General features: G+C 46.3%; 3 protein-coding genes and 2 long non-coding RNA genes across 10 annotated transcripts in view; 2 read left to right on the top strand and 3 right to left on the bottom strand.

Annotated features, from left to right (window-relative positions):
- LOC132539426 (uncharacterized) overlaps positions 1 to 7,275 on the bottom strand; it is an 80,792-nt gene extending 73,517 nt beyond the window's left edge. Inside the window, exon 1 of the long non-coding RNA XR_009550709.1 lies at positions 6,226 to 7,275. This is a non-coding gene — a long non-coding RNA (uncharacterized LOC132539426). The remainder of the gene's footprint in view (positions 1 to 6,225) is intronic.
- Positions 7,276 to 22,986: 15,711 nt separating this feature from the next.
- On the bottom strand, positions 22,987 to 123,135 carry SSPN (sarcospan). Of its 3 annotated transcripts, XM_060194549.1 has the most exons (4): positions 123,044 to 123,135; positions 119,291 to 119,461; positions 34,028 to 34,114; positions 22,987 to 26,571 (listed from the first exon to the last, which is right to left on the bottom strand). In XM_060194549.1, the coding sequence occupies exons 3-4, from the start codon at positions 34,082 to 34,084 to the stop codon at positions 26,206 to 26,208; spliced, it is 423 nt and encodes a 140-aa protein (XP_060050532.1). In that variant the 5' UTR covers positions 34,085 to 34,114; positions 119,291 to 119,461; positions 123,044 to 123,135; the 3' UTR covers positions 22,987 to 26,205. The 3 variants fall into 3 exon arrangements, with proteins under 3 accessions (XP_060050532.1, XP_007517985.1, XP_060050533.1); XM_007517923.3 differs by lacking the exons at positions 119,291 to 119,461; positions 123,044 to 123,135 and adding an exon at positions 65,319 to 65,573; XM_060194550.1 differs by lacking the exons at positions 119,291 to 119,461; positions 123,044 to 123,135 and adding an exon at positions 36,494 to 36,575.
- Positions 123,136 to 123,154: 19 nt separating this feature from the next.
- BHLHE41 (basic helix-loop-helix family member e41) lies at positions 123,155 to 127,915 on the top strand. Of its 2 annotated transcripts, XM_007517921.3 has the most exons (5): positions 123,155 to 123,822; positions 124,004 to 124,067; positions 124,430 to 124,537; positions 124,807 to 124,918; positions 125,357 to 127,915. In XM_007517921.3, the coding sequence occupies exons 1-5, from the start codon at positions 123,761 to 123,763 to the stop codon at positions 126,334 to 126,336; spliced, it is 1,326 nt and encodes a 441-aa protein (XP_007517983.2). In that variant the 5' UTR covers positions 123,155 to 123,760; the 3' UTR covers positions 126,337 to 127,915. The 2 variants fall into 2 exon arrangements, with proteins under 2 accessions (XP_007517983.2, XP_060050531.1); XM_060194548.1 differs by lacking the exon at positions 124,430 to 124,537.
- Positions 127,916 to 152,416: 24,501 nt separating this feature from the next.
- On the bottom strand, positions 152,417 to 235,381 carry RASSF8 (Ras association domain family member 8). 3 transcript variants are annotated; one of them, XM_007517909.3, is made up of 6 exons: positions 235,102 to 235,381; positions 230,676 to 230,859; positions 173,041 to 173,244; positions 160,978 to 161,873; positions 158,455 to 158,599; positions 152,417 to 156,304 (listed from the first exon to the last, which is right to left on the bottom strand). In XM_007517909.3, the coding sequence occupies exons 3-6, from the start codon at positions 173,141 to 173,143 to the stop codon at positions 156,183 to 156,185; spliced, it is 1,266 nt and encodes a 421-aa protein (XP_007517971.1). In that variant the 5' UTR covers positions 173,144 to 173,244; positions 230,676 to 230,859; positions 235,102 to 235,381; the 3' UTR covers positions 152,417 to 156,182. The 3 variants fall into 3 exon arrangements, with proteins under 3 accessions (XP_007517971.1, XP_060050529.1, XP_060050530.1); XM_060194546.1 differs by having other exon boundaries at positions 230,676 to 230,854; XM_060194547.1 differs by lacking the exon at positions 230,676 to 230,859.
- Positions 235,382 to 238,116: 2,735 nt separating this feature from the next.
- Positions 238,117 to 256,791, top strand: LOC132539285 (uncharacterized). Its single transcript, XR_009550544.1, has 3 exons — positions 238,117 to 238,252; positions 252,296 to 252,453; positions 254,670 to 256,791. It is a non-coding gene; the product is annotated as an uncharacterized LOC132539285 (long non-coding RNA).
- The last annotated feature ends 31,567 nt before the right edge of the window (positions 256,792 to 288,358 follow it).

Genomic DNA, 288,358 nt, shown 5'->3' with positions numbered 1-288,358 from the left:
GTTCGCAGGTAGATCTTCCTGAGAGGAAACCAGCTTGGGCGGGTGATAGGAATTTCTCTGTAAGATGAGAAATACGTGACAGAAGCAGCCTCTCAAGGAGTTTGTAACACACGGAGAGGAGAGAAATTGGTCTATAGCTGGCGGCCAGTGTTGGGTCTTTCTTTGGTTTCAAAACCGCTATAATCTTCGCACAACGCCAAACTTTGGGCATAGACTCAGATTCCAAGATGTGGGACAGGAATGAAGTGAGCCACTTCTTTGCCGCGGGACCCAGGTTAAGAATGAGTTCTGGGGTGATGTTATCATAGCCAGCAGCTGTTCCCGGTTTAACCCTCTTCAAAGCGTCTTCCAGTTCAGACAGTGTAAAGGGAGAGAGTTTTGGAGATGGACAAGATAACCGGAAGTGGCATGACCACTCATGGGAAATTTCTCTTTTCCAGACTGGGTCGATCTTAGCATGTCCAACTTGAGTTAGGTGACTGGCCACTGAGTTTGGAGATATGGGAGGATGGGAGACGGGAGGGGGTTGGCTACCGGCACCCAGTCTGTGAAGAAGCTTCCAGGCCTTCCTACTTGAGTGGGTGAAGTTCAGACATTCCGTGAGTTGTTGCCAGCGGGCTTGGCGTGCTGCATCCAGGGAGGCAATGAGATGGTCAGCCACATCTGGGTCGCCCGACTCATCATACTGCTTTAGGGATGCATTGGATAGACCTTCCCGTGGTGCATCTCGTGAGTACCCATTCATTGGGGAAACTGACGATCCTTCCTAGCCGACTGAATCCACATGGATCCCAGTCACTTTCAAAGCCAGCAACAAGCAGCTCCTGACAGCTTTCAAGCTGTTGGTTCTGCTCTTCGAGTTCTCCAACTTAATGTTGAGGGGCTGTCCTTTGCCAAACGCGTTCTTGCCCCTTCATGCCCTCTAAGCCCACCCTTCACCCGGTCTCCCACCCTCGGGGAACAACACTTCCACCCTCCAGCTCCTCACAGACAAACAAAACAAAGCAAACCCCTAGAAGACTGAATGAGCAGGGCAAAAGCAACTTTCAAGAACTTGGAGCAGTGAGCTCCTGCCATATCATCAGGACTCCCCACACAGGTTGGAAGGTTAGAATCGCCCAGTTTAGGGCCAGGTGGGGGCACAGCTGGTTCAGTGCTCACATTACAGTGTGCAAGGACCCAGGTTCAAGCTCCTGCTTCCCACCTGCAGGGGGAAAGCTTCATGAGTGGTAGAGCAGGGCGGCAGGTGTCTTTTTCCATCTCCATCTCCTTCTCCCCTCTCAATTCCTCTCTTCTCTATTTAATAACAAACAAAAATATTTAAAAAACAACAGCAAAAGAGTGGCCCAGTTTGGCACTTCCCCTTTTCTGGTGCGCCGCATCCAGTCACCCACCGGCTGATGGGGCTGACTCTGGCCACTGCCCAGCCCACGCCACCTCTAGCCTGGATTCTTGCAGCAGCATCCTTCTGGGCTCCCCACTTTGCCTCTGCCCCAGTACCCTCAGTCTCAGTGCCCCGGCCAGGGTGACCCCCTTCAGCACAAGACAGGTCACCCCGCCCCGCCCCAAGGCTCTTCACCCCTCAGGCTCTCCTCCTAGACCTCATTCCCACACACCAGAATGCCCCATGCCTACAGTCCTCTGGATTTCTGTCCTCTCTCAAACCTCAAACTCTTCACTTTGTGTTTGCTTCCAGGGCAATGCTGGCCTCCCAAAACTAGCTGGGACGTGAGCGCTCCCTCCAGCCCCTCTAGCCTTGATCCTGGACCTCTCTAAGGTCTTGCAAATTTGATCAAAGATCTTGGGTGCATTTGCACTCACAGTAGGTATTCTGTCTTCCTGGTGCAGTGACTGGAGGAAGTCTGGACATCCCTCCATTACGGTGTGCAAGGATCCAGGTTCAAGCCGAGCTATGGGGACAACCTAAGTGCCCAGTGGAGAGAGGGGAGGATGGCCAACTTGGGGTCTATGCATGATAGGGCACAGCTCAGCCATGGAAAGACTAGATCTTTGCCATTTGCAACAAATGTGGAGGAATGTGGAGGAGTGTTGTGAGAAGGGGAATGACTCAGAAAGGGGAAGGCAACCAACCGGGGGCAGAGGACTCATGTGTGGAATACAGATACCCAAAACACAGACAGAGGCAAAATCAAACCAAAACCGCACCCCTCTCCCCCTCAGATTCCGTATGTTCGGCTGAGTTTACGGTGGGGCAGGGATGGGGGGGGCAACGGTGGGGGGACAGTGGACTCTGCTGGGAGGGGAGGGATACTTAGTGGTGGGTGTGGTGTAGTGACACACATTGAAGAGATAGATGTGAGTCTGTCCTAAGATGTCACAGTGTTGTCAGCCCACCTGCCCTCCATCTGGGAAAGACAGCTCACAGGACCCTGCTTCCTAGTTATGCCTCAGTTCCCTCAGGTCACGACTAACACATGCAATGGGAGAGCCCTGGCACGTTGCAAGGCACAGAGCAAAGTGCTCAAGAAATGCTGAGTCCCCCTCACCCCCACCCCTCCTTTTGCTCTGATTTGTCAGAGGTGGGGCCAGAATGGGTTTTGAAGATGATTTAACGGCTGTCTCTTGTTTTTGAGTCTGCTTTCAGCCAATGCTGCCACACTCTAAGGGAAGGTAGCATGAAAGGCACCAGGCAGGCCGGCTGGCAGGTAGCCGGAAGCGTGGCTTTATTTTTCATCACCATGAGCTGCTGGAGAGCAAGCAAGCAAGCAGTGAGACACCTCATTAGCTTCTGTGCAGCTTCTGCACACTAAACCTCTCACATAGGAAACTGAGCCACCAAACTTCCCTGGGCACTCGTAAGTTATCTGCCACACACGAGGGGTGTCTCTCTGTAGGGGAGAAAACTGAAAAAAGAGAGGAGAAAAAAATTCCGGGGGGGGTGTGTTGTAATAGAGGGTAAGAAAATAAAAGCCAGAACCAAATAGCAGTTGCCTTTGTAGCAGACAGACGTGGCCTGATGGGATCATGCATGTCTAGATTTGGATGGCACAGAGCATAGGGAGGAACCAAGTGCTTTTGGAAGCTGCAATGCATTTGTGATATACCTGTGGCTAGTGATCCAGGCACTTGTGTTTATTTTTCTCTCTTTCTTTCTTTCTTTCTTTCTTTCTTTCTTTCTTTCTTTCTTTCTTACTTTCTCTCTCTCTCTTCCTTCCTTCCTTCCTCCCTTCCTTCCTTCCTTCCTTCCTTCCTTCCTTCCTTCCTTCCTTTTTCCCTCCAGGTTTATCACTGGGGCTGGCTACTGGCACTATGAATCCATTGCTCCTAGAGGCCATTTTTTCCCATTTTATTGGATAGGACAGAGATAAATTGAGAGAGGAGGGAAACATAGGGAGAGAGACACCTAGGTTCAGGTGGTAGTGCACATATTACAGTGTGCAAGGACCCAGGTTTAAGCTTCCAGTCCCCACCTGCAGGGGGAAAGCTTCACGAGTGGTGAAGCAGAGTTATAGGTCTCTCTTTCTCTCTCTCCCCCACTTCCCTCTCAATTTCTGGCTGTCTCTATCCACTAAATAAATATAATTTTTAAAAATTGGAGAAAAAAAAGAGAGATACTTGCAGACCTGCTTGTGAAGCGTCCCCCCTGTAGGTGGGGAGCTGGGGGATTGAAGCCCAGTCCTTGAGTGGATCCTTGTGCTTAGTACTATGTGCATTTAATCAGGTGTGCCACTGACTGGCCCCCAGCGCTTGTGTTTCTGTTCTTGGCTAAGCTGTTTCACCTAGTGTTAATGATGTGCTTTGCATTCTAGAATTTTAAAGTTAAAAATCACCCCATTTTCTTTGCATTGGTGGACCAAGTTCTGAGAGGGTGACTAGTTCAGTCCTGACGAACTATGAATATAGTTTCCATGTAATAAGTTTACTGCATTAAACAACATCATGCACAAGCTCCTAGCTCCCTGTCTCACTGAATCTGCCATGCTCTCAACTGTCACGTCCTCTTTCTATTTTTCTACCAGTGATGAAAGTGGGCCCTTTAAAGCTAATCATTTGCTCAAATTCTCACAAAGAAGGGATGGGGGTTAGAATTTAAGCTTCTGATTTCTGAGCTAGTCCTTTTCCAACCCATGATTATTAACCTGACATATATATATATATATATATATATATATATATATATACCCTTAATTTATTTGTACTGATAGAAAAGTGCTCAAGTATTTACCATAAAGTCCCAGGTTGGCTTCCACATCACAGCTCAGCCTGGTCATGAGCACTAGAGGAAAAGATTCTTGCTGTTTTTAAGATTACAAGGAGCTGGGGAGATTTTGAAGTATTATAAAATAAAATTTTTATCAGGAGAGATATTAACAAACCTATACATGACAATTGCTGTCCAATATGAAGAAAACTAAAGTGTGAGAAATTGATGACATGAAAGAAAAGTTATAAATGTTTGAACTAGACACTAGGAATTCACCACCAAATAGCCAAAAAGCCTAAAAGATATGACACTGGATTTTCAAGTACGGACAGTAACACACTATTTGGCACCACTATGAAAAAAAAGTCTTATTCTCAGTAGTGTGTCCCAGAAACCCACCTCCCCAGAGCCCTACCCCACTAGGCAAAGATATAAACAGGCTGAGGATATGGATCTACCTGCAACACCCTGTCCAGTTGAGGAGCAATTACAAAAGCCAGACCTGTCACCTTCTGCATCCCCCAAACGAATTTTGATCCATATCCCCAGAGGGGAAGAAATGTTAGGGGAAGATGACCAGAGGCCTCTGAACCCCAATTCCATTAGGACCTGGAGAGAGAAGAGGAAAAAAGGAAGGATATTTGGAAGTAGCAATAGGTGTAGGTGTGACTTAGGAAGGAAGAAAAGTCAGGACCATGACAAATATATGTAAATATAGATAGTTACAGGGAAGAAAGAGACAGCCTGGGAGTATGGATCAAACTGTCAATGCCCATGTTCAGTGGGGAAGCAGTTACAGAAGCCAAAATAATAATCAACAACAACAACAAAAACTAGTATAGTCACAGGCCCTTTGGAATAGAACTAAAATAGGCCTGCTAGCTATCTACAAAACTGAGACCCCCCCCCCCAACTCTTCATCTGCACTATTCTTTAGGTTCATGATTATTCAACAACTTGTTTGGCTTTATATGTTAACTCTCTTTTCAGCCACCAGGTTCCAGATGCTAACATGATGCCAACTAGACTTCCCTGGACAGATAACCCCACCAATGTGTCCTGGAGCCACAATTCCCCAGACCCCTGCCCCACTAAGGAAAGAGAGAGATAGACTGGGAGTATGGATCAACCTGTCAACGCCCATGTTCAGCGGGGAAGCAGTTACAGAAGCCAGACCTTCCACCTTCTGCATACCATAAAGACCCTGGGTCCATACTTCCAGAGGGATAAAGAATAGGAAAGCTATCAGGGGAGGGATGAGATGTGGAGTTCTGGTTGTGGAAATTGTTTGTTTGTTTTTTTTCTAATATTTAAAAAAATATTTAATTTTTTTTTGCCCTTGTTGTAGTTATTATTATTGTTGTTATTGATGCCGTCATTGTTAGATAGGACAGAGAGAAATGGAGAGAGGAGGGGAAAAAAGAGATGGGGAGAGAAAGATAGATACCTGCAGACCTGCTTTACTGCCTGTGAAGTGACTCCCCTACAGGTGGGGACCCAGGGGCTTGAACTGGGATCCTTATGCCGGTCCTTATGCTTTGCACCACATGCACTTAACTTGCTGTGATATACCACCCAACTCCCTGGTGGTGGGAATTGTGTGGAGTTGTACCCCTCTTATCCTATGGTTTTGTCAATGTTTCCTTTTTATGAATAAAAAAAAAAGAATAGAAAAGCTATCAGGGGAGGGGATGGGATACAGAGGTGGTGGGAATTATACTCCTCTTATCCTATGGTCGTGTCAGTGTTTCCATTTTATAAATAAGTAAATAAATAAAACAATAAAAAAGTAAATGATAGTCAACCCATATCTGTGACCTTAGAACTGCTGCAGTTTCCAATGGAGGGAATGGGAACACTGGTGGTAGGAACAGTGCTGAATTATACCCCTGTTATTACACAGTTTTGTATATCAATATTAATTCACTAGTAAAGAATTTCAAAAAATAGTTCTATGTATGTCAATGCCATCTGTTTGTTTTCAACTTTAGTATAAACCTATTTAAGTCAGACATGTACATAATAATAACAGTAATAGAAATAGAATTAGAATTACTTACTCCTGACTGGCAGTTATGGCAATGGTGGAATGCTGGTGATGGAAAGGATGGTGGTGGTGATGCTGATGGTGCCAATGGTGATGGTGGTGATGATGTCGGTGACAGTGGTGACTCAGGTGGTGATGACAGCAATGGAGATGATGATGTCGTCATGCTGGTGATGTTGACAGGGCTGATGAAAATGGTGCTCGTGGTGTAATGATGATAAGGTCCATGATGACAGCAGTGGTGGTGGTAATGGTGGTAAGGGGGAGGTGCTAATCACTCTCCTTAGCCCTTTAACATGCTGGCTTTTTTCTCACAATGACACTGTGAAGAGGCACTGCGTTTTCTATCATATCATCACAGATGAAGGGATGGAGCTACAGAGAGAATACTTGACTTCCTCAAATTTGACTGTAATGTTAAATACCTTGCCAGGCTCAAATGCAGCCATGCTGCTATAGACACTGTTCTCATAAACAAAACACCACTACTGTCAGAGGATGCTATTTACAGAGGACATAATTGCTATTCATCTCCAACAGGTGACAGATGATGGACAGTTGAGAGAAAGCAGGATTCAGGAAACAGGGGAGGTGGCCACAGTGAGAGTGGCTGTCATCATCCTGCTTGGCTAGCATGCTGCATTCACTACTGCAATGGAATGACCAGAGCCCATGGCTTACAGTTATGGCCATGTAGTATCCTGTGGCCTTGGGGGTTAGAAGTCTTGGCACAGATCCACTGGGTTCTATGCTCAGAGTCTCCCAGGGCTGAAGTCAGGAAGTGCTCAATCTCTGACCTAGTTTAGCCTTGGATCTTCTTCCCAGCTTGTGAGTGGCAAGAAACTACAGTTCCTTCTAGCTATAGGGTTGGTGCCTCACCCTGCAGGCAGCTCATAGCAGGACTTTTTCTTTCATCCAGGTCAGAAGCAGAACAACTCCCTAGTTTACACTTGTTTTTGTTTGTTTGTTTGTTTGCCTCCAGGGTTATCCCTGAGGCTTGGTGCCTGCACCCCACAAACCCACTGCTCCTGGAGGCCATCTTTATTCCATTGTTGTTGTTGCTGGATAGGACAGAGAGAAATTGAGAGAGGAGGGGAACAAGAAGACAGACACTTGCAGACCTGCTTCACTGCTTGTGAAGTGACCCTCCTGCAGGTGGGGAGATGGGGGCTCGAACCAAGATCCTTGTACCAGTCCTTGAGCTTCGCATTATGTGCGCTTAACCCACTGCTCTGCCGCCCAGCCCCCTACACTTGCTTTTAAATTCCTCAGCTGGTTAGTCCAGGCAGGTCCACACAGCAAAAACCAAACTCACTTGACAAGTAGCCCAAGTGAGGGCACGATAAGCTTCTTTAGGGAGTGTTCAAGATGAGAGGGAACTGTCATTTCAGAGGTCATCTTAGAATTCTACCTACTACCATTAGGAATCTGGACATATCAGCTCACATTCAGATTTAAGAAGCAGGACTTATGTAACCTGATAGAACAGAGCCAGAACTTTGACCGTAATATTTAAAAACAGGGATGAGATGGATACTGATCAAGACACATGGCTGTAAGCATGATGGGAAAAAAGGCAAATGTGTCAAGCAAATCTTGGGAGGAAGAAGGGGAGAAACTGTAGGACTGTATATAAAAGAAGAGGAAGAAGAAGAAGAAGGAGGAGAAGGAGAAGAAGAAGAAGGAGAAGAAAAAGGAGAAGGAGAAGAAGGAGGAGGAGGAGGAAGAAGGAGGAGGAGGAGGAAGAAGAAGAAGAAGAAGAAGAATGATGGTATTGATGCCATGCAAGAACCTCCTGGCTGGGGGTCAGTCAGGGACGTATTTCTAAAGCTTCTCAGGTGAGTTTTAACATGTAGTTAGGTTGAAAAGGATGGAAGCACAGCATCTTTTATCACGGAGGATGAGCCATCTATTACACTTCTGTTGAAGGTGATGAGACTACAGAGGCCTAACTGTGCTATGCAGGGTCGTGAGCGTCATCAGAAGCAGTGACAACAGACAGGGTTAAAGTGGCAGCTTCTCAAGCATGGGGCTGAGGAAGACCTCAGCCTATACCCTTTGTATCACTCATTAGGGGAGGTTTTAATTTTTTTTCCATATGCAAGTACTATCTGACTTATAAAAATGACACAGGACTTAGAGGACAACCAATGCTACCTCCCTGCTTAGTCTACAATCTGCCTGCCTTTGGGGAAGTCACACACACAGAAGCATGAAGTCAGCTTTGTGCTTGACTGCTCTGATGGGGAATGCAGATTTTCCACAGCTGCCTCTAGGCATTGCTGCTCTCTCCAAACTACCTGCCACTCCCTGTGAGATATCAGTTTCCCCTGGTGCCTCCAGTGGCATGGGGGGCTCAAACCCAGGTCCTCATACACGGTGAGGGATGCTAGCTTCTGGCCTTTCCTCTTCTGTGTCTAACCTCCCCTTGTCTCTCCTCCAAGGAGACAGTGATGGCACACAGGACCCACCTGGACCCACCTGACTCACATCTCATCACTTCCACAAAGTCTTTCTTTGACCCAAAAGGGTAACATTTACAAGAGCCAAAGAGTTTTACATGGATACCATTTGGAGACCAGTGCTCAGTTTCTTGTGCTTCTTATTCTTACATTTTTAATCACAGAGCCAACTTCCAACATCGATTCACACTAAGAAAATATCTCAGGTAAAAGTGAAAATTTTAAATTGATTTTATTCAGAGATCTTGGAATCAGTCACATTTTCCAGACTTAAGTTTCTACTTAATTATATTAGCTTTCCTACTTTATGGACGTTTTCTTTACTGCCTTCTTTAATATCTGGTCTTTTTATTCTTTGAAGATATTTTGTCCATCATTCTAGCTTGGCAGAGGAGCAGTGTGATGAACTGAATGAAAGTAGCAATGAGTAATTCAGTTTTCACTTAATCAACAGCAGCCACACTGCTCAGGCCCATCACAGCTTTCTTCAGACACTCCGTCTTTGAGAAAGGTATTTGATTGACGTCTGCACATATTTGCTTAAACTACACGCAGCTCTGTGGCTAAGCACCACTGGCTGCTGGTGTCTGGAAGAACACCTCGAACCACAAGGAGTCTAACACTCCATCCTTTGATGGGAATTCTGTAATCTTTCTCATACTAGACACGGTCAGAGAGTTAATCTTCAAAGCCAGCTGTACCAGATTTTTCCTAAAGGGGAAAAGGACAGGGGAGAGGGAGAGAACGGGTAGGAGGAAGGGCAGAAAGTCACATGTGAATGGGATGTCTGAAGGTATTTCACAAAGTCAGTACCCACAGCATGTGCTTGTCCAAGCCGCTGTGCTAGGAGGGCCTCCCAGGTACCAGCTTCTGGACTGCTATGGTTAAGAAGAGGGCAAGATGGATGGCTCATGGCTGGGTCTCAGAGGGTCCTGGTTCTCTATGCAAACAAAGATGAACCATGCCACTTGAAAATTACTGGTTCCTTTTTTTATTCTTTTGCCTCCAGGGTTATCACTGGGGCTCAATGCAAGCACTATGAATGCTCCTGGAGGCCATTTCCCTCATTTTTTATTGGATAGGACAGACAGAAATTGAGAGAGGAGGGGAGATAGAGAGGGAGAGAGAAAGACAGACATCTGCAGACTTGCTTTGCTGCTGTGAAACAACCCCCTGCAGGTGGGGAGCAGGGACTCCAGGATCCTTGTGCTTCATACATGAGCTTAACTGGGTGCACTACTGCCCGGTCCCCACTGGTTCTTACTTTCTTACACCACATCAGGCTTTCTCTCTCTCTTTTTAAATTACATTTTAATATTTATTTATTCCCTTTTGTTGCTTTTGTTGTTTTATTGTTGTAGTTATTATTGTTGTTGTTGTTAGTGTTATTGGATAGGACAGAGAGAAATGGAGAGAGGAGGGGAAGACAGAGAAGGGGAGAGAAAGACACCTGCAGACCTGCTTCACCGCCTGTGAAGCGACTCCCCTGCAGGTGGGGAGCCAGGGGCTCGAACCAGGATTCTTACTCTGGTCCTTGCGCTTTGTACCCCCTGCGCTTAACCCGCTGCACTACCGCCCGACTCCCCAGGCTTTCTCTTAAATGGATACAGGACTCTTGGTGACTTGGTGAGAAAGGTTTTTCTTCTCTCTTGTATCTTCAGTCTAGTCATGACAGCCTCCCCCCACCCCTCTTTTTCTGCAGTACTGGGGCCTTATACATGCACACTCTCACTGCTACCACACCAACTTTTTCATTCTATTTATTCTAGGTAGAGAGAGCCAGAGAGACACCACAGACCCAGAGTTTCCTCTGCCACTGTGACACTTCCATGTGGTCCCGGGGCTATGCACAGGGCAAGGCTCGAGCCCCACCAGATGGGCCATCATCCAGTCCTCAACAGAGAGCCAGCTTTGGCAGACAGATGTGTATGTCTCCTTGTCCTGTCACATGTTTCATCTACTCATGAGAGGTGTCAGGGAAGCCCTTGTTTTGATTTTCCAACACAGCAAGCTCTTCCTCTTGCATTTCTGAGAAAAAGGCTCATCTGTCTAGTTAATGACAAATCTGAAATCACATTCTACTCTAAGAAAGAAAGATATTTTTAAGACCCAAATGCAGTTTCTAGCCTAACCACCCATGGGATTCCTGTGTGTGTGTGTGTGTGTGTGTGTGTGTGTGTGTGTGTGAGAGAGAGAGAGAGAGAGAGAGAGAGAGAGAGAGAGAGAGGAGGGATCGATGGGGGGAGGGGGCAAACACAGTGACATGTGGGAATATGAAACAGGTCAAATCATGTGGCACCACTACTGCCAATGCCCCTAGCTCCTCCCCTGGTCACAAGCCCTCTGAGATGGGCCCAGCTCACCTGCTCATCCCCATGTGGTGGTGGCCTGGCCCTCAACATCTCCGTGTGTGTGTGTGTGTGTGTGTGTGTGTGTGTGTGTGTGTGTGTGTGTGTTTTAATATTTATTTATTCCCTTTTGTTGCTCTTATTGTTTTATTGTTGTAGTTATTATTGTTGTTAGATAAGACAGAGAGAAATGGAGAGGAAAGGAAGACAGAGAAAGGGAGAGAAAGACAGACACCTGCAGACCTGCTTCACTGCATGTGAAGCGACTCCCCTGCAGGTAGGGAGGCGGGGCCCCAAACCGGGATCCTTACATGGGTCCTTGCACTTTGAGCCACCTGCGCTTAACCCACTGCGCTACTACCCAATGTCCTACATCTCTTCTTCTTTCTCCTTCCCCAGGGTATGTGCTTTGCTGTGGTGGGGGTGGAGTGGGGGGTACACATCTTCCTAGGAGCAGGCCCCAGCTGCACTTTCTCTTCCTGAGGTCTGAGATCAAATGACAAATCTTGAAAGAGACCCTCCCTGTCCATCCTTCCCACAGCGGGCCTGCCTTCACTCTCTCCCCAGGGACTCCTCTATTGGCAACACCTTCTCCAGCTGGACTGCTCTAGTGCCTGCCTATGTTTTCATGGCCTATTTCTCCTGCATACTTGTAAGCTCACCTCCAGCTTTTCTTTCTCTGAACCTATCTCCTTCATCCTCTAATTTCGTCAACAGCAACACCCTGTAGCTAACTCCCTGGCTGAAACTGGGAGTTAGCTCAACTCTGGCTATTCCCTCACCCCGGCCTTCAGCTAGATACCAAATCCTGTCTCTGTGCCCACAGCTTCCTTTATTTATTTATATTTTCTATTACCTTTGTTTAGTGGATAGAGACAGCCAGAAACTGAGAAGTGAGGGAAGACAGAAAGGGAGAGAGACAGAGAGACACCTGCATCACTGCTTTATCATTCATGAAGCTTCCCTAATGCGGGAGGGGACTGGAGCTTTAAACCTGGGTCCTTGAGCACTGTGACATGTTTGCTCAACCAGGTACATTTATTTTTTTAGGATTTACTTATTTATGAGAGATGGAGGGAGGGAGAGAAGGATATATATATATATATATATATATATATATATATATATATATATATATCACTCTAGCACAGGGGATCAGACTCGGGTCTTATGCTGCCTACCTGTGTTTTGATTCTCTGTGCATCCAGCTTCCATAATGAAGACCAGCACTGAGCTAGGTGCTCAGTGACAAGTACTGAGCCTTTCACACTTCCTTTCCCTCTTAATCTCGCTTGTGTTCTGGAGAAGCTCAGAGCATGGCTCCAGTGGTACTACAGAGTTCCTAGGACAGAAGATGGGGAAGGACTTGGAGAACCAGGACATCTGAACACTAATTCTGAGTGCTGAGCCCTGCCCACAGGCAGCCCCCTTGTTGTGACCCCAACAGGAGTGTGGGACTATTAGCATATGAATGACAATGAGGCCGGGACACAAGGGATTGTATAAAAGCACAGATTTAGAGTAGGCCACTCTCTTTGGCTGCTGCTGCTTCTCCTGGTTAGAAGCATCTCAGTGAAGGTGCACCAGGTATCTGCCATGGCTACTTCTCCTGGGAACTGAACACATTCGACTTTGCTAGCTGATAAACTCTTTAAGTCCCCTCTACAGCCATGAGCAACCTATACCTCAGCTGATAATTGTTTATCTTATGGGACTAAACTTTTGATAACTATACTCAGACTTTATGGACCTAACATACTCTTAACCCCTGATGATAACTGCTTATTTTGTGTATCTAAATATATGCCCCATGATTTTGTAATGCTCTAATAAACCTTGTATTGTTTAAACCCGTTCCCAGCTCCCCACTGTAAATCCTTTTATACGTTGTAGCTCCCCAAAGCCCCTTTTAAGTTAAATTACAACACCTCCTCCCAGCTGACCCCGCACAGCCAAACAAACCACTTCCAGGGGTCCCCTGTCCACCCATAGACACTTGGGGTATGGTGGACATGAGTAGTCTCAGGATCTGTGTTCTGTGGGGCCTGTTTCTGTTTTTTTTTTTCTGCTTCTGAAGTCTCCTGTCAGCTCTAGTCCACCATTCCTGGCACTTTTAACCTTAGAGAGAAACAGAGAGAGAGATGGACAGAAAAAGGAGGACAGACACCACAGCACTGCTCCACCATCATGAACCTTCCCATGTGTGAGATCCTAGAGTGTGATACAGTGTGTGCTTTACCCAGTGAGCCACTTCTGGGGCCCCACGGCCACTCCTAACAGGCTCTGTCTAATAGATTCATGGAAGGCAACAAGCAAGCCGGAGAGATGGCATGGGTCCCACAGCCCAGAACAAATGGGGTGCTGGACTGAGTCACTCCGGAGTAGGTGAAGCTAGGGTGGGGAGACAGCTGCAGGCTCTGCCTTCTTATGTAGCTGTGAGCTTCTGCTTCATGAGAGCTAAATGGGAACATTCCAGGGAAATAGAATAGAGGTGGGGAGGGGAATGGGGCCCAGTGGTCCCCTTTCTGACCCAGGCAGACTCTCTTTCAGGATTGTGCCAGTCCAGTGAGTTGGCTTGAAAGCAGGCACATTGTCCTTCCAGCCTTCTCTCCCACCTTCCGACAGGCATCTGGAAGTCTAGAAAACACTGCCATTTGGACTTAACGAGAGAACAGTTTGGCAGCTGCCGGTGTATTGTGCCATGCATCTGTCCTACCCAGCTTGGCCGTGTGGCCGAGGGGACTGAGTGCTGTGGGAGCAGGCTCCCCACTGGTCACTTGAGCTGCCTCAGAACTGGCTATTTATTCCTGGGCCGGAGCAGGTGAAGGACACTCCCAACTGTTCTGGCCCAGGCTGGTGCTTATTTCTGGCTGACTTGCTGAGTACAAAGGCCTCAGCAACCTGCTGCAGCTTCTTCTCAAGTGTGGTGGGAAGGGTGAGGCCCCCAGAATGTTCTCTGAGGAAGAAAGAACATGTTCACAGACGGGGAGGAGGCTCAGTGGTAGAACCGCGTATGTGTCGGGGGCTGCCCGGTCCCTGGCACCACACATGCTAGAGCAAAGTTGTGCCCTGGCCCCTCAAAGAAAAAGTAAATGAGTCAATAATTTAGCAGTGACTTCAGGGAGGGGAGACAGCTTGACAGGTTGAGTATAGGACTTGTGTGCCTGGGGCTCCTGCTTCAATTCTGGCTTCTTTCATGTGAATTTTTCCATCTCATATAAAATTCATAAAATGAATATATATACTTTTACTTTTATTTTATTTTTTGCCTCTAGGGTTATTGCTTGGGCTCACTGCTGGCACTACGAATCCATTGCTCCTGGTGGCCATTTTTTCCATTTTATGTGATAACACAGAGAGTTGAGAGAGATGGGGGAGATAGAGAGGAAGAGAGAATGATAAGACACCTACAGACCTGCTTCGCTACTTGTGAATCGTCCCCCCTGCAGGAGGGGAGTGGGGGTCTCGAACTTGGGTCCTTACACTTTGTGGTATGTGTGCTTAACTGGGTGAACTACCACCACCACCCCATACTTTTTAAAAGGCATCTGCTTGGGAACATATAAAAGATGAGTGGGAGGCCTTGAGGTGGCCATGCGTGTGTGCCAAGCGCTTTGGTTAACCTCACAAGCAGTCAAATTCATTCTGAGAGTGCTGTCATGTTTTTCCCCCAAGAAGGACAGTCAGTCCAGGGCTAGCACAGAGGCCAGGACCCACCAAGAACTGGAGGTTAGGGCCCTCGTTTCTGGTCTCCCGCTCGTAATCATTAGGAGGCTTCCGTCTTCCTACTACCTCCTCATGGCGCTACAACAAATCTGCTGAGATGTCATGACCCAGGTCTCTCCAATTCTAATTCTAATTCTAAGAAGAAATAGACAGAGCAAGAATAAGAGCACACAGGACACATGCACAGGCCTCCCTGTTCCCTGCCAGGGGGTCGCCTCCCTCTGCAGGAGAGGAAGAGGGTTGCCAGAGACCCGGAGAAGGGTTGGGATGCAGAGTGCCTGGCCTTGCCTTCTGAGGCCCTGGCTCCCTGGGGAGTGTCAGCTGCCTTGGTCAGATATGATCTGCCCTCATCTCCTGAAGGCAAGGAGACACCTCTCCCCACAGCACAGGGTGCTCGCCCTTCATGCCGCTGTATTTTTAACTCACAGGCACGCTGAGAATCCCACCCTGCCTGCCCAAGCTCTTCAGAGCCCCCGAGATGTCAATTTATAGCTGTCCGCATTTAGGCTTGGACACATTTTAGGCTGGCACTGGCCATGGGGCCTCTGGCAAGTGCTGTGATCTGCTAAGAGCCATTCTTGGGAAGTCCATGTTGAGTCCAGGGCTGACCTCAGCATCAGAGGGCAGGGTCCCCTTCACGCCACTACCGTACCCAGCTGTGCTGGGGCTCTAGCCCTGTCCGCAGCCTGAGTCACTGAGCAGGCGGGGGTCAGAGCTGACAGGTAGGTGGGTGGGAAGAAAAGAGCTCTGTCAGCTGGGTCGGTCTGTCTGTAAAAACTCAACAAGCCAGCAAAAGAGACGACGCTTGCCGTGATTGCCATGGAAAGAGAAAGCTTCCTGCAGAGCCCTTGTGAAGTGAGCAGGGGGCCCAGGAGCCACCGTCCTGTGCTTTGGCTCCAGGAGACAGAAACGCTTCACATGTGTGTCTCTTCAAAATACACCGCCCAAGGGGTTGCAAGAGCTGCCACTGTTTTCCTGTCGTGCCTCTAGTTTCCAGCTTGCTGAAGGCTTACTGTCAGCAAACACACAAGGACCACAGGTTTCTCCTGCAAGTGAAGAAAACAGGGCAGGGGCCCATGGAGAGGAGAAGGGGTGTGTGTGTGTGTGTGTGTGTATGTCCACGGAGAGGAGAAAGTGTGTGTGTGTGTGTGTGTGTGTGTGTGTGTGTGTACGTGGGGGGAGTTGTTCTACACCACACACTGGAATGCAGATCTGGGGAGTTCAGTTCCAGAGTTGTTCTCATTAACAATCACAGTCTATGGTCTCTTAAGTAATATAGTTGCTAAATTCACAAGGTCCTTTAAAGATCACTTTGGGGCTGGGGAGATAGCATGATGGCTATGTAAAGACTTCCATGCCTGAGCCTCCAAAGTCCCAGGTTCGGTCCCCAGCACCACCATAAACCAGAGGTGAACAGGGCTCTTGGAATGGGAGAGAGGAGGGAACAGGAGAGTCACTCAGGGATTTCCAAGTCCAGTTAGAGAACTTTGGTTTTGCAAACAATTTTTACAGATACATTTAAAATATGCACTCTGGGGGTCGGGCAGTAGCACAGCGGGTTAAGCGCAGGGGGCGCAAAGCACAAGGACCAGAGTAAGGATCCTGGTTCGAGCTCCCGCCTCCCCACTTGCAGGGGAGTCGCTTCACAAGCGGTGAAGCAGGTCTGCAGGTGTCTGTCTTTCTCTCCCCTGCTCTGTCTTCCCTTCCTCTCTCCATTTCTCTCTGTCCTATCCAACAACAACGGCATTAATGACAACAGTAACAATAATAACAACAAAAGCAACAAGGGCAACAAAAATGGGAGGGGAATAGCCTCCAGAAGCAGTGGATTTGCAGTGCTGGTATCAAGTCCTAGCAATAGCCCTGGGGGAAAAATAATAATAATGAATAAAATATGCACTCTGATATTAAGAATGTTTTCTTATACATTTTATTTTCATTGTCACCTCGATGGTTTGCTATTTTAATGCTGCTCCTCTTTTCTGAGCCTTCACGTCCCTATTTTTGACCCTGCCCCCAAACTCCCTCAGTCAGAGTATTTTTAGAGATCCAGGAGACCAGAAGACACATCAGAGGATACTGTCACTCCATCAGAAGCCTGCAGGTCTGGCAAATCCCCCCAGACTTCTAGTTAAAAGAAGATTCATTCTTCCAGCTTTGGGGTAGGATTTGAATGAAGCCAGTCTCAGAATTGTGTAATGATTTTTGCTAATCATCTTCTGATAAGCTTTAGTATTCTAAAGGCATCTAGATACCTGTTCCCTTGGTAACAGCTTCCAACCCTCAAAATATTAACAGTTTGGAAGGTCTTCCCAGTGTCTCTCCAAGTCCTCCTTACTTAGCAAGTCAGCCTTGGCAGGTGTCACTTGTCAGGGCAGTCCCAGGACCCACTCAGACCCCTCCTGCAACACCAGAGCAGGCTCCTCTGGAAGGAGGGCATTCCTGTCAGTATGACTCAGTAGCAGGATGTTTGGGGGGTGGGGGGTGTCTGGGAGCACCATTGCTCATTCATTAACGTGGAAGCATTTTTGAACATTCTCAGACCACCACTCCCCCAAAATCTGTCAAATCAAGCCAAAGACCAGCAATATACTTCAGATACAGGGATGGGGAGGAGAGGGGGGAGAAGGGCTACAGTCCCCATCCACTTGGAGATGCAGGTGGCATCCAATTAAGTCAGAAACCACCGGATTGTCTACTATGGGCCAGGCACGAACCTCACCTCTTGGATATAAGAATCCTCCCCTACAATATTATTATTATCTCAGAATTAGCAGGGTTTCCACATTACAGATCCCAATGGAAATGGGTAGGTCTGAGCAGGAGTGAAGACTCCAGAGATCCTGGTGGGAATCTTTTAGTCCTTTCTTTTTCTCAGTAAGAGACAGAGAGCAGGAGAGACAATGCAGTTTCACCCCACCATCCATGGAGCGCCTTTTGGAGTTGCCTGTGGTGCTGAGGATGTAACCCAGGGCCTCACACATGTGCACAGCCAGCCCTTCCTGTCAGCCTTTAAAAGATCAAATCTATCTGTTCTAAGAGCAAGAGCAGGGTGGGGGTGGGGGGGGGGGAAGCACTGCCCAGCACTGGCATCAGGCAGTTCTAGGGATTAAACCCAGGGCATCTGGTGGGGCTCAGGCATGCAAGTCTGGCGCTCTGACAAGGAGCTATCTCCTACTGTCAGGCTGTTCTAACCCAACAGTCTGCATCTGAAGAGGTGGCAGCTCAGTGAAATCCCCTGCAGTTTTGGCTTGGCTGTTGCCGTTCAGTGACCCAAGGTGTGTGGTGTGGCATATGACTGGGATGGGAGTGCTGGGGAGGCTTGGAGGGAAGGCAGCCCTCACTAGCCCTTTCAGGTTGCGCTGGAGGCCTCAGGGAAGGCTGCCACTTGCAAGCTCAGGGTTGTCTCTGCAGCCCCTCTGGAGCTCCAGTAAGGAAAGAGCCATGCCTCCCTGCACATGTGTCTGCCTGCAGTCACGCAGCTGCCCCAGAGGAGGAACGTCTGCCAGAGGAGCCTCTGCCTGCCGCCCAGCTCCTCTCCCCAGGGCTGCAGAGTTCTAGGAGCCTGGGAGCCTGGGAGCCTGGGGATGTCACCAGAGGCAGAGTGTCTGCCACTTCCTGGGCTCCAGCCACCCCCCCACCCCCAAGCTCCTTGGCAACACCATACACAGGCCGTCTCCACTTTCAATTGAATCCTAAGAGGTGTATTTTTATTTTTCTAGAGGTGCCAGCCCTAAAGTAATTATTGGAATTCCCCACAGGCTTAATCACAGATCCACAGAAAACAAAGATGAGGAGTCCCTGCCTGGTGGGGTTGTCACTTTGTTCCCAGTACCCTTTGGCTGGGGGTGGGGATGTGGGGGCTGGAGATTCTCCTCTGTTCATCAGACACCTTCCCTTCCCATCAGCTGAGGATCAGAGCAGAAGCAGGGCAGCCATTCCTGCCCCATCTCCACCCTCAGTTCCATGTGACAAAGGAACAGGGGCCTGCAGAGACTGGGGTTCTGCTACCTGCATCCTATGCTGAACTCCCATCCACAGGGCCACAGTGCATGCGATCACTGGTGGCTGGTTCAAGTCATTGAGGAGAGGGGCCAGGGAGATGCACAGTATCCATACACCACTCTCTTCTGCCTGAAGACCCTAGGGTCACAGGTTCAATCCCTGGCACCACCAGAAGCCAAAGCTGAGCAGGGCTCTGTACTGACTGTCTCCCTCTCTCTCTCTCTTTCTCTCTCTCTCTCTCTCTCTCTCTCTCTCTCCCCTTCCCTCTCCCTCTCTCACGCACTCACACAGTATCCTTATTAAATAGAGACAGCCAGAAATTGAGAGGGTATGGGGGAGAGAGAGTGGGGCCAGTGATGGCACATCCAGTTGGGCACATATAATACTAAGCTCAAGGATCCAAGGTAAAGCCTCTGGCTCCCTCCTGTAGGGGGGAGGCTCCATGAGCAGTGAAGGAGGCCTGCAGGTGTCTTTCTCTCTCCCTTTCTATCTCCCCCTCCTTTCTCAATTTCTTTCTGTCCTATCATATACATATATGAAAAAATGTCCTCCAGGAGCATTGGATTCATGGGGCCTTTCACTGAGCCCCAGTGATAACCCTGGAGGCAAAAAGAGGTGTGTGTGTGGGAAAGACAGAGAGATACCTGCAGACCTGTTTCACCACTCACAAAGCTTTCTCCCTCCAAGTAGGGACTGGGGACTCAAACCCAGGTCCTTTTGCATTGTAACCTGTGTACTCAACCTGGTTCACTACCATCTGCCCCCCCTTCCCCAATAAATCCATTTTGAAAAATCAAGTTGGTGATGTAAGATGATAGTCCCAGGGGCTGTGGATGTGGAGTACAAGGTCTGCCTCTGGGACCCGTCATGAGTCAGGAAGGGGTTATTCAGTCAGTGCTAGTCTATGGCAGACAATGGAGCCTTTGGGAGGCTGGCAGGTTATGTAAAAGCTCCCTCTGCAAACACTAGGAGGGAGGGAGGAGGACAGGGCCCAGGGCCTGAGCCCAGGAGGCTGTGTGGTCTACTGGAGGCAGGGGGCTTAGGGCCAGGCTTCCGGGGTTCAGCTACCAGCCGAGACTCTGACTCAGGGCTAGCCAGGCCAAGTCTCCTGGCAGGAGGTGGAAAGAGAAAACCACAGGGCCATGCTCAGTGGCTTGGGAGTGGAGAGAAAAGCACATTCTGGAAATTAAAATAAATAAATAAATAAAGCAAAGACGAAGAAAGCATCCATTGGAGTTCCAACAGGGGACCATTGGGGCAAGAAATGAGTGTTCCCTGCTTCTTATAGGACCTGCAGTGGGCTGGTGGAGGTGTGAGGATGGGGCCCCAGAGGGGGTCTATGGGTGACTGACTGAGGTGGCAGACTGAGGTGAAGCTACCAGCCTCACTGTGCTGTCACCACACAGCAGGGGCACCTGGAACTCCGCCTGCCACTGTCAGCGCCCTCTGACTGGCAGGGGCAGAGACCTGCGGGTCTATGACCCACTCCTGACCAGTCTGGAGAGTTCCCTGGCTCCCAGGGCACCACTGGAGCTGGTGGTAGGGCAATGTGTCCCCACCCCCAAGGCTTCATGCTGGACAAGCAGAAGCTCTCTGCATGAGGAGTGGGGGTTCTGAGGGCAGAAGGGCCTCCTGGGCAGCTGGCATCTTCCCTCTGCCCCTGAAAGGTGCTCTGATCAGAGCCATGGTCCATTAACATGAGCAGCATTAACAGGGGGCTTGGCATTGAAGGCCTTGACCCCTAGAAATGGGGCTGGAAATGCCTCAGTAGCCTGGCATAGAGCTAAAACAGGGAGGGGGCTGGGGTGATAGCACAATGGTTCTGCAAAAGACTTCCATGCCTAAGGTTCCCAGCACCACGATCACCCGGAGCTGACCAGGGCTCTGGGATCAGTCTTTCTGTATCTCTCTCATTTAAATCAATCAAATATTAAAAAAAGAAATAAGTAGGATGGGGGTCCTGGGGAAACAGTGGAGTGGCAGTACACCAGATTTGCATGCCTGAAGCCCCAGGTTCAATCCCCAGCACCACTACATACATGCCTGAACTGCGTAGTGTCTTGGTCTTTCTCTCACAGGAGAATGAGTAAATCTCAAAAAAGAAGTGGCAGTACAGGAGGAAGGCAGTGCAAGCTGTGCTGTGGTGTAAGGTATGTGTGTGGGGGTGTGGAGGGGAAGCTCCAGTCCCAGGGAGGGCACCATCCCCAGCCGCCCCCAATACAGAGCTCAGAGTGCCACACCTCAGCTCCTCTACACCCAAACTGAGTGCTCGCTCTTTTAGCCATCCTCTGCTTGCTTTTGTTAAAATTTAAGGAAAAATAAACATTTTTTATTTACTTATTATTGAATAGAGACAGAGAAATTAAGAGGGGGAAATAGAGAAAGAGACAGAGACACCTGCAGCCTTGCTTCACCACTAGTGACGCATCCCCCCTGCAGGTGGGGACCAGGGGCTTGAACGTGGGTCCTTGCCCACTGTAGTGTGTGCGCTTAACCAGGTGCACCACCACCTGGCCCCAAACATTATTTTTGAATGCAGCACCAGAGAACGAGCCCAGGGCTTTACACACATGCAAAGATACTAAGCATCCTGCCCAGCTAAATCCATCCTTCCTTCCTTCTCCTTCCCTCCTCCTCCTCCTTCTTCTCCTCCCCCCCTCTCTCAGACTGAGCGAGATTTGGGGGGCAGGGCAGGCAAAGGAGGAGAGACACCCAGCTTAGCTCCACCATCCATACAGCTGCCATGCTGCCATCCATGGTTCTCCCATGCAGTTCTGGGCCTCGAACCTAGGGCCTCACACATGCTAAGGTGTGCACTTTGTCAGGTGAGCTAACAGCAGCTCTTTTTTTTTTTTTTTTATAACTGAGGGACAATATATTATAAGCTAACATACACAGGACAGACAACCTGCCAAAGCTGGACAGCATATGGCTTTTATTAAAATTTGAGGTTCAAGGCATTCCTGTTTCATTGAAGTAGAAGTGATATAAAAGCCAGGAGACTGACTCAGCTCTTATCTCTGTCTGGAGGAAGCTTCACGAACAGTGGAGCAATGCTGTGCTATTTCTCTTCTCTCTCTCTCTGTCTCTGACCCTCCATCTAAAACAAACAAACAAAAAAAAGACAGAGAGAGAGAAAGAATCTGACAGGAGTGTTGAATTCATGCAGTTGTGAAGTCCTGGCAGCAAAACAGAAGTAAATAAATAAACCGAGTGACAACAGACTTCTCACTGAGACTCATTTGAAAGTCTCTGGTAAAGAGGTTACTGAAGGTGACAGCTGGGGTGGCTGGGAATCTGAGTTAATGAGAAGTCACAGGAGGCATGTATTTTCCAGGTAGGGGAGGGAGAGAGAAGCCACCAACAGCTTAAGCTCGCTCTCTGAACCAACCAATTTGTCAAAGGCGATTTCAAACACTTTCCCCTGGTGCTATGAGGAGGTCTCTGTCTCTTCTCCATTTTGCAAGTGGAAGGACACTGAAGGTGCCATGGTGTGTCCAAAGCCAAAGTCCTAGAGTGGCAATCAGATTTCCAACAGCTAGAACTCTTCCCTGTGCATGAGGGGTTGGAAACCCAGCTGGGAGGTAGCTCCTCAATCGCTCTCCCCTTCTCTTGCCCTCCTCAAGCTCTACTAACTCAGCTGAAGAAAGAAAACTGCTGCATTTGACAGAGCAATCAGCCATTCAGCTTGCCTTGGAGCTGGGGAGAGGGCATCCTTGAGTTTACATTTGGGCAGGGGGAGAGGACTGTTCCTCTGCCTGATTCATGGGAGAACATGATCAGACACGTAACTCACCACATGCACTCTGCTCTCCAGGCTAAGCTTGGCTTGGTGTCTTTTGGGAGGGTCCGGGGACCAGCATTTCATGTACCTTTGCCAAGGTTTGTTCCAGTTCGGGCTCAGGCTCTGGCTGTCTGGGGAGCATGTATGACTCTGACCACAGAGTGAGTGCAGGACACCCATGCAGACTCAGCCCCCAGGAACACAAGGGTCATGTGTGTGCTAGTTCTTGTCTGCAATGAACATTAACAGGGAGATTTGTATCTGCCAGTTCATAGGTGACGTCCCCCAGTTTCCACATACCCCCAGACAGAGGAAATGTGGGCATTTTGCAAACCAAGAGCACCAGGTCTCCTCCTGGCCCCTGACAACCACCCTCTCTAGCATGTAGGGAGTGTCTGGCTCCCTCTGCACTCGCTCCTCAATGTCGGAATCAAACCACAACATCCAAGTGCAGGTCAGCAGATACATTTATTTTATTTATTAGATGCAGTGAAATACAAGAAAACCAGAAGAAATGCATCAGGGTATTCACCTCACACATGGAACCATTGACCATCCACCCTAGCTCATGGTGAGAATGGGGCAGGCCTCTGTGGGTGCAGTAGGGATGGAGCACAGAAACTGATGGCTGTCAGTGATGGACGGACAAGGTGGGCTCCGTGACAGCAGGCAACGGGCATCTTTGGGAACCAACAAGTCTGCTGGTCACCGAGTGATCACTGCACTGCCTGGCACCTCCTGGGGATCTTTTTTAAATTTTTTTAATTTTTTAAAAAGGAGACATTGACAAAACCATAGGATAAGAGGGGTATAACTCCACACAATTCCCACCACCAGAACTCCGTATCCCCTCCCCTCCCCTGATAGCTTCCCTATTCTTTCTCCCTCTGGGAGTATGGATCTTTTGACTACAATCCTACAGACTGGTTCCAGATAGTCAGCATGCAAGAGGACAGGAGTCAGGGTGTGAAGGGATGCTGGTGTAGGCAGGAAGCACACAGGAGCAGCCCACTGAGGAGTGCAGAGGAGGCCACACCTCTGGACATCTCTACTCCAGTGGGAAGTGACAGGCTGGGCCGCCTGATGAGCTCCCAGGGCCCAGTGCAGTTATGTTTCTAGGCCCGGTTCCAAGGAGCTGCCTACACAGCATTGGAGGGATCCAGGAGGCACAGATGGCAGTCACATGGAGGCACAGACTAGCGGGGTGGGCTCCCCGACGAAGGCTGTCCGCCGGGTTCCTCCTATTTTAAGTTCTGCCAAGTCTCGCTGCGTGTCCCCTGCCCCACCTCCTTTTCCCAAATAAATCTTGATTCCCTGCCTTTCTCTGGAGGAGGAGGAGGGAGATGCAGATGGTCTCATTGAGTGTAGAGCTGTGTGTCTGCTCCTTCTCCATTGCCATTCTTGTAACTTCAATATTTGTACAACGCCACCTCAAAATACTTCAGATCCCATCCAAGGCTGTTAAGTCTTCTGTGTGCCTGTGCATGTGTGGATACTTAGTGGGTTTTTAGCCTGGGCATCTTTCTTAGGGCTTTGCTTATGAACACTCCCACTAGTATCAAGCTCATTGCAATGGGCTGCAGGACACAGGAAAAAAAACAAAACAAAACAAAAAAAACAGCGCCTGGTCTAAGACTTCTCTCCCATTTGGAATATCCTGTGACTCACATGGAAAGCACCTCAGTAATGTGTAGAATTTTAGTTTCCTAGTGTTAAAGAAAATGCTTGTCATGTTTGCCATCCAACTCTGTCAGAGGTGTTGCAGCCCGAGTGCAGCCGTGGGCATGACGGTGCTGGTCCCTCAGTCTCAGTCACCTACCTTCTTGTGTCAAGAGCTGCTGAAATGGAAGTGATCTGCAGGGTCTGCCGCTGCCGGAGCACCAGGGACTCTGAGGGCAGCTCCCAACGTGCCAGGTGACCTATGAGTATCACCTGGGATTGGCTGGGGCTTCCTTGGCCAGCATCTCACCTATCAAGCTGTTCAATGTGCCTTTTTGCCCAAGCTAATGTAAAGGAGGACATTTTAAAAGCAGGTGCGCACACAGCAAGCTTTTCATATTTGCTGAAGAGTCATTTTACCCAGAGAACCAAAAAACAGGCATTTATCATCCTTCACTGAAAGCCTTAGTGCCGTCCTTTCAGGTTATGTGTCTAAGGTGTGTAGAAGCTGACATTGTACAGTTGCGACCAGTAGAATCACTCATCCACCCTCAAAGGCAAGCACAAAAGTGCTTTTTGCCTTATGGTGGAATTTCACAGTTAGGAAAGCAGATGGACAGGCGATGAGCTTTGCTGTCAACCTGGAGCTCTGCTTCCAGAGAGCACGGAAGCAGCGCAAGTCCTCAGTGGCATTTAAGCTGTGTGAATTTGCATCCCCGGTTCCTTCTGCAGGTGTGAAGAATGCTCTGATTTTCATCAAAGAGACAAGTCTCTCTGAAGGATCCTTGTGATGTTCTAAGTCACACTCACTGAATGACAATGCCGGCCTCCAGTCAGTGGGCACGTCCTCCATGAGGCCCTCAGGGCATCTCTAAGCCAACCCCCCCCCCACACACAAACCCAGTCACGGGACTGTGCATTGGGTAGGTTCCTGAATGGAGCCCACGCACGCTCCCAGTCTTGCTCCAAAGTATTTAGCTGCCAAGAGAGCTACACTACAGCAGATCACAAGTGTACTATTTGTATAAACACTCCCCAGTACAAATGCTCTTGTTTTCATTGAAGCTGATATTTTTAACCTGCACTATTAATACTCTTTCCCCCCTTCCTTGAGGAGTGTGGCTTTCAGGAGAAAGACTCTCTAAGCCTCCTTCCCTCGTGAGGCAGTTCCTCCTGATTCCAACAGAGCTCTGTGCCATAGGTACAGACGGGGCTCATTAAGGCAACTTCAGAGAAGCATGATTCTAATTAACAATTAGCTCAAAATTAGCTTTAATGATTTGTTTGAGATGATAGAATAGGAGAGAAATGCGATTATTTCTAAGCCTTCGACATCATTAAGAATACAACTGCCACACTTGGATGAGCGTGCTGTGGTTGGGAATCAGAGCATTCTGCAGGGCTGAAAGAAGAGACCACGTGTGTGTGTGTGTGTGTGTGTGTGTGTGTGTGGCACCCCAGAAGAACAGGTGTGTGTGTATGTGTGTGTCTGTGTGAGAGTGGGTGGCACCCCAGAAGCCCAGGTGCCTGTAACTGTGCTGCCTCTGGCAAAGCCCTTTCCCTGTTTTCCTGCTTCTCCAAGCTGCTCTGGCCCGGTGGGGAAGGGGTCATCTCAAGAGGGGAAATCAAAGGCAGAGGAGAGGAAGGACTCCAGAAAGAGGTGGGGGAAGACTCCATGGGTCTAGCAAGTGAGTCACCAGGCAGCAGAGCAGACCCCAGGAGTAATGGGATGCTGAGGAGTCCAACCAGCCCCAGGCCTGTCCTCCCCTTCTCCGGGTTCTTTCCATACACCCCCAAGTCAATATGTGATCTTTACTTTGGCCACTTGGGAGGGTTTTAAAAATTGTATATAGAAACTTGAAGAAACGCACCTTTCTTTTTTTTTTTTAAACATTCATTTAGAACAAAGAGTGTGAGTGGCTGTGACAAGAGGTCCCCACCTCTCCCCCCCCATTCATGGCTGTCTGCCCCTACTATCCTCCCACCTGGGGGGTGGGTAGCGGGACATGTCAGACCTTCTGGCCCCCAGGGGCTGTGAGGGCGCAGGTCCTGGTGCCCACGTAGAAGACCTGGTAGCGGTGTTTCCACATGAGGAAGCAGGCCAGCAGGCACACCAGGCTGCACACCAGGTTGAGCACCAGCTGTGTGAGCAGGAAGGCAGCCAGGGTGCCGGTGACGCTGGAGCAGTCAGCCACGTCACGGTACACGAAGGTCCGGCGCAGAGGCTCGGCAGAGGGCATGGTGCAGTGGCAGGCGTCCCCCAGGGGCCCAGGGCCGCAGGTCAGCTGCACCAGCTGGGCATAGTGATGGGCCACAAAGGCAGCGGCCAACACACACACCGTCAGCCCCAGGGCACTCAGCAGGAAATACAGCAGCTGGATGGGGGGGAGACCATCAGGTCAGCTAGCGTACTGGGGGTCGAGGAGGGGGCGAGGGCAGCCCCCAGAATGCACACTGTAGGCTTTCTCCTCTTCCTGGATGCTCCCCGACTGGCTGCAGGCATGGCTGTTTCTCCAAAGAAGATCCCACCCCCAATGTGACCTTTGTCCAGTCTGCATCTGCCATGAGCTGGGTGTTCCCAGAGAATGGGGCCAGCCACACCAGCGCATGGAGACAGATATCAAGAAGCCTGGTGGGCTAAACAGCAGCACAAAGCAGGCTGTGCTTACTGGGGCCTGGAGGACTGCTGGTGAGGACTGGGAGATACATCACCCAGGAGAGCACAAACTTTGCTGTGCCTGAGGGAGAATCCAGGTTCCACCTGGGAGCATCACAGACAGTACCCTGGGGAGGGCGGGAAGCCCCACAGATAGTGGAGTGGTGCTATGATGTCTCTCCTTTCTTTTCTCTGTCTCTCTCTCTCTCCCTCTCTCTTCTTTTTTGTTTCCTCCAGGGTTATTGCTGGGCTCGGTGCCTGCACCATGAATCCACCACCGCTCCTGGAGGCCGTTTTTTCCCCCTTTTATTGTCCTTGTTGTTGTAGCCTCGTTATGGTTATTATTGCCATTGTTGATGTTGTTCATTGTTGGATAAGACAGAGAGAAATAGAGAGAGGAGGGGAAGACAGAGAGGGGGAGAGAAAGTTAGACACCTGCAGACCTGCTTCACCACTTGTGAAGCGACTCCCCTGCAGGTGGGGAGCCGGGGGCTCAAACTGGGATCCTTATGCCAGTACTTGCACTTTGCGCCACATGCGCTTAACCCACTGCGCCACCGCCCAAATCCCCTTCTCTCTTCTTCTAACTGTACCTGAAGTTAAAAAAATTAAATAGAATGAAAATGTCAGACTGGGACCAAGTGGAGTTGCACATGAGGACCTGGCTCTGCAAAAGAGAGAGAGAAAGAAAGAGAAAGAGAGAAAGAAAAGTGCTTATGGAAGACTGAAACCAGACTAGGGAGTGTAGAACAAGCTTCTGCAATGTGGGCTCTGGGCTGGCTTGTGCTGGCCATGGCAGCTCAGCTTGCAACTTCAGCTAGTGTCTTGACTGACTATAGCCAGTCTAGGAAAGCCCATATCTGCATAAGTGGAAGCTGGAAACAAAAGAAATTATAGCTACAGAGGAGAGGGGCATGATGTCACCTTCCTTGCAGGCAAGTCTGCTCTCCCCCCATTCCCGCCCCAATCCAACCATGACCCTATGCTTGAGAAGAAAACTCAGGGCCCCTCAGCTCCAGGCCCTGAGCACCATGGGCCTGGGCAGTGAACAGTTGGCTTACAGTTGTAACTCTGCTGTTAAAGGCCTGCAGGAGCTCTGAACAATTCAGACATTGAGCTGACAGCTAAAATGTTTTCCTACACCGATGTCTATGAGGGAGGAAGGGAGGGAGGAAGAGAGAAACCAGAGCACTGCTCAGGTCTGGCATATGAGGTGCTGGGGACTGAACCTGGGATGTCAGGCAGGCCAAGTTCTGTGCTCTACCATTGAGCTATCTTACCAACCAGCTTGAAATATTTCCATCAAGACTTATTAGGACTTGTGGACATGAACCTGCTACAAGCTGCTTCACAGATGAGGAAATGTGTGTGTGTGTTTGGTTTTTTTTAGCAGAGCACTGCTCAGCTCTGGCTTACAGTGGTGTGGGGGATTGAACCTGGGACGTAGGGACCTCAGGCAGGAAAGCCTGTTTGCAAAACCATCATGCTATCTCCCCCACCCAGAGAAATGTTCTCGTTACCAGCTCACCTCCTATAGACATCTGTCCTAATGACCCTACCTGCTGAGGGTCAAAGAAAGGACCAGAGTCCCCAGCTTTGGGGGAGTGTACTTAGCACAGTTCCTTGCAAGACTTACAGGAAGCATACTCGAGTATAAGATATGTGCACAGGGTACCTTAGAATGAGGTTCCAAACATCCAGGCCTGACACAGAGAATGTCTAACATTTTATTTCTCCTCTCACTCTCTCTCTGTAAGTCAGACCTGAGCAAATAACAGGTTTGACCAAAAAGAAGAAAGCTTGACTCTGTGCCTCTAGTCACAAGAGGAAAGTGAACCTCACTGAAGTCATTTTGTCTTAATTTATCTGGACAGTCAAGGAATGTGTGGGTTCTTTGGATCTTTTCTTGTCAGGAGTCTTAGTCTATTATCCCTTTCCGAGTCATTTGAAGGATTATCAAAAATAGAGCCTAAATTTCTCCATCTGTGAAACATTTCTCCAGAACACTATCTAGAATGCAGGTGTAACAGGGATACCCTCTATTCAACATATGTAGTCTCCTCTGGAGGAAGGGAGCAAGATACATGCAGAGTGAGGCTGCTACACAGTTTTGAAAGGAAGCAGTGAATCTGTGAATCGATTGGTTTGGTTCTGTCGCCAGTATTTCCTGCAAAAATTGCAGTCCTTTGGATGACAAGTACCATTATGTGAGTGGGGGGGGTATATTTGAAAATACCTGGATTGTTCTTGAGTATTTAAGTTTGCTGACTGATTTCAAGGTGTTGATGCCACAAACTAAACTGTGCTAGGCACTTCAAGGTGAGTGTGTGTGGGGGGGGTGCTAGGGGGATGAGGAGGCTGGTAGGGGGCAGGCAGTTGTGGCGAAGGATAGATGGAGACTGCTGGTGGGTACTGGGAGTGCACAGCTGCTACACACAGCACTTAAATGAAAGGTCCCTCAGTGAAATGCAATCGGATATCTGGGAGGTAGTTCAGTGGCAGAGCACAGGGCTTGCAGGCAGAAGGCTCTGAGTGGGATCTCTGGCAGCACATGTGCTGGAGTGGTACCCTGGTGCCCTCCTCACTTCCCAGGTGCCTGGGGAGAATTGGTTACACACACACACACACACACACACACACACACACACACACACACACACCTCTCCATGTCTTCATCTGTAAGCTGGAAGTGAAGACCAGACCTAGGCAGCATCACACACACACACACACACACACACACACACACACACACACACACACACACACACATACCTCCATGTCTTCATCTGTAAGCTGGAAATGAAGACCAGACCTAGGCAGCACCTTTCGTAATGGATGGGGGAGGGGGAGTTGTGTCTAGCTTGTAGGTAATATATGGCCCACAGGATCATTCAGTTCAGCCCTTCAAAGGCGGCCAGAGGGTTGTTTTACTTTTTTTTTATATAGCAACATTGACTACTAATTTTTCAGGGGATCATTTTGTATGGCCCACAAATGATGTCATAAATATCCTAATGGCCCTTGGCAGGAAAAAGGTTCCCCACTCCTGGCTTGCCTAAGGCACAAAAGAGCAGACCTCTACACAGGGCCTGCCTCCCTGCCAAGGACAGAGGAGGGTGACGTGGGTATTCCTGCAATCCTTCAACAGTTCCCTGCGACGAAAAGCACCGCCGGCTCCTAGCCTCAGGAGATCGAGTCCCTGACACTGTCCTCCCACTCAAGCTGTGCCCTTGGCTCCTCTGAACAGCAGCCTCCTCTTGATGCCCCTCAGATATGATAGGGCAGCATGGGCGAGGGACCTGGACACGAGACTCCCCACCCACCCTGGGTCTGCAGGCTGTATCTACAGTGTGCTAGCACTGAATTCAGGGTATCAAATCCTCTGACAGGCAACACACTGCAAGTCAAAGGGCATCATCACCTTCTGCCCACAGGCAGGAATAAACTCTCAGTGAGTCTTGATACCATGGCCTGCAGCTGTTTTCTGCAGTCACAGTGCTCAATCCACAGGCCTGCCCCTAACTGGAGTTTCAGGGCTGGGTGATCAGGTGACTATGGGGCAGGAGGGCGGGTCCTCAGGTCTAATTACTCTCCCAGGTGGCAGTGCCCCTCTGCAACAGGCACTGAGGCTGGGCCTCCTACCTGTGCACCCTGAATCACCCCCTGGGAGCGCACATGGGAAGCATGTGTGTTTTGTGATCTGTGCATGTGTGGCATTTGCAGGTAGCAGTGCACATGTGTTCACATGTGCATGATACACACATGGAGATGCATGTTTGCACATGGATGCATGCATATGCTCATGTGTGTGTACACACTGTATGCAACATGAACCATATGCTCTTGTGTGTGTGCGCATCTATTGTGTGCACACATGTGTGTAGGCATGTGCACAATTGTGGGTGGGTGTGTACATGTCTGGCAGGTGTGTATGTATGTACATGGGTCGCTGTGTATTTTGAGTATGTGCACAGGTAAGGCTATATGGTGTGCCATGTATATGCACACATATGCTTCCCTGTATGCATGTGTGGTGAACATCATGTGAGACACATGTGCTGTGCACATTTACATGTGTTACTTGAGTGTCTCTGTATGTGAGTATATTTATTGTGTGTTCTGTTTGCCTATTTGTACACACAAGTTCCCATGCACAGGTGCCCCTGAACCTGGGGCAGTCTGGAGGAGAGCAGCAGGGGAAGACCTTTGCCAAAAGCAGCAAAGTTGCAGACACCTGCATTTTTGGGGTGCCACCTATCCTTGGGCACCCATTGTCCCCCCTACCTCTGTCGGTCTCTTCCTTCAGCTATGCGCACGTGTGTTCCTGCACACACCTAACAACACACCATCCACACCAGCTGCCCACACTGGCTCTGTGAGCACTCCCTATGCATAGGAAATGCTCAGACAGGGTGTGAATCTACGGGTACATGTGCAGACACGCTAGGCGGCAGCCCCCCATGAAGATGCAGGCCAGCCCTCCACAGAATGGCAGGAGGCACAGGGAGCATGGAGAGGGACTTCAGCTCCCTCTGACCTCAGGAACAAAGTGCAGCAGACCTGGAAAAGGTCTTCCCAGAGGAGAAAAGGGCCTCTGTTACCTGTCACAGATGTTCCTGGGGGTGGGGCTGGGGAGCAGGGGAAGAAAGGAGAGGAGCTCATGAGAGCTTCCTGGCAGGGGAACTCAGCCTGGCTGATAGCAGGGCACCTTGCCTGGGGCTCCTCCTGTGCTGTGCTGTGCTGTGCTCCTCCTGTAGGTGAAGAAGCTGAGGCAGCTGTGGGGGGAGGGGTGTGTGTGTGGGGGTGCTGTTGCTTTGGCTTCAGCTGAATCCTGGAATCATTTAGGGGCAAGGGCATTTCACACCCACTGGTGAACCTGACTTAGGACAGTATCTACCTGGCAAATCCTGAGTCCCTGAGGCCTCACTGGCCATTTACTGCAAGGCTGAGGAGACAGCATAATGGTTCTGCAAAAGACTTTCATGCTTGAGTCTCTGAAGGCCCAGGTTCTATCCCCAGCACCATCATAAGTCAACCTGAGCAGTGCTCTGGTGTGCTGTGTCTCTGTCCCTGCCCTCCCCCGTGTGTGTGTGTGTGTGTGTGTGTGTGTGTGTGTGTGTGTGTGTGCGCGCGCGCGCGCGTGTGTCTGGCCATTTTAAAAATCAAATGCTGGTGTCAGCCCTCTACGGCCTTTTTTCAAGGGACACTCTAACATAATACAAGAAGAGTAAACTTTCCCAATGTAGGCAGGCATATCTACCAAAATCACAACTCTGTCAACTTTTAAAAATGTCATTTGCTAAGGATTTTTAATCAGAAAAGCTATGTCTAACCACTGAAGAACATTTCCAGATTAAAAAAGGGGAAGAAAAAAAAAACTAGAAAATGAACTGAGAATGTCACACTTGCTATGCACTAAAAAGATGTTTTTCCAGGCTGAGAAGACAATATAGTGGCTCTGCAAAGGAGTCTCATGCCTGAGGCTCTGAGGTCCCAGGCTCAATTCCCAGCACAACCATTAGCAAGAGATGACAGAGCTCTGGTCTCCCTCTTTCTCTCTTTGTGTGTATCTCACTAAATAAATGAATTACATATACATATATAAGAATTACACTATACAAAGACCTAGTGGGGGTTGTATTGTTATATGGAAAACAAAAATGGTATGCATGTACAAACTATTATATTTACTGTCAATTGTAAAACATTAATTCCCCAATAGAGAAATTAAAAAAAAAATAATTACACTATACATTTTGCATATTCAGTGTTTTGCTGGTCTGTAACATGTAAACACTTTTTTTTTTTTTTGCCTATAGGGTTATTGCTGGGGCATGGTGTCTGCACTATGAATCCACTGCTCCTGGAGGCCTTTTTCCCCATTTTGTTGCCTTTGCTGTTGTTGTTATTGTTGCCATTGTTGTTGGATAGAACAGAGAGAAATTGAAAGAGGATGGGAAGACAGAGGGGGGAGAGAAAGAAAGACACCTGCAGACCTGCTTCACCGCTTGTGAAGCGACCCACCTGTAGGCAGGGACCCAGGGGCTAGAACCACTATCCTTATGCCAGTCCTTATGCTTTGTGCCATGTGTGCTTAACCCACTGTGCTACCACCCGGTCCCCTACATGTGAACACTTTTATCCTACTGATTACTTTTTCACACAACTGAAACACATATGTGTCTATCAGCAAGGCACCTAGCTTTGTGAGCCACTAGCGTCTTATATTTCTCATCTTCATAATGTTTAAATCATATTGCTGCCTTGCTTCAGTGAACCAAAGAGTAGGTGCTTTTGATGTGAATCCTGTGAAAGAAAAGTAAACAACAGGCGCAGAGATGCCCTCCACCCTTCTGACATTACAGAAGGCTTTTTGTTCTCTGTTACAACAGTTGATAGAGAATGTGAGCATTTGCTTTCAACCAGCTCAGATTGCTGAGCTTGGCGTTCACCTCTCTAAATGCTGGCGGGGGGTGGGGGTGGCGGGGGGGCGAGGGTACTCCCCCCTTTTGAACAGATTCTGTTATGCAGTGACAAGACTAAGCTGAGTAGCCTGAGTGGCCCCCACCACCTGTGCTGGCCAGCCTGACAGACACGGTGCATGGCAGACACACCCTATCTAAGCCAGGCACATCCCATCCACCACCCTCCCCTGCCCTTAGACTGGACACAGGTGACCCAGATGTACCCTGTGTACCTTTTCTGTCTCAGTGATCCCACCTACAAGAGGAAACCGACTCAGACTGCTTCACCACTAAAATATTCTAAATAACCCCCCAAGATATGGAAGTGGGCACCTCTGCTCTGACCACATGTTTGGGTGAACTAATGAGCCTTCAAATATTCCTTTTAAGGGCATTGGAGAACAGACTTTATGCTCTCCTTGCCAACCAGTTCATGGGAATGAAGCCTTAAGTAAAAAAAAAAAAAAAGAAAAAGAAAAAGAAAAAAAGAAAGAAAGAAAAAAGAAAGGAAGGAAGGAAGATGGGGGGGATCTGTATTGCCTTTGGGGTCTGGATGAATGCCCTCCTAGGACAATTTTTGACCTGTCTAAAAATGCAATTTCTATACAAGCCAGATGCATGCATAGGTCCTTAAAAATCGTGTGTGTGTAGCATAAGTTGGACTTGTGCTTCCTTCTAGCAGGCCATGAGGGAGGAGGAAAAACAACGTACCTTCATAGTGAACTGGATGCATGTCCGTTCGTCAACTTGGTAGGAGACACAGAGCATAAACAAGCCCAGGTAGGCCACGAGGCAGACCTACAATGAGAGCACAGACACAGCACGTCAGCCAGCAAGTCCTGCACCTGTGCCACTGGCCTCTGTGGCAGGGGGTTCTCTCACTGACTTAGCTTTATGTAGACTTTTTTTTTAATATAGTAAAACCTATTCTCCCATTTTTGTCAGTATGTAGTTCTTTGTTTAAAGATGCATCTTACTTATTGCAGGTGAGAGCAAGAGTTTCTCACAAGACAGAAGAGAGAAAGAGGCGAAAAAGGAGTCGGGGTATGACTGACTCTGGTATACACGCAGACTCAGGCATGCAAGTCCGATGTCTTACCTGCCAGCTGAGTCACCTTGCCAGCCTTGATGTAACATGGCCCTTAAAATGAATGACAGCTACAGTGATAATTACAAGCTGAATACTTACTGTGTGTGTCTGTATGAGAGGCAGTAACAGACAGACAGATGCACCTCTGAGAGCTTTCTAGGCACTTTCTGATGCGATTATTACCAAGCCCTTGGCCAGGTGACTGTTAGGTGCTTCCAATACACAGAAGCCCACAGCCAGGAAGCAGTGACCCTATCACTCAAATCAGGCAGTGTGCATGAAGAGCAGCAATGCCCTGGGGGCCAAGAGATCCCACAGCCAGTAAGACATGCACCTCATTGTGTACAGGGTCCCAGGTTCAAGCCCCGGCACCAGATGGGAACACTGTGGGTGGTACCAGGGGAACTCCATGGAAGGTGAATTTGTGCTGTGCTATCTCTCCCTCCCTTGCTCCTCTGTGTCTGGCTCTCCTGCCCCCACCACCACCTCTAAGTGACAACTTGGGTTTGGGGAGGTGGTGGGTGGTATTATTCCGCAGGAAAATCACCCTGAGTTTACTCCCTGGCACCACATTGGCAAAAAAGGGTCAAGCCCAGGGGGCAGGGCCACAGAGGCAGGAATGGCCCACCTGGAGCAGTGGAGGGAGGCTGGGGACCTGGGCTACAGAGATGGCTGAGGAAGTGGCAGGCACAGGGATGGCCTGAGGAAGGCGTGTGTCAAAGAAGTGGGTGCTGTGTGGGGAACAATGGCATGAGAATGTCGAGACATGATTTTCCAAATCACAGAAATTCATGGGGGGAGGCCAAGTCCAGAGGGGAGGGCAGGCCAGGTTAAAACAGAATCTGAGCAGGGGGTGGGTGGTGGCACACCTGGTTGAGCACACATGTTACAGTATGCAAAGAGCCAGGTTTGAGCCCCAGATCCCCATCTGCAGAGGGAAAGCTTCACAAATGCTGAAGCAGTGTTGCAGGTCTCTCTCTCTCTCTCTCCCCGTCTCTATCACCTCCTTCTTTCTCAATTTCTGGCTGTCTCTATCCAATAAATAAATAAATAAAGATAATAAATGTTTTTAAAGTTAAAACAAAAACAACTAGCTACTGCACAGCTGACCAGAACACCCTGCAGAGAAAGAAGTGAAAAGTGAGTTCCGAATGTTGGGTGTCAGCAATGAAAAGAGGGACCGGTCTCCTAACTGTAAACAGACTGGCAGGAAGAATGGCTACCGTGAGAGGAAAGAGCCTCAATTAGTTAGTCAAGTGGGATTATCCTGGAGCTGGAGAGGCAGCATAATGGCTCTGCAAAATGACTATTATGCCTAAAGCTTCTAGGTCCCCAGGTTCAATTCCAGGCACTACCACAAGCCAACACTGAGCAGTACTCTGGTGGAACATAAATAAAACTACATTTAAAAAAAAAGTAGGGGGGAGTCGGGCGGTGGCACAGCAGGTTAAGCGCACGTGGTGCAAATCACCAGGACCTGCGTAAGGATCCCAGTTCGAGCCCCCGGCTCTCCACCTGCAGGAACGTCGCTTCATAAGCGGTGAAGCAGGTCTGCAGGTGTCTGTCTTTCTCTCCACCTCTCTGTCTTCCCCTCCTCTCTCCATTTCTTTCTGTCCTATCCAACAACAACGACATTAATAACCACAACAATGTTAAACAACAAGGGCAACAAAAAGGAAAATAAATAAATAAAAACTTAATTAAAAAACAAACAAAAGTAGGATTCTCAGTACACTGGAATTTACTTGTCTATAATAATTTCCCAAGTTTTAGGCTTTCATACCTCAGTATGTACATATAGGATCACCATACCCACCACCAAAGTCCTGGTCACACCAAGAGACACTACCTATGCCCTCACTCCTCCTTCCCCCACCACCACAGCTTTCAGAGTAAGTCAGTTCGGTTATTATTATCCTTTGTAAATTCATCTGTGTTGAGTACCTGTAGCCACATATGATCTTTTAAACTATGACTTAGAGTTGCTAGACAAAGTATATCTATTGACACTCAGTTTTAGAGACTAGTGTTTTGTATAGTCTGCACTAGGACAGAACAGTCAGCCTATTCTGACGTGTACACTCTACCTGGATATAGGTGCCTAGCAGGTCACTGAGTGACTGTTGTCTTCTCCTGCTTCTTCCTGGGGCTAGGGCCACACGCCTGGGAACAGCCCTTCATACCCAGCACAGCACCCCCTACATGCAGCAGGAGAGGAGGGAAAGATTTAGGAGAGGGTGTGCAGGGAGGAGGGAGAGCTAGGAGAGGGGTGGGCCAATTTGAGGGGGAGAATTAGTTGATACAGAACATAGAGATAATGCAGTGGATAGAAAGGACTCTCGCAGCCTGGATGCAGAAGGTCAGAGTAGAAAGGGCAAAGTCATGCGCACAGAGATGGACAGGAAGTGGGTCTCGAAGGCCTTTCCCTCCTGGGAGCAGGCGACTGGTGTGCTCCCTCCACCGTGCCCTTGAGAGCGCTCCTTCAGGCTGTGAGCCTGGGCAGGGCAGAGAGGCCCCTCTGGTACAAACTGGAGGGGCATCAGGAGAGGGGGCAGCAGGTTTGGGCTGCCAGGCAGATGGCTCCGATGACCCAGGAGACCCTAGCTGCTGGAGAAGGGAGTAGACAAGGGCCCAGCACTGCCCCTGGGCCTGGGGTTCAGGACTGCACCCCTAGGCTGAAGAACTCCACTGGAGAACCATCCACACACAGGACACTATGAGATGCTTGCCTTTTCCACAGCCCTGGAGGGAAAGTCTGCTCTGAGCTGCAAGGTCCGAGGGCCATGGCTGCTGTGAAGAGTCTGTGGCCGGACATGCAGCTTCTTATTTTAGCCATGCATATCTAATAATTATGAAACACATCATCTGTTGAATTTTTTTTTGCCTCCAGGGTTATTTCTGGGGCTCAGTGCCTGCACCATGAACCCACTCCTCCTGGAGGCCATTTAACCCCCTTTTGTTGTCCTTGTTGTTGTAGCCTTGTTGTGGTCATTATTGTTATTGTTGATGTTGTTTGTTGTTAGACAGAGAGAAATAAAGAGAGGGGAGAAAACAGAGAGGGGGACAGAAAGATAGACACCTGCAGACCTGTTTCACCATCTGTGAAGTGACTTCCCTGAAGGTAGGGAGCCGGGGGCCCAAACCGGGATCCTTATTCTGGTCCTTGCGCTTTGCACCACGTGCGCTTAACCTGCTGCACTACTGCCCGACCCCCATTTTTTTTAAAGCTTCTAGGGAACTTTCAAGGAATCCTGAATTAATCCGGTATACTTCAATGTCTCAGCCACCTGATGAGATCCCACAGGCTGACTGTCCTCACCCAGAGAGGAGGTAGGTGAGAGCAACCAGTCTGTGTGCCGTAGAGCTGGCTGGTGGGCCACCACAGCAGTGTTTACTGAGGATTCAAGAGCCCAGTGCTCTCTGACCCGGAGGAAGAAGCCAGGTTTCTTGGGCCAGATGAAGGGTTGTAGTTCCTGAGTGGGCAGGACATGGCCACACCAGACGACAGGGTGTTCTGGCTCCCCAGGCAGGAAGGAGAGGTAGGTGGCTCACACAGGGAATGCATTCCCGGAACTCTGGGCCAGAGCTTCCATTAGCTGTGGAGAGGCGAGGATGTGGGAGGGAAAAAGGCCACTGTGTACAACTCTCAAGGAAATACTTGTTGGAGTGGGCGGTGGTACCACAGAGCAGATGCCAAGGAGAACAGGGTGGTCTGAGGGGCAGGAGGAGGGTAACCAGGGTTGAGAGGCAGCAGGCGCCAGCCTGGGAGAGTTCTGTGATCCAGTTCAGAATAATAATAATAATAATAATAATAAGTTCCATTCAGGTCAGGTACAGATGGGTGATGTTGTTGGCTAAGACAAGTTTGAAATGATTTCTCCTGGAAGAAAAAGCCAGACCCGTCCTCTCCAGCCCAGGTCTGCATGTGCAGGAAGAGATGCCCAGCCCTGCACCCCGCATTCTGTGCCAGTGAGGCTTTGTCTGTGGAGTGAAGGCTGTATTCTCTCCCTCAGGCTGGGGAGCTGGGGCACAGATGCCCTCTGCATGCCAATTCCATTGCCACTGCCTGTGCAAGGCCCTCACACGCTGCCTTTTGTTCCTGTGATTTGGCAGGTGTTCCTGCAGAGGTGCCTTGGGGGCGGGGTGGGGTGGGGGCATTATCAGGAGACTCCTCCATCGGGCCACCTTCCCCTCTGGAGCCTGCTGACCCCTTGGCCCCTCCCAGCTGGCCTGGCCTGAGGCAGCTCCCCACTTTCTGTCCTCCGGGGTTGGCTTCTCTCTCTGAGTCATGCTTATTGACATTCTGGTCGTGTGACACTCACACCACCTCCCGTGTGTTTGTTTTCTCCGTGTTCTTGTCGGCAGAGCTGCCTTGACTGGCCCTGGAGGGACGTGGCCACCCATCACATGCCTCCTTCTGTGCCCCACTTTTCAATCCTGTCCCTGCAAGGCAAGGCTGGGTCTGTGAGGCCACTGGCTGCCGGCCTCCTGAGTGTTGAAACTGCTTGAGATCAGCCACTAGAGCAGCCCCAGGGGTTCTGCTCCCATGTACACACAGACTGAGCTGCGGGTAAGCAGGACTGGGGCTCCTTCTCAGGCAGCCCCGGGAGAAGTGACACACACTGCCATCAGCTGAATGACCGTTTTGGAAGTCATGTTCACACGTGAGAAGAATGTCACAGCCTGTCAGTAGGATGCCATCACTAAGAGCTATGCACGGGCACGTCCTTGTCCTGGTCAACCACGTCTCCATGCATTTCATGAGGCAGTGGGCAGGTCAGGATTTCAGAAGAGTGGGGAGAGTATTTTAGTGTGACTTGGCTGTTTACACTGGACCCTTGATGCCTCCACCTCATGAAGAGACAGCCACCAGCTTATGCTAGGCCAGAGGTTCAGAGTTGCTGAGCTAGGGGGTATATAGCATAATGGTTATGCAAACAGACTCTCAAGCCTGAGGCTCTGAGGCCCCAGGTTCAATCCCCTGTACCATCATAAACCAGAGCTGAGCAGTGCTCTGGAGAGAGGGAGAGAGGGAGAGATACAGAGAGAGAGAGAGAGAGAGAGTAGAAGAAGGAGGAGGAGGAGGATGAAGAGGAGGAGGAGCACTACCACCACCACCACACTGCAGAGTCACTGGGCCAGCACTGTCTGGCCTTGGGTTCAAGCCCCTGGCTACCACCTGGGAGAACCTACATTAGGATGTTTCCTGATCAGTTGCTGAATCTCTGGCCCTTTCCACGGTGGAAAAACACAGAACCAACTGGGCTGATCTTCTACTGCATGGTTTCTGAAAAGCAATGAAGAGTGTGGCATTCATCTAGAAGTACTTAAACACTGTGGAATGAAGAAGTTACCTCCCTCCCACACTTATTAAACTTTAAATTACATCTCATAGGCAAAAATAAGATGAAAACACTGCCTCCCCCCAATGAGATGAAGAAGGAAAGGCCCTTTGCCCACCCCAACACCCTGAATAAAAACACCTCTCAGAATCACCAAACTGCAAGCAACAATTCACCCAATGACTGGTGACGTTTAGGCTCGTCCTGGCAACCACACTGAGCTTTCACAGTCTATGATTTCCCATACAGTCAGTCATGGCAACCACATCAAGCTTTCACAGTATATGATTCCACATACAGTCACAAACATGCAGTTTTGGCGAGGGGTGGTGGGATGGTGGTGAGGGGGTCAAAGAGGGAATGCTATATAGCTAAAAATATTTGCCAGCCATCACTGATTCAAAATCAATATTAAATTGGGGCCTGGGTAGTGGCATACCTGGTTGAGCACACATATTACAATGTGGAAGGGCCTGGGTTTGAGCCCCTGCTCCCTACCTGCAGGGGGAAAGCTTTGTGAATGGTGAAGCAGGGCTGCAGGTGACTAACTCTCTGTCTCTCTCCCTCTCTATCTCCTCATTCCCTCTCGATTTCTGGCTTTCTCTATCCAGTAAAATAAATATAATTTAAAAATTTTAATAATTTTTCCTTTTCAGAGGGCATGAGACTATTTCATGATATGAAGACTGAAAAAATTAAAACTGAATACCTTGTGATCCTAGGTACTTAGCTGAAGTATAGGAAAATAAAAGATCAAAAGGATATCTGCATGCCTGTATTCATAGAAGTACTATTCAGAACAGCTCCAAAATGCCTGTGAACAAATGAATGAATAAAGATACTATGGGATAGTCAACAGAAGTCTACTCTACCATTAAAAAAAAAAAAAAGTGCTGTTATGTGTCTTCAGGGCAAGGTGGATGGAAGTGGAGGAGTTTGTGCTATGGGAAACCAGCCAGGAAAGAAATGGTAGTTACCAAATGGTTTCACTCACACATCAGGTATAGATAACTAACACAAATGAACTTTCGATAATAATAATAATACCAATAAAACTGACAAATTAGACTGAAACCTGTGGTGGTTTCAGGGCTGGAGGGGGGCACGGGTAAAGTGGTTTCTGGTGTGATGACAAAGGAAATCTGGTGGTGGGTGTGGTGAGTCATATACACACGTACAGGTGTGACAGCACGTTCCTGATACTATCTGTAAACCAGTATTACAGTGAGGGGAAAAAAAATTTAAGAAGCACAACTAATCTGGCCAAACTCGCTCTGCCTATCAGTGAGAATTTCCGGAAGTGCTAAATGCACCAATATAAAGATTTCAAGTCAAGCCAAGAATTCAAGCCAAAATTGAACAACAGGATGAGAACACCAGAGCCATCAGTAGCTGAACACTAAAAATTTGAGTGATGCCAAATCCCAACACAAATCATTTTACTTTAAATGTGGTTTTTCTTTGTTGTGATTAGAGCATTACCATATGCCTTCTTATATTTGTTAGTATTTTATAACCGAGTTTCGGGCAGTAGCTCCTCTTCCATTACAAAGCAAACGTGAGCCAGCAACAAATCCTGGTAGCTAGCAAGTTGTGCTGCAGGGAGTTTCACTGGGGGATTAAGCTTCAGGGAGAGTCAACACTTGCCTGTTTGCTCAAGGAACGTAACGCCAGAGCATCATTGCTTTCTTCTTCCAGTTTTAATTTGTGCATTAGAGTGAAAGCAGCCCATGGAGAGGTCTAGCACAGACAACTCTCTCATCCAAGAGGCAAGTTCCTGGGGCTGGGAGAGCCTAAGGTTACAGGGCATCCTCATCTGTGTATCTGCATCTCGGAGGGTGAGACCAAGTTATACAGAGGAACTTGTTATATTCACTTTGCAAAGATGACCTAATTTTATGATTCTTTTCTCTTTTTTTCTGCCAGGTTTACCAATAGGGCTCTGTGCCCAGGCCAACATTAATTTTAAAAGGAGTGAGTAGAAATCTAGCTCTAAATTTCTCAGCACAGGGGCCCGGGTGGTGGCACACGGCCTAAGCCAACATAGTACAAAACTCAAGGACCTGTGCAAGGATCCCAGTTCAAGCCCCCAACTCCCCACCACACTTCACAAGTGGTGAAGCAGGTCTGTAGGTGTCTAACTTTGCTCCCCCTCTGTCTTCCTGTCCTCTCTTGATTTCTCTCTATCCTATTCAGTAAGATGGAAAAAAATGGCCTCCAAGAGCAGTAGATTATTAGTGCTGGTACAAAGACCTAGCGATAATCCTGGAGGCAAAAACAAAAGTAAACAAGCAAAAAATATTCTCAGCCAAGGTCATTCTAGATAACCAACTAACTGTAGCACAGAAAATTCTTTTTCAGAATATATTTAAAAAGACTCTACTTCCACCGCATCAAAATTCATTCAGCGGGGGCCAGGCAGTGGTGCACATTACAGTGCACAAAGATCCAGTTTCAAAACCTTGGTCCCCACCTGAAGGGGGAAAAGCTTCACGAGTGGTGAAGCAGGGCTGCAGGCGTCTCTCTCCCTCTCTATCTTCCCCTCTCAATTTCTCTCTGTCTCTATACAATAATAAGTAATAATAATAAAGTTCATTCAGCTCATGGATAATACCTACACAGTCCATCCTGGGCTGGAAGGCCGGGGCCCACATTACTGTGAGTATAGGTGAGTGTGCAAAACCACACAAATTGAGCCAGATGAATAATGTATGTGCTCATTACAATGAAAAGCGAAAACAGATCAACTATCACCTGGAATTCTTCTAAATCTAAATCTCTTTGGAAATAAATTTTGTGTTTGCATATATACATAAATTAAATTTATGAGGGAAATTTCAAGGGAAAATACTGCTCACTCACTGAGCAACAATGGAAATAGATTCAACCTATTATTTATTAATTTTTACCACAGCACAGCTCAGGTTTACGGTGGTGCAGAGGATTAAACCTGGGACGTTGGAGCTTCAGGCATGAGAATCCCTTTGCATAACCATTATGGTATCTACCTCTGATACAATTTTTAAAAGAAAAAAGATGGGGATTTGGGTGGTAGTGCAGTAGGTTAAGCGCAGGTGGTGCAAAGCACAAGGACCAGCCTAAGGATCCCAGTTCCAGCTCCTGGCTCTCCACCTGCAGGGGAGTCAGTTCACAAGCGGTAAAGCAGGTCTGTAGGTGTCTATCTTTCTCTCCTCCTCTCTGTCTTCTCCTCCTCTCTCCATTTCTCTCTGTCCTATCCAACAACAACATCAATAACAACAACAATATCCAACAACAACATCAATAACAACAATAACTACAACAATAAAACAACAAGGGGAAAAAAGGGAATAAACAAATATCTGAAAAAAATGTATTTATTTGAGAAGCAGAATATCACTCTGGAACCACTCAAATCATGATTCCAAACTATCTGATAAGAGATTTATATATATTTATCACACACACATATATATAAAGACAGCAGTTGATAGAGGATGGGTGGCTGGGTGGAAGGACAGGTAGATGAGGAGGTAGTCAGCACCTAGATTCAGGTAGCCAACAGTGATGCCTGGCAAACTGCACCAGTTCTACTGTCCATGCACAGAACAGGCAAGAAGTTGGCTGTGTTTAAGAGGCTGCCCTACTCTACACACTCTGCATTCTGCAGATGTCTGCCTGCACCTCACACACCACTTTATAAGATCAGAACATCTCCTTCATACGGAAGCAAGTGCTGGTGCTCATGACCAGTGGCAGGAAGCAGAACCTGAGTCAAATCCTGTGGATATACCGTGTTTCCCTTGATGCTCCGCCAAACCGAGGCCAGGGACACCAAGGAGTCTAGCCAGCACAAGCTGCTGCAGCTTGAGTTCTCAGGGCCTTGCTCGCAGAGCGCTGCAAAAAGCTCACCCTGAAAAAGCATTGAGACTCAGGACTGAGTGTTCCCCTGACACAGAAAACTGAGATGAGGAATTCAACAGCTAGCCTAGTGCATGGCTGATCAGGTAGACATTTAAGCAAATCCTTGCAGTGTGGGTCTGATCTAGACATTACAACAGATTTATGTATTTATGCTAAGATGTCTATCTTCTAGGAAGCTAGAATGGTGGGAATGTTTGTAGTTATAGCCTCAAAAGGCTGAATAAGCACAAAGGACAGAAGGATGAAGCAGTGAAATTGGTTGTTGGCAAAAAAAACAAACAAACAAAAAAAAAACTGGGCCTAATAGTCACAGAATCACAGTTGTGACCTAGAAGGTTGTACTCCTTTTTAAAAAAAAATCTTTATTTATTATTGGATAAAGACAGAGAGAAATTGAGAAGGGGGGAGAGAGGGAGGGAGAGAGACACCTACAGCCCTGCTTCACCACTCAAGAAGTTTTCTCCCTGTAGATGGGGACCAGGGGCTTGAACCTAAGACCTTGCGCACTGTAATGTGTACACTTAACCAGGAGCACCACCACCCAGCCCCAAAGGCTGCTTTACTTCTTCATCCATCTGGTAATAGCACTCTAATTTCAGCCATTCTGAAATGACTGATACCCAAACTCCATCCCCTGCTCAAAAATCCCCTCTACCCAGAAAGGGTTTTTGCTTGTTTGGTTTGGTTTGCTTTGCTTTTATATCTGCTTTTGCATATAGGGCTCATTTATTTCTTCAAATAGTGCAGTAAGTAAAAAATAAACAAATAAAAGCAATTACTCTGTTTTATAGAAAACTGTGATTTAAAAAGGTTATAAAGCTTGTAAGTTGATTTTAAATACACACTTATAAAATACTTTCACAAGAAAAAGGAGCTAAGATCACAGCATGAAAATAGGGTCCTTGGTGGAAAACCCTTGTGCAACTAGAAGGTGACTGACCCAGGAACATTGCAAGTCACCCAGAAAATTGCTCTGTCCCCGCTGATGGGGTGGTGGGCTTGAGGGGGTTTAATGAGTAATTTGTATACAGTGACGTGCTGGAACTTACTAATATAAGAAAGTCAGATGGAAAGGATCTTAAAAAAAAAAAAAAAAGACAACCCGACCCTCAATAAATTAAGGAAGAGAGAAAGAGGGGAAGGGTAAATGCTTGGGTAAATGAGATGTATGAATCAATTTCAGAGTATGGATCTTATCGGGAACCTGATTTGACAAACTCTGAAGAAATATTCATGAGCTAATCATGGATATTAGAGCACTGATTTGAGCCTATTAAGAAACTGTTAACATGCTAGATGTGATTGGTATTTTGATTCTTTCTTATCATCATCTTTTTGACTTGTGTAGTGAGGCATTTATAGATGAAATGATAAAGTCCCTGGCATGCACTTCAACACCATGCCCAGTGGGTGCGGTGTGGGGGGTGGGGATAGTCACACAGACACAGCAAGACTGATGTTGAATGATGAGTGCAGAATCCCTGAGGTTGTCAATGGAGGGCACAGGGATTCTTAATGCCATTTTAGCTATTTTTGTGATGCTTCAAACTTCCATCACAAATAGGTTGGGGGGTGTCTTTTTTTTAATGTTTTTATTATCTTTATTTATTTATTGGACAGAGACAGTCAGAAATTGAGAGGGAAGAGGGAGACAGAGAGGGAGAGAGACAGAGAGACCCCTGCAGGCCTGCATCACCACTCGTGAAGCTTCCCCTCTGCAGGTGGGGACTGGGGGCTCAAACCCAGGTCCTTGTGCAGAGTAACACGTGCACTTAACCAGGTGCGCCACCACCCGGCCCCTTGGGGGGGGTGTCTTTTTAAAAATTCATTTAATTAGAGATCAGAACCCTGCACAACTCTGATGTGAGGTGAAGCTGGGGATGGGGTCTGGGTATGTCAGTCCTGTGCTCTACCATACTGAGTTAGCTCCCCTGCCCCCCAACAATGGCTCTTCCCTCATACCACAGAGAAATGTGATAAACAGCCTGGGAAGGCTACCTCTTTGAAATGGCCACACCAAGATGTCACAGAGGAAGTTTCTCAGGAAGTGAACTGACAAATAAATCAGGACAAATACATGAAGATTCACGGCATCTGTGAAAGACTCACTCACAAGTGTAGGTATACAGGTGCTCAGACACACACACACCTTTTTCTTTCTCTGTGAATTAAAGTCACATGGATTTCAAGAATATAGCTAATAAACAGAGATTATAAAAAGTTCATTGAGAATTATCAAGCACATGAAAAAAGGAATAGAAAACATGAATAAAATCAGGGTCCTTTTGAAAACACCAGGAATACATTTTTTTAAAATCAGTAACAATGAAATAGAGGTTTTAGAAATTCAAAACAACATCACTGTAATTTAAATCTCAACAGGCAAGCAGAGAGGCTGATTAATTCAGCCCAGAAAGGGAATCTGTGAACTAGAAGACAGAGCTAAGGAAACAGCTCAAAACACAACACCAACAATGCACACGAAGAAATATTTGCTCATGTATAGAAGAGACAAACTGGTTGAAGCATCCAAAGTACTTTTCTTGGAACTTCCAAAGTTACTCCTAAAATACAGATGGAAGAGAATATGGCCAAGATCCTCCCGCCCCCCAAGACAGCTTTGCAGAAGAATCAAATGGGGTAGGGGGCAGGATTTAGGTAAGGCTAGTCACGCTGCCTTTGTAACAAAAAACACATGATAAAGCTATTTTGATTTAGACAGTGGGGTATTGGTACACAGACAAATAAGGCAATGGAAATAAAGACCATCACAGGCATAACCCTCAAACCTAATATAAAAATTGATAGATGATAAAGCAGTTAAGTATAGAAAGGGCTGCTTATATATAGGCATATGATTAACCATCTATATAAAATAAACTGGAGGCTGAGTGCTGGCACACCTGCTTGAACACACATTTTACTTTATTTTATTAGTGACCTAATATGGATTTATAAAATTATAAGATAACAAGTATAATTCCACACTGTTCCCACCACCAGAGTTCTGTGTCCCCGTTCCCTCCACTGGAAGCTACATTAATTTTCCCAAGGCCACAGACATGGGTTGACTATTTTTCCTATAACTATCTATCTATATTTATATGCATTTGCTCATCCCCCCCCCATGTTCCCTGCTTCTCTTCCTTTCTGAGTCACACCTACACCTATTACCATTTCCAACTGCCCTTCCTTTCTTCCTCTTCTCTCTCTGGGTTCTGATGAAGTTGGGGGTTCAGAGCCCTCTACTGATCATCTCCCAATTATTTCTCCCCCTGCTGGGAGTATGGGCCAAAATTCTTTATGCGGTGCAGAAGCTGGGAGTTTTGACTTCTGTAATTACTTCTCTGCTGGACATGGGTGTTGACAGATTGATCCATACTTCCAGCCTGTTTTCCATCTTTCCCTAGTTGAGTTGCATTGAGAACACATTTTACCATACAAAAGGACCCAGGTTTAAGTCCCTAATCCCCACCTGCAGAGGGGAAATTTCAGAAGTGGTGAAGCAGGTCTGCAGGTATCCCTATTGCTCTCCCCTTTCCTATAGTTCATCCTCCATCTCAGTTTCTGTCTCTGTTCAATAAATAAATAAATAATAAAAAAAATTTTAAGATACTACCTCACACCATATGCCGAAGGTTAGATCACTTAAAGAAACAGCACCAAACTCCACAAGTTTTTAGAAAGTAATACAGATAATGCCTTTACAACCTTGGAATTACAGAGATATTTTTCTAAAATATATAAAAGCATGTACATAATCAGACAGATAAATGTAAGTCTACTGAAATAGAATCTTTTCAAGGTTCTAGTCTGTGCTGCTGATCTAATACCCATCAGTATGTTAATATGTCTTGATTCTTGAAGCTTTCTAATGTGCCTTGATAGCAAACATTCAAGACATACAACAGTGTTCTTAACTTTCAAATTAAATTGTTTCTCCCTAAAAACTATATATATATATATATATATATATATATATATATATATATATATATATATATCAAAGGCATCACAAGAAAACATGAAGAAACAAGGTGCTAAGAGACAGCATCTGCAGTACCTGAAAGGTCAGAGAGACAAAAGTTCCTCCCAATCAGTAGGAAACTGTTGTTTTTGCCGGGCTGGCTTCATGGGTGGGTAACAGATGACCAGGGACTCATGGCTGGGTTGTACACAGTATCTCTTTATTCATGCAGGATGCAGCGCAATCTATACCAAGCTAAGCTAAACTAACTACTACAAACAATCTTGTCCTTATAAATATACTAGCCCAGTAGGGTGGGAACAGGATGCGACGCAGAGAGGGTGGAGAGAAAAGTGACTGGTGAAAATCAGGGTATGACAAGGAGAGGGGGTGGAGCAGGTGAGAATTCTACCACTAAACCACCAATGCCCTGGAGGGAAGGTGGTGCTTATTGACAGCGGTTATGTAAATAGAATACAGTGTTATGTAAATAGAATAGTGTTAAGCAGGGGGGATTAAACTAATGAAACAGAAGGGGTTTTTAAAAGCATACCAACAATTCCCCCTTTCTTTTTAACTAATGGCCATAGTATCAGGATTGTGGGGTGAACAGAAACCTATATTGTACAGGCATTTTCAAAAGAACTGGCATAAGACATGGAAAACAAAATAGGTGAGCAGCAATAACCAGTGTGATGCCAAGGGGAATGTTTCTTGCCTCAAGGGCAAGGCCTAGCAGGCGAAAGGGCATTTCTTGCCTCTGGGAGCACTTCATGCCTCTGGGGGCATCTCTTGCCTCAAAGGGAGTTTCCTGCCTCTGTGGGCATAACCTAATAAGGAGGGAGAGTTTTCTGACTCTGAGAACAGAGCCTGCAGGCGAGGAGACATGGTCTATAAAGTCTCAAGGCAATTGGCTGAAGTTAGTCTTTGAGAAACACAGCAGCATGTACCAGTAAGTCCGATGGAGGTGTCAGTCCAAAGTAGATGACCATGGAAGAAAATGCCAGGGGATGAAATGCTGCACGTCTGTCTCAATGGGGAATGTCAGCCACCAGAATTCTGCTTTTCTGTAGAGAGTGATCTTTGGAGTCTGTGAATCTGTTTCTTCAGGTCGTGCCAGGTCACATCATTGGTTTCCAGGGGTGTGTTGTAGTCATTCCATCTTGTGGGCAATGTCAGAGAACAGGGTTCCAAATGGATTTCCGGGAATTCCATTTGAGTAGATGTTTTTTCATGTGAAGGCTTGACAGCTGAAATTCACTTACTTGTCAAATAAAACTTGTAGCAGATTAGAAGTTTACTATAATTGATAACTCCACTATAATTGGAAGTCCTTTCTAGTATGATTTTAAGGTTGTTTAAACAGTTTAAACTCAATAAGATGTGGAAAGGTAAACAGAAGAACCATGGTTAAAAGCCTCAGGCATGAGAATAATTAACATAATCATTGCACTATCTGTCCCACCCATAACTCATACAGTTTTAGGATTAAACGTTTCAGATTTATGCCAAGACATAAAAAAATAAATCAAAGGAGGAAAAAACAATTTTTTGGATTGTTTCTGGATGTCTCTAGAAATCATGGCTGCGTCCAGCATTTTTTTTTAAGTCAATGTCATACAAAAATTCAGTCATTCAAATCACTCTCTTACGAAACAGATCTCACCATGTAGCATTATGAGTCACTGGAGGGTGTCCTAGTCCAAAAAGCTCTTCGAAATTCCATTTAGGGTGCTTCTGACTGTTCTTGCTGTATTGCTTTAGGCACCCATTTTTAAAAGTGTCTTCCCATCGAAGAAAGAATCCAATCAGGAGAACTAACCACGTGTCTCCATTCTTGGGGACTGCCAGGGTACTGGAGAATGCTCCTCAAATTAGAGTAGTCCTTCTCAGTGGGAAACATGCGAGAAGAAGTCCAGAAAGTCCCAGTGGAAATCCCCATGCATATCCCAAGGTCTACAATCACGGTCATAAAGAACCAAATTGTGGCCCGGAGCAAAATGTAGTCCTTTTCCTCAGGAAACATGGGAGAGGGAATCCAGAAAGTCCAGGGAGAAATCTCCATGCATTTCCCAAGCTCTATGATTAGGGTCACAAGAAACCAAAGTTCCCGGTCAGGGAAACAAAGTGTGGCCCAGAGCAAAATGTTCCAGAGACAGAGTAACTGTCTCATGATGAAACAGTAGAGGCTTTGGCAAACCTCTTCATAAATAGAAGAGAAGACCATAGTGCATAGGTAGGCAAAGTCTTCACTTATCTGGGAGTTGCGCAGGTCCGGCCCCACGTTGGGCGCCATAATGTTGTTTTCGCCAGGCTGGCTTCACGGGTGGGTAACAGATGACCAGGGACTGATGGCTGGGTTGTACGCAGTATCTCTTTATTCATGCAGGATGCAGCGCAATCTATACCAAGCTAAGCTAAACTAACTACTACAAACAATCTTGTCCTTATAAATATACTAGCCCAGTAGGGTGGGAACAGGATGCGACGCAGAGAGGGTGGAGAGAAAAGTGACTGGTGAAAATCAGAGTATGACAAGGAGAGGGGGTGGAGCAGGTGAGAATTCTACCACTAAACCACCAATGCCCTGGAGGGAAGGTGGTGCTTATTAACAGCGGTTATGTAAATAGAATACAGTGTTATGTAAATAGAATAGTGTTAAGCAGGGGGGATTAAACTAATGAAACAGAAGGGGTTTTTAAAAGCATACCAACAGGAAACAACCCACAGAAGATATGTGTTGAATACGTGAGTGGCAGAAAAAAAAGTATGCTGAACTCCTAGGACTCAGAGAAACACAGTTAAAGAAAGGCATCACTGCATTCAAAGAAGACTGGCAAACATGATTCATGACAGTCAAAAGGTTCAGCAAAAGGCTAGCTCACTGGGGCCTCTGTGAGTAGGAGCATGGATCAATATAATCTAGGGTTTGGGGTAAGGATTTGGCAGTGGCTAGTAAATTCAAGACTATCTTAAGACCCATCAATTCAATTTCTAGGCATACCCTAAAGAGACCTTGACATATATGCTCAGAGATGTCTACTGCAACACTGCAGTGGGGAATATGAAAGGCTACCTAAATTCTCATCAGTGGTAGAGTGCTTCAACTAATTGGTGATATTCCTATAATGAATATAGCATGGCAAAAGTGAATGTATGGGATTCATGTACTCTTAACAACAGATCCCCAAACAGTGCTGAGTAAGAATGTCATTATGCTACCATTTATATAAAACATAAAACACAAAAATACTGACAACTGGCTATGGAATAAACATATGAAATGCTATGAAAACACACACAGGCACAACAAATAGCAAGTGCAGAACAATAGGCTCCTCTGAAGAAGGGGGATGAGTAGGAGAATCAGGTTCAGCAGGGAAGCAAAGAGGCTGAGCAGTGGTGCACCTGGTTAAGTACACACATCACAGTGTGCAAGGACTTTGATTCAAGGCTTCAGTCCTCACGAAAGGAAAGCTTCACAAGTGGTGAAGTAGGTCTGCAGGTGTCTCTCTGTCTCTCTCCTTCCCCCTCTCTCTCTTCCCTCTAAGTTTCTCTGTGTCCTATTGAATAAAATAAAATAAATTTTAAAAATGAAATAAATTATTAAGAAGAAGGAGGAGGACAAAGACAAGGAGGAGGAGGAAGGAGAGGCTGTGCAATAGCACAGCGGGTTAAACATACATGGCACGAAGTTCAAGGCCCGGTGCAAGAATCCAGGTTCGAGTCCCAGGCCCCCCACCTGCAGGTATCTATATCTGCAGGTATTCACCTCACAAACGGTGAAGCAGGTTTGCAGGTATCTATCTTTCCCCCACTCTGTCTCCCCTCCTCTCTTGATTTCTCTCTGTCCTATCCAACAACAACAGCAATGGCAACAATGACATAACAACAACAAGGGCAACAAAATGGGAAAAATGGCCTCCAGGAGCAGTAGATTCATAGTGCAGGCACCGAGCCCCAGTGCAATAACCCTGGAGGAGAAAGAAAGAAAGGAAGGAAGGAAGAAAGGAAGGAAGGAAGGAAGGGAGGGAGGGAGGGAGGAAGGAAGAAAACAAAAGTTGAGATATAGCATCATCCTTTTTTTCTTAAGACTAATTATACCATAAATAGGAAGGCCTGATCAATCTGGACTTAAGTAGGGAGTGTGTTATACTCTAAATGCTTTCACATACCTAAATTTTTTCATAATCAGTTGGCCTACAGTGACAAAAGAAGGAGGAGGAGGAGGAGGAGAAAAAGAAGGAGGAGAAGGAGGAAGAAGAAGAGGAAAGAATAAGTATGCCCTCCTCTTTGTGACCCTCCATGGGCAAGGTCAATCACCTGCTCTGGGCACTCTTCCCCAGGGCACTCGTGGGGCACTGAGCTTTTAGTCTGTGTCACAGGAAACTGTCCCTGTGCTTCCACTCCCAGACATGATGCTCCTGGGGTGGTGGTGGCCTGAACCCAGGAAGTGGAGAGCCAGGCAAAGACTGGCAGAACATTGCAAGGTTTCTGTGGTTCTAGTAAACACCCTCTTGCTGTTAGAAGCCACAGTCCTGTTCTTATCAACCGCTGAACTCACTCCAGTGATTTATCAGAAACTAAACACCAACAGGGTTTACAAATGCCAATTTCTGTGAAATGACCCACTTTCAAAGGAACCAAGACCATGCTCCAGCATTTGTCATGAATCAACAGGTCAGCAGGCATCATTTAGTACTTGTGGGAAAATAAATAGCCCATGATTCACTGGTTGCACGCTAGGGGTTTTTGAATCCTCAGCAGGAAAAGGGGCCTTGGAGCCTCTTCCCGTGGAGCTGTTATGGGCTGGATTTTATGACTCCACATAATTAAGTCAGTGCTTGAATTAGGGCCCGTGCTGGACATGATTGCAGAGATCATTCTACACTCACACCCCTGGGTTCAGAGGCCTGAAATAGCACAACAAATAAAAACAGATGAGCTGGTACAGCGTGGAGAAATGGCAAAGCCAATCAATGAGAATTCACTTATGTCACATCGTCATCACAGCAGCAGAAATGAGAGAACCGGCCTGCTCAACCTTACAACAAAGCTACCGGGGCTTTACTTTCTTTTCTTTTTCTTTTTTTCTAAGGTTATCACTGGGGCTTGGTGCCAGCACTGCAAACCCACTGCTTCCGGCTGCCATATTTTCTTTTTTCCTTTCCTTTTTTATTTGATAGGATAGAGAGAAACATAGAGGACAGAGGAGATAGAGAGGGAGAAAGAGAGATACCTGAAGCCCTACTCCACTGCTCCTGAAGCATCCCCTGGAAGGTGGGGAGAGTGAGCTTGAATCCGGATCCTTTTGCATGGTGATGTGTGCCCTCAGCTGGGTGTGTCACTGCCTGGCCCTGGCTTTTCTAACATTCTGTAGAGACAGAGGCTGTCAGGGGACCAAGCACAGCACAGAGAAGAGCTGCCTCTCCCCATGTAGCCTGAGCTTCTCAGTGTTTCTGCCCAGTCCTCCCATGGCAACCCAGACCTGCTGGATACTGGGCTTTTTGTGAAACCCTGTGAGGACAGCGGGCTGGGCAGTGAGGCTCCAGGGAGGTCTCCAGGTAGAAAACTTAGTGACGCACTAGGCTCAGGCATGGGGCCCATATACAGGGTGGCGGGGAGCTGGGAAAGTGGTACAGCACAATGGCCATGGCTGCCCTGGGTCCTTGAGTGTAGGCCCCCCATGTGGTGAGACTAGGGCTAGACCCTGGGTTGTGTGCATGGCAAAGCAGGTGCCCTCCCAGGTGAGCTGTCTTGGCTGCCATCCTTAGGTTTGCTTTTCAAGCCATCCTTGATCACAGAGACCCTCATGGGGGACCCAAAATCCTTCCAGAGACATCCCACGCAAGCTGTACATGAATGGACACGACATTGGGCTGGCCCCGTGTGGGTTTGGTCTCTCTGTTTTGAAAATCTGAGGGACAGAGAGCAAAAGAAAATGCCTGAGAGCCTGGCAGTGGCATACCAGGTGAGATCGAAACATCACCATGAGCAAGGACCTGGGCTGAAGGTCCCAGTACCTATATATGGAGTGAAACATCGTGAGTGGTGAGACAGCACTGCAGGTTTCTCTCTGTCTTTCTTCCTTTGTTTCCTCTTCTCTATTTCTATCTCTATCATATATGAAAACAAAATGGCCATATGGAGAAGTATATTTGTCATGCAGACTCCAAGCTTCAGAGAGAGGGAAAAAAAGGAGAAGGATGAGGAGACAGCCTAACAGATATGTAGAGAGTTTCATGCCCCTTCCACCTTCTACAGCCCATAAAGAATTTTGGTCCATATTCCCAGGGGGAGATAAATGTTAGGGGAAGATGACCAGACAGTTCATCTAATTGCAACTCCAATTCCATCAGGACCCAGAAAGAGGAGGGGGGGGTAAAAATAAGAATGACACTCAGAAGTAGTAGGTGTGTGGTTCAGAAAGAAAGAGAAGGCAGGACCATAGGAAAAAAAACAGGCAAATATACATAATTATAGATAGATAGTTATAGAAATAATAGTCAACTTCTGTTGTATGCTTTACATTGGGTAGTTCTCCCCCGCCAAGAGAATTGGATCAGTCCAGTTAGTTTCTCGGGCCCGCTTGGCCCCGCCCCAAGGAACCCCGACAGAGTGAGAGAGTTCCAGAGTTCCAGAGTTGGGGAGTTCCAGAGTTGGAGAGTAAGAGAGAGTGCTTGCACCACGCAAAGGGACAGCAGAGTTCTGTTTGGTGATTAGTTTGTCTTAGTTTATAAATCGTTGTTCCTGAATAAAGAAATACAGCTTCCCTGCCCAGCCGTTGTCTCCGCGTCTCTGTTACCCGCCCGTGAAGCCAGCCCGGGCGGCTAGAGCCTAAGAATTTTAACAACAAATGGCGCCCAACGTGGGGCTGACCTGCGCATCTCTCAGATAAGTAAAGACAATTTGGCTACCTATGCACTATGGCCTTCTCTTCTGCTTGTGAACAGATCTCCAAAGGCCTCTGCACTTTCTTCACGAGGCTGTTTTGCTGTTTCTGGAACATTTATCTCTGGACCACTCTGTGGTTTCCACTTGCTTGGGCGAACTCAGAACAGCCAGCGGGAAGAGCCAGCGGGAGGGAGGCGAGGCGCGGAGCTGCTGTTTCCACCTGGTTAAACAGCCAGCCAGCTGGCTGCGCCCAGACAACCCCGCGCACCGCGCCCGCAGCCCCGCAGCCCACAGGAGGCCGACACCAGCACACAAGAGCCCCAAGAGCCCGACGCCAGCATGCAGGAGGCTGACGCCAGCACACAGGAGCCCAATGCCAGCACGCAGGAGCCTGATGCCAGCATGCTGGAGCCCAATGCCAACACGCTGGAGCCCGATTCCACCACGCAGGAGCCCGATGCCAGCACGCAGGCCAGCCCACAGGAGCCGGCTCTCCACCGCGTGGTGTAGGGCACTGGAATGATCCCTCCACGCTGCTCGGCCACTGCGAGCAGGGCAGCAGACATGGCAGGGCCATGGGGCAGGGCCGTGGCAGCCTATCATGGCCGCCACCCCTGGGCACCTAGGCCCATGCCTTCTACAAAACTGGCCTGCCTGCCCTCTTGCTATGAATTCTGGAACGATCCCGGACCTCTCGGACCCCCAGGCTCCCTGCCGAAACTGGGCACATGAGATCTCCAGCTGCCAGTCCGGTCTGAAGGCAGACAAGCTGGAGTACGCAGAGATTTGTTCAGAGATCGCAACCTGCAATTCCTAGAAGTGAAGCTGCGCGAGAAGCCACCTCCGGATGGTGAACCCCCGCCCCCAACAACTAAGACAGTATAGATTTAAATTCGTGTTTAAAATGACATGTCTTCATAACAAAGGTTTCTCTCCTTGTGTATTAATGACCATGTTTATGTGTATGTTTAAAGTTTGGTAAACAGTAACTTTAAGGCTAAATTCTTACTAGTCAAAGTTAAATGAAAAAGGTTTTCAACGTAATTCTCATAAAGATAAAATTAACTTACATTTAAAGTCTGAGGTAAAAAATAGTTAACAAGCAATATATTTTAACTAAGTTGGTCTAAACAAAAGGTTAAATAGACTTGTTGATATGTAAAACTCTCCATTACCTTCTCTATTAGAAATGGTAGATCACACAATAGCTATGCTATTTATTCTCATGCCTGAGGTTTCCTTTCCTGACTCCATCTTGAATGGGTGTAACAAAAGGTTAAAAGACGTTGTTGCTATGTAAAAGTCTCAAATTCCTTCTCTATTAGAAATATGCTAATAACAAGTTTTGTTTCATAGTAAGTAAATTGCAGCCAGCTGCCTTTGGGACTCTAGGCCGTTCCCCGCCCCCATGCAAATGCCCGTCAAGGCAAGTACGCCCCCCAGAGGCAAGAAAGTACGCCCCTCAGAGGCAAGAAATGTTTTTTTTTAAGCTGATAAAGTTTTGCCCACAGAGGCAGATATGGCCCCCTCAGGCCTTCCCTTGGCAGCACACTGGTTCTTGTTACTTGCTTACATGTTTCTCCATGTTTGTGCCAGTTTCTTTTTTTTTAAAAAATGCCTGTATGATATATGTTTCTGTTCACCCCACACCCTTGATACTGTAGTCATTTAGTTAAAAAGAAAAGGGGGAATTGTTGTATGCTTTACATTGGGTAGTTCTCCCCCGCCAAGAGAATTGGATCAGTCCAGTTAGTTTCTTGGGCCCGCTTGGCCCCACCCCAAGGAACCCCGACAGAGTGAGAGAGTTCCAGAGTTCCAGAGTTGGGGAGTTCCAGAGTTGGAGAGTAAGAGAGAGTGCTTGCACCACGCAAAGGGACAGCAGAGTTCTGTTTGGTGATTAGTTTGTCTTAGTTTATAAATCGTTGTTCCTGAATAAAGAAATACAGCTTCCCTGCCCAGCCGTTGTCTCCGCGTCTCTGTTACCCGCCCGTGAAGCCAGCCCGGCCAGCTAGAGCCTAAGAATTTTAACAACAAACCTCTATCTGTGACCTTGGGAGAACTACTGTAGTTTCCAATGGAAGGAATGGTAACACAGAACTGTGGTGGTGGGGATGGTGTGAAATCATCCATTATCTTATAATTTTATAAACCAATATTAAATCACTAGTTAAAAAAAGTTTTATGCCTGAGGCTTCTAGGTCTCGGTTTCAACCCCAAGCACCACTATCAGCCAAAGCTGAGAAGTGCTCTAGTCTCTTTCTCTCTCTAACTCTCTCTCATTAAAATAGAATATTTAAAAAGATATGACTAAGGGAGCTGGGCAGGTTAAGTGAACGTGGCATGAAGACCAAGGACCGGCATAAGGATCCCTGTTCGAGCCTCCGGCTCCCCACCGGCAGAGGGGTCACTTCACAAGTGATGAAGCAGGTCTGCAGGTGTCTCTCTTTCTCTCCTCCTCTCTATCTTCTCCTCTTTCCATTTCTTTCTGTCCTATGCAATGACAACAGCAATAACAATAATAATAACAACAACAATGATAAAACAACAAGGGCAAAAAAAAAAGGGAAAAAAATATCCTCCAGGAGCAGTGGATTCAAGGTGCGTGCATCAAGCCCCAGCAATAACCCTGGAGTAAAAAACAAAAAAAGATATGATTTAAAAAATAGGGAGAGAGATGGAAAAAAAGGAATGCACAGATGCACGGAGCTGAAGTGGGCAAGCCGAGGCGGTGGCATTCTGTTCCCGCACAGCCACAGGAATCCTGTCTCCACTGACTAGAGCTCATGGAAGGAGGGGGCACTTGATGCCCACCGCTGCCTTGGAGGCACCCCTCTTTCCCTGGGGAAGCAGCCTCTGGCTTGCTCTCCTTAATCGCAAGCACTCTGCAGCAGGAAGGATGGAGCCTGCAGGCTGGTCCCATCTGGGCAAGACCTCCTTCTGCTTCTCCCTGTGATAACGCCCCTGAAGCCCAGGCAGAGCCTAATGGCCTCCATGTCCTGCCTGAGCCCTAGGAAGGCTGCTCCCTAAGTGATGAAGCAGCTTCCTTCCCCTACCAGGGTCTCCACAACACCTCTGCCTCCCCATCGTGTCAACCTCCTCCTTTCTTTTGACCACCTGCCACTGTCCTAGCCCTCAGGAGAGCTGCCATGTGAGAGCAGACTGCCACTTCTTCCCATGAGTGCTGAACCCACACTTTCAAAGCCATGGCTGATTGGAAGCCGCTCAGACAGCATCCCTCACTGGTGGGGGCAGGGGGGGTGCCTTTGCTTCCCAACAGCCACTGTCTGTCTGGCTTTGTGCCAGTTCTTGGGGCCCAGCACTGCACTGAGGCCTATTACAGCCATGGCAGGGAGGAGGCTGCCCCCTTCCCCCACCAGCTACAAGGATCACTCCCAAAGCAGCATTCACCTAACTGCTGGAGTCATCATCGCAAGGAAAGTGAGGCTGGAGCAGGGTAAAGAAGACCTGGGAGGGGGCCTGCATCGTGGCCCAGTCAGCCCCCTACACTCCCTTGCTGCATGAGTAGAGATGTCCCTTACTACCTGCAACAATCACTACCCCTGACTGTCCTGGAGGAGATTCTGAAGCTTGCTTTCTCCACCCCTAAAGGGCTGGGACTCCCATGCCTATTGTCCCCCACCTCCCAACACTGCATCCACTAGCTGAAGCTACCTGATTTTTTTTTTTTTTGCCTCCAGGGTTATTGCTGGGGCTCAGTGCCTGCACCATGAATCCACTGCTCCTGGAGGCCATTTTCCCCCCATTGTTGCCCTTGTTGCTGTAGCCTCGTTGTGGCTATTATTGTTGTTGTTGATGTCATTCCTTGTTGGATAGGACAGAAAGAAATCGAGAGAGGAGGGGAAGACAGAGAGGGGGAGAGAAAGATAGACACCTGAAGACCTGCTTCACCGCCTGTAAAGCGACTCCCCTGCAGGTGGAGAGCCGGGGGCTCGAATTGGGATCCTTAGGCTGGTCCTTGGGCTTTGCGCCACATGCGCTTAACCCACTGTGCCCAACCCCCCTGATTTGATTTTTTATAGGAATGTTGGCAAAGGCAGCAATCTGTAGGCCTAACAAAAATGACCTTCACCCTGTTTTGTCTGAACCAGAGACTGAGCCACCCAGCCCTGCATCCACCTCTGCTGACTGCTCCAAACCCACCACAGCATCCAGGCCACTGGTAGAAGTGGTTAGTGAGTCTCTCCCTCTCATGCCAGTGCTATGGATGAAACTCCCTCCCCACACACTCCCCAGCTGCAATGCTGAAGGCCCTGAGTGCATGTCGATTTGGAGAGTGGGCTTTCGGGGGTGCTGGGCTGTGGCACACCCAGTTAATCACATATAGTATTAAGCAGAAAGGACCCATGCAAGGAACTGGGTTCAATCCTCCACCTCCCCACCTGCAGGGGGTCCTCTTCACAAGTGGTGAAGCAAGTCTGCAGGTGTCTATCTTTCTCTCCCCCCTCTTATCTCCCCCTCCTCTCTCAGTTTTTCTCTGTCCTGTCCAATAAAAAAAGAGAGGGAGGAGGACTATCAGGTGACTGGAAGCAATGAGTGCATGAGAAAGGGAATAAGTGGCAGCTGCAGAGAGCCCCCCTCTCTGCTCACAGTGCACAGGCCAGGCCACAGGCACAGAGCAGGAGAGGCCTGCCAGCAGAAGGCGGCACTCCCTTGGCCAGGACCTTGGCACAGCCCAAGGACTGGAGGGAAAAAGGATCCCACATTGTTCTGCATGGAGCTGGACTCTGAAGCTACTCTCACTCAGGCAGTGACAGCCCCTCAGCTGCCAGATCTCTCACAGCGCACAGGTCTGAGGGCTCCTTCCAGTCGCCTGACAGGAGCAGGCCGATGCAGACTAGGCTTTCAGGGCCTGGTGTTATAAATAAATACTGCTCCCCACACCCCTCTGTCAGAGCTCACCTCCTGCTCCCCAGCCCCTGGGGCTGTGTTCTTCCCTGTCCTACTGCAGCAGAGAAGCAGGCACGCTAGCCCTGCCCTTAGGCTAGTGTCAAGGCCAGTGGGCCTGATGAAAGCACACCCTCTGCAGAAAGGTCATAACCAAGGATAGGGCAGGAGAGAGCCCAGAAGATGTCAGTTTCCTCTGGCCAGACTGAAGGCTGGCCAGATCAGGAACAGTAGGCCAGCTGCAGGGGGCGGGGGGGCCAGCTATGTTCTTTGTAAATAGAGAGGTTGACAGTGAGCATCCCATGCTTGGTCAAATCAATCCTAACTCATCCTAATTTATTCCAGCTAGGAAGAGGTTAAAAAAATAAGCCATATGGAATTCTTCATGGTAAGGTATGCAGGAGGTCTGAGAGTTACTTTCAATTTATAGAAGCTCTCTCTTGGGTCTCTGTTTTAGTAGGTGGATAGAAATACATTTCTCCTAATAGTTACAGGCATCTAATGATTTGCTCATCTGACTTTTGATCCCTAAGATTCTGGTTTTTTATTTGTTTGTTTGTTTTGCCTCCACAGTTGATGGGGCTTAGTTCCTGCACTATGAATCCACTGCTCCTGGAGGCCATTTTTTCCCATTTTATTGGATAGGACAGAGACAAACTGAGAGGGGAGGGGAAGATAGTGAGACAGACACCTGCAGAATTAATTTGCCTCTTGTGAAGTGTCCTCACTGCAGGAGGGGAGCAGGGGCTCAAACCCAAGTCCTTGCACGGATCCTTGCACTTAACCAAGTGCACCGCTGCCTAGCCTCTATTCCTAGGTTTCTTTCAGGAAGCAAGTCATCGTATTCTAAAATACTCCTTTATATTCACATACTTATTAAAAGTAACTGCTCCTGTCAAATTAACTCAATTACATTCCATTTTTTAAGCTAACTGTGTGAACTCCATGGACCCACAAGGTAACTTCTTTCCATTATTTACTATATGCAGAAAAGACTGAGTTTGGCTATGTAATTATCACTCCTGGGCTTCTAATCACCCTGACAGTAACTATAACACAACCATTTCCCAGTGGTACCAGAACTCTGACATTAGATTTCTGCAAGCATATGAAGATCCCAATATGAAAAGTAACATGTCACTATACAGCATTTCTGTAAGAATGCAGCTCTAGGTTAATGTCCTCAAATGTCAATATACCTATATATAAAAACGGGTACTGCTTCTAACTTATTGGCTTTGTTTGAGAGTCTTAAACAGAATCCCAGTTCCAAAATTTCCTCTCTGCCAGTTTATTTCTAGTCATGTCATAGCTGCTCTACTTATAAATCATGGACAGTAACAATATCTGTTCCATGCTACATGTCCTCTATATTCTTGTGAATTTCAGGGTATATCCTGTATTAAAATAAATAACTACCTAATTTTCCCTTTCATTAAGTCAAGATTAGAAATAGATTTTTTTAAAAGTCTGAATGACCCACTCTCTGTAATTCCTTAGAGTAAGCTAACATATGAAAACGGTTATTGAAATTCTTGACAGGACTCTTCATTACTGCAGAGTCACATAATGAGTTTTATGAATGACATTAAGGAACTATTCATTCCTTCCTTCTAAGCTCTTTCCTGAATCTCCCTAACACCTAACACAGCTAATGTGGTATCTACCTCAGCTTTTGTTCCAGCCTGAGTGGGGCATGGGAGTACCAGACAGACAGTGAGGAAAGCTACAACACAATGAGACAGAAGAAATCCCCACTTCCCATGGGAATACTTCCTACGAGGGACAAGAGATTACGGAATCCTGAGCCCCCCCCCCCACACACAAGGAGAAGCAGGAGTTTGCTCTCAAGTTTAGAGCAGAGATGCCATTACTGTAAGTGGAGTACTCTGAAAGGTAAATGGACTTCAAAATGCTTGTGCAGGTTGACTTTCTAATGGGAGTATTCATTACTGTCAGATATGATCGGAGCATGTGTCTATAAGGGCATCTGGGAAGCTCCTGCTGGCACATGTCCTGTCACCTTGAGGACCCATCCCTAGCATGGCAGGTGCCCCCAACGACTGTGACCTATGGGAGGAAGAATAAGCTTAAATGTAAACATTTTACCCTTTACCTAAACCCAGTCCAAGTGAAAAGTAAAGGCCCCCAAAGTTCTGAGACCACTGCAGTCCACCTGTTTTGACACATGGGGGTGGGTGGTGGTGGCTGGAGAGATGCACAGTGTGAGAGCTGCAGACTTCCATACCTGAGGCCCTAGAAACCCCGGGTTCAATGCCTAGCACTACTGTATGCCAGAGCAAAGTGGTACTCTGGTCTCTTTCTATCATTCTCTCCCTCCCTCTCATGTAAATAAATCAATCAATCTCAAAAAAAAAAAAAAAGAAAGAAAAAGAATTCTGGAATCACGAGCACACCTAGATGCCTATTTGAGCCTGCTTCTCAGGCCATTAAAAGAAGAAAATACAGAACAAATTTCTGATTTTTCTAGACTCTCCTGCCCCTGGCCAAGTTCACCCTCAAAGATCCTGTTTTGCTTTGTATTGTCATGGTGGTGTGATTTCAACCCTCCAGCCATTTATAAAGAATTCTGAGAGAAGAATGGGATCTGTATAGGTTACAAAGTCTCCAGAGTGTCTCTATTCTGGGTTTTTTTTTTCTCCCCACTTTACAGGACTCTTTTGTAAGTGCAGTTAAAAGACTTCAGTTGGTGCTCTGACAGAGGCTGGGAAGTCATTTTTAAGGGAAAGATAAGACATGCCTACTTGTTTGCCTAAAATCTCACTGGACAGAAATGTCTTGTCACAGACTGCCTAGTCAGTCTGTGAGCTGAAGCTCATTGAACGCTCATTAAGTCACCAAGAAACTGGCCAGTAAGAAGCCATCTAAGCAGATTTACCCATGTGGTCAGATTCTGGTATGGGAACAAATTCTCAAATCCAGGTAGTGGGGCAGCAACCCTGGTCAGATGCAACCAGTCCCCTGCAGGAAAAGGCAGGCAGTGCAACTAGAAATAAGAAACCAACCAGGGAGCTAGCTCAGCCTGCCAGAGCACCAACTGGGACAGGAGCAGGTCTGAGGCCAGAGTGAGAGGGGGGGTGGGGGAGGCAGGTTCCATCTCTGGTGCCACCTTAGGCCAGAGTTGAGCAGGGCTCTGGTCCACAGTCTCCTGATCCACTTCTATTCTTTCTCTCTCCTCAAAATGCATCCATATTAAAAATAATAATAATAATAATTAAAAAATAAAATAAAACAAGAGACAGAGAACACATTTACCAATGATATTCAAATCACTGGCAGTGAGAATGTCTTCCCCCCCCCCATCCCATTCTCCTAGCCTTACAGGAGTGACATTTCTTCCCCAATCTGAGAATCCTGACAGCTACTGAGATGACTGAGATACTCAGTCTCTCTGTATATCTTAGTGACAAGTTATTTTTAAAATCACTTGATTTAGAAAACTCCAATCATGGTAATTTCCTGGGAATTCTTAGTACACAAATTAAAAGTTTTAAATTGCTCTGCAGGAATGTGTGAGTTAAATAATCTTAATTAGAAAATACCGACACCAGTGCATATTTATCAGCTGCTTGTAACATCTGTCCCCGCCAGGAATTATCTCAGGGATGCTCCAAGAGCCCATGGCTGGGGTCGGTGGCGTTGAGAATTCCACCATAGAAACACCACTCACTGCCCGCATCCACCTCTGGGCTTAGGGCCCGGCCACTCCCTCCCCTTAACCCTCTTCCCTACATCCAAAAGAAGGGTGACATTTCCATCATGGGTGAATGCTGCTGTTTTAAAGATCAAGTGAAATAAGGCTGACGGGAGATTTCAGGAAGTCACAGGTCATGGAAGTGTAACCAGATATAAAAACTGCAAAATAGGAGCCATGGAGGCAGCTGGGTGGCTTGAGCATGGGACTGCATGCATGTGTGATGTCCCCAGTTTCATCACAGGCACCACTCATGTCTGAGGGATGCTTGGCTTCCCTCTCTCTCATTAAGTATATATTTCTCTAATTTTTTTTTTTTTTTTTTTGCTTCCAGGGTTATCTCTGGGGCTTGGTGCCTGCATTATGAATCCACTGCTCCTGGAGGCTATTTCCCCCTCGTTTTTGTTGACCTTGTTGTTTTTATTGTTGTCATTGTTGTTGGATAGGACAGAGAGAAATCAAGAGAGAAGGTTAAGACAGAGGGGGAGAGAAGGCTAGACACCTGCAGGCCCACTTCACCACTGGGGGAAAAAAAAAAGCAGTCCCCCTGCAGGTGGGGAGCTGGGGATTTGAACTTGGATTCTTATGGGAGTACTTGTGCTTCGTGCCATGTGCACTTAACCCGCTGCACCAATGCCCAGCCCCTTAACATTTCTTTAAAAAATGTTATTTATTTATTTATTATTGGGTAAAGACAAAGAGAAATGGAGAGGGGGGAGGAGATAGAGAAGGAGAGACACCGACAGCCCTACTTCACCACTTGTGAAGCTTTCCTCCTGAGGGAACCAGGGGCCTGAACCCAGGTCCTTGCACACTGTGATGTGTGCACTTAACCAGGTACACCACTGCCTGGCCCCCGATCTTTTTTTTTAACAAAATTCCACTGACTGGGGAGATGGCTGAGCTGGGAGAGCATCAGCCTTGCATATCTGAGTTACTGTCTCTACCCCGGAGCCCCATGTTCCGAATCTTATTTTGGCTTCTCTGCCTCATAGGAAACCCTCTTTCCTTCACATACAGTCAATAAATACACTCCTGAAATAAACAAAGTTGGAAAGCTAAGTCTCGTAAAGACTGTACTTCACAACGTGAATGTTCATACAAACACTGTGTCTTCCTGGAGAAGCAAAAGGAAGCAGCAGAGCTGCCTAGCCAACCAAGCTGCCTCCCTTCTGCCTCCTTCTCTCCTCCAGGACTCAGAAGGGGTAACAGCCCATGTGGAGGGATGTTGGGGGGTCAGTCAGGTAGGTCACTGCACCCCTTTTCCAGGAGAGAACCCTCTTAGTGCCTTTCAGCCGCTGCTGAGCAGAGCTGCTACCTTAGCAGAGTCCCAAACACAGTGCCACTCCCAGGCCAGGTCCCCCCACACCAGACTTCAGTGCAATCCGATCCAAGCTGTCTCCTGCCCCTGACCACAATTTTATCACGCTGCCTAATGGAACCTCCCACCTGAAAAATCAAAGTTATGCTCCCGACGTGGCAACTTTCAGAACAGACTTTTTCCTGGCCTGCTTCCCCAGCACTGGCTTGGCTTCCTGCTGCTTACTTAGTGCAGGGTGGGGCTGGGACTGGGAAGAGAGAAAAGCCAGAGTCTGCCAGGTTAGGGAGGTGGCTTAATGTCACCCAAACAAGCCACCTCCTCAGACCCTGCAGCGCTGAAGCAGGCTGGGTGTAGAACCTGCAAGACAGGGGCCTGGACTAGGCCCCAGGGTACATGCAGTCAGAGGGGTTGGGGAGGGGGCAGACAGACCAGGGCCTCCCTGCAGAGTTAGGAATGGGGCTTGGGGGGGGGGGGGCAGACCTGCCCCACTTCAGTGTCAGGGGTGTGAGGGTGCAGGCAGACCAGAGACCCCCTGCAGAGTCAGGGATGGGGATGGGAATGGGCAGGCAGATCCAGACCCCTCTGCAGTCAGGAGTGGGGCCTGGGAAGGGGCAGATAGACCAAGGTTCCCCTAAAGAGTAGGGGGTGGGACTGGGGAGAGTGCAGGCAGACCCTGGCTTCCCTGCAGAATCAGGAATGGGGTTGGGGAGGGGCAGGCAGAACCAGGCCCTTCAGAGTCAAAACTGGAGCTACAGAGGGGGTGGGCAGACCCAGGCCCCCTGCAGAGTTAGGAGGCGGGGTTGGGCGGAGGCATGCACTTGGTTAGTGTCCACTCGCTCCCGGGCCTGTGGGACTTCATGCTTACAATGATCCCAGCCCAGAATGGAGTGTCCCTGACTAGCAGGGAGGAGCTGACGCTGGCCATGAGGAAGCCCACGACGGTCACAGCGATGCCCAGCGCCAGCTGCAGCAGAGACAGCAGCAGCGGAAAGCGACAGCCGCAGCACGTGCGGGCCTCCTCATCGCAGTGCTCCGGCCCAGCTCCCGGGCCCCGCTTCGGTCCCATGTCCCCGCCGTCCGCCCTGCGCCTGTGCTCTGGGCGCTGCTGCGCGCGCGGCAGCCGGGCTGGCCGGGCGGGGCTGTTCCTCCGCGGGGCTGGACAAATATGGAAAAACATTTGCAGCCCAGGCAGAGGCCGCTGCGCACAGGGGGAGCTCAGGGGGGGTCGCCAACTGCCAACCCCAGGGCAGGACGCAGCGCCCGGGACACCCGCACAGGGCCCCAGGCCATAGGGTGCTCATCCTAGACCCGGAGCACCCCATGCGATTCCAAGAGTTGGGCTTTGCAATCACAGAAGCCAGAACTCCCAACTTTTGCACCCCATCAAGAATTCTGAATCCCCCAGAAGGGGAGAAATGTTAAGGGAAGATGAATGTTAGAGAAGAGGGCTCTGAACTACCATTTCCATCAAGACTGAGAGAAAAGAGGAAGGAAGGAAGGAAGGAAGGAAGGAAGGAAGGAAGGAAGGAAGGAAGGAAGGAAGGAAGGAAGGAGGAAAAGGAGGAGGAAGGACATACAGAAGTCAGGCTTAGATGTGACTTAGAAAGGAAGAGAAGGCAGGTTCATAGGGAGGAAAAGGAGCAAATAAATATAAATATAGATAGTTGTAGAAATAATAGTCAACCATATCTGCAACCCTGGGAGAACTACTGTAGTTTCCAATGGAGGGGATGGGGAACACAGAACTCTGGTGCTGGGAATGGCTATACCCATTACCTCATGCTTTTGTAAATCAATATTAAGTCACTAATAAAATTTTTTAAAAAATGAGTTGGGCTCTGCACTTCACGGTGCATGTCTGCTAGATCCTGTGCAGTTAGCCTGTGTGTACACCAAGTCCTGAGCACTCGACAGCGAGTCAAACCCTATGCCTTTCTCTGTGTGTGTGCGTGTGCCTGTATACTGAGGTGTATGTGTGTGTGTGTGTGTGTGTGTGTGTGTATCTGTGTGCTTTCCTCACTCACAACCTCAGTGTATTTTGGTATTTGCTTTTGTTTTCTGAGAGGTGTGGTGTAAGGTGTGGGACATTTGAGTTTAATTAATCAACAGTTTGATCTGAAACAGTCACTGCTGGTCTCTAAGCTGTGAATCCATCAGTCGAGTTGCTGTGATTTCCCCACATGGGCCCAGGCTGTCTGCTTTCCCTTGAGATTCTGTTTAAATGAGGCTGACAGATGGAGGCATCCCCCCATGGAGGCACTTGCCTTGGAAATGGCTGCTTGTCTATCTGGTGCTAAGTGTGGATGCCACCACAAGTGTGCATCCCTAACAGCTCTTTCATCACTCTTTGGGGTTCCCCGAAGAGCCTCGCCAATCTCCACGGGGATGCCCCCACCTCAAAACCTCACACCCTCCTGGAAGTGGATGCTCTGACTTGCCCTTCCCACAGCTGGGGTATTTTTAAAGCACCCACAGGGTGCTAGAACATAAGGGTGGTCAAGATGGATTTGCCCCTGTCCAGAGTCATGACAGATCAATAGCACTGATTATCCTTATTCCCACACACCTCCACTGAGTAGCACTTAAGAGCAGATTTCAGGGAAACCGGGAGGAAATGATCTCATTTTGCAGCATTTACATCTACTCTGGTGTGGTCATTTTAATATTGAGAAAGATGCATTAGAAAAAAAAATACAAGAAACAGAGCTAGGGAGAACAGCATAATGGCTGTGTTAGACTCTCATGCCTGAGGCTACTAAGTCCCCAGCACTACCATAAGCCAGAGCTGAGCAGTGTTCTGGGTTGTCTTTGTGTGTCTTTCTCATTAAAGTGAAAAACTGAAATTAAATTAAATTTTTAAAAAGGGCATGTCAAGATGCTGGGACAGACCGAGACTGCCAAGGCTGCCCCAGGATCTCTGCACACTGTCCAGCTCCCAGCCTGCCCTCTCCCTTGTATCCAGCTTACCTTGGAAACCGCCAAGTCTCCACAAAGGAGCATTGCAGGTATGAAATCTATTCTTACTCGCCTTATGAAGCACAGAGTTTTCTTGGCACCTTCCTACTAGATCGGCGAGAAGAGATCAGTGAGAAATTGGAACAAATACACAAGCTTCAAAAGCAGAACCCCAAATCGCCTGCCAGGGCTCTGATGCTCACAAGGCGGCTGAGGCCACAGCACCAGGAAGACTCCTCGAGGAGAGAGGAGGATCATAGCCATGGTGCCACCTCCCACCCCACCACCCCAGGCACCCATCTCACTTGGGTCTACCCGAGAATAACCCAAGTGACAAAGCAGAGCCACAATAGGCTGTGTGGACTATGAGTAACAGCAATTAATGACTCTAGTAAGCACCTGCTAAATACTCTGCCTGCTTCACTGTTACTCTTCATCTCAGCTTCCTAGTTACTACTTACTTTTTAAAAAATTTACTTATGGTGGCAGACCTGGTTGAGTGCACATGTCACAGTGCACAAGGACCTGGGTTCAAGCCTCTGGTCCCCCCCTGTGGAAGGGAAAGCTTTTTGAGTGGTGAAACAGTGTTGCAGGTGTCTTTCTTCCTCTCCATCTCCCCTTCCATCCCAATTTCTGACTGTCTCTATCCAATAAATAAAGAAAAAATTTTTCCCTGCCCCAGAAAATATTTTTAATTACTTATTTATTTGAGAAACTATCAAGGTAGCTCCCTACCGGCTGATTACTTTTTAATATTAATTTTGACCTTTTAAATTAAATATTTATTTATTATTGGACAGAGAGAAATTGAGAGGGCAGGGAGAGACAGACACCTTTAGACCTGTTTCACCATTTGTGAAGCTTTCCCCTGTAGGTAGGGAGCAAAGGCTTGAACCCAGATCCTCGTGCACTGATGTGTGTACTTAACCAGGTGTGCCACCACCCAGCCCCATTAATGACTTTTTTAAAAGACAGAGACAGCACAGCACCAAAGCCTGTGCCATGCCTGGGGACTGAATCAGAGATGTGCCCTCCCAGGTGAGCTACCCTGTCAGCCAGGGGTGACTGTTGATACTCTGAAAGAGAAGAAAACCGAGTATCAGAATTACTAAGGACCCAGGTTGTTAAGCCAGTTGCCTAGTCAGAGATGGAGGAGAGGGAACCCAAATGTGAATTTCTGTGGATTCCCTGCCTATTTGTTATTCCCTAGAGGCAAACAAGCAGATGGGCTATTTACATGGCTTGTGATTTTAAACAACTGAATGCTCATGGATATCACAGATAAGTTCAAGGCTATCTGGATGCTTTTCCAAAATATCTTGATTCACCACCACAATATGCAAAAGAGCTGGTGGAAACCATTATTCCTAGTGCTGATGGATGGATAACCTGGTGACCAGCTAAGTGAGTAATGAAATATCCCTAACCTTTGCCTCAAAATCTTAAATTAGATGCAACTTAAACCCAGAATTAGGGCATTCCTGTAGGCTTGTCATCTACACTGCCTAACTTATGCGGCCTTCAGTCCTAAAACAGTTGTGGTGTGAATTTTTATACTAAAGACTTACTTTTAATTGCCTGGTTGAGCCACATTACAAATGGAGCCAGTGTACCGAGCAACAGACCTAGCTAACTGCAGCCTTTACAGCATGATTGTAGCAGCTGCTTAATTTTCAGCTTTCAGAAGAGGGGAGTCAGAGGGAGCACCATAACCTGCTCGCTCCCCAGGTGCACAGCTCTGTGTGTGAGGAGTACTATGTCAGCACCATGAGATGACAACATGGAAGGTGTGTTCACACTTCCCTGATCTGGGGGAGTCAAAAGGAAGAAGAGGATGGGGAACAGTGTCCCAAGGTTGGGGAGTGTGTAATCGGAGGTGCAATGGGGTGGTGGACCATAGGGAAGTTACAAGGAAAGTCCTTCCATAATTATTGTTATTATTTCTATCTTTATTTGTTTATTGTATAGAGATAGCCAGAGATCAAGAGGAAGGAGGAGATAGAGAGGGAGAGAGGCAGAGAGACACCGGCAGCACTGTTTCACCAGTCATGAAGCTTTACCCCTGCAGGTGGGGACCAGAGACTTGAACCTGGGTCCTTGCGCATTTTAACATGTGCGCTCAACCAGGTGCATCACCACCCGGCCCCAAGTCCTTCCTTTCTTAACACGACCTTTCCTCTAAGAAAAGCCACCATTGCCAGTGTGTTGTGTAGTTTAGCAGAAGAGAATGGGGACCGGACTGCTGTTGTCCTTAGAAGTGACAATGTCTCTGTCACCGATTAAGCAATCTTCACATGTTTACAGCATGAGGAATAAGGCAGAGCATGAACCAAGTGACTTCAGAAATCCAGCTGGCTGCTGCCTGAGCTCAAAACTAAAAGAGATCCTAAATGAGGAATCCAGGGAGGGGCCAGGTGGTGATGCACCTGGTTGAGCACACGTGTTACAATGAGCAAGGACCCGGGGTTTGAGTCACCACTCCCCACCTGCAAGGGGGAAAGCTTTACAAGTGGTGAATCAGGGATACAGGTGTCTTTCTTCGTCTCTATCACACCCTTCAATTTCTGGTTGTTTCTATCCAATAAGTAAAGATAATTTAAAACTTTAAAAAATGAAAATAAAATAAAATAAAGGAACTTAGGGAGAGCAGTTAAGATAAGAGAGGTGATTTGACCCTCTGAGGAAAATAGCAAAATTCAGCTTAATGTCTGTAGCTTAAATGAAACATTATTTTTAACTACTTAACAGTTCAGGAGCTCAAAAGCAGAAAAATGCAAACTCTTTCCAAAAGTAGTGTCATTTGCAAAATGTTCTTGGAAACCCAGCTAGAAATAATCTCTAAGCCAACACAATTCTGAATACAGGAGCTTATATTCTTCGGGGACAAAAAAAAAAGTGGTTTGATAGGAAAAACAAATCACTACAGATCCAAGGTCTGTATCAAGTCCCTTAAACACATGATTAAGCATATCAGAAATGTTCACCACATAGGCGCCTGAATGACTATATGGAAGTGTCCTGGCACAGGGACAAGCATCTCTCTCTCTCTTCTTCCCTCCCTCCCTCCTTCTTTAGCTCTGGCTAAAATTAGCTGGGGAGCACAGGAATGAAGCCCCAGTTGCTAACTAAAAGAAATCACTGGGGCTCAGTGCTGGCACTAAAAACCCACCACTCCTGGTGGCTACTTTTTCCTTTATTATTTATTATTTTATTGGATAGGACAGAGAGAGGAGGGGAGATAGAGAAAGAGAGAGACACATGCAGACCTGCTTCACCACTCATGAAGTGTCCCTGCTGCAGGTGGGAAACTAGGGGCTCGAACCCGGATCCTTGCACAGGTCATTGTGCATAGTACTACATGTGTTTGACCATGTGTGCCACTGCCCGACCCCCAAGAAATCAGATTTTTCTACACATACTTCTGTACATCTAGCTTTAGTCGTGTGATTTAGACACTTCCATTGTACACTGCATACTGGAAACATCTACATTTGTTTTAATTGAGAAATACAGGGGAGCTGACACAACAGCTAACTTGGAGAGTGCACTGTTTTATATCTTTTAGCTTCTTTGTTGGGGAATTAATGGTTTACAGTCAACAGTAAAATAAAATACAATAGAAATGTGTAACATTTCTCAGTTTCCCACATAATAGTAGAAACCCCACTCAGTCTTCCTCTGTCTTCCAGGAAGACTTGAACCCTCCCCCGACAGTGTATTGTTTTGCCATGTCTGCAGCCCAACGTGGGCCCAGGTCCTCTCTGTGTCTACAGCAAAACAAAACAGGGAGGGGACCAGGAGATAGCTCACCTGACAGGGTGTATACTTTATCATGCTCCAGGGCTCAGACTTAAGTCCACCACCGACACACAGGAGCACCATGCAAAGAAGATGATTTACAGGCAGTGATGTGCACCTATCAGTTAATAAACAGATGTGAGTGTACGAAGAGTTTGTTCTGCTTTTCAAATAGAAGTGATCTCACCAGAATGTCAATTTTTTCCCTTCTTTATGGCTCCTCTGTGCTAATCACCCACTGCTGTGAATAAATCGCATGGTCACGCGATCAGGATTACTTCATGGTTCCTGTGGGTCCAGCTTACAAGCAGGAGGTGGCAGGGAAGGTTTGCTATTTTCATGCTGGGGTCTCGGTGGTAGGCTGTGAAGATGGCCTGAAGCAGCTCTGGTCTGAGTTGGGCAGGGCTGGGCAGGGAAGACGGCTTCTGAGGAGGCCTGCTCATTTGGCTGGTGGCTTGGCTCCATCTGCTTGAGCCAGAAGGAGATTCAGAAATGGAAAGAACAAGGTGAAAGCTAGTGTTTTCATAACACAGCCTCAGAAGTCACTTAGCAACATGTGAGTCACTGCCTCTGCTTTCTTTCTTTCTATCTCTCTTTCCCTTTTCTCTCTTTCTTTCTTTCTTTCAGAGGCAGAGTAAGGAAGAAGAACATCGAGGCTCTGCTCAGTTCTGATATAAAGTGGTGCCTAGGATGGAGTCTGGAGCCTCTGGGCATCAGGTATGCAAGTCCTGTGCTCTCACACAATGAACTGTCTCCCCAGCCCCAGTCTATTCTCCATAAGGGAAGCTCTCAATCCAAGGGAGAAGAGTTAGGATCCACCTGCTGAAAGGAAGAGTAACAAAGAACCTTAGAGACATTTTTAAAAACACTACTCCCTCTCTCTCTGGCTGCTTCAGGGGCTAAACTTCCTTTGCAAATCTCCTAAAGCTGGTATTCCTTTGGTTCTGTCTGTCTGCTGCTGTTTCTCCTCCTCCTCCTCCTCCTCCTTCTCTCAATCTCTCTCTCTGCTTCCAAGGTTATCACTGGGGTTCCATGCTGACACCATGAATCCACTGCTCCTGGCAGCCACTATTTCTATTTTATTGGATAGGACAGAGAGAAATTAGAGAGGAGGGGGAGATAGAGAGGGAGAGAGAAAGACACCTGTAGACCTGCTTCACCACTTGTGAAGCATCCCCCCTGCAGGTGGGAGCTGGGGGCTTGTGTTTAGTACTATGTGTGCTTAACCTGGGCCCCTCAGCTTCTTTTTCCTTGTGCTCCACATTGAACAGCTTCTCTGAAGATGCCCAGATCTACCTGACAGGCCAGACTTCTCTCCTTATACTGCTTTCTCCTTATACCCAGAGTTGGACCTCGATCTGCAAACCAGAGGTCTATTCACATCTCCACGTGTTGTCCTGCCCCAGGCGCTCCTCAAACTCACTCTATCTGTCAGCCCCAAAGAGAACTCAGTTGTGGTAACTATGCCCCCTCTGGGGATGTACCCAGAAGGCCATTCACTGCCTGGACATTGGGAGAACAACCCCCTTCCACCCATGATGACAGGTTTCCATTCCAGCGGGTCTCAGGGCAAGCACAAGAGGAAAAAATGGAGGGCTCCTGTGAAGGGGAAAGCTTAGGCCATAGGGGAAGGACAGATAATATAATGGGGAGGGAAGCTGGTCTCTTTAATTTGGACAGTTAATCAGATAAGTTCCTTGAGGTGGGAGACTTAGTCAGGAGGAAAGTCCCTTCATAAAAGAAGCGTGTCAAGCCAGATAAGATGCAATTCCACTCACGGGGGTGGGAGGAAGCTAGCTGGGAGAATTCTTCCAGCTGCCTCTGGAGTAAGGATGTGATGACTGTGGACTAGCATTCTTGTTATAAGTGACGTGGATTTTAGACACAGAGCTAACCTAGCCAATCTCACAGCATATATATCTCTTAGGTGCAGGTAAGTTCCAATGAAACGGTATCATTTTCTTTTAAAAAATCTTCTTAAAAATGTTTACTTATTTAATCCCTTTTGTTGTCCTTATTGTTTTACTGTTGTAGTTATTATTGTTGTTGTTAGTGATGTCATTGTTGTTGGATAGGACAGAGAGAAATGGAGAGAGGAGGGGAAGACAGAGAGGGGGAGAAAAAGATAGACACCTGCAGACCTGCTTTACCACTTGTGAAGTGACTCCACTGCAGGTGGGAAGCCGAGGGCTCAAACTGGGATTCTTCCTTACGCCAGTCCTCGCACTTTGAGCCACCTGTGCTTAATGTGCTGCACTATCACCCAACTGACTTCCCCCCCAAAATTATTTAAAAGTAAAGCATGATGGTAGCCCAATGGGTGCACAATGCATAGAACACTGGATTCACACACATGAGGTCCTGAGTTCAATCCCTGGCACTACATGTGTCAGAGCAACACACTGGTTCTCCCTCTCTCTTCCTCATAAATAAATAAATAAATAAATAAATAAATACAACCTTTTTTTCGCCTCCAGGGTTATCACTCGGGCTTCTTCCTGGCACTATGAATCCACTCTTCCTGGTGGCCATTTTTTTTTTTTTAATTATTGGCTAGGACAGAGAGAAACTGAGAGAGGATGGGAGGATGAGGAGATATAGGGAGAGAAAAAGATAAGACACCTGTTGACCTGCTGACTTGCTTGTGAAGTGGACCTCCTGCAGGTGGGGAGCCACGGTTCAAACCTGGGTCCTTGTGCTTGGTAATATGTGTGCTTAACCAGGTGCATCACCACCTCACTACCCAGCCCCAATACATACATCTTTAAAAGAAAAGAAAGGATGGGGTAGATAGCATAATGGTTATGCAAAGAAGCTCTCACACCTGAGGCTTTGAAGTCCCAGGTTCAGTTCTCCACACCACCATAAGCTAGAGCTGAGCAGTACTCTGGGGGGGTGAGGGTTTGAGCAGGAGTTTGGCTGTGGGAGGATTGCTGAGCCTGGCACTTGCCCATTCACAAGAGAATGTCAGTCTCGTTTAATACCATGATTTCCTGTCACTTAGAATTGAACATAAATCTAAATTATGTACATAGCAATTAATAAAATATTTTAATAAAAGAAAAAATGATATTTCATAAATTTTAGGCAATGATAATGTCTTTTTATGTTTATATCTTTTTATTTATTTATTTATTTATTTTGAATCTAAGAAAGTACTCTCACAGATTAACCCTTCAAACCCAGCCAAGCTCCTGTGCAGCTGCAGTTCTCCCCACGGGCTCAAGAGGTTGTATTTCTTTTCTTCTTCTCTGGCACTAAATCCAGGGCTCTTCCCACTTGCATTTGAATGGGCCGAGTCTATCTCTGAAGTGGAGCTGACCCACAGGCCTTGTGGGAAGGAAGCATGGGCCACCAGGTGTGCTGGACTCTCCCAGTAGATAAACTGCACTAGCACAGCTGCACGTGTGGGTAGGCCTACTTGTCAGGGCCCTGCCAGTTCTCAGGGCAGCTGGGCAGGTGTGAGAATCTAGACTGCCTGCACCATGAGGAAAGACACCTTCCTCCCCTCCCCTCCCCTCCCCTCCCCTTTATTCCCCTCCCTTCCCCTTCTTTCTTCTCCCATGGGTTTCTCTCCCCCCTTCCCTTCCTCCCCTCTCTTCCTGTCTTTCATTAGGCAGCACAAGGTCATGACCCAGGGACTCTTGTGTGTGATAACACTGAGTGGCTTCTCTGGATCAACTTTCCCATTTTTTTACTTTATAGGCAGATGGGAGAGAAGGGATAGACAGAGAGAGAGGAGAGACATCCAAGTATCACTTCACCATCCATGTGGCTCCGGTGTAATGTCCAGGGCTTGAACCCAGGGCCTCACACACAGTAAAGGGTGTACTCTTCCCTCTGAGCCCTCTCCTGGCCCCTGCCATACTCTCCTCATCACCTCTGGAACCACAATGACAGTACAGCATCAAAAGGACTCTGTAGTTCATAAATCCTGAAGTTGCCACATAATTTACATACACAATTCACCTAGATGCAGACAGTGTTGACAGGAACTATATTCCTTGAAAAATCCTTAAATTACGTTTTATTTTTAAGAATCATCTTTAAGGATAACTCAACTGAGACGCTCTGGATGAGTTCTAATCAGGTTTTCTAAATAACAACTTAAAAAGGGAGAGAGGGGGGGCTGGGCAGTGGCATGCCTGTTTAAGTACACACAGTATAAAGCTCAAGGACCTGGGTTTGAGCCCCCGGCTCTCCATCTGCAGGAGGGAAGCTTCACAAGCGGTGAAGCAGGTCTGCAGGTTTCTCTCTTTCTCTCTTCCCCTCTCTATCTCCCCTCCTCTCTCAATTTTCTCTGTCCTATCCAATAAAATGGAAAAAATGGCCACCAGGAGCAGTGGATTTGTAGTGCTGGCCCCAGCGATAACCCTGGAGAGGCAAAACAAAACAAAATGCTAAGAAGGCGCAGACAAAACAGCACACCTGGATAATACACCCACTGTGCTGTAAGGGAGCAGGTGCAAGCCTGGCCCCTTGGCAAGGGAGGTACTTCTGATGTTGTGATTGACCATTCCCTCCCTCCCCCCTCCACCGCCCCCCCCCCCGCCTTTCCTTTCTATGTATCCATCCATCTACCTGAAAAAGTCATCCCAGAGTAGTGAAGCTTTGGTAATAGCAGAAACAAAGCCACCACCAAGTCATGGACATGCCTGGGTGTTGGAAGTGCATGCTGATGTCCTTGACCACTGAGGCACCTCCTCAGAGGAGCTGAGTCATGGCATGTCTGCCCCTAGGCCAGATCACATCTCTGACTAGGCTTGTAACACACACAGTTCCTGTACACAAGTCTACACTCACACCCCAGCCTCTGGCCCCTATCTTCTCTCTGACTGGCGCTCTCTCTGCCTTTCTCCCTCTCTCTCTTGGGCAGCTGTGGGTGCAGGGGCTGGGTTCACATGACCCACCCATCTGGGCATGAGGCCCACCAGCTAGCTACGTGGTGCCGACACACCCTGGTGCCTCTGCCAAGTGACTGTCAGCCCTGCCCTGGCCCTGCCCTGGCCCCCTTCCCCTCCTGGGCACTGTCTCTTCTGCAGTTTCTCCCCGTGCTGTCCACAGAAAGGACACTCCTCCCTGTTCTCTTATCCCATGTCTGGATCATCGAGGTCTATTACTGGGGTCACAGTGTCCCTTTGTCCTCTGTAGCTCCCTCCCCTGCCCCCTGGCTCTGTGACTTTCCTGGAACAACCCCAAGAGAGACAGCTCACCACCCACCCTTTGGTCTCCTCCCCTCCTCAGGGCTTTCCATGCCTTCAGATTGCTCCTATTGGACCTTCGACCCTGCCTACTGCCCAGGGGAGGTGACTCCATCCAGATGCTGTCAACCCCCCCCCACCCCAGATCAATCATGAAACACCTGATTCTCATTTACACGTGTGCCCTTTGCACCTGTGAAAGCTCCCTACCCTGCCCTCCCCCCGTCACGCCTAACTCCACTGTGGACTTCAGATAGTCTCAGGACAGTCACTCAGCTGCTGGCATTTCAAAAATGACACTTTGTGGGGACCAGAGAGATAGCTCACCTGGTAGAGTGCCCACCCCACCATGAGCAAAGCCCCCTGGGTTCAAGCCCCCATACCACATGGGATGACTATGGACAGTGAAGCAGTGCTGTGGTGTATCTCACTCTTTTCTCTCTCCCCTCTCCCTCTAAGACAAAGAATGAAAAGTATGTGGAAGAGATCTCACCAGGTAGAGTGTACATCTCCCTATGTGTGTAGGCCAAGTTCAATCCTGGCATTACATGGGAGTGCCACAGAACTGGGGAAGTGTGGTCCAGAAGGAGACAAGGGGGTTACAGCACTGGATGTAAAAGCATCAGGTCCTGATTCCTGTCATAGCCTGTGCCAGAGTGATGCTCTGCTTCTCTTTCTTGCTCCTCTCTCTCTAAAAAAAGGAAATGCACACACACACACACACGCACACGCACACGCACACGCACACGCACACACACACACACACACACACACACGCACACACACCCTGGAGAAGCCCCAGTGCTGTGGGCTCTTTCTGGAGAAAATAAAACATTTTGATGAACTATATTAAATATGGGGGGCTCTGGGGGAGGGAACTGGGGAGACAGCATAATAGTTCTGCAAAAGTCTTTCGTACCTGGGACTTCAAGGTCTCAAGGTTCAATCCCCAGCACCACAAGCCAGAGCTGAGCAAGGCTCTGCTCTCTCTGTATCATGCTCATTAAAATAAAATATAAAAATATTTTTAAAACTATATTGGTCAAATCTTTAAAAAAATTTTCTATTATCTTTATTTATTTACTGAATAGAAACAGCCAAATATCAAGAGGGAAAGGGGAGATTGACTGAGAGGGAGAGAGACAGAGAGAGATACCTACAGCACTGCTTCACCTCTTGCAAAGCTTTCCCCCTGCAGGTGGGGGCTGGGGGCTTGAACCCAGGTCCTTGTACATGGTAACATGTGCACTCAACTAGGTGCTACCACCTGGCCCCTTCTTGATGGAGAAAGGTTCACCTTTCTCAAAATTTTTTCCCTAGGCCATTTTTCAAATTGGTGATTTGTAGTGGTTTACAGAGATTCCAGGATCTAATTCCACACTGCACCCTCCACTGAAGTTTTGTGCCCACAGCCTCCCAACAACAGCTACCACGGTTCTCATGAAGTTGTTCTTTGGGGCAAAGTGGACAGAACTGGAGGTGATTATGCATCACAAAATAAGAAGAGGTGAAAGACAACGACCAGATGGTTTCACTCCTATGAGGAATCTACAGAACTGACACGTGGGAGAAAAAGGAAAAAAAAAAAAAACAGAAGTAAACATGGTCACCTTTCTCAAATGATACACTTCCTAAAACATCACACTGGGGTGACAAATGCCACCCTGGGGCTTGGAGTCCCCCTTAATATTGGGAAACAAGCTGCTCACACACACTGTGACCCCAGGAGTTAGCCAGCTGCACCCCTCCACTGTGTACAGAGGGTTGTCAGGAAAGTCATAATGCATTCTTACACAGAAAAATATGTCATGACTTTTCTGATATCTCAACCTATATGTGTATGTATGTGTGTATATATATGTGTGTGTATTTATGTGTTAAAATAAAATAAATCATCCTCCACAATTGTGAAAACTGGTCACTGGGGATAGAGGGAGGGTCTTCAATTTTATTTATTTATTTATTTACTTACTTATTTACTTATTTCACCTCCAGGGTTATTGCTGGGGCTTGATGGTGGCACTACAAATCCACAGCTCTTGGTGGCCATTTGTCCCCCCCCCTTTCTTTTTTTGAACAGGACAGAGAGAAACTGAGAGGGGGAGAGATAGAAAGAGTGAGAGAAAAAGATAGGCAACTTGCAGAACTGCTCCACTGCTAGTGAAGCATGCCCCCTGCAAGTGGGAGCTGGGGGCTCAAACCTGGATCCTGTGCACTTAATCGGGTGTGCCACCACCTGGCCCTGCCCTCAATTTATTTTCCAGTCACAGAGGCAATAAGCAGAGATTTAATCACACAGTAAAGACCAAATTAAAGTGGTAACACAGGGGGTCAAAGCACACTCTGCTGTATATGAAACCCTGGGTTCAATCCCCTGGACCACATGGGAGCACCACAGGGGCCACTGCAAGAGCTCTATGGATGATAGGCTGTTGTGTCTCTCCCTCTCTCTCTCAAAAAAAAAAAAAAATGAATGAGCAATGGACTAGGGAGGCTGCTTAGAGGAGGTCACTGTACCAGCACAAGGCTGTATTCATTCATTTTCTTATCACAGAAAGCAAAATCACAGTGTGGCCAATGGAGAAATTCTCTCAGGAATGGATCCCCGCGTGTTAACTGAACTTCTTCTAGCGTTTGCCCTTCTTCTGTAGCCAGTCAACAGCGTCAGGTTGAGCTTGATGTAAAGTTTCGAGACCTCCTTTGAATCTGGAGAGGTGGCAGTCGTTGACTATGTGGGTCATAGTCTGTCTGTAGCCGCAGGGGCAGTTCGGGTTGTCTCTGGCTCTCCAGCGATGGAACATAGCGGCGCACCGGCCATGGCCTGTTCGATAGCGATTGAGGAGGGCCCAATCATAACGTGCTAGCTCAAAGCCGGGTTGACGCTTGCAGGGGTCTGTGATGAGGTGTTTGTTCTTTACCTCAGCTGACTGCCAACTCTGTTTCCAAGAGTCTGGAACAGAGAAGTTCAGTTAACTGAACTGATCTTCAATGATTAGAAACTGCAGAATGCCGTCTTTCACAAGGAAGTTTTGCCATAAGAAGAGCTGGGTACTGTGCTAGGATAAAGGCAGGGGCTGCTGGGGGGAGGTGTTCTTGCCAGCCATGGCTGTGAATCAATCGCAGCTGCCACTCTAAGTGCCTGTGTCTCCTCCAGAGAACCCAGCTGAGGAAGCGGGCAGGCACAGGGACACAGAAGCTGTGCTTTTCAAAAGCTCTGGAGGTAACTGTGGTCATAAGCCAAGTTACCCTCATGTAGACCAAGGCACTCAACAAAGGTGAAGCATCTGAAATAACTCTGGTCCCTTTCACCCTTGCTGATGAAAAGAAGTTAAATGTTGAGGGCAGAGGGTTGATAGTATAATGGTTATGCAAACAGACCCTCATGCCTGAGGCTCCAAAGTCTCAGGTTCAATCCCCCACACCACCATAAGCCAGAGTTGAGCAGTGCTCTGGTTATAAAAAAAAAAAAAAAAGTTAAACGTTGACTTAGTAAAGCTAGGGCTGCTCAAATGTTGCACAGTTTTCTCTGGGAAGTTTCACCAAAGGTAACTTAAGAGCCTTGCAGAATGATCCTCCTTACTACCGATGTCTGTGCAAACCTTGTCATTTTCCTTTGGCTACAGACTGACTGCCAACAGAATGGCTGTGTGCAGATTTAGAGGGACAGAAGTCTAGAGTCAAAGGCATTCATCATCTCTCCCCTCAACTCTTGTTAGTCCTTCACCAAATTTAACTCAAAATGGATCAATGATCTGGATATTAGACCTGAAACTATAAAACACATAGAAGAATACATCGGTGAAACATTTCAGGACCTTGACATTAAAGACGTATTTGGAGACTCTACCCCATGGGCAAAGGAAATAAAAACAAGAATGAGCAAATGGGACTATATCAAATTAAAAAATTTCTAGTCTTTTGGAATGAATGAATGAATGAAACTTCATCTTTACAGAGCAGGCTGGGATTCATTGTGCCAATTGCCCATGGTCTCATGACTAGCTGGTAACTATACCGGAACTCAAAACTCATAAAACCCGTTCTGTTCTTTCTTCTTCTTTTTTCTTCTTCCATCTCCTTCTAGGGTTACCACTGGGGCTTGGTGCTGGCAGTACAAATCCACTGCCTCTGGTGGCCATTTTTTCTTTTCATTTCTTTCTTTTTTTTTTAATTATTGAATAGGATCGAGAGAAATTGAGAGAGGAGGAGGAAATAAAGGGGCAGAGAGAAAGGTAGCCACTTGCAGACCTGCTTCATTACTTGTGAAGCATCCTCCTTTCCCCCAGCAAGTGGGGAGCTAGGGGCATGAACCCAGATCCTTGCATGGGCCTTTGCACTTAGCACTATGTGTGCTTAACTGGGTGTGCCACTGCCCCGCCCCCTTAGACCCATTCTTGTACCCATGTCTGGCCCACATTTTGACTCGCCTCCAAACAAGTGTCCTTCACTGCAAAACTTAAACCCCATCTTCAGGAATGCTCTCAGCTTCCATATCAAGTGCTAAGAGATGCAGGACCACACAGGATTCAGGAACAATTCTCCAACAACTGACCAAAACAAACACAACAACTGCTGTGTGAACAGCAGGCCTTACAGAGCCAGGTCTTCAAAAGGGACACATTTCCGCACCTATGCTCTGCTTTCCCTAAGCCCAGTCTCTGGTCTTCTCTGCTTGCAGTGTCCCCCTCCACTCTTCAGTGTCCAGTGAGAGGCACCGTGCTGAACCAGCTCCTGCAGACACCATCTCCTGGGCCCATTTGGGGTTGCATCATCCACCAAAGCAAAATAAATAAACAAATAAATAAACTTTGATGCAAAATTTGTATCTCCAGGGCCAGGTGGTGGTGCACCTGGTTAAGAGCACACATTACAGTGCACAAGGACCCAGGTTTAATCCACTGATCCCTACCTGCAGGGAGAAAGCTTTGCATGTGGTGAAGCAGGGCTGCAGGTGTCTTTCTGTCTCTCTCCCTATTTCTCCCGCCCCTCTCAATTTCTCTCTGTCTTATCCAATAATAAACAAATCTAAAAAAATTAAAAATTAAATTAGTATCTCTGCTGTTGAAATAAGACATTCTGGGATAAGACCGTCAGACTGCCTCTCTAATTGCTTTCTGCAAAGCCCCTAGGAGAAGCTGGAGAAATGGCTTCTCCAGGTCCTTGGAGCCACACCCCTCCTGTTAGAGCCCCAGGGAGCGAACAATTATGACAACCAAGCTGACACCCCTTTCCCTTCCCAGGATGCAGGAGGATGCTGGGGCTGTCATTCTCATTCAGCTTCCTGGCACAGCTCTTTGGTGAGCCTGTTTGCAGAAGGAAACTTGGGGCTTGGGTCCACGAAGAAGTGGTTAAAATGAAAGGTTTCCCCCACTCCACTGAGAGTAGCTACTTCAGGTAAAAAGAATAAAGCAGGAATGACAACACTCGGGGGAGGGGGGGAGGTGTCCCTGGCTCTTGGTCTACTTGACAGGCCCTTGTAAATAGAAGTAGTCCCTGTAAAGCCTCTGTGTGTGTGTGTGTGTGTGTGTGTGTGTGTGTGTGTGTGTGCGCGCGCGCGCGCGCGCAATGCTGAGAAACTATCTGCAACCTTCAAGGGCAAGCGTGGCCATGAGTATGGCCACCTGATGGACCAGCAGACAACAGGGCTTGCTCCCCACCCCAAAAAAATAAAAACCAGGTCATCCTGCCCCTCCAGGTTGATGAATTCTTCCCCCGAACCACCACTGTGAGCATTCCTGTGTGCACTCTGGTCCAGAGCTAAACTGCACACTTGGGGCTGTGGACAGGTCCTGGGGGACACTGACACCTGTGTTCCTCATGCTCCCCTGTGAAAACTATGGGCAGCTTCCCAGTTTTGTGAGTCCTGTAGTTTTGGAATTTGTACAGGTGGACTGCAATGCTTAGTTACTAAGCTGTGAACTTAAAAAGCAAGATCTGGGCTTGAGGAATAACATGCTGGGCACCCAGGAAGCACAGGCAAAGACTGGGTGGGAGAAATCTCATTTCATAAGTTTGGGGGTTTGCTGAACTTTCGTGGCATGAGACTGTGTGTGGAGCTTCTTCTAGTTGGTGAGGGCTTGGAAGGAAGAGTGGGAGGTGAAGGGAAAAGTCCTGCCCTTGTCACCTCCATGGACCTGCAGGCACCCTGTGTGGAGTGGTGTCAGAACGCTCTGTTCCTGCCTCAAGAAGTCTCACTGCTCCTGCATGTGAATGAATATTCAGCACCTCCACCTTGGATTCCATTGGCTAATGATCTCCAAGGCCTGCGCTCCCTCCTGCTTGAGCAAGGGCTGTTCTTCTCTCTCAGCTCCCGCTATCTATTCACATCTCCAGGAGAAGTGGGTAAGGAAGGGGAGCAGCAAACCCACAGACCACTCCCAACCCAAGTGCCTAGCTCTCTGGCTGCCAGGGCGCCAGGGTGAAAAGCTCCAGGGGCGGGGCAGGCAGGGGAGCTCTGCTGTGTCATGGGAAAGGCAGGCCCCCACTCAGAGACAGCAGGCTCAGGCTGCACTGGAGCATGCACTGCAGGAAGCAAACAGAGGCACAGGGCCTGTTGGAAGGCTCCCAGGCCACCTGAAGGTTTCAGTTCCCACATGCCAGTGGCCACACTGGTTCCATGATGCCCCGTGTGTGAGAGGGGTGGCTGAACCAATGGAGGGCAGGCCCCACGCTCAGGCCAGCCTCCTTTGCTGGCTGGCATGTCTTGGAGACTTCCACACCTGGTGCTGCACATTGGGGAGGAAGTCTGACGGGGCACCTGAGGGGCCTCCCAGGGATGTAGGGAGTTTCTGAGGCTGTAGGGATTCCTCCGGCAGACACTGAGAACTGGTCCTGAGGGAGGACTGGCCAGGGAAGCACAGAGCCCCCCAATAGGTGTGTGGAGGGAAAGAGGCTTCTCCACCCAGCCCAGTCCCCTACCCCTGGGGTGTGTGGTAGCCCCCACCTCCAGACCATACTCTGTTCTCCCCACTGCCCCAGCTGGGTGTCTAGAATGCAGCCTGGTCCCAGGGCTTTCCCACCCGTCTCTTCCCCCCACAGCAGCCCTGCCTCTCCTTCAGAAGTCCCCTTCCAGCACAGAGCCAGCCACCATGCACACCAGCTCAGCACAGCAGTGAGGGCTGGGGCAGCTCTGTGAACGCCACCCTTTCCAGAATCTCATGTCTTCACTGTTCACAGCTGTTGTCTCTTTAATGTAGCCTCAGGCAAGTGTGAGGCCTTCGAGCCTCTCCTCAGCTCAATTCTCCTTTTTTTTTTTCTTTTGCTTTGTTTTCAGCTCAATTCTTAAGCCACATTTTTTAAGCTTTGGAGGAATATTTCATTTTATTATTACTTTTTGTATTAATAGTGGGTTACAATATTTAAGATTATAGTGTATAGTTCCACACGAACTCACCACCAAGGATCTGTGTCTCCCACCAGTCTCCCGCCTCCCAAAGATCACCACTGTGAGTGTTTTCACAAAGTCTTACAGTTTACTTGCTTGTGTGTGTGTGTGTGTGTGTGTGTGTGTGTGTATTTGCAAGTTCATGTGTATCAGTTCTCCAGGTGCTACCTATAAGTGAAACCATCCAGTAGTTAGTTGCCTTTCATCTCTTATCTTGCTAAGTTAACCTACATTTTTTTGAGACAGAGAGGAGACACCAAAGCACAGCTCCCCTAGCCACAGCACCAGGGCTCCACCCTAGGAGCCCATGTGTGATACAACATGTGCTCCAGCCGCTGACCCATTTCCCATTCCCATCACAGTCTGTGAACTGCCACCTTTCTGGCCTCCAGATGCCTGGAGATACTCCCGGGCCCTGACACAGGCTTGTAAACAAATGTGCGTGCATGCACATGCACAGGCACACACACTCATGTCCACTTGGCTGTCAACAACCTCAGATAGTTGTTCTTATCATTTCCATGCTGCAGATACAAAACCTGAGGCACAAAGAAATGAGGACATTTGCTCAAAGGTAGCTGAGACAGGGCCTTGGTGGTCTGAGGGCAGCTGAGATGGTCACCAGGGAAGGTTCCTGCTTTGCCATGTGCATGACCTGGGTTCCAGCAGCCAGCCCCCATGGAGCTGGAGCTCACTTCAGCACTGTGGTCTCAGTCTCAGTCTCTCTCTCTCTTTGCCACCAGGCCTATTGCTGGATCTTGGTGCCTGCACTATGAATCCACTGCTCCTAGTGGCCATTTTTCCTTTTTTTATTTTCCTTTCTTTCTTTCTCTTTCTATTGGATGGGGCAGAGAAAAATTAACAGGGGAAGGGAGATATAGAGAGAGACAGACACCTACAGACCTGCTTCACTGCTCATGAAGCATTCTTCCTGCAGGTAGGGAGCTGTGCCTGAACCTCAGTCACTGAACATGGATAAATGTGTGCTTTACTGGGTGCACCACCACCTGCCCCTCTACCCCTTCCTCTATCTCAGAGTCAGCCTGCAGCACAGCAGCCCTGGCTACTCAAGGAAGCACGAGGCCTTTGGTCTGCAGTGCAGGCCCAGAGTCTTAACACTAAGCTCCCACACATGGGAGTGCCTCGGGTCACCCTGGCCACCTGGCCCCCCAGTTTTCCCTCCTGGTGCCAAATAGGCACTAAAGCATGTGATGGTTTCCAGTGATTGGATGATTGCAAGGAAGCTGACCCAGCCAGGGCCAGCCTGCAGTGAGGACTCGGCCTTGTTCCCGGCGTGCAGCCGTCTGCCACCGGGCTTGACCAAGCAGAGCATCAGAGTGAACAGGGCCCTGGGGGAGGGGGGTGGGGAGCAAGCCCAGGGCCTGTGCTCAACCCAGAAAATATCCAGCCCAATTGCACATATTACTAAGCAAGAGGACCCGGGTTCAAGCCCTCTACTTCCTACCTGGAGTCCACTGGAGCAGGTCTGCAAGTGTCTTTCTCCCTCTCTATCTCCCCTCCCCTTGCAATTTCTCTCTGTCCTATCCAATAAAAAAAATTAGAAAGAAAAAGACATGAAAACACTGATGTGAAGGACATGTTCGCCCCTATGTACATAAGTGATCATTCACAACAGCCAAAGAGTGGAAGCAGCCTAGATGTCTGTTGAGAGATGACTGGCTTAAGACATATACTCAGTGGAGTGTTGCTACTACTCAACAGTTTAAAAAGATGATTTTGTGTCCTTAGAAGCAAAACAGACAGAAGCGGAGGTGAGTTTGCTTAGCAAGGAAACTTAGTAAGGAAGATAGTGAAAGACAACTACCCATGGTTTCACTCGTATGTGCAATCTTGAGATCTGACACACATGAAACATACTTCACTGAGCTTTCACCCTGGTGTGGAAGGGTGAAAGCTACATCTGACCTCCAACTCACTGTCTTCACTCCCTTGGGTCCAGGGAAACAGAGAGTGATGTCAGTGCCATCATCCACGTGGGGCAGCCCTCAGAGCTTGTCCATCCCACCCACCACTAGGTTGCTCTGACTGACCTGGAGCCAGGAATGAATGAACCAAGCTCATGTATGCTGGATGCCACTGAGAAGCCACCCACAGGCAAGTTTTTCTATTTTTTTTTGGGGGGGGAGGTCAGGGGTTTGGTGTTGGTGAAGGAAGAGACAGACACTGAGGAGACCCCCACAGCATTGCTCCCTCATGGTGTTCCCATGTAGTGTCAAGATTCAAGCCCAGGATCTCTCACAAAACAAGGTGTGCTTTGCCTGATGAGCTGGCTCCTGGTCCCTGTTTGTTGGCTGGTTAGTTTGCCTCAAGGGTTATCACTGGGACTCAGTGCTGGCAGGATGACTCCACTGCTCCCAGCAGTTGTTTTTATTTCTTTTTCTTCCCGCAGAGATGGAGGGAAGTAGAGAAGGAGAGAGAAATAGAGACACCCACAGCTTGTAAGGTTTTCCCCTGCTCCCCTCCCCATCTCACCCATGTAGGGCTCAGGGGCTTGAACCCAGATTTTTTTTTTTTTTGCCTCTCAGGTAATCGCTGGGGCTCAGTGGCTACATTATGAATCCACTGCTCCTGAAGCCTTTTTTTTTTTAAAAAAAATTACTATTACTGTTTGTTTGGGTTTTTCTTTTTGATAGAATAGAGAGAAATTGAGAGGGGAGGGGAAGATAGGGAGTGAGAAAGACAGACACCTGCAGACCTGCTTCACCACTTGTGAAGTGTAGGTAGGGAAGCGGGGGCTAGAACTGGGATCCTTGAGCTTTGTACTATGTGCATTTAACCTTGTGCGACACTGCCCAGCCCCCGAACCCAGATTCTTGTGCATGCTTGTGTGCATTCTACTGGGTGCCACCACCCAACCCACTCAAATGTTCTTTAGTTGTCTTCAGTATGTAAGTAACAAGAAGTAGGAAGAAATAAACAATTTACCACTTTTACCCAGTCCCCTTGAGCAGTTTCTAAGTTTTTCTCTTATACAGGTGGGATATGCTTCAGTCAGGTTCTACTCCCCACACATGTGCTGGATAACTGAGTTAAATTATAGCATGGTGCAGATTTGTGCTTTGATTTTTTTTCCAACTTTAATTAAAGGTACTTGTGCACGGTGACATGTGCACTTAACTAGGTGTGCCAGCACCCAGCCCCTACTCCTTTTATTTTCTGTTTTTATCCTGATAAGACTGAGAGAAATTGAGAGTGAAGGAGGAGACAGAGAGACAGAGAGAGAGACACCCAAAGAACTGCTTCACTTCACCCGAAGCTCCCCTGTGGGGCCTTGAACTCGGGTCCTTATACATGGTAATATGTGCACTCAAGCGGGTACACCACCACCAGGTTCCTGACACTATTTACTTCTTCACACCTAGGTCACCAGGGGCCACTGACACAGTCACACGTGGGAGGCCCTGCTGTTGCTACTGTGAAGATGGAACCTCTCAGTGCTCTGTGAACAGGAAGTGTCGCTATGCTAAGACTGAGCAAAAGCTTACAGAGTGGAGACTTACTTTCCACACCCTATTCCCTATTCTTCTGCTGTGGACTTGCAGACCAAGGCAAAGAGTTGAGAGTTGTCTGGAGCTTTACTTGCAGGAAGAAACTCACAGAAAGTACACCCTGACCCAAGGCCAGATGACCTGAGGGCCTCCACCTCTTCCCCGTTGTCCTGGAATCCTCTTCCTAGTGCCCCAGTCCTCCCTTGACTTAGATTTACATAAACAGTCCTTAAGCAGAGGAACAGGGAGGCAGACTGGAGCAGGGCCCTGCCGCCACTGGGTTTGAGCTACAATAAATAAGTCTTTCCCTTCCTGCAAAAGTAAATGAGATAGTATTTGGCTTGCTGTGGCATCAGATCCACCCCTGACCATGTCATTCCCAGTGACCATTTTCTTTTCCTTTTTCTTTCGATAGAGAGATAAGGAAGGAGAGATATTTCCTGCAGGTGAGGACCAGGCTCCTTGTGTGTGGTAACGTGTGCAGTCTACCAAGGTGACTCACCACCCAGCTCCTTGTTTAAATTATTTAGAAATGTACAAATTGCTCAGTTCAAAAGCTGGACAAAATAAGCAGCAGGTCAGACCCAGGCAGGGGACCTGCAATAACTCTGGAGTTCAGGGTTTACTGGGCCAAAGGTTGTGAGTGGCCTACTGCTGCCAATAAGACAGTTCTTATTTAACCAGAGCCCTAGCTCAGCTCTGCTGGGCATGGAACCTGGGTGGGGCCTCGAGCCTAAGGCAGGAGAGTCTTTTGCAGAACCACTATGCTGTCTCCCCAGCCTTCAGAGAGTTCTTTGTCAGCGATGTCCTTGATGTCCTTTTAGTGGGGGATGAACTCACGGCTTTGTGCACACATTATACGACTAAGCAGCGGCCCAGGCCTAAATCCCCCCCATCTTTCTTTCTTTTTTTTTTTTTCCTCCAGGGTTACTGCTGAGGATTGGTATAGGCACTATGAATCCACTGCTCCTGGCAGCCATCTTTTCTATTTTATTGGATAGGACAGATAGAAATTGAAAGAGGAGGGGGAGATAGAGAGGGAAAGAGATAGGCACCTGCAAACTTGCTTCGCTGCTTGTAAAGCAACCTCCCTGCAGGTGGGGAACCAAGGGCTTGAACTGGAATCATTATGCAGGTCTGTGTGCTTAAACCAGTGTGCCACCACCCAATCCCCCAATTTTCCTAGTTCTTACTTGGAGAAATATGCAGAAGAGGAGAGACATCCAGGTCCTCAGCATGGTAAGCCATCTTCCAACCCCATGGCAGTTAGTGTGTTCAACCACAGCTCTTGGTTAAAGTCCAGATTTCAGGCCTTTACATAATGTCTTTATCCTGGAGCAGGTTTACTGAGGGACTAAGCTAGCAAACTACCTTTGTGCTGATGAACTCTAGCAGGTAACTGCTTTCCTGAAGTTGATCTGGGGTGACAAAGGCAGGGTGAGAGGTCTTTGGGTTGCCCTTCTGCCATGTCCACTGGCAGCAAGAGAAGAACCTCTGGTTAAAAGGTGACTGGATGGGACATTCCAGGATTTCATCATCCAAACTTCACCCACCAATTAAACCACATTTCATTCTAATTTTCCAGTTGAGCCTAAGAGCACCTGGCCAGCAGCCACCTCCCAACACAAAGGCAGTTAGGAAGTTTAATTCCTCTGCCTTTCTTTCTGGATCCTGGGTTGACTGTGATGGATGGGGATGATTTCCGTTTGTGGGTTGTGAAACTGTGATACAGCCATGTGTCTGCTCTGATTGGAAGGTGACTCAGAGAAAGAGAGTCACAGGCCCTGCCTCCAGGGCTAACTGCCATGACCAGGAATTAATATTTATTAAGCAACTGCTGCTCGCATTCCACCATGGGAGGCACAATGGCAATCAATCCTATTCATTACTGTATGAGAGTTTGTTGTTGTTGTTGTTTTCAAATTATTAGATTGTATCTTGGGTGATGGAATGAATGACTTCGGGCCATAAGCACAAAGTAGAAAATATTCAGTTAGGACACACAGAGCAAAGCAGAGGCAATAAAACACTTAAAGGTGCTTTACAATATCAGTCTTACAGTCACTATTGTCATAATCTAGAAGGGGCGGACTGACAGCATGTTCTGAAAGCCAGGTGTCGAAGTTGGACCAAGAAGAACAGTGAACTCTTTTCAGAAGCTTTCAGGGGTTGGGGAGACTGTGTGCCCTTCACGAATGGGGTCCTGGGCTCCATCCCTGGCACTGCAGGAGAGAGGCACCAATAGAACAGGCACAACTCCGCGGACAGTGGGCTGAATGGTGGGCTGGTGTGTTACGGTCTCTGCTTAATTTATGTAACATCTCCCCAATAAATAAATGAGTTAAGAGAACCTGTGTGGCCATGGGTTCCATCTCCAGTAGCACACAGACACATAGCGAGGGGACACCTTTCTCCCAGCTGCCGATTCACAGAAGTTGGGAAGGAAAATTTGCGGGTGGCTTTTCTACTTTCTAGATTACTTAATTCCAAGATGTACAAAAGGTCCACCTCCTGTTCTAATTGTATCTAAAATGTTTCGGGATGAAAATGCTTATTCAATGAGGGGGGAATGGCTCAGCTGGCAGTGCATGGCTTAAACGCCCATGAAAGCTGGTTCAATTTCTACTGCTGTACATACAGAGGTGTTCTGGTCTCTCTCTCTCTCTCTCTCTCTCTCTCTCTCTCTCTCCTGTAACAGTGATAAGCAAATAAATAAACACATTTGAAATAAACATTCAAGAACCCCACTAACAACTCTCCCTACTCAGTATCTATTTTTTAATGGAATGAGTATGCAAGCCGGGAGAGAAATACAAAAAAAAAAAAAGTGACTTCCCTATAGGAAAACGCTGTGGGCACACAGCAGAATGTGTGCTCTACCGGGTGGGGTACCTCTTGGCCCTCTTTATCTGTGCCAGCAGTGCCATTTCTTGGCCATGACTACATCACTTCCAGCAGCCTTTTTTTTTTTTGCCTCCAGGGTTATTGTTGGGGCTCAGTGCTTGCAACATGAATCCACTGCTCCTGGAGACCATTTTTTTCCCCTTTTGTTGCCCTTGTTGTTGTAGCCTTGTTGTGGTTGTTATTGTTGTTGATGTCGTTTGTTGTTGGATAGGACAGAGAGAAATCGAGAGAAGAGAGGAAGACAGAGAGGGGGAGAGAAGGATAGACACCTGCAGACCTGCTTCACCGCCTGTGAAGCAATTCCCCCACAGGTGGGGAGCCAGGGGCTTGAACTGGGGGGCTTGAACTGGGATCCTTACACCAGTCCTTGTGCTTTGTGCCACATGCGCTTAACCCGCTGCGCTACTGCCCAACTCCCAGCCTTTTTTTTTAAAGTAAAATAAAAGGGTGAGAGACAAGAGAGATCTACAGAGGGAGAAAGCAAGAAGGGGAGCAAAGGAGAGAGGAGAGACACCACAGCACTGCTCCAACATCAGTGAAGCACCCCCGCCACCCCCATGCAGGTCCCAGGTCCTTGCTCATAGGGACATGTGCGCTCTTCTGGGTAAGCCACCTCCTGGATGAATTCCCCTATTATCTAACCTCCTACTCCCACTGCAACTTCATGTGAGTGCTTTCTGTGTCATTTTCTTAGGAACAAAGTACTCATCCCCCTTCCCAGACTTTCAGATCATCCTGAAGGTGCATCTTTTTCTGTGGTGACCATTATACTGCTTCAGCCAGATGAATCCTTGTTAGGGGACAAGCAGCAGCATGCCAGTTAAGCACACATATCGCCATGCACAAGGGCTAGGATTTGAGCCCCTGCTCCCTATCTGCAGGGGGGAACCTTCAGGAATGGTGTAGCAGGACTGCAGTTCTCTCTCTGTCTCTCTCTTTCTTTATCCTTCCTTCTCTACCTCCCCTTCCCCTCTCAATTTCTCTCTAGGCTATCAAATAGAAATAAAAATAAATAAATGAAGGAAGGAAGGAAGGAAGAAGGAAGGAAGGAAGGAAGGAAGGAAGGAAGGAAGGAAGGAAGGAAGGAAAATGGCTGCCAGGAGAAGTAGATCTGTATGTAGTACAGGCACCGAGGGCCAGCTATAACCCTGGTGACAGTAATAAATAAACAAAAAAAAACATATAAATAGCCCCTTTAAACAAGGAAAATAGTGGGGTTTCTTCAAAAAGATGAACCCTAGAGGCCAAGTGGTAACATACCAGGTTAATTGCACATAGTTCGAAGTACAGGCACCCACACAAGGATCCCGGTTCGAGCCCCTGGCTCCCCACTTGTAGGGGGGTCGCTTCACAAGCGGGGTGAAGCCCATCTGCAAGGTGTGCTTCACCCACCCCCCCCCCCGTCTTCCGCTCCTCTTTCTCCCCACCCCCCCACCTTCCGCTCCTCTCTCGATTTCTCTCTGTCTTATCCAACAACAGCAGCAGGAACAACAACAATAACAACAAGGGCCACAAAATGGGAAAAATGGCCTCCAGGAGCCGTGGATTCATAGTGCAAGCACAGAGCCCCAGTGATAACCCTGGAAGCAAAACAACAACAACAAAAAAAAACACCACTCTGCACTTTCACAGGCACCGTCCTGAGCTGCCTCTTGCCCTAAGATGTGGCACATCCAGCCCCACACTGCAAACTGCATGTGCTAAAGTGACATGTTTTAGGGGTTCCAGTTAAAGTAAGAGGGTCCTGACCAGGAATGCATGTCTCACCTTGTGTGAGGCCCTGGATTTGAGAATGAACACCACATGGGAGGATCATGGACAGTGTTGGTGGGGAGCTTGATGGAGAGCAAAGGAAGCTGTGCTGAAATGTCTGTCTCTCCCTCTCTCTTTGCCTCCAGAATTATTGCTGGGGTTCAGTGCAGACACTATGAATCCACTGCTCCTGGTGGCCTTTTTTTTAATAGAGAGAAATTGAAAGAAACGGATGACAGAAAGAGAAAGAGACAAATAAACAGCTGCAGACCTGCTTTACTACCTGTGAAGTGACCCCGCCCCCCCAACCCCCACCCCCCGCAGGTAGAGAGCTGGGGGTCTGAACAGGAATCTTCACTCAGATCTTTGTGCTTAACCCAGTGCACCACCACCCAAACCCCTCTCTCCATCTTTTCTCTCTCTCTCCCTCTCTTAAAAATAAATAAATAAATAAATAAATAAATAAATAAATAAATAAATAAAAAGATGGAGACTGGGAGGTGGTACATCTAGTTGAGCACACACATTATCACGAACAAGAACCTGAGTTCAAACCCCCACTCCCCACCTGCAGGGGGGTGCCTCACAAGCTGTGAAGCAGCCCTTGAGGTATCTTTCTCCCTCTCTATCTCCCCCAGCCCTCTCTATTTCTCTTTGTCCTGTCAAATAAAATAGTAAGAGAAAATGGCAGCCAGGAGTAGCACTGAGCCCCAGTGATAACCCTAGTGGTATTAAAATATACATATAATAAGATAAAGAGAAGCAGGACGGAAGTTTGGGACCTGGGGGAGCTGCTCAGTACTGGGAGGCCCTGTGCTTCTTCCCTGTGTTGTAAAAATGGATTAATTAAATAAAACATAAAGCAAGAGAGCCCCACGTTTCCCAGCAGCAAGGTCCTGGCTGCAGCAGCCCACTTGGGGTGAGGGACTAGCTAAGGGGAGTGAGTTTGCACCCTCACTTTGCCTAGAAGCAGGACATGGCTGGAGGCTCTCTCAGAACCCACTGAGCTGCAGGCTCTATATAAGGCAAGCACAACTGCACATTGCAGAGGAAAATGCCTTTTCTCAGATTAAAATAACCCCCAGGGTTTGCTGTCATTTGCATGCAGGGTGATCAAGTGGGCCAGAGCAGATGCTCAGAGAACAAATAAGTAAGTGATGGCCACAGAGACAGGCCAGTGAGAGGTCACAACAAGGATGGCAGGAAGCCTGTGGCAGCATCATTTCTTCACTCATTCCTTCAGTGACACATGCGCCAGGCACTGCTCCAGAGACTGGCTCCTCACATGGCCAGAGCAGGGACCCTGTGATGGGGCAGTGTGGCCCAGTGGGGAAGTGTAGACTTGCATACCCAAGGCTCCTGGTTCCAGCCCCAACTCCTCCAGTACTGGAGCATGGTGCCCTAGCTTCCCTCTCTCTTCTTCTCCCTCTCCTTCTCCCTCTCCCTCTCATATAAAATGCTGTTTCATGTGAAATAAATGAAGTAAACCTTTTCTTAGAAAGCAACCCTTTCCCTGGTGAAGTCTGCATGCTATTGCTAGGCAGGAAAAATAACTAGCACATGCAATAGGTAGGGAAATCTCACAGCAGATGAACAGGTGATGGGTGGTGAGACAGAAAGCAGCTTGGAGCCTCAGAGGAGTTGAGGGCAGTCATAAGTGCTGTGGGCAGGTCCTTCAGAGAGGTGGGCATGAGACTTGGGGGAGGGAGGGACAGGGAAGAATCAAGCACAGGCCTGGGGGCACCTGCCAGCCTCCAGCATCTGCATGGAGGCACACAGCCAGGAAGAACAGAGGACAGAATGAAAGGCCTGAGGGACTGAAACACGCTGTGAAGGGCTGTGCACATTCTGGTGACATTCAGAGCTCTGTCATGAGTGCTCATGAGCCACGGTAGAGAGTGACCACATGTGGCTTTCACTTCTGGATGCTCAAGTAGACCAGATGGGCCATAGGGTGGCAGAGGACACACAAGAGGCCCACAGTGTCAGGCTGAAATGGCTGCAGAATACAATACATAGGCAGTCAGGGAGAGAGGGGCAGGGTGCGATGGCAGGCGGGGGATGGAGAAGAGAAAGGGCTCAGAGCTGCCACAGACTAGCCATGCCTATGTGAGTGGTGGTGGGGCACACTATTGACACCCTGCCTTTCTCATCAAGAAAACAAAATCAACCAAAGTGTGTTTGTGTGTGTGAGTGTGAGTGTGTTTGTGTCTGTGTGTGTGTCTGTGTGCATCTGTCTCTGTATGTGTGTCTCTGTTTGTGTGTGTGTGTTGCTGCTGTTCCTCAATGGAGAGGCTGATGATGGTCGGCCCTCTCTGGACGGGGAGTTGGCTCTGGCAGCCAGTGCAGCCAGCAGAGTCCATTCTCTTACAGCTTTAAGTCTAAAAAGACAGAGATAAATTGAGAAGGGAAGAGGAGATAGAGAGGTAGAGAGACAGGGAGACACATATAGCCCTGCTTCACCGCTTGCAGGTGAAGCTTCCCCTTGCAGGTAGGTGCTGGGGCCTTAACCCTGGTCTTTGTGCCTGGTGAGTGCTGGGTCCTCTTTTATCTTGACCAAACATTGAATATCAAACTACTCAAAACATGCATGATGCTACTGGGTCCCCTTATTTCTTTCTTTCTTTTTTTTGTCATGTTAAGGGGCAGAAGTCTATCTAGGTTAGAATAGAACTGGGTTCCCAAAATAAGCCCTAGTGGATTCTGAGCCAGAACTGTGCAAGAAAGAAGTGGGTTTGTCCCCAGAGGCCAGCGCACCCAGCCATCCTCTTGCCTTTGTGGAATACCTGGACCTCTGTCCAACAACTGAACAGTTTCCACTCTTCACTGCCTATCTACCTCCCAGAGGTAAATTAAAAACAGCAGAACTCAATACTGTGTTCCTTGGTCACTGCACTGGAAGAACCAGGCTAATCTTAAACTGATGACAGGTGCCCTCGTTGTGAGGTGAGGACCATGGTGCACACCTGTTTCTTCTTAAGATGGGCCAATCATATCAGCTGATTGCCAGTTAAAGTGATTGCTTGAGTCTCATCAGAGAAGGTGAGTTTGTAGGTGAAGAGATGCAGACTGAAGCAACAGAAGGGAGAGGAAGGTAGCTCAAGCCTGCTAGAGCACCACCTAGCAGGCCCATGGCCCAAGGCTTAAGGCCCCAGAGGCTCCAGGTTCAATCCCAGGCATGACCTTAGGCCAGAGTTGAGTAGAGTGTTGGTTCCACCTCTCCCACTCCTCTTTCATAATGAATGTATAACTAACTTTAAAGGGAGACAGGCGCATCTGCAGCATAATATAAAAACAGCCCAGGTTTTCTCCTTGAATGGCTCTGTGTACGACCCCAGCACTTCAAAAGGAGAACGTGCCTTCAGATTTAAGAAAGTGGCCTCTGGCAAGTCAGGCGTTGAATGTTTTTGTAACACACGTGTGGGCAAGTCGCTTGGCAGAAAATGGAAGAGCTGATCTGGAAAAGGAATTCTGAGGTCACAAGCACCAAGGTGATCCATTCACCATGAATGTAAAGAGGCAGCAGAATGGCAAACTGGGGGGGTGAGGGGTGAGAGGGCGGCCAGCAGAAGCAGCACAGAGTATGGACAGAAAGCCCACAGGGCAACTGCCACAGAGAGGGGTGGGAGTGAGCCCCACACTCAGTGTAGCAGAATGAGGCACTGGCTGGGGACTTGGGGGTCATAGCTTTGGAAGACTGGGACAGAGAGCTGGGGCACAGGAAGGCGACCAGCAGAGAGGAACAAGAGGGATCCTCTGTGAGGCAGTCAGGAGCTCTGTCCTTGCTGACCACTGTCCAGACTCTCGGGGGCACTCAGAGACCACCCCCTGCACTTCACCACACAAGAACCCCTTGAATAAACACCATTTCCACTGACACAGATGAAGAGGTAGGTGGAAGGATAGAGGCCTCCGGTGGTGGCTCTAAATATCAGAGCCAGGATTAGAAGTTGGCTCCGCACTGTTAGAAAGCCCACAACATTTCCACCAACCAGCTGCCCTGAGAAAGGAAGTGAAGGGTTGAGTGTGAGGGAGCAGAGGGGACCTCACCTCCCAGCAGTGGGATGGCAATGCAAATAAAGCATGACTAGAAAGACAGAAAAGGGGAACCGAGAAAGGGGCAGCCTCCACGATAGTTGGGTTCTCGCCACCTGTGTCTCCTGGACCTGAGGGTTTGCCTTCAAGGCTCCCATGAAACCAGAGCAACGCCCAGCCCAGAGTGGCCCAGATGCTGCAGCCAGGGCTGGGCCAGGTCCTCTGCGGGAAAGGCTCTGGAGGGTGGTGACTGGGCAGGGCCGCGTGAGACAGGGCTGGAGTGAGCACAGGAGGCTGATTGTGTTACCACCACTTTACATGAAAGGAGACTGTGGTCTGCAGTTAGAATCCTTGCCCCAGGTGCCTGGAGTCAGAATCTAGGGGCCTGACTCTAAATCAAACTTACTATAGCACCAGTTTTCATTTCTAGAATTGTATTTCTGGTTGGTTTTTTTAAAAAGATTTATTCATCTACTTATTAATGAGAGAGAGTGTGCACATACCAATATATCATTCTGGCACATGGGATGCTGAGGGTCAAACTCTGAACCTCAGGCTAGAGAGTCAAAGACTTTATCCACTGGACCAGCTCCTGGGCACTAGACACGTGCTTCTTTTGCACATACTTGGGATAGATATAATAAACCTATACCCCTGAGACAACAGCTGTCTTATAAAACTACATTGCCCAGTAAAAATTTTAAAAAATAAATACATTCACTAAAACACACAAGAATAAATTGCTTTTGTTGTTATTAATGTTGTTAGTTTAAAATTTTGTTTTATTATTTACTTTCCCTTTTGTTGTCCTTGTTTTTTATTGTTGTTGTTATTGTTGATGTTGCTGTTGTTGGATAGGACAGAGAGAAATTGAGAGAGGAGGGGAAGACAGAGGGGGAAGAGAAAGAGAGACACCTGCAGACCTACTTTACCACCTGTGAAGTGACTCCCCTGCAGGTGGGGATTCAGGGACTTGAACGGGGATCCTTTCACTGGTTAGTTTAAAATTTTTTACTTATTCATGAGAGAAAGAGAAAACTAGAACATCACTCCAGTATATGGAGTGCTGGAACTGAACTCACGCGTGTAAGCCCTACATTCTGACACTGAAGCTCCCTTACCCCCCCCCCCCATATACACACTAAAATATATGTTTCTGGGGGTCAAGTGGTGGTACATCAGGTTAAGAACATAGCACAAAGCCCAAGACCAGTGCACCAGTGCAAGGATCCTGGTTTGAGCCCCCGGCTCCCCACCTGCAGGGAAGTCACTTCACAATCGAGGAAGCAGGTCTGTAGGCATCTATCTCTCTCTCCCCCTCTCTGTCTTCCCCTCCTCTCTCCATTTCTCTCTATCCTATCCTATTAAAAAAGATGGAAAAACTGGCCACCAGGAGCAGTGGATTTGGAGTGCAAGTACCAAGCTTCAGCGATAATCCTTAAGGCAATAATAATAATAAAATAATAATATATGTTTCTGATAGTGCACTTGGGGTGCTAGATTATAGGAGCAACATTTGCAAGCAGATTTACCTCATGCTATACAAGTAGCTTAACTTTTCTTTTTCCATATAGTTTTTAATAAATGCTAACCTACTTCCTAGAAATAGTCAGAACAGTGCCAGCTGGAGGCATGGCACTGGAGACTGTAGTAAGCAGGGCTGGGGGATACACTGTGAAGTTGTAGGACTGAGGACTTCTGAGAGAGAGTTCCCCAGGTGAGATCCAAGTTTGGGTGCTGGCACCACATGGGAGCTGCTGTGGCAGTAGAGGGAGCCGGGATGCTGTGCTGTCTCTCTTTGTTTGTTTCTCTGAATGAAAAATTGGTCCAAAGTGGTGAGATTGCCCTGTCTCTACCCAAAAGGTTCAGCAGACTTTAGAGTGGCCGCCCTCTCCCCCTTCACCAGGTTTTGTCAAGGAAGCCCAAAGAGGGCAGGCTCAGGACTGGGGACTGGTGTGGGCTACTTGACCCTTCAGTGAGCTCATCTCTGGTCTCTCTTGGCTGTGAGACAAGAGTGGAAGTGGCCCCGTTGTGGGGATGAGCTGAGAAAGACCTTGCCAGTGTTCCTGCCCAGAGCTGTGGCCGCCCTACATGTGTGGCTGGGAGGTGGGTGCCTCCATCTGACACTACTCTGAATTCGGGGACCTTGCCTTTCCTCTACAGGTCACTATTCTGTGGGGGGATGATAGCTTGGCACTCCATCTCCAGCAGCCAGGACCCATGCCCTCTGCCTTCAAAAAGCCCTCAGCTGAGTGAAGAAACGTGGCTTCCCACCTTCAGCAGAGGGTGGCCTGCAGGACATATTTGTGAACCTATCTTTCAACAAACCATGACTCTGGGTGAAGAATAGAGAAATGGTCCTTTTTAAATCACCTTCTTGAGTGGTTGCACAGGGCCAAGAGAGATAGTTTAAAATCAATTTTTTTGTCAACAGATGATGTACGTGCACTGAATACAACCATAAAAAAGGCAAGGGCAGGGAGCCCTCCAGAAACAAGTCCGATCTCCCCCAGGAAAGACACCACGACTAAGACTGGTCACTTCTCAAAAGACAAGCAAATGCCACACAGACACAATAAAAAAAAAAAGATGCCCAGCCTCGATAATTACTAGAGAGATACACATCAAAACCACATGAGATGCCACCTTACCCCAGTTAGAATGGCCTTGATCAAAAAGACTGGAAATAAGTGTTGGTGAGGATGTGGAAGTAAAGGAAAGGAACTTTGGTGCACTGTTGGAGGGAATGCAAACTGGTGCTGGCCCTGTGGAAAATGGTCTGGAGAAACCTTACTACTCTGCCATTCAAAAGAGGACACTGGCAGTCCAGGAAGTAGCAAAGTGGATAAAGCATTGGATTCTCAAGTGTGAAGTCCTTAGTTCAATCGGAAGCAGCACATGTACCAGAGTGATGTCTGGTTCTTTCTCTCTCCTATCTTTTTCATAAATAAAAAAATCTTTTTTTTAAAAAAAGATGACTTTGTCATTCAGGGCAAAATGGATGAAACTGGAGTTGATCATATTATTAGATAAAGTTAGTCATGAAATGAAAGATAATTTTGCTCATATGTGGAATATAAATAACTAAAGCAAAAGAACCTGCAAGAAGATAATAACAAAACTGACTCTGAGACTTCATGAAAAAGCCTGGTGGTGATGGGCGGGGATGGGCAGGGGAAATGGGAGGAAGGGTAGACAGGTGGAGGGCTTTCTTTGGTGTGACAGTGTGGGATCTCAGGTGGTAACTGTGGTCAGGCTTCATGCATGTATGGTGTGAAACCATACCCCCCCAAACTTCATACTATTTTAAACCAATATTAAGTTAAAGAAAATAACAACATTTTGAAAAGACAACCAGTGCTGAGCCTCTTCATGAAGGAGAACAAAGGCCTGTGGTGTAGGTCTAAGATGCCCACAAGTCAAGCTATTGTAGGAACCCCCAAGTCCACGGTTCTGCATGTGATCTCATCCACCACGGCAAACACAAAGAACGGAAGCAGAGTTTAGCCACAAGTATCACCTGTGATTGAGACACTGGGACAGAATCCGGAGGCCCTTCCTGACACATGGCAGGAATCCAAGCAATTTCACTGCCAACACCATAACTGAGCCTGTATAATCATGCTGATCCCAAACCTCCTTGATTCTCTTTGGTCAAAAGTAAGCCCAGTCTCAGGATGGTGCCACCATTACTGTGTTTGTTTATTCACTAATACACACATTCATCCAAAAGTGCTCAGGATGTGCCAGGTGCTTGTCTAGGTCTGAACCGCATGACACCTACCTCACTTAAGGTCACTGGTTTCCGGAAGAGGAGACAGAAAAGCAAGCAAACAAATAAGTGCACAAAGCACTTTGAAGCACAGGCACAAGGCACACATCATGGACAATTGAATAAAAATACCAGCTTGGATAATGTTGTCAGCAGCTAAACATACACAATACTTAACAGGATCCAGATACCATTCAAAGTGCTTTACTTGTGTTAGCTCCTGGGGTGTTTGTTCACAACCCTGGGAGAGACTATGCAGCTACATTCACTTCACACACTAAAGCTGAGGCCAGTAGAAGCCAGTGGTTTGCTGGAGTTCTGGCAGTAAGGAAATGTGAAAGTGGGTGGTGATGTGGGGTCTGGGGTTGCTGCACGTAACATAGTGAGGGAAGACTCTTCTGGGACATTGGGTTGGTAGGTATTTCCCCAAAGACACAGAACCAGTAATGTGTGTACACACACACACACAGAGATTTTTTTTTTCACCTAGGTTATTGCTAGAGCTTGGTATCTACATAGCAAGTCCTCCCAACATTTTTGTTTTTCTTTTTATCTGGTAAATGGTGAGAAACAGAGAGAGAGAATGGTAGATGGTGAGAAACAGAGAGGGAGAGAGAAAGAGAGCTGCAACCCTTCTCCATCACTGGTGAAGCTTCCACCCAGCAGGTGAGGCCTGAGGATTTGAACCCATAATCTGTGCAACCTACTAGGTGTGTCACCACCAAACACACCCTTATTTGTTGTTAGATAGATAGATAGATGGACAGACAGACAGACAGACAGACCAACCACAGGACCCAAGCTTCCTTTAATGCAGTGGGGGTCCTGGCTTGAACCTGAGTCTCCCTCATAGCAAAACGCCTCTTACTTCATTTAAGAAAATAGAATACAGGGAGTTGGGCGGTAGCACGTGGTGCAAAGTGCAAGGACCGATGCAAAGCATAAGGACCAGCGTAAAGATACCGGTTTGAGGCCCCAGCTCCCCACCTGCAAGGGGAGTTGCTTCACAATTGGTGAAGTAGGTCTGCAGGTGTCTCTCTTTCTCCCTCTCTGTCTTCCCTTCCTCTCTCCATTTCTCTCTGTCCTAACAACAACGATATCAATAACAACAATAACTACAACAACAATAAAAAAAGAGACAAGACAACAAAAGGGAAAATAAATAAATTTTTTTAAAAATTCTAAAAAAAAAGAAAATAGAATAAGAAACAATCAACAGAATACAGCACTTTCTTCTTCTAGCATTTGCCCTTCTTCCATAGCCAGTCAACAGCATCAGGTTGAGCCTGATGTAAAGTTTCGAGACCTCCTTTGAATCTGGAGAGGTGGCAGTCGTTGACTATGTGGGTCATAGTCTGTCTGTAGCCGCAGGGGCAGTTTGGGTCGACTCTGGCTCCCCAGCGATGGAACATAGCGGCGCACCAGCCATGGCCTGTTCGATAGTGATTGAGGAGAGCCCAATCATAACGTGCTAGGTCAAAGCCGGGTTGACGCTTGCAGGGGTCTGTGATGAGGTGTTTGTTCTTTACCTCAGCTGACTGCCAACTCTGTTTCCAAGAGACTGGAACAGAGAAGTTCAGTGTAGGCATAGGGGACCAGATTGGGTGATGAGACGTCAAGCGTTGGACAGGGTGGGCGAAGATATCCGTGTATATTGGCAGGTCCAGTCGAGCGTAGACGTGGGAAATGAACTTAGATGATGCCGCATCCCGACGAATATCTGGCGGGGTGATGTTGCTAAGAACTGGCAGCCATGGAACGGGGGTGGAACGGATGGTTCCAGAAATTATTCTCATGGAGGAATATAATTTGGAATCGACCAAGTGGACATGGGGGCTATGGAACCATACTGGGGCAAAGTATTCTGCAGTGGAATAGCATAATGCCAGAGATGATGATCGTAGTGTGGAAGCGCTCGTGCCCCATGAGGAGCTGGCCAGTCTTGCAATGATGTTATTCCTCGCGCCCACCTTTGCTGCAGTTTTTATGAGATGTCTGTGAAATGACAGAGTGCGATCGAGAATAACGCCAAGATAGACTGGCTGGGCTTCATGCCGGATTCTCGTATCGCCAAGCTGCACATTAAGCTCACGTGAGGCCGAGGCATGGTGTAGATGGAAAACAGATGATACCGTTTTTGCAGTGCTAGGGAATACAGCACTGTATTAATGCATTTACATGTGCACACCTATATATACATAAATATATGCTTGTTCACCTAAATGCCTTGTGCCCATACAGGTGTGAAATCATATTCTAAGAACTTTATAGTGTTGCAAACCAATGATAAAACTACTTCAACTTTAGAACAGTAAGTAAACATGCAAAAAATATATATGCATGTGGGGCTGGATGGTGGTGCACCTGACTACTTTGCTCAACCCTGGCTGCCCACCTGCTAGGGGGAAGCTTCACAAATGGTGAAGCAGGTCTGTGGGTTCTCTCCCACCCTCCTCCCTCTAAATTTCTCTTTTCTATCAAATATGATAAATAATACATTTAAGAAATTATATATGGGGGGCCAAGCGGTAGCGCAGCGGGTTAAGTGCACATGGAGAGAAACGCAAGGTCAGGAGCAAGGATCCGGGTTCAAACCCCTGGCTCTCCATCTGCGGGGAGTGGGGGGGTGGTGAGGTCACTTCACAAGTGGTGAAGCAGGTCTGCAGGTGTCTTTCTCTCCCCCTGTCTTTCCCTCCTCTCTCCATTTCCCTCTGACCTATCCAACAACAATAACAACAGCAATGGCAACAATAACAACAAGGGCAACAAAATGGGAAAAAAGGCCTCCAGGAAGGAAGGAAAGATATAGCTCTTTCCACGAAGAGGGACACTTACTGTGGGGTGCAGTGAGTGTGGACATCGTCCTCCAGAGGAGCCCGTGGCAGCAGGTGCACCTCAGAGGCCCTGAGCCAGCAGAGCCCAGGCCCTCCCGGTGCTCCGAAGGCCGCGGCTAAGGCTCAGGGACAGCCGGCACCACCGCCCCACTCAGACCCCCTCACAGAAGCGTTCAAAGACCACGCATTTAACTGCGGCTTTCCTGGGTCCAGAGCAGAAGGACACAGCAGAGTCCTGACCCTGCATCACGAGGCACTTCCTCTGCGGCCACCCCGGGGCCTGAGAGTGCAGCATGGCACCTGGCAGCATTTTGGGGTTTTTTGTTTGTTTGTTTGTTTGTTTTTTCCCCTCCAGGATTATTGCTGGGGCTTGGTGCAGGCACTATGACTATGAATCCACTGCTCCTGGAGGCCTTTTTTTTTTATTGGATAGGACAGAGTGAAATTGAAAGAGGAGAGAGAGGAGAGGAGAGGAGAGATAGAGAGGGAGAAGGAAAGATAGACACCTGCAGACCTGCTTCGCCTCTCATGAAGCATCCACGCTGCAGGTTGGGAGCCAGGGGCTTGAACCAGGATCCTGGCATGGATCCTTGTGCTTAGTACTATGTGTGCTTAAACAGGAGCACCACTGCCAGGCCTCCAGCTTCCCCCATTCTTTGATTAAGATTTTCAGAGATGTGGGTCAGTGAGTAGGGTAAGGGCTTTGTGAACCCCAGAGCCAGGGCACCAAATAAGCCAGAGACCAGCGTTGTTCTGGTCTATCTTGTAAAAATTAATCCATTGAGTAATGAATGAAAAATAAGCAACACAGTTTGAATCTTGCCTCAAGGCTTTTCCCAAAGACCTGCACATATAAGTTTCTGCTGCCAGAAAGAGGTAGCGAGTTCTCTTTAGGGGACCTGTTCACAAAGCACACCTGAGGGGCTAGAGTTTGTGACAGCAGCTTGCCAGCATCCAGAGGGGACAAGCTGTACAGCTCTACTTAACTGCATCTACCCTCCCACTCCTGCCCTTAACAAATAATCCTATCCTAACTTCCCTGCTACTTGACATGATTTGGTAGTTTATAGTTTCAGATCTGGGAATGCTTGCCAAAGGAAAAAAAAAAAAAACCTTCCATATAAATTAATAGCTTCTTTGCTTTCTACCATTTCAGATTATGGAAAGCCTCACAGAAATGGGTTCTAGGAGCTGGGAAATGGCTCAGCAGTAAAGCACATACCTTGTACTGTGAGGCCCAGGGGTGGATGCCTGAAGCCTCATAAAATGAGAGTGAAGCTCCAGCTGTTTTCTTGCTCATAAAAGGGGGTGGGGGCTGGCTGGGAATATGATTCACCCAATAGAAAGCACAATTTGCCATGTGCAGGGAACCCAGATTCAGGCCCATGGCCACCACATGGGAGCACCTACACAGAGGAAACTTCTCAAGCAGTGGAGTAGTGATATTGTGTCTCTCCTTTCTCTCCATGCCCTCCCATTTGTCTCTCTCCCTATACCAGAAAATGAGTGGGGAGGAGAGTCCACCAGGAGCAAAGAAATTATACATGTACATAGACCTAGTGATAGATAACTCTGTTGGCAAAAAGCCAAAACAATAAAACAAAACAACATATATATAATGAATTCAGGGTTGGGAGTAGAGCATAATGGTTCTGCAAAAGACTCTCATGCCTGAAGTTCTGACGTCTCAGGTTCACCACCATAAGCCAAAGATGAACAGTGCTCTGGTATCTCTCTTTCATTAAAAATAAATAACTAAGGTAAAAATCTGTGTTAGGAACTTCTGGAGACGAGGCTATGAAGTAGAAGCCATTTTATATGTTCCTGATGAAGAAGGAGAAGGAGGAGGAGGAGGAGGAGGAGGAGGAGGAGGAGGAGGAGGAGGAGGAGGAGGAGGAAGAAGAAGAAGAAGAAGAAGAAGAAGAAGAAGAAGAAGAAGAAGAAGAAGAAGAAGAAGAAGAAGAAGAAGAAGAAGAATGGGAAGAAACACCAGGAAACTCGACAAAATCTAACCAGGATCTCTCCAGAAACTCACTAAGCCACAGCCACCAAGTTGCAGATGCTACTATGATATCATAGTGAACTCTCTGGGCAAAAACCACACCAATGTGTCCCAGAACCTCACCTCTCCAGAACCCTACCCCACTAGGGAAAGACAGAAACAGGCTAGGGATAGCCTTGTCCACCAGCCAATGCCCATGTCCAGTGGGGCAGCAATTACAGAAGCCAGACCTCCCACCTTCTGTATCCCAAAAACAAATGTGATCCATACTCCCAGAAGGGGAGAAATGATAGAGGGGGAGATGACCAGAGGGCTCAGAACTCCAATTCTATCAGGACCCAGAGAGAGAGAGCAGAGGAAAATAAATAAATACATAATACATAATAAATAAATGCATAATACATAATAAATAAATACATAATACATAATAAATAAATACATAATACATAATAAATAAATAAACAATACATAAATGATACAATGTTTAAAAAATTATCTATATTTTGGATCATGCTGGAAACCTGTGTTATGCTGCAAAAGCAATCATACATAAATACTATGACATAAAGTCAATATATCTTGTGACAAATGCTTAAGGAATAGAGAGGAAAGAAGACAAATGTACTTAAACCAGACAACAGAGGAAACCCAATAACAGTCCTTATTTCTGAGTCATTCCCTTGGCTGGAGCTGATCTACACAGCTTTCACCACCCTATTGTCATGAGCACTAAGCCAGGGGAATGTCAACCAGGTGCGCGGGCCAGGTTCTGTCTACAGGGGGACTTCACCCTCACGGCCCAGCAGGGTGCACAGCTTCCACTTCAATCCCTGCTGGACAGTTCACTCAGAGGCCTTAACCAGTCCTGAGAGTTAGGGAGCAAGGAGGAAGCTCCCAGCCCAGCTCTGATGCCCTGAGAAGCAGCCAGGCAGAGCCAATTCAACCTCCCTCATCTTTCCTGTGTTCTGCAGGCCCTCACGGATTAGGTGACACCCATCCCAATGCAGAACACCTCCACTCCTGCTTCCCCAGTCTATTAATTCAAGTTCTGGTCTCTTCTGGGAACCCTGAGGCCTTGAGGGTGTGGAACAGTGGGTGTGACTTTGGGAAAGGAAGCAGCTGGAACACAGAGGGACCTAGTGGTAAGGGAGGCTTAGCCAGAGGCCAAAAGGCCTTCCAGGGCCTGGGAAGAACTGGGTCACTGAAGATGGATCCTGGGTCCATACTCCCAGAGGGTTGAAAAATAAGAAAGCTATCAGGGGAGGGAATGGGATATGGAGTTCCGGTGGCAGGAATTGTATGGAATTGTACCCCTCATAGCCTATGGTCTTGTCAGTGTTTCCATTTTATAAATAAAAACTTAAAAAAAAAAAACTTCTATGGACTATGGACACAGAGGGGAGTGGAGGCAGAGAAAGAGGAGTCCTTGCAGAAACACAGATGAGAAGTGAAGTGATGGGGGGGGGGGGGGCGGGGAGTGAGCCATTCAGGATGTTTGAAAGGCTGAGTGCTACTGGAATGGAGGAGAGAGACAGGAGGACTGAGGAGCACACTCAGCAACCAGAAAAATGGCTCAGTGGGTGGTGCACAAGACTTGTGCACCTGAGGCCCTGGACACTCTCCCTACCCACAGAACATAAAGTTGTATAAAACTTTAAAAAGTGAAGTGCTCACTTATAATTACTATGGTTTAACCTGATATAGTTAGTGCTCAGGAGAAGGCTTTATTACATTTTTAGGAATTTTTCAGGCCAGTCAATATTAGAATTGAATCCCATATATTGATGATTGAATGGATGCTACTAAGGGGTTCCCAGTGGTGGTGCACTAGGTAGAGAGCACATGTTGCAATATGCAAGGACCCAGGTTCAAGCCCTTGGTCCCCACTTGTAGGGCGGACACTTCACAAGCGGTAAAGCAGGACTGCAAGTGTTTCTCTTTCTCTCTCCTCTATTTCCTCTTCCCCTCTCAGTTTCTCTCTTTCTGTATCCAAAAAAATGAATAAATAAAATAAGATAATTTTATTTTTTGTATTTATTTCTTGACTCCAGGGTTATCACTGGGGCTTGGTACCAGCAATAGAAATCTACTGCTCTCAGCGGCCATTTTTCCCTTTTTTGCACACCCCCGCCCCGTGTTTTATTTGACAGAATAGAGAGAAATTGAGAGGGGAAGGAGGAGATAAAGAGGGAGACTCATAAAGCTTCCCCCAAGCAGGTGGAGAGCAGGGCTTGAACCTGAATCCTTGTGCATTAACCTGGTGAGTATGTGTGATTAACTGGGTGCACCACTGCCCGACCCCCAATAAAATAATTTTTAAAAGAACATTCAGTTTAATCAGTCAGGGGCTGAAAGAGAGTTCACTGAGTAGAGTATTTTGCCATCTATCCTGGCCCAGGTTCGAGTCCTGGTAAGGGCGCTGACATCTAGGGAAATGTAAATGCTACAAGTCAGGTGTGTTGATCATGCAGATACAAGAAAATGAGCCGGGAAATGATAGTGGTGTAGACAGACTGAAGAGTACCTGTCTGTATCACTGAATTATGGATGGCACAAAACACAGAGCAAGGGCTTCCAGCAGCTGAAAGCACTCTCTCTCCCTCTCAGAGGCAGCACCTCGCTCCCCCTCCCACACACGCACCCCTCCCCGCAACCTGGAGACTAAGTGTTTCCCAAAAGCAGAGCTAAAATTCTTGCTTCAGATGAGAAGAAAGTGCTCTGCTCACCGCTATTTGGTTTTGATTTCAAGCAGGCAGGGACCCAGAAAGACAACTGGGTCAGGCAGAGACAAACTCTTAGGTACTGTCTTTTCTGCATAGCTGTGTGCTGTGTGACCATGAATTTGCTTCCCTGCCACAAGCAATTTGGGTGAGGGAAGCTCTGACCATCCCTCCCTGTGAGCTAAACACCAACTTTGGGTGGTGGTGGTAGTTGGGTGCTACCTGCCTACTCAGGTACCCTGAGAACTAAGGACAGTGCTTGACATGCTAAGCATCTAGCAAGTATGTGTTGAATGAACAAATGAGTTTTAAGTCCAAATTGCTAGCCACTGTACCATTTCCCAGGCTTCCAAATTATTTTTAAAATATCATTTCATATTGTGACAGAGCCAGCTTCGCATGGGAGAAGCAGAGAGAAAATCCATAGGGTGCCAGGGGTTCAAGCCAGAGCCACAGGCGTGCAAATCCTGCACTCTAACAGCTCAAAACTTCACCATAAATTATATATACATATACATATACATATACATATACATATACATATACATATACATATACATATACATATACATATACATATATATATATTGCCTCCAGGGTTATCACTGGGGCTTGGTGCCTGCACTATGAATCCACTGCTCCTGGAGGCCACCAATTTTCCATTGTTGTTGTTGTTGCTGCTGTTATTGTCATTGTTGTTGGATAGGACAGAGAGAAATTGAGAGAGGAGGGGAAGACCAAGAGGGGAAGAGAAAGATAGACACCTGCAGACCTGCTTCACCGCTTGTGAGGTGACCCCCCTGCAGGTGGGGAGCTGAGGGCTCAAACTAGGATCTTTGCACAGGTCCTTGTGCTTCATACTATGTGTGCTTAACCCAGTGTGCCACCATCTGACCCCCCCATAAATAATATTTTAATTGCAATAGTGAACATTTTATATGAAAAAAAAAGCACCACCAAGCAGAAGCTGAGAGATCTAACCCAGGCTTTTAAGATCAAGGCAAGGGGCTAGACAGTAGTGCACCTCATTAAGCACATATAGAAATAAGCACAAGGATCTGGGTTCAAGCTCCTGCAGGGAGGACACTTCACAAGCAGTGAAGCAGGTCTGCAGGTGTCTATCTTTCTCTCTCCCTCTCTATCTTCCCCTCCCCTCTCAATTTCTCTCTGTCCTGTCCAATATGGAAAAAAAAATGGCTGCCAGGAGCAGTGGATTCATAGTGTTGGCACGAGCTCCAGTGATAACCCTAGAGGTAATAAAATATCATAGATTAAGCCATGTTGGGTAGCTGCAAGAGAACACTGAACACAATGTATCAGACACTTTTTTTTCCTGGATGAATTAAAATTTGGGAAATATTTACAGGGATCATCTAAATCTCCCAGAATGAACTTGTTCTTCCCTCAGTCTCTCTCCACACTCTCGCCAGCATCTCCAAAGGATTGAGCCATGGTGGATAGGCCTTGCTGGGGTATTTCAACAAAATCTGATCTCATGCTGGCATCATAACATCAGGCAGTTTCCAAAAAAGACCTGCTCAAAAGATTATTATTTTCAAATAATTATTTTCAAAAGATCTTATTTCCCTGAGAAAAAAAAAAAAAGAAGAGGCTTGGAGATTTGTTAAATACATGCCCTTTATTTGGAAGAGAGCCCCCACCTGAAAACTCCCACCAACAGCTGGGGTTCTGGTGGTTCTGCAGGACCTAGAGAAGAAAGTCTGTGTCTTAAGCAATTCTGGAAGTGATTGTTCCCACAAGTCCCATCTCAGACACTACTGGCCTCAGTGGGTAAGCCTTGTTCTCACTTCTCTGCTGAGAGAGAGTGAGAGTGAGAGTAAGACTGAGAGTGAGAGTGAGAGAGAGAGAGAGAGAGAACTCCAAACAAGTGACTTCAGGCCTGAGTATCCCAGGAGAGGGTCTGACCTGGCCCTGGCTTTCCCAGAGGCAAAATGATCCTCCAGCAGAATATGTCACTAATCCCAGAAATGACTGGAAGATTTTCATGAGGATCTGAAAAAAACAAAAGCCTGATGCCTCCTTCCAGAAATCTACTAAAGTGTGTAGCACTGAAGCCTCATGCTGATTACAAAGTGGTTTGCATTCTGGGGTCTCCAGGGTCACCCCCAAAACAATTTTATAAAAAAATATATATTGGGCATGGCAGTGTTGTGTCTGGTTGAGCACACATTCACAAAGACCTGGACTCAAGCCCTTGGTCCCCACCTGCAATAGGGGAAGCTTTATAATCAGTGAAGCAAGGCTGCAAGTGTCTCTCTCTCCCTCTCTGTCTCCTCCTTACCTCTCAATTTCTCTCTGTCCTATCAAATAAAACAAATGCTAATTGTTTGTTTATTAACATGAAAAAGAGAAAACTGGGGAGTATCCACTCTAACTGTTGTAATGTCCTTGCTATGTTCATGCTCATGCTCATGCCATCCCTGAACAGACATATCACCAAGAACACAGGCAGCGAACAGCTGGTTGAAGATGGAGACAGAAGCTTTCTTTCGTTTCTTTGGTTTTTTTTTTTGTTTGTTTGTTTTTGGTTTTGTTTTGTTTTTGCCTCCAGGGTTATTGCTGGGGCTGGGTGCCTGCACTACAAATCCACTGCTCCTGTAGGCTATTTTTCTCCCTTTTGTTGCCCTTATTGTTTATCATTGTGGTTGTTATTGTTGTTATTGATGTCATTGTTGTTGGATAAGACAGAGAAATCGAGAGAGATGGGGAAGACAGAGAGGGAGAGAGAAAGACACCTGCAAACCTGCTTCACCGCTTCTGAAGCGACCTTCCTGTAGGTGGGGAGCTGGGGGCTTGAACTGGGATCCTTACACAGATCCTTGCACTTTGCACCATGTGCGCTTAACTCACTGCGATACTGCTCAGCCCTGACGGAAATTTTCTTAACAGGGAAGACATACCTGCTCCTGACTCTCGAGACCCAGTTTTCTGCACGATTCAGACTAAATGGATTAATTAATAAAAAAAATCAATCACCACTGCCTACATCCAAGACTATCAGATACTCAGTGTCACACACAGTGTTAAAATCGTTACTACCTGTTTACGGGAAGTGATTCAAATAGTCCAGGCAAACTCATGACCGGTGTTTTAAAATGTTGATAAGTGGTGTGATTTGGATTCCAGTAAAATCAAAGGGACCATAAAGCCTAGAGAAAAAAAAAAACTGGAGAATCTGGTGACTGTAGTTTCTCTTTATTTCCCCTGAATTTGTGCTTACCAAGCTCAAAGAGCCCAGGTTTAAGCCACCTGAAGGAGAGGAAGCTTCATGAGCAGTTAGAGCAGTGCTGCAGGTCTCTCTTTCTGCCTCTCTATCCTTCTCTGCCGGGCTAGCTTCGCAGGTGGGAGACAGACGATCAGGGACTCATGGCTGAGTTGGGAAGCAGTATCTCTTTATTCATGTGGAACGCAGCGCAATCTAAGCTATCTCTAATCACAATCCTGTCCTTATATATATATTCACCAAGTAGGGTGGAAACAGGATGTGACATAGAGAGGGTGGAGCGAAAAAAGACTGGTGGAAATCAGGGTGTACTAGGAGAGGGGGTGGAGCAAAAAGACATCATGAACCAGTGAGGATTAAACCAATGCCCCGCAGGCAGGGCGGTGCTTAGTTAACAGTGGTTATGTAAATAGAATACAGTGTTAAGCAGGGGGGATTAAGCCAATGAAACAGAAGGGGTTTTAGAAGCAGAATTAGAAGCATACCAACACTTCTCCATTTCTATTTCTCTGTCTCACACTCTATCAAGAGTCATGCAAGCACTGAGCTCCAGTTAACCCTGTTAGCAAGGAAGACAGACAGACAGACAGACAAGACAGACACTAGCTGCCTATTTCACTAACATTTAGATGCTGAGATAGTGATATCTGATACCACTGTTCAGCTACATAGCCTTCCAGGCAGCAACTCTTATTCCTTTGGTGTAAACCAGCCCTCAGGTACACACTGTGCTTACTCTGTAAGTGAGGGCACTGAGGGCTGCAGAAGGTCAGGACCCCCCTGCCCCCCAGCCCCCCACACTTGCTTAGGTCAGGCCAACAGATCCTGGCCAAGCATAACACTGTGCCCAGAGCCTCAGACATCAAAGCCTGCCATGCTCCTTCTGGCCTCACTTGAATGCTCTGGCCTCTTAACAGAATTCATGGCACTTGCATTTCTAGAGCATTCCAACTGAGCAGGCTGAGGCAGGACTGTTCCAGGAGAGCTCAGAGGCATTGTTTAAGAATCATGGCAAGAGGAAATTCTTTTTTATTTATTACCCCTTTTGTTTCCCTTGTTGATTTTTACTGCTGTTGTAGTTATTATTGTTGTTATTATTGATGTCATCATTGTTAGGTAGAACAGAGAGAAATAGAGCGAGGAGGGGAAGACAGAGAGGGGGAGAGAAAGACACCTGGGGCCCTATTCAGGGAGTCCTGAGGTTCCCAAACAGACATGATGGGCCTAGACCTCGAATAAATCCCTCTCCATTGTTACTGGTCATCTCTATCAGGAACAACAAAATAGACCCCTCTGTGGGCCCCCATAGGACCTTGCCTTCAACTTGGATCAACAATGGTAGAGAATGTTCCATCTTCCAAAGGGAGGCTGGACAACATACTCTATGCTACACCTGAGGAAGATGGGTCCTGATATTGGGGCAACTTGGAATATTCCTACACATGACTATAGAATGTGAGCTCAGATCTACAGGGATACAGAGTTCACATAGGCTCCTAAGCTGAATATGGGCCCCAGATCACATTAAATCAATGGGGTTTACAGTCAACAATATCTATATACCTTTCCCATACTTGGGAGCTACTCTCTTCCCTCATCCAGCTCTCTGGTCCTTTTTTCAGCCATGACATCATCTCCCCAGACAATAACTTGGATCTACCTGCAGTTCAGATTTCAGGCTCAGGGGGAAAAAAATAGTATAGCCACAGGCCCTCTGGAATATAACTAAAATATGCCTACTAGCTATCTACAAAATTGAGACCCCCCCAACTCTTCATCTGCACTATTGTAGCCTTTAGATTCATGATTAGTTAACAATTTGTTTGGCTTTATATGTTAACTCTCTTTTCAGCCACCAGGTCCAGATACTAGCATGATGCCAACGGGACCTCCCTGAACAGACAACCGTACCAATATGTCCTGGAGATCCGCTTCCTCAGAGCCCCACCCCATAGGGAAAGAGAGAGGCAGGCTGGGAGTATGGATTGACCTGCCAATGCCCATGTTCAGTGGGGAAGCAATTACAGAAGCCAGACCTTCCACCTTCTGCATCTCACAATGACCTTGGGTCCATACTCCCAGAGGGTTAAAGAACAGGAAAGCTATCAGAGATGGGGAGGGGGTATGGAGTTATGGTGGTGGGAATTGTGTGGAGTTGTACCCCTCTTATCTTATGGTTTTGTTAATGTTTACTTTTGAAAGATATACACCTGCAGATTTGCTTCACCACTTGGGAAGCCAGGGGCTCGAACTGGGATCCTTATACTGGTCCTTGCGCTTTGCGCCAGGTGCATTTAGCCCACTGTGTTATACCACCCAACTCCCAGCAGGAGGAAATTCTGATGCTATGGTGTCTGTCTCCCTCTCTCTCTCTCTCTTGATGTAAAAGTGGTCCAGGAGCAGTGAAATCACATGTGTGCAGGCCCTGGCTACACACACTGCCGGTGTCTCATGAGTGGCACATTGCACAGACAGTTCTGGCCTCTGGTAAGCTTCCACTTGCCTGTTCATAACAGAAAGGAGAAAGAAAAGGCATGTGTTCGCCTCCTGAATGTAAGGAAGGTGGATGGTTCTACCCAAACCTTGGTCTGGGAAACATCCCTTTAACCAGGCAGCTCAAACAGGAAACATGAGAGCCACCACTGCTGGTCCCCCTGCCATGCTACCATGCTCTGGGCATCCTCAGTGCCCTGTCACCTGTGCTATATTCCTCCTGTCTCTGTGTCCCTTTGATAGGATCCATGTCCCTGTCACTTGTTCAGAGCCGTACCACTGGTACTGGGAAAATCAGGTCTTGGTCTCCCTGCCTGAGCCCACACCACTCCCTCACCATCAGCAAGTACATGCGGTCATGTGTAATGGGACAGAAGTATGTGACATCCCGTGCTGTTTTGGCATCCAGTGGGGGGACAGGAAGGGATGGTACCCAGTGAACTGAGTCAGGCAGATAAAGACAACCGCTAGACTGCCTCATGCAGACAGGGATTACCAGTATCTGGCACAAAGGAACTCACAAAAAAGGGGAAAAATAAAATAGTAATGATAGCCAAAGTGGTGCTTAGATTCTGAAAACTCACAAAAAAGGGGAAAAATAAAATAGTAATGATAGCCAAAGTGGTGCTTAGATTCTGAAAACCATGGTGGTGATCAGATGGAACAGAGAGGGATGTGGGGGGCTGGGTGGAGGGTGTCTTGAGTGTAATGGCACTGGGACTTTTGGTGGTGGGTGTGTGTGGTGAGACCTACACACAAGTGTAAGCATACATCTATGCTCCTACGAGGGGTTAGGTGGTAGCTCACCAGGTAGAGTGCTCATCTTATTATGTGCAAGGACCCAGGTTCAAGCCCTTAGTCCCCGCCTGGAGGGGAGAAGCTTCACAGGTAGTACAGCAGTGCTAACAGTGTTTTTCTATCTCTCATACCACCCCCATCTTCCTTCCCTATCTCTTTAAATTTTTTTATTGCCACCAGGGTTATCACCAGGACTTAGTGTCAATACTATGATTCCACCACTCCCAGCAGCCATTGTTTCCTTTTTATTTTTCCTTTCTATTTTATTTAATAGGACAGAGAGAAATTGAGAGGGGCAGGGGAGATAGATAGATAGATAGATAGATACCTGCAGATTGCTTCACAACTTGTGAAGCATCCCCCCCAACAGGTAGAGAGTGGGGGCTCGAGCCTGTGTCCTTGCACATGGTAATGTGTGTATTCAACCAGGCATACCACCACCCAGCCCACCCCCTTCCTTCTCAATTTCTCTATCTCTATGAAAAAAGAATAAGTTAAAAAAACTATACTCCTACAATTACATAACACTGCAGACCTATGTTAAACCAATTAAAAGGGAAAAAAAAACATAATGTCTATTCCTTTTTTTTTTTTTTGCCTCCACGGTTATTATAGTGCTGGCACTACAAATTCACAGCTCCCAGAGGCCATTTTTTCCTTTTTGTTTTTTCTTCCATTTTGTTTGCTAGAATAGAAAGAAGTTGAGAGGAGAGAAGGAGATAGAGAGGAAAGAGAGACACCTGCAGACCTTTCTCACCACTTGTGAAGTGTCCCCACCACAGGTGGGGAGCAGGGGCTTGACCTCAGGTCTTTGTGCATAGTACTCTGTGTGCTTAACCAGGTGCACCACCGTCCGGGGCCCTGATGTCTATTTCCTTATCCTCAGAACACCTGAAGCACAGTTTCCAAAATAGGATGAAAAAGCACTAGTTTCAGAGAAATCATCAACCTAGACATACTGTTGCAACAACCTGAGAGTGTTCCTGGAGGCTCCCCATTGTGCTCTAGGATTCCTGAGTAGACAAGACCTGGTGCCTGCTCTGAGGTTTCCCTAAGCAGGACCTGGCTGCCATGGAGTCTTGTCCTGAAGGGTCTGGGAATCCTACAGGGTGTTGCACCATGGAGACAGGAGCATGTTCTTGCTTGGTCCTCTGCATGCTTCAGATAGAAAGGGCAGGCTTGGAGTGGGGAGGGGTCCAGCCCTGGGAAGCATGATGGCACCCCAGTAAGCAGTGCCTTGCCTCTGCAGGGCAGGCCTGCCCCCACATCTATTTATCCATCTGTTCTGGCTCAGTGGGCCCTGGCTCTGCCTCCATACGCTGCCAGTCTGGCTCTGCAGGCCTCTGGCCTCCCACTCAGTTCCGCATCCCCGGTCGGACTCCTACAGCCTGGCACGCAGTGCACGGCTCTGCTCCTGGCAACTAGGGCCCTGGCACGGCCCCAGGACTCTCCAGAGCCGCTAGGCATGGTGCACCTGTGAGCAGCCTGGCAGCTCTGCCTGCCCCAGGCCTGAGAGTTGTGCCCTGGACTCCCTCCTCAGGCGAGGGTCCCTGACACCTGCAGCTCTGGGGCTCACCTCCAACCCTCTGTGTGGCAGGTGGGGTGGGGAGGGTTCCAAATTCACTCACATTCTGTGAGTGAAACATGCCCAAGTGCCGAGGCCATGGGGTGAGCTACTATCATACTATCCTGGTGTGACATCCCAGAGCAACTGCAGAGGGCAGCACTGACCCCCCCCCCCACCTCCCCACAGACTTGCCAGGCTCTGGATGCCCCACTCTCAGGAGTTCTCTGCCTCCCTGTTCCCTCACCCACCCACCCAACAGGGGTCTGTCCCATGCACCTGTCCACAATAAATTGTGTCAGGCCCTGGGTTCAAGCCCCAATCCCAAACTGTGAAGAGTGCGGGGGTGGGAGGGAGTTTCACAAGTGGTAAGGCAGTCCTGTATGTGTCTGTCTTTTTCCTTCTCTACTTATCTACATCTCTATCAGAAAAAAAAGGGAAAAAAAGGAACCAGTCGATGGTAGATCTGGTTGAGCACATGACTACCATGCACAAGTACTAAGATTTGAGCCCCTGCTCCCCATGGCAGGGGGGAGCTTCTGGAGCATTTAAACAAATATTGCAGATCTCTCTGTGTCTTGCTTCCTCTCTGTCTCCCTCTTCCCTCTCAAATTTTCTCTGTTGTATCAAATTAAAGAAAAAAGAAAAAAATGGCCGCCAGGGGCAGTGGATTGGTAGTGCCAGCACCAAGCCCCAGAGACAACCCTGTAAGCAAAAACAAATAAATAAAATAAAATAAAAAGGAAGGAAAGAGAAAAAAATAACCACTGGAGGGGACAAAACTCATTAATGATGATAATAACAATAAACACAGCACCAAGAATGAGCCCAGGATCTGACAGATGTGAAATCCCTGAGTAGCCACTTGGGTCGATTTTCTTTCTTTTTTCTTTTAATTTTATTGCCAGCAGGGTTTCCTCTGGGGCTTGCACAATGAACCCACTGCTCCCAGTGGCCATTTTTTCTCTTTGTTTTTACCTAGTATATTAGATAGGACAAAGACAAATTAAGAGAGAAAGGGGAGATAGAGAGGAAGAGAAACAGAAAGACACTTGCAGACCTGCTTCACCACCTATGAGATGTCTCCCTACAGGTGGGGACTGGGAGGCCTGAACCCAGGTCCTTGTGTGTAGTAACGTGCATAATCAAGCAGGTGTGCCACTGCCTGTCTCTCTTGATTTTAATTCTCTATTCTTTGAAGAATAGAAAGAACAGGCACCATAGCACTACACCCCCATTCACAGACATTCCATGCAGTGCTCGGGCTCGAACGCAGGGCCTGACAGTTTACTGTAGCTGTGTTGACAATCAGGTGTCCTGAAGATGCACTCCAGTCCAGGGGAGTCCCCTCTTCACTCCTGGGACCCTGCCTCCAGTCACCATGGGGCCAGCCCAGCCCCAGATCTTCTGCCCCGAATGCCATGGCAGTCCATGTCCCTGTACCCATGTAGATGGGGAGCAAAGCCCCAGCCACCTCCTGAGGAAGCACCCCTCCCCCTCAAGAGAGCCCTCTTGCAGGAAGCTGCCACCTTCCATGCCAGCACCAGGCAGATAATAGGAAAGCTCTCAAGATAGGAGGGGCAGAGGGCAGGGGCCAGAGGGCAGACAGAGGAGCTGTCATTTCCCGGATAGACACAGACGCACTGAGAGAGCTGGGCAGGTTCATGTTGCCAAGTGCTGGTGCCAAGACGGAAACGTCTGTGGAATCAGTGCAGAAAGCCCTCACAGCACCAGGGGACTCAGGCAGCACATATGGCACCTCAGAGCCAGAGGAGCCGCTGAGGAGAAAGAGGGGCGGGCCTGGGCAAGCCGTGACTGCCAGGCCAGGCAGACGGACAGAGAGCTGACCCGTGCCAACCCAGTATCCCAACCCTGGCTCTCTCTCTCTTTTTTTTTTCTTAATTTTTTAAACATTTATTTATTTATTCCCTTTTGTTGCCCTTGTTGTTTTATTGTTGTAGTTATTATTGATGTCATTGTTGTTGGATAGGACAGAGAGAAATGGAGAGAGGAGGGGAAGACAGAGAGGGAGAGAGAAAGATAGACACCTGCAGACCTGCTTCACCGCCTGTGAAGTGACTCTCCCTCAGGTGAGGAGCTGGGGCTCAAAAAAGGATCCTGATGCTGGTCCTTGCGCTTGGCGCCACCTGCGTTTAACCCCCTGTGCTACTGCCCAACTCCCCCAAAACTGGCTCTCTTTCCTGAAGCACCCCTGTATTGTTGAGGAGCCGAAACTAGAGAGCTGCCAGGTCAGCAGAAGCCGCTGGGCAGACAGTGCTGCCAGGAAAAGCTCTCTGAGGGTGGACTGCTTAGTTAAGAGGCGCCCTTATTCCTCCCTCCCTGCTGGAACTCCAGCAGCCCTCTTAGCACTATGAAGCAAGCTGGAGGATAAGTGGAAGTGGGAGGAGAGTAAAGCAGAGAAGAAGATACTATCATGGATGGCCTTCAGAAAAACTAACGTTCTTTCACAAACTGAGTGAGCATGGGGGTGCAGTCCCCAGAGTTCCCAGGGAGGCTCTCATCACCAACTATTATCCCATTCCAGGCTACCTCTCCTGCCACCCCAGCCTTGATTTAAGTTTACTTATGTATTTTTGTGGGAGCAGGGCCTCAGGCACAGATGATTTCATGCCTTCAGGCTGCTTCTTCATTCAGAGACCAGCACTGGAGCTTCCCTTGGTGCCATGGCACCTCTCAGATGGTGTTGGGTTTCAAACCTGGGTCCCAGGTATGGCAAGGCATGAACTATCTTCCTCAGTTAGCATCTCTCTCTCTTTCTCTGCCCCCAGTCTCAGTTTTAGCATCAACCCTAAACACTTTGATATTTTATAAAGGTTTGTCAATTTATTGATTGATTGAGGAGAGTGAGAACCAGAGCATCACTCTGGCATGTGATGCCAGGGATGGAACTCAGGACCTCTTACTTGAGAGTTCAACACTCTACCCACTGCACCACCTCCTGGGTCTCCACTTTTAGAATTCTATTAACTCTACTCAACAGCGGCGGGGGTAGGCAGGTGGGTGGAGGGGGTATCCTCTTTTTGATGGATGGCGAAATGGAATGATCATGAGTTCCTGTCCACTACCCCGGGGAGACATGAAGACCTCTGGCTAGCCCAGCCCACTCTCATACCCACAGCCCTAAGCAGATCTGGGAGAGCTCGGTGAGTGTGAATGAGGGCCCCCAAACACCCTGGGCTGGGCATCCCTCCAGGATGGCAGCCACAGGAGTCCAAAGAGGCAGACAGAAACCCTCTTTTCTCTGTGGAGACCTCAGCACTCTCAGGAGAGCTCTGCTGTGGCTGGAAGCCCAAGACCCCATTGAGTAGCAGATGTGATGAGATCTCCCAGAGTCACAGGGTGACAGAGATGAGTGTCAGGCTCCTTAGAGGAGGCAGGGTGTGAGTGAGCTGGGGCAAGAATCCGCTCTCCCTGGTTTCCACTAGTAGTAATTCCCCTACTGCGTAGAAGAACAGCAATGGAAGGGCCAGAGGAGACAGACAGCATAATGGCTCTGCAAAAAAAAAAAAAAAAACTTTCATGCCTGAGGTTCCAAAGTTTCAGGTTCAGTCCTCAGCACCACCATAAGCCAGAGCTGAGCAGTGCTCTGGTCTATCTTTCTCTCATTAAAATAGATACAATATATTAAGAATAAAAAAGACAGAAGCATCCACCACTCACCACACACACACACACACACACACATACACACACACACACACACACACACACCATCAGGGAAAAAAATGGCTACCTTCCTAGAAAGCAAGGCATCCTCACAAAGTTGTTTTATTAGAGGTGCAAAACTCAACTTGTATGTCCACAGCTTCCAGCAGGACCACATCCAACTTTCATCAAAAGACAAGACTCACCTGCTTTTAGACTAGCCTGGAGAGGGCCCTCCAGTCTCCGTCCCTTTGTCACATGGGGAGCTTGGGTCTCTGTTCTAGCCAGGGCGAGCCTTCAGACCCAGCTTTGGCCACCATCTCCGTGGAAATAGGGAAAAAGCTGGCCTCTGCGCCCTCTTCCAGTCTGTACCCCATCTATCCAGAGGGAAGAGAGTGATGATTAGTTGGGGTGTTCAGAGGAAAATGAATACATCTGGTGTCAGATGCCCACTGAGTCGCTCTGGCAAAAGATGCAGGCCTTCTCCTTCATACCTATTTTGTTAAAGTTAACTTTGGGAAGAGAAAGAAATTGAGAGGGGAGGGAGAGATAGAGAGGGAGAGAGATGTCTGCAGTGTTCCTCTTATAACCACAATTTTGTTGATCATTATTAAATCACTAATAAAAAAGATTTACTTAGTTATTTATCTATGAGGGGTAAGGGAGACAGAAACAGAGCATCATTCTAGCACATAATATGGCATAGTTTGAACTCAGGACCTTATGCCTGAGAGTCCAACCCTTCATCCTTCTCTTAGGTCACAAAGCCAGAGCACTGCTCAGCTCTATGGTGGTGCTAGGGATTGAACCTGGGACCTCAGAGCCTCAGGCACAAAAGTTGCTTGCATAACCACTATACCATCTCACTTGTCCCCTTTTCTTTCTTTACCACCAGCCCCAGTGCTCATACTTCTCCTGCACCTCCCCAGTTCTCTGTCAACATTATATATACACATTTATACTACATTTCAACAGTTAGTTAGCACTTAGAACTTGGTCTTTGTGGGTTATAGCAAGGGGATAATATTAAGGGCAGGCTGAGCTGGAGAAATAGTAAAATGGTTATGCAAAGAAATTCTCATATCTGAGGCCTTGGGATAGAAGGTTCAATCCCCAGCACCACCATAAGGCAGAGCTGAGCAGTGCTATGGCAAAAATAAATAAATAAATAAGACTAAAAATTAAGGGCAGGTTCTAAAGTCCACTTTTGCATTTAAATCCTGCCTCTGGGACCATAGACACATTTTTTCTTCTCCTTAAGGACCATCATCTCACCTTCAGAATGGAGACAAGAGCATGCACATGTTAGGGTCCAGAATGAGTGAGTCAATGGCTAAGAAGCCCATGGGCTAATGTCAGCTATTCTAACTGGAATTGTGTGACACTCTCTCTGCCACCAATGGACTTTTTGGTGACATTCAGGTAATGCCCCCCATTTCCAGAGGTGGGAATTTGAGAACAAAAAAGGGGCAGGACCCAAGTTAAGGTGTGCAGATAGGCTGGAAAAGCCACCAAGTGAAAGAGACCACAAGTAGGAAATAGAGCAAAAACACAGGGGAAAAGAACAGGCAGACATGAAATTCAAGAAAAGTAGGAGGACAACAAAAAAGAGAAAACAAAAGAAGAAAGGCAGGAAGAGAAAGAATGCAGGCATGGTGAGAACAAGTAGGGTGGGACAAGAGTAACAGAGGAGGACTAGCAGAGGAGACTAGCCATGAAAGAGGCTAGAGACGGCTGGGGAGGGGTGGTCAGGAAAAAAAAGACTTGGAAAGGAGAAAACAAAAGCATTGGAGCTGACAGGGGCTGGCCACTGGTACACCCAGTAGAAAGCACATGTCACAATGTGCAATAGTCTGGGTTCAAGCCCCTACTCCCCACCTGCAGAGGGGAAGCTTCACAAGTAGTGAAACAGCACTGCATGTATCTTACTCTAGCTCCCCCATTCCCTCTCAATTTCTGTCTCTATCCAATAAGTACATTACAGATATATATATAGATAGATAGATAGATATAGATATAGATGATATAAGATATAGCACTGGGCAAAGCAGTGGGAAACAAGAGACAGATCAAAGCAGTCACAGATCAAAGCACTCACACTCAGCTGCAGTCTCAGGCCCTAATTCTTTACTTTTCGGCTTATTTTTTCTTCCCCACTGAGGCCTGGTTCCCACACCATCCCACCACAACTATTCTTCATTTCCTTTTCTTTTAATCTCAGAAAGAAGGAGGGGTTGAGGGTGATAAGAGAGACACTGTGCACAGCACAGCTCCACCATTCATGGAGCTCCCCTAGTGCCATCATGATGCTCCCATGTGGTGCTAGGGTCTCAGACCTAGCTCCTGGTGGCATGCCCAATCCACCAGGTAAGCCAACTTCTGGGGTCCCTTTATCTCTTTAAATGACAGGAAGACACCAGCTACAACTAGCCACTTTTATTCCCTATCCTGTTTTAACTTGCCTAAGAACAGGCCTTGACTTGGTCCCTAAGGTCTATGCAAGCTTGTGCCAAGGCAGAAAACAAATGCTGGGGATTCACAAGGAATCTCATTTCCACCCAATACCCCATCCACCGTTTTCAAGTGGAAAGGGGGCTCTGGAGCACGAGTGTGCATCTTCTCTAAACACAAATCACTCAGAAATTTGTAAGGAGAGAGGGCCTTGCCACTTTTAAATTCAACTTCACATCCCTCCCCATCCCCTCCAAGAGGGCAAATAACATTGTGAGAAATAGTTCTGCTGGGACACTGTTCCTGTCTTTAACTTTTATTGTATTTATTTATTTATTTATTTATTTTACCAGAGCACTACACAGTTCTGGTTTATGGTGGTGCCAGAGATTGAACCTGGGACTGCAGAGCCTCAGACATGAAAGTCCTTTGTGCAGGCATTCTGCTATCGCCCCAGTCCACACCTCACTTTTCTCCACTTCGCCCTCCACGAGGGCGTCTCATCTGGACACTCAGATGGGGAATGGCAAAAAAAAAAAAAAAAAAAAAAAAAAGACACTGCGGTGTGTATTCACAAGATTAAATCCTGAAACCGCCCTCCGCGGCTTGCCAAGCGCGCCCTCCTGCTGGACACAGTGGGGAGCCCCCGGGCCTGGGAGCGCGCCCGCCTGCCTTCCCGCCCTCCCGCGCCTGCGCCCGGCCCCTAGACTGCAGCAGCGCGCCCGCCGGGCCTGCTGGCCCGGGGGCGGGAGCAGACGCGACTCCCGCGGACACGTGACGGCACCCGGCCTCCGCCCGCGACCCAGATACGTCCCCGGAACCAGCGGCGGGGCGGGCCAGGGCCACGTCGCGAGGTCCCTGCCCCTGCTGCGAGCGCTCCCGGGAATCCGTGCCTCGGTTCCCACGCCGCCGACCCGGCTCTGGCTCTCGGAAGGAGGGGTGGGGGTGGGGGGGTCCCCGCGGATTCTGACCCCCAGTCTCTCAGCGTCCCGCGCGCACACACACTCAGGTCGCCCCAGCCCGGAGCCCTCCCCCCCACCCCGCCGGTGGCGGTGAGTCACTCCCGGGCGGCCCGGGGAGCGGTGCCCGGGCGCGGCTGGCGCAGGGCGGGCGCGCGCACGGCTGCCCGCGCCGTAATGTGGCGACTGGGGGCCGGGTCACGTTGCCGGCCCTGTGCGGGTCCCCGCGGGAGCCGGCGCCCAACGGGTCGGCCGAGGAGGCGACCGCGGTAGTGAACGTGGGTCCCGCGCGCCCGGCGCGCACACGAGGAGGGGCGGGAAGCGCACGCTGCGCCCCGGGGCGCCCGGCCAGCCGCGGGGACAATGCGACAGCGCCTCCCCCAGTCCCTCGGGTGGGGCGACCAGAGACCCCGAACGTCGTCATCCGCCGCCTGTCATGAGTGGCAGGCACCGCAATTCTGGCGGCGGCGGTGGAGAGTTTAAGGTGGCTCGGGGACACCGTGCCGCCGACCAGACACTCGGGTTGCGCCATTCGGACCCGGCGCTCACGTTCTCATTGATCCGTAGTCCCGCGGGCGAGACGACAGCGGCTGCCTCCCCGGGTGGGGGTGTCCCGGGAACGGGGTGGCCCCCGTGTTCCCGATCGCCCTCCCGCGGGGCGGGAGCCCGTTCTCCCCGCGGTCCAAACCAACTGCATAGTCGGTGGAGAAAATTATGAAAATAATAATGATACAATAAAGTGAAAGTGCGGGCGAACGAGTAACCGCGTTCTCGCCTCGCCACCACGGAGACACAGGCACACAGCCCGGCCCTGAGAGCCCCACGCCCCCGGCTTGCAGCCCAGCCCCTGGCGGCCGTTCCTTCCCGGCGGCCCCGGTCAGGTGTCCCCGCCCCCCCGCACCGGCGCCGCCTCCCCCGCCCCCCTCCGGGCTGGACCGCGGATGGTACGTTCCGCACGTGAGCTGGGTGCTGGTCTGGCCGGGGACGCGCGTGCCCTGTGGTCAAACACTGGCCGGAGCTAGAGTCGACTCCCGGCGCGGGGGTGCGCGCGGGGGGGGGGTGCGCGCGGGTGTGCCGGGGAGCGAGCGCGCTGGGAGGGGGCGCCAACTGCTTCACACTTTCAACACTGCGCCGAAGAGGCAGAGACAGAGAAGCTGGAGGAGCACGGATCCCCCCAGAGCTCCCCAGGCGCTGGTCCTACGGATCCCAACCCAGGACCCCCACCCCACCCCCATTCGACACGGAGGAGACGGACAGCGCTAGAACATGGACGAAGGAATGCCTCGTTTGCAAGAGAGACAGTTACTGGAACATAGGGATTTTATAGGGTAAGGTGCAAGCACCCTGGCCAACATCGGTCTGGGCGTTAGATTTTTTTTCCCCCTTCTTTTTCCCCCTTCTCCAGAAAGTGGTATGGAGCAGGCGAGGGCAGAGCAGCTCCCTCCTGGAACGGGGTACCCCGCATGATGCTGATTTCTGTTTTTTTTTTTTTTTTTTCTCCCTTTCCAGCCTGGACTATTCCTCTTTGTATCTGTGTAAACCCAAAAGGAGCATGAAGCGAGACGACAGCAAGGTGAGCGTAAGTTTCTGCCTTTTCTCTCCCTGAACCTGCCCGGGTGGATAATTAGGGCTATTGATTTCACGGCGGAGCTCAGGACACGGATCTCTCTTCCCAGCCCTAGAGCGTCCCCAACTGTGAGTGAATTCTAAGTGCTTTGCTGGGTATTCTCCGGGGTGGGGAAAGAGAAAAACCTCATACCTGAATTTGAATTGCCTTTCAGCAGAGTCTAGAGCAAAGATACTTCCCTGGTATAGTTTTATCACATAGTATGATTTTTCTTTTTCCTGGGTGTGTGTGTAGGGGGGGAGGGAGACACGGTTCCTTCCAGTGAATGAATGTTTAAGAATATTGTTTTCGCTTTTCTCGGCTGTCAGGATACCTACAAACTCCCGCACAGATTAATAGAAAAGAAGAGGAGAGACCGTATTAATGAGTGCATCGCTCAGCTGAAAGATTTACTGCCCGAGCACCTAAAGTTGACAGTAAGATGCACATTTTTCTTTTTTGCGGGGTGTGTGTATGTTGGGGGGGGGGGCGGAACTGCTCCCCGAGATGGAAGAGTGAATACAATGCTTGATGCCTGGCGGCTGGGGCCGTGGTGTAGACTTGAACACAAACCCAGTTGGTGCTGGTGGGAAAGCTGGAGAAGTGTAGGGGAATGAGTACATAAGGCAAAGTGTGTGAGTGGCAGGCGTGCTCCGTTAAGTAACCCCGAGTCTCCCCCACCCCCTTCTTGTGCTCGCTGCTGCAGACTCTGGGGCACCTGGAGAAAGCCGTCGTCTTGGAATTAACTTTGAAACACTTGAAAGCTTTAACAGCCTTAACCGAGCAGCAGCACCAGAAGATAATTGCTTTACAGAGTGGTAAGTGGGTGTAGGAAGATCACCCCCTCCCCGGGTCCGGGACAGCCCAGCCCCATTTGTGAAATTACTGCTTCTTTCCCTTCATGGGAGCATGCATATTTCCCAAAGCATCCCAGTGGTTTCCAGCACAAACTCCCAGGAACCAGTTTTTTTTTTTTTTTAATTTTTTTAAATTTAAAGTGGCACTTGGAGAGCCCGGCTAGCTCGATCGGTAGAGCATGATACTCTTAAAGTGGCACTTGGGTGTTTAAGCCGGGCGTAGAGCGCCCCCCTGTTCCCCACTCCCCCCCTTCCCCCACCACCGGTGGATTATATCACTGGAACAGAGTGGAGACCGAGCTGCCCGGAGCCGCTGCAGGGCCCACGTGACACGCAGATGCTGGAACGCCGGTGTTTTTCTCCTCCTCGCCCCCCCTTACCCCCGCCCCGCCACCCTAGGGGAGCGAGCTCTGAAGTCGCCCATTCAGGCCGACTTGGACGCCTTCCACTCGGGCTTTCAAACCTGCGCCAAAGAAGTCTTGCAATACCTCTCCCGCTTCGAGAGTTGGACGCCCAGGGAGCCGCGCTGCGCACAGCTGCTCGGCCACTTGCACGCCGTGGCCACCCAGTTCCTGCCCTCCCCGCCGCTGCTGACGCCACAGGTTCCCCCGGGCCGGGCCTCCGGGGCGCCCCCGGCCGCCGCCCCAGCCGCTCCCGGGCCCGAGCGCGCGGTCCCCAAGCCGGAGCCGCCGGCGCACTGCGTGCCGGTCATCCAGCGGACTCAGCCCAGCGCCGAGCTCGCGGCGGCAGAGCACGACACGGACACAGACAGCGGTTACGGCGGCGAGGCCGAGTCGCGGCCCGAGCGCCCGAGCATCAAGCAGGAGCCGCCCGGGCCCGATGATTCGCCGGCGCCCAAGCGCAGGCGGCTGGAGCCCCGCGGCGGTGCGGGAGGTGCGCGGCTGGGCCCCGACCCGCTGGCGGCCGCCGCGTTGCTGAGACCCGACGCCGCGCTGCTTGGCTCTCTGGTGGCGCTGGGCGCGGGCGGGGGCACCCCCTTTGCACCGCCCGCCGCCCCCTTCTGCCTGCCCTTCTACTTCCTGTCGCCCTCGGCAGCCGCCGCCGCCTACGTGCAGCCCTTCCTGGATAAGGGCGGCCTGGACAAGTACCTGTACCCCGCGGCCGCTGCGCCCTTCCCGCTGCTATACCCCGGCCTCCCGGGCCCGGCCGCGGCTGCCGCTGCCGCTGCCGCTGCCGCCGCCGCCGCCTTTCCCTGCCTGTCCTCGGTGCTGTCGCCGCCCCCCGACAAGCCGGCCGCCGCCGCCGCGCTCCCGCTGCACGAGGGGGCGCCCACAGGGGCCCCGCGTGCCCGCAGCCGCGCACCCTTCGCCGACAGCGCCGCCGAGGACGAGCCCCCGCCGGCCAGGGAGACCCCCTGAGCCCCGCGGCCCCAGCAAGCCACAGAAACACCGGGGGGGGGGCCGCGCCCCCCCTAGAGCCTGGCCTGCCCCCTCTTGCACACAGCACACCCCCTCCCCCAGCTGTAAAGCACTCTGCGGTCAGTACTGAGGCTTTTCTTTTTCCTTTCAAAGACGTCCCCCAGTACATCTCCCCTTCCTTTATGTCCTGTTCCAAGGCCCTTTAAAGCAAAGGAGCTCATCTGCAGGAGGTAGGGAGTGGGGACCCTTACTCCCCACCCCCAGGTAGGGCAGACCCTCTCCAGTCTCAGAGTGGCGCTCCTGGCACCTTGGACAGCATGGGGATCTTTTTCCCAGTTGAAGTCAGTGTTGTTGTTTTTTCTCTAACGTCCAGCTTTTTCAAAGGCATCTTGTTTTTCAAAGAGGGAGGGCTTTAGGCTGCAGAAGGGGTCTGAAGGGTGTGTCCCTTGGTCATTTGTCTAAATTAGAGTCAGGGGAGGAGATGGGTGGGGTGAGGGAGGGCAGGCTTGCTCTCAGAGCATTTGCTAGCACTTTATGGAGAAACTGACCAGAAACCAACCGACTTACTCCTGTCCCACGTACATTGATATATATATATATATATATATATATATATATATATATATATATATATACACACACATATATATTATATATACACATAATCCATTCCTACCCTTTCATCATTTGATCCATCACCCAGTTTTACTGTTGGGAGAAACAAAAGAATGTGCACTGAACTTAAAAAACAAAAAGTCTAAACCGTTATTTTTCCCTTCTGTATTCTATCAAATAACACAAGTGGGGGGGGCATTGTGCTGGTCCGTTTTGATTGGACATGCTATAAGGACATGAATGGAAGCCCTCCAGAGGCCTTCCTATCTCCAGGTTGGTGTATTTTCTGGAGACCAAACCACCAGATACTAGATAATCACAAAGAATGCTTCTTTCTTTCCCTTTCTTTCTTTCTTTCTTTTTTTAATAAGGCTTAAACCGAGACCTTGTCTAGATATTTTTAGTTTGTTGCCAAGGTAGCACTGTGAGAAATCTCACTTGAATGTTATGTAAGGGGTGAGACACAACAGTCTGACTGGGGCTGGAGAGAATATCTGGGTCTTCTAGTCAGTTTGGTGCATTTTGCTGCTGCTGCTGCTACTGTTTGCCTCAAACGCTGTGTTTAAACAACGTTAAACTCTTAGCCTACAAGGTGGCTCTTATGTACATAGTTGTTAATACATCTAATTAATGATGTCTGACATGCTATTTTTGTAGGGAGAAAAATATGTGCTAATGATATTTTGAGTTAAAATATCTTTGGGGAGGATTTGCTGAAAAGTTGCACTTTTGTTACAATGCTTATGCTTGACACAAGCTTATGCTGTCTTAAATTATTTAAAAAATAATAAATACTGTCTGCAAGAAACCAGCTGGTTTAGAAAAGTTTTAGTACGTGAAGGTAGAGATTGTCTTTATATAATATAGTATTTTTCGGCACTCCGTAAATTCAATTACCTAAATATTGCCACACTATTTTGTGATTTTAAAATTCATACTAAGGAATAAAATCTTTAATATACTATGCGAGACTGTCTAATAATTAAATAGCCCCTATGAACACTCAGTGTGGTTAAGATCCCTCACTTTCATTTACTTATTTTTAGAAAATAATTCTGTCATGGGACTTTCAGATGCAACTCAAGGAACAGAAATCATTATTTCTAGTTTCCTCGAAAAAATGTCTGATCTGACTTGTGAATCAATGCAAACAGTGTGAAGGGCTGTTGGTGTTTCAGTTTCAATACTGTGCTTCACAAACCCCTTTGGTTTGGGGGAAAGTGCTGAAATGAGAGTCAGAATTTATGAGCTGTGGAGAAAGTGCTCCCTCTGCTGACTTTATGAGGTCCCAATTGCAAGTCAGAGAAAGTGGGGCCTGAAGGAAGCTCCCAGATTGGCCAGGCCATCCCCTGCATTTGATGAGGAAAATGGAGAACAGAGATTATCAGGTGTCTTCCCAAGGTCACACAGCAGCTCAAAGCCAGCACAGGAGGCCAAGTCAACAATATACCACAGTCAGGGAACTAGAACATCTCCTTCTCTTTCCTCTTTATTGCTGAACATTGAAATTTACTGAACTTGGGGGGGGGGAGGGTTTACATTTTTACAAAATTTATGGGAAAATAACATTTCAAGTGTTTTAAGCTATCTTTTACAGTCATAGTTTAACTGTACCAGCAGAGTGGGAAGACAGCATAATCGTTATGCAAAAAGACTTTAATGCCTAAGGTTCTAAAGTCCCCAGTACAAACCCCCACACTACCATAAGCCAGAGCTGAGCGGTGCTCTGGCCTGCCCTCTCTCCATCTCTCATTAAATAAAAAAAAAAAAAAAGTAACAGTATGGGGGTCGGGATGTAGCGCAGCAGGTTAAGCGCATGTGGTGTGAAATTTGAGGACCAGCATAAGGATCCTTTAGGCAGTGAAGCAGGTCTGCAGATGTCTATCTTTCTCTCCCCATCTTTGTCTGCCCCTCCTTTCTCCATTTCTCTCTGTCCTATCTGGCAACAACAATATCAGTAACAACAGTAACAATCACAACAATGATAAAAACAAGGGCAACAGAAAAAGAAAATAAATAAAATAAAAAATATAACAGTACTAGCTACCTAGTCCAAAAAAAAAAAAGAGCCCAAGTAAATCAGAAGGTAGGAAAATATCTTAGCATTTGTGTACTTTTTAAATAATAATATTAAAAAATGAGTTGGAGCAAATGTTATGGTTTAGTAATTTAGTCCAAATGCTTTATATATTAACCTGGTAACAAGGAAAAAAATGGTGAAAACAATGTTCATATTGTATCTGAAATTATTTTTCCGGTAAGCTAAACTTTTATTGAAAACAAAACATGTTAGGGAAAGAGAGAGAGGCACAGAAAAAAAAACAAGAAAGAAGACTAAGAGCTGACTTAGCATGCTGCTCACATGGTAATCCCAGAAAAAGAGCGAGAGAGCAAGGGAAGAGAGCAATTTACATAGTTGCAGTCTGGGCCAAAAAGAGCTATCTGAATTTTTTTATTTTAGCTGTTCATTGATCTTAATGAATTTTTTAAGACTGAAGTCACTTTGATTTGCTAAGAAGGGTTCTATACCTGCCATGTTGAAATTTTAGTCAAAATGCTAATAATACATACAATTTTTCAATTTAAGACAACTATAAATCTTGCATTGGGGTTGCATACATACAGTATTTTTTAAAACTTTTTATTTATTCCTTTTTGTTGCCCTTGTTTTATTGTTGTAGTTATTATTATTGTTGTTGTTGTTGTTTTTGTTGTTGGATAGGACAGAGAGAAATGGAGAGAGGAGGGAAGACAGAGAGGGAGAAAGACAGACAGCTGCAAACCTGCTTCACTGCTTGTGAAAGGACTCCTCTGCAGGTGGGGAGCCTGGGCCTGGAACTGGGATTCTTATGCCAGTCCTTGAGCTTTGTGCCACATGCGCTTAACCCGCTGCGCTACAGCCCGACTCCGGCATACATACAGTATTACACAAGCTTTTTCTACACACAGATGGCTCACCAAACTATACTGAACCAATGAATGGCTTTTTCTTCTTAGCTGAGCTCCAATCACACGTATAAGACACCAGAAATGGAACTTGGCTAAAGAGAGAGATGGAGAGAGTGAAAGAGAACAGCTGCACTGATGCTTCCTTCAATGTTGTTGGGAGCCAGGCTTGAACCTGGGTCTCACATGTGGTAAGGCAGCACACTATCCAAGCAAGCTATTGCACTGGCTCCAGAAACTACGTTTTCATACAGTACATGATACACTTGGAGTTTGAGTGCTTACCACTGTGAAAACTATTTTTCACTTAGTTCCTTGTTACTGCTTCAAATCTCTGCTACAAACTATGACTTTGATTACTGCATCTGAGAAGCTTAGAAAGGGAAGTGCAAGTATCTCAGGCCTGTCACCATCTCTGTCAAGTCATTTCACACCTGTGGAGGGACACCACTGGACAAACGAAGAAGGCCTTTTCCTTAGAAACTCTACCAGAAGGCACCTGAGTATCAACTGAGACTCCCTTAATGCTGAGGCACACTAACAGCATGTCACCTCAGAGAGCAATCTGGGTACAGACAGGACCAACCAGACTCCACACCACGGGGGGGGGGGGGGGGGGTCTGGCGGTAGTGCAGTGGGTTAAGTGCACATGGTGCAAAGCACAAGGACCAGGACCGGCGTAGGGATCCCATTTTGAGGCCCCGGCTCCCCATATGCGGGGGGGTCGCTTCAAAAGTGGTGAAGCAGGTCTGCAGGTGTCTTATCTTTCTCTTCCCATCTCTGTCTACCCCACCTCTCTCCATTTCTCTCTGTCCTATCCAACAACAATGACAACAATAATAACAACAACGATAAAACAACAAAGGCAACAAAAGGGGAAAAAAATAGCCTCCAGGAGTGGATTCATGGTGCCCCAGCAATAACCCTGGAGGCAAAAAAAAAAAGTCTATGGGGGCCCATCAGGCCTGCCCATTTGTTTTAGTTCAAAATGGACATACAGTTTTGACTAGAGTTTGATGTAAGTCCTACTTCTTCATAGCAGAACTGGCATGGAAAATTGTCACCAGTTTTCTGATTAAGATAGGCTTTTTACTAAAACCATGCTTCCAGAAAGGAGTTGGTGGCTGGATGGAAACCAGTTGATTGTGAATGTTATTCTCCACAAGGAACCAGGTTCAAGCCCCTGACCTTACACCTTCAGGGGGAAATTTTTGTAAGTGGTGAAGCTGTGCTGCAGGGTTTTTCTTTTTTTCTTTCTCTCTCTCTCTCTCTCTGTCTCCCTCTCTCAATTTGTCTCCATCCTAAATAATACACACACACACACACACACACACACACACACACACACACACACATTGCTTCCAGGGTTATTGCTGGCACTACAAATCCACTGCTCCTGAAAGCCATCTTTTTCATTTTATTGGCTAGGACAAGAGAGAAGTTAATAGTGGTAGGAGGGATAGAAAGGGAGAACGACAGAGACACCTGCAGACCTGCTTCACCGCTTGTGAAGCAAAGTCCCTGCAGATGAGGAGCAGGGGCTAGAACTGGGATCCTTGTGTAGGTCCTTGTACTTAATACTGTATGTGCTTAACCTGGTGCGCCACCGCGCAGCCCCCATAAAATATATATTTTTTAAAAAGAAAGGAGTTAGGTCTTTGTCTCCAAATTGGGTTTCTTGTACTTGTCTGTTGATTCCACACTAAAAATGTCAAACAGTGCAAAGCAACATCTCTTTAAAAGATGTCACTTAAAAGTTCTGATTTTAGGGGACTGGGCAGTAGCGCAGCGGGTTAAGCACACATGGTGCGAAGCACAAGGACTGGTGTAAGGATCCCTGTTCAAGACCCTGGCTCCCCCCCAACCCCACACAGGAAGGTCGATTCACAAGTGGTGAAGCAGGTCTAAAGGTGTCTATGCTTTCTCTTACCCTCCTCTCTTGATTTCTTTTTGTCCTCTCCAACAAATGGCAGCAATAACAACAATAATAATAACAACAGTGATAAACAACTAGGGCAACGAAAAGGAAAAAATAGCCTCCAGGAGCAGTGGATTCATAGGGCAGGCACTGAGCCCCAGCGATAATCCTGAAGGCAAAATAAATAAATAAAATACATGAAAAATTCTGATTGTGGTGCCATCTGGGTTAGCTGACCTTGAGGAATGAAGGCTGCATGCCCTATGAACTCTTGACTCGGGAAACTCAAGCAAGCATCTGTGTTCAAGGGCCAACACCCTTACATGCTTTTTAAAAGAGTCATATGCACATCAGGGAGATAGCTCAACTCATAGGACACCTGCCTTACCATACACAGGGCTCTGGGCTTGGGCCCCAGCACCATATGGGAACTTCACAGATGACACCAGGCAACTCCACGGATGGTGGAGCTGGGTTGAGGTGTCTCTCCTCTCACCTTTACTTCCCTCCCTGTGTCAAGTGCAGAATGGGAGGCCACTCAGCAGTGATACTGTGTGTGCAGGAGGCCCCAGGTTCCTTTGCTGGCACCATCACAGGCAAACAGATAAGTCCTTGGAGCAGAACGCTTACATCTGTGGCATCTACCCTCTAAAGAGTGTGAGAAACTGGGACGCTCTCCTTCAGGGCCGTCATTAGAAACACCATCATGCCCCTAGTGCTGGCACCTGTGCCAGATTCTTCCCCAGTTCTTCCACCTGCTTTTTATAGGGGTTTCAGTCTCTTTCCTTGTGGCCAGCCTGCCAGCTGCCACCTTCTGGTGTGTCAGGGTGCCTGATTCTGACTCTTACCTAATGCTCTACCTCTGGCTTACAGAGGGTCTGGGGACACTCAGAGCAGAGAGAGCCACATCCAACTGCTGTGTCTACAAGGAGAGACTCTTCTCTGATCAAATATAAGAGGGACATTTCTCTCAATGACAGAAGCCTGAGAAATTGAAGCCCTCTGTCCCCTTAAACTCTCTCCCCTCTCTCTCTCTCTCTTCATCTATCCATCTATCTCCCAGTGGTTGGTGCCAACACTACATATCTACCACTCCCAGTGGCCATTTATTTTTTTCCTTTTTTAAAAAATTTTAAATATATTTATTTTCCCTTTGTTGTCCTTGTTTTTTATAGTTGGGATGCATTGGATCAACCTTCTCGTGGTGCATCCCGTGAGTACCCATTCATTGGGGAAACTGACGATCCTTCCTAGCCGACTATATCCACATGGATCCCAGTCACTTTCAAAGCCAGCAACAAGCAGCTCCTGACAGCTTTCAACCTGACCTGTTGACTGGCTACAGAAGAAGGGCAAACGCTAGAAGAAGAAGAATTGTTGTAGTAGTTATTGTTATTGATGTCATCATTGTTAGAGAGGACAGAGAGCAATGGAGAGAGGAGGGGAAGACAGAGAGGGGAACAGAAAGATAGACACCTGCAGACCTGCTTCACAGCCTGTGAAGAGACTCCCCTGCAGGTGGGGAGCCAGGGGCTTGAACCGGGATCCTTATGCTGGTCCTTGCGCTTTGTGCCATGTGCGCTTAACCCACTGCGCTACCGCCCGACTCCCTTTCTGTTTTGTTGATAAGACACAGAGAGAAACTAATTAAGAGGGGAGAGGGAGATAGGGTGAAGGACCAAGTGATACCTTCACCCCTTGGGAAGCTTCCTCCTGCAGGTGGGGAGTAGGAGTTCAAACCTGGTTCTCTGAGCATGGTGTATGTGCACTCAGCCAGGTGTGCTGCTGCCTGGCCCTGGACTCCTCTTTCAGCTCCCCCTGTCCTAGGTGAGGTTACACAACAGCACCCTTATGCCAAAGTCTTCAGATACTATTATCTGTCTCCCACTGTTTTGTTGTATTTCAAAGCAGCAGCTTGCTAAACTTTGTCTCCCAACTGGCCATTACTCAGAGATGCTTGCAAGCCAGAAACCAATGATCTGGTTGGGTGGACACTTCTCTCTCCCAGGCTGAGGGCAGTAGAGGCCAGAGAGCCATGTGGAGACTGAGTGTATACCCTGACTGGGGCATAGCCTCCTCCACCCAGTGGCAGGTCCAGACAGTGTGTTCTGGGGACCCAGCAGCAGGCTGCATGGGCCCAGATTCTGCCTCTGGACTTAGACACTCCCCAAAGGGGTCCTACAGGGGAGAGGTTTTATTCTCCTCTTTGCCTTCAGAACACCCCTCTTCTCCAGGCGACAAGCTTACCTAGGTGCACCACTACCCAGCCCCATAGCCAGAGCCCTCTCTCTAGTGTCCTTCATTCTAGCAGCTCCCCTGCCAGCCTGTGGGGCTTGCTTGCACCCTGGTTCCCTCTCAGGGTCCCAGAGGCAGAGAGGGAAGCTCAGCTTAACCTGGAATCCCCCCCACACAGGAAAGCCATTTGGTTCCCTGTGGGGTCTGGGAAACTGCTGCAGACTCGCTCTAGCAGAAGTCCTGCGTTCTGTGCCCACCATGCTAAGCCTCTCACCTGAGCAGCACTGTTCTGCCACCATTCCCACATGCCCTGAATCATCTGCTATGGGGCTCCCTTTTACTGTCCCATGGGGAGCCACCAGCTTGGGCTCTGCTTCCCCCCTCTATCCCCCAGCTCTGTGTCCTTGGGTGAGCTGCCTGCCTCACTTCCCTCCCAGAGGTTTTGTAAAGCAGGCCTGAGTATTTCAGAATTCCCTCTGTCTGTTTCTGTCTCTGTGCCACTTCCCCTTTGGGGACTGAGCTAGCATCAATGCCATTACTCAAAGGTAAAGAAGTGGCCCTTCCTTTCTTTCTAGGAGGAGGTAATGCAGTAGTGGATAAAGTGCTGGACTCTGGAGCACGAGGTCCTGAGTTCGATCCTCAATATTACATGTGCCAGAGTGATGCTCTGGTTCTTTCTCTCTCCTTTGCTCTCTGTCATTAATAACTGACTGAATAAAGAATAATTAATAATAAAAGGTTATGGGGTGGGGGAGTTGTGTAGCAATGGAGTTGTTTTACCATGTGCAAAGACCCGGGTTCCAGCCCTGGTGATAATAAAAAATATAAGTAGATGAAAAGTGGGCGCTGGCTTTTCCTACAGGGAGAGGGTGGGGGTGGGGCATCTTTAGGGTGCTGAGAACTCCCCGGAGGTTTGAAGCCTCTCACACAAGGGGGTGCAGGTAGACAGAGCCTTGGGCCTGTTAAGGGAGGCATTGCAGCTCTCCACAAAGTCCACCACAGCTCTCCTTCCATCTGAGCTACGCCTGGGCCCGGGGTCTAGCACTGGACCCAATTCCCCATCCTCCAGTCACTTGGAATAACCAGAACGCCCCCCCCCTTTTGGTGGGGGTTAGGGGACGCCTTCCAAGAACCTTGACTCAGGTTCTTTGGCAGCCTCAAGAGGTTCCAGGCCCCATTGTTCAGGCTCGGGCCTCTCACTCTGTCGGGCTGGGGGCGGGGTGAGCACACTGGGTGGGCCAGAATGCACCTGCTTCTGGGTTCAGAGTTTGCAAGGCTCTCCTTTGCAAACGGCTAAACCAACCTTGGTTAATCCTGCGGTCTGGGGTGGGGGATTACCCAGTGGGGAACTAGGGGCGCTAGCACCCAGGGTGTCTTCCGCTCTAGCTTTCGTGGCTAGCCGGAGCCCGGGATTGGAGAGGCTGCGGCATTCTTGGGTTGCCTAGCGATCAATCTGCCGATGACATCATCCTGCGGAGGCCGGGCCCGAACCCCCCTTCCGCACCCCCCCCCCCCCGCCCGGGTTCAAAGTACAGCCGCGCGCGCTCACGTGCGCTCGCACATGCTGGGGCACACGCTGAGCCGCACGTGAGGGGGGGGGGCGGGGCTCCTGCGCCTGCGCACTGCCCACCCTTGCAAACCCCCCCCCCCCCCCCCCCCCGCCTTTCCTCTAGCAGAGACAGCGCCACTTCGGTCCCCCGAGTCGTGGGGGGGGACCGCCCCTCCTCTTCCCCCTCCTTCTCCCTCCCCGGGGCGGGCGCGCTGGGTGGAGGGAGGTGACAGCCACCCCCAAGGGTGGGATCCAGGGCGGGAACGTCACGCCCAGGCTGGCGGGCCAGGGGGTGACACTGTGTACCCGGTGGCGCCTGGGTGCGCGCCAGGCCGGCAGGCCGGTCCCGGTCCCCCCCCCTGCCCCCAGGTGGCTCGGCAGCAGAGCTCAGATCTGGATGGGAAGCCGCCTGGCAGGCAGGAGACTGGGCTCTGCGCCCTGATGGCGGTGACGACCACGGGGCTTCCCGTGCAAGGATGTGGAGTGGGAGAAGGAAAAACAGAAAAAAAACACGGAGGTGGGGTAGCGTTCTGGCTTCTGCATGGGGCAGGGCCAGTGATGGAGGTTCAGGGGATGGGGAGCTGTCAACTAGAATTTTTAAGACTTAATTTATTTATTATCTTTATTTATTGATTGATAGAGACAAGTCAGAAATCGAGAGGAAAGGAGAGATAGAAAGGGGGAGAATCAGACACCTGCAGTCCTGCTTAAACACTCTCAAGGCTTTCCCCTGCAGGTGGGGACTGGTGGGGGGTCTCAAACCTGAGTGGAACTTTTTTTAAAAAAGAAAATTTACATTTTTAAAAAGGTGGCAAGGGGGCTGGGCGGTAGCACAGTGGGTTAAGTGCACGTGGCGCAAAGAGGAAGGACCAGCATAAGGATCCCGGTTCTAGCCCCCACCTGCAGGGGGTTCGCTTCACAAGAGGTGAAGTATGTCTGCTGGTGTCTTTCTCTCCCCGTCTCTGTCTATCCCTCCTCTCTCGATTTCTATCTGTCCTATCCAACAGCAATAACAATAATAACAACAAGGGCAACAAAAATGGGAAAAAGTGACCTCCAGGAGCAGTGGCTTCATAGTGCAGGCACCGAGCCCCAGCGATAACCCTGGAGGCAAAAACAAAAAAACAAAACAAAACAAACAAACAAACAAAAAAAGGTTGTCAAGTTAAAGCTGGCAAACATATTCCAAAAATAGTATCTTGGGCATTTTTTTCTGGTGGGGGACATACCCCTCCTGCCTTTTAACACTCCACCGACTCTACCCCCCCCCCACTCACAGTCTGTATACCCCTTCTTTCAGGAAAAATAACCGCACCCCCCCCCACACACACACACACATACTTTTGCTCTGTGGAGGAGCCTTATGTGGCCCTAGATCACTCATGCTTACAGAGGGTGGGGAGAAAGCAAGTTCAAATCCTTTGAGAAGAAGCTGGACTGCACCCTGCCTTTTAGGGCTGTTGCAGACTAGAGGGGAGCTCCCCAGCCACCACTCTCACTGTCCCTTCCCCCCCCCCCCCAGATGGTTTGGACCTTGTGACGCTAGACCATCTGGTGCTGCCTGTCATGTTTGCCCAGGTCAGTTGCCCTGTTTGTGCAGACACCACAGACTCGTCTAAAGGGCACAGTCAGGCCTCCCTGGAGACAACCTTCGGCTGCCAGCTCCCTACTGGCCAGGTACCAGGTTCTATAGGTGTCCTGCTCCTACCCCACACTGCCCAACTATAAGATCTGCAAGGAGGAAGAGCAAAGCTGGATTGCAAAGGTTCACTCAGAAAATGCCTACTAAGCCCTTGTTGGGTGCAAGGCCTTGGAGACACAGGAGACACTCACCACCTGTCTGCTGCTCCTGACTTGTGACCAAGCCTCATCTAGACCCCAGGCAGTCAGTCACACACACACACACACACCCCCAGTGCTGCTTTACGACAGTTTATTTGACACACGACAACCGGTTTCACCAATTTATGATGGCAACTGGCTTAATGTCAATTCTGCCTTTGCTCAGAGGATGACTTGTTAGTGCTGCTTTAGTGGAAGTATTGTAACTAGTACCCAAAGAACTGGGCCTGGGCTCCCTGACCTTCCATGGGTGGCAGGAGGTGGCCTGACACTGATAAACCCTGAAAATAGCCTCAGGGTGCTCAGCCTTCAGGCCTTACCCCCTTGAAGCCTGAGTTAAAGGGAGCCCTGCAGTAGAGTGTCCAGTTGGAAGCACAGGGGCCTCACCGGGCATGCTGATCTCTGTCCCTTCTGTATCCAGGGTCAGGCTTCCCCAGTACCCAGCACCTGCTCCATGGCTGACAGTGGAAATGCTAGGCCTGCTCTCAGTGCCCAGACCTTGCCACATCAGACCTTTGTCACCTTTCACCTGGACAGCAGTGCACGGCAGCCTCCTCTCCCAGGCCTGGCCACACAGCCCATTCTCAGTGCCCAGCGTCCACCTGGGCAGGGCCTGGAGCCTGCCTTCCCTTTTCCCCACCCTCCCTCTCTTCCCCTTCCTGAGTCCTCAGCCACAGAGGGGCCTCTGGTGTCCTGCTTGGCCCAAACTGCTGCCAGCTCCTGCTCGTCTCTCTGCACCCTCCAAAGAAACCTCCACCTGGGAGCCCCCAACTTCTGCTGCAAACCTCATGTATGGCTCTGAAAAGCATTTCATTGCCTCGATTTCATGCCTTAGCTCCGTGTTCTCTGGACCCTTTTCCTCACTCTCAGGTTGTCTCTTTACAATCTTGTTACCCCGGGACCTCCTTGGGTGCTGGGTGACGGGGAAGGGTCCTCCATACATGCCTGTATCCCTTAATTCCCCACCATCCTGGGTGGGGTGTTCTTGCCCAGGTGGGAGCTCCGGGTCCCCTCTATCTTCCTGTCACCCCCAGGACTTGGGCCTCACTGCCTGACCCCCTTCATCTTCTGATGCCTGGTCTCATGAGCGAGTGTCTGGGCACTATGTGGCCACTCCAATGGGTACCACTAACCTAGATGCCACAGAGAATGGTACCTGCCATATGCTGGAGGCTGCCCACTGCCCTCCCCTCTCCTTAAGGGGGGCAGGTGCCATTCAGTTCCAAATTACTGCAACAGATGGTGGTGGCCAGGCCATCAGATGCTTCCGGGAGAGGCCGGAACCTCATGCTAGGTGAAATCTACACTCCAAAGACCAGCAAGTCTAAATAAACCCACCTCACATGCACGGCTTAATAATACAAAGGACACCCTGCTAAAGGATCAGTCAGCCTGAAGAAGGTCGTTCTGAAACCTCTACTTTTGAAATCAGCATGCTTTCACAGTAAGATTTCCCACCCCACAAATGTCTCTGGTTCACCACTCACAACATCCACCATCACACCCCCAGGGCCACAAGGCCACAGACACCCCTAGTTGTGCCTCCCCCACTTTCCTCTCCACTGCAGTTCTTAGAGTTGAGGAGTCACTGTGATGAGAATGAGGGTTTGCAAAGGTTCATGTTTCACATGGGAATGAAACCAGCTGGGAACTGACTCCTTATCTCACTTCTTATCTCACTTAGTACCATCACCTCCACTTCCATCCATTTGGTCCCTAAAGGCACAGTGTCATCTTTTAAAAGATAGATCTATATTTTTTTTTGGTGGGGTGTGGGGAGAGGCTAGGTAGTGGCACACCCGGTATAGCTTACATGTGTGAAGATCCAGCTTCAAGCCTCTAGTCTTTACCTATAGGGAAGAAGCTTTGCAAGTAGTGAAGCAGTGCTCAACGGGCCTCTCTTTTTCTACCCCCTATATCCTCCTTTCCTTTTAATTTCTGTCTCTGTCAAAAACAAAACAAAACAAAACAAAAAAACAGCCACCAGGAGTGGTGGATTATTTTGTGCAAGTACTGAGCCCCAGCAGTAACCCTAGTGGTGGCAATTAAGAAAAAAAAACAGTTGTTTTTTTTTTTTTTTTGCCCTTCCTACATGTTCCTGTGTAAAAATGCATCCTGACTTTCCCACAACTGTGTGTGTGTAAAATAGTGATACCAGTGTACTGCTCAGCTCTGCTGTGTATATGTGATGACATCTTTTAAATGGCAGAGTAGTATTCCCCCCAAGTCTTTCTTTTTAAATTTAAATTTATTTATTTAATTATTGCATAAAGACAGAGAGAAATTGAGAGGGGAGGGGGATATGAGAGAGGGAAAGAGACAGAGAAAGATACTTGCAGTCCTGCTTCACCAATTACGAAGCTTTCTCCCTGCAGGTGGGGACCAGGGGCTTGAACCTGGGTCCTTCTGCAGTGTAATGTGTGCGCTTAAACAGGTGTGCCACCACCCAGCCCCTCCCCCCATAGGTCTTTCTACCATACCTTCTTAGATCTCCTCATGGGCACTTAGGCTGCCTCTGCATTTTGGTTATTTTGAATAAGCAGTGAGTAACTAGGGGTGCACAGAGCTGTCTGCACCAGGGCTTTCCTTTGAAACCTCTGCTTGCTTTCTCTCTTTCTTTCTTTTTTTAAATATTTATTTATTCCCTTTTTGTTGCCCTTGTTTTTTTTATTGTTGTAGTTATTGTTGTCGTCGTTGTTGGATAGGACAGAGAGAAATGGAGATAGGAGGGGAAAACAGAGTGGGAGAGAAAGATAGACACCTGCAGACCTGCTTCACCGCCTGTGAAGTGACTCCCCTGCAGGTGGGGAGCCAGGGCCTCGAACCAGGATCCTTATGCCAGTCCTTGCACTTTGCGCCATGTGCGCTTAACCCACTGTGCTACTGCCTGGCTCCCTCTTTCTTTCTTTCTTTTGCATAGAGGCAGAAATCAAGAGGGAAGTGGAGAGGACAGAGAGGGAAACACACAGACACTTGTAGACCTGCTTCATTGCTCATAAAGCTTTCCCCCACTGCAGGCAGGGAGTGGGGAGCTTGAATTTGGGGTCCTTGTGCATGGTGATGTGTGTGCTCTACCAGGTGAGCCACCTCCCTGCCCAGAGACCTCTCCTCTAAAGGGAGGGAAGGCTCCCCTCATGCATTTAGCCCCACACTTCCCACAAGCAGGTGGCCCTGAAGACACCATGGACGGCAGGTGGAGGGGACATGCAGTGAGGACAGATAAGGCGCAGATTCAAGACTCAGCATGTGTCCCTCTCACTGTGGGGCCCCTTGCACTGCAATGAGCAGTGTGTCTCCCACATCTGCACCCCCAAATGCTGGGGTATCCCTGGGTACCTCCTGTGACTGTTTACTCATCCGCAGCACCTGCTGGGGATTCCTCTGTGACTTCTGGGCTCTGCCCAAGGCCCTCCCCCACCACTCTCAGCAGAACGTCAGCTTTCTCTGGAGAAGTTGTCCTGGGGAACATTATCTCCCCACTGGCCCCCTCTCCCCACCTCCTCTCAGGCCTCCCAGCCCAGCCCCAGTGACCCGGCCCTGCCCTGGCCAGCTCTGCCCCATGCACACTGCTGATAAGGCACTAAAAAGACTTATTTATTACACTGGTTGTGCTCCCCTGGCAGAGACAGCAGCTGGGTGGGCAGGAAAGCCTCCATTCAGAGCTCTGCCAGAGCCTCGCTCCTGCATGGTAAGAATGCTGGGGGGGCCCACCTGCCCAGCAGACACTCCACCTTTGTTTATTGAACCCAAGCCTTCTTCAGCTGGGGTCTGTGCCCTGCTTCCTGACGGAATTTCCAGGGACCAGAGGCAACTGCTGATGCTGGAGTTACAGATCTGGGAGAACAGCTTCCCTGACTCTGCCAGGCTAAATTGGGTGGTGCTAATCCTGCATTCCCTGCAGGAGGGCAGGGGCAGGAATGGTGTGTATGTGGGGGGGGGGGGAAGAGGAGGTGCAGGCATAGGGTTCTCTGCCCAGGCGACCCTGGGGCTGCTCCCAGAGTCCCCCTTGCCTCTGCTAAGGTTTCAGCCTCCGAAGATGCCCTTTGGCACCTGGTCCAGTACAGAGGGGAAAGACCACTGATGGAGGGTGGTGTGTGTGTGTGTGGGGGGTGTCATGTTACTGTCCCCTAAGCTCGATGTGAATGCCAGTAGTGATCAGCAGGTTGTCTGGGGACACAGTAGTACCCAGGTCTGTGGGCTCCCTGCAGGTGTCAAGAGCAAGGGCAGTTTCCAGGCCTTTTCTCCTTTGCCTCTAACTTACATTTACTGGTCTTTTCTTCATTTTCTTTCTTTCTTTCTTTCTTTCTTCTTCTTCTTTTTTTTTTTTTTTTTTTTGCTTGTTTATTCTTATGGTCTAGATATATCAGTCATATTTATCTCTTGTTCTTCAGTTTTATTTTCTTCTTCTTTTTCTTATTTATTTTTTTATTCACACTTGGATTATCACTGGGGCTCAGTACCTGTACTATGAATCCATCACTCCTGATGTCCATTTTTCTCCTTCCTTCCTTCCTGCCTTCCTGCCTTCCTTCCTGCCTTCCTTCCTTCCTTCCTTCCTTCCCTCTCTTCTCCCCTCCTTCCTCCTGCTTCCCTCCATTCCTTCCTTCTCTCCTTTCTTTTTTATTTGATAGAACAGATAGAAAATGAAAGGGTAGGAGGAGATAGATAGAGATAGATAAATAGAGACACCTGTAGTCCTGCTTCACCACCACTCGTGATGTGTTTCCCCTGCAAGCTGGGAGTGGGGGCTTAAACCTGGGTCCTTGCACATGGTAATGTGTACACTTAATTGGATGTACCACCACCCAGCCCCTTGAAATTTTATGTTTTAAAGGTATATTCAGTGGCACACTGGGTTAAGTGGTGGTATGCACAGGGTTAAGCATACACTACAGTGCACAAGGACCCCGGTTCAAGCCTCTGCCCCCCCCCCATCTGCAGGGGGAAAGCTTCACGAGTGGTGAAGCAGGACTGCAAATGTCTCTCTCCCTCTTTATCTCTCCCTCTTAATTTCTCTCTGTCTCTATTCAATAATAAATAAATAAAAAGAAAAAATTAAAAAGATATAACTAGAGGGAGGGAGAGATAGGAAGAGACAGAGAACAAGGATATCACTCTGGCCCAAGCAAAAGCCAGGGATTGAACATGGGACACTGTGCTGCTCAGTCCAATGCTTTAACCACTGTGCTACCTCCCAGGCCACTCAAAACTGTATTTTCTTGCTCTGATCTTCATGGAGCTTATCAGATAGGCCAAGTTGTACTTTAATTTCATGGGATTTTGTAATTCGCTCAGAATTCTGCCTTACTTTAAGATATCTTTTTAAAAAATGTTTTAAAATATTTATTTATTTTCCCTTTTGTTGCCCTTTTTTATTGTTGTAGTTATTGTTGTTATTGATGTCATCGTTGTTAGATAGGACAGAGAGCAATGGAGAAAGGAGGGGAAGACAGAGAGAGGGAGAGAAAAATAGACACCTGCAGACCTGCTTTACCACCTATGAAGTGACTCCCCTGCATCTTAATCTTTTGCTTCTTCCCTTCCTGATTAGCACCGTGTATTCTCTCCCCTGCCCACCTCTCTTATTCTCTGCATGCTGGTCAGTCACTCTGGTTCAAAGTTTGACTCCTAAGCAGCACCCTAAAATCGGGAAGGTGTCCCTGCCTGCCCCTTCCTAGCTCTCTCTCTAAGCAGACATGATTGCATTCCCACTGCTTCTGGCCAGCATGCTGTGTAACACTGTTACACGGCATCTTTCTCCATCTCTGTCTTCTAGTTCTGCTGAGATTCTCAGGTTTGCAGGGTACCAGCTCCTCCCAGTTGCCTCAAGTGACAGGCATTTAGTTCACTGGGAAAATGGATGTGGCCAGGGTAGTCCCAGGAAGAGGGGGAGCTCACGGGCAGGTGCTGGAACTAGTAGATACTTTGATAAAGACATCACCCAGAGACAAATGCAACCTGAGCATGGTGGGACCTTTAATTTTCCACCTCGCTAATGCATGTAGCCTCATTGAACCCGAGCTTCCCCCTCAGGGGAGACAGGCCAAGGCCACGCAGTCCTCTACTCCTGCAGACCTGTGCCCACTGCGGGGACCTGAGAGTCTGGCTTCCACGGCTGGGTGAGGGGGGGCGGTGGGGGTTCCTGCCTGAGTCAGCCCCCTGGCTGTGGCATGGGGGGTTCCTAGGAACAAGGCCTGTGTTGCCACTCCACACCTATTCAATCAGAGCCCTCACCTCTGACCAGAGTCTCAGGGAATGGACACATGGTGCAGAGTGCCCAGACCATAGATAGAGGAAGCTCTGGAGCTGGCATTGATATTTCTCCCTCCCTCTTTCACTCTCTCTCTCCCTTTCCCTCTCTCCTTGAATGAAAAGGTGATCCTGGGAGTAGTGACACTGTGTCATGAGACCCTGGTGAGGGGGATGTGAAGGGGCTCTGTCTTCTCAGGATATGCAGACTGGTTTCATGGAATCAAGGCTTCTGCTGTCAGCTAAGCACTTGCCCATGGATGACAGATGCGTGGATGAAGGAGCTGGGTCTGTTTGCACAAGGGCAAGGTGTGGGTGGCTACAATGGAAGCTGAAGCCTTGCCCTTTCGCAGCACCTCAGAAGGTCCAGCAGGCATGGTGCTGAGCCAACTGAACCCGGTAGAGGAAGACAGAGACCCATGCTTCCCCTCCCCTGCAGGCACAGAGACACGAAGCACATGAGCTGCCTAAGAGACTCCACCTCTGGCCTCCCAGGGCAGTGAGCCCCAGGGGCAGTGATGGGACTGGGTACAGATGGGACACAGCCCACCTGGTGCAGAGAGTCCCTGCGGTGCAACTTCTGCTCTGGCGCTGCCCACATGGTGGCCCCCACCTCTCACCACCTGCCCAGGAGCTTGCGTAACTCATTCTGGTGTCTCACTGCCTGACCACATGCCTTTTATCTGGGTCAGACACTCATGAGCTCCAGGGTTCCCTGTGGTCAGAGTTCAGGCCACTGACCAGGGAGGGGCTCTGCTGGGGGATTGGGGAGGGGGCACTCAGCGTGAGGACCTTGTGCTGGTTCAATGCCAGCTGCCAAGCTGCCTTCGAGGCCTACAGTCTTCGCCTTGGATAAAGAGGCAGGCAGAGAGAGAGGAGAGACACCAAAGCACTGCTCCCATCCATGGAGTTTCTTCTGTGGGGCTCCCATGTGGTGTCAGGGGCTTGAACCCAGGGTTTCATGTATCCTCAGGCACACACTCTTACCAGGTGAGTTAGAGTTATCTCCTGGTCTCAGGACAGAGATGAAAAAATTCCAGCTCCCATCCTGGCAACTGAGTCATCCTCTGCTGTGATACTTGTGTTACATTTGCGTTGCTGGCTTTTTTCTCCCTCGCAGGTGTTGGTACACCTAGTTGTATATGTTACCATATGCAAGGTCCCAGTTTCAAGCCTCAGCTCCCCATCTGCACAGGAGAAGCTTCATGAGTGGTGAAACAGTGTTGTAGTGTTTCTCTCTTTGTCTCCCTACCCCTCTCAACTTCTCTGTTCTATGAAATAATAATAATGACAACAACAATAATGATTTTTAAAGGACTTGTCTTTCAGGTGGCAATAATTTTGGTGTTATTTAGACATTACCTGCTTAATAGCAAAGTGCCTTATTCCCACTAGGTGCTTATCATCATTTACTAATTAAGTAATTAAAGGATGAATGTGCACTTTGGTCAGTTCTATGCCAATATTTGTGTCCACAGCATATAAGAATGTTCAGCTTTCAACTGTCAACTTAAAAATTATTCCTGGGGCCAGGCAGTGATACACCTGGTAGACTGCACACTTTACCCTGTGCAAGGACCAGGCTTCAAGCCCCTGGTCCCCACATGCAAGAGGGACGCTTCATGAGTAGTGGAACACTACTGCAGGCCTGCTCTTTCTTTCTTTCTCCTGACACCTTCCCCCCATTTCTCTCTGTCTCAATCAAAAAGGAAGAAAATAAGGAAAAGGAGAAGGATAAGAAAAAGGAGCAAGAGGAGGAGGAAGAGAAGGAGAAGGAGGAGGAGAAAAAGGAGGAAGAGAAGGAGGAGGAGAAGGAGAAGAAGGAGAAGAAAAAGGAGGAGAAGGAGAAGAAAAAGGAGGAAGAGGAGGAGAAGGAAGAGGAGGAGATGAAGAAAAAGGAGAAGAAAGAGGAGGAGGAGGAGGAGGAGGAGGAGGAGGAGGAGGAGGAGGAGGAGGAGGAGGAGGAGGAGAGAAAGGCTGCCAGGGGTAGTGGATCCTTTATGCAGGCACTGATTCTCAGTGATAACTCTATTGGTGGGAAGGAAAAGAAAAGATAGCAACCTTCTTAGCTAGTATCAGCATTTTCTTTTCCAGATAGAAAGAGGGAGACAGAGAGAGGAATCTAAGCTCTCTTCAATTTAGTAGGGGTTGGCCAGAGTAGTGCACAGGACATCACGTTTTCTCTTTTCTTTTCCTTTTTTCCCCCTCCCTTTTTAAAAAATATTGATTTATTCCCTTTTGTTGCCCTTATTGTTTTATTGTTATAGTTGTTATTATTGTTGTTGTTGGATAGGACAGAGAGAAATGGAGAGAGGAGGGGAAGACAGAGAGGGGGAGAGAAAGATAGACACCTGCAGACCTACTTCACTGCTTGTGAAGCGACCCCCCTATAGGTGGGAAGCCGGATGCTGGTTCCTTGAGCTTTGCACCTCCTGCACTTAACTTGCTACACTACTGCCAGACTTCCCTTTTCCCTCTCTTTAAAAAAAATCATTTTAGGGGGCCTGGCAGTGGTGCATCCAGTTAATCGCACATAGTACTAAGCTCAAAGGACCCAAACAAGGATCCGGGCTCAAGTCCCCACTCTCCATCTTCAGCAGATGGCTTCACAAGCAGTGAAGTCTGCAGGCATCTCTCTTTCTCTCTCCCTAGCCCCCCTCCCCTCTCAATTTCTCTCTTTTGTTTCCAATAAAATGGAAAAAAAAAAAAAGGCCATTGGGAGCTGTGAATTTATAGTGTTGTTACCAAGCCCCAACAATAACCCTGAAGGCAAAAATAAAATAAAATAAATCAGAGTAGGGGTAGCTAGCACAATGGTTATGCAAAGAGATTCCAGTGCTTGAAGCTCCAAAGGCCCAGGTTCAATCCCCCGTTACCACCATAAACCAGAGCTGAGCAGTGCTCTGGTAGGAAAAAAATCATTTTACTGAGGGGAAATAGTGATTTACAAGACAGTTGCTGACACACAGATGAGGTCTCTTACTTCCCTGTGACAGGTGCCTGCACACCACCCCCACCCCCAGTCCAAGTCCCTTTTCATCTAAGGAAATAAATAGGAAGTAACACATGTTTATCTGGGACCACAGAATACCTGGAATCACCAAAGCAACCCTGAGAAAAAGAATAGGAATGGAGACATCATGCTCCCAAACTTTATATGATACTTCAGGACCAGTGTAATCAAAACTGCCTGGTGCTGGGACAAAAATAGACCACACACAGTGGAGTGGAATTAAGAGCCCAGAAATAAGCCCCACCTATGGACAGCTAAGTTTTGACAAGGGGGAGGGGTACAAAACACTATATGGAGAAAGGAGAGTTTTTTCAACAAATGGTGCCTTGGGAAATGGGGTCAAACAGTGCAGAAATAAACACCACATGCCACTGTGCCCAAAAGTCAACTCTAAATGGATCATAGACCTGGATGTTAGGCCAGAAACCATAAAGTGTATAGGAGGAAACATTGGCAGGACCTCCATGATGTTTGCTTTGAATAATCAAGCCCAACATCAAGGAAAACAAAACTAAAAATAAACCAATGGGGCTTCGCCAAATTGAAAAGCTTCAGCACAGCAGCACAGCAAAGGGAACCACCACCAGAAGAGACTCCCAGCAGAATGGGAGAAGATCTTTACAGGCCAGAGAGCAAAGGACTGGTAACTAAAATATACAAAGAGCTCACAGAAATCAGCAACAAGAGAAACCAAGCGACCCCATTAGGAAACAGGGAGGAGACAGAGGCAGAATTTTGACCCAGGAAGAAGTGCACGTTTTTCTCAGGCTATGCAGAGAAGCTGGCAAAGTTATGGGGTGGTCGCTGCTGTCCCCTAGTGTAGAATCTTGTTACTGCAGGCTGAGTTCTACAAAAAACCCGGTAAAGCAAATGGCTCTGTGAAGATGGTGCGAGGAGAGGGGGAAGAGGAGAGAGTGAAGAGGAGGGAGAAAGGGAGATTTGTTATGAAAGAGAGTGGACCAGAGCCAACTCTGGCATAAGGTGGTGCTGGGGATTGAACCTGCAGTTTCTGTGGCCTCGGGTGTGGACACTGGTGCTTTGACAGGCTGAGCCACCTGCCCAGGCCAGAGCTGAGAGCTTTCAAGTCTGTAACAGGAGGCGTTTGTCTGGGCAGGAGGAGTTGGAACAGCAGTTTTTATGCCCTGTGTCATCGGTTTATTGTAGAGTGACACAGCTTGGGAACCCACAGACTCTTTTGTGAGGGTGAAGCAGGTCTGTAGGTGTCTCACTTTCTCTTTCTGTCTCCCCTTCCTTCTCATTGTCTCTGTCTCTACCAACAAAAGAAGAGGGGAGATGCTCAACCCTGTGGTTTTGTGAAGATGTCGTCTGTGCTGCGGGTGTATGGGTATGGGAGATGGAGGACAGAGAACAGATGGAGGGGTGAGGGGCAGGGAGTGGGCTCTGGGAGTGGCCCCAGAGGCTGAAGGGACCCCCCCCCCCGCCCCAGCCCCCAGCTTACAGAACTGTGCTGCTGCATTTGGAGGACTCCTGAGCAGGGATTGCGAGAGCCATGCACAGACCAGAGGTGTACAGCTAGGTGTTTCTGTGCTGGACACTGAGGATGGGGACAGGCAAGAGGCCAGGCAGAGGGGACCAGGTCTGGGTCTGTCCAGAGAGGTGAGGTGCACCTACACCTGAGGTTTGGGTTTCACCTGAGGAAGGATAAAAAGGATGATACCACCTCGATTTTTTTTTTTTTTTTTTTTTTTGTACACCAGGGATTGATGCTCAGAAGGGATCTGCTACTGAACAGATCTATCGGCTGCCTGGTCTCCTGCAGGCTTTCCCACCCTTTCCCTGTGAAGTGTCCTCCCCACAGGTGGGGACTGGGGCCTCGAGCAGCCTAAGGACAAATGCAAGTGAGGCCCATTTGCCCTACCTGAGCCTTGCTTCTCCCTCCCTGGGGCCTTCCTGAGCCTCCCTCACCTGTGCGCTCTCACCCTGGGCTGCAGGTGATTCTGCACAACACCCACCTTCCTTCTAGCCTGCCTGGCACTGTTAAGTGCACTGGCATAGGAAGGTTCTGCATGTGAGTCCTAAATCTTGGTGTTCAGACAGCAGGAAGTACATGAGTCAGGACTCTGGTGAGCAATCCACTCACTCCACGGGGCTGCTGCGTGGTGAGGAGCTGTGCCAGGGCAGTGAAAATGGGTGCAACACTAGCATTTGGAAGAGCTGGGAGATTGTGAGTCGAGGGGTCATAGTAGATACTCTAGGTCAAACTGATGCCACTCCTTCGAGGTGGGAAGCCTCAGGGAGATGGATTTCTGCTCACAGGAGGGAAGTGTTGTTTGGCCCATGGAGGCAGGGCCGGGTGGGGGTGAGTGGACTTGGGAGGGGGTCACAGCAAACTCAGGTATCACCACACCTGCCTATCTGCTGAGTGTTAATTTCTGGGGTGTTTCTGGTCTCCCCAGAGGCTCCATGCTACTTGTCATGATGCAGCACCCCTCTCCAGGCCTCTGGGAGGTGAGTGAAGAGAGCTGAGGTGGGGATAGGGGTTGCTGAGTGGTGGTGCACGCAGTTGAACACACACATTATTATATGCAAAGACCCAGTTTTGAGCCCCACTCCCCACCTGCATGGGGGAAGCTTTAAGAGCAGTGAAGCAGGTCTTTCTGCATGTGTCTTTCTCCCTCTTTAACTCCTCCTCCCCTCTCAATTTCTCTCTGTCCTATCAAATAAAGTTTGAAAAAGGAAGGAAAAAAGGGAAAAAATGGCTGTTGGGAGAGTTGGATTTGAGCCTCAGTGATAGTCCTGGTGTCAATAAAAAAAAAAAAAAAAAAACACCCAGCATTTGCAGGTAGGGTAGACAACCTAATGGTTATGCAGAAAGACTATGAGGCCCCAGGTTCAATTCCCGGCACCATTATCACCCAAAGCCAAGCAGGGCTCTGATTTCTCTTTGTATCTTTCTGTACCTATTTCATTAAAATAAAGCAAATAAAATATATTTGAAGAGAGAGAATTTGCTGAGAGCACTACCACCCATGTCCCCAGCAGCAGGCTGGGGGCCGGGCCACCCACCCCTGCACCCTTTCATTCCAGACCCAGAACCCTGTCTTTCATATGGAGCAAAGCCCAGGGCAGGTAGAACAGTCAGGTCTAGCACTGGGGGATAAAAGCATCGCAACTGTGCTGCCTGGCCCCTCCCCTCCCAGCCCCAGCTCAGAGGGTCGCTCCAGGGTTCAGGATGCCAGGACACGCACACAGGTGGTGGAGCCAAATGTAGCGGCCTCTCCTGGGAGCAGCTGATCCACTGGCTCTGACTGAAGTGTGGAGCCTGGCCAGGCCCCCAGCCCTGAATAGTAGTGGAGGCTCAACAGGGGAGCCCAGCTCCTTTCTCCTCCTTGTGGTCAGGCTGCACATAGCCCTGCTCCCTGCTGACCACCTGCCATCCCTAGGCCTTCACTGTGTGAGCACTCCCTGCCCATCCCTTGTGAACACATACTCCCCAGAGTGCTCCTGGACACAGGGCTCCTCTCCAGGGCCCCCAAACCCCTTCTCTCTTGAACCCTCCCAGGTCTTTTATGCAAAAGTGGGTTGTGCACCCTCTGCTGCAGAACTCCACCCCAGGCCGACTGCAGCCAGGGAGGCCACTTCCTCAAGACTTACTCACTGATCACTAGGCAGGAGTGGGGCAGAGGGCCAGGCAGTGCTGGGGGTGGAACCTGTGACATGGGGCTGGAAAGGCGGGCTCAGGATGCAAGCCAGTGTTTCCACAGGCTGCTGTGCTCACTCTGTGCCTTCTCTCTCCCCAGCCTCCAGTGCCAGGCGAGAGATTACTGCTTACTGAGAAACACACATGCTCTAGGGTCTGGGCAGCAGGGGACACCAGGCGTCCCATCCTCTCTTCTGCCCCCTGCCCCTTCGTAGCTGTCTCCCTGGATGCCTGTATCCTGTGGGGTTATACCCTTCTCCTGGCACTGATGCTCAGAAGCTTTTATTCTCTGTTACTGAACAAATCCAGCTGCTGCATGGTCTCCTGAAGGCTTTCCCACCCTTCCCCTGCTCCCTGCCTGGCCCTGCCCCAGGCAGCGTCCACGTGCAGCCAGGACGCACTGGCCTGACCACTCCACATCCACAGGTGCATCTCCTCTGTGGCTTAGGATACCTGGAGCTGACCCTCCCTGCACCCAGGATCCACCTACCTCTATCTTTGGTGCCTAGTCTGGTCAGAGCCCTGCCTGGTCTACGTCCCCACATCTTGGGACGGCAGAGCCCCCCGGGGCTGGTGGAAAGTCCACCTGGGGTTTCCATGACACTATCCTGTCTCCTTCCATGCTGGTGCTCATTAGACCAGAGCCCCCTGGAGGTGCAAAGCAACCTGCTAGTGTCAGGCCAGCTGCAGCAGCTGCTAAATGCCTGCAGGTGACACAGGTGCACATCTGCCATGACACCTGTTTCAAGTTCTGCTGGATGTTGCTAAGGGAGGGGGTGTCTGTGAACAGGAGTTCCTCTGTCACCAGCAGAACTTATGGCCATAGGGGTATGAATTGGCAAAAATAAAGTCCCCCAAACTGTTCTCTTTTGTTTACTTATATAATTTTGGTGTCACCAAGGCCTAGAACACGTGACTTCATTGTTCCAGTCTGACAGACTTTCAGTTAGAGAGACAGAGATACAGAGAAAGCCCATAGCATCAGAGCCTCCCCAGGGGCCATGGCACCATCCTTACATGGTATCTGGGCTTGAACTTGGCACTCACCCTACCTGATGAGAGACCCCTTCAGCCCTGGGAACAAATCTTTATTTTGATTTTTTTAATATTTATCTATTTTCCCTTTTGTTGCCCTTGTTATTATTGTTGTCATCGTTAGACAGGACAGAGAGAAATGGAGAGAGAACGGGAAGACAGAGAGGGAGAAAGATAAGACACCTGCAGATCTGCTTCACCAACTGTGAAGCAACCCCCTGCAGGTGGGGAGGGGGTCGCTTGAACTGGGACCCTTACGCCTGTCCTTGCCCTTTGCACGACATGCGCTTAACCCTCCTGACTCCCACAAATCTTTATTTTGAATGATGCCCTTACTCATTTTGCCTCTGATTCTAGGACACACCATTATTCACATGCACCATTTCTTTTCTGGGCACGGAGGGTGGAGGCCAGGGCTTCGTCCATTTGAAGCTGGTGAGCTCCCTGGTGGTCCTGAGTGCAGGTTCTCACTCCTATATATAAAGATACAGAAACAGCAGTTGACACCTCCCCATGACTCTGAAATTCACAAGGGAACAAAACATGGAGCCAGGCACTGCAAAGCTTCTCGGTTTTTCTGAGGAACCCAGGGTTCCCCCTCGGTCTCTGAAATCTCTACTTCCACACGCCAGGGGAGGACTTACTAGCTGTGGAGCAAGTGGGGAGAGGTGCTGGGTGGCTGGTGGTCGCAGACAGTTATCTGCTCTCATCCTCTCTCTGCGATGTCCAGGAGACACTGCTGGCTTGTGGGAAGGAAAGGGAAACGTGTTTTCTTGATTCAGTCTCCCTTAGACGGATGAGACGACTACCTTCTTGGCAACTCGGCATTGAGTACTTTAAAGGAACTGCAGCTACCTTTTAAGTTGTGATGGACAGAGAGACACAAACCAGCTTGTGTAATGCCCCAATGAATCCTGAAAATTTATTATCTGGGAGAATGCCTTTCCTTTGTTTTTCAGCTCAGGATAATAATCAGCAACAATAACAAAAAATATAATTTGAAACATAAGTCAAAAGGATAGTTACATATGATACAGATCACAAACATTTTATTTGCACAGAAGCAAAGTGGTGCTAGAAGCTGTATGTAAGTGTCCACAGCTGGAGACTGGGGCGGTGTCCTGTTTTCAAGTTTATGTTGACTTATGTGTCAACATAAGTCCTCCTGGTCTTTGAAGAGAGACACACTGAGATCCAAGTGGGGCGGTGCAGTGTCTGGCTGTAAACCTAGTTTTTAATCTTCCCCCTCCCCCCATATATATATGTATATACTTTATTGCCTTTATATTTCTGCTGGTTTAATATAATTAGTATACTAAATAGGTAAATCTGCATTTATTTGGTTTCTAAAAATATATAAAATGCATCAGAATTGAGTTCCTGTAGCTTCCCAGCAGCCCCTGTCCTGGGCAGAAAGCTGACTCTGAAAATGTAAAGCAGCAATACTGAATAAATAGTAACTGTTGTTTTCTCTGTTCAGTGGATGGCCTTCACCCAACACTTAAAAAATACTGTATAGCAAATGGTAGAAACATGCAAGTAAAAAAAAAAACAAAGGCCGTTATACAAAAGTAATACTTATGAGTGAGAATTTCATACAACATGGATGAATGGAGACGGGGAAGAGGCGCGGGTTGGGGCACAGCATCATAATTTATTTACACATCAATTAAGGCCCAACTTGTTTGCTTGTCCCAAATTCAGAGTTTTTGTCCTTCCCCACTTTGTTTCCTCACTGTGGCATATGGTTTAGCTTGGAGAGATGTCCAGATGCTTTTCTTTCTCTAAAGCCTGCTGCCTGTTGTTTCTTTATTCATAGAGAAAGGCTCCCTCCAGGCACAGGTACCAGCTTTAGTAGTGTCAGCTTCAACATTTCTTCTCCCCAGCTATACTGTGCCAATCTTGCCTTTGCTCGAGCTCATGATTTATCTCTGAGATGGGAATCAGTGATCAGTTCAGCGGGGACAGAGGATGACGTCTGTTTGCACCTGGCAAAGTCTGCTGTACAAAAGCCCTGTGCATCAAGACACTAACGCTATCAGGCCAAGCATCTCACAAGAACAACAGGAAGACCCATGCAGCTGACTGAAGGTCACTCCAAGGAAACAGACATTCAAAGGGTCAGATGCACCAATGTCATTTCAAATTATTCTTTGACAGGAAAAAAGAAAAAAATCTGATGTAGAAAATCACAATAAAATGACCTGTGGTATAGCAAAAACTTGTGATCCAATTTAGTATTTAGAACCTGAATGGCTCCCTGGGTGCAATACTGCCATTTGGTATTTTTGTATAACATTGCCTGCTACCCTCCAAAATGTATCCAAGGATGGGGCACTGAATCTAGCTCATTTGTATTGGTGACAGATACAAAGGTCAGAAATAGACTAAAAGCTTTTACTATGCTCTAGGGGAATGAGGGTTTTCACTCCTCAGTTTTCAAAAAGGGACTCAGAAAATATTTAAGAGATGTGCTTCCCAGAAGTAGTATGGCTGATCAAAAAGTACAGCCGTGCAATGCCTTCACTAAATTCACATTTTTCTACTCTTTCCACCTAGGGAGTAGCATGTCTATCTGCAATGAGGTCCATGAAGAGTATTTGGCAACTTCAAAGCTGGGGTGAAGTTGCTTGGCAGGTTAATCGTAATACCATGCTGGGGAAGCCCAGCTCCTACAAGTTGCAGGATGCTGCCAGGCTTCTCATGATATTTACTAGGTTAATACTGACAGAAATTTGCAACACGATTAGCTGGAAAGTGACTTGATTTGTTTCATGGCACACTACAACATCTTCACGACATCCAACGGCCAAGCCTAATATGTCTTCAGCTTAACATTTTGATCTATATTGAATGCAGTCGATTTATTTAAAAAAAAGTTTTTCTTTGTAAATAAGATTTCAGTTTTTCTAATCAATGGTAAGAAAAACAACTCAGTACAGGATGGAACCCTTTAAAAATAAGGCATCTCTCGGACTGACATGAGTCGTCATTGTCACAAAATCTACAAATTACAGTGACTTCTGAATATCCCTAATTTTTAGTGTAGTCTGCAGGTAAGAAACAACTATTACAAATTGAGAGCACAAGTATGTAGGTTGCAGTTATTTCGGTAAGAATAATTTATTTCCCAAGGTGTGTGTGTGTGTGTGTGTGTGTGTGTATGTGTTTTGCAAAATAGTCTGATGGCAAGGACTGCTTGAGAGCCCCCAAGAGCTCAAAGAAAATGACATCTTTCTTTGAGGTCTGCCATTTTGCAGGAACTAGAAAAGGCAACTCTGCGTGATGACTCTCAGTTCTCTAGAAGCTTCTATACATGTTCACAACCATTCTTAAGGTTTTTTGTGGGAAGTCTAAGTAGCAGCATTCTCAACATTCATCACACCAAAAATAAGTCAAGTGCGTGTTAAAGCATCCAAAGTTGCCCTCATGCATAAACTACGAACTATCTGCTTACAGTTACCACGGCATTAATATAGCAATTCACTTTAACTTTGTTGCATGTGGATAATACAGGTAATGAGTTTTCCTTGAAATTGAAAACTACGTTCCCTTTCAGAGGACAGTCTTCATCATTAGTGCACCAGACTCTGACCAGAGGGAATGTGGACATGGCTAAGAGGTATCTGACCACAATTGCTAAGACCTTTACCTGGAAGCTGAAGCCAAATCAGTACTCACGGGGGAGAGGGGAAGGAAACTCATTTTTTTGGTTTTATAAACAAGAAAATATGGGTACAAAAGAGCATCAGTGTCCTGTAAAAGTCACACTCAGAAAAATGCAAACACAGACTGAATTTTGCCTGACTCCCTTGGCAGAAAACACCTGCCTACAACCTATTCAAAGGCTGGGGAGGCTGCTGTGCTGTGTGCTGTGTGTGTGTCAAGTAGGTTTAGTGCAAGGAGGAAGTCACCCTGGGGTGTTTATACTAGTAGGGCATACTGAGAAGTGGGTCACTTTAACTCCTACAGCACCCATCCAGGAGTGACTGAGCTTCCATACCTCTGACTCATATCATGGCAATGCAGAGGCTCCAGGTGTGTGAAATGATGAGGCAGGGCAGAAATGAAACCACCAGGAGCCGGGGAACCCTAGGCCTGGGTGGAGGGCTCATCAGCCACTATGTTTTTGTCCAGCAGGTGCCTGAAGTGGACCGGGCTCTTAAACCCACATTTATTCAAGGTTCCCGCTCAGGGGTGGGCTGTAGGGGTGCTGGAGAGGAAACGAGGCTGGCCTGCCTTCTCTTGCCTCATAAGGTGGCACTGCCTAGGACAGGCACCGACATCTTGACATCACTGCAGCTGGATTCTTCCATAGCCGTCTTGAGGTGGGGTAGGGGGGTGCAGCACCCAGGGTGTCCACCTTGTTGCAGAGCAGCTGTGGATGGACAAATTAATGGACAGAAGATATCTGGCAGAGGGCAGGGGCTGGTCAGAAAGAGGAGGTCAGGACACATTCGCACACTAGCTGGTGGCATGGGAGAAAATGAGGCCGAGCCAGCTGCAGCTGTGTCTCCGCTCACACACCCACAGCTTTATTTACGTATACACATGGCATCTAATACTTTCCTGATGCTCTCCAAGGGTTACATAAACAGGAAGGCTCTGCGTGGTGGCAGCTGGGTGAAGGAGTCAGCACTGGCTGGTGGCAGACACTTATGTTTCTTTGTTCCTTAGCATCAGTGCACGGGGTATGGCTCCAGTGGCTCCGAGATAGATCCTCGGTGGGTCCTTGGCACAGATTGGGGATCCCTTCTTGGGTCTCTCCCCGGAAGCAGGTGCACTATACGTAGATGCCCTCAGGGTTGAACCCAGCTGAGAGGGGGTTCTGCAGGATCCGCAAGTTGCTGGGGAGTTGCCGGGAAGAGCCGGGCCGCTTCAGGGACCCGGACTGGAAGGGAGCCTCTAAACAGGAGACAGAGGAAGTCATTCCATGTACAGGATGAGACTCAGGACACTCTGACCCTCTGACCCTGCCACTGTTGTGTCCCCTGGGGCTGGGAGTCCAGTTCTTCCTGTCCCCACTCAATGGAAGCAAAGATTTCAGGGTCCCCAATGGTTACTGCACTCACTAAAGGGTGAGCAGTGTGTCCCCTATTTTTGAGTGTTTGGCCTCTGACACAGCACCAATCAGTGGATTAATGACAGAGAACTGGGGGAGGGTGAAGGGGTGTCAGAAACAGAGAGAAGCTTACACTTAGCTGAGGGGGTTGTGACTTGTCCCTACTCCAAGGGAACAAAGCTCTATGAAGAAGTAATCTGTCAGGCGCCAGGTGGTGGCGAACTAGATTGAGCACATGCTATCATGTGCGAGGACCCAGGTTCAAGCCCCCACTCCCCACCTGCTGGGGCGGGAGGGGGGAGGGATGGATGGGATACTTCATGAGTGATAAGTAGGTCTGCAAGCATCTGTCTTTCTCTCTCCCTCTCTGTCTCCCCTTCCCCTTCAATTTCTCTCTGTCATATTCAATAAAATAAAATAAAAATAAAATAAAGACAGTCTAACATTTATGACAAGGATCAGGATGCCTGGGATGGAGTAAGTGCTAAGGTGGCACACGGGATGTGCATGAGAGGTGTCCCAAGACTGATCCAGCACCAGCACTGGTCAGAGCTGAGAGCTGCTACAGTGGGAACCAAACCAAAAAGCAGGACCAACAGACCACCTCACCTGGGAGGGTGCCTACTTTGCCATGTGCATGACCAAGGCTGGAACCCGGCTTCCAACACACTGGGGGGAGCTTTTGTGTTGTGATCTCTCTCCCTTTCTCTCTGAAAGTCAGCCCTAGAGCAGTCAAGCCCTGGTGGTTCACCCAGTTGAGCATACACATTGCCATATGCAGGGACCTGTGTTCAAGCCCCTGCTCTCCACCTGCAGGGGCAAAGCTTCTCAAGCAGCAAAGCAGACTGCAGGTGTCTATCTTTCTCTCTCCCTATCTTCCCCTCCCCTCTCAATTTCTCTCTGTCCTATAAAATAAAATAGAAAAGGAAGGAAGGAAGGAAGGAAAGAAAGGGAAACAATGGTCTCAGGGGTGGTGGATTTATAGTGCCAACATGGGGCCCCAGTGATAACCCTGGTGGCCAACAAGACTCACCTGGGAGGGTGCCTGCTTTGTCATGTGCATGACCCAGGTTGGAGCCCAGCTCCCAACACTGTGGGGAGAAGCTTCGGTGCTGTGGTCTCTTTACCTCTCTCCCTTATTGAAAGTCAGCCCAGAACACTGAAGCCCCAACAATGACAAAACAACAACAAAAGCTAAGGTGGGGTGGTGGGACACAGGTCTTCATGGTGGTAGGTGTCATGAGTCACACACACCCTGTAAGGGTGTGACTCTGCACCCCTGGCATCCTGTGATTCTGTAAACCACTATGAAATCATAGAAAGACCCTGAGGCCAGCGGCCTGGCAGCTTGGGGAGAAGGCTCCATGGGGAGAGCACAGGGCTGGTGTGCCTGAGACTCTGGGCCCTGGTGCCTCATGTGCCAGAGGAGGCTTTGTGCTCACTGTGAGGCTCTATCCCTCACTTATGTTTTTGCGGGAAAAACATAATGATTTTTTTCTTCTAATATTTATTTTTTTCAGATAGATACAGGAAGAAACTGAGAGGGAAGGGAGAGAGAGAAAAAGAGAGACACCTGCAAAACTGTTTCACTGCTTATGAAGCTTCTGCCCTGTAAGGGGCAAGGGGTTTGAGCCTCCTGCACTGCAATGTGTGTGTTCTAATAGGTGCACCACCACCTGGCCCCACATCATGTGAATCTTCAAAAGCAAATGTGTGACTTGATAATTACCCAAGTACTGGGGTGCTGGAAAGATCATGATGCATTTTCACATGGGAAAAACACAGAAACATGCATCATGACCTTTCTTACATCCCACTCAATCACCCTGACAGGATGATGTCTTTTTCCAGAAGCAAGTGGGATATCCTGCTCAGTCTTTCCTGAGAGGCCTGAGGATGAGCTCCTGGGGGTTAATCCTCTGCCTGAACCCATGCAACTTGCTCCCTGCCCCCCCACCATGGGACCACCAGCAGTCCGCACTCCCCGCCTTACCCTGCTCCCTGTCCGAGGGTGGGCCGTCCACCTCCACGGGCTCAGCAGGCAGCACAGTCACCTTCGTCCCTGTCTGTTGGATGAACTGCTGGAGGTTGACTTGCCGCAGTTCCTTGGTCAGCTGCTCCAGCTCCTGCTCCTTGTCCTGTGGGGAAGAGAGACGTTGGGTGAACAAGTGGGGACTCCTGCAGTCTGCCCTGGGGGCTGGACATAAAGGTTACTCTCAGCCGCACACCAGGCAGCAGCACACACTGCCATCAGGGGCTCTGTGACATGAACAAAAGAGGGGCAGGAAGAACAAGAGCCTCTTCAGTGTCTGCCTGTACTCTGATAGGAGTGCACTCTGCACCTGACAACACACATGCCTGCCTCTATGGGAACTGGGAGAGGGTCCAGCTGAGTATATACTTGCCATGAGGTTCTGGTTTCAACTCCAAGCTCCATGTGAGAGCATAACGGAGCTTCCCCCTCTCTTCTTCTCTAAAGCAAAGAATGGAAAGATGTGTATGCTAACATTCCACTCTGGATATCTATCTGAAGAACACAAAGCACTCACTGAAAAGACCTATGTGCACACAGTGGGCCTGGGGGGTGGTGTAGAGGAAGCACGAGGCCCCAAGTTCAACCCCTGGCATCCAATGTGTCAGAGTAATGCTCTGATTCTCTTTCCTCCCTCTCTCATTAACAAATTAATCTTTTTTTCTTTTTAAGATGTATGCATGCCTATGTAACTGTAACACTATTCACAACATCCAGGGTACAGGTTCAACCTGTGCCCAAGGACAGATGAATGGATTTGGAAGCTGTGGTCCATATACACTGTGGAATATTACTCAGCTATGAGAAAAGATGAGAGCTGTCCTTTGCAACAGTATGGATGTGATGGGAGAGGAACATGCTGAGTTTAACAACCCAGGAGGAGATGAACTAATACTGAATGATCTCACCTCTAAGTGAGATAAAGAGAAACTAAGCTGGCAGACAAAGGAAAAGAGGCCTGGAGACTATGATTCAAAATTGAGGTCTCCGACCAATTTACAGGCCTGAATCCCCAGAGACTTCAGGTTCAAACCCTGATACCATCTTATGCCAGAGCAGCTCTGCTCTGTTCCATCTTTCTGCTTCATTCTCTCTCCCCCCTCCCTCATAATAACTACATATTAAGAAAAAAATAAATAAGTGATATCACCTAAGGGAGGGGCAAGAGTGGAGGGTGCTCAGGGGCTACAGTGTGGTTCACTAGGTAGAGTGCACATGTTGCTGTGTGTGGACCTGGGTTTGAGCCCACAGCTACCAAATGGGAGGAAGCTTCATGAGCAGTGGAATGGTGGTGTGCTCTCACCCTGTCTCTCACTCTCTGGGAAAGAAGGGGTGTCTGACAGACTGATGGGGTATCTGACAGACTATTGGCACTTAGATGGAAGGCCTGGAGTGGGAACATGCATGGGGAAGAGGCATGAAACTGTACCCCAAATACTCATCCCTGTAAGCCAAGCATTTGAATGCAATGAACACTGAAATGCTGAGAGGGGTAAATGAGAATGCCTCTGCCTGCTTTAAAAGTGAATTAAAAAAAGGCTCAGCCACTGTTGCCCAAATGGCTCATGTGCTTCTCTGTTCCTTTTATTTTCCTGATTAGAAGTTTAAAATATCAGGGGTGTATGGGGGTGGAACATGACCCAATGAGGAATAGAGTTGGGGGGAAAATAGCCTTTAACAATGGAATGAAACTCACTCATTTGAGCCTTATAGATAAAGAGGAAGCTGGGTGGTGGCACAACTGGTTATGCACACACACGATACTATATGCGCAAGAATCCAAGTTTGACTCCCCATCTGTAGGGGGGAAGTTTCACAAGTGGTGAAACATGTTCTGCAAGTGCCTTTCTCCCTCTTTATCTCCCTTCTCACTCAGTTTCTCTCTGTCCTATAAATGAGAAGGAAAAAAAGGGGAGGGAGGATGGCTACCAGGAGCAATGGATTTGTTGTGTAGGCACTGAGCCCAGTGATAACCCTGGTAGCAATTTAAAAAAGAAAGGAAAAGAAAAGGCATGGACATATATTCAATGGAGTACAATTTAGCAGTTTTAATAAAGGACTGTAATGTGTTTTTAAGGCTAAATGGATGGGACTGGTAATGGCTATGCTTACTGAAGTAAATAAGGAAGTGAAAGACAACTACCAGGTGGTGGCACACCTGGTTAAGAGCACGCATTACAGAGCACAAGGAGCCAGGCTCAAGTTCCTGGTCCCCACCTGCAGGAGGTAGGCTTTAGGAGCACTGCTGCAGGTGTTTCTCTCTTTTCCCATTCAATTTCTATACATGAAATACCTGAACTTGGAAAAAAATATATAGTCAACTCATATCTATGACCTTGGGAGAACTGTGGTAGTTACAGCTGGAGGGGGTGGGGCACAGAACTTTGGTGGTGGGAGTGGTGTGGAATTTTACGCTCCTGTTATCTTATAATCTTGTAAATCACTATTAAATCACTAATAAAATATATTTGAAACAGTCCGTGCCTGCAGTCGCTTGGTGGCCTGTCCAAGAGACCGCTCCACGGCTTTAATTCCATTCTCCAGCCGCAGGCTCTGCTGGCCTTGGAGGTCAATCTCGCCCTTGACCTTGCCAATCTTCCCTTTGACCTCCTCCTCGTTGACCTGTGCCTCCTGGACTTCCCGCTGCAGCTTTTCGGCTTCCAGGCCATCCTTCATGGCCTGGATCTGAGCCACGTAGTCCTGGAGCTTGCTCTCACACTCCGTCACCCGCTGCCGGATGTCCTGCAGCTGGTCCTTCAGCTGCTTCTCGTTTTCCTGCTCAATCTGCAGTTCATTTTCCCAGAACTCCTCCTCCTCGATTTCCACATCGTTCCGCTTGATCTTCTGTTCCAGGCGGACAATTTCCTCCTCCAGGTTTGAGCTGTGCCTCTGCTCCCAGAAACGGATCTGCGCATCACTGGACTCGAGCTCCCTCTCCATGGACTGCAGCTTCTCCGTCTGCAGGCGGATCAGCCTCTTGAGCTCCTCGGCCGCAGGGGCCCGGCAGTGGTTGAGCGCCTTCTGCCTCAGTTCCACCGCTGCTGCCGCTGTCTCTCGGCCTTTCCCGAAGATGTCCATCAGCCCCTTGGCGCCCCCTGTAAAGGTCAGCGACTTCCTCTTGGGCTCCCTCCGGCGGATGGCCTTGTCCAGCTTGGCTAGGGGCGGCAGGCTCTGCCGATAGAGTGTTCTCTCGGGGACCCTGGCCACACTGTCGGAGGTGGGCCGCTCGCTGAGCGAGGGGCCTGTGCGGCGCAGGATCAACTGCACATCGCTGGCATACTGGCCCCACTTGTTCAGGGAAATGATGGGGTTCTCGTGGGGGGCCAGGTGTCTCTCGGTGTCTCGCCATTTTTCTATAAGTGTGTACCTTCCAGTGCGGCCTATGACAGAAGACAGGAGAGTCAGGAGGGAGGAGGAAGTGAACAGACCGGTCCTGTCTGGCCCAGCCCAGCCCAGGCTATCTTACAGATATACAGCACAAAACCCTGATAATTGGAGCTGGGGCTGGGGAATGGTGTACCTGGTTGAGTACACACAGTACCATGTACAAAAACCAAAGTACTAGCCCCTAGTCCCCACCTGAAGGGGTAGGGGAGCTTTATGAGCAGTGAAGCAGGGCTGCAGGTGTCTCTCTTTACCTCTCCATCTCCTCTTCCCCTCTCAATTTCTGTCTCTGTCCAATAAATAAGGGACCAGGTGCTGGTACACCTGGTTGAGCACATGTCGCAATGTGCAAGGACCAGAGTTCAGTATCACGGTTCCCACCTCCAGGGGGGAAGCTTCATAAGTGAAGCAGTGCTGCAAGTGTCTTTCTCCCTCCCTCTACTCACAAAATTTTGCTCTCTATCCAATAAATACATAAAATATTGAAAGAAATAATCAGAGCCTACTTTTCTTGTTTTTGGCAGTGCCAGGGTTTTGTACATGCAGGTCACAGACTCACTTCTTACTCTTTTAAAGTTCCATCGAACACACATACACAAATTTAGAGATACACTGGGAAAGAGACTCCAGAGCACTGCGCCACCACCGGCAGAGTCTCCCTGGTGCTGTGGCACTCTCTCAGGTTGCTGACATTTGGACCTGAGGCTCTACACATGCTAAGGTATGTGCCTTCCCAGGTAAGCTGTCTTGTGGCCCCTGCATGCCTGTCAGTCTTTACTGTTATTGTTGTGAGTCCTGGGCAGACTTTTTCACATTTTTTACATTGGAGAGAGAGAGACAGAGACATAGAGACAGATATGCAGTTGCACTGGCGTGCTGCACAGTACAGCAGAGCTCCTTTGGACTGGGGCTCAGACCTGAGCAAGTTAAGCGTCCTGTCTGGTGGGTTATGTCTTCTCCCCCCCCCACCCGCCCCCAACTCCCATTTGAATGCACTAAGCTCCTTAAGCCACATGCATAAGGCTTCTTAGGTCTCAGGCATAAAGACCTTTTTGCATAGCCATTATTATGCTACCTCTCTAGCTCAAGAATCTACCATAGGGAGTTGGGCGGTGGTGCAGCGGGGTTAAGCGCACATGAGGCAAAGCACAAGGAACTGCGTAAGGATCCTGGTTCAAGCCCCCAGCTCCCCACCTGTAGGGGAGTCGCTTCACAAGCAGTGAAGCAGGTCTGTAGGTGTCTGTCTTTCTCTCTCCTCTCTGTCTTCCCCTCTTCTCTCCATTTCTCTCTGCCCTATCCAATAACAACAACATTAATAACCACAACAATGTTAAACAACAAGAGCAACAAAAGGGTAAAAAAATAAATATTTTAAAAAAAGAATCTACTGTTTTCATTTTTACCAGAGCACTGCTCAGACTGCCTTATGGTGATGTAGGGGGGTGTAGAACTTTTGAGCCTTAGGCATGAGAGTCTTCTTGCATAACCATTATGCTATCTTCTCTACTTAAGAATCTACTTCAATAAAGTTCTTTTAAAAATTATTTATTTATTCAACAGAGACAGAAACTGAGAAGGAAGTGGGAGGGAGAGAGGGGGGGACACCTACAGCACTGCTTCACCTTGTGAAGCTTTTTCCCTGCAGGTGGGGACCACGGTTTGAATATGGGTCTTTGTGCACAGTAATGTGTACACTCAACCAGGTGCTTTGGGCCCTTCAATAAAGTTCTTGTGTCACTAAACTAGACTGGGTGGTGGGAACATGGGCTCTGGAGCTGGGAGGCCAGCCTCCCCCTGTTGTCTTTACAGGCTCCTCCTCTCTGGGAGGAGAGCAGCTGACACCCCTGAGCAGCACCACAGCTGCAGAACACAAAGGGGCCTTGTGAAACTGAGGAACAAACAGGAACTGCACCTTTATCACAACACCTGGGCAGACAAGGGGCAGGGAGCAGGAAAGGACAGCCTGGTCATGATGGACTGGCCAAAAATGTTCCCAGTGATCTGGGGGTGAGAGGTGATCATGATCACAGTCAGCCTGAGGAACACTGCCCAGCAGCTCTGCAGGGTGAGGCTGCCCTTATGCACACACTGCTATGAGGGTGGTGGTGCTATGATCTCACACCCCTGCCACCACCTGCTTTCAGAACCTCAATCCCAGAGTCTACCTACAGCTCTGTGGCCCCTCTGTGTCCCACTTCTGTCAGTTTGATGAAACACCTTGAAAAAAGAGAAGCTACAATAAGATTCCAGCTCACACCTGAGAGGATAGCCCACATCAACAGAATAGGAAATGGCAGGTGTTGGAGAGGTTGTGGAGAAAATGGGCTCTGCTCTACTGCTGGTGGGAATGCAAAGTGGTACAGCACCTTTGGAAGACTGAAGAGTCCTTAAACAAATACAATGGAGTACTTTATGATCCAGCAATACTACTTTTCGGCTTTTATTCAAAGTACCTGTAAACACTAATTAGGAGAGACATATGCACCATCCCTATGTTCATAACTGCCCTATTCACAATAACCAGAGTGGAAGCAGCCCATTTGCCCATCCGCAGAAGATTGGCTAAAGAAGTTATGGGATGGGAGTTGGGCGGTAGCACAGCGGGTTAAGTGCACATGGCACGAAGCGCCAGGGACTGGCACGGGAATCCCGGTTCGAGCCCCCGGCTCCCCACCTGCAGGGGAGTCACTTCACATGCGGTGAAGCAGGTCTGCAGGTGTCTATCTTTCTCTTCCTCTCTCTGTCATCCCCTCCTCTCTCGATTTCTCTCTGTTCTATCCAACTACAGCAGCAACAAAAATAATAACCACAACAATGATAGAACAACAAGAGCAACAAAAGGGGGAAAAATGGTCTCCAGGAACAGTGCATTTGTGATGCAGGTACCGAGCCCTGGCAATAACCCTGAGGGCAAAAAAAAGTTATGGGATATATACTTCAAGGAATATTACTCTGCAACCAAAAAAGATGATATTATGTCCTCTGCAACACAATGGATGGAATTGGAGGTGATTATGCTTAGCCAAAAAAGAGATGAAAGAAAACTACAAGATGTTTTTACTTATGTGTAGAATCTAGAGAACTGAGACATATCCACTTGAAAAAAGACAGAACAAACCATTTCTATGACTTGAGAGAACTTTGGTGGTTATCTTTGGGAGGTGGGAGGGTGAGGATACAGAACTTTGGTGGTGGGTGTGGTGTGGAACTATATCCTGTAATCTTACAGTCCTGTAGCCCACTAGTAAATAAAAAAAAAAATAGAAAAAGAAGGAAAAGGAAAGAAAGAAACCATATTATAGAATAAAGAAATACATGATCCTAACTTACTCAAGATTAAACATAAAGCTTCTTGTGGTCTGGGAGGTGGCGCAGTGGATAAAGCATTAGACTCTCAAGCATGAGCTCGTGAGTTCAATATCCAGCAACACATTACCAAAGTGATGTCTGGTTCTTTCTCTCTTTCCTTCTACCTTTCTCATTAATAAATAAATAAAAATATTTTAAAAACATCCCATAAAGCTTCTTTTTCCAGATGCTTCATTGTAATTTGGAAGTGCTTTACCTGCTGGTTTCCCTCTTTTTGTAAAAATAAACAAATCTATATTTAGTGCAACTAGGCAAAAGGGAGAAAAAAATTTCCATCCAGCAATATAGAAAATCTTTAAAAAAAAAAAAGCTAAGTGAATTTTCAGCTTTAGTATTATTACTGAGATTAGATTTAGATGTTTTATGTAGGAATTAAATCCCATAGTCATTAGCTTTAATACCAGTCCTGGCAAAGATGTATAGATCCCTATTTCATTAGAACAGATTCCTATTTCTCCTATAAGACCCCGGCTAGTGGATTTTATTACATGAGTAAGTTGAGCTCTACCTCACATACCATTTTGAAGTAGCCTTGGAGGGTCTCAAAGGAATGTCTGTTAGTTGGCCCACCCACTCATCTATCCATTCATCACGGGATTTGCTGCTTAGCTCTCTTGGCTGGCTAAAAGTGCTACATTAAGTAAAGTACATGAAATAGTCACTACACTTTGGAATAGATGAAGAAATTGATTCCAATCCTTACAATCACTGACCTCAAGCAATGGGGAGAATTTCACTGAGATTTTCCAGCTTTTGTGGACTCTCAATAGGTGACTGACATAAATTAAAAATAGAACAGAGAAGCAACTGCAGAAGCCAGACCTCCCACTTTCTGCATACCATAAAGAATTTTGGTACTACAGGGATGTAGAGGTTACATAGGCTCCTATGCTGAATATGGGCCCCAGATGAAATCAGTGGGCTTTACAGTCAACAATACTTATGCACTTTTCTCATATTTGGGAGCTACTCTCTTCCCTGATCCAGCTTTCTAGCCCTTTTTCCAGCCATAACATCATCTCCCCAGACAATAACGTGGGTCCACCTGCATATCAGATGTCAGGCTCAGGAAAAAACTAATAAAGTCATGAGCCCTTTGGAATATACCTAAAATAGACCTACTAGCTATTTCCAAAGGAGAGGCCCCAAATCTTCATCTGCAATATTCCAGCCTTTAGGTTCATGATTAATCAGCATTATTCAATGGTTTTGTATGTTAACTTTTTTTCAGCCACCAGGTTCCAGATGCTATCATAATGCCAACCAGACTTCCCTGGACAGACAACCCCACCAATGTGTCCTGGAGCTCCGCTTCCTCAGAGCCCTGCCCCACTACGGAAAGAGAGAGGCAGGCTGGGAGTATTGATCGACCTGTCAATGACCATGTTCAGTGGGGAAGCAATTACAGAAGCCAGATCTTCCACCTTCTGCAATCCATGGTGACCCTGGGTCCATGATCCCATGAGGTTAAAGAATAGGAAAGCTGGGTTAAGCACAGGTGGTGCAAAGTGCAAAGACCAACGAAGAATCCTGGTTCAAGCCCCCGGCTCCTCACCTGCAGGGGAGTCGCTTCACAGGTGGTGAAGCAGGTCTGCAGGTGTCTATCTTTCTCTCCCCTTCTGTCTTCCCTTCCTCTCTCCATTTCTCTCTGTCCTATCCAACAATGATGACATCAATTACAACAATAATTACAATAAAAAACAACAAAGGCAACAAAAGGGAAAAAATAAATATATATAAAAAAAAGAATAGGAAAGCTATCAGGGGGGATGGGATACAGAGCTCTGGTGGTGGGAATTGTACTACTCTTACTCTATGGTCTTGTCAGTGTTTCCATTTATAAATAAATAAATTAAAAAAAATTTTGGTCCATTTTCCCAGAGGAGTAAGGAATAGGGACATTTCCAGTGGAGGGGATGAGACATGAAGACCTGGTGGTGGGAACTGTATGGAATTGTACCCCTGTTATCTTCCAATCTTGTTAACCATTACTAAATCATTAATACAAAATTAAAAACAAACAAAAACTACGAGAACAGATTACTCTCACCTAACTTATAAAGAAGAAAATATAACTACAGAGTAATATGAAGTTTTGGAAAATGTACGGCAAAGTTCAAGCTCAAGTGCATCTGTACTTGAGATATTGTGCCTTATTTCAACTGTTTCCTCCTGTAGTGTAGCCATTGTATTTGGTTTTTTTGTTTTGTTTTTCACAACAGAGGTCCTAGGTTCAATCCTTGACACTATCATAAGCCAAAGCTGAGCAGTCCTCTGATAAAAAAAATAAACAAAATTTTAAAACTTCATTATCAGATTATTTATTCAAGACATATGTCTTGAGCCCCATATATTGCCAGAATCTGCGTCAGACCCTGGGATGGAGAGTCAATAAAACATCTCGATCATCTATCTTCTTCAGGGGTTTTAGTCTTAGTTGGCTTTTCCTTCACATCCTCCCCAACCCAAAGATGAATGCTGTGCATTATTCAAAAGAATGTGACAGACAGCTGGCATTAATCTCTTGTGGATTTAATGCTGACATGGTCTCCTTCTCCTAGACATACTGGAAATCAAAACAGAATCACCAAACTACTTCGCATGAACAGGAAGGAGGTGTCCTACCCCACTATGTGATCCCATTGACAGATGCTTTGTTTCTTGAGCTAAGAAACATTTCAGTAAAAGGCCATAAATCACACACATTCTAGAATTCTTCTTTTTTTTTTGCCTCCAGTGTTATTGCTGGGTCTCAGTGCCTACACTATGAATTCACCGTTCCTCGAGGCCATTTTTCCCTTTTCTTGCCCTTGTTGTTTATAATTTTGTTGTTACTATTATTGTTATTGCTGTTGTTGTTGGATAGGACATAGAGAAATCGAGAGTGAGGAGAGCGGGGGATAGAAAGATAGACACCTGCAGACCTGCAGGTGGGGTTCCAGGGGGCTCAAACCAGGATCCTTATGCTGGTCCTTGTGCTTTGTGCTATGTGCGCTTAACCTGCTGTGCTACCGCCCAACCCCCCATTCTAGAATTCTTAGCTAGACTTTAGTGAAGATAATCAATCCTTTCCATCATTACCTAGAATTCCTATTTATTTATTTTGGATACAGACAGACAGAAATGGAGAGGGGAGGGGGAGATAGCGAGAGATACCTGTAGCACTGCTTGACCACTGGTGAAACTTCCCCCTGCAGGTGGGGACTGGGGACTGGAACCTGGGCCCTTGTGTACTGTAATGTGTGTGCTTTATCAGGTGTGCCACTGCCTGGCCTCTGTGATGTAGAATTCTTATAATATCACTGACTTCTGTAACAACTTAGCCTGTGCTACTACAGAGTTTGCTGGAAGCTTTTGATGCATATAGAGGCATAGGTAGATAGGTTGGGGATACAGCACAGTGTTGATGCAAAATGACTTTTAAAAAAATTATTAGAGACTTAATACTGATTTACAAAATTATAAGACAACAGGGGTATAATCCCACATGGTCCTCACCACCAGAGTTCTGTATTGCCCATTATCTCTACTGGAAGCTACAGTAATTCTCCAAAGGTCACAGATATGGGTTGACTGTTATTCTACAACTGTCTATATATATTTATATATTTGCCCATTTTTTTCCATGGTTCCATCTTCTCTTCCTTTCTTAGTCACCTCTACAGCTATTACTACTTCCAAATGTCCCTTCCTTTTTCTTCTTTCTCCTCCTAGGTCCTGATGGAATTAAGAGTTCACAGGCATCTGTTCATCTTCCCCCTATCATTTCTCTTCCTTATTAATATGAACCAAAATTCTTTTTGGGATACAGAAGGTGGGAGTTCTGGCTTCTGTACTGCTTCTCTGCTGGACAGGTCAATCCATATACTCCTAGTCTGTACATAACAGCTTTCATACCTGAGGTCCCAAAGGTCCCACATTCATTCCCCAGAACCACCAAGAGACAAAACTGAGCAGTGCTCTGGTCTTTCCCTCTGCATTTATCTCATAAAAGATATAAACACACACATGTATATACATATACATAAATTATAAACAAGAACCTTAGTTGGTCCTGAGTTAAACAGTATAGGTACTATGATCCTAAAGCTTCCAGTGGGAAAGCTCACAACTTAATAATTAGAAAGCAATTTCCTGGTGATGGTGAACTAGTATGTCCATTCATTAGCACCCTTTATACAAGTCCTGACTGCAGCTATTAAGATCACCCAGGCCATAGAGTATTTATCTGACAGGGGTTGGGTGGTGACCCGTTTGGTTGACCCTACTTAGGATCATGTGGTTGAGCACATACATTATCATGTGCAAGGACCCAGGTTCAAGTCCCCAGTCCCTACTTGCAGATGGGAGCTTCATGACTGGTGAAGCAGGGCTGCAGGTGCTATACCCTCCTTCCTCTGTCCTATTAAATACTCTTTTTAAAAAGGTATTTATCTGACACTGAGGACACAACCGTATCTCTGAGTCTGACCTGTCAGCCAGCTATGCTTTCTACCCACAGTTCATCACTTACAGGGTCTACTCCCAGGGACTCAATGACAATACCCTGTGATCACAGGGTCACTGCAGAGTGATGGAGGACCTACTTAGGATCATGTGGCATGCCTACTATTTTTAAAGACAATTCAGGCATTTAGTGAGTTCATAATGGCCAACATTCATTATGCCTGTTGCCTGAGAGGTATTGTGTGGCTAACTGTACATCAGTAATACTAAGGGAAGTGGCAGCTAACATCTCCCTGTAAGCCACCAGGATCTGGGGGACTGTTTTCTCACACAGCCTCACACTTATGAAGCACAAGGCCAGTTACACGTGCCCATACCCATTAATCTTCTGTGGAAATGGAGGGAGGATATGGAAGCCATGTGGGGTTATAGGTAATGCCACTACAGAAGATGGCCTGGACTGCAAGAAAAGCAGTCTGTCTAATCAGAAGGATTTGTTTTTCATAACTGAATGACTCTGAAACTCAGACAGGACAGGCTGGAAGAGGGCAGGACAGAGCAAGAAGCTGAGCTGAAAAGCTGCTGTGAAAATCCTGGTGAGGGGTGGAGCTTGTGGGGAGAAGCAACTGGATGCCTTATGAATGCAGAAGACTGAACTGGGAGTCTGCTAGTGGAGTGGATGTAAAGTACTAAAGCAAAGAGCCAAAAGGCTTTTCAGGTCTAATCAGTGAAGAGTCCTCTGTCTGTGAGATAGCTTACTCAGTAGAGCACACTTCCCCAGGTGTGAGAACCTCAGTTCGAGTCTCCAGAACCACCAGAGTACCATTCATGGCACCAGGGAAAACTCTATGAATGATGGAGTGATTTATTTTAATTGGAACATTGCTTAGCTGGGGACAGAACCTGGAGCCTGGAACTTACAGAAGCAGTACAGTGGTGCTAGGAGGAGTAAATCTGAGAGTGTGACAGTTGAAACAGATGGCTTGGGTTCTGGCTTTTTACACCGGAGCCACCAGTCTGTCATCTTCAAAGCTGTATACTTTACAATGGCCTTTAGGCATTAGTCACGTTTAAACTGTAATGGAGCTGCAATTCCACAAGTGAAAAACAATTAACTAGAACCAACCAACCTACAGGAGAACAGCAGAACACAAACTGACTCTCAGACTTTGTGAAAACTGGTGGTTGTGAGAGGAAACAGAGAGTGTGTGTGTGTTGGCACAGGGACTCTGGTGAGGCCTATACACACATACAGACTCCTCAGATTTTACAATAGTGTAAGCCAATGTTAAGTGAGCAAAGCCAAGCTTTCTTCATCCTCACTTTTGCATTTAGTTATTCTATCTGTTATTGTTTGGGGGAGGTGCTCTATCTCTAGCTCTGAGCTATCACACCTGTTAAAGGTCAGGGCAGAAAGGATTTCTTTCTACACCTGTCTGATTCATTCAGCATCTGTTATCTAACTGTGTTGTCTCTAACTCTTTTCTAAAGTGAAGTGATTGATAAATAGTCTGAGCCAGAAAATGCAGGCTGTAATTTTGTCATTATTTGCTGTTGCCAACTTGTAGGTGTGCTTGCTTCACATCTTGATGGCTTCCTGAAAATAAATTTGGCCATGCAGAAAACCTCAGCTGCCTCTAATGTGAGCATTAATGTACAGTTCCCTCTCCCTGTGGCACACATGTAGGTAAAGCCCATGAGCTAGCTTACAAGTTGCTGGACTATACATTTTTTTTTTTTTAGAAGCAGCTGTGGTTTTCCTCAGGCAGTCCTTAACTCAGCTAACAGTCTAGTTAAACTTTTACTGGACTAAGTCACAAGAATGCTAGGGTAGTTGTTACAGTGGCCAAATCCCCTATTTAACACACATTTCAACAATCTCTCCTGCTACCTGTTACAGGAGAAATAAGGTCAGTGTACTGTAGAATTCACATCATGTTGAAAAAGAGTTAAGATATAGAGCAGAACAAATTGTTGACTTATTATGAAACTAAAGGCAAGAATACTGCAGATGAGGATTTGGGGTCTCTGTTTTGGAAAAAGCTAGTAGGTCTATTTTAGGTATATTCCAAGGGGCCCATGACTTTATTAGTTTTTGTCACTAGGGAAAAGAGACAGATTGGGAGTATAGATCGACTTGCCAATGCCCATGTTCAGCGGAAAAGCAATTATAGAAGCCAAACCTTCCACCTTCTGCACCCCACAATGATCCTGGGTCCATGCTCCCAAAGGGATAAAGAAGAGGTAAGCAATCAAGGGAGGGGATTGGATATGGAGTTCTGGGGGTGGGCACTGTATGGAAATGTACTCTTCTTGTCCTATAGTCTTGTTAACATTTCCATTATAAATACAAATCAAAATAATTCACATCTTGCACCTGTAACTCTCACTCTAAGGGGGATGGGCATTTGAGAACCTCTCAGGAGCACACGGAGCACTCCTGAGGAAACCCCATAGCACTCAGAGAAGCAGCAGCAGCAGCAACAGTAGTTCTGGCAGGCAGCCAGCTGACTCATCTCCAAGATGCATTCCAAACCCAGTGAAACATTCATGATGCAGAGTAAGAGCTGCTTATCCAAGTTTGCTGGGATGTCATACAATATCCATATTCAACTTGTCAGCTTTTCTAAATAGGTCTGGACTGAGTGACTGAGGATGTGAGAATGGGAGGTGAACTCTGTGAGAACTTCTTGGTAGCCTGTTCACAAGGACCCTCGAATGTATAAAGATAAAGACACGCCAAGGGCATCCGCATGTTCTCCTCTGAAACTTCTGTGCAAAAAGTGTGTCACCATGTAGATAGAGGAAATCTATTGTACCCCAACCATTCTGATTTTTACAGTAATAATGGGCAAGAGTGTGTGCCCCCCTTGCCCTCCTGCCCCAGCAGGTCTGCTTCTCAAACAGTAAGCTGGAGACCTAGGGGATGGCATGGCAATAGCTCATGCCAGAGTTGTACCTGTGAGGTCCCAGGTCCGCTCCCCAATACAGCATATACAGAGTATATGTGCTGGTGTTCTCATTCTCTCTAATTAAAATGAATAGTGAATTGGACTTTCCTAATTAGAAGGTTTGGGAACAAGAAAAATATGCCCTGGGCCAACAAAATGTTGCTCCAAAAATCACTGCTCAGGATAAAAAGTAGGAACAGGGACTCCAGATTCAGGCTGAGGACCATCCAGAAGGAGGAGGGCTTGGCAGGGGCTAGAGCAAGCTGCTGCAGGTTTCCAGAGCACAGGAAAGGGCTCTTGGTGACCTCGTGCCTGTGAGGCAGATGCAGGAATCCCAGGAATGAAAGCTGGACAGGACCTATTGTGGAGCCAGTCAGGACACCGGGGGCTCACTCACCTATCGCCTGAGCCAAGGCAATGACCACCTCCTGGCATGTGGTGACTTCTGTGACCCCGCAGACGATCCTCTGAACTCCATCCACCCAGACTTTCAGTTCCATGGTGCCCTGGCCTGTCACCCTTGAGCCCTAGGACCACGCATTAGGCTCAGGTCATGTCTGTGGCCATGGGGGCACGGAGAAGGCGGGATCTGCGCAGTCAGCTGAAATGGGAAAACAGTGCTGTCATTCAACAGGGTCTGACCTCACAGCCCAGGGGGTGGTGCAGTGGGTATAGAGTTGGACTCTCAAGTGTGAGGTCCCAGTTCAATCCCTGGCATTCAGGGAGTTAAGTGTGGTGCTTTGGTTCTCTCCCTTCCTCTCTCTCAAGAATAAACAAATAATTTTTAAAAAGTGATCTCAGGGGCCAAGAAGTGGTATACCCAATTTAGCACACAAAACCCTGGGTTTAAGCACCTGTTCCCCACCTGCAGGAGGATACTTCACAAACAGAAAAATAGGTACTATAGTTGTCTTTTTCTCTCTCCCTATCTCCCCTTCTCCCCTCAATTTCTCTCTGCCTTATCAAATAAAATAGAAAGGGGGAGGGAGGAAAAATGGCCACTAGGAGTGTTGAATTTGTAGGGCTGGCACAAAGCCCAAGAAATAATTCTGGTGGCATAAAAACAACCACTACCACCAAACAAAAAACAATCCCATCATCCCACTGCCATTCATACCCCATGCTAAATCCAGGAGCAGGAATGTGATAACAGACACCTTATTCTGGCATGGTTTTCAAATGGTCATTTTCTCAATTACAATTTGAATCATAAACCTTGCATAAAGAAATTTCATTTTCTTGACCAAGTCCTATGCTAACACATATGCTTGGTTTCTTTTTATTAAAGAAGAACAACAACACAGTGGCCCAAGTAACAGAGAATATGCCCTGCTGTACACAGGACCCTGGGTTTGAGCCCTGGCCCCATGTGCGAGTGCCATGGACAGCACCAGGAAGACAGTTCATGGAAGGCTGAGGTCATGCTGCTATGTCTCTTCTCAATTGCCAAATAAAAAATTGGGCCCAGTAGGCTGTCTAGTATGGTATTACACATGCACAAGAGCCCTAGTCTACTCCCTGGTGCTACATAAAAATAAATAAAAATTATTCTTTTTAGGTAACTTCAGAGGTTGAAAAGCAGCAGCTCCTGTCATTTTAGGGACCTGGAGCCTGGGCAGCACTGGGAAAGGCCACTGGCCCTTGTCTCATGGCCCTAGCCTGACTCTCCTCCCCAGGTCAGGCCTGTCTCCGGCACCCTGGGCCCCCATTAGATGATGTGGCAGCTGCCTGAGGTGCAGTGAGGGAGGGGAGGAAAGACATCCCTGTGGTGCTGAGAGCTGCCCCTTGTATGGCCTGCTTGTCTCTGTCTCATTCATGCAACCGGGTTTTACTGACTGCTTCACAACATGCTATTCCAGCAGTAAGCATTCTTGTTGCCATTGCTGCTTCCCTAGTCTTTGCTTTTTTCCCCCCTTCTTTTGAGTAGTAGCTGCATTATGTGCTCAGCTGAACCATTCACGTTCTCACGCAGTTACACCAAACGCTTTGCTTTCTTTTGTTAGAAACGATTGCACAGTTCTGTTTCCTGTGGGCTCCGCCTCTCCAGCCTTCCTCCATTAAATCCTTAACCAAATTATTAATTTGTTCATTAACTGCTTTTTTAAAAAAAGAATGCTAAAGTTGATGGAATATGACAAATATTGATTTGACTAAAAAGAATATTTGGAGTTTGCAATGGAATTGTTATTTCAGGTTTAGTAAAAAGCTTATTTTAAAAACAGAGTAAAATTTTCTTGTATGATAGTGTTTACTATGAATAAACTGGCTCTTAAAGGACCTCGGGTTGCCCTAGACTCTCAGCCACATGTGTATGGGGGGTGGGGAGTGAGTCAGAGCACAGTGAGCGAAGGGCAAAGACCCAGTGCAAGATGCCAGCTCAGCCTCTGCTCTCTGCAGACAAGGGAGAGGACAACTGAAAGAGCATTTCTGCCCGTGCTGCTGGCTCATGTGATTCCACCACACCAAAGCCGGGGGGCCCTGGCAGTGTCCAGGGGAAGGAAGGGCACCCTGTACAGCCAAAGAAATGGGGGAGATCTTGGTGACAAAGGTAACCAAGCTCTTATAGGGCTAGTTTTCTCCAAGCCTTCAGCAGGCTGGGATGCTCTCTAAATTTTAACTGGTTACACACTCCTGCCCCCAATTCTGAGAAAACACTTAAGGGAGACAGTAGAGTTTTGACTTAAAACAGTTTTATTCCTTCTCTGCTAGACACTCTATTTTATTAGTCTATTTACTAAATAGACTATGCATTTATGCATTATACTTTCCCTTTTTCATTTTTAGCCATCACGGAGGCCTCATTACTCTGGGGTGATTATTTTTAGAGAGAAAGAGACAGAGACAAAGAGGTAGAGATAGAGAATGAGAGACCATAGTACCCAAGCTTCTTTCAGTGTGGTGGGGGGCTGGCTTGAAGCTGAGCTGAGCACATGGCAAAGCACTGCACTGCCCAAATGAGCTATTTTGAAGCCCTTTCAGCATTATCCTTTTCTTTTTTGACTGGGGGGGGAAGGCAAAATTAAGATTGAAAAATGGCTCAATGTTAATATACTATGCTAAATAAAAGATTATGGTAAGTTTACTAAAATTTTTATAAGCCCTCTACTGACATTGCTTTTCAGTCATTTAAGGGAAACATGAGGCACATTTTTCAGTTCTATAAAACTTTTTCAGAACACCCCCTGGTCCCCAGTTCCTCATCCCTGTCGTCCCATCACTAAGTACAGATGAACATAATGTTCACACACATTGGTCTGACAATCAGTCAGGAAACACTGAACATAAAGAGCGAGGCCTAGTTGCAAACACTTGAAGCGTAGTAATACTCTGAACTTTCCACTGACATTCATCAGAAAGGGATCACCTCTGTGTTTCTGTTTGAACCCTTCTAGTGGCATCTTTCCAACTTTGGTCCCTAAGGAAGACAGGAACTGCCCCATGAACCCCCAGATCAGTGGCCTTCATGCTTCTGGACTTCACGTCTGCAGGATGTGCTTCTGGCCAGTTGGCTCTGCCCCACAACTTTCTTCAGCTTCAGAGAGGCCTGGTGTGAACAGGGTCACTGTAAGATCCTCCCTTCCCAGCAAGCCCTCTCAGCCCCTCCCGACTCGCCACAGCTGTGCTCAGCCCCAGAACCAGATTAGGGGGTGGAGTGGGGGTAGGAATCCTACGCTGTAGGTGCCTGTGCTGAGCTGGTCACCATTGGAACCCAGGCTGTGGGAAGCAAAAGGGCTCTGACTGTTGGAATTTGGAATAAAACCCTCCACGGAAACAGTGATGTTGGTGGAGGTGAGGTTCTGCTGCCCTTGACTTCCTGACTCCATTATGAGGTTTCCTTGTCCAGGACACTGTGATTATGGTAATCACTCCAGGCACCCCACCTGCAGGGGGTCGCTTCATGGGTAGTGAAGCAGGTCTGCAGGTGTCTATCTTTCTCCCCCCTCTGTCTCCTCTCCTCTCTTGATTTTTCTCTGTCCTACCCAACAACTGCAGCAATGACAACAATAATAATGACAACAAGGGCAACAAAATGGGAAAAATGGCCTTCAGGAACAGTGGATTCATAGTGCAGGCACTGAACCCCAGCAATAACCCTGGAGGCCAAAAAAAAACAAATAATTTTTTTTCTTTCAATGAAAGGGGACATAAAATCACCCTTATGAAAAAGGAAGAAGAAAAATAAGGGCAAAAAATTTATGTCTGATGCTGTTCAAAATGGGAGAGAGCAGCGCAAACAACATGCCATCAGATTGCCAGAACACAGTGTACCCCTCCAATCTCTTAAGCAAAGGCTGCCTTCCCCAGAAACACAGTTATCAAAACAGGCCAAGTTTCCTTAGTCAAGACACAGCGCACCCTGCAGATGCTGAGGCTCCTAGCAAGGAATGTGATGAAATCAAACAGAGGAATTGATAAGGTACATAACACCAACTCCTTAGCTTTCTTGTGTTCCCAGCCCTTTGTCTCCTGATGCTGGAACTTGAAAGGCTCCCAGCCAGCAGTGAGCCTGTGTGGCACTCAGTTGGACTTAAGTGTTCTGAGACTTTTAAGGCTGGCCCGACATCCCATAGGCTATGCACACTAAATGCCCTAGCCCCTTGGAGATTTCCTAGGGGATGTATCAAGGTTCAGCCCCATTGGGTGGGGAGGAGGATTTGTGCTCCATTCTTAAATAGTATCTCTTTAGCACTATTGTCCAAATTTATACCAGATTGTCAAATGCTTTTATTTGAAGGCTGATCTAGACTTGAGATTCATCTTTTTTTTTTTTTTTGAGATTCATCATTTCTAAGGCAATTTTCTTTTTTCTTTCCTTGCTCCTATTTTTTCAGGATATATTTTTAATATTTTAATTTATTATTGATATATAGAGAAAGAAATTGAAAGGGGAGGGGAAGATAGAGAGAGGGAATGAGACAGACACCTGCAGCCCCACTTCACTACTCGTGAAGCTTTCCCCCTGCAGGTGAGAACTAGGGGCTTGAACCTGGGTCCTTGCACACTGTAATGTGTGCACTTAACTAGATGTGCCACCGCCTGACTTCTAAGATGTATTTATTAAAGAGAATGGGGGGAGGGGAGAAGGAGGAGGAGGATGACCAAGACGATGAGGAGGAGAGCACCATTTTGGCATATGCAATGACAGGGACTAAACTTGGTATTACACGCATGCACCTCTCAGGCCTTGAGATTGAATGTTTTAATAAGAGAGGGTGGAGGATACTCTCTCCCCCTCAGCTGTTCATTGTGAGGATATAGTGCAGGCTTATTAAATTAATGAATCACCCAGCTGAGAACTGTTCTAGTTTGACAGCTACCCAGAATCAGAGCCAAGCAATCAATGCATTTCTGATTGCCTGCATTTCCACACACCCATAACATCATCAGCCCAGCTGAGATCCCAGGGAGCACAGAAGACCTCTAATTTGCTAGTGAAAAGAAAGATTTACACATTTATAAATATGAAAGCATCACTAAACTATAAACTAGAGCATCACTCTGGCACATGAGATGCTTAAGAGTGAACACAGGACCTTGTGCTTTACGTCCAGTGTTCTAGTTACTGCATCACCTCCCAGGTCTTAAAATTGTTAATGTGTAAGTCAAATTCCAGAAGTCAACAATTTTTATCTATTTATTAATTTTATTTATTGAATAGAGAGAGATAAATTGAGAGGAGAGGGGAGATAGAGAGGGAGAGAAACAAACAGACACCTGTAGACCTATGTCACCACTTGTGAAGCTTGCAGATGGGGGGGATTGAAGCCCATTATTTTTATTAGTGATTTTTAAGATTATAAGATAACAAGGGTATAATTCCCCACCACTCCCATCACCAAAGTTCTGTTCCCCCACACCCCAATGATAACCACCACTGTTCTCCCAAAGTCTTAAAAGAGAGAGGCTGGCTATAAAGAAGCCCAATATTTGAACAACAACAACAACAACAAAAATCTATGTTAAAGAAATTATAGCTGAGAGTCAGGCGGTAGTGTAGCAGGTTAAGTGCAAGTGGCACAAAGTGCAAGGACTGGCATAAGGATCCCAGTTCGAGCCCCTGGCTCCCCACCTTCAGGGCAGTCGCTTCACAGACAGTGAAGCAGGTCTGCAGGTGTCTATTTTTCTCTCCCCCTCTCTGTATTCCCCTCCTCTCTCCATTTCTCTCTGTCTTAACAACGATGATATCAATAATAACTACAACAACAATAAAAAACAGCAAGGGCAACAAAAGGGAAAATAAATAAAGAAATAATAGTTTTTCTTTAATTTTTTTTTTATTACAGGAGTGAGATTTCCCACAAGACAGAGAGGGGAGGAAGGGAGGGAAAGAGAGAGATCTGACCCAGAGTAGCACCTCTGCATAGGGAGTGCTAAGGATTGAACCTGGGACCTCAGACATGAAAACTCAATGTTATACTAGTTGAGCTATTTGCCCAGATGTCTAACAATGACTTAAATTCCTTTCTCAAAGCCAAGAAAGCAAATCTTTTTTTTTAACATTATGACTAAGCAATGACTATCACATCAAAGTCAATGTAAATGTTACCAGAAATAAAACACTGTTAAAGAGAACCTAGTGCTCAAATAAATGCTGAAGTGGATGACCAAGACCAAGAAAACATAGTGACTGGTTTTCAAACACAAGTGAGCTCTCAAGTACTTTCCAAAGTAGATGTATTCAAGAGAGAAGGCGAGAACCAGAGTATGGTTCTTGACTATGCCACTGGGTCTGAGAGTCAGGACCCCAGGTATGGAGCACTACTTAATATGTGCCCTCCTGTGGGCCACACACTCAGCAGTATAGGACAATGCAGAAGAAACTAGACACCAGGTATTCCTTTTCCTTTCTATGCTTCATAAGATCTAGGCAAAACAGTGAATTTCTCTGAATCAATCCTTCAGTTATACTTTGATTTTTAATAAATCCCCTCAGGAACTAAATAACAAGTGAAAGCAGAAATCATCCTCTTCACAGCCAGGTCCCAGGATGATTCCTTGAGTAGGAACAATGATGAAAAATTCACACCACCAGAAAAGCCACAGGTGAGGATAAAGCAGCCATAAGGTTTGACATAATGGGCTATGGGTCCAAGTATGGGAACCACTCCAACACCAGAGACAGCCCTTCCTATTTTAATCCTATGGAAAAATTCATCATTGACAAGTGTTAGATTCTAAGTTGGGTGAAACAGTTCTATCATGTTGTAAAAGATAGACACCTGCAGAAAGATAGACACCTGAGAAAGATAGACACCTGCAGACCTGCTTCACTGCTTGCGAAACAGCCCCCTGCAGGTGGGGAGCTGGGGGCTCAAACTGGGCTCCTTACGCTGGCCCTTGCACTTTGTGCCACCTGTGCTTAACCTGTTCCGCTACCACCCAGCTCCCAGTTTTTGTGTTCTTTGAGTTGGTAGCCAGACATAGAATTGCTGGAACAAATCCTAGAACCCTGATGCACAACTGAGGTTCCCACAAAGGAGGAGGGGAGGGGGCTGAAGAGAGGGATGCTGGCAGATTGGCAATGGGAAAACTGTGGCTACAAGTACTCTGAAGAGGTATGAAGCTGTATCCCTATACATACAGCTCTGTACACAATGCTATTGAGACTGAGAGAGAGAATTCCCTCTCTGAGTTGGTGTCTGGGCAGAAGATGAGGTTTCACAAGAGGAAGTGGCTCACAGAAACCTACAGCCATGGATCCATCCAATCGCCAGGAATGGCAACCTGACTCCTCCATACCCTACTCCTATACCTCATATGTGACTAACATGCAATGGAAAACAACTCAAGGGCTGGGGAGAGGGGTAGCTTAGTGTGAGGACAGGATTTGCATGCCTGAGGCCCCAGGCTCAGTTCCTGGCACTGCCATATGCCAGAGCTGAGTGGTGGAGTTCTGGTCTGGTCTGGTCTCTCTCTCTCTCACTCATAAAAACAGAAACAATGGCTGGCCAAATGGCTGAGGTGGATAGTGTGCTTGCTTGGTCATGCACACGACCCAGGTTAAAGCCCAATCCCCACTGTACTGGATGACGTTTTGGTGCTGTTGTATTATTCCCCATCCCCTTGCCCCTACCCCTCTCTCTCTCTCAGCTGACTTGAGACAGCAATGTCCAGAAATGACCGCAGCACCACTGCCATCACCACAAGACTTAAAATACATGAAGAGAATTCAGAATCTTTAAGCACATATCATTTTCTAGGAAAAGGAGGAGGAGGAGAGGGAGGTGGAGGGGGAGGGGAGGTGGGGAGGAGGAGGGGAAGGAGGAGAAGGAGGAGAAGGAGGGAGAAGGAAGGAGAAGGAAGGAGAAGGAAGGAGAAGGAAGGAGAAGGAAGGAGAAGAAGGAAGGAGAAGGAAGGAGAAGGAAGGAGAAGAAGGAAGGAGAAGGAAGGAGAAGGAAGGAGGAAAAGGAAGGAGAAGGAAGGAGAAGGAAGGAGAAGAAGGAGAAGGAGGAGAAGGAGGAGAAGGAGGAAAAGGAGAAGGAGGAGAAGGAAGAGAAGGAGGAGAAGGAGGAGAAGAAGGAGAAGGAGATAATAAAGGACCCGCAGTTACAAAGGAAAAACAAACATCTGTGAATTGAATGCCACACACAGCTCTGAGTAGAAAAGACCGACACAGACCTGGGTGATAGGAAGGGCCTGTCTCAGAAAACAAAGGAGTCATTAACCAGGCCAACAGATGCATTGTGAAGACATGAACGTTAAATTAAACAAAACCAATTAGAGACAAAGCAAGTTCTAGTTCTGTGCACTGGGAGCTGAGGCTCCACTGAGCACTAATAACATCTGTATGGAAGTGAAGCAAATGCAATTTTTTCTTGTTAATATTTTTGAAACAAGACTGTAAAGGACCAAGTGTTCTGACTGATTTTCCCTAATTATTACTGAAAATTAAAAAGTCACCATGCAAGTGACTTATTCCTTTCAATGTGCACTGGGTGGCAGTGATGAAAGGGTTATCTTGCATATATATATATATAAACTCCAAATGTCTAGGACTGGTGGAACAGTTCACTTGAACAATGCATTGCTCTGTGGTGTGCGAGATCCAGGCTGCTCTGAACCACAACTGGGCCACATGCTGAGCTCTGTGATTAAACAGTAGAGACCACACAGCTACCCAGCTGGGGCTGGGATCTGGCCTGGGCCTGACTCCAGGGGCCTCTCTTCCTGTGGCCTCCAGCTCTGCAGGCCTGCCTGGTGGGAAGGACAAGTTTGCCCATCAAATGCAAAGAAACAGCTTTCACCTCTGCAAAGAAACTTGCTGAAGACCAAAACACTGGGCCTGAGCAGCAGCTCCCTTGCGAGGTGGAGGAGGGCACATGTCCTGCCATGTGTTCTGAATGCTGGCACCACCAGGGAGTGTCATGACACCAGAAGATGTTCTGGCCTCTCTATGTGAATGAAAGTGTGGCCCAGGAACAAGGCCCTTGCTTTTGTTAAAAACCATATCAACATAAACAACACAAAGTATGGCCCTAGAGGTTTGTTTCTATAAAGACAGGTTGCATTCACTTCATCTCTTGTCTATTATTAAAAACCCCAACATCCCAAAATGTTAATCATCTTCCCTGTAAAATGAAAGCTGGGATAACTCCGGTGATGACATTTTTTTCTAGAGAAACCATTTATTTATATTCTGGAAAATTCAATGTGTTTTAGGATGAGGAGTGAGGTAATGGTCTTTTAAGGTTGCCAAAGAGACAGAGACAGAGACAGAGAGAGGGACATGGGAAATAGGAAACCTCATTATCATCAGATGTTGTGGAAACGAAGTGTGCTATAACAATCAGTGATTTTCCTGTTATGGCTGGAAAGACCACATGTCTTCCTTGATGCTCCAACAGACACATGAGCAAAGACTAGTTTCTTGGATCAAGGGAGCTCTGACACATTCTGTGAGGGACTGAGGGCTGATTCACAGTTTGGGTTAAAAATTCAATCTCTAGGGAGCCAGGCGGTAGCGCAGCGGGTTAAGTGCTCGTGGCGCAGAGCGCAAGGACCAGTGGAAGGATCCCGGTTCAAGCCCTCAGTTCCCTACCTGCAGGGGAGTTGCTTCACAGGCGGTGAAACAGGTCTGCAGGTGTCTATCTTTCTGTCCCCCTCTGTCTTCCCCTCCTCTTTCCATTTCTCTCTGTCCTATCCAACAACAATGACAGCAATAACAACAACAACGACAACGATAAACAACAAGGGCAATAAAAGGGGAAAAATAAAGAAAAACATTTAAAAAATTCAATCTCTAATGGACTTCCTGAGGTGTGGTTGTGGAGTACGAGCCATTTCAGATCATTCTCCTGATAAATAATATATATGGAAAAATCACCTGAAAACTCAACAAAATATAATCAGAATCTCTCTAGAAAATCACTAAGCCATAGCCACCAAGTTGCAGATGCTATTACAATTTTATCCTGAACTATCCTGAACTTTAGATGACCTCACCAATGTGTCCCTGAATCTCACCTCTCCAGAGCCCTACCCCACTAGGAAAAGATAGAAATAGGCTAAGAGTATAGATCCATTTGTCCAGTGAAGAAGCAATGACAAAAGCCAAAACTTCCACTTTCTGCACCCAAAAGAATTTTGATCCATACTCCCAGTCGGGGGAAGATGACCAAAGGACTCTGAATTCCAACTCCATCAGGACTGAGAGAGAAAAGAAAAAAAAGGAAGGACATTCAGAAGTAATAATACCTGGTGTTCTCTCTGTCTCTCTCTCTCTCTACCTCTCTCTCTCTCTCTCCTATCCTTCTCATTAATAAATTTAAAAAATAGATGTAGGCATGACTTAGAAAGGAAGAGAAGGCAGGACCATAGAAAAAAAGGGATATATATATATATATATAGAGAGAGAGAGAGAGAGAGAGAGACACACACAGAGAGAGATGGAGAGAGACAGAGAGAGGGGGGATGGAGAGGGAGAGGAAGAGGGAGATAGGGAGAGACTCATAGTTATAGAAATAATAGTTAACCCATATCTGTGACCTTAGGGAAACTACTGCAGTTTCCAGTGGAGGGAATGGGTACACAGAACTCTGTTGGTGGGAAAGATATGAAATCATAACCCTGTTATCTTATATTTTTATAGATTTATATTAAATAACTAATAAAATAAAAATTCAATCTCCAGGCTGGGAGACAGTTCACCAGGTTGGACACATACCTTCTTATAAGTGCAGCTCAGGTTTGAGCCTGGGAACTACTTTTGAGTGTCATGGAACTGGGGGCGTTCTGGTGGCTGAGGTCTCTCTTCTGCTCTCTGTGCTTGAAAGAAAAAATAATGAAGAGGGGCTGGGTGGTAGCAGCCTTGGTGAGCACACACATTACCATGCTCAAGGACAACTTAGGCTTCATGAATGGTGAAGCAGGTTTGTAGGTGTCTTTTTCTCTCCTTCGGTATCTCATCCTTCCCTCTCAATCTTTCTCTGTCCTATCAAATAAAGTAGAAAAAAAAAGAAAAAAGGAAAAAATTGCTTCTGGGCATGGTGGATTCCTCATGCTGGCACCGAACCCCAGAGATAGCCCTAGTGGCAATAAAAGTAAATAAATAAATATAAAAATAAAGTGGAAGTTGGCCAATGGGCACAGTGAAGTTGAATGCACTTGAGACACTAGCAAAATACACATACACACACACACACACACACACACACACACACACACACACCTCTGTTCTACTTAGTCCCCAACACCCATTGGCTCCAGAACAACTTCCCAGGCTATAGTATTTACAGCTTTTAATATTTATTTATTTATGCACAGGGCTGATTCCCTGTTAACCACCAGAGCATAAGGAGCTCTCTTAACTGACTGTGTAGACACTTGTGTATGAGGAGGCAAACATTCCTTATGTTGGCTCTAACCACCCAGCTCCTCAGGCTCTGTGACACAGCTGGTGGGCAGGGACTACAGAGCTGGGGCCCAGAAATAGCAGGTAAATACCAACCAGAAGCTGCCTGGAAGTATTTCCTTGGGAATTTTGACACCGGTGAATGGCAGTTTCTGATCTCTCTGCTGCTCTTGTTCTCCTTTCTGAAAGCTCATACCTGTCCCAAGGGAGTTTTTGGTGGTCATGACATTTCCTGAGTCCTCGTCCTGGACTTAGGTGTGGAGTTCCCTCCACAAAGGGCACAGGGAGTTTTGTTTTGTTAAGCTTTCTAAACTGCCTCACCTTGAGGGTTCTGAACAGCCTGCTGTGGTTTCTGGAGTGCACAGACTGAGAATATGTCTGGTATTAATCATGTTCTTGTCACCTATCATATATTATGCATATTTCTCCTTTCAATAAAGGAGAGGCATACAGAATATTTCCTCCAAATAACAAATCTTCCAAAACACATACAATTTTAAAATTATGTATACAGTTATTTATTGAAAGGGAAAGAAAGAAAGGCAGGGAGAAAGAGAGCGAGCCTGAGCGCCAGAATACCACTCTGACATATGTGATGCCAAGGACTGAACTCAGAGTTTCATGTTTGAGAGTCTAATTCTTTGTTTTTTCTTTCTTTCTTTTTTTTTTTTTGCCTCCAGGGTTATTGCTGGGACTTGGTGCCTGCATCCACTGCTCCTGGAGGCTTCTTCCCCTTTTGTTGCCCTTGTTGTTTATCATTGTTATGGTTATTATAGTTGTTATTGATGTCATTGCTGGATAGGACAGAGAGAAATGGAGAGAGGAGGGGAAGACAGAGGGGGGAGAGAAAGACACCTGCAGACCTGCTTCACCGCCTGTGAAGCGACCCCTCTACAGGTAGGGAGCTGGAGGCTTGGACTGGGATCCTTATACCGGTCTTTGTGCTTCACGCCATGTGTGCTTAACCCTCTGCGCTACCACCCAGACCCCAAGAGTCTAATTATTTATCCGATAAGCTACCCCACAGGCTGTAGTATTTATATTTTTTAATATTTATGTATTTATTTACTTTTTACCAGAGCACTGCTCAGCTCTGGTTTATGGTAGTGCTGAGGATTGAACCTGGGACTTCAGAGCCTTAGGCATGACCACTATGCTATCTACCCCTACCCCCAGATTGTAATTTATAAGAGGCTGGGTGCCAGGTGGTGGCACACTAGCTTAAGTGCACATAGTCTGAAGTGCAAGAACCCTTACAAGGATCCAGGTTTGAGTCCCCGCTCCCCACTGCAGGGGTACACTTCAAAAGCAGAGAAGAAGGTCTGCAGGTATCTATCTTTCTCTATCCCTCTCTATCTTCCTCTCCTCTATCAATTACTCTCTGTCCTATCAAATATAATGGAAAAAAATGGCTTCCAGGAGCAGTGGATTTGCAGTGCCGGCACCAAGCCCCATCGATAACCCTGGAGCAAAAAAAAAAAAAAAAAAAAAATTAGGTATAATATATAGGGATTTAAAAATTTTTTTCTTTTTATTTATGTAATGAGAGAGATAGAGTGTTGAGCTGTGCTGCAGAGAAGAGAGGGAACGAAGAGGGAACCCAAATCTTTATTTGCGCTGGCACCTCAGAGTTGGGTGAGAGAGAAGCAGTTTGGGCCATGTAGAGGTAGCAAAAATGGTCGCCTCACGCAGTAACCTTTCCTGCGTCTAAACACCGAAGTGAAGAGCTGGCAAGAGAGAGAGGTGCAGAAGAAGAAGGGCTTTTATGGGAGTAGCTCTCGCAAGAATGGGCAGGGGGAGGAGTAACCAAAGCACTTCAACTATCTCCAGGAATCGACAATGCCCTGAGGGTACAACATGGTGGAACGGGCACTCCGAGAATGTCCCAACTCTCGCAGGAACTAGCAATAGCCTGAGGGGACAACATGGCAGATGTGACTGCATCTGCACAATTTCCCAGCAATGGAGAGAGAGAAAAAGAGAGAGAGAGAGAGAGAGAGAGAGAGAGAGGGAGAGAGAGAGAGAGGGAGAGAGACTGCTCAGCTCTGGCTGATGGTGGTGCTGGGGATTGAACCTGGGACCATGGAGACTCAGGCAGGAAAGCTGTTTGCATTATCATTATGTTATCTCCCCAGGCTGTATTTATAGTTTTCATAAGTGAAAATTAATAAATAAGCCATCATAGAAAGACTGAGCTGCTCTGGTAAAGCATCACAGGTTATCTTCAAGGGTGGGTCACTTCAGTGGAGAGCACTCAGTGGAATATATTCTTAATCTAGAAGGATTCCAGACATAAAACCACCAAACTTCCCAAGACTGCAAGTGAGTCAGCATTTCCTGTGAGATAACAGGGATCTGCTCATGTGCTGTAGGCTGCTGACATCATACTGACACTGAGACCAAACACACAGAAATGATAAACTTCCCACTAAAGCAGCAGTGTGAGAGCTTCTTTTTGTAGATTGGGGCCACACAGATAAGCAAAATGCAGAGGTCAGATGGGAGCCCTGCAGCATCTTTTCAGATTCTATCAGGCTTTCTGATGAGATGTGCTTTCAGTAGGGGGTGGGAGGGGCTGCCTGCAGTTCCACGTGTGGGCTGATGCTGAAGCAGATCCCCAAACCACCATCCCCTGGCTCCACCAGCACCCAGACTTTGCACAAGCTCACTGAGGGGCAAAAAGGCCTCTCAGTCCACTCCAGACCTGTGTTTCCAGATGCTCCCTGCAGATCACCTGGCACACTGCCACCAACCCCTGCCCTTCAGGAGTCCAGCTGTCACCTTCAACGCATGACAGTGGTGAGTGTGAGGTCAGGGTGTGCAGTCCAACTTGGGAGGCCAGCACACACCGACCTCAAGAGCATAACTCAGGAAGACAGGTCTTAAGTGTGACACAGAGACACAGGCAAAATATACTGATCGTGATGCAATTATGGGGCCTGGTGGTGGTATATTTGGATGGGTGCACTTTCACTAGGCACCAGGACCCGATTCAACTCCCCAGCCCCCACCTACAGAGTGGAAGTTTCATGAGCAGTGAAGCAGCACTGACGGTATCTCTCTCTTTCTTCTATATCCCCTTTGCTCTTGATTTCTTCCTATCTCTAATTAAGAAAAAAATAACTAAAAGCTAAGGGCTGGGAGAGTGCTCACCTAGCAGAGTGCGTAATTACCAAGTGCTGGACCCTCAGGTCAACCAATCTCCAGTACTGCAGACTGCACCAAAGGAAGCTCCGTGGATGGTGGAGCCTTGCTTTGGTGTCTTTCCTCTCTGTGTATCTCCCTCTCTCTTCTCTGAAAAGAGAACACAGTGAGGGGCCAGGGGTAGATAGCATAATGGTTATGCAAGAGACTGTCATACCTGAGGCTCCAAAGTCCCAGGTTCGATCCCCTGCACCACCATAAATCAGATCTGAGCAAGTGCTCTGGTTAAAAAATATAATAGGGGGATGGGGCAGTAGCACAGTGGGTTAATCGCAGGTGGCGCAAAGTGCAAAGACCTGTGTAAGGACCCCGGTTCGAGCTCCCACCTGCAGGGGAGTCAATTCACAGGCTGTGAAGCAGGTCTGTAGGTGTCTATCTTTCTCTCCCCCTCTCTGTCTTCCCTTTCTCTCTCCTTTTCTTTCTGTCCTATCTAACAATGATGACATCATCAACAACAATAACTACAACAATGAAAAACAACAAAATAAACAAAAAGGGAAAATAAATACATATATAAAATATAATAATAAAAAATAAAGAGAAAAGAACATAGCTAGGAAACTGGACCAGGGAGGCTGATGAACATTAGTGTCACACACATACAAAGGGCTGGCACTGTATTTAAAAACCAAAAGACAAAAAGCAACAACAAAAATTAAAGAATCAAGCATCTTGGAGTGTTGGCAGCAAATGGTATATTGCACCAAAGACTCTGGGGTGGGGGAGAGAGTTCAGGTCCTGAAATACGATGACAAAAGACCTAGTGGGGGTTGTATTGTTATGTGGAAAACTGCAATATTATGCATGTACAAAGTATTGTATTTACTGTTGACTGTAAAACATTAATCCCCAAGGGGGGGAAAAAAGGTGGCAAAGTAATCCAGAAACCCACCATGATGCAATGGCCCAGTTCACATGGGGTAGAGAGTCGGAGGCAGCAAGGTCAAAGCAACATGGAGAGCAGTGTCTAGTGGTGTGAGCTGCTTCTCCACTGTTGAGATGGCAGAATTTCATCAGCTCTCAGCTGTCTTGAAAAAAATCAGGAAAAAAAAGTATCTGCAGGCAAGCAGTTGAACTGAGCCCCATACCACCACCTATCCAAGGAAGCTTAGTGCATGACTATGCCAGCTACCAGTGAGTTTTAAAATTTTTATTCATTGCTACAGGGTTATCACTGGGACTCAGTGCTGATATTACATCTCCACCACTCCTGGAGGCCATTTTTTTCCTTTGTATTTTACTTGTTAAGAAAAAAATTTGAAAGGAGAGGGGGAGATAGAAAGACAGAAAGACACCTGCAGAAGTGGCTTACCACTTATGTAGCTTCCCCTCTGCAGGTAGGGACCAGGGGCTGGAATCTGGATTCTTGTGCATGGTAATGTGTGTGCTCAACCAGGTGCACCACTGCCTGGCTCTACATGGAGTCTTCACTTGGGCTATAAGTGGCTGTCACAGGGGTATGTGCTGGTCTAAGGGGGGGCACAGTGGCCCCTTCTTGCTGGGCCCATAACCCTGTATAGGTGGTGCTGGCAAATTCCATTCTGCTGCCTGTTTTTGCTGTGCTCTAGGTCCCTCCCTGGCCCAGTTTATTTATGTTCACAAGAGAGATCAGAACACTATTTGACTCTGGAATAAAGTGGTGCTAGGGGTTGGGTTTGGGGTTCCTGGGGCTTCAAACATGTAAGCTGGTGCTCTGGCAGGCTGTTATCTTTCAACTCACTCCCCTCTATTAAGTGTATCTATTTATCTATCTATCTATCTATCTATTCCCTTTTGTTGCTCTTGTTGTTGTAGTTTTATTATCGTTGGATAGGACAGAGAGAAATGGAGAGAGGAGGGGAAGACAGAGAGAAGGATAGACACCTGCAGACCTGCTTCACAGCCTGTGAAGCAACTCCCCTGCAGGTGGGGAGCTGGGGGCTCTAACCAGAATCCTTACAATGGTCTTTGCGCTTTGCGCCATGTGCGCTCAACCCACTGAGCTACTGCCCGACTTCCTATTAAGTGTATCTTTCGGTGCATTAGAAACTACAGCTCCACTGCTGACTGTAACCACTTGATATGTATCAGTTGCACTAGGACTAGTTGTTGCAGCAGTATTACCTCCTTGGCCCTTGCTGCCTGTCTTTGTAAATGAAGCTTTATTAGAACATGTCGCACTTGTTTGCTTTTATACTGACTTCGGCTGTTATGTGGTTAGTTAAGAGTGTGTTCTAAATAAGAGAATCAGAAGGATCTTTCCTGCCCAGCCCTTCACATCTGTGGGATCTCTGAGGAAACAGGCCAATTGAATACATATTTGAGTGCTGGTCCATAGATAAACAAGACAGGAGAAAAATCAGCATTTTGAGAGTGATCATTTCTTTGAGTTCTTTCACAGTGGGTAAAAACCGTTTTCCTAGTCAGAATTACAGTGATATAAGTGAAGACAAGTTTTGACAGATTCTAAAAGTATAAGAGAATGCCAATGATATAGTCTCACTAAGAAATATTCTGCTGGGGGTCGGGCAATAGTGCAGTGGATTAAGTGCACATGGCACAAAGTGCACAGATCGGCGTAAGGATCCTGGTTCGAGCCCCCAGCTTCCCTCCTGCAGGGGAGTCGCTTCACAAACAATGAAGCAGATCTGCAGGTGTCTATCTTTCTCTCCCCCTCTCTGTCTTCCCATCTTCTCTCCATTTCTCTCTGTCCTATCCAACAACAACAGCATCAATAATAATAATAATAACAATAATAACATCAATAACAATAATAACCACAACAATGATAAAACATCAAGGGCAACAAAAGGAAAAAAGTAGCTTCCAGGAGCAGTGGACTCATGGTGTAGGCAACGAGCCCCAGCAATAATCCTGGAGGCAAATATATATACATATATATATTGCTAAGGCAAGTCTGGATATTAAATTAAGGTTGATGAGGAATACAAAGCATGGCTGAAAAGTATTTAAGATGTACATATGTGTTAAAAGTATTTCTTTAAGTATGAAAAGATGTAGGTACTTATGCAGAGTAGCAGACAGACAATGACTTCCTTGGAAGTCATTGAGTATACCTGATAGGCTATGAAAAGTGACAAATCCCAAAAGACAAGAAGGTGAGCTGAGCCCAAGAGAGGTGATTTTTTTTTTCCTCTGGACTCTTACTTTTTGTGGCCAGTAGAGGTCACCCTTCCCCAGAGATGGAAAGCTGGCTGGTATTTTCAACCAAAACACTGCTCAGCTCTGGTTTATGGTGGTGTAGGGAACTGAACCTGGGAGTTCAGAGACTCAGGTATGAGAAGTTTTTTTTTTTTTTGCAGAACCATGATGCCCTATCACTAGGCCAACACAAGAGCTCTTAGTTCTTACCTACTCCATGTGGCACCAAAGGAAAGAACAAAGAAAACAATATTTAGAACTAGGAGACAGAACAGCAGTAACCCATAGGACTTGTATGTAAGAGGTCCCAGGTTCCATCCCCAGCACCTGGTGGAAAAAAGAAAACAAAAAGAAGCTTAGGTACAGCAGAAGTCCCTGGAGTGTGTGGAAATAGTTCAGCACACACCTCCTTCTGTAAAACTGCCAAAGCAGGCTGCCACACACCAGCCGGCAACTGGACACACAGCTAGCTGCCTTCTCTCCCAACTGCAAAGGCAGAACATGTTCATGGTAGAATCATTAGAAAGTGGAAACAGCTCTCGTAAAATAACATATAATCAGGGGACAGGGCAGTGGTGTACCCACTGAGCACACACATTACCATGTGCCCCGGCTCCCCACCTACAAAGGGGAAATTTCATGAATGGTGAAGCTGGTCTGCAGGTATCTCTTTCTCTCCTTATTTATCTTCCCCTCCCCTCTCAATTTCTGGTGGCCTTGTCAAACAAAATAGAAAGAAAAGGAAAAAATGTTCACCAGGAGCAGTGGATCTGTAGTGCCAGCACTGACTCTCATTGATAACCATGGTGGCAATAAGATTTTTTAAAAAAATTATTTATTTATTTATTTATCTATTTATTTCCTCTTTTGTTGCCCTTCTTTTTTATTGTTGTTGTAGTTATTATTGTTGTTACTGATGATATGGTTAGATAGGGCAGAGAGAAATGGAGAGAGGAGGGGAAGACAGAAAGGAGAGAGGGAGGGAGAGAGACACCTGCAGACCTGCTTCACTGCCTGTGAAGCAACTCCTCTGCAGGTGGGGAGCCAGGGACTCAAACAGGCATCCTTAAGTCAGTCCTTGCGCTTCGAGCCACATGCACTTAACTTGCCATGCTACCACCCGACTCTCGTAATAAGATTTTTTAAAATGTTACCTATAGTCACACAGAATATGGGAGAGGATAAAATTCTAAAACACTTTTAAAAAACGTGTGAAATTAGGGACCCATGGCATACCTGGTTGAGTACACACATTATAGTGTACAAGGACCTAGGTTCAAGCCCCTGGTCTCCACATGTAGGGGGGGAGCTTCATGAGTGGTAGAGCAGTGCTACAGGTTTTCTCTCTCCTTCTCTGTCTCTCTGTCCCTCTCAATTTCTTGCTGCCCTACCAAATTAAAAATAATAAATATTTTTTAAAATATGCATGAAATTTCACCTATGCAGTGAGGGAGGTGGCTCAGCGACAATGCTAGAGTTGCTAATGTGGCCAGGGTGAGCTCCTGTGATGCTCTGGCTCTTCCTCTCACCTCCAATCCGGCTTCCCACCTGCTGTCTCTGATGTCATCTCTGGTCTACTCCCTCTCCTCCCAGAGCATCTCACTCTGCACTGCACCCCTGGAACCAGTCACACTCAGGGTGTTCTCCCCAGGCTAACTGTGGAGAGGTGCTGAGTGCCTGTTGAACTGCATGAGTGACCAACCGTGACTACAAATCTGCTCTGGAACCTTTCTGGTCACAAGACAGAGCTGCCCAGCTGAAGTTTGTATGCAGGGCAGCAAAGAAGGTGATGGGCTGGGGAATCTTCAGGGTGGGCTCACAGTTGGATCATAAAGACACAATACAAACTCCACGGCCTCACCTTTGTCCAAATAACAACCAGTTGCCTGCCAAGACTCTCAGAGTGGAGGCCCTAAGGCATTAGGGGTTGAGGCTGACTGGCTGCAACCTGTCAGAGTCCTTCTGGCCTAAATCTGTGCCCCAGCCCACTGCCACCCCCACCCCAGCAGCCACTCCTCTCCCCTTCTCTGGGATCTGCTTCCTTGAGCCTCTTACATCATAGAATCAGACAGTATGTGGCCTCTGTGATCAGGGTCTCTCATTGAGAGTAACATTCTTTTATTTAAAAAAATATTTTATTTATTGTATAGAGACAGAAATAAAAAGGTAAGGGGGAGATAATAATAAAGAGAGGCACTGGCAGACCTGCTTCACTGCTCATGAAGCTTTCCCCCTGCAGGTGGGGTCCAGGGGCTTGAACATAGGTCTTTGAGCATGGTGACACATGTGTGCTCTAATGGGTGTGCCACCGCCTGGGGCCCTGAGAATAACAGTGTCAAGGGTCATGTGTATTATAGCACATATCACTACTTTGCTCCTTTTTATCAATAAATAACATTGCATTGGAAGAATTTACCACATTTTTCCATACATTCATCAGGTAGTGGACACTGGGTTCATTTCACTATTTAAAAAAATGGTGTGGGTGGGAGAGATAGTATAATGGTTTCATGCCTGAGGCCCCAAAGTCATCAGTTCAATCCCCTGAACCACCATAAACCAAAGCTGAGCAAAGCTCTAATCTCTCTTGGTCTTTAAAACAGAACAAATAAAATATATTTTAAAATGTGCTAATTTTTAAAGATAAAAAATAATGATAAAGGGTGATACCAGAGCACTGCTCAGATCTGCCTTATGGTGATGCTGGGGATTGAACCTGGGGCATCAGGGATGCAAGGTGCAGATTCTAGAGCTAAGCTTTCCTTTGGCCCTAGACTCCCTTTCTGACACAACCCCACACCCATCCATACCAACACACACACACACACACACACACACCCCTCTTTATTCTGTACAAGCCTATGCATGCATGAAGAACAGTTATATGTCTGAGTCTGTGCTGGCAGGAACTTTTTCTTTTTTCTTTTAGAGAGAAAGAGAGACAGAGAGGCAGAGAGAACCTGAAAGAGATAACAGCACTAAACCCCCCTTCAATGCATTGGGAAGCTGGGCTTGAACCTGGGAAGCACACATTGCAAAGCAGCGCACTGTCCAAGTAAGCAATTTCTCCAGCCTGAGGAGCATTGCTGGGCTTTGCTGTGCCAACACCTTCTCTAGGAGCTGCACATCTGAAGGAGGGAGACCAGACTTTCCTTTAGTACATTATTTCATACTTCACAGGCTGATGCAGTTCTCATTATGGTAAGCAATTTGGGAAATGCATACTTAATTATCTTTTATCACTTCTTTAACTATATTTGAAAACCTTCTTTTAGAAATTTCTATATTGGGTTACTGTACATAAAAAAAGAACATTTTTAATAGCCCCACTTTCTATAAAAAGTATACGTTTAGGGAGCAAGGAGAAGGCTTACCCAGAATGTGTTTTACCAGGCACAAGGCCCTGGGTTCAAGCCCCAGCACAACACATGGGAGCACCACAGATGGGAGCAAGGTGAGCGCCATGGATGGTGGCTTGGTGCAGTGGTGTCTCTCAACCTCTCTTTCTTTTTTAAAAAAAACTTTTTTTATGATTATCTTTATTTATTTATTGGATAGAGACTGCCAGAAATTGAGAGGAAAAGGGACACAGGGAGGGAGAGAGAAAGAAAGACATCTTCAGCCCAGCTCTCCATTAATCACAAAGCTTTCCTCCTGAATGTGGGAAGCAGAGATTCAAACCTGGATCTTTATGCAAGGTATCTTCATGCACTCAACCAAGTGTACCACTGCCCAACCCCCTCTCGCCTCTTATGCTCTCTCTTTCTGTCCCTTCCCTCCTCTAGAGGAAGAGAGAGTAAGCTTATGCACACAGCATTCTGGCATAAGTGCAGAGGATTGAACTCAGGACCTCATGCTTGCAAGCCCTACGTTCTGCCCACTGCACAAACCAAAGCTAACCTCATTCTTTATTTATCTATTTATTTTTTGATGTACTGAAGCAGTAGAACCTTGTATGTACACAATTTCACCAATCCCAGGCTCACATTCTTGGTCTTTTTACTTTAGGAAGGGGTTAGGGTTGGCGCACCTGGTTGAGCGCACATATTACAATGCCGTCTCTACACTGCACATCTCTCTCTCCTCATCTCTCCCTCTTAAATTCTCTCTGTCCTATCCAATAAAATAGAAAACAAAACAAAAGTGACCTTTGGGAACAGTGGATTCACAGTGCTAGCACTGAGTAGCAATAACCCTGATGGCAATAAAACAAAATAAAATGCAAGAAAGAAAGGAAGAAAGAAAGAAAGAAAGAAAGAAAGGAAGGAAGGAAGGAAGAAAGAAAGAAAACTAGTGGGATAAAACTTCAAAACACTAGTAAAAAAAAGAAAAGAGTTCCCTCCAATTCTACCCACCACACACCCACTAAACTGTGACTTTTTAGAACAGTCGGCAAGAACATGTCTATTAAGGTGACATCCCAAGAAAAAAATCCTGGCCTAGTGAGCTGCAGGCTTAGATGGGGGTGGGGGTGGGGAAAAGCACTGAATCCATGTCCAAAGGAAGCACACTGCTCGTATGAATGAGGATACAGCACTGCTGGGACCTGGGCGCCAGAGTGATTCTTCAGGCTGTACACAAGTGAGACAAAGTAAAACCACCAAATAACATCCCCCCCCCCCACACAGTCCATAATAACTTCCAGACTTCTAAAAGTTTAGACCAAATGAAAATGAGGACCATTTCCCATGTGTCTCAAGGCAAAATAGGGCTCTCCCTGCCTCTAGTTAAACTCTAGTTGCGAAGTCTGACCCTCCAGTTTTGGAGAATATGGCTGCTTGACTGGCAAAGTACAGGGTGAACACAAAGATAACAGTCATTTGGTAGCAAATTGACCAGCCACTAGCACTGCTAAGTGCCTGTTGTAGGAGCTGGAAGGGCTGTGGTCACAGAGCTACAGAAGTCTCGTCTCCTGTTTTTATTTTTAAAAAGCTTCATTTATTGTGAGAGATTGAGAGAGGCTGGAGAGCAAGTTATCAGAGCACTCCTAGCTCTGGCATAAGGTGGTGCCAAGGATTAAACCTGGGGCCTCTGAGGCATGCCAGTTCTGTACTTCCACAGGCTTGAGTGTCTCCTGCGGGCCCATCTTTTGTTGTCAGGTAAGAATAGTGGGTTTATTGAGAACACATAGAATGGCTGTGGAAACACTACTAAAGACCTGCTCTCCTCAATTCCATTTATTTTTTCCAAAGCCTTTAACACCAGCACGTCTGACAGTAACAGATCATCTAACTTCAGGGATTATATATTTTCCCAGCTGGGTACAACTGCTGCAGAAATAAAGTCTTTGTTTCTTTGCAAACTGAAGATAGCTTATCAAGTGTGGTGTCGCTTAACTTAAAGGATTCCCACAAAACAGAAGCAGCTTTCTGTGGTCTCACACATCCACTTGGATAAGTCTCACTTCACTTTCTCTGCCTGGCAGGGGTCTCTCTGTACCTACGTCTATGCGGTTCAGACACTTACTGCTGAGCGAGAGGAAGAGTGAGAGAACCAGCGCCAGAGCCTCTCTCCAGCCCACCCGGTGTTGGGGACTGAATTAAGACCCCCACTTCTGTGAATTCTGTGCTTCATCCCTCAGGCCACTGGAAATGTATTTTGATAGTAGCTCCTTTTCTGTTCTGGGTTTGTTTTGGATTGCAGAGGAGACAACAAACATTTTCCAGGGACATGAGCACTGGGCATCGAGCAGACAGGAAGAAAAAGCCGCACTGGGAGGGTTGAGGGGCTGGGGCCTCACATGCTCCACCCCTGACCCTATGCAAGGTACTCTGATATGGTCCTGGAGAACAGGAGTCCTCTCCTTTGCATTGGTTTTATTTTGTCTTTGCTGGGGCTCTAGGCTGACTTTTTTTAGGTAAGGAGAGAGAGACAGAAAGCTGGAGGGAAAGATACCACAGCATTCAAGCTTTACCCAGGGCATGGGGTACAGGCTCAGGGCTGCATGTGTGGCAAAGCAGAAACTTCCCTTCCCAGGTGAGCTACCTTGCTGCCCCTGCCACCCCTTTGAAAATGCAACTTGGGGGCTTGGAACATGAACAAGATCACCCACCCCAGGCAAGCTTCCCAAGCCAAACTGCTCATTATTTTTAAGAGACTAACAGACAGGAAAGACATCTCAGCACTGCTCTACCACCCAGGAAGTTCCCCTAGTGCTGTCCAAGGTGCTCCCCATAAGGTGTCAGGGCTCACACACAGGGCCTCCTGGTAAGGCTTGTGATCTAGCCAGTGTGCCATCTTCCAGCCCTAAAGCCAGCCCCTTATGTCAAGGTTGAGGCAAGAAAAGCATGGGGGTGTCTATTTGAGCACACATGGGACATAAACAATCGCCACCATTTTCGGGTGAAGTAGCAGTAAAGTCTGAAAGGACAAAGGGTTCAAGCAGTTGAAAACAGCAAAGCTGTAATCCTAACATACTTTTATTTCCACTACTGCAGTCATCACAGCTTGGACTCAATTCTTGAAGGATTAGTGGTTTGGTTTATGATTAAAGTTTAATGAAGACATCAAAATCTGACTGTATAAAGGTCTGATTTCAGCATCATGAACTTCTTGAGCGGTATCAAACCTGTCTTCTATTTCAATCATCAACTTGAGAACGTCACTTAGCAAAAACCATGTCAGTAATCAATTTGCTCTGAATTATTTTTAACATAGAGATTCCTTTTCCTTCCCCATCCCCAACCCTTCCCCCTCTTCTCCCCTTCCTCTTTTGTCTCCCTTCCCTTTCCTCTCTCTGCCACTGGGGTTCAGTGTTGGCACTACAAATTCACCACTGCTAGTCATCTTTCTTTCTTTCTTTCTTTCTTCCTTTCTTTCTTTCTTTCTTTCTTTCTTTCTTTCTTTCATTCTTTCTTTCTTTTTTACTGGATAGGGCAGGAAGAAATTGAGAAGTGAGGTGAGGAAAGAGAGGGAGAAAGAGACACCTTCAGCCCTGCTTCAAAACTTGTGAAGCACTCCATTTCCCGCAGGGGTGAAGGTTCAAACCCAGTCTTTGCATCTAGTTATGTGTGCACTTAACTGGGTGCACTATCTCCTAGCTCCCAGATAGTCATACCATTCTCTGTATGCATGAGGTCTTGAGTTCAATTTCTCTCCACATTTGACCAAGTGGTCTCTCTCATAAAGTAAGTAAATCTTTAAAAATGTAAAACAAATATGTCTGGGGAAATCACAATGGATGTACACAAGACTTGCTTACAAGAGGTCCCAGGTTTGATCCCCTGCACCATCAATACCCAGAACTGAAAGGTACTCTGATCAAAGCATTAACAAATAAATAAAATGGAATTTAACCTGGATTATACCAATGAAAATGTCTGTAGAAAAATACTGCATAGATGAATCAAACCCAATTGCAAGGAAGACTAAAGCAGAAACAAACCAATGGGACTACATCAAATTGAAAAGCTTCTGCACAACCAAAGAAACTATTAAACAAACAGAGAGACCCCTCACAGAATGGGAGAAGATCTTCACATGCCATACATCAGACAAGAAACTAATCACCAAAATATATAAAGAGCTCAGCAAACTTAGCACCAAAAAAGCAAATGACCCCATCCAAAAATGGGCAGAGGATATGAACAAAACATTCACCTCAGAGGAGATCCAAAAGGCTAACAAACATATGAAAAACTGCTCTAGGTCACTGATTGTCAGAGAAATGCAAATTAAGACAACACTAAGATACCACCTCACTCCTGTAAGAATGGCATACATCAAAAAGGACAGCAGCAACAAATGCTGGAGAGGATGTGGGGACAGAGGAACCCTTTTACACTGCTGGTGGGAATGTAAATTGGTACAGCCTCTCTGGAGAGCAGTCTGGAAAACTCTCAGAAGGCTAGACATGGACCTTCCATATGATCCAGTAGTTCCTCTCCTGGGGTTATACCCCAAGGCCTCCATAACACCCAACCAAAAAGAGGTGTGTACTCCTATGTTCATAGCAGCACAATTCATAATAGCTAAAACCTGGAAGCAACCCAGGTGGCCAACAACAGATGAGAAAGCTGTGGTATATATACACAATGGAATACTATGCAGCTATCAAGAACAATGAACCCACCTTCTCTGACCCATCTTAGACAGAGCTAGAAGGAATTATGTTAAGTGAACTAAGTCAGAAAGATAAAGATGAGTATGGGATGATCCCACTCATCAACAGAAGTTGAGTAAGAAGATCTGAAAGGGAAACTAAAAGCAGGACCTGATCAAATTGTAAGTAGGGCACCAAAGTAAAAACCCTGTGGTGAGGGGTAGACATGCAGCTTCCTGGGCCAGTGTGGGGTGGGAGTGAGTGGGAGGGATGGGTCACAGTCTTTTGGTGGTGGGAATGGTGTTTATGCACACTCCTAGCAAAATGTAGACATATAAATCAGTAGTTAATTAATATGAGAGGGGAAAATCAATTGTATGTCTCAAAGTTTTTCAAAACACAAACTGAATCTTTTTAATATATAGGCTGTGTATTTGATATGCGGACTCTCTCAAAAGCCTAGACCAAGTAGATTAGAAGCATCCAATAGCACAGCTATATACGAGATACTGGATACTGTACAGCAAACCATAACAAAAGGACTTTTCAAAGTTAACCCAATTACCAAATAATGTGATGATAACATTAACTATCCATTGTCTTTTTGAACCCTAAGACAGCAGGAACCTCACATCTCCACTATAGAGCCCCTACTTCCCCCAGTCCTGGAACCCTTGGATAGGGCCCACTTTCCCATATGCGTCTCCCAATCCATACCAAATAATATTGCATCCGCCGATCACAACCTAACCAACGCCACCTCAACATGCTTCACCTCAGACTGTGTCCAGAGACTTCACGAGTGGAATGACAACCCTTCAGCTTCATTACTAGGGTGAGAACTTTCCTTTTATAGTACACTCTAATTTCATCTCAGGTGGTTCACTTTCTAACAAAGTCCCATAACCTAGATATACACCAGTTTCTGTGAGAGAGAGCTTATGTTCACATGTATCCATAAACTACTGCAAAATATATACCTGAAAGCAGAAGTACACTAGAGTTTGCAGTGAGTACCTCCCTAACACTTCCTCTCCACTATTCCAAGCTTTGGGCCCATGATTGCTCAACAATTTGTTTGGCCTCGTATGTTAACTCTCTTTTCAATCACCAGGTTCCAGATGCCACCAGGATGCTGGCCAGGCTTCCCTGGATTGAAGACCCCACCAATGTGTCCTGGAGCTCAGCTTCCCCAGAGACACACCCTACTAGGGAAAGAGAGAGGCAGACTGGGAGTATGGACGGACCGACCAGTCAACGCCCATGTAGAGGGGAAGCAATTACAGAAGCCAGACCTTCTACCTTCTGCAACCCTCAATGACCCTGGGTCCATGCTCCCAGAGGGATAGAGAATGGGAAAGCTATCAGGGGAGGGGGTGGGTTATGGAGATTGGGTGGTGGGAATTGTGTGGAGATGTACCCCTCCTACCTTATGGTTTTTTGTTAATTAATCCTTTCTTAAAAAAAAAACAAACTAAAAAAATATATATTGCATATAGGTCTACTCTTCCTATAAAATAAAGCGCAAGGATCTGGGCTCAAGTCCTAGGTTCAAATCCTGATCCCACCATGACCTCACTTACTAGTGCCTTGGTTTAAAATGGGCATCACCATCATTAAGTCTGTCAAAGCTAAAGAAGCATGAGAGGTACAGATGTAAGGCACCCTGGCCTCAGTGGCGACTTCATAAAGAATAGCTGCTGCTGCTGTCAGGACAGGAGGTGAAGATTTCCAGAGCTCACTGCTGGTAGGGCACTGAACTTGATCTTGACATAGGCAGGGTCCAGGCAAATTTTGCTACTGTAAGCCATGACTGCCACCCAGGCAAGTGGTGGGACCTATGTCCCAGCTGGTGGTGGTATAAATTACATCCACCAAGCAGGACACACAAAGTCAACTGTGTGATAACAGAGGCCATGCCCCCAGGTCTACAAACCAGCACTGCAGACATGAGGTTTGTCACTGCAACACAAAAATGGGCCCTTTACTCTGAGAGAGGCTTGGAAAAATAACGGTTGCAAAAATAGAACCATTCCCTCCTTCCTGGGACCACTCTCCTACCAGCTGAATGCCAGGTAAGAGCTGGTCATTACACTCTGCTAAGAACTCCAGGACTTAATCTAGACCTCCTCTATAGCAGCCACGCTCAAAGGGAAGCTTTCACCATGAAAGCTACTTTCCTGACAAAGGATACATATAATGCGGAGGGGGGGGGACTAATTTAATGTAGAAAACTCTTATGAAATATAACCAATTAGCATGGAGAAAACAGCTGTAAGGAAACTGGATCCTTTTGATTAAAAAAAAAAGAGTAAAGTGATTCAATAGTTCAAACAATACCAATCTTATATTATTATTTAAATTCTAGCTCTGCAGGCTGTGATTTCTAATTAACAGGTATGGCTGCTACCCTAGGTCCTGGGGTTTGATCTTCCTGAGCCAGGCCCCTCACACTGCAGGGCCATGGCAAGACACAGGAGTGACATCCAGGAGACCAGGGCCGATGCCTGTGGGATGTTGACAAGAGCAGTTTTCCCCCTTCCTTAGCTGTGAGCCTTAAGCAGCTCATCAACCTTCTAGTGTGCTGTAGACAGAAGCTGCCTCCCCTCTATGCAGCCATCAGTGGAAAAGCAGCATTTCCCACTGGTTTATAAAATAGAGCTGGGCTTCTAGAAAGCAGGGAGAGACAAGGAAGGGACATGCTGTGGGTACACCACAGGGGCGAGTGAAGGGGAGACCTGTTCTTAGGCAGCTCCTACTGACCAAGAATCCTGCAGCCCAGGTGCTGCACCCTGTGGGGACCCTGTGTTGTCTGCTGATCATGGGGGCTGCCCTCCCCATCATTCCCAGTCTGTGCATCTGAGTGGAGGCACAGGGCAGGAAATGGAGCAAATGGAATAGTCCTTGGTCCTCATGTGACAAGAAACACACATAGAGAGGCCCAAGGAAAAATGAACCCAGAGCTAAGGGGCAGAGTGGTGGTGCACCCAGTTGAGCCCACACCATGAGTAAGGAACTGGGTTCAAGCCCCCACTCCCTACCTGTAGGGGGGGATGCTTCATGAGTGGTGAAGTAGATCAGTTAAGTGCCTCTCTTTCTCCCTCTCTATCTCCCCTCCCAACTCAATTTATCTTTGTCCCATGCACCAAAATATAAAGTGGGTGGGGGGAGAGGAAAAAATTGCTGCCAGGAGGGGTGGATTTGTAGTGCTGGCACTAACCCCCATCGATAACCTTGGTGGCAATACAAAGAAACAAAGTATCACGTGCCCAAGAAGAACTGTTAAAGCCATTTGTAGTACTTGCTAAGTACTTAACAGATGTTCTAAGAGCTTTGAATGCATCAACCTACTTAATTCTCAAGATGCTATCACTATCTCTGTTTTTAATTTTATTTATATCTAAAACGATGAATGGAGCCAGGGCACTGCACACATGTGACACTGCGGAGCAGCCTGAGGAGGCTAATCTCACATGCATATACTGCTTTTCAGTGAAACACCACAAAGCCACCATCCCCAGAGCCCCTCCAGCTCCTGGGAACTGTCCATTGTGCCCTCAAGTGAAACTCAAACTCAGGCCTGCCTGACATACAGTAAAGTGCATACTGGGAGGTGAACTGTATCCAGATCTCTAATTCTACCTTTTATATAGGAGGAGAAACCAGAGTACAGGAGCTACAAAACTCATGCCAGAGGTCACACACACTATTAGGAGCAAGGTAAGAGCTGAGTGCCAGATGTCTTTGACTCCAGCTTTGAATAATGTTCTGTAACTTCTAACAACAACATAAGCAGAATGTTTACCACACCCAGCAGTTTCACAAAACACTTACTAGGAGACTACTACATGCCTCTTGCATGATAACCAAAGCTTTGAAGATACTGGATCTAAAATGAAGGTGGGGCCACCACACTTATGAGACACCCAGCTAGGCCCCTGGGGTAATGGATAGGTGTCTGTGGGCCTGGAGTGAAGAGGAAGTGGAGGTTTAGGAGAGTCACAGTCAGCATAAAAAAATAATGCTGTACATAGGAAGAGACAGCCCCTGGAAAATAGGTTCTAAACAAATTTCCAAGGGGCCCCTGATTATGTAAGATAGAAGTCCATGGAGATGCTCAGCAATAATGTTTCTTTCCACACTTTCTCTCTCCACTCAGTCAGCCCTGACGACTGGGCTCCAAACACCAAGAGGACAGCAGGACTTACTCCTAAAGAAGTGGGAGTGACACTGGGAGGTGGCACAGTGACAGAGCTCCAGACTTGCAAACATGAGGTGTCCAGTTCAACCTCAAGCACTGTGTTTACCAGAGTGTTGCCGTGTGTGTGTGTGTGTGTGTGTGTGTGTGTTTTCTCTCTTCCTCTCATATGAAATAAACAAAACAAATCTCCAGCTATCTTTTTTCTTTCATAATTAATCATGGGCCTCTTACCATTCTAGCTTTGACTAGGAACCACTTGAAAATTTAAACCCCTGCCAGGGGGGAAACTTCACAAGCAGTAGAGCTGTGTTGCTCCCCCACCTTCTTCTCATAGGAGCTCGGCCATCTGCCCCCTCCCACCCTGGACACCTCACATGACTAAAGCAGAGTTACTGCATCTGGTCCCAAACATTCTTCCTGCCACAGTGTGTCCACTCAAACAGTACTTGGAGAAGGAAGACCTGTGGTTCTTCCATCACCCCTTCTGGTTCCTGTGTGCTAAGAGCTGACTGCATCTCTCCCTCTGTCCAGCACAGATCTCAGGAATCTCCATGGAAAACACAGAAGAATGGGGGATATACAGCAGCATTCTTAGAGGCCAGAGCACCCCCAGGGCGTTGTGTCCAAAATATTACCTGCTGTCTTGCCTATCCCCCAGAAGAAGCTGTGACAGAGTCAGGGGCCTGATGATGACTCCTGTCTAAAAATATTTCTCTAGAAAAAGACTCTGGGGCTCATAGCATTTCCTGTCAAATGATTCTGTGACTGGGTTAAAGGAAGTGTGTTCAGTTGTATGGGCAGTCCAAATAAATACAAATGGAATTAAATTATCCAGCAATACTACTTTTATACACTTATCCAGAGGACACTCAAACACTAATTCAAAGGGACATATATAGTCCTATGGGGATTCGGGTGGTAGCACAGCAGGTTAAGTGTAGTTGGCGTGAAGCGCAAGGACCAGCATAAGGATGCTGGTTCAAGCCCTTGGCTCCCCACCTGCAGGAGAGTCGTCGCTTCACAGGCGGTGAAGCAGGTCTGCAGGTGTCTTTCTCTCCCCCCTCTGTCTTCCCCTCCTCTCTCCATTTCTCTTTGTCCTATCCAACAACAATGACATCAACAACAACAATAATAACTACAACAATAAAAAACCAGGGAAAATAAATTAAATATAAAAATACAGTCCTATATTCATAGCTGCATTACTCACAATAGCTAAAGAGTGGAAGGGCCTAAATACCCACTCACAGAAGACAGGCTAAAGAAGTTATAGGATATATACTCTATGGAATATTACTCTGCAATAAAAAAGAAGATGATAGTGTGCCCTTTGGGACAAAATGGAACTAGAGGTAATTATACTTAGCAGGATAAGTAAAAAGATGAAAGACAATTAGCAGATGGTTTTACTAATATGTAATCCAGAGATCTGATACACATGGATATACATTAACATACACACATGCAAGCAAACTGTTTCTTTTTTAAAAATTTTTTAAAAAATTATCTTTATTTATTGGATAGAAACAGCCAGAAATCAAGAAGGAGATAGACAGACAGAAAGACACCTTCAGCCCTGCTTCACCACTCGCAAAGCATTCCCCCTGCAGGTGGGGGCTCAAACCACCGCCCGTCCCCCTATTTATAGATTTTTAACAGCTATTGATGGGAGGTCTGGGTCATTCCAACTCACCAATATGAATTAGCCTCCAGTTTTGAGTATATAATCCTTTAGTCTAAGCATTTAATGTATCAAATTTGTATACTGATTAAACTCTGACATAGGGCTTAAATTTTTAAAGCACTTCTAAAAGTAATTTATTAAATTACCTGCAACCTTAGATTAGATGGATCAGAATCATCTGATCTTGTCAGTATCTAAGAAATATTTTTTCTTTTTTTTGCCTTCAGGGTTATTGCTGGGGCTTGGTGCCTGCACTATGAATCCATTGCTCCCAGAGGCTATTTTTTTCCTTTTTGTTTATCATTCTTGCTGCTATTACTGTTGTCATTGTTGTTGGATAGGACAGAGAGAAATCAAGAAAGGAGGGGAAGACAGAAAGGGGAAGAGAAAGATAGACACCTGCAGACCTGCTTCACCACTTGTGAAGTGACCCCTCTACAGGTGGGGAGCCAGGGGTTGGAACTGAGATCCTTGCGTTCGGTCCTTGTGCTTTGCACCACGTGCGTTTAACCCACTTTGTTACCACCCAGCCCCCAAGAAATAGTTTTTAGTAGACAGCATTAAATGACAATGAAATAAAATGTTCCCCACTTCCACAATAGACAGACAGGTATGCCTGCTGTTGCTGCATTTCAGCAAACCTAGGGGACTAAAAATGTAACTAATCAGGTTAAATCATTTTGTTTAGCAGAATGTAGCCAATCAAACTGTATGTATCATTTTGTATTCACTTGCATCTTGACAGCCCAGATTGGGTTTGGAATGTAACCAATCCACCTCATCCTTTCTCTGGTATGGACCTTGATGACTCACAATGTGACCAATTTGTTCCCACATTACCCTTGAACACACCTGATTGGTGCACCTTGTAACCAATCAGGTGTATCACCTTGCAATAAATCAAATGCACTGCTTCTGGCTTGAAGGGTATATAAACGGCTTTCCAAATCAGGTCAGTGGTCTACCTTGCCAGCATAATAAAGTATCTCCCTGTCCTCCACGTGATCATGGCCTCAGACTTGTCCTTTGGATCTGCTGCACCCTGGAGCTGAAACACTTGGAACTGTAACACTCAAGAGCTGTAACACTTGGAGCTGTTCTGCCTATATGCACCCTGGAGCTGAAACACTTGGAGCTGTAACACTCAAGAGCTGTTAACACTCAGAGGTGTTCTGTGGATATTTTTCCATAACAATAAGGCATGGTGAGTTCAAATATAGTATAGTAAATACTATAGTATGGTAAATACCTTGGGATTTTCAAAGAAAACCAAGCTCCCTCCCAAGGAACTTGAGTTATCCACTGCCTTCTTAAACTCTAAGACTGCAAGGAAACTTTCCCCTTCTCTTTAAAACTCCTATTTCTCCCAGTCCTGGAATCTGGGGCTTTGCTTGTATTTTTTTTTATTTAAAAAAAATTATATTTACTTTTCCTTTTGTTGCCCTTGTTGTTTTTTTATTGTTGCTGTAGTTATTATTGTTGTTACTGATGTCGTCACTGTTAGATAGGACAGAGAGAAATGGAGAGCAGAGGAGAAGACAGAGAGGGAGAGAAAGACACTTGCAGACCTGCTTCACTGCCTGTAAAATGACTCCCCTGCAGGTGGGGAGCCCAGGGCTGGAACCAGGATCTTTACGTCAGTCCTTGGGCTTCCCACCACATGTGTTTAACCTGCTGCGCTACCGCTGACTCCCCACTTGTATTTCTTGATGCCTCTCTTCTCAATCCCTTAACTTGTGATATTGACTCTGGTGACTTCAACTAAACCAACACAATCAATGTGCGCACTCTAACAAAGTTACAGAACCTAGATATAGGCTAGGGCCTAGGGTAGTCGGTGCATGTATACACATATCCATCAGTTAGGGGCAACTATATACCTTAAAGTAAAAGTGCTTAATAGTCCACAGTGATTAGACCTAATACGAATATAAATAAGCCCTGGGTCAGATTGAGGGGGTAAACAGTTAATTTTATTTGTATACTTTCTTCAAGTTTGGGAGCTATTCTCTGCCCTAATGCAGCTTTCTAGTCCTATTCTCAACTCTGACACCATCTTTCCAGACAATATTTTTAGTCTACCTCCATGTTTGCTATCAAGCTCAAGCAAAAATTACTAAAGCCATGGGTCCCTAGGAACATAACTAAAATAGACTTGCTAGTTTCTTTGCATCTTAAAGTCCCTATTCTCATCTGCTCTTTTTGGTTCCTGTTTATTAAACATTTTGTCCTGCTTTACATCTTACCACATTTAAGCCACCAAATTGCAGATGCTACTATGATTTCATCCTGAACTGCCTGGGGAGACAACCTCACCAAAGTGCCCTGGAATCTTACCTCTCCAGAAATCTACGCCACTAGAAAAGACAGAAACAGACTGGGGGTATGGATCAACCTGCAAATGCCCATGTCCAGCAAAGAAGCAATTACAAAAGCCAGAAATCCCACCTCTGCACCCCATCAGGAATTTTAATCCAATCTCCCAGAGGAGGAGAAATGTTAGGGGAAGATGACAAGAGGGCTCTGAAATCCAACTCCATCAGGACCCAGAGAGAGAAGAGGAACAAAGGAAGGACATTTGGAAGTGGTAACTGGTGTATGTGTGACTTAGAAGGGGAAGAGAAGGCAGAACCATAGAAAAAAAAGGGGGGCAAATATATATAAATGTAGGTTGACAATCATAGAAAAAATAATCTACCCATATCTGTGATCTTGGGAGAACTACTTCAGTTTTCAATGGAAGGGATGGGGACATAAAAATCTGGTGGTGGGAATAGTATGGAATTATACCCGTTATCTTATGATTTTGTAAATCAATATTAAATCACTAATAAAAGAAAAGAATTTCTAGATAAAATCCCTCCAAGAAAAGATTTATCCAAAAATAAAATAAAACACAAAAGACAGAAGTGTACACTAGGTAGGAGGGCTTATAGGGAGTGAAGACATAGGCTACTGAAATATCTCCCCCCAGCACCCCCCCCCCCCAGTACATGAGAAGCACCTGCATAGGTAGCTGTGGTTACTGCCTACAAAGTCCAGTCAACTGGACCATAAAAATACATTAATGGAACAGGAAGGGAGATGATGCAACACAAAGGCAACATGGATGCAAAGCATACTCACTGGTGCATATAAGGCAATCTGCAGGGATGGAAGGGGGGTGAACAGACATCTAATTCTCAGATACATATGCACCCTGTGCTTGATGAGAGAACAGTTCATGAACTCTCCATAGCCACTGTGAAGTGGTTATTGCAAACCTCAATTTAATGAGGAGGGAACTGCAGTTCTGAAAGGAGGATGAGACCTCACTAGCCTCACGTCTCTGCTGTCTACCTTAATGAACTCTGGCCGTGTGGCAGAGACAGAATCAGGTCAGGGGAGGGACTGCTGAGACAAAGGGCTCTGGGTTCACAGCTTCACCTGGCAAGAATTACCAGCCAACCTCCTTTCTACCAACAGAGTCAAATGTAAGAATGGGGACAAGAGGTGGCTCACCCGGTAGAGGGCACATATTACTGTGTGTGTGCACTTGGGTTTGAGCACATGGATACCACATTTGAGCACCTGTAGAGTGGCAGAACAGTGTGAAGGTGTCTCTCCTTGCTCCCTATCTCTTACCCTCTACCAAAACCAAAAATAGGGAGTAGTGGAGTCTCGCAGGCTTTTGAGTCCCAGTAACCAAAAAAAAAAAAAAAAAAAAAAAACCCAAAACAGCAAACCAACAACAGGTCACCGAACTCTCACCAGTTCATGTGCAAACTGACAATCTCTAAATTTATTCTGGCAAATAAGTCAACCTGTCAAGAACATCATGTAACATACACACATTCGAGTGCACTGGCATACACTACTATTGTAGAAAGAATGGAGACTTGCTGTATGCACACATTTTCTGTAAAGATACCAAGGAAACTGTTACCAACAGTTACCTCTGGGGAGAAGAATTTAAACAAAAACAGATCATCTCATCTCCCTTTCTATACCTTCCCATACGGCTCAGATCTATAGCATTGCTTTTTTAAAATGAACAGATAAACAGGCTCACACTAGGTAGCACTACAGGGTGCAGAAATCCAAACAGGTATTAACAATCCGCTACTAGGAGAATTAGGACAGCATTCCCAAATAAGAACTCCACAAAAACTGGATTCCGACATGTTGTGACTCTGGATTTGCATGAGGACAAACAGAAGTGTGGACATTATTTGCAACTGCCATATTAAATCTCATTTCTTTCAGAGTTTAGTAACCGCTACAGTGAACTTGTGCTCTGCCTTGCTACCTGAAATAATTAGTCTGAGTCACATGAGCAGAAATTGTCTCAAATATAAACAGCTAAATTTCTCATTTTCACTCTACCAGGAAAGTTTTAAAGGACTGGAAAAATAAATATGGATACTCATCTTTCAAAAATAGAATTGAAATAACTGGGTCACAATAGATGGTACCTCTCTCTTGGAGGGGCAGAAAGATGATGAATGCAGCAGGAATGTTTATTGTCAGTGAAATTCTCCTTGCCTGAATTCCAAGCCTGAGTCTGGGTGCAGGTTACTATGACAACTAGAATCACAGAAAATGTCCATTCCCCCCCCCCAACACCCCCCTCTGCCAAGTAGTCTCCACGAGATCATTTCCAGTCTCCTAAAATCATTGTGGGCCTGAATTACTTGCTACAGCAATAAACATCACTTTATAGGTTTTGTCCTGAAGTGCTCCTATCTAAACCCTAGAAACTGAGTGGAAGCATATAAAAAATTCTGTTAAATCTGCATGAGGTAGCAAACCTAACCTGGAGACACAGACACACACACACACAGACAACACACACACACACACACACACACACACACAGACACACACACACACACACACACACACACACACACACACACACACACACACACACACACACACGGGGGTGGGGGGAGGGGGAGTGGGAGGGAGAGGGAGAGGGATGAAAGGCTGGGAGTACTTTGAGTCTACACTCATGAACCAAACAGCAGTGCAGAACCGCGACAAATTGCCATGTGGAAACGGGGGGTGGGGGGGATGACTTGTAAGGCAGTTTTGAAGGATGATTAGAGAGCTAAATCTTGTTGATCATTATTTCCCCTTCACTAATGCCTCTTTACTAAATCAAACCAGAAAGGGGGCTGGGCAGACTACAATCCTATTTAGGACAGAAAGAGAAGCAAATGAATAACTTGCAAAGTCTGATTTTGTTTTGTCAATCTGTCTTTTTTTTTTTTTTTAAACACAAAATATGGGCTTTTGAGATTGTTCTTATTCACTTTGAGTGGATAAGGCTAACAAAGATGCCTGTGATAGATAAAGTCTGGCTTCTTCCCTATCACTATTCTTTGGGAGCAAGAGCATCATTATGAGAAAATATCTAGTGGGGATATTCTGCTTGCAAAGCATTAACAGTTCAAAGTAGCTTCCTGGGGAAAAAAGAAAGATAGAAAAGAAAAAGCAAGGAAGTTTTTTTGTTTTTTTTTTTTACAATGCAGCAATACTAAGAATTGAAAGCTGGTTCTGCTGCTCATCAAGGTTAATATGAATAAAAAATGAGATGCTCGGGGCCAGGCAGTAGTGCAGCAGGTTAAGTGTACATGGTGTAAAGCACAAGGACCTGAGTAAGGATCCCGGTTCGAGGCCCCAGCTACCTACCTGCAGTGGGGGGGCAGGGGGAGGTCACGTCACAAGTGGTGAAGCAGGTCTGCAGGTGTTTATCTTTCTCTTCCCCCTCTGTCTCCCCATCTCTCTCAACTTCTCTCTGTCCTATCTAACAACAGCAATAACAACGACAAGAGCAATAAAATGGAGAAAATGCCCTCCGCTGCGCTACTGCCTGGCCCCCAGCATCTCATTTTTCTATTCATATGAACCTTGATGAGCAGCAGAACTGGCTTTCAATTCTCAGTATTGCTGAGCAGTGGATTTGTAGTGCAGGCACTAAGCCCTAGTGATAACCCAGGAGATATACAGGGGGTGGGGTGGGGTGGGGAAGAGGTGCTGCATAGAGAAAGGCTTTGGGATTTCATACTCTCCCATGAGAAGATGGAGTACTTCAGAGGATGGAGAGGCAAAATTTTGTTTCCTGTACCAGGATACCTGAGTCCAGGGGCCTCTCCCATCACTCAACAGGAAAGCAAAGCAGTGTGCTCAGGGAACCTTTCTGTACTTCAGCAATCAAACGGTGCTCATTTTCAACCTTTAAGAAGAAACAGAAAAAACAAAAACACACACACACACACACACACACACACACACAACCCCACAACTCCATCAGCAAGCTCCAAGCAGTTCCCATATTTACCTATTTCAGTGGCTGAGTTCCAAAAAAAGCAGGATAAAGGAAATACTCAAACCCACATGCACACAACTTCCAGACAGTAAGCCTGAGTCAAATCCCCCCCAAGTATTACTCACACACCTAAATCCTCCCAAGCAGACAATCATCAATGTATAGGAGACTTATAGAACAACTTTCTTAGCAATGCCAGTGGGAAGCTACACTGAAATGACTGTAATCATGGAGAGGAATGCCTTCAGCACAGTGACACAAGACACATATCTCTTCGTTTGCTTGTCTTTTTTACATCCTACTCCACACAGAGGGACTCTAATTAGAACTAACAGGGCTCACATAGGATTTTCCAGGCCCTGCAGGGATATCAGAAAGCTTCCTTATTGGGATCAGACAGTCATTTCTCGACACTGGTGGCCTCCCTGCTAAGGTTTTGGCTGCTTTGGCTGTAGAAGTCACAGGAAAGACAGGAAACAGTGAGGATTCATACTTGTGGCTTTAGAAATCCATTCTTTCTGCAGAGTCAATTACTAGAAGGCCCTAAAGTTGTACTATTTTTATTTGGGGGAGGAAATTCATTTATGTGAGACCTTTGAAATCCACCATTTAGGCAAGAATGTAAATACTTAACTTTTGCCAACGAGGCCTGGGAATTTGAGACAACACGTTGCTGGTGCCTTCAGAGGGTGCATTTACCTGTGAGGCATAAATGTTTCCTTTGTAAGCCATCTTTTTACTACATACGAGGTCATGTGACTTTCCCCTGGGACCAACAAGTCACTTCAGTGCTCTAGTGTCACAAGTTGATGTGTATTAAGTTTTCTAAATACAAGTGGCAAATAATGTCATTGGGTTTCCTCACTTCAAGAGGGCTGCATGTGTCTTTGCTGACAGAAGCCAATTATTATTATTTTTAATTTTTTATTGTCTTTATTAATTGGATAGAAAGAGCCAGAAATCAAGAGGGGAAGGAGGTCATAGAGAGGGAGAGACAGAGAGACACCTGTAGACAGCATTACCACTCTCAAGGCTTTCCCTTTTCAGGTGGGGACCGGGACTTGAACCTGGGTCCTTGCGCCACTATGTGGGGCCACCACCTGGTCCCAGAAGCCAATTATTGACACAGTCAGAAAGATGGAAGCTCAAACTTCCAGGTTTGCTTTTATTATAAGCAGAAGATCTCACAGTTCCCAGAAAACTTTTTTCTTTCAATCACAGACAACAGGAGAGAGATAACAAAGAAAGAGAAGTAGAGATACCACAGCACTGCTTCATTGCCCGTGGAGCTCTCCTTTTACATGGTCCTCTCTTGTGATGGCTGAGGGCTTGAATCCAGACCCTGTATGAGAAAGCCATCTCTTGGCCCCTGCAGGATTTTTTCATAGTCTATTTCAGACTCATCAAGACTAACTTTTACTGCTGGATACACTTCAAAGGCTGCCAAGGGAATTTGCAAAACTTAGTTTAAGATTCCAAATTTGAAACCTAAAGTATCTTTCATGATGCTATTACTATCACCAAAACTTGATCCTAGAATATATATTATAGCAGAATAAACTATCAACAACTGCAATTGGTAGTTATCTAAGGAAAGGGCTTGTAAATGATTCTTAACAAAAATTCATTTTATTTAATCCAGTGTCAGAAAATGAATCCAGTGTCTTGCACATGTATACATCACTAAGTTGCTCCCTACTTGAAAATTTTTCCTTTTTTTAACTTATTTTTTTGAAAGGGAAAAGAGGAGAGACACCACAGTACCACTCTACCATTCATGAAGCTCCCAACATCATGTTGGGGCTGGAACTCAGGGCCTTGTACATCAAAGGTGAAGGCATATGCTCTGCCAGGTAACCTTTCTCCAGGTCCCTTTAACATTTTAATGAGAGAAATGAGAGTTCTACTTTGACATATGTAGAGCTGGGGATTGAACCCAGGGCCTCTTGCCTTCACACTATGCTAAGCCACCTTCCCAGTTCAAAATTTTCAAAGGATAAGTCTTAAGAGTTTACCAGTAGAACTGAAATCAGACTCTCAAATGATGAGTCTTAAGAATTCCCCAGTGGGATAGTGGGATCTGGTAGGGAGCCTGCTTTAACATGTGCTAGGCCAGGTTCAAGCCCCTGGCACTGCATGGGAGTGCTACAGCACTAGGGGAAGCTGTAGGGCTGTGGTGTCCATGTACCCACCTCTATTCTCCTGTTTGAAGAAACTGACCTAAAGCAGTGAAATCCTGCATGCATGAGGACCCAGTGAACCAGAGGGAGAAGGGGGAGGGGAAGGGAAAAAGGAAGGGGAAGGGGAGGGAGAGGGAAAGGGGAAGGGGGGGAAGGAGAAGAAGAATTAAAAGAATTCACCAGTGAACATACCCTCTCAAGGTTTCTCAACATTTGGAAAACTATTTTCTAAAAATCCCTGAGTGATGGTGATCTGGGAGGTTTGTGGGGAAACCAGAGGTCAGACCCTCAAGTCCCCATCCCCAGGAGGGACTGCCCTGGCACCTGCAAAGGTACACAGGGCTCTCAGGTGTGGCTGCCTTCCATCTTAGAAAGGCCAGGCTGTACCATTTTAGCTCGCAAGTCAGCAAGGAGCAAGATTCATAGGCATCCAGCTCCCAAAAGTTCTGTCCAGTTTTGCCCCTGCTCCTGCCCCTGCCCCTCTCAATGGGAGGACGGTGGAGTGTGTGAGCCTCCTGTGTGCTCTCAACAGGAATCTCTGTGCCTGTGTCAGAGGCTGTGCCATGGACCCTTGAGTTCTAGAATAACCCTGGTAGCTGCTTCTTCTCTGGCCAAAGCAGATTAACAGGGAGAGGTCTGCAAAGCTGGACACAGCTGGACCCTCAAAAGGAAGGAGCTTCTCGTCTTGGTTCTCAGGCCAAGAGAATAAAGACAAAGTCACATGGCACTTCTCCTTGGCCAGTCCAGAGCCCTCTTGCTGGCCAGCATGGAGAAGGGATAACCTAGCGCTGGGCTCTGAACAAGCCATTGCCTCATGCCTGGGGAATGTGGAGCTGCTGCCTGGCTCAGTCTAGAAACTGAGGGGGAAAAGATGGTGGTGGGGGGTGGGAGAGGGGTGACGCATTCACTGTGCCTACCACACATGGATGAGGCCCTCACGAGACACATCTGCATTCATTCAAAGGCTGAATTCAGCGGCAAGGCCGTCCTCCACCAAAGCAAAGGACTCTGAGGAGGGAGGACAGGGACGTGGGTGGGGGAAGAGGGGGAGGTTTTGGGGTCCTGGTGCATGACAGTGGAAAAGGTCCTAAGCGGGGAGGGGGGTGAGAGTGTTTTGCAGAGACCTACCATGAAGAGATGAGAAATTGTATCCATGTGCCAACAACTGCACTGTAAACCATTAACTTCCCAATTACATTTTTTTTTTTCACTAAGACACAGAAGTACTTTTATTACACACAACTCCACCCCCAAGGGTTATAATCTTTAAATTCTTAGGTGTGAGATAACATGAAACACTGCATGAGAGAAGAGAATCTGTGGGAGAGGAGATCAGTGAGCACACACAGGAAGCTCAAACCCAGCTGGGGAATGGGGTGGTCGGTCCAGAGCTTCCCCTCCCCACCTGGCCACCAGAACTCTGAAAGGAGGCATTGTCCCCAAATCTGGTTACCAGACTAACACCTCATGTAAACCCAGCAGATGCCATAAAATGGCATTCACCTCCAGGGGGTTTGTTTTCCAGGGGGCCACAGCTGTGGGGCAAAGGTACATTTGTGCATGTGCCCAAGTTTTAAAAGAAACACAGCGCCAGCAGCCACCTTACTTATTTTCCTAGTGAAAATAAACAGGCTTTAAGTCGGCTAGACATCACAGATTACCTATTTCCTCCTCACACATCAGATGGGCTACAGGCTCCTGGCTTTAAAAAGACTGACTACTTCCTGTAGAAGGAGCAGACAGACCCGATTCCAGGTGGATCCCTCCAGGAAAAGAGCCTGTCCCCTGGGACCCAGCAAAGTATATCTGTGCCATGCAGTTGCTAAGCGTAATGCAGATACTGTCAGGACACAGCAGAGGAGGGAAGGAAGACTGCACTTGGATGCACTGGGTTTCTTCTTGCCCCAGGCTCCAGCCCCAGCTTAGTGCACAAACTCTATGTGGCTCTGGGTGAGTGCTCATCCTCTCAATAAATTCCCTTTTCCATCCTTGGAAAGGGACCCATGAAACACAGAGACTGTAATTAGTTCATGATTTGTTATCAGGAGACTGAGGATAGGAACAGGGGGTGTGAGCCATCGCTCTCTATGGTGTACAATCATTTCTGATGAAGCTGGGTTCAAATGTGCATTCATCTGTTTTATTAGATGGGCAACAGGGAAGGGCAGGGCATAAGCAAGGAAAATAAGAACTAAAGGAAACCAATGTGACAACATCAAATTGAAAAGCTTCTGTACAGTACAGGCAACCATAAGCAAAACAGAAAGACACCTTACAGAATGGGAGATCTTTACACACCATACATCAAGAACTAATAACCAAAATACAGAAAGAGCTCACTCATTTCAGCAGCAACAACAAATCCCACTAAAAATGGGGTGAGGCAGCAATTCCTCCCCTGGGGATATATCCCAATGAAATGAACACACCCATCCGAAGAGATGTATGTATACCTATATACATAGCAGCACCTGAGAATCCAACACTTTATCCACTACACCCCCCACCCCTGGCTCCGATCGCAGCCTCTTTCATAGTTTTTTAATTGTGAGCAATAATTTCATGAAATTTTACCTTTTTAAAAATTAATTTATTAATAAAATGGAAACACTGACAAGACCATAGGCTAAGAGGAGTACAATTCCTACCACCAGAGCTCTATATCCCACGCCCTCCCGTTTGTTTTCCTATTTAACCCTCTGGCAGTATGGACCCAGGATCATTATGGGGTGCAGAAAGTGGAAGGTCAAAATTTTACTTTTAAATATATTTATTTTTCAGTGAGAGAACCACAGCATCACCCTGGCACATGCAATGTGGGGGATTTGAACTTATATCCGCTGCACCACCTCCCAGGTGAGATGCCTACAGGATTTGCACATTTTCCTGCCTTGCACTGTTATCTGGAGGGAGCCCCAGTCCAACCAGGCCCTGGCTCAGCTGCCTGGGCCCTGCCCTCACCCTGCAGGTCTGAGTTAGGGCTGTGGGACTGCCTGAGTGTGGGCTATGGGTCCCTCAGTGAACAGCCCTGGGGTTGGGAATGATCCTAGGAAAAGCTGCACTTCTGGTCCATCACCACCAGACAGAAGGAGCCTTTAGGGGCTCCAGTGCATGTTGGGAAGTCCCCTGCTGTTCCCAGCCCCAGGCTCTGGCTTCCTTTCTTGGCTGAAAACAAAGCAGGGGCTCAAGGAGCAAAGCTCATATGTGCTGGATTTAGCAAGTGTCCTGGTCCTGGGTGTTTCTATGTAACTCTGAGTTCTTCTAGTCTCAGCCCAGTGCTTCTTTCTTGCCTTAAAGGCTTATTTGATTTATCTAGCAATCTTAATTTTAGTCTGTGATAAAACAGCAGTTTAGAGTAACCTGTGTCCCAAAAACCTGAAAAATATCTAAAACTTAAAAAAAAAATCTTTATTTAATTTTCTGTATTTGATGACAGAGACAGAAAATGAGAAGGGAGAAGACAGAGAGACACTTGCAGCCCTGCTTCACTTGTGAAGCTTCCTCCCTGAAGGTAGGGACCAGGGACTTGAACCCAGGTCCATGTATATGGTAATGTGTGCTTTACCAGATGTGCCACCACTTGGCCACTGTGTCAGTCTTTTAGACAGCCACAATACTCCACTAGCTAACACTAAGCTTAAGTCTGGCCAAAGTGAGGAGCTGCCACTGGGGTTATCATTGGGGCTTGTACCAAGGCTCCACCAATCCCAGTATTTTTTTTCTTTTTAATTTCTTTTTCTTTTTGTCTTTTAAGTCTGGGTTAATTCTGTTTGGGACCCTCTGGGCTTCTTGAACCTTTATGTCTTTAATGTTGTCTAGACTAGAGAAGTTTTCACCTATTAGGTCCTGAAGAATGCTTTCTTCCCCTCCCTCTCTTTCCTCCTCTGGTAAGTCAATAATGCATAAATTATTTCTTCTTAAGTCATTCCATAGGCCTCTGTTGTTGTTTTCAGTATCTCTTAATCTCTTTTTGAGATCTCTTACTCCTTTTTTAGTTGTCTTTAATTCGTTCTAGATCTTGCTAATTCTGTCTTCAGCCTCATTTATTCTATTCTCTCTCCCCTCTACTGTTTTCTGGAGTTCATCTATTTTGTTACCCTGTTCTGATACTGTTTTAGCTTGTCCAGCTGGTTGTGTTCATAGCTCAGCTATTTCAGCTTTCATCTCTCTAATAACCTTGAGACAATTAGTATTTTCTTCCAGAGTCTCATTTGTTGTTTCTGCGTTTCTGATGGCCAGTTCTTTCAAACTCTTTACTCACTCCTGTGATTATTTCCTTAACTAGTGTTTGGTTGTTGACCCCATTATTTTGTGCTTCAACCTTTGGGGGGCTTTTAACTGGACTCTTGTCCTGAGTCATTTCTCCAGTATTTCTTCTTGCTGGTTTAACCATTCCATATAGTATGTTATGAGGTCTCTCTGTCAGTACTTTTCAAATTACTGATCACTCTTGCCTGGATCGACTTGTGTCTAAGTAAGGTACTTAACGGGTTCACAGTTGTGGAAATTAACAGTTGTTTCAATATTATTTTAATCCCTGAGTTGGAGTACAGTGGCTTAAAAGTCTCTTTTGTTCTTTTTCTTCCCTGTAGGCTATGAGAGCCTGAGGGCTTTTAAACTATATGTAGGCTTCTTAGCTTAATCCCTCACTCCTAAGCAAGAGATAAAGCAAGGTGGGGTAGAGATAATACAGTGGTTATGCAAAGAGACTCTCACACCCCAAGGATCCAAAGCTCCAGGCTCAATTAAGCTTCTCTGTCAAACCAGGCAGCACTGCTGGGCCCTGTGTATTTCTAAACAAGTCCCGTTTATAGTCTGTAGGTTCTGAGGCAACTATTCACTTATGTTGTCATCTGGAGAACAACATGTAAAGGCTCCCACCACACAGCCCCACTGCTAGACCCCAAGGTGTAGATTTTCTCCTGAGTTTCCTGGTGAGTTCTCTGTCCCCCAGTGTCAGCACAGGGCCTCCCCCTGGTGCTCCAGTCTCTGAGGGCAGTAGCAATGGAGACTCAGAGTTGCATTTGGTGAGTCTTAGGGGAGTCGTTTCCTCCCTTCAGCCATCTTTTTGTTGGTAAAACAGATTGGAGGTGGTGCCTCAACCTGTAAACTGCCGGACTGTTACCAGCCACTTAATCCCTCCGTAGGCTCCTCTCTATCCACGAGCCACACGTATTTGCACTCACCGGTGATTTGGTGAGTTCCTAAAGTCGTTCTAGTCCTGCCTTGTTGCAGTCCCAGATGATCTCCTTTGGTATTCCTAGTTGATCCGGGAGAGGAGAGGAGAGAAGCATAGCTGTGGCTGCCCCATAGCCCCCTTTTTCTTTTTTTTCTTACAGAGTGAAATAGAGAAGGGGGAGAAAGGAGGAGAAAGACACCTGTAGCACTGCTCCACTGCTAGTGAAGCTTCCCTCCTATAGGTGAGGATACTTTTTTATTTTTTGCCTCCAGGGTTATTGCTGGGGCTTGGTGCCTGCTCCTGGAAGCCATCTTTTTTTCCATTGTTGTTGCTGCTATTGTTGGATAGAACAGAGAGAAATTGAGAGAGGAGGGGGAGACGAGGGTGAGAGAAAGACAGATACCTGTAGACCTGCTTCACCGCTTGCGAAGCTATCCCCTGCAGGTAGGAAGCCAGGGGCTTGAACTGGGATTCTCGTGTGGGTCCGTGTGGGTCCTTGTGCTTTGCACTTGTGCTTAATGCCTGGCTCGCAGAATCTAGGTCCTAGCACATGGAACTGTGTATGCTCTTACCAGGTGCACCATTGCTTAGTTGCCAGGAAACCTTTTTCCTAAGAGCCATGCTGAGATAAGTTTCCTCATTCCTGTGCTAGAATAACTACAATTAAGTTTAATCTAAATGCAGAGACTCACACTCAGCCCAATCAAGCTAGTCTTTAAGTTTTGGCTATTGCTTTATGCCACTGACATCATCTGTTCTTAATACATCTATCTTGGATTTTATCTACAACTTGATTAACATGCCTTTAATCTATTTACTACAAGTTGACAAAGACCTGCAACTCTCATGCAAGTCATCTTAAAATATGTCAGGAAAAATTAAAAAGACAAATCTGTAAAGGAATGCCAGGAGTGTTCTGTTTCCTATAGTGAGTGATGTTTGCCTGGGCAGGTCCTTGAATAAGATCAGTGTTTATTACCTTCACCAAAGTGTCTCTTCAGGATGATTGTGAAACACTGTTAGCATAGGTCTCCCTTCAAGGGGCCCTATGATATCTCGTCCATGCTAGAAGTGGGAAAGAGAAGGCTTGAGCAGGGAGGATGGCCCAGGACACTGTGACACAGAAAGGGTCCATCACTTCCTAATCAGCATTGAAGGTCAATCCAGTGATTGATTTATAAGCAGCACTAGGCCCTGCCAGCCACATCTACCTCTGTGAGAAAGGGATGGATAGAACACACATTCACTTGCAGAGGCAACTGTGTAGCTGACCCCAGGGGACAAAAGGTCCTGCTGCTACTTCAGAAAGCAGGAGCGAGACAGCACTACACCGAAAGGCAGGGTGCTGACAGCTGGACCTTGACGACACCCTCCTTCCTGCTTTGATTTTATCATCTGTTTGCTGTGTGAGGGAATGAACCCAGATCCTCATGTGCATAGTACCACTGGACAGCTGCCCCAGCCCAGCTTTACTTATGTGACAGAATAGTGCTGTGGTTTTCTACCTTTCTCTCGCTCTCTCTCTCTCTCTCTCTGAACTCTCCCCATAAAGGCACTTCCCAGCACTTCCTTTCCTTTTTATTATTTTATTATTTTTTTGCCTACAAGCTTATTGTTGGGGCTTAGTGCCCACACTACAAATCCATTGCTCCTGGTGGCCATTTTTTTCCTTTTTATTTTACTTGGTAAGACTAAGAAAATTTGAGAAGGGAGAGGGAAACAGAGAGGGAGAAAGAAAGACAGATACCTGAAGACCCCCTTCACTGCTTGTGAAGCTGCAGGTGAGGAGTGGGGGCTTGAACCCAGGTCCTTGAGCTGGTTCTTTTGCATGGTCTTAACCAGGTACATCACTGCCCGCCCCCCTTTCCTTTCTTTCCTTTTCTTAAATATTTTGGAATGCATTTATTTATTAATGATAGGAAAAGAAAGACAGGGAGAGAGGGAGAGAGGAGGAAAGATGGAGACATAGGAAGAGAGAGAGAAACTGATTGAGAACCAGAGCATCTTTCTGTCACGTGATACTGGGACTTGAACTCAGGACCTCATGATTGAGCATCCTTTTCCTTATCCACTATATCACATCCCATGCTATCCTCCCCTTCCCTTTTAACAATACTAAGTAAATGTCAGCTCTGTCCATAATGAAAATCCATCCACTGATTCTTCCTCCTACTATAACTTGAAGATCCACAGGACAAGATGTTTACATACCAGTCAGTATCTGGGCCTGTCTGCTACACAACCTGGCTGTTCTCAAGCACAACTTTTGAAAATCCAACTTTACTGCTTTTGGCCAAATCAAAGATCCTATTTATAAAGCAAGATTCTCAGGGTTTTTTGTGTGTTTTCTTTGTCTCTCTCTGTCTGGCAAATAATTTCAGTTGTGCACTTAACTTGGCAAGTCATCCTACCTATAAATGATTCACTAAATTAGTACACACTTAAATTGGTCAGCTTGTGGAATCTGAGAGGCAGAAAACAATTTTCCTGATAAATAAATGTAGTCAAGAGAAAAAGTGTGTTGACCTGGGTGGATAATTTCCCAGGAAAAAACAAACAAACAAACAAATGCCAAATGATCAGCTGAGTGAAAGATGCTAAGAAGTTAGGCTGCTCCTTAAATAGAAGAAAATAAATAACACAATTGTGGGCAAACTTCAGAAGTCAGCAAGTTCATGTCTGTTTAAAATTACAGATGAACCATAATCCCAGCCATTTCAAAATACTAATGGTGCTGAATACAGGAACACATGTCCTGAGCCATGGCAACATTCCTGCCCAACATTCACTGGGGTCAGAATCAGTCAAGGTTGCAGTCCTGTGACTTCAAGGACAGGATCCTGGGCCAAAGGTCACAGAAGTGCTGCCTGCAACCTCACCTTGGACTTGCACAGCTGGACCATCTCTAGTCACTCTGGTTTGCTGAGCCCAACTACTTGCTGATTATTTCCAGTAATCTGATTATTTCCAGTAATAGTGAAGAACCTAATTATGTAAAGGACACAAAAGAGGTAGAGATTCAAAAGCACATCAGAGCTCTTGGATGAGGAAAACCAGCACTGGGGGTTCGAGCCTTTTTTTTGGGGGGGGGGGGTTGGGATGGCTTGAGCTATTGACCAGGGACCAGGGAAACATGCAAAGGCTTTAGAACAAAACCTTGGCTTTTTTTGGTACTCTGAAAAATCAGACTTGTTCTCAGCAGAGCAGGTAGGCGGGAGACAGGAGACAGGGCCAGCCTGGGTGGAGAAGAGGCAGAAGTCCTCCTGCAGCTGGAGAGGCATCTCAGTGGGTAGATCACAGGACTTGCATGTGTGAAGCCAATGGTTCAATTCCCAGCATTGTATGAAGTATAAATCTGCCTTTATATTTTTTTAATTGTTTCTTCTATTTGATATGACAGAAAGAAACTGAGGAGAGGGGTGGATATGTAGGGAGAGAGAAGGAGACTTCTGCAGCATTTTTTCAATGATCATAAAGCTTCCCCCCCCTGCAGGTGGGGACCAGGGGCTTGAACCTGAATCATTGCATGTAGGGACATGTGTGCTCAAACTGGTATACCACTGCCCTGTCCCAATAAATCTTTTAAAAAGGGCTAATTAGAGAAACAAGAGTGGTCTGGGAGGTGGCACAGTGGATAAAGCATGGGACTCTTAAGCATGAGGTCCTGAGTTCAATCCCTAGCAGCACATATACCAGAGTGATGTCTGGCTCTTTCTTTCCCCTCCTATGTTTCTCATTAATAAATAAATAAAAAAAGAAAAATAAAAACAAAAGAGATGCTCATAAGAGTATGCTGCCTTGGCATCCAGTGTATGAAGCAAGCTGTCCCTACTGGACTGGCCTGGTCTGGCCTGTGCTCCTGGCTACAGTCTGTTCCCCACCCACCAGTGGGGCTCCAATGCAGGATGCTCCTGGTCTCACCTCAGCTCACTGCCCACCTACCCTCCCCACAAGCCCTTTCTCTTTTGCTCCTCTCCTTCTTCATCAGAGGCCCTGTGGAAACAGATTTCTCGGCTCCCTACAGTTGTAAGTAGCACATCCACCCTTCTGCTGGCTGCAATTACTTTTCTGCCCACGGGGGTCTTTTGCAAGAGCAAGTTCGGCTTTGCACACTGGACTTAGAGCTTGCTGAAAAACAGAGGCTTCATCCTTCTGAATGTTACCCACGGCAAGCCTGCCTCCTTCCACACCTGCTCTCTGTACCCCACTTTTGGGGGAAGGGGCCAGGGTGGCCAGAAGCAAGGGAGGTGTATCAACATAGTGTTGAAGTTACAGATGTTACCGCCCAGAATTGTAAGTGGTTACAGGTGTGGCTGCAATGCTGCGAGAGGAGGTGCCACCCAGAAATGGGAGTGGTTACAGGTGGGACTTAGAAGCCATAGGCGGGGTTTGGGGTTTAAAGGCAGGAGCCTGTTGGCATCATGTTAGCATCTGGAACCCCACCAATGTGTCCTGGAACCCCTCTTCCCTAGAACCCTGCCCCACTAGGGAGAGAGATAGGCTGGGAGTATGGATCGACCTATCAATGCTCATGATTAATGGGGAAGCAATTACAGAAGCCAGACCTTCCACATTCTGCACCCCACAATGACCCTGGGTCCATAGTCCCAGAGGGATAAAGAATAGGAAAGCTATCAGGGGAGGGAATGGGATATGGAGATCCGGTAGTGGGAATTGTGGGGAGTTGCACCCCTCTTATCCTGTTTTTTTGTTTTAATTTTTTTTTTACTTTTTTTTTCCCTCCAGGGTTATTGCTGGGGCCCAGTGCCTGCACCTCAAATTCACTGCTCCTGAAGGCCACTTTCCCATTTTGTTGCCCTTTGTTGTCACCCTAGTTGTTGTTGTTGTCGTCGTCATTTTTATTGTTGTTGGATAGGACAGAGAGAAATCAAGAGAAGAGGGGAAGACAGAGAGGAGGAAAGATAGACACCTGCAGACCTGCTTCACCGATTGTGAAGCGAACTACCTGCAGGTGGGGAGCTGGAAGATTGAACCAGGATCTTTGTGCAGGTCCTTGCGCTTTGCACCATGTGCACTTAACCCACTGTGCTACCACCCGGCCCCTTATCCTATGGTTTTTGTCAGTGTTTCCTTTTTATAAATAAAAAAAAAAAGTGGGAGCCTGAATATGTTCCATCTTTTTTGGGCCCTGACTTCAACCATGTAAGTCTCTCTTCCCTTTCTCTCTCCCTCTCCCTATCTTTCCCTAACATGTTTTGTTTTCAGTAAAAGTTTAAGTTACCTGAATAATCATGCTCTTCCATCAATTCTTTGTTGGGAAAATGTGTGAGGAACATTGGAAACAGAGCAGACCCCACAGCACTCTCAACCTCACAGCCACTAAAATCCACATTCAGTATGATTCAGCAATTTTACACTTAGGCATTTCACAAACACTATGTCAAAGGAACATATTCACCCTGTGTTCATATATTCACAACAGCCAAAGAGTGGAAGCAGTCTACATGCACACTGACAGCTAAAGAAGTTATGGGATATATACACTCCATGGAATACTACTCTGCAATCAAAAAAGATGATATTGTGTCCTTTGGGACAAAAATGGATGAAACTGGAGGTGATTATGCTTAGCGAAATAAGTAAAGAGATGAAAGAGAACTACCAGTTGATTTCACTCATGTGGAATCTAAAGAAGTGATAAGATATGAGCTTGAAAATATATATGTATATACCCAGAAGCAAATAAATTGTTTTTTAAGACCTGAGAACTCTGGTAGTTATCTTTACAAGATAGGAGGGTGGGGACACAGAACTCTGGTGGCGTGGAACTCTACACTGTAATTATAACCTACTATTAGCCACAAATAAAAAAAATGAAAAATAAATTCAAATTCAGGCTAGACACAGGAAAAGCTGTATGCCTGTTGCCAAGTTTGCTCAGAAAGTTGAGGGCACCTTGAGATGAATTTCTCCCTCCAGGTGGCTGCTAAGAGAGGCTCCTGCCACTCCCAGCCCCAGGTCCCCTTGCCTTTAGCCTCAGGGACACCTAGACTACTGAGTTTTTCTACCTCCAAGCTCCCTGAATCACCTGTTGTGGATTCCACTGACTTGTATGCAGTCTCCTCTCAGGCAAGGCCTTCTTTGCCTCCATCCTAGAAGAGCTAGCTCCCTCTTCAACCTCCGCAACAGACTCAGGAGCAATGTTCTAGAAACTCTCCCCCCAAGCCCACCCAAGGGACCCTGGTCTCACTGAGCACATTCCAGAGCTAATTTCCTGAAATGCCAGGCCCAGAGATAGATAAGGCCTGTTCTGCATATCTCGTCCACAGGGACTCCCTAGATAACAGGATCAGGCTATGGGAGGATCCCACCAGAGGGGATCCAGAACGGGGCCTGCCCATCCAGCCATGCCCACTACCTTCTTTATGGCTCAGGGCTGAGGGGCTGCCCACTGACTCACTGGGGAGAGGGGACAAGAGGAGGACAGTGCCTCAGTGTGGCCCGGAGTTCAATCCCTGACATCACGCATGCTGGAATGATGTTCCACTTTTCTTTCTCCCTTCGAAAGGGACAGCCAAATTCCCCAGCTACAGAGTGCTTCTTTACTACTCTAGGGGGCCAGTGGTAGCACACCAGGATGAGCACACATTACCATGCACTAGGAGCTGGGTTTGAGTTCCTGTTACCCACCTGAAGGGAACAGGCCATGGCCAGTGCGCCGCTATGTTCCATCACTGGGGAGCCAGAGACAACTCGAACTGCCCCTGTGGCTACAGACAGACTATGACCCACATAGTCAACGACTGCCACCTCTCCAAATTCAAAGGAGGTCTCAAAACTTTACATCAGGCTCAACCTGATGCTGTTGACTGGCTACGGAAGAAGGGCAAACGCTAGAAGAAGAACCTGAAGGGAAAAAGCTCCACAAGCAGTAAACAGGACTGCAGATATGTTTCTCTCCCTCCCTCTCTCTCTTGCTCTCTTCTCCTCCCTCTCTCTTGCTCTCTTCTCCTCTCTCTCTCCCTCCCTCCCTGGTGGCAATAAATAAATAGATAAAATCCAGAGGATGTCTTTAGAGGGTGGCATCCTTGAAACAGGGCATCCCTCTTCCCCTTTTCTCTCTCCTCCTCTGTTACCAAGCTGCCACAGAGCTTTTCTGCTCATGCCTCCTTCAAAGCCACCTGCTTCCAATCAAGTGTGAGCTGCAGGCAGGTTCACAGGGAAGTCAGTGCTGGTGACACTTCCCCACACACCCACCACTTGCTCCCTCTCCAGCTGCCCCAGAGGGGCTACACCCAGGGAGACCATCTCACAGACCCAGCCTCCCCAAGGACCCCCCGAGGCCAGTGTACTGAGAAGCTGATATGCCCAGGTGAGGGCTGTGAGCACAGCAAGGGTAGCAGGGGCTAAAGGATGCACCCACAGCCCCAGTCCCTGAGTGGCCAGGCAGACAGAAGGGGGCCACTGGCCGACCCCACCATAGGCCACGAGAAGGCAACTGGCCATGCTCCTCACAGGGAAGCCTCCTTTGGCTTCCTCAAGAAAGCAAGTGCTGCTCTTTTCTGACTATAAAAGTACAAGGTAACGGTAGAAAGTTTTTAAAAAGATGCAAAGGCACGTCAAGTTACCCATACCAAAGAGTAAGGACAAGGGGACCTTGTGGCACACCTGGTTAAGCACACATATTACTAAAAAGTAAGGATGAGGGGCCGGGTGGCAGTGCTCTTAGTGCACATTATTATGTGCAAGGACCTGGGTTCAAGCCCCCAATTCCCACCTGCAGGGGGGAAGCTTCACGAGAGGTGAAGCAGAGTTGCAGGTGTCTCTCTCCCTCTCTATTTCTGTCTCTATCCAATAAACAAATAAAACTATTTTAAAGAGAGAGAAAGATCACTGAGCCAGAGAGAGACCATAGCACCAGAATTTCCTCTGGTGCTACAGTGCCTCACTGTGATGCTGAGGTTCAATACTGTGCCATAAACATGGCAAGGCAGATGCTCTCCCAGTGAACCATCTCTCTGGCCTACCAGTGCTTTCATGGCTGTGTAACAGTTTATCTGCACTTTCATTTACTTAACCTGTGACCTGAGGTCAAGTATTTAGGTGTTTTCATGTTGATCATATAAATGCTGCTGGGCTGTGTGCTTTTACCCTCTCCTTACCCAGCTGCTCTCTCTCACCCACTCTATACTTACCTGGCTACTCACAATAACCTGCCTGTGAAATCAGCTTGCACATCCAGCTGCACATGACTGGAGGAAGCAGCTGCAGTGGACATTCAAAGGAACACTACTTTGCCATTTAAAGCACTGACATAGGGCCAGGGACAGAGTCCAGTAGTTGTGCAGAGGATTAGCATGTGTGAGGCCTGAGGTCCAACCTCCTGCACCACCTCCAAACAGAACTGAACAGAATTCCATTTCTTTTTTTTTTTTTTAAAGTCATATGTGTTTAGGACAAAATGGATGAAATTGGAGGTGATTCTGCTGAGTGAAAAAAGTTAGGAAGAAAAAGATGTCTGCCAGATGGACCCACTCAAATGTGGGATGTCAGTAACTAGAATAAATGGACCTGCACAAAATAATAACAAAACTGACTCCTGGGTTCTGTGAAAACTATATGATTATGGAAAGAAGAGGAATGAGGACAAGACAGTCTTCAGTGGTAGGTGAGATGAGTCTCTCACACATAGGAGTAGAAGTGAAACTATAGATCTTGGGGTGGGGGAAATGGCATATGGGTTCTGCAAAAGACTCTCCTGCCTAAGGCTTGAGGTTCCAGGTTCAATTCCCAGTACTACCATCAGACAGAGCTAAGTAAAGCTCTGGCAGAAAGAAAAGAAGAATAATGGGGAAAAAAGAAGGAAAAGAAAAGGAAGGAAGGAAGAAAAGAAAATGAAACTATGGTCCTAACTATTTATGATGAGATTTTTCTTTTTAAATTTTATTTATTTTCCTTTTGTTGCCCCTGTTGTCTTTTTATTGTTGTTGTTATTGATGTAGTTTTTATTGGATAGGACAGAGAGAAATGGAGAGAGGAAGGGAAGACAGAGAGGGGGAGAGAAAGACACCTGCAGACTTGCTTCACCGCCTGTGAAACGACTCCCCTGCAGGTGGGGACCCGGGGGCTCGAACCGGGATCCTTACACCGGTCCTTGCACTTTGCGCCACATGCACTTAACTTGCTATGCTACCGCCCGACTCCCTATGATGAGATTTTTTAAGATGAATCCTCAACCCACTGGAGTTGATGGCACTGTGCACACTAAGTGCTAATGAATAAACATGTGCTTTCACCGAGCTAGTTAGAATAGCTGAGAGTACTTGAAAACACCCTTTTCTCTTTCAACCTTCCACACACAGAATGACTGTTTTTTTTGGGGGGTGAGGGGGGATGAGCAGTTCTCATGAAAAGGGTCCCCCCAGATCTCTCACACCTGCAGTCACTATTTGGGAGAATGGAGGAGGGACAGCTCTATTCTGAATCCCAGAGCCAAAGAGGAGGCTCAGCTTCATGTTGATTCAGGAGGCCTGGAGACTGCTCTAGATCTGTAGGCTGAGCTAGCTGAGGCTTCTGAGTGAGTCTTAGGAGGCAGACCATGAATCTGGACAGCTGGATCCATGTGGGGCCTCTGTGAAGGAATTTCTTTCCTGCCTCAGAGGTTTTCACACAGAGGCTGCTGTGTTAAAAGAGATGCCCTCTGCACCCCCAACTGCAAGGGCATAAACAGCAGTGGAGCTTCAAAGAGACAACTTCCACTTCTGAACTGCATCAGGGGACCAGGCCACAAGGGCTCTGAACCTGGGGTCTGGGTGCTGCCAAGCCTCTCTGAAGTGCTCCGTGAAGTAGAGGCCTCAAAAGGCAGCACAAAGGAAGAGACAAAGAAGCATGTGGAGGATGAGAAGAAGGAGGGTTCCCAAGGATCGATCTCTTCCCTGTGAGGATAGGCCAGGCTGGGCAGGTGATATTGCATGGTTCCCAAGCTCAGTGAGGGCTGGTGGAAGCTGTTCCCCGGTGTGTGCATGGAAGAGAGGGGTAGAGGGGGAAGATGGGGGTGGTTAAAAGAGACAGTATGAGTGGGGTTGACCCAAGGGCCGTAAGTGATGGGAATGAGGCGGTTGCCCCCATCTGTGCCAGGGGGGATGGTGGGGGGAGAAGGGAGCCTGTGAGCCTAGCAGGAGGAGAGGAAAGTGGGGGACAGGCTGCTTGGCTGTATTCAGACCATTCAGAGGCCACACCAGAGCCCAAGACATGGCAAGCATAGCTTGGCCATCACACAGGATGGAACTGGAGCAGCCAAAAGTGGGTTTAATACTCTAGACAGGTCTGTCTTCATAGTTTGTGGAGCCCAGGTCTCAAGCACACATGATTATCCTGTTCCTCAGTTGCTTATTTATTAATTTATTGATTGATTGCCACTACATTTATCACTGGGGTTCAGTGCCTGCACAAGGAATCAACTACTTCCAGAGGCCATTCCTTCCTTCTTTTCTCTTCCTTTTTTATTGTCTTTATATTTTATTTTGATAGGACAGGAAGAAATTGAAGGATAGGTGGTCTGGGAGGTGGTGCAGTGGATAAGGTCCTGAGTTCAATTCCCGGCAGCACATGTACCAGAGTGATGTCTGGTTCTTTTTCTCCTATCATTTCTCATGAATAAATAAATAAAATCTTAAAAAAAAAAAAAAGCAAGCACAAATTGAGAGGAGGATAGAGAAGGTAGAGTGCACCCTGTATGCTCCCTGCTTCATATACATCAGTAAACGGAACCCTCACATCACCAAGTTCTCTGTCAAGGGGTGTCCTCCTTCCCCTGGCAATGAGGTGGCATGCATGGAGAGCCACAGGGTTGCTTGCCCCGTGGTCCCTGGTAGTGCAGGTTGGGGCACAGCTGTGCCCCTGTCCCTGACTCGCACCACCCTCCTGTCCCTCCACCCCTCCCTGCAGCCACACAGATGGTCCTGCCCTTGGCCAAAAGTAGATATGCTTTGAGTAAGAAGACCCTGGCCAGACAAGAGCAAAGAGCACCTCTAGCATGGAGAGATGGCTCAGCAGGCAGAGCACAGATACTGCTGGGTGTGGGTCCCTGGGTTCAAGCTCTGGTGCCACATGGGAACACCACAGACTGCTGGCACATGCTTTACCATTCAAAAGCCAACACCAGTCTGCAAGGGGGACAAAGTGAATCACTCAAAGGACTTAAGAGTTGGGAGTAAAAGACCACAACCCTCCTCTGGTTACAACTTGCATCTTTGTCTGATTTCTTATCAAAACAAAAGAGTAAAATTATGGTGCTGAATAAAGAAATACTGTTCCTTAATGCACTGGAGTTAACCGTGATGCATCTGGATATGCTAAGAAAACAAAAAAGCCAAAAATAAGTCCTTCATAAGACTATAGGAAGGCTGTGAGATAAAGGTGCTAAAAATCACCTGTGCTAAAAGGCCCCAGGCAACATGTTCAAGGTCAAACCAGCAGCCAGTGGGCTGAATACAAGAGGCAGAAAGCAGCCCTACATTTCCCTCTCAGTGTGGGCTACAAATATTGTGTTCTGATAAGGCACTAGGCCAACCCCAAAGTCAAATTCCAGGTGGGGTCTTATAGCAACGACATAGGTTGCTTTATGCAGGCTAACTGGGTCTGAAGGAGCAAGGGAAGGCTGAGGGCAAGGGCCCTCTCCCCTTCTACCTGGGTGGAAAACAAAAGGCATGAGGGGACAATTCCTTAAGCATATATATAAATGGTTCACATTCCTTTCTGAAGCTGGATCAGATGAACCCTTCTTCTGTGAGAGCTTGGCACATCCTAGGAACTGAAAATCTGCTTCCCTGCTCCCTGTTGTCCTCTGTTCTCCTTGAGCTTCCAGGGGACACATTTAGGGGCCCAGCCCACTCAGGTCTGACTGCCTGAAGGGGCCTGAATGCTGAGTGAGGAGGGTGCATTCCACACATTCCCAAAGGGCCAGGGTCCACTCCCAGGCCCCTGAGTGCCTAGTAGGTCCTAGGAAAAGTCTAGGGCTGTGCAAGGGAATTTCTGAAAGGGAGGTGGGGTGGGTGATTCTGGAAGAAGCTGGGGCCAGATGCAGGAATCAAGAACTGGTTCCATGCACAGAGCATCACACTAATATTTTATAATGAGCGGCCTTGTGACCAAAAATACTCAAAGCTCTAAGTCATGAGACTTTCTTGGCTGGAAGGAGGCAGGCTTCAGCGGTAGGAAGGGAAGAGGGGTGCCTGACCCTGAGGTGGCCCCCATGTTTAAACGGCGCCTCTCCTACCTGAGCTACATGGTGGGAGAAAGCCTCATCGGCTGAGCCGTGTTCACAGCTGAGCACCCTCAGAGCCCAGTGCTCGGTTTTCTGCTTCGGCTCTCTTCACCCGTTTCTGACGTGGCTGCTGGTGACATTATCATGTGATGTATGTCAAACGGGTATCAGGGGTCTTTCTCTCAGGAATCCTGTGCTGACAAAAACAAACAAGCAAAAAAAAAGTAATTGCTTTAATGATGAACTTAGAAAAATGATTTGGGACAACAGAGAAGCATGAGGGTAACACTAATTCAAATATGTTTCAATTTATTGCTACAAATTTTTCAGGGCCCAGATACGTTAATTGTACCCAAGGTCTGTAAAGATTGTGCCATAGGAGACATAACAACCAGCTAAGGGACACAGTAAAGTGCTGGCCTGCTTGCTCTGTTAGAAAATGTAGATTTAATGGTGATAAAGAAGGCACTTGAGCTATAAATACAAAACCAATAAACTAATAATACTACCTGAACCACGACAATAGTATTTACTGAATACTTAATATACATACTAAGTGCTGGGTACAAACATATAATTAACCAGTGAATAAACCTGGTAGTATTCCTACCCTCAAGGGCAAAAGAGAAATATCAGACAACTAAGAGATAAATAATTGTGGCCAGGGAGATGACTCAGCAGGCAGAGTGTAGGCTTTACACACTTGAGGTCCAGGGAGGCACATGAAGAAATGTACTTTATCTCTCTCTCATACAAAGACTAAAAGTATACACTCTTACGAGTTAGGTAATTACTAACAAGACGATAATGGCTATGTTCCTACAGAAAAAATAAAGGGGTTCTGTTACATGATGCTTGGGGTGACCTCAGAGAAGACCTTGACGAGGAAGATATATATCTGAACCCGCTTCCAGGGATGAGAAATGATCCAAGGTGTCTATAGCCATACCACCCTCACTCAACATGCCTGATCTCCTCTGATGTTGGAAGCTAAGTAGGGTCAGGCCTGATTAGTACCTGGAGGGGAAGAGTGACCCACGGAGATGGTTCCAGAATACAGAGACCAATAAATAGCCTGGACAACAACTGAGGTCTGTGCCTGCACCAATAGGATGGGGCTAATTCACAGAGAACATGAAGCCATGTACAGAGTTCTGTATTTATCCCCTAACAAGAGCTGTGTTCCCTCTGAACTATGAAGGCTTGAAATAGCAAGGGATGGGGCTGGGTGTTGGTGCACTTGGTAGAGCGCACATGCCATCATGTGTGAGGATTCAAGTTCAAGCCCCCAGTCCTCACCTGCAGGAGGAGCTTCTCTAAAGCAGTGGAGCAGTGCTACAGATGTCTCACTGTCTCTCTCCCTCCTCTGCTGCCATCAGAAAAGAGAAGGAAAAAAAATTTTTTTGCCATCAACAAGCTTGGTGACAAAAAATAAAAATAAGTGAGAGACTGATTTTTGTTTTCTTCATGAGGCTGCTGGTAGGCGCACACTGAACGGGAAGCAGTGTGCATGACACCACTTACACTGGGGACAGATAAGGATGGATGAGCTGGGGTGGCAGCACAGTGGAGACTGAGAACCAGACAGGTGTGGCAGAACGTGCCAGAGAAGTGGACAGGGCTGGGAGCCAGCGATGGCTCACCCAGTAGAACATCCTCCTTATCACCCATGAAGCCACAGGCCCAAGGCCCAGCACCATGTGGGAGCACTGTGGAGGACATGGGAGAGAGCTCCATGGGTGGTGGAATGGTGATGAAGTGTCTCTCCCCTCTTGGTCTCTCATTCCCTTTCTTTTCTCTCTCTCTAAATTTAAATAAATAAACAGGCCAGGAGGCTGCTCAGTAGTGTTACTAGCAAAGCTCTAAGTTCATTCCTCAGTGTGGCATTAATAAAATAATCATGTGGCCAGGGTCTCAGGCAGGAATCATACAGAGAAAGTAGAATATCTGTCCAAGAGCAGAGAAGGAATAGTCAATAGATTGGTTCTGGAGATGTAGAGGTGCTGTCAGTATCCCACTTTCACAGAAAACAAACTAGATTGCAGAGGCAGAAATTGTACAGCCTTGCTCACTCTTTCCTGAGTGACAAAGTCACACCTGCACCAAGGCTGGCTGTGAGCAAGCATTTTCCCACTCGAGCACCAGCTCTGCACTCTAAATTCCAGATTCTATTGATATCTAATCAAGGAGGGAACACAGGGAGGGCAAACAGGGGACAGGCACTTACCCTCAAGAGCCAAACCCTCAGACTGATAACAGAGTCTCCTACCCCATTCCCAGTGCCACCTCACTTCACTTGCAAAGAATTCTGCAATGTGTTGTACACTTGCAAGATAGGAACAATAACAGGGCAACACTGTCATATCAGAAATTAACCACGATGAAAAGAGCATGCCCAAGAACAAATACTATTCTGACCCCCAACATAATAATTCAACATTGAGACCAATGAACAACCAGGACTGCCTGAAAAACTTCTTACAGTGACAAGGCATTAATTTAGGTCAAAAATCAAAGCGAGTCACCCTGTTCAAAAGGTTACAACAGCCAAGCACTGAGATTCAGATTTTAAAACAATCAACACAAAAATGAACTCAGGCAAAGAGAAATAATACCATCACTACACAGAAGTTAAAGTCTGCAGCATCCAAGAGTCTCAACCCAATGCCAAGTCCAGTTCACTTGCACCCTGGAAGCAAACCGAACATCACCTCTTCTTGGTCCCTGCTTTCCCCCAGCATGCTGCCCTTCACCTTCCCTCTGAACATCTCCAGGGTCCCTCCCTGCTGGCTCTGACACTCCCCAGCCCCCAGCTGAGTGATCACTGAACCTACAAAGAATCCCAGGCATTATTGCCAAGAGCACCTGTGATGAAAGTACCAGCTTGAGACATTAAGAGGAAAGAAAATGTGGAAAGTGGGAGATTTTCAAAGGTTTCAGTCATCTGCCTCACAAGCTACATCTTCTTTGGGCTGAGCCTTCCAAAGAATCATCTTCAAATAATGTTCAGTTTTCTTAAAGTGCTGTATGAGTATGTGCAATTTTTAAGGTCCTGGGACATCTCCATGCAGAGATGCTCAAATTCAATACCATGTACATACCCGCCAAGAGAGGGAAACTCACATCAACCATGCTCCAGGACCTGCTGCTATGTTCTGCCCACAGATTTTCAGTGCACCCAGAGCCTATTCCTGCAGAGGGCTCCCCTAGGATGCTGGAAAGGCAGTGAAAACCTACCCATTTGCTGTCCAAAACAACCTCACCTATTTCTCAACCAAGGTAAGAAAGACTGGGGGGGGGGGGGCACCAACTTGGAGGTTCCCAGGAGGGGAGACTTAACCCAACCTCAGGCCTAGGAGGGGTATACATATTTAAAGATGCCTGGGGGTCGGGCAGGAAACAGGCAGGAAGTGCCTCTGAGCCCCATTCTTCGGGAAGCTCAGTGGTTCCTGCTGTCAGCAGGTTGAAAGGATTTTCTTCCCCTTAATGCAAAGCTCTGGTGTGGTGGCAGGTCCATCCTCAGCAGTCACTGTGCACCCCCAAAGCTCGGAGGGCACCAGGAACCCCCCATTCCAAGTGACACTCGTCCCCCCTGCCATCTGATGCTGAGAAAGTAGTGACCGGCAGCCCCAGGCGGCTGGAGATGCTCAAAGGACACCACACGGCCCAGCTGGGAAGCCAGCCCAGGGCAGCCGTGAGCCCTCTCAGGCCCCAGAGGCCGCCCAGTATTACCCACTAACCCTCCACACTTCGCAGAGGGCACCAGGGCTCCACTTTGGAGTCTCCTCCTGGGGCGGGGGTGGGGGCTGCAGAAAGGGGGCAGAGTCCTCGTCCCCACAGACTTGAAGCCCCTGGACACTGGAGCTGCGTCCTCCGGAAGGTGCGAACCCTGGATTTTCATCGGGAGCAGGAAGGAGGCGACATCCCCTGCGGCCAAGGGTCTGCCCAGGTCCCGGGCCGAGGACGACCGGCTGGGACTTCCCTGCAGGGGGAGCTGGGCGCCCGGGGGTCCCGAGGATGGGGGGTGGTGATGCACAGGAGAGGAGGTGCGAGGACGCCCAGGTGCAGGGCACGGAGCAGGGCGCAAGCAGGACCCCCAGGACCCCAGGCGGAGACTCAAGCTCTCTCGGGGCACGGAAGAAGGGGTGCGGGGCGGGGTGCACAGGACCCCCAGACTCAAAGACGGGCGGCACAGAAAATGGGGTGCGGGCAGGACCACTGGGGACTGACTCCCAGGCGCAGAGCCAGCCTGGCGCGGGGCCTCCGGGGTACCCCGGGTGCGGAGGGCGCAGAGGAGAGGGGTGCCGGGACCCCAGGTCAGAGAGAGCTCCGGACAGGGGTGCGGGAACCCCGGGTGGGCAGGGCGCTCAGGAGAGGGGTGCGGGGCGCCGGGTGCGGAGGAGGCCCGCGGCCGCGGAGCAGCAAAGTTGATACTCACAGAGTTTCGCAAGTGCGCGCCCCCGCAGGCCGGCGGCGGCTGCCGTGTGTGAGGTGCCGGGAGCCGGGAGCCCGGGCCGCGCCCGCCGCTCGCAGGGAGGCCCTGGCGGAGGCCAATGGGCAGGGGCGCCGCTGAGGGGCCGCGCTGACGCCCCCGGCGGGCTCGAGAGCCGCGGCTGCTAGGGCCCCGGGTGGCGCGGACGAGGAGGCGGGCGAGGCGCGGCCGTGCGTGCGCGGGTCGGCGGACTGAGGCGGCGGACCGGGCGGCCGCTCGCTCCCGGGGCCCGGGCTCAGGGCTGGGGGCCGGGCGGGCCGGGCCGGGCCGGGCGGCCCCGCCCCATTCGCTGGCCTCGAGCTGAGAAGCGAACCCGGGAGCGCACGCGCGCGCCCCTTGCGGCCGGCGGCGGGACTGCAGCGCCGCGGCGCCTTGGTAACGGAACTGGGCCGCCCGCGCGCGGCATTCTGGGGCGGGGGCCCCGCGACCCCCGGGACGTGGGACGCCGCCGTCACGGGGAGGCTCCCCTCAGACACCCCCGGAAGCCCCCTCAGACACCCCGGAAGCAGGCGCGCGGTTTTTCCCTCAGAAAAGACAGCAAAAGCAGCACAGTCGCCCCCTACAAGGCGGGTCACCCTGAGGGGCTTCGCGTCCGGGCTGGACACGCACCCCGTGAGTAGCCAGGCAGCCAGGAAACCCCCATGGGGTCCCCTCAAAAAACACAAAAAACGCAAGGAGGGGCGCCCCCACCACGGCAGGCTGAGAGCCGGGCGCTCGCTGCCTGAGGTGCGAAGAACCTTCCAGAACAAACGCAGGTGCTGCGTTTGCATTTTGAGCGGGAAGCCCGGTTGTCCGTCAGAAATGGGGCGCTGGGGCCTGAGGTGAGGGCGGGCTCAGCGTGCGGGTCGCCCCCTCTGGCAGCCTCCTTATTAGTTTTTTGGTAGGTGGCTGCTCCGAGCGTGACACCGTGGCCTGGGCTCCCTGGCTCCATTTTCTTTTCCTTTTTGTTTTTCATTTAACTTTACTGATTTATTTTTTCTCCATTTTTAAAAGTGATTTAATATTGATTCACACAATTACGAGATAACAGGGGTACAATTCCACACCGTTCCCACCCCCAGAGTTCTGTGTCCCCATTCCCTCCATTGGAAACTGCAGTGGTTCTTCCAGGGTCACAGGTACAAGTGGACTGTTATTTCTGTAACTACCAATATTTTTAGAACTTTCTTTTTCTTTTCTTTCTTCTTTTTTTCCCCAGAACTTTCTTTTTCTTTTCTTCTTTCTTTTTTTCCAGAGCACTGCTTGGCTCTGGCTTATGGTGGTGTGGGGGACTGAACCTGGGACCTTGGAGCCTAAGGCATGAGAGTCTCTTTGTTTTTGTTTTTATTGATTTATATTTATTTATTAATTTATTTTTATACCAGAGCACTGTTCAGCTCTGGCTTATGGTGGTGTAGGGGATTGAACCTGGGGCTTTGGAGCCTCAGGCATGAGAGTCTTGCTTGTCTAACCATTATGCTATCTACTCCCCCATCTGTCTATATCTGTACTTATATATTTTTGGATTTTTTTCGACGGTCCTGTCTTCCTTTCTTAGTCACCTACCACTACTTCTGAATGTCCTTCCTTTTTTCCTCTCCTCACTCCAGGTCCTGGTGAAATTGGAGTTCAGAGCCCTCTGGTCAGCTTCCTCCTAACATTTCTCCCTCTCTGGGAGTATGGACCAGAATTATTTTTGGGGTGCAGAAGGTGGAAGTTCTGCCTTCTGTAATTGCTTCTCTGCTGAACATGGGTGTTGGCAGGTGGGTTCATACCACCAGCCTGTTTCTATCTTTCCCTAGTGGGGCAGGGCTCTGGAGAGAGGAGGCTCCAGAACACATTGGTGAGGTTGTGTGCCTAGAGAAGTGAAGATGAAATCGTAGTAGCACACAAAACTTGGTGTCAGATTATTAGAGTTGTAAAGTTGACATTTCAGGCTTGGCATCTCTGGATACAATCTGAAGCAAAAGGGCAATGGCATGGTATGGTGTCCCTGGCTGCAATGATTTAGTTGAGGTCAACAGAGGCAGTATACCAGGGCAAGGGATTGAGAGGAAAGGCATTATGAAGTACCTGATAGGGACTAGGAGCCATTTCAGATGGTGCTCCTGATAAACTAGGAAAAAAGAAAAGAAAAGAAAAGAAAAGAAAAGAAAAATCACCTGAAAACCCACAAAATACAACCAGGATTTCTCTAGAAACGAAGCCACAAGTTTTCAGGCTGACTTGCTCTGTTACAGGAAGAATGTACTCTGGATTACAAAAGTCTCAAGAGGTGGTGCAGTGAACAAGGTGCAGCAGGCCATGGTCCAGAGTGATGTTCTGCTTCTCCTTCTCACCCTATCTTGTGTTCATAAATAAGTAAAATATTCTTTATACAAATTTTAAAGAGGGGGCGGGGTAGATAGCATAATGGTTCTGCAAAGAATCCCAGGTTCAACCCCCCACACTACCATAAGCCAGAGCTGAACAATTCTTTGGAAAATAAATAAATAAATAAATAAATAACCTGCCCCATTTTCTAGACATTTCAGGAGGGGGGCTTCAAATCCCACCACCCACACCTGTGGGATTTTATTTTATTTTTTAGGTCGTGGGTGAGAGAGAGATGTCATAGCCCCTCTCCATTGCTGAGGGAGCACCCCCTTTTGCATAGTGCTCCCAGGTTGGGGTACAGGGGCTTGCACATGGGTCCTGTGGTATGGCAGGTAGTACACTCTACAGGGTGAGCCACCTCCCAGGCCCTCAATAATGCTTCCATGTCATGTAGGCTGATAGGATGTTGGCCTGCAGTAAGGGAGCTGAATCAGGTTTTTAGGGACTAAAATGTAAACTTAGATGTGAATGATTCCATAAAGTGCTAATCTATTTGTTTTGCCTCCAGGACTGCAGTGGGATTTTGTGCCTGCACAATTCCACTGTTCCTTTTGGATTATTTGTTTTTGTATTTATTATTTACTTGTTTGTTTTTCAGCTAGGTGAAAATCAGAGAAGGACAAGAGACACATGTGCAGTTGGGCTCTACCACCCTCCAATCTTCCCCCATGCAAATGTTCCAGATGATGGCCAGGGGCTCGAACCTGGGCCCTTGTGCATGGTAAAGCACACACTCTACCTGGTAAGCCATCTTTGCTTAATTTTTATAAGAGATAACACAATATTTCTTGGTACCCTCCATGGGGCTCCCATGCAAAGCCTGCTGGAACTCAGGGCTTTGAGAATGGTGAGCTGTGTGCTCTATGGGATGAGCTGTTTCCCAGTCCTATTAAAGTTTGTTTGTTTGTCTAAATAAGAGAGACCAGAGCAGAACCTGGCATAGTGCCAGGTTTGAACTCAGGACTTCATGTTTTCAAGTCCAGACCTCTCACTAAAGTACCACCTCCTAGGCTGACATTTCTTGTTTTTCTCATTTAAAGCAAGGGAGGGAGAGAAACAAACCTAGATCTCATGTTTGAGAGCTCAGCACTATCCGCTGTGCTACCTCCCAGGCTGCTCTGTTGTTATATGTCGTTAAAGTTCAGGGCTCCAGCAGGCCGGGCTAGCTTCGCAGCGGTAGACAGAGACTCGAGGACACACGGCTGGGCAGAGAAGCTGTATTTCTTTATTCACAAACAACGATTCAAAAACTAGCCCAAACCAATCACCACACAGATCTGTCCTGCATCCTTCTCCGACGGCTGCGGCAAGAACCCTGGAAGTCTGTCGGGTAGGGGGCAGAGAGAAGTGAGTAGCGCGAAAACTAGCAAGGGCCAAACCAAATCTCCTGGCGGGAGGAGAGCGAGACCAAACCAATGTGAAGCATAACAACAATTCCCCCTTTTCTTTTTAACTAAATGACCATAGTATCAGGGGTGTGGGGTGAACAGAAACCTATATCATACAGGCATTTTTTTAAAAAAACAGAAACTGGCATAAACATGGAGGAACATGTAAGCGAGCAACAAGAACCAGTGTGCTGCCAAGGGAAGGCCTGAGGGGGACATTTTTTTGCCTCTGGGGGGCGTTACTTGCCTCGACGGGCATTTTCTAGCATGGGGGTAGGGAACGGCCTAGAGTCCCAAGGCAGCTGGATGCAGTCATTCTTTGAGAAACCCAGCAGCATAAAGGGAAGCTGCTAGTTTTGTGCAAAGTGTCCAAGACGTGTACCAGTGAGTCCGATAGAAATGTGAGTCCAAAGCAGATGTCCACGGAAGAATGCCAGGGGGTGGAACGTTGTATGAGGAAGGTCAGCTGTTGGAATTCCGCTTTTCTGTAGAGAACGTGACATCTGCAATTTACTTACTATGAAACAAAACTTGTAGCAGGTTAGAAGTTTATCACAATTGATAACTCTATTACAATTGGAAGTCTTTTTTTGTATGATTTTAAGGTTGTTTAAAGTTTAAACAATAGAATGTGGAAAGGTAAACATAAGACCCATGGAAAGAAAAAAGCCTCATGCATGAGAATCATTAGCATAACCATAGTACAATCTAACATTTCTAATTGAGAAGGTAATGGAGAGTTTCACATATCAACAAGTCTATTTAACCTTTTGTTACACCCATTGAAGATGGAGACACACCCTAGTTGTGTGCAAGTTTTTTTTTTTTTTTTTTTTAAGACTAACTTAGTTAAAATATATTGATTTTTAACTAATTTTTACTCAGACTTTAAATGTAAGTTAATTTTACCTTTAAGGAATTTGAGAGTTTTACATATCAATAAGTCTATTTAACCTTTTGTTACACCCATTCAAGATGGAGACACACCCTAGGTGTGCGCAGATTTTTTTTTAGACCAACTTAGTTAAAATATATTGATTTTTAACTAATTTTTACCTCAGACTTTAAATGTAAGTTAATTTTATCTTTATAAGAATTACATTGAAAACCTTTTTTATTTAACTCTGGTAAGAATATAGCCTTAAAGTTACATTTTTAACCTTAAAGTTAATGTTTACCAAACTTTAAACACACATGTAAACATGGTCTTTAATATACAGGGAGAGAAACCTTTGTTATGAAGACATGTCATTTTAAGCACGAATTTAGATCTGTACTGTCTTAGCCATTCGGGGAGTGCGTTGTCTAGCGGTGGCCTCTTGCGCAACTTCAGCTCTAGGAATTGTAGGTTGCGATCTCTGGATGAATCTTTGCGTATTCTAGCTTTTCTGCCTTCAGACCCAAGCTGGGAATCTCGGCCAGGGGGCCCAGTTTCGGCAGGGAGCCTGCAGTCTCCGGGTGGTCTGGGATCTGTCCAGACTTCATAGCAGGATGGTGGGTGGGCCGGCCGTGCAGAAGGCGCGGGCCGAGATGCCTCGGGGTGGCAGCCATGATGGGCTGTAGCCTTGCCCGCCATGTCTGCTGCCCTGTTCCCAGCGGCCGAGCAGCATGGGGGGAGCCCGCGCCCAATGCCCTGTGCCATGCGGCAGAAAGCCGGCTCATGTGGGCTGGTGTTGGGCTCTTGCGGGCTGGCGTTGGGTGGAAACCACAGAGTGGTCCAGAGATAAATGTTCCAGAAACAGCAAAACAGTCTCGTGAAGAAAGGGCAGAGGCCTTTGGAGATCTCTTCACAAGTAGAAGAGAAGGCCATAGTGCATAGGTAGCCAAATTGTCTTTACTTATCTGGGAGATGCGCAGGTCAGGTCCATGTGGGCGCCATTTGTTGTTAATGTTCAGGGCTCCCACAGGCTGGGCTAGCTTCGCGGCGGTAGACAGAGACTCGGCGACACACGGCTTGGCAGAGACGGCGGGGTGAGACCAAAACCAATGTGAAGAATACAAAAATTTCCCCTTTTCTTTTTAACTAAATGACCATAGTATCAGGGGTGTGGGGTTAACAGAAACCTATATTGTACAGGCATTTTTTTTTTTTAAAGAAACTAGCACAAACATGGAGGAACATGTAAGCGAGCAACAAGAACCAGTGTGCTGCCAAGGGAAGGCCTGAGGGGGACATTTTTTTTTGCTTCTGGGGGGCGTTACTTGCCTCGACGGGCATTTTCTAGCATGGGAGCAGGGAATGGCCTAGAGTCCCAAGGCAGCTGGCTGCAGTCATTCTTTGAGAAACCCAGCAGCATAAAGGGAAGCTGCTAGTTTTGTGCAAAGGGTCCAAGAGGTGTACCAGTGAGTCCGATAGAAATGTGAGTCCAAAGCAGATGTCCACGGAAGAATGCCAGGGGGTGGAACGCTGTATGAGGAAGGTCAGCTGTTGGAATTCCGCTTTTCTGTAGAGAACGTGACATCTGCAATTTACTTACTATGAAACAAAACTTGTAGCAGGTTAGAAGTTTATCACAATTGATAACTCTGTTACAGTTATATTTAGTTCAAATGCTGAAGGATGAACCCAAGGCCTGTGACATGCACTCTGTCACTGAGCTACCTCCCAAGTATCCCTGTTGTTATTTTTATTGTTTTCTTATCTATATATATTTTTATTCATTGCCAGGGCTTCCCTGTTCCTTGCTGACATTTTCATATAGAAAGAGAGAGTTAAGGACAGAGGGGAGGAAGAGAGATAGGCACCACAGCTCTGAAGCTTCCTCTGTTGCATCGGGGTCAGCCTTAAACCTGGAGTGGTAGAGTATGTGGAAAAGCAGATGCACTATCTTTTAGTTTTACTGGTTCAACTGTTTTTTTCCTTGCAGGATCCAGGGGATGAACCTAGGGCATCCAGCATGCACTCTGTTGCTAAGTCATCTCTTAGGCCCAGCTTTTTTTATTGTATATTGTTATAAGCAAAAACAAAGTACCCTGCAACCACCACTTATCATGGTCCCTCGTGTGGAGCCAGTGACCAAACTCAAGACCTCACACATGTATTCTTTTTTTAAAAAATTTTTATTTATAAACTGGAAATAATGACAAGACCATAGGATGAGAGCAGTGTAATTCCATACAATTCTAGCCACCAGAACTCTGTATCCAATCCCCTCCCTTGATAGCTTTCCTATTCTTTATCCTCTGGGAGTATGGACCTAGGATCATTATAGGATAGAAGGTCTGGCTTCTGTAATTGCTCCCACACTGACCATGGCCATTGGCAGGTTGATCCATACTTCCAGCCTGTCTCTCTCTTTCTCTAGTGGGGCTAGGGAAAAGGGTCTGGGGAGGTGGGGCTCCAGGACACATAGGTGGGGTCATCTGCCCAGGGTTAGCATCATGGTATCATCTGAAACCTGGTAGCTGAAAAAGAGTTAAGATATAGAGCAGAACAAATTATTGACTAATCATGACCCTAAAGGCAAGAATATTGCAGATGAATATTTGGGGTCTCCATTTTGGAAAAAGTTAGTAGGTCTATTTTAGGCATATTCCAAGGGGCCCATGACTTTACTAGCTTTTGCCTGAGCCTGACATCTAATATGCAGGTGGACCCAAGTTATTGTCTGGGGAGATGGTGTCATAGTTGGAAAAAGGACTAGAAAGCTGCATCAGGAAAGAGAGTAGCTCCCCAATATGGGGAAAATTATATAAATATTGTTAACTGTAAACCCCATACATTTGATCTGGGGCCCATATTCAGCACAGGATCCTATGTAACCTCTGCATCCCTATAGGTCTGAGCTTGTATCTGTGATCATGGCTAGGAACATTCCAGGTTGCACTAATTTCAGGGCCTATCTTCCTCGGGTGGTAGGTAGAATGTTATCCAACCTCCCTTTGGAGATTGGAACAGTCCCTACCATTGTTGATCCACATTAAGGGCAAGGTCCTATAGGGGCTGACAAAGGGGTCCATTATGTTGTTCCTGATGGAGTCACACATGTATTCTACCCACTGGGCCATCTTGCTTGGCAGTCCCTCTTGTTGTCACATAGCTTGACTCTTTTTTTTATGTCGGTGAACTGAGGAGAGAGGTTGTCAGACTCAGATTTGACTAATGATCTGGAGGGTTTCGTAATCCACACAACAGAGAGAGTCCCTTCCCTCACCTCACTAGTCTTCTCAAAAGAGTTTTCTTGTCATCACGTTAATGTTTTCTAAACTCATTCTCTCATCAGCTTGTCATTCCACTGAATAATATCAGTCAGTCATCTATTCACTGGCTCTAATTAAAAGATATGTGATCCCCATCTTGTTATGCCCTTTGTGGCATTGCCAGTATTGACCTCTCTTTCCTTGGCAGAATGTCTCTTCCTTTACTTAGATGCTCATCCCTCTCACATAAATCTTGAAATGGGTATCTGAAGTATGGCTGTTAATAAACTAAGATCCAGTACCTAACTGAAGAGCAGAAACTTCGTCTCTTTCCACTGGTTAGCAGGAAGGTCTTGACCTGCACTTGACCATTCATCCTGAAGTTGATGAATGAATGGTTCATGACAACCAACCATCATGTGACCAGCATTTAAATCAGGTTGAGTTACTGTAGCTGAGTCACCATGTTCACTATAGAGGGAGCCCTTCCTTGAAACCAGGAGCCTAGTGAGATCTCCCCATCTCCGGTCAGAACATACACTACTGGTTGCTGCTCAAATATTGAATTTACCTCCCTCCAGTCCTGTGTAGCTCTGGGAAAAAAATCTCTTCCCTGCCTCAGTCCTGTGTGGCTCATGCATTCTTTCCTCAGAGTGTAGTACAGTTGTTTTAGTTGTTTTTAGTTGTAATCACATTCCTGTTACGTTTTCCTGAGGTCTCACCAAAGTCTTTGACAGTATTTGTAAGCAACCTTTATGTGTAGTTTCTAATTATATTCCCAGAAAGTAACCTAACTAGAATTATTAAGTATTCATGCTCCATGACATAGTCAGATTTGATTTTCAAGAAAACAGTCTGAGAGAGTGGAGTTAGAACAATAGGAGAATACAAAGGAAGAGAAGTATTGATGGAAGAGGGGGTAGACAGGAAGGGGCAGCACTGAGAACTGTTAGAAGTATGTGCTAGTTTGCTACTGCAAATAAATCACTACAGACAGTGACTTAAGACAGCTAGAACATGTTATCTTACAGAGCTGGAGGTCAGATAATCATAACATCAAGGTGTGAACCCCTTTCCATCTGGAGGCTGTAGGGAATGGGATAACTGTTTCCTTGCCTTTTCCAGCATCTAAATGCAAATTGTAGGTCTTGGTTTGTGGTCTCTTCTCCTTTCAGAGTCAATGACATGGTGTCTTGAAATCTCTTTATTCATGAGCTCTGTTCACAATTAGAAGGAAATCTTTCTCTAAGAAGGAAAAAAATCTGATATAGGTACATTTCTTTCCTCCCTCCATCTCTCCCACTTCCTCACTTCCTTCCCTCCTTTTTGTTACCAGAACACTGCTTACTTGGCTTCAGGTAGTGCTGGAGATTGAACCTGGGACCTTTGGTGCCTCAGGCATGATAGTCTTTTTACATCACCACTGTGCTACCTCCCCAGCTCCACATTTCTAACTTATATTATATTATTAACTCAGTCATTTGAGGGGTTATTGATACAGTATCTTTGGGATATCTAATTTGATGTCTGTGAGCTTGCTTAAGTGACGATTTGTCAGCCCAGTTAAACCTAGAACCATCCAGTGGCCTGTGTAACTGGGACCTATAGTGCCAGCACACTTAGAATACCAGTTTCACCACTTCAGTTCTTTGGGAATCAATCTCTTGGTAAGGAAATAACTGAAAACTTGTTGTTACATTGTCCAGTGAAAGCACATTGCCAGTTTTGAAAATTGTGTTTAGACCAGCATTCCCCAAACTGGCCCAACAGGGAACACCATTCTGTATGATGGAATATCAAGAAGGTGGTTACTCCCTGTTGAGATAAGATCCATGGAACATAGATTTATTTGGCTATAATCCAGGCCAGCCAAGAAGCTCACACTCAAAAAAGATGGCTAGTGGGATAGTTCCCTCAAGGAGAATGCTGGGAAATCCCATAAGAAGGAAGACCAATGGGGACATTGAAATGAAAATTTTGTCACATAAAGTAGTTGTGTGTGCTGGCAGGAATAAACTATGAACTTCCAATTGTAACTTAGAAGATTGCCCCACCTGCCTTTCCTCCTGTCACCCTGCTTCTCCCCTATTTCTGACTGACTAGAGCAAAGATATGCTAGTTGGAACTATGGCAATAATTTTGTAACAAGGCTTCTGAGAAGCCTAAAGCTTTATGATAAAAGGGCAGGGGGAGAGGGAGAGGGAGAGGGAGAGGGAGAGGGAGAGGGAGAGGGAGAGGGAGAGGAGGGAGAGGGAGAGGAGGGAGAGGGAGAGAGAGAGATATTACTCATCAAGTAGGGTGACTGAATTGCTGTGCACACCACCCAAGTTTAATACCCAGCACCACATGGGTGGTGCCATGGCAGTGGAAAAAGCTTCAGTGCCATGATGATTTTTCCTACTCTCTCTGTGAATTAAAAAGTGGCCTGGATTGGTCATCACACATGCAGTCCAGTTTGTGTGTTCATGTGCACACACATATACATATATACACTTGTGTGCACACATATGTGTGTCAAGTTTCTTAATTAGTCAAATATAGTTGCTATCTGATTCAATAAATGATTATAATACAATGACCTAACAGCTCTAAAAAAGGAAATTTGCTTATGCTTAATAAAAAAAATACAATTTATGAGAATATATAAAAATGTTTTGTTTTATAAAAATATGTTTATAAAAGTATGTGTCACTACTGCTCTGCCAAGCAGACTGCATAGATCTACAATCACTGAAGGTCTTGGAGGCTGAAGATAGTTAAATGGGGGGGCTGGGTAGCAGGTTAAGCACACGTGGCGCAAAGCGCAACGACCAGCATAAGGACTGGTTCGAGCCCCTGACTCCCCACCTGCAGGGGGGTCATTTCACAAGTGGTGAAGCAGGTCTGCAGGTGTCTATCTTTCTCTCCCCCTCTCTGTCTTCCCCTCTTCTTCCATTTCCCTCTGTTCTATCTAACAATGACATCAATAACAACAGTAAAACAGAAAGAGCAACAAAAGGGAAAAAGTAGCCTCCAGGAGCAGTGGATTTGTAGTGCAGGCACTGAGCCCCAGCAGTAACCATGGAGGCAAAAAAAAAAAAAAAAAAGATAGTTAAATAGGAAAATAAGTTTTTTTTGAATTGGAAAATATAGTATTTTTAATAAAAATAATTGTTAAAAAAGAAAAAAGTTTTGGAGAAATGAATTGGTAAAGGTTTCACAGAGGAAGTGATATTTGATCTGGACCTTATAAAGTGAGTAACTACTCAATAGAGAAGGAAGACCATTTTACTTGAAATAGTATAGCACTGGGCTGGGGAAACAGCATAATAGTTCTGCAAGACTTTCATGCCTGAGACTCTGAGGTCCCAGGTTCAATCTCCAGCATAAATCAGAGCTGAGAGTGCTCTGGTTTCCATTTCTATTTATTTCTCTTCCTCCCATCTCTCTCTCTCTCTCTTTCTCACTAAAATAAATTGTAAAATTTTTACAAAGGAATAATATAGCACTGATCATTTTTACTTGTAGTTTAGCCAATAAGTCTTAAAAGATAGAAGGTAATTCTAATTTTTCATTTTATTAGGGATGGATAATGTAGTACTAAGCACTTAGAATCATTATTTTTGTTGTTTTTCACTGATGTTTCACCACTGAGGGACAGCTTTTCAGGCAGAAAGATAAGAGACAGAAAGGAAAGAAACCACAGCTCCAAAGCTTCTGCCAATGTTGAGGCTGGGCCTAAAGTTGTGATGTGTATATGGCAAAGTAGGAATACTACCAAGGTGAGTTCTTGGCTTGCACCATCAACATTTCCAGTGCCTATTTTCCCCTTGTTCTTTTTTTCTCTTTGCTCTCCCACACCCTTATAGATTGAGAAACAGAAAGAGAGAGGGGGAGAGAGGGAGAGATGCCTACAGCAATATTCCACCATTCCTGAAGCTTTCCCCTGCAGCTGGGGAGCAGGTGCTTGAATCCTAGTCCTTGTGAATATATGTGCTTTACTGGGTATGCCACCACCTGACCCACCATTGGGGAACTCTTAAGGGTCAATAACAGGAAGAATTTGAAGAACTGCCAATTAAAGGAATTATTATAATGATTGACTTTGTTTATATAAAATTACTTATATTTTTATAAACATTTTATGAACACAAAACAGCAAAACAGCATACATTTTCCTTGTATAATCATATTGATTCTAATGTTTAATTATTAGAGCAGATTTTTATAAATAGAGTTCTTGAATTTTCTTCTTCCTTTATTTATTTATGTTTCCATCACCAGGGCTTTATTACTCAAGTGAGAAAAAGACAGAGGGAAAGAAGGAAAGGAACCAAATCTTTCTCCAGTGCAGTGGGTAGTGGGTAGTATGGACAGAAAAGAGAGCATCAAGTAAGTGAAGTCTACTGTAGGCTATACTACAAGAGTCACATCCAAATGTGTTCATAAAGGTAAAATATAATTGAGTTCTTACTGGGTCTCAGTTCTCTAATTGTAGCCTAGGCCATTTAAAAAAAAAACAACTCAACTTTTTTCACTGCAGTCTAGAATAATGGATGTACTCAGCTGAGATTTCAGTAGGGGAAGCTTGACTGAGCCAATACTAGCATCACTGTATTGGGAGAAAATAAGAAACAGGGTTTCTGCGGTTGTTGGAATTACATCTATGAATATACAAAGTACAGTCTGGTCCATCTGGCTTTTATGCAACTTGAACACTACTCACCAGTCTCCCTACACATCTGTAGGAGCAAAGTTAATAATGATGACTCTGACGTGACTGGATCATAGCAGAATGATTGAATTGTGCTCTGCTTGCCTTCATGTATTTAATTATATCTTGTTAATTGTAAGCTGGATGCATGGTCTATTGAATTCCACTGCTACATCAGCCAGAGCCTCTTTTTTTTTTTTTTTTTACCAGAGCCTCTTTTATCAGGGACTCAACTGTCCACAGTAGCCAAGTTTGTAGTTTATAAAGGAAAAATATGTGATGAAAAATATTATATTTATACAATCACAGCAGGAATAATTATGAAGTAATTTGGGATCATCCAGCCATGTTTTAAAGATTTATAAGAAATATAGTTAATGATAGGTCCTACTTAGCTGATTATCTACATAAATATAATAATTCATATTCTGGGGGCCAGGGGTAGCACACCCGGTTAAGCACACATAGTACTATGCACCAGGGCCTGGGTTCAAGTGCCTGCTTCCTACCCGCAGCAGAAATGCTTCAAGAATGGTGAGTCTCTCTCTCTCTTTTTAAATATATATATTTTAAGATTTTATTTACTTATAAATGAGAAAGATAGGAGGAGAGAAAGAAAGAACCAGCCATCACTCTGGTACATGTGCTACTGGGGATCAAACTCAGGATCTCATGCTTAAGAGTCCAAAGCTTTATCCACTGCACCACCGCCCAGACCACTCTCTCTCACTCTATGTTGCCCCTTCCCCCTCTCAATTTCTCTTTGGAAAGGAGGAAAGAAAAAGCCTCCGGGAGTGGTGGATTCGTAGTGCTGGCACAGAGCCCCAGGCAATAATCCTGGAGGCACTAAAAAATAATAGTAATTCATAATCTGTAGTAAGTATAAATAAATATTAAATTTGATGGATATTATCTATTAATTTTGAGCAGCTGTAGCTATAGATCCAGGCCTATCATAAATTGATTTGTTTGGTTGTCTAAATTTGGTTTAGGGTCCTGTTGAGTTAACCCCTCATCTCATCTTACCTTTCCCTAGAGATGTATTGTTACTCTGGTGACAAAGAAGGATCTCTAATAAGTACTAGGAATAAGCATGTGTCTCAGGCTGGGTTCCCTGGAAGTAGAAACTAACACAGGAACTTATTGTGGGCCTTCCCCCAGAAGGGGTAGCTGTTCAAGAGTTCCTGTCTCAAGTGGCAGAGGGAAGAGGGGAGAACTAAGCAGACATATTCTGGCTGGGCACCAGCTTCAACCCTGTCCTGTAGAGAGCCTAAGAGCAGGAACTAGTTCTCCTTAGGACAAAGGGGCTGGCATTTGCATGCCCAGTGTCAGTTACCCATTGGCTGTGGCAAGGATAAGTCTCTGAGAGGACACTTAGCAGTTAGCACTTCCAGCTGCCAGGTTGTGGTGCACCTGGCCAGGAAGGACATTGGGGCAAGACACCAAGTGTGCCCACACATAGAACTGTGTTGTCTCCTGTGGACTAGAGCTCTAGACCAACCTCACTGATCCTCTTAAACAGCTGAAAGTACTGCAGAGGCAGATAAAATGTGAGACCTTGTTTCTAAAGGCAGATCCTTTGGGAGCACAGCTAGGAAGACCAGGAGCACCTCTCTTCACAGTGGCTTCAGGCCCTCTCCCCTGCTTACTCTTTGTGCCAGCTTTGGGGACGGAGTGTTAGGAACATGGATAGATCCAGAGAGACTGGAATGGGACAATATGTTCTTTAGCTAAGGCTTGTGTCTGAACCCACTTGCTAGTCTCTCTCTTTAAGAAAAAGAATTTTTAAAAATGTATTAAAGAGAACCAGAGCATCATTTTGGGATGTGAAATGCCAGGAATCCAACTCAGAGCCTCATGCTTAAGAGTTCAGTGCTCTGGGGGCCTGGCGGTAGCGCAGTGGGTTAAGCGTGCATGGCACAAAGTGCAAGGACCAGCATAAGGATCCTGGTTCGAGCCCCTGGCTCCCCACCTACAGAGGGGTCACTTCACAAGTGGTGAAGCAGGTCTGCAGGTGTCTATATTTCTCTCCCCCTCTGTCTTCCCATCCTCTCTTGATTTCTCTCTGTTCTATCCAATAACAATGACATCAATAACAACAATAGTAAAAACCACAACAACAATAAAACAACAAGGGCAACAAAAGGGAAAACAAAGCCTCCAGGAGCAGTGGATTCGTAGTGCAGGCACCGAGCCCCAGCAATAACCCTGGAGACAAAAAACAACAACAACAACAAAACACACTTTATCTACTGTACCACCACCACTCCTTTCTTTCTTTTTTAAAAATATTTTATTATTGGATAGAGACAGAAATTTAGAGGACAGAGGGAGATAGAGAGGAAAAGAGACAGAGAGACACCTGCAGCCCTGCTTCATCACTTGTGAAGCTTTCCCCCTACAGGTGGGGACTAGGGACTTGAACCTGGGTCCTTCCACACTGTAATGTGTGCATTTAACCTAGGTGCATCACCGCCTGGCTCTGTTCCCCTCTTTTCTACCTCTTGCATTTTTATCTTTCTTCTGCTACTATCTTTTGCTGATCACCAGGATTTCTAAAGTTCCTGGTCTCTGGAGCCATGCTTTCTTACTTTCTTCCAAGAACTTTTCCATCATTTTTCATATAACAAGCATTCAACTATAGTTCCTGTGATATTTTCTTATAGTTTGATAGCTCAATATGGCAGTGGCTGTAGGGAGAAGGTATGAAGTGAAAAATCCTTCTCATGTTACATATAGCCTGAATTTAGGCCAAGGAGCCAAGACCAGATTGGGTTATTCTTTGGGAGAAATAGAGAGATTGTATTTCAAGGGAGCACTGAGTTTGTCCTGGGAGGTGCTGTGGGGACTGTGAAGTTCACTGTGGGCATGAAAGAGGTAGATGGAGCTCTGAGGAGAGCGCATGCTCAGGTGGTGTAGGAGCAGGGTGAGGCAGTGCATGGCGTCCCTTAAACAAGTATGGGGGCCTCCTTCTGTTCCTTCCTTCAGCTTTCTCCAGTCCAGATGTCCAGCTGAAGACACCATTCTGACATATGAAGGATATGGTGGCATCTGAAATGGGCGGGTCTGGGGCAAGAGTGGTGAACCTCTAGCTACTAGACTTTGAATAAAGAGAGCAAACTTACACCTTTTTCTAATTCGAAAAAGGAAAGGAAGCTCCTTTTATTCTAAACATGGGGTCGAAACACAAACCTTCAAGAATCACTGATATTGAAATTATAAGCATTACCATGTTGGAATCAGAACATTTAGTGTGCAAGGGACTTTGGGGGGCCCAGTTGCAGTACAGCAGTGTGAGTGCTATGTGGCACAAGGGGAGGCAGGAGCTGGACTGGCATAGATATACTGGTGGCATCACACACTGTCACCTTCTAGACTGTTTTCTTCCATTCTGCTGCCACCCTTCAGCCTCTGCAGAGAACCCATGTTTCCACATGTGGGAGGGAAGGGCATTCATCTAAGAAAAAGAACTTTGTGACCCAGAGGTGGCACAGCTGTAGAGCACAGCAATTAACAAGCATGAGGTCCTGAGTTAATCTCTGGCACCGCATATGCTGGAAAAATGTTGAGTGTTCTCTCTCTCTGCCTTCCCCCTTCTGTCTTATAAAAAATAGGTCATATTTTTAAAACAGTAAGCATATTTTAAAAGAGTTGAAAGACCCTTTTCTTTGGAGGAATTATTACAATAGTAAGATAGCTGTTGTTTCAAATTTTGACTGTCTTGCTACCCTGTTGACTACAGATTCATCATTTACCTTCTTTGTTGTTAGTTTTCTTGCCTGTGGGGGAGGTTGAGGAAGTAAGGAAGGGGAGAGAAGAGAATGTTACTAGTAGTATATAAAGAGTTGTCACAATTGTGGTCTGGGAGGTAGCACAGTGGCTAAGGCACTAGACTCTCAAGCATGAGGTCTTAAATTCAATCCCAGCAGCACATGTACCAGAGTGGTATCTGGTTCTTTCTCTCCTCCTATATTTTTCATTAATATATAAATAAAATCTTAAAAAAAAAGAGTTGTCACAATTAGCTGAAGTCTGTGTGAAAATTGTTGTCAGTGCCTGGCACACATGCTATATTATTATGGTTATTTTCATTCTGTCTGCGGGCTCTTACTTGAGAAATGCTATCAGCAATGCCAGTAATCATGATTTTATTTTCCATGTCAACATGCTTTGTGGAAGTTCTGAGACATAAAGAGAAGAGCCAGAGCACTGCTGATACATGCATAGCCTGAAACTCTTAAGCTGGGAGGCTCAGGCATGCAAGTCCAACTTTTTTTCTTTATTGGGGCATTAATGTCTTATATTCAACAGTAAATACAATAGTTTGTACATGCATAACATTTCTCAGTTTTCCACATAACAATACAACCCCCACTATGTTCTCTGTCATCCTTTTTGGGCAAGTCCTACTTTCTGTCAGCTTAGCTATTTCTCTGGCCATATTAACTACTGTTTTAGAATGATTAACATTCAAATTACAAACTGATTGGCAAAAGTAATCTGCATGTGAGATAAGCAAATGCCTTTTTACAGGACTTTTCTAATCTTCTGTGTCTTCTCTCAGGTAAGGGACCATGTAGTAACCAACCCAGTAAGTGCTACTTCTGCTTATTAGCTTTGTGACCTACGCATTGCCCTTGACCTCCCGGGGCCTCTTTAAAATGGAAGCAGACTCTTAGGTTCCCAGTGTGACCTGTACAAGACAGTGCTATTCTAAACCAGGTATGGCTACACTGTCCTTCCTGAAAGACTTATTTTATTTTGAGTGTGAGAAATAAGAGAGACCAGAGCACTGCTCAGCTTTCGCTTATACAAAATGTTTCAAGTATACTTCTTTTGTAGAATTTTGTAACAGCTAAGAAAGAGTAGGAACCCTAAGAAGCATTGCCTCCTGCTACTTGTTGCCTTCAACACTGAGAGTCCATGTGTTAACAGGTGCAGAGAATATGTCAAACTGAGGGGGAAAACTGCTCCATACCTCCATGATTCTAAGTGGAAGAGATGATTCAGCCCTGAGAAGCTTTGGAGAATAAAGCAAGGGCATCTTTGTCTTGTCCTCAGGGCAAAGACCTTTTTTTATCTTTTGGTTTTAGTACCTGGTGTTCTCTAAATTTTGACTAAAATAAAAAACATGATATATTAGGAACCTAGTGTCAGAAATTAATCAAAGATGAAGTCTATCTCCCTTCTCTTGTAATAATAAAGCAGTGATGGGGGTTGGGCGGTAGTGCAGTGGGTTAAGCACACATGGCACAAAGCACAAGGACCGGCGTAAGGATCCTGGTTTGAGCCCCCAGCTCCCTACCTGCAGGGGGGTCACTTCATGAGCAGTGAAGCAGGTCTGCAGGTGTCTATCTTTCTCTCCCCCTCCCTGTCTTCCCCTCCTCTCTCCATTTCTCTCTGTCCTATCCAACAACAATGACATCAATAACAACAATAATAATAACCACAACAATGATAAAACAAGGGCAACAAAAGGGGGGAAAAATAGCCTCCAGGAGCAGTGGTTTCCTTGTGCAGGCACAGCAATATCCCTGGAGGCAAAATAATAATAATAATAATGTAGTGACAGCTGTATTGTGGGGGTCCTTGCCCTGTCTGGCCGTTTTATATAAGGGAAAATCAAGCGATAAAAAGGAATTCTTAGAGGAATATTCTTCAGTGAAGCAAGTAAGACAAAATGAATATTGGAACTAGATAAAACTCCAGCTTGGCTTGGCAGTCAGCACCCAAGTCTATGTGCCCCACGGAGTGGGGACTCTAAAGGGCACCCATGACAGCATCAGCTGAGAAAAGGGACTTTAATTACTGTCTTCCTGGTAGGAACAGGGAAGAAATGGTGAAGAGCTAACTTGCATATAAAATCTTTTATGCAAGAGCTCAAGGACATTTAGAGATACTCCAGACTTCACAGGAAGAATTCAAATTCAGATTTCTAACACCAAGAGAGATAAGAAACTATAGGTGATCTCCTAATTTCTTAATTAGACAGAACGTGATGCAGGCAAAAGTGAAGCTGCATTGGGAGGTAACATGGATTTAGAAGGTGTTTAAGAAGCTTCAAGTGCCAGGTGGAAACCCTCTTGGGGAATCCACCATCCTAGATGTCTTTTCTGTTCTGTCAGAACTACTCTTTAGTCACTAGTTCAGTCAGTGGTTACTATGCAGTTAAGAGGTGCTTGAGTTAGTCTTGCTGTTAGATAAATGAAAAGCTTACCGATGCACTTTTCAGAGCTCTCATTAGAGACCTGAACAAGGACAATTATCATAATAGAATATTCAAAAATGAAAAGTGCTTAGGCTTTCCAGTACTTTTAGTCACTTATTTTTAAATTTAATAGTGGTTTAATAATGATTAAAAAGATTGTAAGATAACTAACTGGGCTACAGTTCCCACAACCAGAGTTTTGTGTCCCATCCCCTGCATTGAAAGCTTCCCTATTCTTTATTCTTCTGGGAGTATGGATCAGAGTTCTTTTTGGGGTGCAGAAGGTAGGAGTTCTGGCTTCTGTAATTGCTTCTCTACAGGACATGGGTGTTGGCAAGTGGATCCATACCCCCCAGCCTATTTCTGTCTTTTCCTCCTGGGGCAGGGCTCTGGAAAGGTGAGGTTCCAGGACATATTGGTGAGGTCGTCTGCCCAGTCAGTATGGAATCATAGTAGCATCTGCAATTTGGTGGCTGAAAGGCTTCTCCCTCCTTCTGGCTGCCATATCTCCACTTTTATGGGCAAGAGGCCAGAGTACCTTAGTTGGATCCAGACTAATTAGCATTTCTCCCCCTGGAGTATGCTGCTGACTTAGTGCCATTGATTTAATCTGGTGGAGCCTCAGTTTCCACAGACATAAAAGGGGTTTTTCCCTAATAAGGTGATTAAAAGATTTAGCTGTCTGGTTTAGCTCCCCAGCTCAAGTTGGCTGTTTTCCTTAATATTTCAGAAGTATTTTGGGTTGGAGACCCAGTCTGTCAGATGGGTGCTCTCCATACTGGAGTGTCTTATGGTGGAACTACAAGTCTGGCATGAGACTAAAAACCTGCCTCTTTGTTGGGTCCTGAAAAAGGGGATTGTAAACCCTGGTGATGATTCAGAGAAGACTACAGTCAACTAGGAAGACTTGCTAGCCTCACAGACAAATATTGGACAAAATAAGTTTAAGTTCCTTTTTTTTTTTCTGTTCATTCTGGAAAAAAACAAAACCAAAACTTATCACTTGGAAATTATTGCTGCAGGCAGAAACAATGGCAAACTGGGCCTCTGGAATGCCATTGAAAAATTAAACTAAAAAGCATGAGGTCCCATGGGAACATCACCAGTGCCAGAGTGGTGCTCTTGGTTCTCCACTTTCCCTTTTTCTCTGTATCTAGTTTTGATAAGTAAAAATTGTAACATTGTATTTTAAAGCAATATAAAGAACCAATTTTAGAGAATCTTAGAATAAAATCTTAACTTTGTTTTTTACTGTTCAAATTGATTTGTATCCTTTATTTAAACTTTTCTAAATAGAGAGGAAGATATATATAAAAACAAAATCAGCATTTGATCTGAAGTCTGAGCCCAGACTTGGCATTTTTGCTCTGAGTGAGCAAGCATCTGTGTGTCAGGGCAAGGGCTGAATAAAAGAGTAACAGTTGAAGGCCTTGGGGTGTTGACTGTGAACGCCTGTTTGCCACTTTGCAAAGTTGGCTTAGGGGAGTCAGCTGGTGTAGGAAAACCTTTAAGAGTCATATGGCAGGTTTTCAAAGACCCTGCAGAGCAGCCAGGTGGACAGTTTGACTGGCCTCTGCCCCATCTAATGACCTCTGGCAAAGGCAACTGAGCAGCTGGGAGGTATCTGCTGAAGGCAATGCTATGGAGGTATGAAGCAGTGTGCTCTCATCTCCCGGTAATCTAAAGCTGCCAGTAACATTCCCTGCCAGTGCACAGCTGAAGCGGAAACAATTTGAATTATGACCTGTTGTGCTGCAAAGGGTCTTGGCTCTTCCCATACAATCCCTTTGATTTCCAGTTGAGGAACCAAATTCAGAGGTGGGCAGTGGCCTGCTTAAGGCAATATGTAGCTAATGAAGCTGAGAGTCAGGAATCATGATGAGATACAAAGAGAAAGAGGAAGAAAACATTTGCTTTTGTCTAACTGTACAGCATCTCTAACCCTTGTGTTATCAACTTGTACCTCTTTTACATAATAGTTAATATAGCAGTAAAGGGAAATAAGAGAAATTTGAGTGAAATTGTGCTGCCATATTGGGGGCTTGTATTAACACACACACAAATTATGTTTTTTTTAAAAAAAAATTTATGTTTTTTGTTTTTATTGTTGGTGTTCAGGGTTCCAGGCTAACTTTTCCACAGAGAAAGAGGCAGAGAGAAGGGTGGGGAGAAGGACAAAAAGAAAGAAGAAGAGAGACAGAGCAAGACTCCATATCACCAATATATCCTTCAGTGAGTGCAATGGCTCAAAGCTGACATGTATTATTTTATAAGCCTGCTCAATTCTTCTGAGAATGGAACCAGTTGCTCAAGCTTGCAAGTCTAGTGCTCTAATAAACTATCTCCTTTGCCCAAATTCATGTTTGTTTTCAAAAGATACCTTTATTTTAGACATTAGAGAAATCTTTCTTTCATGTTGAGGCTTTACAGACAGGCTGGCCTTTTGCTACCCATAGAGATTCTTTCTTGTTGCTGGTGCCACTGTCAGAAGCCATTTCTTCAGAAATAATTAGAGGCAGCATGCCTCTGTGATCATACTATGTGAGTTTGCTAAGTGGGAGAAAGTAGCAGCCCTTAGTGAGTTCCCAATCACTGGGTTCTGAGCAGGCCACTGGCTCCACTGTGCTTTAGAACCAGGACTTCACCCAGGTCAAACTACTTGGGACCAAGCATCTTCAGAGCTCATGTTGTAAGCAATAGCAGGACTAGTAAGTTGGACTAAATGAGAACAGTAGAAAGAAGAAAACAAACGTGTCTGAAAGATGCACCTAGACTTTATTATGTAGTTTCCCTGGGCCTCTACATGGATGTATCTTTTTGGTTCCTTGCAATTCCTTGCAATTTCTAGGTTCATGTTTAAGAGTCTTTAACTATGAAGATTCTCCTAATTTAAATTTTGATATTCTTCCTTTTAAAAAATTATCTTTATTTAATAGAGACAGCCAGAAATTGAGAGTAGGGGGAGATAGAGAGACAGAGAGACACCTGCAGCCCTGCTTCACCATTTGCAAAGCTTTCCCCCTGTAGGTGGGGACCAGGGGCTTGAACCCGGGTCCTTGGGCACCGTAATGTGTGCTCAACCAGGTGCGCCACCACCTAGCCCCACTTCCTTTTTTTTTTTTAATGTTAAATTATGAACTTCCTTTGTGCCAGCTTAAGAAAATCAGAATAGAGGTCAGTCACTCCCTAAATTCCTGTCAGCTTTTGGGAATTCTTTGACTACACATGACCACTTGCACATAGCCCCTCCCAATCTGAGCAAATTCCTGGAGGTTGGGTCAAGAAAAACTCAATCCCACATTGCTCTCATCCTTCTACTACTGATCATGTATGTGTATGTTAGATTCCTTATACCTGCCCTCCACTTTGTCTTGCACTCTGTCTCTTTCTCCACATTTACTTACAGATAGGAGCTGTGCATAGATTTGCTTTCTCTCTTCCCTTCTGTACCACCACATGACTCTTTCCTTATTATTTTAGTTTTTAAATATTTTCTTATTTATTACATATGAAAAACAGAAACAGAGTTTCATTTACTTATTAATGAGAGGGATAGGAGGGGAGAGAGAGAGAGTTTGTTCCGAAACTCTACCTGCAATGCATGGCTGGTAAACATGTGTTTTGCTTGTGACAAACCTTTAAGGAGGAAAAAGCAAAGACCAGGCACTCTGGTGTGTTCAAACCAAAGAACACCTGCCAAAATACTTCCCAAAGTAGCTTTATGTTAGTGTGCTTATTTCCCACTCCTACCATATCCTTCTCTATTTCATCTCAGTGTCCTTATTTAAATACTTTTAGTTATTGCTCGCTAACAGTTTTCCCATTTTGAGGGCTACAAAATAGTATTGTCTTCCACTAGTTTTATTGTAGATGCATCACAGGAGGTAAATGAGCCCTTTTGAAATAATTTTGTAATCTGGCCATTTTTAGAACATTGTTTTTATGAGAAAATGAATTCCCAGCTTTTGGAACATGATTTAGGTTGACTATTTCCTCCATCTGTTTGGTAATATAATCTTTTTGATGTGGTGACATGGTATCAAAGATAGCTACCTTGGTTTTTATTTTTTGCATATTTTCATAATAGAGAAAAAATTAACTTACTCATTTCTTATGTTCTGTGTTGGTATAGCATTCAACATTCAATCATTCTGTTGGTGATTTGTAATCTGTCACAGTCAAAGAGACTGTGGACACTGCAGTTGTCCACTGTTTCTGCTCTTCCTCTCTTGTGGGCAGATGGAGAAACTATATTTTCCAGTTTCTCTTGTTCCTTGGTCAGCCAAGTGACTGGATACAAGTTCCTGAAACATGAGAACCAGTGATACAAGTGTGTTCTGCTTATCTGCTTCAGAGGACATTCCTGACTTGAAGCTCTCCCCCTCCCCCCAATCTAGCCAGTTGAAATGGCAAACCAACTTCATTGTTCTCTCAGGCACTGAATGTTGGGGGCCTATTTCTTACAGAAGTTTATCCTACTGAATTATATGCTATAGAAAGTATATAGTAGTTTATTTTACTTATTTCATTATACTAAATAAACTACATAAGCAAAAGGTCATTTTTTCTAGAAAATACTTCCAAGTATATTCAACTGTCTTCCTTTTATTCTGACCATATACTTGCTTATACATTAGGCAAATAATGAGGCTAATGTTATGGTAGACATAAAAATATGTTTACCAGTTTTTGTTTTTTGTTTTTAAATATTTATTTTCCCCTTTTGTTGCCTTTGTTTTTTGTTGTTGTTGTAGTTAATTATTGTTATTGATGTCGTTGTTGTTAGATAGGACAGAGAGAAATGGAGAGAGGAGGGGAAGACAGAGAGGGGGAGAGAAAGATAGATGCCTGCAGGCCTGCTTCACTACTTCATTGCTTGTGAAGTAACTCCCCTGCAGGTGGGGAACTGGGGGCTTGAACCGGGATTCTTAAACCATGCGCTTAACCCTCTGTGATACCCCTGACTCCCTGTTTACCAGTTTTTACACCTATCTTGGGGAAACGTGAAACTGTATCCCTGTGAGAACAATCCTGTAAATCAACATTTCCTTAATAAAGTTGATAATGAAATGAGAAGGAAATCTGTTTACCACCCCAAACATAGATCCAAAACAGCTACTATTTGAAAGAGGTAGTAAGTTCTGGCCTTAATTTTATCTTTTAAAGTGAAATAATGCCCACCTCAGAAGCACATTTCTTTGATATAGTATCCTGTGATAATTTTATTTGAATTAGGGTCAAATTATGCTTATGACCAAATGTACTCTAAAGAAACAAGGTTCTTCAAGGTTCACTGTACAATGTGATAATGAAAGAAACATAATGTCAGGTTAGTATCATTGGATTTTGATAAGATTAAACTGGAATGGGTAGAATCACATTTACTTGTTCATGTTCTTTTTAAAAAAATATACAATTTATGTTGTGCCTTCTGTTATTTCTTTGCTTATTGTTTTTGTTGGTTAGCGTTGTTTTCCTCATAAAGCAAAATTGAAGGGCATGTGGTTTTTTTTTTTTTTTGGTAAATTCCTCCACCAGGATACATATATAAATACACACACACACACACACACACACACACACACACACACTAATATAAAATCCAAAAACTTTAAAATTTTTTTCAAATTGACCTGTAGTAAAAAATAATAATAATAAAACATCTCTGCATGAAGTAAGGGTGAGTTCACTTTTTCACCATCCTGAAGTTGAATACATGAAGAAAAGGGCTATCACCCTACCCCACTAGGGAAAGATAGAAGCAGGCTGAGGGTATAGATTAATCTGCCAATGCCCATGTCCAGCAGAGAAGCAGCTACAGAAGCCACAACTCCCACTTTATGCACCCCAAGAAAGAATTTTGGTCCATACTCCTAGAGGAGCAAATGATAGGAGAAGTAAAGCAGAGGGTTCTGTACCTCTTTTCCACCAGGACCTGAAGCTTTTGTCACCAGGAATCTTGTTTTATACTGTCAATGAAAGGGAAGCAAATCTGGAAAACACCAGAAGAAGCCAGGCATGATTTCTCTTATCTGAAAGGGAAGAGTGGGGAAAAAGGATAGACACTTTGAAGTAGTAATAGGAGTAGGGTGACTTAGAAAAGAAGTGAAGGCAGGACTGTTTAAAAAAAAAATGGAGAAAGAAAAAAATACAGAATCAGTCCATATTGGTGATTATGGGAGAACCATTGCAGTTTCCAGTGGAAGGGTATGGGGACACAGAACTCTGATGGTAGGAACTGTATGGAATATATACCCCTGTTGGTCAAAGTTCAGCACACCAGTATGCCGGGCTAGCTTCGCGGCGGGAGACAGACAATCAGGGACACATGGCTGAGCAGTATTTCTTTATTCACAAGCAAACTGTTCAAAAAACTAATCTAATCTAATCACAACCCAAATCTATCCTGCCTCTTTCTCCTCCGGCGGCAGCATCAGGAACATAGGATGGGGGCGGGGAGAAGCAAGAAACACGAAAAGACAAGGACTAAACCAAAATCTCTCTGAGGCAGGGGGAGTGAGACCAAACCAGTGTAACAGAATGACCATGTAAATAGACCACAACGTCAAGCAATGTAACAGAAGAGATCCCAGAAGCAGAACTAGAAGCATACCAACAATTCCCCCTTTTCTTTTTAACTAATTGACCATAGTATCAGGAGTGTGGGGTGAACAGAAACCTATATCGTACAGGCATTTTCAAAAAAGAAACTGGCACAAACATGGAGGAACAAGTAAGTGAGCAACAAGAACCAGTGTGATGCCAAGGGAAGGCCTGAGGGGGCCGTTTCTTGCCTCTGTGGGCAAGGCTTTATTAAGCTAAAGGACCTTTCTTGACTCTGTGGGCTTCTCTTGTCTCGACAGGCATTTTATGACTCTGTGGACATTATCTAGCATGGAGGGAGGGTATGGCCGATAGAGTCCCAAGGCAGCTGGCTGCAGTCAGTCTTTGAGAAACCCAGCAGCATAAAGGGAAGCTACGGTAGTGTTGTGTACCAGTAAGTCCGATAGAAGTGCCAGTTCAAAGCAGATGTCCACTGAAGAATTGCCAGGGGGTGAATTGTTGCATGAGGAAGGTCAGCCGCTTTTCTGTAGAAAACTTGACAGCTACAATTCACTTACTTATGAAACAAAACTTGTAGCAGGTTAGAAGTTTACCACAATTGATAACTCGATGATTATAATTGGTTTAAGTATCTTTATAAATTTGGAAGGTCTTTTTTGTTTCATTTTAAGGCTCCTAACCAACTTAAGGGCAATAAAATGTGGTAAGGCAAAGAACCACTGCTAGAGCCTCAGTCATGAGAATCATTAGCATAACTGTTGTGCAATCCACCGTTTCTAATTGAGAAGGTATTTGAGAGCTTCACATATCAACAACGTCTTTTTTTTTTTTTTTTTACCCTTTGTTACACCCATACAAGATGGAGACACACCCTAGGTGTGCGCAGGTTTTTTAGACCAACTTAGTTAAAATATATTGATTTTTAACTAATTTTTACCTCAGACTTTAAATATAAGTTAATTTTACCTTTATGAGAATTATGTTGAAAACCTTTTTCATTTAACTTTGCCTGGTAAGAATGTAGCCTTAAATTTACATTTCTAACCTTAAAGTTAATGTTTACCAAACTTCAAACACACACATAAACATGGTCTTCAATACACAAGGAGAAAAACTTTTGTTATGAAGACATGTCATTTTAAACACAAGTTTAGATCTATACTGTCTTAGCTGTTTGGGGGATGCGCCATCTGGAGGTGGCTTCCCACGCAGCTCCACTTCCAGGAATTGTAGGTTGCCATCACTGGATGGATCTCTGCGTATTCTAGCTCCTCTGCCTTCAGAGATGGACTCTGAAGGCAGAGGAGCTTGGGGGCCCAGTCCTGGCAGGGAGCCCGCGGTCTCTGGGTGGTCCAGGATCTGCCCAGACTTCATAGCAGGAGGGTGGGCGGGCCGGCCTTAAGGCCGAGGCGCCCCGGGGCGGGGGCCAGGATGGGCTGCAGCTCTGCCCACCATGTCTGCCACCATGCTTCTGCCACCCTGCTTCCGGCAGCCGAGCAGCTTGGAGGGAGCCCGTGGCAAATGCCCCACATCCCGCGGCAGCGAGTAGGCTCTGGCAGGCCAGCGGTGGGTGGAAACCAAAGTGTGGCCCAGAGCGAAATGTTCCAGAAACAGAGAAACTGTCTCATGAAGAAAGGGCAGAGGCCTTTGGAAATCTCTTCACAAGCAGAAAAGCAGCCCATAGTAAATAGGTAGGCAAACATCTTCACTTATCTGGGGGATGGGCAGGTCAGCCCCCACGTTGTGGCGCCATATGTCGTTTAAATTCACGGGACAGTATGCCAGGCTAGCTTCGCAGCGGGAGACAGACAATCAGGGACACATGCCTGAGCGGAGAAGCAGTATTTCTTTATTCACGAGCAAACTATTCAAAAAACTAATCTAATCTAATCACAACCCAAATCTATCCTGCCTTTTTCTCCTCCGGCAGCAGCGTCAGGAACCCAGAAAGTACGTAGGATAGGGGGCAGGAAAGCGTGAAATGACAAGGACTAAACCAAAATCTCTCTGAGGCAGGGGAAGTGAGACCAAACCAATGTAACAGAATGACCATGTAAATAGACCACAACGTCAAGCAATGTAACAGAAGAGATCCCAGAAGCAGAACTAGAAGCATACCAACATACCCCTATTGACTTATAATTTTAATAATGGATAAATAAAAAGAAAAAAGAGAAAAAGAGAAGGGCTATTAGAGAATATATGTTAGTAACATTATAAAAGTGGTTGATAATGCTACAGTATTCTCAGAAGAAATCAGAACCCTGAGAAATTTCTAAGAAAATTATTTTTTTCAGGTGGGGGTAAATAGCATAACAGTTATGCAAAGAGACTATCATACCTGAGGCTCCAAAATCCCAGGTTCAGTCAGTCTCCTATACCACCACAAACTAGAGCTGAGCAGTGTTCTGGAAAAAAGGAAAAAGAAAAAAAGAAAGATTTAAAAAAAGAAAGAAAAAAATCCCCCCCACACTTTATTGGGGGTGGTAGATTAATAATTTACAGTACAGTTACTGACACATAGGAACAACCTCTCATCTCCCCATGAAAGGTATCTACAAAATACTCTCTTCCAACCCATGTTCTTTTTCCTCATCTTGACCCAGGACTCCAGATCCTTTCTATCCCCTTCCTTTTCTTCCTTCCCCAGAGTTCTTTTCATTGTTAGAATACACCAGAAAATTTATTTAAGAAAATATAATGGAATTTAGGTCTTTGAAAATATTACACCCCCATTGATATATGCCAACTAATAGTAAATATTACTTTATTAGTAAATTAGTAAATTTATTAGTAAATTAGTTTAGTGGTAAATTTAAAAGAAGAAACATAATACTGGACTTTTAACTATCTCTGCCAATATCAGCTAACACATTTGAAATCCATTTATTGGTGTCCATAAATAAAGTTTTATTGAAACATAGCTGTGCTTGTTCATTTATGCATTATGGCAAGGTAGATGTGACTGTCTTCACACTTCCACAAAGGAGTTCAATAGTTGTGACAGATACCATATGACATGCAAAGCCTAAACATTTACTGTCCTTTCTTTATAGAATTAGGCTTACAGCTCTTTCTCACAAAAGAAATGTCAACAGGCATTTGCAATTTAGATTTTGGAATTGTCCATAAGAAGCACAAGTTGGGATCAATAAACTAGCTTATTTGCATGCTGTGTGACCCTGGTGTGTGTGACCCTGGTGTGAGCCCACCCTCCACCACATTGATGGAAGGTTCAGCATTGTGGTCTCTTTCACTCTCTCTGTGCTTCTCTGCCTTATCTGTCTATATCTAAAAAAAGATTAAAGAAACAATAGTTTAAGTGTGAGAGTTGATAAAATCAAAGAAGAAATCAGAGGAAAAGAATGGAAAAAGCAGTGATGGCAAACTAGTTGGGAGAAGAGTCTCTGAAGGAGGCAGAGAAAACTTGATATGTCTTCCAAAAGTCGAATAAGGAGCAAGTCCAAGATGAGTTGGTAAGAACAAACATCTCAGAAATTAGATAAATTGAATAATTTAAAAATTCACTTAGAGATCATTGGTGGCCTCTAAGAAAGCAATTTCTGTGAAGCAGTGTGGCAGTAACCAGTTTTCAAGAGTCCTAGGAACAAACAAATTTACCCAGGAAAAAGAAACCAAGAAGATAATAATCTTAGTGAACTATAAAACCATTGAGAAATTGAGTTTTTTTCTTTTTCTTTCTCCTTTGTTTATCACAGGAAAATAATGACAGTGTAGGGCTATTAAAATCACTCTAGAGATAAAGATGAAAAGAAGAGACAGATAAAAGCAAATGCCACGAAAAGGCATGGAGGAAAAGTTGAAGGAAAGGCTAAGTTGATATAAAAAGGGGGAATCCTCTGTCTGAAGCAATAAGAAAGAGAGAACATTTGAAAGGGGAAGCATAAATGGATACTATGGCACTAAGTAACAAGGTCACCTAACTAGAATAGTAAAGGAGGTGGGATTCTGATGGGGTATCTCAGAAGGGAAAGCCAATGGCCATCCTGCATGATAGTATATATGCCAGCTGAAGGTTTGGAAAACTGCTGAGGAAAATTTACTCGATGAAGTTTTGTAAGTTTTTGCAAAAGTATTATGACTTAGATATAAATATGGGGGGGTTGAGATGGCCAGAAATTGGGATTAATATGAAAGACTCAAAAAAAGTTAAAGGCTAGGATGGATGTTCAGGAAGACATTATTGAAATTATTTGTCTTGCAGTCCAACTTGGTTAGTAGAGCAAAAATACCAGAAGAAACTTGATCAAGTAGATTAGAAAACAACACTTGAAACACATAAGACCAAAGTGCCATTTATACAACATGAGTTTAAAAGAGAAAAACCAGGAAAGAAAATTCCAGAGAGAAGGACCCCTATAATCATCACCACCAAATGTGGGGCCTTGGGATATTGAAAATACAGCACAACACCTGGTAGCAGTGAACACTAAGGGGATCCCAGAAGAAGCTGGAAGCTGTTGGGAGACTTAAGGCATGCTTTATCCTGGAATAGTACCTTAATATTCCTCAGGAAGGTTCCTTGTTGCATGGATTCCTACCAGAGTCCTGCAGGTAAAAGGTGATCAGAGTTCAGACAAGAAACACTGGAACTGTTGCCAGTGGAACTAAATCTCAAAGAGAATTCTTAGCCAGAGAATCTTAACTTGAACCTGAGGTTGAAACTGAGTAGTCCTTTGGATGAAGCTGAACAATGATTCAACTCATTGACTTTAGCTCACTGGACTCTTTCCTCTTCCTTTCCAGGACTGAATGGATAATAGCTGTGAGATACACCTTTGAGAACAAGACTCCCACACACTAATAAGTAATAAATACTTTTCATTGCAATTTAAATGCCTCGCTTTCTCCTAAAATGCTTCAAAATGTATGGCACAGGGAAGGATGGCTTTTTTTTTCTCTGAAGTTATACACAGATGTAAACTTACTATAGAACAATGTCTACAAATTGTGTTGATTGAAAATTAGCTTACATAACCATGTGAGATTGTGGGAAGGAAATCATAAACACCCAAAATATTCAATTATTTGAAGTACCTAGGTATCAACTAAACTTTACTAAAGGATTACATATATTTAGCAAATGCAATAGCGATATCTTGGGGTCATTTGAAATGAAAAACCTATTTTTCTTTAGCTTTTATTATAACATCTGCAGTCTAGCAGGTGCCCCTCCCCTCTGCTCAGCCCCTCCCTTAACTTTCATTTCACCTCTCCTCCCTTTACCTTATCCTTAGCGCTATCTCAGCTGCCTGTAAATAATTTCTTTCAGAAATTCAGTAAAAAATAGGAAGGAAAATATTCACATATTCCAGAAGGCAATTTTTTTTTTTTAGCCTTCTGGACATAAGAATACTAGTTCTCCCACAGAGAAACAAATTGGACAATGATTTTAAGGTAATTGAATTGCTTGGTGCTTTTTAAGTTGTTGGGAAACCAGTGCTTTGAAAACTAATCTTTTTTTTTTTTCTTAGTGCTACCTGTAGTGTCTTGTGTCAGATTTTCTATTTACCTGTTAAAGACAAAATACAAAGCACAGGCCTGCAGATTTGTGAATTAATTTCTGTTATGTAATGGCTGTGAAAATAAAAACTTGTCAACTAGACAGCAAAATAGTTCATCTGCATAGCGTGCCGTTTTGCTATGTACATAACCCAGGTTAGAGCCCAACCCCATATTTAAGAAAGCTTTTGTGCTGTTGTCTTTATCTCTCCCTCTAAAAAGGGAAAAGAAGCAAGAAAACTTGCTGAACTTAAAACAAACTGAGCAGCCTAAAATACTGATAAATTGAGCACATTAATTAGGAGTGGACAAATGCAATCTGTATAAAGTCTATAGGCCTTAATTTTAAATAATTTGAGGATGACATAGCTTTTTAAAAAATTATATTTGAATTGAGATGAAGCTTTTAGGTAGAAAACAAATAGTGGTCATATCAAAGAAAATTATTGGCAAGCACAAAAGAAGACTAGGACACAAAAATAAAAGTATTTGGACAGAGTCAAGACTCAGAATTAAACACAAAGAAAGTGATTTGGGCTCCCACATCAAGTTAGATCAGAATCGCCTGCTTGTTAAAACACAAACTGCTAGATTTCTCCCCTAGCTTCCAATTCAGGAGACTAGAGATGAGGGTTGAAACTGTTCGCTTCTAGAAGTTATTGAAGGTGCTGGTTTGGGGACCACACTGTAATACCAGCTTTGAGTTAATTTAGGGGCAGTAACTGGAGGCAGGTTGAGTGTTGAAAGTGTTGAAGATAGTGAGGAGAAAAGTCAAAGGATGTTAAGGGCAAGAAGAATTTTAACTGTAAAGTTACTTTACAATTAAATTAAAAACAAGCTGAAGCAAACTGCTAGACTGACAACGATAACATCCAGTAAAAGAACCAGAAAAACTCAAAAGCTGAACAGATATGAGTGGTGGATGATGACAAGTATATTTAAAGAACCTTCCAAGGTCAATATAGGGTTTTTTTTTTTTTAATGTGGTCCAGGCTTTTAAGCTGCTTAAGAGATAGACACAGAATAGAACAGATGGAGATCAGAGCACCTTAGTACTGATTAGCACTGGAAGAGATAGTGGGGCTTAGGAGTGCAACAACTGTGGGTTTCCTAGTACTGCAGCTCAGAAATAGTTGTTCATCAGTCCAGGCCAGATGGAATCCCATAAGGACCTCCTCTTATAGAACTTACAGCATGGAATACAAAGCACAAATAAGCCCTTTACTAGACTTTACTAGACTTTACTTAAGGAGCCAGAACATGACGAGGGTTGAACTTTGCAAACTCTACTCCTCAAATTCACCATATATGTTGCTCCTTGTTCTGGGAGACAGAGTAGTAAAGGAATGAAGGGCCCAGGAGCATTATACTGAATGGTCTCTCTAGATAACAAGGAAACATCAGGAACTGGCATTAAATATCCATTCCCTACTGATGGGAAAACACAGATGAGAAAGCAAACTGTTGTGCTGTTAATGTTGGGTTCCTTATTAGAAAGATGGAAGATGGTAGAATGACATGTTGTGGTTATTGCCTGTGAGACTAAACCCTGGAACTAGGCTGCTGGTGACTGGGCCAGTATCTCAAGAGTAGCGGACTCATGTAAACTTCCTGCATGCTTTTCCAGTCTGCTCCTCCCTAACTCTGCACATTTTGTTCAAGGGTATAATGACTAGCCTTATGTTCTGTATACCTGTATCTCTTAATTTGTGATTTGTTCCTTAGAAAAATGGTTCAAATTGACATTTCAACATGTTCAGAAAAGGAAAAAAAAAAGCAAACTAAAGAGCAGGATTATTCTATTCAAATTGAATCTATGTTCAGGTTAATATTTCTATTTGTCCAATGTGCTGTGCATCCCAGCACAAAACATCACTGTTTAGCACTGCACTTCCTGCTGAGGGCAGAACCCAGTCACCACTGCTTGAGATTGCACCCTGAGAGCTGCATGGGTGGTCCTTAGTCCCTACAATGTAGGAAGGTTCTCTCTTGGGTAGGACCCTCACCATTTGCTTTGAGTGAACTCCAGCTCTGCAGAGCACCTCCTCAGCACAGGGAACATTCTTTAAATTGGACTTTGTTGGAATGTTCCCGGAGGGGGCTTTTTAAAACTGATGTTTTAATTATATACCTGGAACTGCTGTGCTTGTGGGTATTTAAATTGAGTGCCTAGGATCTCATTCCAACAGGTGAAGTTGTATGCGTGTGGTGGATACTTGTTTAAGGAAACACATTTGAATGCTGACATTCCTTGCTGGGAGCACAGAAGAGGAGCCAGAAGGAGCCCAAGAACTCAATAAATATAAGAAGATAAAGTTGAATGCAAGAAAAACGGCAAGAAAGCAGTAGCTGAACTGACTGAAGTACAAAATATCCTAGCATCTGCACACATTTGTTACTGTAAGGATTTTAGTCCTGGGGAGCTGGGTGGTGGTGCACCCAATTGAGCACAGGTGACCAGGATCTCCACCTGCAGTGGGGGAAGCTTTGGGAACTGTGAAGCAGGTCTATAGTTGTCTCTTTTTCTCTCTCCATCTTGGTCTTCCCTCTCCTCTCAATTTCTCTTTATCCTATGAAATAAAAGAAAGGAAAGGAGAAAAAAAAAATTTTTAGTCTTATTTGGCTAACCAGAGGATTAAGTATGCTGCGTTATATTACATAGGTGCCTTTGTGCTCACAAGATATATATATATTTTTTTTAATTTAAAATTAGGGAAATATTTTTCTAAGGAACTAAAGTCTTCCTTAATTGCAACAACAAAGCTCTATAATTTTGTGTGCCCAGTGTACAGGCTTCCAGGAAGTCCAGTTTGCATTGGAAACAATCATGCCAGCTCTGACAATGTTTGAAGTTGATCTCTCTCTGTCTCTCTCTCTTTTCTTTTAATTACCAGAGCACTGCTCAGCTCTGGCTTATAGTGGTGTAGGGGATTGAACCTGAGACTTTGGAGCCTCAGGCATGAAAGTCTCTTTGCATAACCATTATGTTTTCTGCCCCTTGCCCAAAGATGATCTTTTTATGCAAAAGGTGGGAGTTCTGGCTTCTGTAATTGTTTCTCCACTGGACAAGGGTGTTGACAGGTGGATCCATACCCCCAGCCTGTTTCTTTCTTTCCTTAGTGGGGCAGGACTCTGGGGATAGGGGTTCAAGGACACATTGTCAGGTGCCCATTTTATGTTTTAACCTGTGAAGAAAAATTTAAGGTCACATTTTTAAATAGTTAATGTAGATCCCTTCAGTGTGTTTTGCTACAAAGCATGTATGCTCTCTTATTAGGAAGCTTTGCTAATTTCATCACACATACCTTTTGGTATGTGCAAGAAATAACAAACAGTAAATCTCTGGCAGTTCCAAAGGGCTAGATATTCAAATCATATAAGAAATTATCTTTTTTTTTTGACTGGGGATATTTTTTTATTAGTGATTTAATAATGATTGAAGATAATAGAGATAAACATGATTGTAAGATAACAGGGGTACAATTCCACACAGTCCCTACCACCAGAGTTCGATGTCCTATTCCCTCCATTGGAAGCTTCCTTGGGGTGGGGGTAGATAGCATAATGGTTATGCAAAGAGACTGTCATGCCTGAGGCACCGAAGTCCTAGGTTCAATCCCCCACACCACTATAAACCAGAGCTGAGCAGTGCTCTAGTATTAAAAAAAAAAAAATTGAGAGTCCGGGTGGTAGCACAGCAGGTTAAGCGCACATAGTGCAAAGCACAAGGACCAGGTAAAGGATACCAGTTTGAGCCCCTGGCTCCCCACCTGCAGGGGAGTCGCTTCACAGATGGTGAAGCAGGTCTGCAGGTGTCTATCTTTCTCTCCCCTTCCCTGTCTTCCTCTCCTCTTTCCATTTCTCTCTGTCCTATCCAGCAACGATGACATCAATAACAACAACAATACAACAAGGACAACAAAAGGGAATAAATAAATATTAACAAAATTAAAAAAAGAAGCTTCCCTGTTTTTTTTCCTTTTAGTGATTTAATATTTATTTACAAAATTCCATGTCAACATGGATATAATTCCACAGTGTTCCCACCACCAGAGTTCTGAATTCTCAGTCCCTCCATTGTAAGCCACCACATTTCTCCCCATGGGTTATCATCTCTACAACTGTCTACATCTGTACAGAGTTGCCCCCTTTTTCTTCCAGGTCTAGTTCTCTCTTTCCCTCCAAACTACACATAGTCCTATTACTATACCCAAAAGTCCTTACCCTTTTCCACTTCTCTCTCTGGGTCCTGATGGAGCTGGAGTTCAGAACCTTCTTATCCTCTCCCTCCTATCACTTCTCTCTGAAGCCTCCCTATTCTATCTCTGTAGGAGCATGGACCCAGGATCCTCATAGGGTACAGAAGGTGGAAGATCTGGCTTCTGTAATTGCTTCTCCACTGGTCATGGATGTTGGCAGGTCGATACATAAGGAGGCTATCTTATGAACAGCTAGACACAATAACAAAGAAATTTTCTTTATCCTTGTGTTTATATAACTATTGGGATGTGATTGAATTTAAAATTGGGGGGCTAGGATATCATACTGACTGTTACGCTCAGAGGTTTAGGTCCCAGTCACACACAAGGAAGTCCAGAGTCACATGCAAGTACAAGAGCCTTTATTAGCAAGCTTAAGCTTGGGTCCCAAGAGCCTACACGCAGGGGAAGTCTTGTGACCCCGAACATTTTTCATCTCAGCTTTTTATAGTTAGCACAGGGTGGATACAAATGGGGATGTTTATGCGGAACAAGGAACAGTTGGTTTTGGGTCAACAGCTGTTCTCCTTTCTCAATATTCGGGGACTTTCCTGCTCCTCTCTGATTGGTTGGGTTCAGGGTGGCTAACATGGCGGAGGGTGTCCAAAATGGAGTCACTTTTGGTGCCCTACATCTTTTCTCTGACCTCCTCACTGACTACTTACTGATTGATTTTAAACATTTAAAATGCATGTAACCAATGATATTACAAGTTATTCAATATGGAAATTATGTAACTGGGTAGTAAACAGTTTTTCTGCTATTTAGTCTGTTTAAGTATAGAATTATCTAAAGGACAGAAGATGTCTCAGTGGGAGAAGGCAGGCCTTCCATGTATGAGATCCTGGATTTTTTCCTGGAACTACATGAAAAAAAAAAAAAAGGTCTAGGAAATGGCACAGTCGATAAAGGGTTGGACTCTCAAGCAAGAGGTCCTGAGTTTGATCCCTGGCAGCACATGTACCAGAGTAATGTCTGGTCCTTTCTCTCTCCTCCTAGACCTCTCATTAATGAATACTTTAAAAAGAACAAAATGTCAAATTTTATATGTTTTTCCTCAGGAATTTTTTACCTTTATGTTGTACTTTTTGCCTTATTTGCTGAAATGTTATAAGAGGTGTCATTCTAGTATCTGCAAAGTATTTTGCTACTACTTAAAACTAACATTTCAAAGTATGACAATAACAAGTATGTAAAAATGGCAGTGTAACTTCCTTTATTCACATATTCTTTCTTGTTTTTTCCTGATCAAACTTGCTAATTAGTTTTATAAATAATATTTTTGATTGCACCCTCTTCTGCCACAATCCTTGTGATGTGAAATTTTTCTGCCTCCTCTTATGAAGATTTTTTTTAAAGGACTCAGATGATTCAAATGGTGATTCATAAACCAAACATCTACAACTGTCTACATCTGTACAAAGTTGCCCCTTTTTCTTCCAGATCTAGTTCTCTCTTCCCCTCCAAGCTATACATAGCCCTATTACTATATCCAAATGTCCCTCGCCTTTTCCACTTCTCTCTCTGGGACTCTTGTTAGTTGTTAGATGAGGGTAATTTTCCTTCATCAACTTGCATATGGTAGGGATGTGGAGTTTGATTCCTTTTAGTGATACTTAACACAAAGGCAGCAAGATTGCATAATTTGTTTGCATTTATTTGATAACTTTTTCAATTGCAAAATTTAAAAATAATTCTTCTAAAGTAGAGAGTTTTCTTTTGTGTTAATATATGAACAGATATTTTAAATTAGGCAAATGCTGTTTCTCTTCATTCTTTTGCCCACTGATTTTAGTACTGATAATTTTCTACTCCCTCCTTCCTCCCACAAAGCACAGCAAAACTCTGGTTTCTGTTGGTGCTGGGGATTGAATTTGAAAACTTTGGTGCCATTTATTAGTTGGCATTCTCTTATAGGGAAGCACTTCCTTTTTATTTGTGTGTTTATTTGCATGTTGACACATGGATTCTTAATTTATTCATTAGGTTATAGTCTAGTGCTACTACTTACTTTATTGCTCAGATTACCCTAGGTGTGGTCACTTCAAACCTAGTAATTCTTTTTGTGTCATTGTGATAGGTTTCCCATTATTTAAAAAAGCAGCTACTGCTTTCTTATGAAATAAGATGTCCCAGTCTACACTTCTCTGCCCCAGCCCTGAAATCAACTATTTCTCCAAGCAGTTTTATTAAGAAGATTTAAGATCTAGACAGATGAGATAGCGTAGTGATTATGTAAAGTGACTTTTATGCCTGCGGCTTCAAAAGTCCCAGGTTCAGTGCCACCACCACCAGAACAGAGCAGTGCTCTAGTTAACAACAACAACATCTAGGTGCTAGTTGAACTCATTACTACTGGGATATCATTGTTTATAGGCCCTTCAGAGAAAAGATAGGTGGTCAGTGAGGTATGTAAAGAAAGAGGATTGTGATGAGTTGTTGATAGGTGAATTGAACTGTGAGCTCAGACACTGAAACATGACTCCAACTCCAGTGCTGTCCAATAGATATAAATACAAGGGATGTTTGTAGTTATAAACTTAGGGTTGACATGTTTAGAAAAGTAAAAAGGGATTAAGCAGTGGCTGAGTTGTAGAGTGCATGCATTCCTTACAAGTGTGAGCCCCTGGGTTTATCCCACAGCACCCCAAAACAAAATAAAGGCAAGCAAAGTAGACCACCTATGAATGGAGAAGTCAGTTCTTTGGCCTCTCTCACTCAATCATAAAGAATAGTGAAAAGAAACCATTGAAATTATTTAAAAATATATTTACTTAATCCAGTGTGTTAAATATTACTATGTCTACTCATCCTTCATATTGTAATGGGTATTTGACCTAGTAATTTTTTATTTATAAAAAGGAAACACAGACAAAAACCATAGAATAAGAGGGGTACAACTCTACACAATTCCCACCACCAGAACTCCGTATCCCATCTCATCCCGTATTCTTTAACCCCATGGGAATATGGACCCAGGGTCATTATGGGGTGCAGAAGGTGGAAGGTCTGGCTTCTGTAATTGCTTCCCCACTGAACATGGTCGTTGACAGATCGATCCATATTCCCAGCCTGTCTCTCTCTTTCCCTAGTGGGGCGGGGCTCTGGGGAAGTGGGCTCCAGGACGCATTGGTGGGGTCATCTGCCCAGGGAAGTCCAGTTGACATCATGTTAGCATCTGGAACCTGGTGGCTGAAAAAAGAGTTAACATATAAAGCCAAACAAATTGTTGACTAATCATGAACCTAAAGGCTGGAATCGTTTGGGTAAAGAGTTGGGGTGTGGGGCGGTCTCTGTTTTGTAGTTAGCAGGCCTATTTAAGTTATATTCCAAAGGGCCTATGATTATACTAGTTTTTTTTTTTGTTGTTGTTGTTTTTTTCTTGAGCCTGACATTTGATATGCAGGTGGATCCTAGTTTTCGTCTGGGGAGATGATGTCATGGCTGGAAAAAGCACCAAAAAGCTGGATCTTATCTCTCCTCTCTAGATACATTCCAAAGGTTCAAAAGCTACATGTAGCTATCATAGATTGAGCAATACAGTTCTGATTTTCTTTCTTTCTGTATTTGTTACACCATTCCTCAACAGGAAAAAACTTGGCTTCTTTTCTTTTCAAAAGCCTAGAATTTGCTCAAGCACAGAAATATCAGGAGATAGTCCCTTAAAACAAACAATTAAGCTTCAGTATTTTGCTTCCATTTTTTAAAAGACCAAAAACATATAGTGAGCATCACCCATCTTTAGTTCACAGTTCAGTGAGTTTTTGATAGTGCATATACCTATGTAACCCACATGTCTGTCATTTCCACCACCCTAAACATATCTCTGTATTCCTTCTTAGTCCCCTGCCTCTTCCGAAACAGCAGCTTACCTGACCTTTTTACCATTGTTTATGACATTGTATGTGTTGTCTGCATGAAGACTTTTTTTCTTTTTTCTGCCTCCAGGGTTATTGCTGGGGCACCTGTGCCTGCACTACTGCTCCTAGAGGCTATTTTTTCCCCTTTTGTTGCCCTTGTTTATTGTTGTTGTTGTTATTGTTGGGTAGGACAGAGAGAAATAGAGAGAGGAGGGGAAGACAGAGAAGGGGAAAGAAAAACACCTGCAGACCTGCTTCACTGCTTGTGAAGAGACCCCCCTGCAGGTGGGGAGCCTGGGGCTTGAACTGGTGGCTTGAACTGGGGCTTGAACCGGGGGCTCAAACTGGGGGCTCAAACCAGACCAGGGGCACAAACTAGGGGCTTGAACCAGGGGTTCGAACCAGCATCTTTATGCCAGTCTTTGTGCTTCGTACCACGTGCACTTTATCCGCTGCACTGCACTACTGCTGGACCCCCACATGAAGACTTTTTATGGTGGCATATAGAAGTGAGATTCTTGCAGCCTGATGGTGGTGCACCTGGTTGAGTGCACATGTTCCAATGTGCAAGGACCCGGGTTCAAGCCCCCAGTAGTCCCTACCTGCATGGGAAAAGCTTCACAAGTGGTGACACAGGGCTTCAGATGTCTCTGTCTCTCTCCCTCTCTATCACCCCCTTCCCTCTCGATTTCTGGCTGTCTATCCAGTAAATAAAGATAATAAAAGATAAATGTGAACTGTTTGCCTACATGTATGGAAATATGAACAGACGTTAATGTGCTCTTCTTTTGAGATTAGTTGAACTGTTTCAGTATATTCTTTCAATAAAATGTAATTAAATTTAGATTTTTTTTCTCAAGTTGCTTTACTGGTGGCTTACTGATTCCTAGTACAGTTGTGACCATGTTGGTACAGTTTCTCATCTCCCAGTGATGGGTGTCTGCAGAGCTATTTTCTGCCAGCATGTACCAGGTACTTCCTCAGCTACAGGTTTTTTAATACGTGTCTCTAAGAATCATGAATTCTTTTAGTAGAAAACAGTTCTCATGCCTGAAACATTAAGATAAATTTAAAATCTTGAAAAGTTGACAGACTGTTCATACTTTGTTATAAGTTGGCTATACAGGTTATAACTATATGTGATAAACTGACATCATGTGGGTGTTAGAACTGTTCTTGGCAGGTGTGGTTATAATCTCTGATGAGGAATGGAGGTGAGACCTTTGCTGAACCTGATAGTATTTTCTTCTGTGACTTTGATATCAAAGAGAATACCTAATACACACGTGCCACTTGATCACTATAGTGAGAAGCCAATAGGAAAAAAAAATGGGAAAAGGGGGATATCACAAAGCACAAGGTCTGGGATTGAAGCCTGCTGGTATCTATCATTCTCTTTATCTTTCCATCCTCTTTCAATTTCTCTCTGTCCTATCTAAAAAAAATTAGAAAGGTAAAAAACAAAACAACAACAACAATAAAAAAGAAAGCAACAGAAAAATATGACCATCAGGAGCCATGGATTTGTAGTGTAGATACTGAGCCCCACCAATAATCTGGTGCAAAAAAAAAAAAAGAATAAAAAAATAGGAAGATAATTTTGAAATAATCATGGAGTTATGTCAGTGAAGTGTCTCACTAACAATTTTTTAAATTACTTTATTGGGGGATTAATTGTTTACAGTTGACAGTAAAATACAATAGTTTGTACATGTGTAACATTTCCCCATAGCAAAACACCCTCCACTAGGTCCTCCTCTCCCATCATGTTCCAGGACCTGAACCCTCCCCCCGCATCCCATAGTCTTTTACTCTGGAGTAGTGTACCAACTCCAGTCCAAGTTCTGTTTTCCCTTCTTGTCTTATTTTTCAACTCTGCCTATGAGTGAGATCATCCCATATTCATTCTGTTTCTGAAATATCTTAGTTAACATGATTCCTTCAGGCTCCAAGATGGGGTGAAGAAGGTGAATTCACCATTTTTAACAGCTGAGTAGTATTCCACTGTGTATATATACCACGACTTACTCAGCCACTCATCTGTTGTTGGACACCTGGGTTGCTTCCAGATTTTGACTAGTACAAATTGTGCTGCTATGAGCATAGGTATATACAGATTTTTTTTGATGGATGTTTTTGGCCTCTTAGGATATATCCCCAGGAGAGGAATTGCAGGATCATAGGTTAGGTCCACTTCTAGCCTCCTGAGAGTTCTCCAGACTGATCTCCACAGGGGTTTGACCCATATTCATTTCCACCAGCAGTGTAGCAGGGTTCCTTTGTCCCCACAATCTCTCCAGCATTTGTTGCTGCTGCCTTTTCTGATGTATGGCATTCTCACAGGAGTGAAGTGGTATCTCATTGTTCTTTTTATTTGCATTTCTCTGATAGTCAATGACTTGGAGCATTTTTTCCTATGTTTATTGGCCATTTGGATCTCTTCTATAGAGAATATTCTTTTTTTCCTTTTTATTATCTTTATTTATTGGATAGAGACAGCCAGAAATCGAGAGGGTAGTGGAGATGGAGAGGGAGAGAGAAAGAGAGATACCTACAGCACTGCTTCACTACTTGAAAAGCTTTCCCCCTATAGGTGGAAACCTATAGGGGTTCGAACCTGGGTCCTTGAGCACTGTAACATATGCACTCAACTGGGTGTGCCACCACCTGGCCCCTATAGAGAATATTCTATTCATATCCTCTCCCCATTTTTGTTTGGGGTCATTTGTTTTCTTGTTGCTGAGCTCTTTATATATTTTGGTTATTAGCCTATTTTCTGATGTATGGTAAATATCTCCCATTCTGTGGGAGATCTCTTTGATTGGGTGGTTGTTTCTTTTGCTGTGCAGAAGCTTTTTAATTTGATGTGACACATTAAATTCTTAATGAGATACAAACCACTAAAACTCACTCAAGAAGACACAAGTACTTCAATAGTTCCATATCAAGTGTAATTGTGTATTCATCTAGATGGATCCATACCAAGTTTATTTGACTCCAAAGTCACTGTGCAGTGAGGTGATTAAGGCTGTTCAACAAAGGTCTCCTACTATTCTATCTGCTTCCCTTTTCTCTATAAAGCTAACCAACCAGTTTTCTTTATATCTTGACTCTGAGGGTAAAGTGTCTAACAGGGATAGAATTAATCATAGGCATTTTCACAACACAGATAAAAATTGATAAGGATATTAAAAAATTAATGTACCAAGCAGAAAAGTTATGAAAAAGTTTCCCATTATAGTACAAAGCTAGAGCAATTCTTGATGGATTTCCAAATTGGCTTCATTCATTGGAGAATATTGAAATAGAAAGGAATACCCAGGGTGGTTCATTTCTACCCCTGGGAAGGTATGGGGAACCCAGATTAAATAGAGGCTCAGCAAATGCCCTCACAAATAGGATTTACTAGGAGAAAGGCTGACTTTTCCTCTACACTTACAAACAGGCAAAGACTTTTGAGGACTTTTTTGTTTTGTTTTGTTCTGTTTGTTTTTAAGTTACCAGAGAATTGAAGGAGTTCATTAAGGGACAGAAAGACTAACTTGGAGAACTTAGAAACAAAGAAGGATAGGAGCCAGGCAGTGGTTGCCACGCTAATGTGGAGGTGCCTCTTCCCGGGTGAGTACTCTCTGGGCTGGAGAGAACTCGACCGGAGCCAGCCTGGGCTGCTACTCAGTGAGGCGAGACAGATGACTTATGAATTAATCTTGTGCCGGCAAGGCTATGCAATATCTTTATTGATCAGAGAGCCAATGCTTTTAAAGGGCAGACCCAGAAGTGACAAGTCGGAAACAGAAATGGCTAGGAAAGGGGCAGAGAAAGGCAAAAGGGGCTAGAAAAGTAGGAACTTCCTTAGCAATTGTCTCGAGGCTTTTAACTGGTAGGATTAATAATACCCTGCAGGCAGGGAGGGTCTTGAGTGTAGAAAGAAAGGATCAAAGGAATGGAATGGGTGGAGATCTTTCAGGCAAAACAATGATTATGTAAATAGGCCATAGTATCAGGAATGCAGGGTGGATCAGAGGTAGCTGGCTTAATGTTTTAAGGAATGCCAGTCTCCTGGAGGCAGAAAAATGCAGGGTGCTTTGTGAAGCTCCTCACAGTTTCCTGACAGGTGGTGGTGGTGGCGGCAGCAGCGCACCTGGTTAAACACTCACATTACAGTGCACAAGGAGCTGGTTAGAAGCCCCTGGTCTCCACCTGCAGGGGGAAAGCCTCAGGAGTGGTGAAGCAGGGCTGCAGATGTCTTTGCATTTCTCTCTCTCTCTATCTTCCCCTCCCCTCTCAATATCTCTCTGTCTGTATCCAGAAAATAAATAAATAAAAATAAAAAAAGAAAAGAAAAAAAAAGAAGGATAAAAAAGGGAACTGGGAGAAAGCATAGTGGTGAGACAAAAGTCTGTCATGCATGAGGCTCTGAGTTCCTAGACTCAATCAACAGCACCAATATAAACCAGAATTGAGCAGGGCTTTAGTTAAACATAAGCAAAGAAAAGGAATCATTAGAGCAAGGGAGGTAGTGCAATGGTTGTGCAATAGACTCTGTATGCCTGAAGTACCAGAGGTGTCAGCTTCCATCTATGACTCCACCATCAGCAAGGGCTGAGCTGTTTAAGTCAAATGAGATGCTGTACTCTAGATAAAACCAGTAATTTATGTCAGTGGCGGACCAGGGGCTGGGTGGTAGTGCACCTGGCACAGCTCACATGTTGCCATGTTTGAGGATCCAGGCTAAGTCCCCTCATTCCCCACTGTGAAGGGGAAGCTTCATAAACAGTGGAGCAATGCTGCAGGTGTCTCTCCTTATCTCTGTCTCTCTATTTCTATCTCTGTCTCATCTGTCAAAAATTAAATTGCATTTGGAAATAAACAAGTGTTAAATCAATATCTATTTTTTTCTAGTTCCCAGATCTTCCTTTATTAAGTTCTGAGGTAGGGTTTGTGCAGATGTGAAATTAAAGAGAAAATAAAGCTCGGGGGCAGATTTTCCCTCAGGCCCTGCAAAGCATTCAAAAGGCCTATCAAAAATTATTATCTTTATTTATTTTTTGGGCAAAGACAGTCAGAAATCGAGAGGGAAAGGGTTGATAAGAGAGGGAGGGAGAGAGACAGAGAGACACCTGCAGTGCTGATTTACCATTTGTGAAGCTTTCCCCTTCCAGGTGGGGACTGGAGGTTTAAATCCAGGTCCTTGTACATTGTAATATGTAACCAGGTGTGCCACCACTCACCCCCCAAAGGCCTAAATCAATAACATTATTTTAAAAAGATAAGTACATATATATACATATATATATATTTTTTAATTTTATTTTTTAACCAGAGTACTGCTCAGTTCTTGCCTTTGTTGTTGTGGGGGATTGAATTTGAGACTTTGAAGCTTCAGGCATGAGAGTGTCTTTGTATAACAATTATACTATCTCCCCTTTTCAAAGGATAAGTATTTTCTAAATTTTACAGAAATTCAAATAGTGAGATTACGTGGTATCACTACTGGAATTGGGTTTACTTAAAATTTTGATGAATAAATGAAAATTCTAAATGCTTAAGTGCTATTTTTAAAACATTTTATGGCAGGGGAAGAGGAGAAAACAAGAGCACTGCTCAACTCTGGCTTGTGCTGGTTCTGGAGATTGAACTTGGGACCTCAGAGCCTCAGGCATGAAAGGATTTTTGTGTAACCATTATGCTGTCTCTCCCACCCAAGTGTTTTTTTTTTTTTTTTTTTAAGGAAAGATGCATGGGACATAAAAAATCAAAAGTAGTTATTTCAGAAACTGATTCAATGGACAGGTAAGTGGAAAAAGAACTTCTTTTTGACAAATATAACTTATCATATATTTAGCTTAAAATAGTTCAAACTGCATTTATAAAATGATGAATTTTAACATTCAGTCACACTTATGAGAAGGAATGCAGGAATTAATGTGGACTAGTCCTACTTCTTTGTTTTATTTTATTTTTTTAAGGAAAGTGAAATAAATGCAAAAGGAGGGAAAGAAAAGTGTATGTATGTGTGTTTGGAAGATATTTTAACATCATTACAAATATTCATCAAATTCCAACCAGTATCATCAGTCATCATACACTGCCTAGAATTGCCATCATGAACCACCTAGATTTTCATGATGATCAAAATCCCTTTATATTACAGAAGTCAGGAGTCATAATTTTAAGAGCTCTGGCACAGGGTATCTGAGTAAGTGGCAGTGATGAGATATAGCTTGTGACTTGTAATTACATCTGAGAACATAGTCCCATATTTACTTCTTCTTGATTTCAGTCAGTATGGAGTAATTAAGGTTTCCAGATTAAAACACATCCCAAGTTCTATTTAAAAACTTCATGCAGATTTCTTATTTTCTTGTAAGAAAAATTTTCTCCTAATGCTATGCTCCCCTCTGGCAGGCCATAATGGACACCCTAGAGATCAGAATAGTTAATAAGGAGAACAATTTAACAATAAGTTCTCACAAATCAAACTGAAATGTGCTGGGCTAGCGTGAGGGTGTTTCTTCCCAGGCATGTGCTCTCTGGGTTGGAGAGAACTTGACCGTAGCCAACCTGGGCTGCTGCTTACTCAGTGATGCGGGAGAGAGGAACCAGGAACTCATGGCGGAGCGGGAATGCGATGCAATGCCTTTATTGATCAGAGACAAGGCCTTTATATATATCTTTAACTGGAAGTGGCAAGTGGGAAAAGGAAATGGATAGGAGAGGGGGTGGAGAAAAGAGTGTGAAGGTAGAAAACTTCCATAGCAGCTGTTGTAAAGGTTCTAACCAGTGGGATTAACCAGTACCCTGCAGGCAGGGCAGGTCTCAGGCAAAACAATGATTATGTAAATAGACCACAGCAGCAGAGCAGGGGGGCTGCCTGACAGAAATGAATGTCTTCAGACACATGTACAAAAGTATTTAATAGGGGGCCAGGTGGTGGCGCACCTGGTTGAGCACACATGTTACAGTGTGCAAGGACCCAGGTTCGAGCCCCTGGCCCCCACCTGCAGAGGGGAAAGCTTCATAAGTGGTGAAGCAGTGCTGCAGGTGTCTCTCTGTCTTTCTCCCTCTCTATCACCCCCTTCCCTCTCAATTTCTCACTGTCTCTATCCAGCAAATAAATAAAGATTTTTTAAAAAGTATATAATAGTGAGTAAACAAATGGTGGCTTGTTCTGAGAGATAATCTGCATGAAGTTTATTATGTATTTCCTCAGTAGACTGATGAAAGAGCTCAACAAATAGCATCAAGCACAGATTCTGTTGGAAGCATACTTTTTTCATAGAAGAATGTGGGGTCCTGGGCCTGGTATGTCACCTGGGGGATTTCTCTAAACTGATCTAACTCCTCACTTGCAGAAAAGTCATAATAGCAATTGGCTGTTTCCTGTCATGAAGGTGGAAAGGACTGTGACTGTTTGACAATCCTTTGTACCTTTTAAAGAACCTTCCTAATGCTCATGACTTCTGTTATTTCTTGTGTTATTTCCCAGGCTAGTTTTCAACTAGCCTCAGGAGAATCCTGAATTGTTTGAAGTGGCTCTTTGTTGTCCCCTCTGCTTCCTGTGCACACGTTGTCCAGAAATACACAAACGTGCTTGATAATCATCCACTCATTGTTTCAGTGGGGGTCTGTACTGCTCCCTGAAGTGTTGTGTAAGCTCAGGTTCTCTTTGGACTGTCTACAGTCCTGTTTGCAATTACTTCATTTAAAGGTGGGGGTAGGTAGCATAATGGTATAGGGATCTGTGATCAAAACTGCCTGGTACTGGAACAAGAATAGACAGTAGAATAGAATTGAGAGTCCAGAAGTAAGCTCCCATACCTATGGTCATCTAATTTTTGACAAGGGGGCCCAAACTATAAGATGGAGAAAGGAGTCTCTTCAACAAATGGTGTTGGGAAAACTGGGTTGAAAGATACAGAAAAATGAAACTGAACCACTACATTTCACCACACACAAAAGCAAACTCCAGATGGATCAAGGACTTGGATGTTAAACCAGTAACTATTAAATACTTAGAAGAAATTATTGGCAGAATTCTTTTCCATCTAAATTTTATAGGCATCTTTATGATACAAATCCAGTTGCAAGGAATACAAAGTAAAAAATAACCCATGGGGTAGATAGCATAATGGTTATGCAAAGAGACTGTCATGCCTGAGATTCCAAAGTCCCAGGTTCAATCCCCCACACCACCAGCAGCCAGAACTGAGCACTACTCTGGTGAAAAAAAAAATCAATCAGTAAATAAAATAACCCCATGGGACTACAGAAAATTGAAAAGCTTCCGTACAGCAAAAGAAACCACTACCCAAGCAAAGAAACTGCTTACAGGACAGGAGAAGATAGCATAATGGTTATGTAAGGAGACTTATGCCTGAGACTCCAAAGTCCCAAGTTTATTTCCCCACACTACTGTAAACCAGAGCTGAGCAGTGCTTTAGTAAATAAAGAGAAAAAAATGATATACAAGTGGTTAAACATCTGGATGTTTTATTTTTCTAGGTTTTTACTTAATCATCAGAATTTTGTAAAACATTAAAAAAAGATTTGTGTGCCTTTAGGAAAGTCAAACTCTCTTAGACTTGGTTTCTTCATTTATAAAATGAGAAAGACTAAAATATATGTCTTCTAAAGCCTTTTCAATTTAATGATTTAATATTGATATAACTATGTCTTCCAAAAAGGTTACAGAGACCAATAAAAAAGCTCATTTGGGCAGTATGTTTACTTGTCACATATATATGACCCACGTTTGAGCCTGGCCCCCAGCACACTGGAGGAGGCTTTGGTGTTCTGGTCTCTTTCATTCTCTGTCTTTGCCTCTTTTAGTCTGTCTCTATTTGAAAAAGAAGTCTCATAGAGCTGAGCAGTGAAGCCCTGGCTATGACCAAAAAAAAATCATCAAATGACGTTGCTATGTGTGATAGGGATTCTATATTTTAAAGATAGCTTGTCATTTTTAGAAACAGTTAATTAATTAATTAATTAATTAATATATTTGTTGCCTCCAGGATGATCACTGAGGCTCAGTTCCAGCACTATGAATCCACTGCTCCTGGTAGACATTTTTTCCTTTCCTTTCTTTCCCTTTCCTTTCCTTTCCTTTTTAAAAAAAATTTTATTTGACAGGATAGAAAGAAATTGAGAGGGAGGGGGAAGGGAGAGAGAGACACAGAGATATCTGCAGACCTGTTTTTCCCCTCATGAAGCTTCCCTCCTGCAGGTGGGGAGTGGGTGCTCAGACCCAGGTCTTTGTGCATGGTGATATGTTTGCTTAGTCGGGTTCACCAGTGCACTGCCCCTCATTTTTAGAAACTATTTGGCCATGGCTAAGTGGTGATGTTCCAGATAAGAGCACACATGCTACTATGTGCAAGGATCCAGGTTCAAATTTCTGGTTCCCATGTGTAGTGGGGGATTTTTCACTAGCAGTGAAGCAGTGCTAGAGGTACCTTCATTTCTCTCCCTATTTCTATCTATAAAAAAAGGAAAAGGGGAGGAGTGAGGGAAAGAAAGCAAGAGAAAGAAAGAACATTAAAAATATCTCCCCTAGGAATGGTGGAGTTGTGCAGCACCAAGCTTTAGATACCCTGGTGGCAAAAATGAGGGGAGGGAAGGAGAGCGGAGGGGATGAGAAGAGAGGGGAGAGGAAAAAAAGAGTAGGAGAGGTGAGGGTAAGAGAGTGGAGGGGAGGAAGAGGAGGTAAAGAGAGAGAAGGGTAAGGGAGGGGAGGAGAAAGAGAGCTGACCAAAGAACTTTCTGTTTTTTCACTGGAACTACTAGTTTACTGACTTCAGGTGGGTGGTTTATTTTCTTATTTTAATTAAAGCATGCTCAGCTTATGGTTGTTAGAGCATTATAGTGGTGCCAGGGATTGAACCTGGGATCTTAGAGTCTCAGATAAATTCTTTTTGCATAACCTCTATGCTATTTCTCCAGTCTCTTCATAGTGCTGTAAGTGGATTTAAATTTTTTAAAAAGAGATTGCATTTTGACTCTTGCGGATATTATCATCTCTGTTTCTGTCCTTTCATGAGTATAAAGTGACAGTTACTACCCTCTACATCAAAAAGGCTACCCACCACAATTCCAGACACCATATAAGCAAAACGCTTTGGCTCCTTATTAGACTTTGACATGCAGCCAGAGCTATTCAGGTCAAGACCCAGGGTTCTGTCTTATGTATAAGTATCATGCGCTAACCGATTGTGCCAGTGGAGCTCCCTTCCTGCACTGAGGCAAAGGGTACAGAGTCTTTGAACCCACATCCCAGATAATCACCAGATGTGGGCTGCTCTGGGAGAGCAAGAATAGGATGTTCTGCCCTTCAGGAGGGAACCGGGTGCTACCGTTCACTATAGACCCTCAGGCTCTTGGTGAAAAGGCCATCGGAGATAAATATTTAATAAAGAAACCCCCTGCATTATTTCTCTGCATTATTGCTCTGCTATAGAGGAATCAGATGATGTGATAGGAAGCGACACATGTCAAGGTTGGGGGTTGTAAATGGGAGTGAGGGAGCACTGCTCACCAGACTCCTCTCCATCACACCCCACCCATTTCCTTCCCATTTATGACCAGATTACCAAATGGTCTGCAAAATCTGTCCATCAGGCTCAGTTGGATATGCTCTGACAACTCAGTTTCTGGGAGAATGTACCTAGTAGGCAGTCAGTCAGTCAGTCAGTCAGTCAGTCAGTCAGTCTCTCTCTCTCTCAATCCCTTCCTCATCTCTGGGGAATTAAAGCAGCATATTCTGGATGGCAACTGGTTATGATGTAAAACCATACCTCAGGTGAGTAGTGTATTCTACCTGGCATGGTGAAATCATAAAGTAATAAAAACATGGTTTATAAGCCTCTTCTTTCTCACAACATGGAAGTATTGCCCTACTCACCCTATTCCCCTTTTCCTGTGTGTCTATGTGCATTTGAGAAGAAGCATGGAGACTTATCATACTTAGAGTAATATTGACTGTGTATGGCAGATGCTTTGTGTGTGTAGTATTTCCTGATACTGTTAGAGCATTATGGGTATGATTCACACTTACAGGATAGGATGTTGTTGCTCTGAGTTTGAGTGGCTTGCTCATGGTCCACAGTGATGGTGCAAGGACTGCAAGTACTCCTGATCCAGATCTTGAATCCACTTAGATCTCTTGTGACAATGGTTTTGAAGTTCTATATGTTTCACTTGAGGTGTCCTGAGGTAGATTCCAGCCCTGAAAATCAGGACAGGAACATGAATTTAGGAGTAGATTAATCAAGTTCTCCTTCTGTTGCCGCCCACACTTCTATACTCCACTTTATGTATCCAGTGTATAATAGCAGGAGCTAATTGCTTACACATTCCCAGGAACATAGTCTTTATTTAACTGGGAAATGTTAATAACTGGTTTTTGCCTTGCTTGAAACAGCCTCTTATCTTCCTGGTAGACTTTTCCCCTCACAGCTGCTGTGGGCTTCAATTACAATAGTATAGTTAACTTTTCATTTTTTGGGAGATCTTGAATAAGAATATGCTGTTCAATTGTATAATGTCACAGTCTATACTCAGGAAAATGTGTCGTTAAATGCTGTTCATGGATTTTCCATTATACCTCATGGCCTCAACGTGATTTTTGCTCAAGGTGAAAATGCTGAGCCTTATGCCTCCCAGTTGGAGAAGGACCCTGATCTTTGCCTTCTCCCCCAGGTTAGAATCAAAACAACACACACAGGCATTCATCCTTATCTCACAGGATGAGAATAAAGCCTTATCTTGAGCCATCTCCTACGGGCTCCCTCAGCAATCCTCTTGCCCAGTTACGTACATCTGGTCTTTCACATGGCTAGCACACAGCCTGTGATTTGTCTTTTCTTAAATAGCACCAGGTTTTAGAAAATGAAGTCAGGTTGTCCACACCAAAACAGGATAAGAATGTTTGTGCAGGTTAAGACCTTTCCTCAAGGAATTGAGTTACTAAAAGATTAGCCTTACATAGAAATACTAAATGGCTGTAGAAGAAATCTGAGAAATGTCATTTAATATTATGAAAGCCCAGAAGAGACAGGAACTGAGTCATGGGAAAAGAAAGTCTTGGGGAAAAAGGTCAGTTATCTGAAAGGCTTGGAGGCATGTCATGATCTGTGCTGGAGAGAAAAGGGGCAGGTAGAAATCTGTAGTTCTCACTGGGGTTAGGTTGTTTTTGCTTGTTTGTTTTCACCTGCAATCCATGATTAAATACTGCCTGGAGGTGACCTAAAGTAAAGTAGCTAGTGTATCTTTCTGCACTTGGATCACAGGAGGAAGAGTCCATTTCAGTTATGACATTATTTGGTGAAAGGTCACAGCAGAAACTTTGTGGTAAGATGACACATTAGCCAATATACCAGGACAAAAGCAGAGTAAGACACATGCCCCAGCAAGGGAAGCCACAGGCAATCCCCACCCCATGAGAGAGGCTTCAGGAAAGCGCACCATGCAGAGTAACCACCAGGGTAGTTGTCATAGGCACTACTCATCAATTCCAGACTCGAAGACAAAGGCTGGGCAATATTAATCTCCTGTCAAGTTACTATTATCATAACAACCTTATGAAAGAGGTCAGTGTCATATAATTATAAGGCTGTTGTGTCACTGACAAGAGTTGTTGCATTTTTAGAATGGAAAAAGCTCTAGAACAGAGGCTGGAAGCCTTGTCTGAGACCTTACCACAGACTGCATTTAGCACTTAGTCAGGCTAGGGTTTCTTTGTGTGTGTGTGTGTGTGTGTGTGTGTGTGTGTGTGTGTGTGTGTGTGTGTGTGCACTTTAGTAGTGATTTAATATTGATTTAAAATATTGTAAGATATTAGGGGTTTGATTCCATACAGTTCCCACAACCAGAGTTCTGTGTTTCCTCTCCTCCATTAGAATTTTCCCTATTGTTTATCCCTCTGGGAGTATGGACCAAAGTTCTTTCTGGGGTGCAGAAGGTGGAAGGTCTGACTTCTGTAACTGCTTCTCTGCTAGAGATGCCCATTGGCAGGTGGATCTATATCCCCAGGCTGGGGTTTCTAGTCCCTCCTAAAGTCAGGAATTTTGTTTTCCTCTCTGACCTATTGATCTGATCATAATTCCTCACCCACTTCAAAAGAAGAATTGATTCAACCCTTTCCCCATCCTTTGCTTTTCTTTCAAATTCTGCTCTAGCACTGTCTTTCTCAACTACTAACCTCATTCTGCATCTCACCTCCATCATCTTTGATAACCCACAGTGCTTATTGCCTATACTTTTTAGTGTACTTGAAAAATTATCATAGATAACTGTGAAACTGAACTTGATTTTAAAATATATTTTCAAAATACATATTTACTAAAAGACTATTTTTTGTGTCTTTTCTGTTTCTACTCAAACTAGAAATACTGAACTCAGGACAGATAGCAAATATGTGGTAGTGAATGAATGAAAGAATGAATGAATGGTACAGTGTGTATTTATGATTGCCATATAGTAATAATAATTACATGCCATATCTTTAAAAGACACTGCTTTGTCTTCTTTAAAAAAATCTGCAAGCAGGAATCCAGAGGCTGCTTAGTAAATCACATAGTAATTGTCAGTACTGCCTGGTTCTGTCTTTCTTTTTCCGCCAGATTCTTCCTAGGTTTCTGTTCCATTCTCCTTATCTTAGCATGTAGCAACTTGTTGAAGATTCCCTTATAGTTGCACAATTGTTGCTGAAGCTCCCATCATTATATCTCAGCTATTGTCATAAAGAGGGAAGATTGGGTAGAGGACAAAATGAACACATTTCACAAATGAGCCATAGCTCCCTTTAGAGGCCTTTCTGGGACACCTTTCTGGATGATGACTGTGTGCATCTCATTGATTACCTCTCTCTGAAAAGGAATCTGAGAAATGTAATCTTGTTGCATATTTCAGTGCAAAAGAACATTATATTATCTTGTTAAGGGAGAATGACATGGAACCTCTACCATAAGTAGTGATCAAAATTGTTTCCTGAATGGTGTTCCATATCTTGATATACCTATAGGATTAGTATAATGTTAGGGAAAAATCAATGTTCTGTGTAAGAATTATCTGTAGGAGGAAGTCCATGATTTGGAATTTAGACAAGGAAATATGAAAAGCCATTGTATCAGTCATCCTAGACAGCACTTATGAGTACAAAAAAATCTGGAGATGTCAAGCTAGAAGAAATTGGGTGTTGTAGAAATAAAATGATA

This window comes from Erinaceus europaeus, chromosome 7 (genome assembly GCF_950295315.1).
Source record: "Erinaceus europaeus chromosome 7, mEriEur2.1, whole genome shotgun sequence".
Classification (NCBI taxonomy): domain Eukaryota; kingdom Metazoa; phylum Chordata; class Mammalia; order Eulipotyphla; family Erinaceidae; genus Erinaceus; species Erinaceus europaeus.
Note: the sequence above shows the minus strand (reverse complement) of the source record. Positions and strands in the feature narration are given on the sequence as shown.

Coding starts and splice junctions, on each gene's coding strand:
- SSPN (XM_007517923.3), bottom strand. CDS start 65,519: ATGGGACCGAAGCGGGGCCCGGGAGCTGGGCCGGAGCACTGCGATGAG. Junction 34,115..65,318: donor CATTCTGGGCTGGGATCATT/GTAAGCATGAAG, acceptor CTCTCATTGTAG/GTCTGCCTCGTGGCCTACCT. Junction 26,572..34,027: donor GCATCCAGTTCACTATGAAG/GTACGTTGTTTT, acceptor CCCCCCATCCAG/CTGCTGTATTTCCTGCTGAG.
- BHLHE41 (XM_007517921.3), top strand. CDS start 123,761: ATGGACGAAGGAATGCCTCGTTTGCAAGAGAGACAGTTACTGGAACAT. Junction 124,068..124,429: donor TGAAGCGAGACGACAGCAAG/GTGAGCGTAAGT, acceptor CTCGGCTGTCAG/GATACCTACAAACTCCCGCA. Junction 124,919..125,356: donor GATAATTGCTTTACAGAGTG/GTAAGTGGGTGT, acceptor CCGCCACCCTAG/GGGAGCGAGCTCTGAAGTCG.
- RASSF8 (XM_007517909.3), bottom strand. CDS start 173,143: ATGGAACTGAAAGTCTGGGTGGATGGAGTTCAGAGGATCGTCTGCGGG. Junction 161,874..173,040: donor TGCCTTGGCTCAGGCGATAG/GTGAGTGAGCCC, acceptor CTTCTGTCATAG/GCCGCACTGGAAGGTACACA. Junction 156,305..158,454: donor ACCCTCGGACAGGGAGCAGG/GTAAGGCGGGGA, acceptor TCTCCTGTTTAG/AGGCTCCCTTCCAGTCCGGG.